General features: G+C 42.4%; 4 protein-coding genes and 1 long non-coding RNA gene across 9 annotated transcripts; 3 read left to right on the top strand and 2 right to left on the bottom strand.

Moving 5' to 3' along the window:
* Nucleotides 1-15,127: 15,127 nt before the first annotated feature.
* On the bottom strand, nucleotides 15,128-16,288 carry LOC121840772. Its single transcript, XR_006079900.1, has 2 exons — nucleotides 16,134-16,288; nucleotides 15,128-15,465 (listed from the first exon to the last, which is right to left on the bottom strand). It is a non-coding gene; the product is annotated as an uncharacterized LOC121840772 (long non-coding RNA).
* Nucleotides 16,289-18,456: 2,168 nt separating this feature from the next.
* On the top strand, nucleotides 18,457-30,953 carry LOC112215446 (myosin heavy chain, fast skeletal muscle). The gene is made up of 41 exons (XM_024374510.2): nucleotides 18,457-18,510; nucleotides 18,896-18,955; nucleotides 19,275-19,487; nucleotides 19,681-19,824; nucleotides 19,914-20,070; nucleotides 20,162-20,189; nucleotides 20,362-20,482; nucleotides 20,593-20,685; nucleotides 20,775-20,838; nucleotides 20,926-21,024; nucleotides 21,150-21,253; nucleotides 21,563-21,701; nucleotides 21,916-22,034; nucleotides 22,144-22,293; nucleotides 22,469-22,639; nucleotides 22,725-23,037; nucleotides 23,368-23,438; nucleotides 23,750-23,837; nucleotides 23,959-24,076; nucleotides 24,206-24,329; nucleotides 24,451-24,587; nucleotides 24,683-24,938; nucleotides 25,038-25,280; nucleotides 25,374-25,550; nucleotides 25,655-25,800; nucleotides 25,891-25,981; nucleotides 26,094-26,483; nucleotides 26,590-26,716; nucleotides 26,798-26,916; nucleotides 27,024-27,220; nucleotides 27,303-27,486; nucleotides 27,573-27,738; nucleotides 27,848-27,972; nucleotides 28,078-28,386; nucleotides 28,476-28,679; nucleotides 28,772-28,897; nucleotides 29,103-29,273; nucleotides 29,368-29,472; nucleotides 29,567-29,662; nucleotides 30,460-30,594; nucleotides 30,836-30,953. Exons 1-41 carry the CDS (start codon nucleotides 18,472-18,474, stop codon nucleotides 30,854-30,856), a joined length of 5,940 nt encoding a protein of 1,979 aa, XP_024230278.1. The 5' UTR covers nucleotides 18,457-18,471; the 3' UTR covers nucleotides 30,857-30,953.
* Nucleotides 30,954-42,765: 11,812 nt separating this feature from the next.
* LOC112222795 (myosin heavy chain, fast skeletal muscle-like) lies at nucleotides 42,766-45,974 on the top strand. Its single transcript, XM_042305222.1, has 8 exons — nucleotides 42,766-42,967; nucleotides 43,119-43,219; nucleotides 43,661-43,815; nucleotides 43,984-44,137; nucleotides 44,272-44,379; nucleotides 44,473-44,534; nucleotides 45,421-45,445; nucleotides 45,891-45,974. The coding sequence occupies exons 1-8, from the start codon at nucleotides 42,766-42,768 to the stop codon at nucleotides 45,972-45,974; spliced, it is 891 nt and encodes a 296-aa protein (XP_042161156.1).
* Nucleotides 45,975-47,462: 1,488 nt separating this feature from the next.
* Nucleotides 47,463-92,312, top strand: kiaa1328 (KIAA1328 ortholog). 4 transcript variants are annotated; one of them, XM_024374524.2, is made up of 11 exons: nucleotides 47,463-47,837; nucleotides 48,403-48,432; nucleotides 48,542-48,798; nucleotides 50,800-50,900; nucleotides 51,030-51,145; nucleotides 56,592-56,731; nucleotides 57,595-58,250; nucleotides 61,180-61,266; nucleotides 61,402-61,511; nucleotides 61,640-61,760; nucleotides 91,864-92,312. In XM_024374524.2, exons 1-11 carry the CDS (start codon nucleotides 47,783-47,785, stop codon nucleotides 92,087-92,089), a joined length of 1,899 nt encoding a protein of 632 aa, XP_024230292.1. In that variant the 5' UTR covers nucleotides 47,463-47,782; the 3' UTR covers nucleotides 92,090-92,312. The 4 variants fall into 4 exon arrangements, with proteins under 4 accessions (XP_024230292.1, XP_024230286.1, XP_024230304.1 ...); XM_024374518.2 differs by having other exon boundaries at nucleotides 48,397-48,432; XM_024374536.2 differs by having other exon boundaries at nucleotides 47,470-47,924; nucleotides 48,397-48,432.
* Nucleotides 92,313-92,604: 292 nt separating this feature from the next.
* Nucleotides 92,605-202,992, bottom strand: celf4 (CUGBP, Elav-like family member 4). Of its 2 annotated transcripts, none has more exons than XM_042298755.1 (14): nucleotides 202,360-202,992; nucleotides 167,279-167,361; nucleotides 118,065-118,113; nucleotides 115,661-115,789; nucleotides 110,141-110,241; nucleotides 109,820-109,960; nucleotides 109,440-109,581; nucleotides 109,041-109,193; nucleotides 106,283-106,387; nucleotides 105,399-105,461; nucleotides 105,086-105,166; nucleotides 103,800-103,943; nucleotides 100,757-100,950; nucleotides 92,605-98,876 (listed from the first exon to the last, which is right to left on the bottom strand). In XM_042298755.1, the coding sequence occupies exons 1-13, from the start codon at nucleotides 202,595-202,597 to the stop codon at nucleotides 100,823-100,825; spliced, it is 1,557 nt and encodes a 518-aa protein (XP_042154689.1). In that variant the 5' UTR covers nucleotides 202,598-202,992; the 3' UTR covers nucleotides 92,605-98,876; nucleotides 100,757-100,822. The 2 variants fall into 2 exon arrangements, with proteins under 2 accessions (XP_042154689.1, XP_042154694.1); XM_042298760.1 differs by having other exon boundaries at nucleotides 110,162-110,241.
* Between the last annotated feature and the right edge of the window lie 43,918 nt (nucleotides 202,993-246,910).

Genomic DNA, 246,910 nt, shown 5'->3' with positions numbered 1-246,910 from the left:
GTTCACTGGCACAACAGAATATCCTCATTTAGCCGTGACATCTTGAAATGTCATTGGTATACGGTTGCAGTAGCCTTGCAAGTCCTAAATTGTTATAAAGAAATAAAATGGGTAATGCCAATGAGCTTGAAGTAAAGTAAGGTGGAGGGTTCCAAGAGATTATTGTTCCACACAACAGGGCCAACAGCTGTGGTCATACCAGCTCATCACATGAAGGAGGATGAGACAACCTCCCAATACGAACCCTTCTTAAGTCATTGAGTGTTTAATCTCGTTGCGTTTCTGCTCCCTCGAGATTTAAAGGTTTTCCCTTTGCGAGTAAAGTCACATTGCACATTACGTGTTTGTTTTATTTTTGTAGGTGTTAAATCTTCTACCAAAGAGTGTTACTTTGAGACGGGGCCAGTTGTTTTTCCACTTGGCACACACTGGTTGAATCAACGTTGTTTCCACGTCATTTCAATGAAATTACGTTGAACCAACATGGAATAGATGTTGAATTGACGTCTGTACCCAGTGGGTTGTAGCAGACACTAATATTGTACTGTTGAAAATGTATCCTGTGTCTTGACAATAGATATTCCAATAAATGTTTTTCACGTGCAGTAAACACAGTGGAGTACCATTATTGTGCTAAGAACACACAGCTCAGAACATTAAGCTAAAATGAGATCTCAATCCGAAGATGTACTGTAGAGATTGACAGTTGTCTAAGAAAGCAACAGGGTGACCTTCCTCCCACAGTTTTGCCAAGAATGTGCCATGCCGTCGCCAAGGGATCTAATACGGCACGATTTAAAACCAAGAGAAGGCTGCCAGAAGGATACTTTTTTCCATTGGAAAGGTGATCTGATCTGAACAGTGGATAGGAGGGTTCAGAAATTCTCAAGTGGTTACCCACAAGATATAATGGTCTCCTGTATTCAAGTAAAAATGTGATACTTGATATCTCCTTTGAAACACTCATTTTTTATTAGGACATATTCCATACGGCTGTGTACTGCCAAATTGCACATGTTTCACATGTTTAGAAGGCTTATTGTGTTTTCAGGGACCTTGACGTGCTACTGTCAAATTCAACAACTTGAGCTTCCTTGTTTGCCAAGCAGCAGCAACTGTACACAGTGCAGCAGACCACAGTGTCAAGTAAGTAACAACAATAGCATTTTGTTAAATTATTTAGGCTTTTGTTCATCAATGTGTTATTGCTTTGAATTAGCTTATTATACCTGCTTATTGTAATGCGCAATTTGAAAGTTTGAAATACAGTTGAAGTCGAAAGTTTACATACACCTTAGCCAAGTACATTTAAACTCAGTTTTTCACAATACCGACTGTTTAGCCCAGGTTAAGCTCTGGGCTAAACAGAGACAGAACTACACAGGCATCCTTACGCCTTGATCACATCGGTAGCGTCATTTCATAAAATATCACACACCATCATCTGGATATGTGTGGTGGAAAAGTTCAACATTCACCTTCTGCTACAATTTCTGTCAAGCTGTCTTCTTACACAGTTTGACGCATACGTTCAATAAATCCAATGTGTACACCACAGAACCCACTGCAACTGCCTCTGCAATGCAATTCTGTTGAAGTCGGAACTTTTCATACACCTTAGCCAAAAACACGAGTTTAAAATGTATTTCACAATTCCTGACATTTAATCCTAGTAAATATTCCCTGTCTTAGGTCAGTTAGGATCACCACTTTACTTTAAGAATGTGAAATGTCAGAATAATAGTGGAGGGAATGATTTATTTCATCTCATTCCCAGTGGGTCAGAAGTTTACATATACTCAATTAGTATTTGATAGCATTGCCTTTAAATTGTTTAACTTGGGTCAAATGTTTCGGGTAGCCTTCCACAAGCTTCCCACAATAAGTTGGGTGAATTTTGACAGAGCTGGTGTAACTGAGTCAGGTTTGTAGGCCTCCTTGCTCGCACACCCTTTTTCAGTTCTTCCAACAAATTTTCTATAGGATTGAGGTCAGGGCTTTGTGATGCCCACTCCGGTACCTTGACTTTGTTGTCCTTAAGCCATTTTGCCACAACTTTGGAAGTATACTTGGGGTCATTGTCCATTTGGAAGACCCATTTGCGACCAAGCTTTAACTTCCTGACTGATGTCTTGAGATGTTGCTTCAATATATCCACATAATTTTCCTCCCTCATGATGCCATTTATTTTGTGCAGTTCACCAGCCCCTCCTGCAGCAAAGCACCCCCACAACATGATGCTGCCACCCCCCTGCTTCACGGTTGGGATAATGTTCTTCGGCTTGCAAGCCTCCCCCTTTTTCCTCCAAACATAACGTTGGTCATTATGGCCAAACAGTTCTATTTTTGTTTCATCAGACCAGACGACATTTCTCCCAAAAATATGATCTTTGTCCCCATGTGTAGTTGAAATCCATAGTCTGGCTTTTTTATGGCGGTTTTGGAACAGAGGCTTCTTCCTTGCTGAGCGGCCTTTCAGGTTATGTCGATATAGGACTCGTTTTACTGTGGATATAGGTACTTTTGTACCTGTTTCCTCCAGCATCTTCACAAGGTCCTTTGCTGTTGTTTTGGGATGGATTTGCACTTTTTGGACCAAAGTACGTTCATCTCTAGGAGACAGAACGCGTCTCCTTCCTGAGCGGTATGACGGCTTCGTGGTCCCATGGTGTTTATACCTGTGTACTATTGTTTGTACAGATGAACGTGGTACCTTCAGACGTTTGGAAATTGCTCCCAAGGATGAACCAGACTTGTGGAGGTCTACATTTTTTTTCTGAGGTCTTGGCTGATTTCTTTTGATTTTCCCATGATGTCAAGCAAAGAGGCACTGAATTTGAAGGTAGGCCTTGAAATGCATCCACAGGTACACCTCCAATTGACTCAAATGATGTCAATTAGCCTATCAGAAGCTGCAAAAGCCATGACATCATTTTCTGGAATGTTCCAAGCTGTTTAAAGGCACAGTTAACTTAGTGTATGTAAACTTCTGACCCACTGGAATTGTGATACAGTGAATTATAAGTGAAATAATCTGTGTTTAACCAACCGTTGGAAAAATTACTTGTGTCATGCACAAAGTAGATGTCCTAACCGACTTGCCAAAACTATAGTTTGTTAACAAGACATTTGTGGAGTGGTTGAAAAACGAGTTTTAATGACTCCAACCTAAGTGTATGTAAACTTCCGACTTCAACTGTATATATGACTGAGTCCAGGGATGACTTCATTCATAGATACTTTCAAACAAATCAACCTGTGCAGGATGCTCCAACTCTACCTACCTCCTTCAGGTCAAGATATCTGTCTCGTCTCCTCCACTGTGACAGTACTTTCATTGTGCAACTGCTTCCTTACAACTATGTTGATGTTGATTAGGTCAGGCATATGAAGAGATGTTCCACAAATCAAATGGCAAAAGGAGTCGATCCCATTCCTTGACTGTCTCTAGCGCACGGTGAGTCTTGCCCACAGGCCAGTCCGCATGAACATTTCGAAGAGCTGGTGATATCCCCTTGATTTTGAATGGTTTCCCTGTTAGTGGATGGTTGAAGTTGTGGCCTTTTATGGCTAATTACCGTACATAGTTGCTTTCCATCCAGATACTTGATTTTTAATGTTGCACTTTGCTACATACATTTTTTTGACTTTTAAATGAATTGATTCATTCATTCTTGAAGAATTCAACTTATTAATGTCTCATGAGCTTAGGTCAACTGTCTAAAAATGTAATTGTAAACAAACACTGCATAGCATCAAAACATGGCTAATCATTGGCAAATGGGTTGAACTGATTGGCCAAAAGTGTTGACCTGGTTGAAAAAAGATCAGAATTGGGCTGCCTGTGTAAACACAGCCTTAACTGTTGACACAAAAAGGTGGTGGGGTGGCCACTTTGTTATTGTTTGAACTGCAGATTGCCCCTTGAAAGGAGTTTGACATTGGTTTGTATGACTGAGTCCACAGGAAACTTGTTTTAATAATTGGCAGCGTGTATTGTATTGTAAGTCCACAAATCAACCACTGCATGGTGCTCCAGATCTACCCGACTCCTTGAGCTTCAGTCTCTAGTCTGCTCCGCTGGAACCCTACAGCCATTCAGAAATGCCTAAAAATGGGAACCCGTTCAAGAAAAATAGATTGATTTCCACACCAGCAGATCATGTCTTTCATCAAGTAGTTCATTTGATTTCTTCAAGAACAAATTAGCACTTCAAATGTATATATTTTTAACCCCAGACCAGGTTTCTGTGTGCACCTGATATTTCCACAAGGAACAACTAGGTAAAGGATGAAAACATTATGTTGTCATTCTATCTTAAAGCTGAAATTTGCATTAGGTGAAAAAGCGCCACTCGTCGCCCCAGCACATGTGTTATTGTTTTTGTTTTGTTGATGAAACGGAAGAGAGGAGCACTCAGTATCGTGGTAAGAAAATCATTGTAGTACATACTATGCTGTTATATCACACGTGCAATGATGTCCGAGGGAGAAAAACAGTGCTTGTTGTTTGAAGTAACTTCTTTGTTCTTGTTATATACAGTAGCAAATGGACGTGGCAGTTCCATAAAATATGGATTCCAGCTTTAAGCTCTCATAAGATATTTGTGGAGAGACTTTTCAGAGGAAGATCATTCTCAAGTGCAGAGATGAACTGTAATCTAAGATACCATTGTCGGCTGCTTTGTGTGTTTGATGACAAGCACCTAGGTATTTCTAGGTGCTAAATTCCAGAAAATGTCAGCTTCATCCATCACTGGCATAAAACTATGGAGATGTTTGTGGACTTCAGGAAACAGCAGAGGGAACACCCCCCTATCCACATTGATGGAACAGTAGTGGAGAGGGTAGTAAGTTTTAAGTTCCTCGGCGTACACATCACAGACAAACTGAATTGGTCCACCCACACAGACAGCATCATGAAGAAGGCGCAGCAGCGCCTCTTCAACCTCAGGAGGCTGAAGAAATTCGTCACCAAAAGCACTCACAAACTTCTACAGATGCACAATCGAGAGCATCCTGTCGGGCTGTATCACCGCCTGGTACGGCAACTGCTCCGCCCACAACCGTAAGGCTCTCCAGAGGGTAGTGAGGTCTGCACAACGCATCACCGGGGGCAAACTACCTGCCCTCCAGGACACCTACACCACCCGATGTCACAGGAAGGCCATAAAGATCATCAAGGACATCAACCACTCGAGCCACTGCCTGTTCACCCCGCTATCATCCAGAAGGCGAGGTGCATCAGTACAGGTGCATCAAAGCTGGGACCGAGAGACTGAAAAACAGCCTCTATCTCAAGGCCATCAGACTGTTAAACAGCCACCACTAACATTGAGTGGCTGCTGCCAACACACTGACTCAACTCCAGCCACTTTAATAATGGGAATTGATGGGAAATGATGTAAAATATATCACTAGCCACTTTAAACAATGCTACCTAATATAATGTTTACATACCCTACATTATTCATCTCATATGTATATGTATATACTGTACTCTATATCATCTTCTGCATCTTTATGTAATACATGTATCACTAGCCACTTTAAACAATGCTACCTAATATAATGTTTACATACCCTCCATTATTCATCTCATATGTATATGTAAATACTGTACTCTATATCATCTACTGCATCTTTATGTAATACATGTATCACTAGCCACTTTAACTATGCCACTTTGTTTACATACTCATCTCATATGTATATACTGCACTCAATACCATCTACTGTATCTTGCCTATGCCGCTCTGTACTCACCCATATATCTTTATGTACATATTCTTTATCCCCTTACACTCGTGTCTATAAGGTGGTAGTTTTGGAATTGTTAGCTAGATTAATTGTTGGTTATTACTGCATTGTCGGAACTAGAAGCACAAGCATTTCGCTACACTCGCATTAACATCTGCTAACCATGTGTATGTGACAAATAAAATTTGATTTGATTTGATTTGATTTGATTTGATTTGATTTGATTTGACTGTAGGCATCTATCCTGTACTGTCCTTGCTACATGAATTCTCAACCCCTTACATGACCACTATTGTAATGTTAGGTGAAAATTCCTGTCTGCCGTGCACTGTTTTCTATGTGAAATGTTGGAAATTGAAAGAGAGAGATGCTGCTTATAAACAGGGCAAGGTGACCGGGGACAATAGTTTTTGTTAAACAGTTCAAATATGACTTATGCAGATTGATCAAGATGGCGAAACACAAGTATAGAGACAAAGTGGAGGATCAATTCAGCAGGTCTGACACAAGGTGTATCATGGATTACAAAAAGAAAGCCAGCCACATCACGGTCACCAGATGAGCTGACCCGTCCGAGGAGAGCCCCAGATGACAACGTGGGCTACACACTCAGTCTCTACTGAGGACGTATGGAAGTCAGTCAAACGTGTTAACCCTCGCAAGTCTGCTAGCCCAGATGGCATCTCTAGCCTTTCCCTTAGAGCATGTGCAGACCAGCTGACTGTTGTGTTCTCTGACATTTTCAATCGCTCCCTTGCTCAGGCCTCTATACCCACCTGCATCAAGATGTCCACTATCATCCCTTTGCCCAAGAAAGGGAGAGTAACTGAACTGAATGAATACTGACCAGGAGCATTCACTTCCATCATCATGAAGTGCTCCGAGAGGCCAGTCAAAGACCACATCACCTCCTCCCTCCCCAACACACTCAACGGTCTCCAATTCGCCTACCGCCCTGACAGGTCAATGGACGACACAATCTCCATTGCACTGCACATTGCCCTCACCCACCTGGACAAGAGGAATGCATATGTGAGAATGCTGTTCATCGACAACAGCTCAGCCTTCAATACCATGGTGCCCTATAAGCTCATTATACCACCGCCCCCAGATGGTGATAGTATGCAACATTGCCTCCTTGACACTGATCCTCAATACAGGGCCCCCACAAGGGTGCGTCCTCAGTCCCCTTCTGTATTCTCTGTATACCCACGACTGCGTGGCCTCACACAGTTCCAACCCCATCATCAAGTTCGCTGACTACATGACAGTACTAGGCCTGATCACCAACAATGACGAGACCGCCTACAGGGAGGAGATAGGCACTCTGACGGTGTGGTGCCAGGTCAACAACCTCTCCCTCAACGTTAGCAAAACAAAGGAGCTGATTGTGGACTTCAGGAGCAAACAGGTTGGACACGCCCCCATCCTCATCAACGGGGCCACCGTGGAGATGGTTAATAACTTCACATTCTGAAATGGTCTAACCACACGGACACCGTAATGAAGAAGGCACGACAGTGACTATTCAACCTCAGGATGCTGAAGAAAGCTGGCCTGTCCCCGAGGGCCCTCACAGTGTTCTACAGGGGCGGCATCGAGAGCATACTGCTGGCTGCACCCCAGCCTGGTTTGGGAAACTTAACTGCCGCTTATCAGAGGGTGAAACGTGCAGCCGAACGCACCATTGGTTGCACACTGCCTGCCCTACAGGACACCTAGAACATCAGATGTCACAGGAAGGCCAATAAGATAATCAGGGACACCAGCCACCCAAGCCATGCCCTGTTCTCCCTGCTTCAATCACTCAGAAGCGGGAAGTACAGGACTGGCGAATAGTTTCTACCTTCTGACCATCAGGCTGCTGAATAGCCACCACTAGTCAGCTACCTGCTCCCCCCCAACCTCAACTCCCTTACCTTACCTGCTACTCCCCCTATGGACATTCTTTCTCCTGTTGCTCCCCCCCTTCTGCTCCCCCTTCTACTCCCCCATGGACATTCTTCCTCCTGCTGCTCCCTCCTTCTACTCCCCCATGGATATTCTTTCTCCTGCTGCTCCCTCCTCCTCCCTACTCCCCCATGGACATTCTTCCTCCTGCTGCTCCCTCCTTCTACTCCCCCTATGGACATTCTTTCTCCTGCTGCTCCCTCCTTCTACTCCCCCTATGGACATTCTTTCTCCTGCTGCTCCCCCTTCTGCTCCCTCCTTCTACTCCCCCTATGGACATTCTTTCTCCTGCTGCTCCCTCCTCCTACTCCCCCATGGACATTCTTTCTCCTGCTGCTCCCTCCTTCTACTCCCCCATGGACATTCTTTCTCCTGCTGCTCCCCATGGACCTCCTTCTACTCCCCCTATGGACATTCTTTCTCCTGCTGCTCCCCCCATTCTGCTCCCTCCTTCTACTCCCCCTATGGACATTCTTTCTCCTGCTGCTCCCTCCTCCTACTCCTCCCATGGACATTCTTTCTCCTGCTGCTCCCTCCTTCTACTCCCCCATGGACATTCTTTCTCCTGCTGCTCCCTCCTCCTACTCCTCCCATGGACATTCTTTCTCCTGCTGCTCCCTCCTTCTACTCCCCCATGGACATTCTTTCTCCTGCTGCTCCCTCCTCCTACTCCTCCCATGGACATTCTTTCTCCTGCTGCTCCCTCCTTCTACTCCCCCATGGACATTCTTTCTCCTGCTGCTCCCTCCCCCTTCTGCTCCCTCCTTCTACTCCCCCATGGACATTCTTTCTCCTGCTGCTCCCTCCTTCTACTCCCCCATGGACATTCTTTCTCCTGCTGCTCCCTCCTTCTACTCCCCCTATGGACATTCTTTCTCCTGCTGCTCCCTCCTCCTACTACTCCCCCATGGACATTCTTTCTCCTGCTGCTCCCTCCTCCTACTCCCCCATGGACATTCTTTCTCCTGCTGCTCCCTCCTTCTACTCCCCCTATGGACATTCTTTCTCCTCCCCCTGCTCCCTGCTCCTTCTTCTACCCCCTATGGACATTCTTTCTCCTGCTGCTCCCTCCTCCTACTCCCCCATGGACATTCTTTCTCCTGCTGCTCCCTCCTCCTACTCCTCCCATGGACATTCTTTCTCCTGCTGCCCTCCCCCTTCTACTCCCTCTATGTGTATTCCACCCCCACCACAATGACATTCATCACTGTAGAAGTTGTCAATACTGTATGTCTAGTATTACTTTCTTGTTTTTGTTTCACTCAATGATCATGTTGCTTCTCCCCTTATGTTCACCCCCCCCCCGCCACAGTTACTATTATGTATATAGTGCTATATTTATATTGTTTTTATTACCATTTTCATTGTTTTATTTCACTGCATGTTGGAGCTCGAAGCCTAAGATTTTCACTGTACCCTGCAATCACGCCTGCAACCCTGCAATCCTGTACATGTGAGTATCAAACAATCTGAATATGAATCTGAAATGGTGCGATTGTTTCTGGTTCTGAAATGTTCTGGTCATTATGGTTGTTTCTCCGTGATTTTACACACTGTATCGGCTGGTTATCAGATAATCACCGGTTATAAAACAAAAAGTCCACCAATGTAGAACCTGCTGAAAATAAAGTCCTGTATAGATTGTATTTCCAGACAGCGACTATCGTGGAATTACGACGATGATCACACGCCCACACTTTTAGTGTTAGTTTAATCAGCTAATGTACAAAAAGGATATAAAACACAGGAATAACGGACTTGATTTAACTGCATAGTTCCTTTGATGTGGCTCATTGTTTTAAACAATCTGTTTTTGGATTCCAACTTGTCTCCCCCTTTCCTCTTTTAGAATCCTCTGTCCCCCAGCATTGGATCCAAACAGGCTATTTACTGTATAGGCTACTCTGGAGACCACATGACAGATCTAAGGCTCTACTCCCACACATAGGGATTAAATGACACACAGGGTTTATACGGTAGATAGATAGGAGATCCTGACACTTGACATGCGACACAGATGGCACTCCTTGTCTTTACACGTAGCTAAGATAATAGATTGTTCTCTGTGGAATCCTCAAAGATGGATTAGATCAGCTGTTGTGAACATTATTATGTTGAGATAAACATAAACATTTTTAAAACATGTTAAAACACAAGTCAACTTGGGATTCTTTGCAAACAGTGATTACTCAGGCAAACAGCACGATATTCCTTTCAAAAACAGATCAAGATGTGTCACACCGCCTCGCCTTTAAATAGCTCATCTATTTGTATACATGAATAGTCTGTAAGAAGTGTTACACTTTTATTGACTATGATCCAAACATATCACATGAAACCCTGTGATTCTAGCGGAGAGAGACTTGAATATGATAAAACTTGCATGCTAAGACCAGTGAAAGATGATAGAGGTTTCCAAACTCACTATTGCCACACATACTGTGCAGCTAGCTTGTCCTTTTCTGCAGTCAAAATTGCACTCATCACTGTGCTGTAAAACCATACAACATATTGGTTAAAACAGACTGGCACCCAGGCTCCTGGAACAGAAGAGCGGACCGTATTAACAATAAGCAATGTCTTGCTTTTTGAGATCTTTTGGCCTACTTCACTTTGTCAGACAGGTTCTGTTTAAGCGATTTCTTGATTCAACAGGTCTGGCAGTAATCGGGCCTGGGTGTGGCTAATGAAATTAAACTCAGCTTTCCAAAAAATGTGATTAACCACAGTCAATTCATGATTTAACAAGGGGGGGGCATTTACTTTGTCACATAGGGTCATGCAGGTTCGGATAGCTTTTTTCCCTTAATAAACAAAATGATCACTTAAAAACTGCATTTGTGTTCACTTGGGTTATCTTTGTGTAATATTAAAATGTGTTTGATGATCTGAAACATTTAAGTGTGACAAATGTGCAAAAAAAATAAGAAATCAGGAAGGAGGCAAATACTTTTTCACAGCATAGTATATCATCGCTCTCCCCCTCTCTCGCTCCCCCCCCCTCTCTCTTTCTCTCACCCCATCTGCTCTCTAGCTCTCGATCCTTTGGACCAACAAATATGTACTTCACATTGCAGGGAAGATCAGCTGTTTACGTTCACTGTCAAGTTGGAACAGAGCTATTAAAGTAAAAAAAAAAAATGGCTGACAGTTAATATTTTGCTGTCATTCTATTACAAAAATATGACATTTTATTACAACTATATTTCAGTGAAAGAACTGTTGTTTTAGCATTGGTGTTTTACTTAGCATGTCAAACCGCTTAAAACAGCTCCTGGAAGATATAGTTACTGTTCAAAAAACAAAATTACCAGGAGAAACAACAATTCACATACTTCCCAACCTTAAATGTGCAGCCATCTCTGAGTTTGAGCCTAGTGTGTTCTACGGCTGGATAGAGAAAGGTACCTCACACTTACGTTACAGTGAGGCTCAATGTATTAGGCAATCCCAATCGTGGGGGAGCATGAAAGTGCAAGATGCTCGACTTCTCCTAATAAGAACATAAAGTGAAACTTTTATTATTGCGACTTTATGCTATGTGGGATGAGTGCACAATACTTTTTTCTACACATGACCCTATTTTGGAAAAAGCTCAAGTGCAACAGCGTTATACTTCTTAGCTTAAATTCCCATCAATTGTTGTCTTTTACAAATACTTGGACTGGAGTTAAGCAGTATCTAAGTGTGTGGAAAAGTTCAGGCCTGGTTAAACATGGGGAAATAGATTGAGATAATATTGTATCAATATTCCAGGTGCATGAGCTTGAGAGTGGCATATCCCAGGAGGAGCAGGCCAACACTCTCCTGTCCAGGAACAGGAAGGTGCCGCATGAGCTGCAGGAAGCTTGGGAGCATGCCGACATAGCTTTGTCTCAAGCCGAGGGTAAAGAGCCGTAATACTGGAAAGGAGAAGTGTTACGGTTCTGTATTTATTTTCTTAGTCAACCTTGTGTTCTGTTTCGTTGTGTTCTTGAACGTAGCCCTGTTTCTTTGTGTTCTTGAACGTAGCCCTGTTTTTCATTTTTGTTCATTGATTTCACCTGTCTTAGTTACTCACCTGGTCTCCTCAGCTCCTTATTTAGTTCAGTTCATTCTGTTTGTGCCTTTGTGAGGTATTGTTCGTTTTGACTCTACTAAGCCTTTTCCTAGCTCCTTTGTTGAGAACAAGTTAAAGCTTTCAGTCCGAGTTTTGACTCACCTGCCTGTTTGCCTACCTGTGTATGACCATTGCCTGCCTGTGACCACGATTCCTGCATTCTGTGAAGGCAAAATAAACACCTGCCGCGCTCTGCGTGTGAATCCACACCTTTTTCTCCCTGAGTATTCATTACAAGAAGACACTTCTCTGGGGCGTCAAAACATAATGCTATAACTGATTCACTCAATAGAACTAGAATGTAATTTATATTCTTTGATACATTTGTATTCATATTTTATTCTAACAGATTAATCCCATTGATATGAATACTGTATTTATACCTTTAATTGAAATCATTATAGACAAATCACATGTTAGAAGCAAGCCATAATGTATTAGTAAATAGATGTGATATTTTATATTATTTTGCAGGGCAAGGAAGCAGCTGAATGGGAGATGTGCTACAGATGAGACACACTTCTAGGCAGTCATATAATATGATCTTCTTGTGAAATGTCAACATTGATCTCTTAAAGTCTGCTTCCAGAAAGTATTCAGACCCCTTGACCTTTTCCACATTTTGTTACGTTACAGCCTTATTCTAAAATTGATTAAATTGTATTTCCCTCATCAGTCTACACACAATACCCCATAATGACAAAGCAAAAATAGCTTTTCAGAATAAAAAAACATTTTATTACAAATAAACTGAAATATCACATGTACAGAAGTATTCAGACCCATTACTCAGTACTTTGTTGAAGCACCTCTGGCAGTGATTACAGCCTCGAGTCTTCTTGGGTATGACGCCACAAGCTTGGCACACCTGTATTTGGGGAGTTTCTCCCATTCTTCTCTGCAGATCCTCTCAAACTCTGTCAGGTTGGATGGGGAGCATCGCGGCACAGCTATTTTCTGGTCTCTCCAGTGTCATGATGTTGGCCTGGGAGGTAGGTTTGTGACATTCATAAATACCTCTTCCCTCCTTTTTCCTCTCTCTACCCTACTGAGATTACATTTGCAAAACCCTTGGTTAACATAGAGATTCTGGGAACATCAGTAGGTGGGGGGAAATGAACTATATACTGGTAATCCGAACAATTGAACATATGCGGTGGTACTTAATGAATATGATGTCAGTTCGGTTGTCATCTGAGACGTTCTCATCAATGATAAGATGACATAAACTCTACAGTGGAAAGTCTACACATCAGAGTTATCGGATTCACATGGAATTGTTGTTCAATTTAAATGTTTGAATATGAAATTATTTGTGATGGGATGAAATGTGATTTTAGCTTCTAAAATGTGAGATGTGGGTTTTCATAAGATAGGGCTGCTCAATCAGTGGCCCGCTCTGTGAAGGGACATGGGCTACAAAGCTTTTCAAACACGCCCTCCTCTGCCTTCCTATATAAGCCCTTGACGACAATAGAACTATCTGTTCCGGGGATGTAGGACAACGGTCCTATGTCAGAATGGTTCAGATAATAACTACAGAACGAAGCCAACATCAGCGTTAGCTTTGGTTATGAATGTTATGAACTTTGAACTCTTATTTACTACAGAAGTGATACCTCCTAGCCGTTGAGTTAGTAACCGCAGCTGCAAACGCAGGTTAGGAAGGAACAGACAGAGTATCCCGTCACAAAATATTATTTTGTGGTGCCCGACTCTCTAGTTAATGACATTTACATATTTAGCTCAATCAGGTGATATTAATTACGGAGAAATTATTTTATAGAATAGCATGTCATATCACGTAATCCGGCATAGCCAAAGACACGACACAGATATGTTCAATCTGGGCTCTAGCTGGGCCACTCAAGGACATTCAGAGACTTGTCCCAAAGCCACTCATGCGTTGGCTGTGTGTCTTGGCTGTGCACTTAAGGTCGTTGTCCTGTTGGAAGGTGAACCTTCGCCCCAGTCTGAGGTCCTGAGCACTCTGGAGCAGGTTTTCATCAAGGATCTCTCTGTACTTTACTCGGTTCATCTTTCCCACGATTCTGACTAGTCTCCCAGTCCCTGCTGCTGAAAAACATCCCCACAGCATGATGCTGTCACCACCATGCTTCACTGTAGGGATGGTGCCAGAGGTGGCGCTTGGGATTCAGGCCAAAGAGTTCAATCTTGGTTTCATCAGACCAGAGAGTCTTGTTTCTCATGGTCTGAGAGTCTTTAGGTGCCTTTTTGCAAACTCCAAGTAGGCTGTCATGTGCCTTTTACTGAGGAGTGACTTCCGTCTGGTCACTCTACCATAAAGGCCTGATTGGTGGAGTGCTGCAGAGTTGGTTGTCCTTCTAGAAGTTTCTCCCACAGAGGAACTCTAGAGCTCTTTTTTTTAAATGTATTTTTTTACCTTTATTTTACTAGGCAAGTCAGTTAAGAACAAATTCTTATTTTCAATGACGGCCTAGGAACAGTGGGTTAACCGACTGTTCAGGGGCAGAACGACAGATTTTGTACCTTGTCAGCTCGGGGGTAGAACTTGCAACCTTCCGGTTACTAGTCCAACGCTCTAACCACTAGGCTACCCTGCCGCCCCTTTCAGAGTAACCATTGGGTTCTTGGTCACCTCCCTGACCAAGGCCCTTTCCCCCGATTGCTCAGTTTGGCCAGGCAGCCAGCTCTAGGAAGAGCCTTGGTGGTTCCAAACTTCTTCCATTTAAGAATGATGGAGGCCACTGTGTTCTTGGGGACCTTCAATGCTGCAAAAATGTTTTGATACTCCTCTCCACAACTGTGTCTCGACACAATCCTGTCTCAGAGCTCTACGGACAATTCCTTCGACCTCATGGCTTTGTCTTTGCTCTGACATGCACTTTCAACTGTAGGACCTTATATAGACAGGTGTGTGCTTTCCATATCATGTCCAATCAATTGAATTTACCACAGGTGGACTCCAATTAAATTGTAGAAACATCTCAAGGATGATAAATGGAAACAGTATACACCTGAGCTCAATATCGAGTCTCATAGCAAAGGGTCTGAATACTTTTGTAAATAAGGTATTTCTGTTTATTCATTTTAAAACATTTACTAAATTGTCAAAAACAACTGTTTTCACTTTGTCATTATGAGGTATTATGTACAGGTTGCTGAGGATTTGTATTTATTTATTTAATCCATTATAGAATAAGGCTGTAACGTACAAAATGTGGAACAAGTCAGGGGTCTGAATACTTTTCGAAAGCACTGTATCACAAGGTGTAAGGTGACAGGTGACAGGTCTGGGTTGAGCAGCAGAGTGAAGCAGAGGCAGACAACGAAGGGAATGTTTCTTACATTTATTTTAAGGCATCATCTTCCATTTCAAACACATTCCAGTTTCTAATTTCCATTCAATTGCTTTGTTTTACATATAGTAAATATCATTTATTTTACGTTTACTCTAAAACCATGCTAGTTAAAATCATCATACAAACCAAAACAAGGAAAACAAAGCGTCACAGGAACTGGTGCAGCCTGGAAGGTCCATTTTGTTAAGACTTCAATTTAATCTTAAATAACCTCCATTAGCCATGTACTCACCAAACAAAGCCCTACAAGCCCTAGAAAAACCTGGGCTCCACCACACCTCCGGACTGCATTCACCTACTGTGGGCAGCCACCTAGAACACAAAAACAATTCAAATCACATGACTCAATTCTTCGTCTAGATTGCATGCAAACACGTGACAGCTGTGACACAAGCCTTTGTCAGCATATTGTTGCTATACTATATTGTTGACTTGAACAATATAACATTTTGAAAAGAGAGGTGTCTTGAATGACCAATGACCACTGAAGCAACACCTTAACTATTATGTTTTGTACATCTCACGCCACGAAACACTATAATTGCATATGAAGTATTTTAAATTGCTAAATAAAAATAGCACTCCTTGGGGCTCGCAAGGATCTATGAAATCGTCTGCACATTAATAAGTCTTAATCATAATGCCACACCTAATATTACTCAGAAGACAAATTTAGCCCGCCAAGAGTCCATGTGATTCCCTGTTGGCTACATATGAAATGATTACAAAGTAGCTAATGTGCAAAGAAATCATGGTTCACCACTTGCTCAAAATAGGTCTTTGACCTGCTAACAGTCCTTGATCTAAATCCACAGAAGTGTCTAAGGCTTATATTGCTGTAATGAACTATTCAAGTCGAATTTGTAAACCCCACTCTGAATTTACAACGCCCCATGTTCACTCCTGAGAATCGTTTTATTTTATCTGGCTTGATATCTACAATGTTGACCAATATGGTTATGTTTGATTCATCAACTCACCAGGTCTTAATGTCTTCAGCACCAAAAACCTTTCTCCCCACATGTTAGCATTTACCTGCAGAAAGAAGAGCAAATAGCATAAACTACCCAACCTTGGAGTCTGTACCGTGCTTTCTCTCTCACTGCCACAACTCCCCCACACGCACTCACACACACACACACACACACACACACACACACACTGGCGACTGCAGCTGTGGGCTAAGACTGCTTTGAGCTGACAGATTTCATAATGTAAGAAATATCAGCTGCTGGCTTTAGCTGCCATATGACCTCTGGCATGTTTGAATAGCTTTTTCATAAGGTCAATATAACAATGGACACACTGTAAACACAGTGTTAGCTAATACTTTTTCTTCTTATTCTGGTCAGGTATTTGTTTGTAGTAGAAAATGTGAATACTATATTATGTTTGACATGTTAATAATACATCATGTATTTGAATCATGTTAGGCCTGTATTAATAAGCTAATAAATAAAGAATGTTTTATTATTAAATAATTAAGACGTTACATTTTTATCATAATCATTGCTATGTATTAGCAGTATGTAAACTCTGCCCTTTAAAAACTCTGCCCCACATTTTCAAAAGGCATGCACTTTGATTCATGTGCTTACAGTGCAAATATCATTCAAATGAAATATATAATAGAAATGTGTTCTATAATCACAAATACAGGTTCATCTGCACACCGCTATGAACATAAATCAATCAATCAAAAACAATAATTGAAATAAATGCCTCCTTCCAAGTGTCAAGGTAAATAAATGAATCATACACTGAGTGTACAAAACATTAAGAACACCTGTTCTTTCCATGTCATAGACTGACCAGCTGAATCCAGGTGAAAGCAATTATCCCTTATTGATGTCACCTGTTAAATCCACTTCAATCAGTGTAGATGAAGGGGAGGAGACAGGTTAAACAAGGCTTTTTAAGCCTTGAAACAATTGAGACATGGATTGTGTATGTGTGCCATTCAGAGGGTGAATGGGCAAGACAAAAGATTGAAGTGCCTTTGAACGGAGTATGGTAGTAGGTGTTCCTAATGTTTGGTATACTCAGTGTATATTCACATTTTACAAAAGTGAATTGTTTGAATGACAACATCTATAAAAAAAATATGTATATTTTTCTGAACCTGAAGTGGCTACAGAGCAATCTGAGCGTATCAAATCTCATTTTATTTGTTACGTGCGCCGAATACAACAGGTGTAGACCTTACAGTGAAATGCTTACTTACAAGGCCTAACCAACAATGCAGTTTTTTTTAAATTATAAAAAAATACCTAAAAAAATATATGAATAAGAAATAAAAGTAAAAAATAATTGAAGAGTGTGAGCCTACATTAGGGTTCTCTAGAGTTAAATTGTCAACAATCTCAAAAGTGTCTGCATGAATGAGCTAGAGGCTATATTTATTTTAAGTCCTAATAAGAACCTAAGGGGAAGCCAAAGATATTGTGTATCACATTTCTATTGCAACTTTATCGCATGTGGGACCACTAAAGAATACTTAAGACACTGTCCCCATTTGGAAATAGCGTATCGTATGAGAGCATAACTGGCATCAGATGATCTCAGGAGACCTTTGGAACAATGTCTTCCGTAAAGGTCAGTGTGTGATGATCCTTTGGGCATTCCGTTTATACCCAGTGAAAACTACTACTTATTGGAGACGCGTATTTGATTCAAGGTACTTTATACACAATGAACTGGAAAAACAATCAAGCTTCTTATTTTGTTATCAGATATGCACAATCCCATCTTTTCAAATACCGTCAACTATTCAATTTAAGTGAACAAACCTCCGGCTGTTACGGCACTTAACTTGTGGCACCACTCTTACTGTCGGCGAGAGACAAAACAACCACAGCTGAGATGACAGACCTTTTGGCATCTCTCCTTCTCCTATCCATTGTGATGTTTCGTAAACATTTTAACATGATTACAATTCAACACTGTCATGTCACTAAAGACGAGGGTGAGACAAATGACAGTCTGCACCAATTTGACAAGTTTTGACACATGCAAGACCTTCAGATATCCTCCACAAGACCCTCTTAGCAAATCCCATTCATCATTCCATGCATCATTAGAGAACAGGCTTACAATTGTAACCAAAATGATTTATGAATATAATTAGCTTATGTTGCACAGGTTCTGGACAACGCTGTTAACACTATTAGTTCCCATATAAACAGTGACACAACAAGTAAGGATGCTGAAGTGAGAAGGGGCAGACGTACATGACCAAATAAAGAAAAAGTACACGTCCCAAAAGGGTGGGCTGCTTCTGCTCAGTGAACACAAATCTCTCTATAAAAGAAGCCATCTATGACCACCCTTGGACTGACTGAAGGCCACCCAGCAAAGGTGAGTAAGTGCCACAGCTCTCACAACGATTTACTAGTGACCAGAGAGATGCTTATTTGCTCCTTTAGAGATACATTCTTGTCTGGTTTACTTCTGGAAAAAACTCCTGCAATCACAGATGACTCATTTTGTACTAGCTTCAGTTGTGTATATTTACATTTTACACGTTTGTCATTTAGCAGACGCTCTTTTGCAGAGTGACTTACAGTTAGTGCATTCATCTAACGATAGCTAGGTGAGACAACAACACATCACAATCATATCAGGTACATTTTCTGTCAACAAAGTACTTATCAGCAAAGTCAGTGCTAGTAGGGAAAGACAAGTGCTTTAAAAGACATATATAATAACGTTATGGAAACTGACGAAACTCTTTCTTTTCAAGTATCGACATCTTACCAACTTGGTCCCAGCAACATCCTACGAACTTGGGCAAAAAAAAGAGGTACATTGTGTTCACTGTATCTGGCATGTACAATGTTAGTATGGGGAAACACTGACTGGGGGGCACTTCAATTGTTTAATACAAAATATAGCCTTTACCAAGATAAGTCAAAGGAAGATGCTTAACTAGATCTTATTGATACAATTATATAAAGAGTTCATTACATATAGTAAAGGTTTTCAGAGAAATGTAGTGTAAGTAAGAACATGGGACATTAGCACCAAGATCTAAAAGTCATTCAGATTCTTGTTTGTGGAAGATAATGATTAGCATTGGTATTTGTCATTGTAGATAAAGCAACTCTGTCTTTTCTTGGCAGAGGGTAATCATGAGCACGGACGCAGAGATGGCGGCATTTGGCCCTGCGGCCATCTACCTCCGAAAGCCGGAAAGAGAGAGGATTGCAGCCCAGGCCGCTCCCTTTGATGCCAAATCAGCTTTCTTTGTGGTTGAGCCCAAAGAGATGTACCTCAAAGGGGTTCTCCAGAGTAAAGAGGGTGGAAAAGCCACTGTCAAAACACTGTGTAACAAAGTAAGTAGACGTCTACAACAGTGAGAATTCTGTAGGAAGGAAAATAGGGCAGTGAAAAATATTTTATTGACATATTCTAATGCGGTGATGGCTATGCTGTTTTCTACGCTCTAAACTGTGATATGAGTTAATTAAAACCATCATCTAATTGTTTGAATAACCAGTCATTTACAAAATGTTATTCCTGTCACAGGTTCTCACTGTGAAGGAGGATGATATCCACCCCATGAACCCTCCAAAGTACGATAAAATTGAGGACATGGCCATGATGACCCACCTCAATGAGGCCACGGTGTTGTATAACCTCAAAGAGCGTTACGCAGCATGGATGATCTACGTGAGCTTAAATGAAAGATAATCTAGCGGTCAAGACATGAATCAATGGAGAGTTGAAATGTTAACAAACATTATTCTCCTCTATTACAGACCTACTCTGGGCTGTTCTGCGTCACTGTGAACCCCTACAAGTGGCTCCCAGTGTATGACTCTGTAGTTGTGAATGCTTACAGAGGCAAAAAGAGAATTGAAGCCCCACCCCACATCTTCTCCATCTCTGATAATGCCTATCAGTTCATGCTCACTGGTACACAAATACCCATGCTACTAAAATGACTTAATGTACAGAATTGCACAATATGTTTGTAACTTTTTCACACATGCCTTTCCGTTTTCAGACCATGAGAACCAGTCAATTCTGATCACGTAAGTCCAAATCAATGAGAAAATGAGGGTAAGATTATGGTTAAAAAACACAATCAACTTGCTCACTGATGGATGTTCAGTAAGTAATATTGCGGTTTAGTAAAAAAAAAAGTAAGTGAGATTATTGAAAAGAAGAATGATAGGAGTTTAACTAATCTCTGTCTACCCACAGTGGAGAATCTGGTGCAGGAAAGACTGTGAACACCAAACGTGTCATCCAGTACTTTGCGACAATCGCAGTGGCTGGAGGCAAGAAGGAACAAACAGCGGCTGCTACTTCTGGGAAAATAAAGGTCAGAAACATTACTGTAGCCTAACATATCTAGTATAAAGGGGTTGTATGCATCAAAGATCCAGTATGTAGGCATCATCAAAACATGACTAAATGTGATGACATCTCTAGGGGTCGCTAGAGGATCAAATCATTGCAGCCAACCCCCTACTGGAGGCCTATGGTAATGCCAAGACCGTGAGAAATGACAACTCCTCACGCTTTGTAAGTATAAAAAAATGCATTTTTGTATTTGTGCGCTTTCTTGGTTAACGAAGGGTTGTATACTGATGGATATCCAATGAACCTTTTAGGGTAAGTTCATCAGAATCCATTTTGGAACAACTGGAAAGTTGGCCTCTGCTGATATTGAAACATGTAAGTGCTTCATGATCAGTGTATCTTTATCCAGTTGTGATTGACAAGTGTAAAAGACTCCTGCTCATACAAACATATATGCTACAGATCTGCTGGAGAAGTCTAGAGTGACATTCCAGCTGTCCGCTGAGAGAAGCTACCACATCTTCTACCAGCTCATGACTGGACACCAGCCACAATTGCTGGGTGAGAGACAAATACCGAAATATGACATGGAATAAACAAGGTCAACAGTAAATACATTATACATTCGTAATAGTAACTGTGCAAAATTGTTTTTTCTAATTATTGTATTCATTATTGTATTCCAGAGGCACTTCTGATCACCACCAACCCCTATGACTATCCCATAATCAGTCACGGTGAAATCGCTGTCAAGAGTATTGATGATACAGAAGAGTTCATCGCCACTGATGTAAGTAAAAAAAAAACTACAAATGTAGGAAAAACATCATTGCATGATATAACAGAATATTAGAAGCCAACGTTTCTCTAAAAAACATGAACATGTCTAAAAAGTAGATAAAAAGCAACTTGTATAATGACTGTTTGCCTTCGAAAACACATGTTAACTGATATCGTAGCTTATATTTTAATAAAGCATGACAGTCAGTAACATTGCATTCCATCAAGATTCCCTTAAACTTTTCCAGAGAACATTTTAACAATCTGTATCATTGTGTTACTGAAAACATTAATCAAACATTTCTTAAAATCTCCATAGACCGCCATTGACATTTTAGGCTTCACTGCTGAGGAGAAGATTGGCATCTACAAGCTGACTGGTTCTGTGATGCATCATGGGGCAATGAAGTTCAAGCAGAAGCAGCGTGAGGAGCAGGCTGAGCCTGATGGCACTGAGGGTAAATATCAGAATAAAATTAGAAAATTCAATGGACAACTAACCTACCTTATCTCTTGCCATATCAACTGTACTCAACTGTTGGAAGCCTTTGAAATGGTCACGGTTCATTTTCTAGGTTCTTCCAGCCTAATTTAAATAGCCTAATTTAAGGGTTTAAGCAATGTATCAAAAAAAGAATGTTTAAAGAGCATAACATTTTCTCTCCTAACCAGAGGCTGATAAAATCTCCTACCTCATGGGCCTGAACTCCGCTGACTTGCTCAAAGCTCTGTGCTACCCCAGAGTGAAGGTCGGGAATGAGATGGTGACCAAGGGGCAGACTGTACCACAGGTAGAATCTTTTAGACTATTCTCAATTATTGTTCACAAGGGAGATTTGCAAAAAGTCAAATGAACGTGAATTTTATGCAGGATAAAAACAAACATATTTTTTTCTGTAGGTGAACAATTCAACTATGGCCCTCTGTAAATCAGTCTATGAGAAAATGTTCTTGTGGATGGTCGTCCGTATCAATGAGATGTTAGACACAAAGCAGGCCAGACAATTCTTCATTGGTGTGCTGGACATCGCTGGATTTGAAATCTTTGATGTGAGTATTTGTATACCGTAAATTCAGCATGTTGCTGTTCAGCTTCTCCTGCTGCTTGAAAACAATTTAACCAAGAGCAGACATTATGCCTGTACAATATCTACTGATCAAAATATGAACTAGCAGTCATGTTGGGTAACTCTTGACTTTCAACGTTTCTGAATTTAAACTTCAGTACAACAGCTTGGAGCAACTTTGCATCAACTTCACCAATGAGAAACTACAACAGTTCTTCAACCACCACATGTTCGTACTGGAGCAAGAGGAGTACAAGAAAGAGGGAATTGAATGGGAGTTCATTGACTTTGGGATGGACTTGGCTGCCTGCATTGAGCTTATTGAGAAGGTAGGTGAAATCTTAAGAAAGCAGACAATACAATAAAAGGCATGTCTGCTTAACAGTTTAATATTTCACATCTTGTCACCCACAGCCAATGGGCATCTTCTCCATCCTTGAAGAGGAGTGCATGTTCCCCAAGGCTTCAGACACTACCTTCAAGAGCAAGCTGTATGACCAGCATATTGGTAAAACCAAAGCGTTTGAGAAGCCTAAACCTGGGAAAGGCAAGGCTGAGGCCCACTTTGCCCTGGTGCACTATGCCGGTACTGTGGACTACAATGTCACAGGCTGGCTGGACAAGAACAAGGACCCCCTGAATGACTCCGTTGTGCAACTGTACCAGAAGTCCTCAGTCAAACTGTTGGCTATGCTGTATGTAGGAGCAGCAGCTTCACAAGCAGACGGTAAATCCCATATTATCTAGAATTGCTCATACTACAAGATGAGACTATATCTACCCCTTCCCTTGTTATATAGGTTATGATTATAAAAGCATTGCGGTTGAAGTGGTCATTTGAGTTAAACTGATGGCATTGGTATTACTGGAAATCTCAGTACACTGGATTTATTTATGATTATATATACACACAATACACAATATATACAATACAGTATTATTTAATGACCCACTGTATATAATGTATATTTGTGAGTCAATATTAGTGTTCAGTCAGAAATCATGTAAAAGTCTAATTGGAATAAGAATATAACTGGCCTAACACATTTGTAAACAGATGCAGCACGAGGAGGAGGAGGCAAGAAGAAGAAGGGTGGTTCCTTCCAGACTGTGTCTGCTCTGTTCAGGGTATCTAAATGTATATTATCCTTTATTATGATGATGCACTACAGTGCAATACTTTGTCAAATGAACATTTTGGGGGCTAGTTGGTCATTATCATCTTGTATTTCATTTTTTGGTTATGATAAGGTAAAACAGGTGTACTGTATAACATCTCTTTAAGTTGTTCATAGTTGATATTCTTTAAAATCCATAGGTATATTTCATTAATTGAAATGACTGGACATCTTACAGAATGTGGCTTGAAATGTAAAAGTGTCAAACATAACGTTGTTTATTATAGAATCTCACAACTCACACATTTTCCAATCCCACAGGAGAATTTGGGCAAGCTGATGACCAACTTGAGGAGTACCCATCCTCACTTTGTGCGCTGTTTGATTCCCAATGAATCAAAGACACCAGGTCTGGGCTCATTGTCAAGTATTTTAAACCACATTTATAAAGATTCTAAGAAAATAAGGCTCCTTTGTTGTACTGGCTAACTTGAGGAAAGTCGTAGAACATGCTACTTTCTTGTCGTTAGGTCTGATGGAGAACTTCCTGGTCATCCACCAGCTGAGGTGTAATGGTGTACTGGAAGGCATCAGAATCTGCAGAAAGGGCTTCCCCAGCAGAATCCAATATGGTGACTTCAAGCAGAGGTAATTCATGTTCATTAAGGGAAAATGCCAACAAGATTTTCAAGTACTTTTTTCATAGGCATGATCACATCAAATACACATTTATTTGGTGATGTATTTTTTTTATATCTCCCTTAATCATAATTTCAGATACAAAGTATTGAATGCAAGTGTCATCCCTGATGGACAATTTATTGACAACAAGAAGGCTTCAGAGAAGCTCCTGGGATCAATAGATGTGGACAAGAGTCAGTACAAGTTTGGGCACACCAAGGTAGAGCAATAGACAGCACCATCACCCCCCCAAAAAAAAAAAAAACCGTTGAGCTCCATCAAAAAAACAACAACTAGTTCTTTATTTTCTATAAATATAATCAAGATACATATTCCTACAGGTGTTCTTCAAAGCTGGTCTGTTGGGTACTCTGGAGGAGATGCGAGATGAGAAACTGGTTACTCTGGTGACCATGACTCAGGCCCTGTGCAGAGGTTACGTCATGAGGAAAGAGTTTGTCAAGATGATGGCGAGACGGTAGCTACACTACACATTTTAAAGAGTACATGTATTTGAGCCAGTGAAGAGAATCCCCCCCCAAAAACTATTTATTTTATGATTATTATTTACAGAGAAGCAATTTACTCCATCCAATACAACATCCGCTCATTTATGAATGTGAAACACTGGCCATGGATGAAGCTGTACTTCAAGATCAAGCCTCTTTTAAAATCAGCAGAAACTGAAAAAGAGATGGCTGCAATGAAGGAAAACTTTGAGAAAATGAAGGAGGATCTGGCCAAGGCGTTGGCCAAGATAAAAGGGCTTGAGGGAAAGATAGTTTCTCTGTTGCAGGAAAATAATGATCTGCAGCTACAGATAGCAGCGGTAAGTTAATAAATTGCCTGTTTAATACAATTCTTGTTCACGTCATTTTATTGACCTTTGACTTCCAGTGTTGCCTCATTTATGTTGTGCCTGTTGTAGGAAGAGAATACTCTCTGTGATACTGAGGAAAGATGTGAGGGACTCATTAAGAGTAAGATCCAGATGGAAGCCAAACTCAAAGAGACATTTGAGCGGCTGGAGGATGAGGAGGAGCTCAATGCTGAACTGACTGCCAAGAAAAGGAAACTGGAGGACGAGTGCTCTGAACTAAAGAAAGACATTGATGACTTGGAGCTCACCTTGGCCAAAGTGGAAAAGGAGAAACATGCCACTGAAAATAAGGTTTACCATTTATTATAAGCCATGAATTTTTGCATTAATTTTAAATGTAAAAGACAGAGCATTGATGATTTGAGATTAAATTATTCAATTTAGGTTAAAAACCTGACAGAGGAGATGTCTTCTCAAGATGAGAGCCTTATCAAGTTGACGAAGGAGAAGAAAGCCCTCCAAGAGGCGCACCAGCAAGTCCTTGATGATCTCCAGGCTGAGGAAGACAAAGTCAACAATCTGACCAAAGCCAAGACCAAGCTTGAACAGCAAGTTGATGATGTAAGAGATGTGACAACCTTAAAACAGCTTAATATTACCATCACAGGAAATACAATAAATTAACAGTTAACCAAATATTGTGAAACTGTTCTTGTGTGGTCTAGTTGGAGGGTTCCCTTGAGCAAGAAAAGAAGGTCCGCATGGACCTTGAGAGAGCCAAGAGGAAGCTTGAAGGAGATCTGAAACTGGCCCTGGAGTCCTTGATGGACCTGGAGAATGACAAGCAGCAGTCTGATGAGAAGATCAAGAAGTACATTTAAAATATAAACAGTTGTTGAACCATTCTCTCAGAACTGATCGCCTGATACATCTTTTAATATATATGTTTTATTTCAAACAGGAAGGACTTTGAGACAAGCCAACTTCTCAGCAAAATTGAAGATGAACAGGCATTGGGTGCTCAGCTTCAGAAGAAAATCAAAGAACTCCAGGTGAACTGTCGGTTCAACATACCACACTGAATAAGATTCATGGGATAGATTCACTATCTTCCGAATTGCATATTTTAAGCAAATAAACATTTAAGTACATTATATATTTCAGGCCCGTATTGAAGAGCTAGAAGAGGAGATTGAAGCTGAACGTGCTGCACGGGCCAAGGTTGAGAAGCAGAGGTCTGATCTCTCCAGGGAACTTGAGGAGATCAGTGAAAGGCTTGAAGAAGCTGGAGGTGCAACATCTGTCCAGATTGAGATGAGCAAGAAGCGTGAGGCTGAGTTCCAGAAGCTGCGTCGTGATCTTGAAGAGTCCACCCTGCAGCATGAGGCCACAGCTGCTGCACTCCGTAGGAAGCAGGCCGACACTGTGGCAGAACTGGGAGAACAAATAGACAACCTCCAGCGTGTCAAGCAGAAGCTGGAGAAGGAGAAGAGTGAATTCAAAATGGAGAGTGATGACCTCTCCAGCAACATGGAAGCTATTGCCAAGGCAAAGGTGGGAGATGATGTGGTTGCCAGAATATATATATACAAATATATATAAATACACTTATCAAAAAGCATGAAAAATTGCTCGATAACCTGTTGAACATTGTTTATAGGGTAATCTAGAGAAAATGTGCCGAAGCCTTGAGGATCAACTGAGTGAATTGAAGACAAAGAATGATGAGCATGTCCGCCAACTTAATGACATAAATGTTCAGAGAGCAAGGCTTCTGACTGAGAATGGTGAGTTTAAAATGAAAAGTTTGTATTTCTGTTTGTTTTACATAATACCAAAAAAGAGCTAACTTTCTCTGTCTCAATCAGGTGAACTTGGTCGTCAGATGGAGGAGAAAGAATCTCTTGTTTCCCAGTTGACCAGGGCCAAGCAGACCTTCACACAGCAGATTGAGGATGTCAAAAGGCAGATTGAAGAGGAAGTGAAGGTTCAATGCCATCTTCTACTATACTGCATCTTTGTGATTCATATAAATGTTATATTTGGCTTAAGTGCTCAATTTGACTCCCCCCCCCCCATACTGTTGACCATTAGGCCAAAAATGCCCTAGCCCATGGTCTGCAGTCAGCCCGCCATGACTGTGATCTGCTTCGGGAGCAGTATGAGGAGGAGCAGGAGGCCAAGGCTGAACTGCAGCGGGCATTGTCCAAGGCCAACAGTGAGGTGGCTCAGTGGAGATCCAGATATGAAATTGATGCCATTCAGCGCACTGAGGAGCTTGAGGATGCCAAGTAATTGAAAAACATTCTACCACTCTTCATACTCACCAAAGTACCTACAAGAGCTAAAATCTGAGTTTTTTTCTTTTGACAGGAAAAAGCTTACTCAGCGTCTGCAAGATGCACAGGAGGCTGTTGAAGCAACAAACGCCAAGTGTGCTTCTCTGGAGAAGACCAAGCAGAGACTCCTAGGTGAAGTGGAGGATCTCATGATTGATGTGGAGCGAGCTAATGCTTCAGCTGCCCAGCTTGACAAGAAGCAGAGGAACTTTGACAAGGTAATGTTTTCACAAAGATGTGAATGAAATACAGTCAAATCTATGCATTTAATCTTGTGTATTAATTTACTTAACTGTTTTCCCAGGTTCTGACCGAGTGGAAGCAGAAGTATGAGGAGGGCCAGGCAGAGCTAGAGGGGTCTCTGAAAGAGGCCCGCTCTCTCAGCACCGAGCTGTTCAAGATGAAGAACTCCTATGAAGAATGTTTGGACCACCTGGAAACACTGAAGAGGGAGAACAAGAACCTGCAACGTATGGGGAAATAAAAATAACGACAACAAAACATGTCAGTGCACCGTTTATGCTGTGTGGATACAAATCTACAATGTTGTTCATTTACCTCCCCTTTTCATTTCAATAGATGAGATCTCTGACCTGACTGAACTGGTCAGTGAGTCTGGAAAGAGCATCCATGAGCTGGATAAGGCAAAGAAGACAGTGGAGAATGAGAAGGCAGAAATCCAGGCTGCGCTAGAGGAAGCAGAGGTAGACCCCACAAGAGTTTTTATGTCAACAAAGTCATCATGATGATATACATGTCATACCTAGATCCCTACATTACTTTGGTCATTGTTCAATTCTATTATTTAGGGCACACTGGAACATGAGGAATCCAAGATTCTTCGTATACAGCTGGAGCTCAACCAGATCAAAGGTGAAGTTGACAGGAGGCTGGCAGAGAAGGATGAGGAGACAGAGCAAATCAAGAGGAACAGCCAGAGGATGATGGACTCCATGCAGAGCACTCTGGACTCTGAGATCAGGAGCAGGAATGATGCCATGAGAGTCAAGAAGAAGATGGAGGGAGACCTTAATGAGATGGAGATTCAGCTGAGCCATGCCAACCGCCAGGCTGCTGAAGCCCAGAAACAGCTGAGGAACGTCCAGGGAGCACTCAAGGTATATATACTTCATTTTTGTATGGAGTCCCAAATGAATTGTTCTTTCTCTTTAGATGATGTTAGAATACATTTTCCTCTAAACTTCAGGATGCCCAACTGCAACTTGATGACGCCATTCGCGTCGCAGATGACATGAAGGAACAAGTAGCCATGGTGGAGCGCAGGAATAACCTGATGATGGCTGAGATTGAAGAACTGAGGGCTGCCCTGGAGCAGACAGAGAGAGGCCGCAAAGTGGCCGAACAGGAGCTGGTTGATGCCAGTGAGCGTGTTGGACTGCTGCACTCTCAGGTACATATAAAATATGAACTTTCTCTCAGTTACAAATCGGGAGAGGTACAATCAAGTTTTGGCATGTGATTAAATGCCCCCCATTCATTCAGAATACCAGCCTCATCAACACTAAGAAGAAGCTGGAGGTTGACCTTAATCAGATCCAAGGTGAAATGGAAGACACTGTCCAGGAGGCAAGAAACGCAGAAGAGAAGGCCAAGAAGGCTATTACTGATGTGAGTTTCATTTTCTTCCTTCTGCATCTACTTTGTTCAGATCCATTAGAATTGTCTTGAGTAATAATTACAATATCTCAGAATGAAATCAAAAATAGTTTGGACATTTAATTTACATACACAATCAGCAAGTATTACATACTTTACCCTTTACAAGTACTGCAGAAGTGTTCATATAATCAATATACACAACATGTTATTCCAGGCTGCCATGATGGCAGAGGAGCTGAAGAAGGAGCAGGACACCAGCTCTCACCTGGAGAGGATGAAGAAGAACCTGGAGGTCACAGTGAAGGACCTGCAGCACCGTCTGGATGAGGCTGAGAATCTGGCCATGAAGGGTGGAAAGAAGCAACTCCAGAAACTGGAGGCTAGGGTATGTACTATATACTACAGCATATACGGATCTAGAACAAGCTACATTATATATGAAACCTTAACTGCTAAAAAATGGAACTCCTGTATGTAAGGTCCGTGACCTGGAGAGTGAAGTTGATGCTGAACAGAAACGTGGAGCTGAAGCTATTAAAGGTGTTCGTAAATATGAGAGGAGAGTCAAGGAGCTCACCTACCAGGTACAACCATGAATCTTGATAATAAAAAACAAGATATTGTATACTGCACTGGACCATTTGAAATCGAAATGTCAATCTCTTGTAAACTGTGCAGACCGAAGAGGACAATAAAAATGTGAGCAGGCTGCAAGATCTGGTGGACAGGCTTCAGTTAAAAATGAAGGCCTACAAGAGAGCGGCTGAGGATGCTGTGAGTATGATACTCAATGACAGATATTTAAAGTAATGGTGACATAATAAAAAACAGAATTTTGCTACTTATTTAAAAATGTTCAAACAAATGAATAACTAACTATATGTTAGGTACTTATACGTACTTGTTTCAAGGAATCCTTAATAAATCAAGTTTGGTATTAGGTAATAATAATGTAACAGAGGAAGTTGTTACTAATTAAAGCAGACTGTAAATAAAGTAAAGTAGTGATCCTGTGCGGCTCAGTCGGTAGACCATGTCGCTCGCAATGCGAAGGGTCGTGGGTTTGAATCTTCTGGGGCCACATTTTACATATGGGTGGCCCCAGAAGATTCAAACCCATGACCCTTTGTGTTGCAAGCGCCATGGTCTATTACCTAATAACAAACTTAATTTATAGATTGACTGTTAATTGTTTTAGATTAAAGCATCTGCGCAAAGGCATATATTATAATGTTATAAATAGGCCTAGTAAATACTGATGGAAAAAGAGATGGAGATGGAAAAGATCCAAAAGATGGAAATCTATTTTGTACATATAAAATCATATCTAAGGTACAGCTTGCAGTAAAAACAGAAGCACAATATAAAATGGGATATGTAAAAGAATCAAGTTTACTGAGACCTTTTACCGTGTAGTTGGTTTCTGTTGTACTTTTGGTATGATCCTTACTTCTTTATTTATAAGATTTTGATGATGATAAGGTAAACAATTCATAAGAAGTTTGAACTTTGCATGTTTTGCCAAAAAAATGCAGCATCATTGTTGAAATGTGTATTTGCGAATCCTACAGGAGGAGCAGTCCAACATTCACCTGTCCAGGTACAGGAAGGTGCAGCATGAGCTGGAGGAAGCTCAGGAGCGTGCCGACATCTCTGAGTCCCAGGTCAACAAGTTGAGAGCCAAGAGCCGTGAAATTGGTAGCAAGGTACAAATACATTTAACGACAGTTATAAAAAACTTTTTTTTTTTTGTTAACAAAGAATTTGTGGAGTGGTTGAAAAACGAGTTTTAATGACTCCAACCTAAGTGTATGTTACTTCCGACTTCAACTGTATACTGTAATACATTGCAATGCAGCAAATGGTTAATATATAAGCTATAGAAATCCCATTATGGTAAAGTATAAGCAAGATGTTTTTAAAAATTATTTTCACATTCTTTTCCAGGGGAATGTGGCTGAAGAGTGAGGGACGAAGTCCAGATGAGACACATTATCAACAGGTCATACAATATGATTTTTGGTAAAAATGTTCTCATTAATCAAAAATAAATCTGCAAACCATATCCATACCGTGTCAATTGTTTTCATAATTTATCATTGAAATGAATTGTGTCACACAAACACCTTCTTCCTCGGATATCACTGATTGAACCACTAATGCATGCCTGATGATGTCGTATTCCTCCTAAACATCGTCACACAGTTACATTAGTCAGTGCATTATCACCGCTCCTGCTGCTGTATTGACATTTGATGAATAAAACTGGTAGCTATTATTGTTTTGACTTCTTGTAATTTAGCTCCACATGCATAAATTCAGCATTTGTCTTTTCATATACAGTATAACAGCCTGTGAACAACAGACCACCTGGTGTCCCTTTCAGCGTATAGCTGAGCTATGCCAATATGGGGTCCTTATCAGTGCTTTGACAAAACTGGTATTCCTTTTTCCCCCCACAAATATTCTGTCAAAGTATCATACATCTGTAGGTCTGGGGGTCATTTCTCCTCTAAAACCTCAAGATAATTCAGATGTATTTTACTGCCCCCTTTTTTAACAGCACAACATATCATTCAGGAAAATATGCTCACATGAGGTTCGTTGAAGTGGCTATTGCACCTATCTGATGGTGAAAACTACATGAAGGAAGAAAGACACTGAAGAAAGGCACTGAGCGATCCTCATCATACCACAACTTGCACTACAGTCTCATCTTCCACACCACATTCTTAGTGTTATACAGTATGCATGCCTGTATGAGGCCAAGTGCAGATGCTGCAACAAATAACTGTTTCTGAAAGGAACTAACTTTGCCAACTTCATCACATTGTTCTACTAAGAGTTAATTAACTGGGAAGAAACGGTCCAACACATAAATCCATTTACTTACCACAAAGCAGCATTGAAAAAGAGTGTAGGCTACCTGCAAAACTGAAACAGGTAGTTTTAATACATATCTACTTGACACAAAATATAAAAATGAAAGAGGTACAACATAAAAATGAACGTGTTTGCTCAAATATGGACTTTCAGTACCGTTGCCAAGGAGGGGCTAAATCACCACTGAAGAGAGTGAGCGAGACAGTTTTATACAAAAGGTTGTAGCAAAATAAGGCTTAAAACACTTGGTGATAAATATCTAGGCTGTGAGAGCATTGCTGAGCAGGCAGCTATGTTTGTATTCCATCCTGATCACAACATAGGGGAGGGTATGAGATCAATTATCACATTTTGATTGAATATATTACCTATTTTATACTGTGCAAACTCCTCAGAAGTGTTCATCTTGACGCCATCTCTGAGTCTTTGCCTGTTTAATATCATCTTTCCACAAGGAAAGAATGACACCATATCATCTGATTCAAGCCTCACTTCATATGGGGAACAAACACTTAAGGAAAGGTCAGCCGGCAAGGTTAGCCTTGTCTCCAGTTCATGTATCAGGTAAAATTAGAGCAAAGGGGGGTCATTAACTACCTACAGTGCCTTCAGAAAGTATTCAGACCCCTTGACTTTGTCTACATTTCATTGTGTCACAGTCTGAATTGAAAATGGATTAAATTGAGATTGTTTGTCACTTGCCTACACACAATACCCCTTAATGTCAAAGTGGAACAATGTTTTTGAAATGTTTACAAAACAATAAAAAAATATAAAGCTGAAATGTCAATTGAGTCAATAAGAGTCAATAAGTATTCAACCCCTTTATTAAGTTAATGAGTAAAATGTGTTTAACAAGTCACATAATAAGTTGCATGGACTCTGTATGCAATAATAGTGTTTAACATGATTGTTGAATGACTACCTCATCTTTATGCCACACACATGCAATTATATGTAAGGTCCCTCAGTCGAGCAGTGAATTTCAAATACAGATTCAACTACAAAGACCAGGGAGGTTTTCCAATGCCTCACAAAGAAGGGCACCTATCGGTAGATGGGTAAAAAAAAAGAAGAAGCAGATATTGAATATCCCTTTAAGGATGGTGGAAGTTAATAATTACACTTTGGATGGTGTATCAATACACCCAGTCACTACAAAGACACAAGTGTCCTTCCTAATTCAGTTTCCAGAGAGGAAGGAAACCGCTCAGGGATTTCACCATGAGGCCAATGGTGACTTTAAAACAGTTACAGAGTTTAATGGCTGTGATAGGTGAAAACTGAGGATGGATCAACAACATTTTAGTTACTCCACAATACTAACTTAAATGACAGTGAAAAGAAGAAAGCATGTACAGAATAAAACTATTCCAAAACATGTATCCTGTTTGCAACAATGTACTAAAGTAATACTGCAAAAATGTGGTAAAGCAATAAATATTTGTCCTGAGTACAAAGTGTTATGTTTGGGGCAAATTCAATACAATGCATTACTGAGTAACACTCAACATATTTTCAAGCATAGTGGTGCCTGCATCAGGTTATGGGTATGCTTGTAATTGTTAAGGACTGGGGAGTTTTTCAGGATAAAAAAAGAAACAGAATGGAGCTATGCACAGGTGAAATTATAGAGGAAAACCTGGTTCAGCAGGCCTGGTTCAGCAGACACTGGGAGATAAATTCACCTAACCTAAAACACAAGGCCAAATCTACATTGAGTTGATTACCAAGAAGACAGTAAATGTTCCTGAGTGGCCAAGTTACAGTTTTGACTTAACCTTTTACTGCAGCTGGCTAAATCATTGTCACACAGAGTGTTTCTTGGTAGTCTTAAACAAATCTACTTTGAAACAAAAATATACACCTCACACACATCTGCTTGAAAATCTATGGCAAGACCTGAAAATGACAGATCTTGAATTTTTATTTTTATTTTTTTATTTCACCTTTATTTAACCAGGTAGGCTAGTTGAGAACAAGTTCTCATTTGCAACTGTGACCTGGCCAAGATAAAGCATAGCAGTGTGAACAGACAACACAGAGTTACACATGGAGTAAACAATTAACAAGTCAATAACACAGTAGAAAAAAAGGGAGTCTATATACATTGTGTGCAAAAGGCATGAGGAGGTAGGCGAATAATTACAATTTTGCAGATTAACATTGGAGTGATAAATGATCAGATGGTCATGTACAGGTAGAGATATTGGTGTGCAAAAGAGCAGAAAAGTAAATAAATAAAAACAGTATGGGGATGAGGTAGGTAAAAAAAGGGGTGGGCTATTTACCGATAGACTATGTACAGCTGCAGCGATCGGTTAGCTGCTCAGATAGCAGATGTTTGAAGTTAGTGAGAGAGATAAAAGTCTCCAACTTCAGCGATTTTTGCAATTCGTTCCAGTCACAGGCAGCAGAGAACTGGAACGAAAGGCGGCCAAATGAGGTGTTGGCTTTAGGGATGATCAGTGAGATACACCTGCTGGAGCGCGTGCTACGGGTGGGTGTTGCCATCGTGACCAGTGAACTGAGATAAGGCGGAGCTTTACCTAGCATGGACTTGTAGATGACCTGGAGCCAGTGGGTCTGGCGACGAATATGTAGCGAGGGCCAGCCGACTAGAGCATACAGGTCGCAGTGGTGGGTGGTATAAGGTGCTTTAGTGACAAAACGGATGGCACTTTAGAATAATTTCTAAAAGAATAATGGGCAAATATTGCACAATTTAGGTGTGGAAATCTCTTAGAGACATACCCAGAAAGACTCACAGCTGTAATTGCTGCCAAAGGTGATTCTAACATGTACTTATCTAATCAAGATATATTGGTGTTGTATTTTTCATAAATGTTTTAGAAATGAAAAAAATCTTCCACTTTGATATTACAGAGTATTTTGTGTAGATTGTTGACGAAATATTACAATTAAATCAATTTGAATCCCACTTTGTAACATGTGGAAAAAGTCAAGGGTTTGTAAAAACATTCTGAAGGCACTGTAAATATGTACTTATTTTAATGCTGGTTTAGTACCAGGAAACATCTTGCCAAGTATTATACAGATGGAGAACACAAGGCCAAATCTGTGGAGTGATTGATTGACTTACAGATGCATAAATCAGCTGCATTGTTATGCATTATCAGAGTTTTTTTTTAAAACAGTTACCTCAGAAAGTGTCACTCAAACATACAGTGTTTAGTAGCCTACAGCCTTTCATTCAGTCTGGCACACTGCCTAGTCTTACTAAAAAGGTTTCCAAAAGGGTTGTCCAGCTGTCCCCATAGCATAACCCTTTTTTGTACCAGGCATAACCCTTTTGGGTTCCATGTAGAACCCTCTGTGGAAAGGGTTCTACATGGAACCAAAAAGTGTTCTACCTGGAACCAAAAGGGTTCTACCTAGTACCAAAAAGGGTTCTACCTGGAACCAAAAGGGTTCTACCTAGTACCAAAAAGGGTTCTACAAAGGGTCATCCTATGGGGACAGCCAAATAACCCTTTTAAATTCTAGATAGCACATTTTTCTCTAAGTGTATGAACACTGATCACCATAATCCGTGTCACATTAACTGAAGTGTGGGCCTTTCTCCGTCATAGATGGTTTTAGGAAGTTAATTGAGGATCCTCAAGTTCAAGTTATTTTTTTTAATTAGTTGTATGTACCAGATACCCCGATGTACAATGTCCAACGAAATGCTTACTTGGAGGTCCCTTCTCGACAATGCAACAACAATGAGAAATGATAAGAAATGAATATGAACATTAAGTAAATGGCTCAGTAGAATAAAATAAACATGTTAGTATAATAAAGGAAGGCACAATTTATATATGATTGTTTTTGGGATTTGGGGCAAGTGTTTAAATTGTGCAGCATTTAGCAATCATAATAAGAGTCTGGTAGCACAAGAGGTGATGTGTGTGTACCATGAATATGTGTGTGTGTGTCCTAGCTGGTATTATCACTATTCAGAATGGTGCAAAAATAATAAGAGACTGGTAGCAGAAGTTGTGATGTGTGTGTATGTATGTGTATGTGTGTGTGTGTGTGTGTGCATACAGTGGGGAGAACAAGTATTTGATACACTGACGATTTTGCAGGTTTTCCTACTTACAAAGCATGTAGAGGTCTGTAAGTTTTATCATAGGTACACTTCAACTGTGAGAGATGGAATCTAAAACAAAAATCCAGAAAATCACATTGTATGATTTTTAAGTCATTCATTTGCATTTTATTGCATGACATAGGTATTTGATACATCAGAAAAGCAGAATTTAATATTTGGTACAGAAACCTGTGTTTGCAATTACAGAGATCATACGTTTCCTGTAGTTCTTGACCAGGTTGGCACACACTGCAGCAGGGATTTTGGAACACTCCTCCATACAGAACTCCAGATCCTTCAGGTTTCGGGGCTGTCGCTGGGCAATACGGACTTTCAGCTCCCTCCAAAGATGTTCTATTGGGTTCAGGTCTGGAGACTGGCTAGGCCACTCCAGGACCTTGAGATGCTTCTTACGGAGCCACTCCTTAGTGGCCCTGGCTGTGTCTTTCAGGTCGTTGTCATGCTGGAAGACCCAGCCACGACCCATCTTCAATGCTCTTACTGAGGGAAGGAGGTTGTTGGCCAAGGTCTCGCAATACATGGCCCCATCCATCCTCCCCCCAATACGGTGCAGTCGTCCAGTCCCCTTTGCAGAAAAGCATCCCCAAAGAATGATGTTTCCACCTCCATGCTTCACGGGATGATGTTCTTGGGGTTGTACTCATCCTTCTTCTTCCTCCAAACACGGCGAGTGGAGTTTAGACCAAAAAGCTCTATTTTTGTCTCATCAGACCACATGACCTTCTCTCATTCCTCCTCTGGATCATCCAGATGGTCATTGGCAAACTTCAGATGGGCCTGGACATGCGCTGGCTTGAGCAGGGGGACCTTGCGTGCGCTGCAGGATTTTAATCCATGACGGCATAGTGTGTTACCAATGGTTTTCTTCGAGACCGTGGTCCCAGCTCTCTTCAGGTCATTGACCAGGTCCTGCCGTGTAGTTCTGGGCTGATCCCTCACCTTCCTCATGATCATTGATGCCCCACGAGGTGAGATCTTGCATGGAGCCCCAGACCGAGGGTGATTGACCGTCAACTTGAACTTCTTCCATTTTCTAATAATTGTGCCAACAGTTGTTGCCTTCTCACCAAGCTGGTTGCCTATTGTCCTGTAGCCCATCCCAGCCTTGTGCAGGTCTACAATTTTATCCCTGATGTCCTTACACCCTCTCTGGTCTTGGCCATTGTGGAGAGGTTGGAGTCTGTTTGATTGAGTGTGTGGACAGGTGTCTTTTATTCAGGTAATGAGTTCAAACAGGTGCAGTTAATACAGGTAATGAGTGGAGAACAGGAGGGTTTCTTAAAGAAAAACTAACAGGTCAGTGAGAGCCGGAATTCTCACTGGTTGGTAGGTGATCAAATACTTATGTCATGCAATAAAATGCAAATTAATTACTTAAAAATCATACAATGTGATTTTCTGGATTTTTGTTTTAGATTCCGTCTCTCACAGTTGAAGTGTACCTGTGATAGAAATTACAGACCTCTACATGCTTTGTAAGTAGGAAAACCAGCAAAATCGGCAGTGTATCAAATACTTGTTCTCCCCACTGTATATACCTTTGTGGCTGTTTCCTAGCTGGTACTATCACTATTCAAAATGGTGTAAAAATGCAAGAAGCTTTTACATTGACTGTGCAGTGTCATTCAATTTGCCTGCAGTAGCCTATAAATACATTAAAGGCAAAATACATTTGACATATGTTCAAGTTATTTTGTAGAAATATGAAGAGATAACTAAACAATTAAAACACTACAATGTACCAATTATGTGTATCACTTGTGTTGGCAACTTTTAAAAGGGATGAAAGCCCAGAAGATAATCACAATAATGCAAGTTGGGGCAACACGTAGCCTAGTGGTTAGAGTGTTGGATTATGTAACTGAAAGGTTGCAAGATCAAATCCCTGAGCTGACAAGGTAACAATCTGTCGTTCTGCCCCTGAACAAGGCAGTTAACCAACTATTCCAAGGCCGTCATTGAATTAAGAATTTGTTCTTAACTGACTTGCCTAGTTAAATAAAGGTCAAATAAAAAAGTTATCCAACAACTCTTTCACAATGAAGATGAAAGCTTCCCAAGGAAAATACAAAGCTTCTATATTTATCATTAACCTAAATAAGAATACAACTTTCTAACACGGCTCAGGAGAAGACCCAGATGCAGACAGTTGGAAGTAACAAAAGTGTATTACAAAAACAGGGGACAGGCAAATGACAGGTCAAGGGCAGGCAGAGGTCAGTAATCCAGAGTCCGAAAGGTACAGAACAGCAGGCAGGCTCAGGTCAGTGGAGTCAGAAAGGTCAAAACTGTGAGAACTAGAAAACAGGGACTAGAGAAAAAACAGGAGTACGTGAAAAACGGTGGTAATGACACCTAGACTCCTATCTGAAAGTTTGGCCTTCCTCTTGCAATTCAAAGATGATTTAACAAAACAAAAAGAATATGCATGTTTTTCTTGTTTGTATTATCTTTTACCAGATCTAGCATGTTATATTTTTCTACATTAATTTCAAATTTCCACAAACTTCTAAGTGCTTCCTTTCAAACGGTATTAGGAAAATGCATATCCTTGCTTCAGGGCCTGAGCTACAGTCAGTTAGATTTGGCTATGTCATTTTAGGTGAAATTTAAAAAAAAAGGTCCAATCCTTAGGTTAGGTCAAAGCTACATCACTTCCTATTAGGTTATGTAATCTTGTCCCTGAAAAAAACACCTATTGATAAGAGGCTATTTAGAAGCAAACTACAATTTTAGTTTTTGGTCAATTAAGTTTGGTTTCCCAACTAAATAATATTTCATTTCTTAGAATGATAGACATTTTACAAAGGAAAAGCTAGTTACAGAACATTAGATTTTAAACTAGAGTACGCTACACTATTTTGTTAAATACATTTATTACAAAGAGTACTGCCTGCACAAACTATAACTTTAAACTATAGAGATTTCCCAGAAAATAATATATACTGTATATACACAGTATATATTATATATATAAAACAATTCTGCAGTCCTTTATATTTCCTTTTCAAGGAGATAAGCCGTTTTCCACTGTCATGAGTTATCATCATTCTCAGAAGCCCAGCTTTGCTACTTTGTCACATCAAAGACTTGTCACATCAAAGGATTCAGGAACAGTATGCTAGTGACATTTGAGAGCTTCTCCACAGCTAAACGGCAGTGCCAAGGTGAATTAGGGGAGACTAGTGTCAACATAAGACCAAAACAATGTCTAAACTTCAGTAACTGATATCCTTCGCAGAACAACATTTACACAACGTTAAGAAATGGTCAATCACAAGTGACCCAATTCTATAAATACATAATGAAATTCAACCCACAATTTTGGGAGGCTTAATATCCAATGTGACCAGGCCGCCATTCAATCTTCCAATACTGCATTCTGTTAGAGAACAGAGGTCTTCATCTAGAATTAAATATTATTGTCCACATTAAATCCTGCTTGACTGTAATCTCCTCGCTGGAGTGAATAAACATACATTCACTTAAGCTTGACTTTGTGGTCCTTAGTGGTCATTTCCACAACAATCTGGCGTCACGACCAAGGATGTGTGATTCTGTCTGAGGAAGGCATCGGTGAGGGTCTGCGAAGGAGACACCGGTGACACTCTTTGTGGGAAAGTAAAGGAAATTCCTGCCCGACCAAAGATGACTAGGACCTACCCTGACTAGACCACCACTGGAGACTACCTGGGGGGAAACACCACATTCACGAATCTGAACAGGATAACCCAATGAATTTCAGTAAGTCATTTAAATGAATTTGTAGTGAAAATAAAAGTAGTGACAAAGATCCTAAATCCCAGAGAGAGCCCTATTGGCAGTACTGTTTATATGCATAATATAAATGTCTATGTAGCCTGAGAGCTACAAGTAGTGAAAATAGCAACAGGATAAATGTCTATGTTTAAAAATATTTGTAAAATTTTTTACCTTTATTTAACTTGTTGGGGATAGGGGGCAGTATTTTCACTTTGGATGAATTGCGTGCCCATAGTGAACTGCATCCTACTTTGTCCTAGATTGCTAATATATGCATATTATTATTACAATTGGATAGAAAACACTCTGAAGTTTCTAAAACTGTTTGAATTATGTCTGTGAATATAACAGAACTCATAGGGCAGGCAATCTTCCAAACAGGAAGTGATATTCTGAATGTGGGTCAAATTTGATGTCATCGCCCCTTCCCTTCCAAATAAGATATGGATATGTTAGCACTTCCTACTCCTTCCACTAGATGTTCTCATTCAGTAGAACGTGGAATGGAGCCTCTGGTGTGAACTTTGACCGAATGGGAGGGGAAATAGTCACTGTCTTTGCAGAATGCAATTTCCCTGTGGCGCATTTGTCTGTTGATGTCACCGTCGTTCCATTTGGCTGCAGATGAAAACGTATGATCCGGTTGGAACGTTATTGGATAGAAATGAAAATAACATCCTGAAGATTGATTCTCTTCTTAGTTTGACCAGTTTATTCGACCTGGAATATATCTTTTTGAAGTTTTCGTCTGAGTTCTCCTGGACCAGCGTCAGCTTTTCAGAGACAATCCTCTGACATTTTCTACAAGGAATCTACCTCAAGAAAAAAGCTTCTCCCAGGTGGGTGTGACACCTACTCCCATTTCCAGCTGCACTGCTGCTTTGATTCCACCTGGCGATCTGTTCACCGCCTGCTCTGGCCTGTCTTTCCCTGTCTGGTACAGGTACCCCCACCACACTCCCACCTCTCTCCCGAACTTTCACTTGCCTCCAGCAAACATTCATTGTTGGTGCGTGACTCTGAACTTATAATGGCAAGCCCCAAGTCGTTAGATTTTTTTCTTGTTCTTTATGCTATTTGCCTCATGACTCCTGCATGCTTTGTTGACTATGAACTTGCTTGTTGATCCAACCGTGGGACAGACTATGTTTGTTCCCACACTCGGGACTCTGACTCTCTTTTGGTTACAAGGACTCTTGGCCTCCCATCCTATTCCCACCACCTCTCGCCGACTTTGTATTCATGTTACCTAATGCAATTGCTGTACAATATGATATTTTTACCATCTAATGCACATTCAAATGTCATAGATCAACACTGCAGAGCTCTCCCTGTCCTCTGCTGTGCCCTGATTGTATTACTGCTGATAATATCTGGAAATGTGCATGTACACCCTGGCCCATCTACTGTTGCTAGCCCCAATTCTGACATGTGCTCTGATATCTGCTTCACTGATTTCGCTCTCGTAAAAGCCTGGATTTTCTGCACGTTAACACTAGAAGCTTATTACCTAAATTGGATCAATTGAAAGTGTGGGCTCACAGCTCCAATCCAGATATGTTGGTCATTACTGAGACATGGTTAAGGAAGAATGTTTTGAACACTGATGTTAACCTGTCTGGTTATAACCTTTTTTGGCAAGACAGATCCTCCAAAGGCGGTGGAGTGGCAATCTTTACCAAGGAATACCTTCAGCGCTCGGTTGTCTCCACCAAGTCTGTCCCCAAACAATTTGATTGGATGATTTTAAGAAATAAACTTTGAAATAGCTCTTTGTTGACTGTTGCTGCGTGTATCGTCCTCCATCAGCACCGGCCTGTACCCTACCTGCCCTGAGCTCTCTCCTGGCCCCTTATGCTAAATCTGAATTTGTCCTGCTTTGTGACCCAAACTGGGACATGCTTAAACCACCTGACCAAGTCCTAAAGCAATGGGACTCCCTAAATCTTTCTCAGATTATTACCAATCCCACAAGGTATGACTACAATGAAAAAAATACTATAGTAAGTGCCTATTAAGTGCTGAATAAAGTGACAGGGTTGATCAGGGTTGATCATAACAGGGTTGACAATTTTATCTTAAATCAGCGATAAATCCCCTTCTGCTTGTTGTGTGCAACAGGGGTGTTATGTAAAAATACTTTAGAGTACTACTTAAGTAGTTTTTTATTTTATTTAGCATCTTGAGATGGGAAAACTTGTTTTTTTTATGAAGATGGACATGTGCTCTTTATGACAATGTTAAAAGTTGGTGAAATCCAAAGTTTTTTATGACCAAGTTACACATCTCACAAGGCACCGAATTGGTGAAACGACCCACCTAATTAGCACTCACCAATTTTGCTGTGGGTGATGAATTCAGTCTAGCATGTTTCTGCACTTAAATGTTGCTTTTGATTATGCTGATGATGATGACGATTATGATGGTGATGATTATGAGGATCGTCATGATGATGATTATGATGGTGATGATTATGATGATCGTCATGATGATGATTATGATGGTGATGATAATGATTGTCATAATGATGAGGGTGACGATGATTATGATAGTGATGATGATTATGGTGATGATGCTTGTCATGATAATGATTATGGTGATGATGATTGTCGTAATGATGATGGTGATTATCATAATGATGATTATGATGATTATGATGGTGATGATGATGATTATGATGATGGTGATGATGATTGCCATGATGATGATGATTATGATGGTGATAATGATTATGATGATGATGGATGCTGCTGCTGCCCCTCTGGTCAGACTTCTGACCTGGTCTCAAGCATCTATTTTGCCTGTTCATTTATGAAAAGGTTATATCTACACACACACTGTTGTCCTTGCTGGTAACAAATGCATAGCATAAGAAATGCCAAGTTAGGTGGTGTTTGAATGGCCTTGCAGTAAAGTTAAACTGACAAGGATGTAATCTTTAAGACTTTGCTTGCATGTAGTAGCACTGAAGATGGCATAACAGAATCTGTTACTAACAATAATGAATCAAGCTTTGTTCAATTTTATATTTGTGATGATACAAAATAGAATGTACCACATAATAATAAGGTTGATTTACGTTTATTTCCCCATCCCAGAGTAAGGTGCCATCATGAGCACTGACACAGAGATTGTGGTCTTTGGCCCAACGGCCATTTGCCTCTGGAAGCCAGAAAGGGAAAGAGTTTTGGCCCAGGCTGCTCTCTTTGATGACAAAAGAGCTTTCTTTGTGGTTGAGCCCAAAGAAATGCACCTCAAAAGAGTTCACCAGGGTAAAGAGGGTGGCAAAGCAACTGTCAACTCTTTGTGGGCAAGTAAATATGGCCACCTTATGTGTTTTAATAACTAGCAAACATTAATGTTGTAAAAATGAAGCACTGACTCTGTGATCATACTATAGAAAGAATACCTAATAAACTATATACATGATAGTAACATAATAAATGTTCATTTTCTTTCTGTCAGAGACCATCACTGTAAAGGAGCATGATATACACCCCATGAACCCTCCAAAGCATGATAGAAATGAGGACATGGCCATGATGACCCACCTCAATGAGCCCACTGTGCTGTATAACCTCAAAGAGCGTTATGCAGCATAGATGAGCTACGTGACTTTAAGGTTAGGCACCACAGGCTAATAGGGATTTTTTTCTTTACTCTCATCAGACTGAAACTTTACCAGTGGAAAGTATAGATAAATACAAGATATTAATGTATTCCAACTTTTATTTAAAATAAATAAAAAATAAATGCAAACCACCCTTAATTATGTGCTAATTTGCATATTACAAGAATCTGTTTTAACACTTTTTTTTTTTGAACCTTTATTTTACTAGGCAAGTCAGTTAAGAACAAATCTTATTTTCAATGACGGCCTAGGAACAGTGGGTTAACTGCCTGTTTAAGGGAGTTGCACTCCCAGGTAAAGTCTACAAAATGCCCAATTAAAGATGTGCTTCCCATGTATTACTTTTAACATAAGCACGTTATCATAACTTGTTTAGAACATAAGCCTCATCAACACTAAAAAGAAGCTGGAGGTTGACCTTACTCAGGTCCAAGGTGAAATGGAAGACACTGTCCAGGAAGCAAGAAATGCAGAGGAGAAGGCCAAGAAGGATATTACTGATGTGAGTCTACAGACATTACATAACTATAAGTAGACTAGGATAGCCGTCTTGGCCATTAATGTCTCATTATTTGTCAGCACAATCACGTTTCCCCAACATGTTTGTGTAACAATGCCATCTCCGTTTGGAGCCAAACATTGCCAGTGCTATAATTATGTGCACATTAAGGACAATACTTTCATTTCGCAGTAATCCAGCCTGAAGAAGAAGGAGCAGGACACCAGCTCTCACCTGGAGAGGATGAAGAAGAACCTGGAGGTGACAGTGAAGGACCTGCAGCACCGTCTGGATGAGGCTGAGAATCTGGCCAAGAAGGGCGGAAAGAAGCAACTCCAGAAACTGGAGGCTAGGGTAAACTCCTTAACTATGTATAGTTCATTCATTTGAAAGAAAGTCGACTCCATAATTGAAAAAGGCAACACTTTAGTTATAATTTAGTATTACCATCCCATCTGAGAACAAAACACACAAGTCTTCTATTTCAGGTCTGTGAGCTGGAAGGTGAAGTTGACGCTGAACAGAGACATGGATGCTATCACAGGGGTACAGGGGTCTGCAAATATGAGGGAAGAGTCAAGGAGCTCACATACCAGGTTAAGATTTTTTTCTTAGTAATTATAATAATGGTCTATTTATAAAGCTACACATGATATAATACCTACAGTATATTATTTTACAACCTACAGACTGAAGAGAACAAGAAAAATGTGAACAGGCTCCAGGATCTGGTTGACATGCTGAGGATGCCGTAAGTACAATACTTGCTTGACTTGACATCTTGCTTTATTGAGATGATTTATTTATGTAGTGTTACAAGGTGCAGAAACTTTGGCATTAGTGTATTAGTTTTTGTTTTAGCTTTATCGCAGAAGGGACAATCACTGCAATAGTTTCAATATATATCAGGGATGTTTCTGCAATTGAAATGATTATGAAAATACAATCTTTGAGAACTAACAACCACCTAAATAAAAGCTAGACAGTCAGAGAATATAGAAATTTCCTAAAATATTGAATTTAGCAGTAGTGCTTTTGTTATTATGTTTGAGCAAAAGAACACATCATTAGCCATGGCAAAATTCACAGATTTGAAGGAAATTAGCTTTAAACTGCAAAATTTTTCTCTGAGATCCATAGCAAAATGTTTAGAATTGCAGGAAATTGGCTTAAAAATGCAAAAATCTCTCTACACCACCGCTTAGCTGCTTTTAGCAATGCTAGTATTTACACACTAGCATCGTGGGAATTAGCTTGCAAAAAAACAGAATTGTCAGAGTTAAATAAAATTGCATTTCCACTTACTGTTGATTGTCTGTAGCCTTGGAAGGGGGAATGTGAAGAAAAAATAACATTAACGGAATGTATAATTAAACAGAATTTCTAAGGGTGGGTCTGTTGTCGACCTATGCAGTAATACCACAGCGAGGTCAGTTCCTCTCTACCTCATGTCAAAATAAGTCCCCCACAAGTTATTGCTTTATTGTGCAGGTATGGAGCACGTGCAGGGCTTATTTTGACATGAGGTAAGCAGAGAAGAAGTGGTTCTACAACAGACCCAAGTTTGGAAAGTCTGTTTAATTTATGTTCTATTCAATGATTTTTCTCAATTGTTCTCAATTTCCCCCCTGCATAAGGACCAAGCCTACAGACATCAACAGAGTAAGTTGAAATGTTATTTTATTTCACTTCTGGCAGGCTATTCTGTTTTTTTTAGCAAGCTAATTCTCAGCACCACTAGTGTGTAAATACTAGCGGTGCTAAAAGCAGATAGGGGCTGCAAACGTTTAAAAAAAAAAAGAATTCAGCCACACTAACCGGCTGACCGCGCCCATTGCCATGCCCCCTGCCACAGCCTTTTATATTCTGAAAAAAACCTGTATAAAATATAAACTCCTTCCTTTCATTGTAATGCATGCATGAGTCTCAATAAATAAATAACAAAATAGTGTAGTTATGGTATCAGATCCATCAATCAATCACACACACTCATTACTTTGACTCTATCATTCAGTTATTCTACATGACTTTAAATGTTTTTTGTTTATTTTAATGTAATTTTATTTACATTATATGAATATTAAATAGTGTTTTGACACCCCTACAGGAAGAGCAGGCCAACACTCACCTGTCCAGGTTCAGGAAGGTGCAGCATGAGCTGGAGGAAGCTCAGGAGCGTGCCGACATCTGAGTCACAGGTCAACAAAATGAGAGCAAAGAGTTGTGAAGTTGGCAAGGTATAATCAAATATTTTGTTCTCCGATTTCCTTAGATATGTCGACTTTAATGAACCCAGATTACAGATGAATGATGTGCAACTACATATAAAATAAACAAAAAATACATTATCCTTTTTCTTGTTAATCCATTTAGGGAAAAGAAGCTGAAAAATTAAGTGCAGCCCTGAAGAGAGACATCAACAAGGAGTCATACAATATGAGTTCCCGATGAAATGTTCTCGTATAAAATAGTCATTCAATAAAGTGAGCTGGCAAAGCCTGTAAATCTCCTTGTTTTTGTGATTTCTTCCTATCATTATGCTGCAATAACGTATCGTATTCGTAGTTAGTGTTTTGTTTTTGCTAATGGGTTGTGTACTTGTATGCACTTTTCCATTATACTTTCTACAATGTTTTTAAGTTGTGAAAAAAAAATGGTTTTAATGGAAAAAATAAACATGGTTTTAATGGTTTAAGGATAGGCAACACACCCCATAAAATTTTTCAGTGGGAGAATCTCAAATGGTTTTGCTCACCTCACCTCCTCCTCTGCTCACGAGTCATCAGGTAAATTATGTTTACAGGGGTGGAATCCCAAAATAAATGTGTAAAGTGATAAAAACAAATGTAGCTAGTTGTGCAAGATATGTTATAGATAAAATGATAAGTAGAGAATAATTTACAAAATGTGGATTATAAAACCATTCCACGCTACCTGCCCCAAGGATTCTTTTGTGCATTCCTCTGTCAAAGAAGGTCATCCTAACGAATTGTCATTCTCCTCGATCATCAGTTTCCAGGTCATGGAGGAGAGGAGAATGGAGGAGTCTGGGAGAGCACAGACATTTTCCAATTGGAAATGTCCCATAATGTACGGAAATGCTTAGACTTTCCTTGGCTAATGACAAAACAAAAAATGGAGCACAATGCCTGAAAGACGGTTTTGCTCGATCAACTATTAAATCAGACTTCTCAAGGCCATATGTGAGATGTTCTGGGCTCTATTTTGTAGATTTCGATTACACTGAAGTAATATAGAAAATTCCTATCAAATACATTGGCTTATAATTTGTTATATATTTCACTACATTCAATACCAAATGACTATTGATACTCAGACACAATTCAATAGTTAACACTTATCCCTTGATCTAGGCCTGAAGAGAACGTTTTGATTTAACCAACCGCTCCCAATGATGGATTTGATGTACATAACTTTATAGATAACGACAATGTCTATTACTAAAAAATAAACTTCACCTCTTTACTAAAGGTGAGAGACAAGCATGAATTTCTATGTGCTTTTTGTTTTACTTAAACTTGTCGCCTGCCTTCGCGCCTTGCCTTTGGGAAAACGACTCCGATAGTTAGGAAGCAGACATGAGCTTCTAGTCTCATCTACAGATGTCTGTTTACAGTCACGTAGCGCCTTTGACACGCAATCCCATGGGTGTGGTACTGTTGATGTTAATGCCGCGTTTAAAACGTCAGCGATCTTCAGGTCGGAAAGTCGGAGCTCTAGAAATAGTTGGAATACCGAGTTGGATAACCTTTCAAATAGATTTTTCCCAGTCCGAGCAGTTTTTTCCCCTCGAGAACCCAGTTGTTTGGAACTTACTTGAGTCAGAAGTAGGAGCTTTTCGATTACCCAGTTGTTCTGAACGCAGCATCAGTCCACTTTCCTCCCACCCCCCAACAAGTGTGTCTTTCATCCTAACAAGAGCCATTTTCTACGCAACTTGGCCATACTTGGCATCCTGGGAGTGGCGGTTGATTCAATATGGCGGCAGCAAAGGAAGGAAATGACAACTCAGTATTTTGGGGGGCTAATGACAGTATCCTTTTACATGGTGTCCATAAAAGACAGCCCCCCGTATAGGAAACGTTTTGAAGTCGAAATTGTCAGTATGCTTTCGATGACGGTAGGATACGTTTTTATTAACAAGTCTGTGGAGTTGGTATGACGCTAACGTTAGCTAGCTGTTATGCATATACATCACTAACTAGATGTAATTAGCTTGCTTACTAGTTGTGGAGCCTTTCTAGCTAACGTTAACTAGCTAGCTAGGGGTTTCTCACCTGGCTGGAAAACTATCATAGCTAGCTAGTTTGTTTGCTATGGCCGGGGATGTTAAATACCATGTTAGCAAGCTAACTTACATTTTTGTAACTAGTTAACGTTAGCCGGATTCTCATAGGAAGTTAGCTATCCCTTAACGTACCATGTTCAAAGCAAGCCTTACCAGCTAGCTGGCTATAAAGTTATTAACACATGCCAGGAACTTGATGAACCCACTTCAGTAGCTTGCCTTAGCCAACTTCAACATGGTGCTTTTTATTGAAGTGAGGGTCTTGTTAGAGACCAAATATATTTTCATAATTAAATTCACACAGCATCAGATGAAGACCAACCTGTGGTGTTAATTCCGGGTGAGGACATTATTAGAGTTCTCAAAGCCATATGTGAGATGTTCTGACCTTTTCCTATTGCTGACTGCTAACGCTACTTTATTTATCACCATGTCTCTCGCTCTCTCAGGAGTCAGCAGAGAGGGACACTTGCGGACAGCCTTTAAGTCAGTATCAGGCACCAGCAGCAGTGAGAGAAAGGTGAAGATGAGGGCCAATTATAGCAGTGAGATCCGAAGAGGGGCTCCTCTGAGCCGGGGCAATAAGAAGCAAGGCCAGCGTCTTTCCCTGTCCTCGATGGGTAGAGGGCAGCTCCAGGCCACCCCTGCACCTACAGTCCCACCCCCCAACCCAGCCACCCAGCAGCATCTCCTCACCACCCCACAGGTAGGTCTGCCAAGAAGGGCCACTCCATCAACACCAACTAGTTATTAGCTATTATAAACTGGGTGGTTCGAGCCATGAATGCTGATTGGCTGACAACCGTGGTATATCAAAACACATTTTTCCTGCTCTAATTAAATTGGTAAACAGTTTATAATAGAAATAAGGCATGCACTCTGTGTTGCGTTGTGCGTAAGAACAGACCTTAGCTGTGGTATATTGCTTAAATAACCTCTCCAGTTGGACAGGGGCACATGCAAACACAAAGCCTGGGTACTACACAGCTATTTCTGATTGACTCCAGCCATTTATACATAATTTAAATGTACTTAGGCCTACTCCCAAGCCCACCCTCTTTTCTCAGATTTGCAATGTTTTTCTGATGCTGATCACAATCCTGATTCATTAGTGCTAACTAATTTGTGAAATAGGCTGACATAGGCTGAAATAGGCTGACATACAACAGGCTAGTAACACACAGAATGTCAATATACTGTACTGTTGTGCAATGCTTGCCAAAAAAATTGTCTCTCTTTTGTTCTGATTTAAGGCTTTCTATTTTGTGATAAATTAAATATCCTACACTACATGGTCAAAAGTATGTGGACACCTGCTTGTCAAACATCACATTCCAAAATCATGGCCAATAATATGGAGTTGGGCCCCCCTTTGCTGCTGTAACAGCTTCCACTCTTCTGGGAAAGCTTTCCACTAGATGTTGAACTTTGCTGCAGGGATTTGCTTCCATTCAGCCACAAAAGCATATTAGTAAGGTCAGGCACTGATGTTGGGCGATTAGACCTGGCTCACAGAACGCATTCCAATTCATCCTAAAGGTGTTTGATGGGGTTGAGGTCAGGGCTCTGTGCAGGCCAGTAAAGTTCTTCCACACCGATCTCGTCAAACCATTTCTGTATGGACCTCGCTTCGTGCACAGGGGCATTGTCCTGCTGAAACAGGAAAGGGCCTTCCCCAAACTTGCCACAAAGTTGAAAGCACAGAATTGTCTAAAACAGTGTTTCCCAACGCTGGTCCTCGAGTACCCCCAACAGTACAGTTTTGTTATAGCGCTTGACAAACGCACCTCATTCAACTCATTGAGAGCTTGATGTTTATTTGACCAATTGAATCAGGTGTGCTTGTCCAAGGTTACAATAAAATATCTGTACTGTTGGGAGTAATCGAGGACCAGGGTTGGGAACACTAGTCTAGAATGTCATTGTATGCTGTAGCGTTAAGATTTTCCTTCTCTGGAACTAAGGGGCCTAGCCTGAGCCATGAAAAACAGCCCAAGACTATTATTCCTCCTCCACCAAACTTTACAGTTGGCATTATGCATTCGGGAAGGTAGCATTCTCCTGGCATCATCCAAACCAAGATTTGTCTATCGGACTGCCAGATGGTGAAGCATTAGTCATCACTTCAGAGAATGCATTTCCACTGCTCCAGAGTCCAATGGAGGCAAGCTTTACACCACTCCAGCCGGCGCTTCGCATCGCGCATGGTGATTTTAGGCTTGTGTGTGGCTGCTTGGCCATGGAAACTCATTTCATGAAGCTCCCGACGAACAGTTCTTGTGCTGATGTTGCTTCCAGAGGCAGTTTGGAACTTGGTAGTGAGTGTTGCAACCAAGGACAGACAGGAGACTCAGAAATCTTGGCGGTCCCTTTCTATGAGCTTGTGAGGTCTACCACTTCGCTGCTGAGCCGTTGTTGCTCCTAGATGTTTCCACTTCACAATAACAGCACTTACAGTTGACTGGGGCATCTCTAGCAGGGCAGGAATGGGACAAACTGACTTGTTGGAAAGGTGGAATCCAATGACGGTGCCACGTTGAAAGTCACTGAGCTCTTCCGTATGTGCCATTCTACTGCCAATGTTCGTCTATGGAGATTGCATGGCTGTCTGATCGCTTTTATACACCTGTCAGCAACGGGTGGGACTGAAATAGCTGAATCCACTAATTTGAATGGGTGTCCACATACTTCTGCATATTTTGTTCAGGCGATCTCTGAGGTGACCCAGGCTACGAACAGGACCTCTCTGAAGGACCTCTGTCCCCAGGATAAGCGGCGCATCGCCAACCTCATCCAGGAGCTGGCCAGGTAATTGCTCATCCAACATAAGTGTATTTGGCAGGGATTTGGGATTTTTAGGTGTGTGGATTTCCTCAAGAATTAAGTTAATGTACACAGTCTGCTATAATCCCTGACCCGCCATCTCTTCTTACCTAGAGTGAGTGAAGAGAAGGAGTCGTCGGTACAGAGGCTGAGGGACGAACAGGAGACCTTTGAGCGCAAAATCCTACAGCTTGAGCAGCAGAACCAGCTCATTGTACAGGAGAGAGAGAGTATCCTTTTCCCCATGGACGCACACGGATATACACACACACATCAAGGGTGTCTCTTAATGACATTGTCAGCCCTGTGGTGTCATTGTCTGTCTGAAGTATCCTCAACCCCCGTCCTTGAGGCCTGCCGTGCCTGCTGATGTTTTCTTGCTTTCCCGGACTTGTATCAGTCAATGATTTATAAGACAGCCATGAGTGGGCAGCAGGTAGGCTAGTGGTTAGAGAGTTGGACTAGTAACCGAAAGGTTGCAAGATCGAATCCCTGAGGTGACAAGGTAAAAATCTGTCGTTCTGCCCATGAACAAGGCACTGTACCTAGGCCGTCATTGAAAATAATAATGTTCTTAACTGACTTGCCTAATTAAATAAAGGTTAAAAAAAAAGAAAAAAAGGAAATGTACCCTCAGACACTGCAGCCCTACTATGCCACTGAAGAATTTAAGGCTCTTCCTGTATTCTGGCAGCAGGGGGCAGCATTGCCTAGGGCTTGATATCACCACTGCCAACCTCAGTGTCTGCCAGATACTCCATGAGCGTTATAACATTCACACGTACCTTCATTCCCCCCTGCTTTTTCACGATTTTGCTTCTTGGCCACATCTTGACATTTAATATGACATTTGCACTCTGTCTGAGATCACTGTGGATTACGTTGTTTGAAACCATTACCGTCTATGACGTTTTACCTTGTGGGACTGTGGCATTTGCTCTTGTCTCATGTTTTGGTAATCATGCACTGAATTTTGTCATATCTTACCTTTTTCCTGACCTGTCAAAGGCTTTCAGATGCAACGCTACCAGTTAATTCTAAACAAGCTAACTGTCTCTTGGCATGACCTGGCAACATTCCTGTAATTCCAGCAGCATCCCAGAATTACTCTGTTTCCTCCCTTTTTGCATCCCACCCCTCCTGTCGTCCTCCTTAACGATTCCGCTCAGGTCAAACCTACGTGGGGAGAGCCGTCAATTTAGGGGGGGGGAAACACAGCGAAATATGAAGAGTAATCGTTGGCTGGTAAATTGCACAATTGGCAGCGGAGCTAGGAAATTAGGAAAGCACAACTCATTTAAAGGCACTTAGGCTGCGAGACCTGGCATTTATACTAAACTTCCAAACTCCATTAAAACGGAATTTGAGCTGGAAAAACTCTGATTAAAGCACCTCGATGGGATAACCAGTCTTTTAAAGCGCACACACAGTTGTAAAGAGACTTCTTAGACGTAGGGTTCTGGACTGATCTTTTTAAGGTTAAGGAGACACCAAAGGCAAACGGGCTAAAGGGAGACTTGTAAAGTCTAATTCCATTACACCCTCTGCCTCACCTTCAGTCTTATCTACCAAGAGCCAGGTTATCAAGGGGAGGATGTATATCTCTCTGTCTAAAGACCTGAGATGAGAGAAAAGCAATTCTTGTTGAAATGTTGTCTGTCAGGACGATTTTGAAGCTCAAGTGCTGAATGAAATCTACGATTTGAATAAGGATGTGTTTGGTTGTTTCCCCTTGGCATGTTGTTTTGGGGAGGTTAAAAGCTAAATGTCATTTCTGAGTCTGTGCTCCACATATCACATCATTTTTTAAATCAACCTTGGAAGTTAGTCAGCGACATTTATACCACTGCTGTGGTTGAAATATTAAGTGACACTACCCTCCTCCCTTAGGCAATGGATACAGGGCTAAACTTTGAGTTTACTTTGTTCTTATTGTATTTATGTTAGACCTTTAATACCATCAAAAGACAGTCAACTTTGAGCTATAGCGTTTGATGCAGCTATTTATTTGGTTGGTTGCTTGTAAACCGATTTGTCCTCACCAGGAACATAAAGTTATGCTAACTGTCCCCTTCCATCAATTCTTCATCACCAGGCCCTACACACACACACACACACACACACACTGAAAGAGAGAGACTGCATACACACTCATTCACACACCCAGTCGATTTGGCACAGAGCTCATAAGGCAGGTTTTAAAATATTCCTTTCCTGCGCAAATTTGTTTCACCTTAAGGTGGATTTCATTATTTCATTTGTGCACGGCCTGACAGGGTGAGTGAATCATTTTGACAGGCACTGTCTGAAACCTCGATTGCAAACTCTTGATTTTGTATATTTTTGGTTTAAGGAGCGTAGAAATTGAAGCTTTGATTGAAGAGGGCGTGCATTCTGATTGGCTCATGGCCAAGACTCAGAGAAGCGGTTTTACTGTTTTCGGTGTGTGAAGAGATCCTTATCAATTGCACTTCAGTCGCCCCTAGATTACCAGGCGTTGAGCGTCAGGGCTGCTTTGACCCATCAACCTTTTTAATGTAAGTGTGTTTACGCTCCCACACACTAGCCAGGTTAGGTGGTTGTGATGACTTTTGGTTGGAGCATGATGCTTGCAATACCCGATTTGTGTGGGTTACTTTGACATGGTCGTGTGCATTAGGCTCCTTTTGAATAAAAGGAATCTGATGATAACCCAGAGGATATTATACTACCAACATTAAAGGGATAGTTCACCCAAATTACACTTTAGTTTTTTTTAGCAGTCTATGGACAAGGTATGACAGCAATCCATGCTTTGGTTTAGTTTCCAAATGCTAATGTTTTAGTATTTATGGCACGAATCCCATTCAAGTCATGGGACCGATATTAGTATTTTTCACGCTTTATGTTCAAATCATCTATACGTGACTTGAGCTTCACGGGTAAACTTTCAAATGATTTGGATATGATGAAAATCTAATATCTGTCTCATGACTTGAATGGGGTTTGTGCCACAAATGCTCAAACATTTGGAAACAGTGCCAGGGAAACTAAACTAAAACATTGATTATTGTCATACTTTTTCCATAGACTGCTTGCATGTTTAAGGAAACCAATATGGCATTTATTTTTTATTTTCTGACCTATCCCCATAATCCATTGACATGGAAATTGCCCCTGAAGTGTTTGGTCGATTCTGTCAAATTTTGTCATGCATGACTGAATTCCGTCATCAAATTATATTAGTCACATGCGCCTAATACAACAGGTGTAGATCTGAAATGCTTACTTACAAGCCCTTAACCAACAATGCAGTTTTATGAAAAATAAGAGTCAAGAAAAATATTTACTAAATAAACTAAAGTAAAAAATAAGAGCAACATTGGTACAGAGTCGATGTGTGGGGGTACCCGCTAGCCGTGCCCGAGCGAACAGTCTGACTATGGTGGCTGGAGTCTATGGCAATTTTTAGGGCCTTTGACACCACCTGGTATAGAGGTCCTGGATGGCTGGAAGCTTGACCTGAGTGATATACTGGGTCGTACGCACTACCCTCTAGCGCCTTGCAGTCCGTAGAGTGTTTAGTGTTTATGAAAGAAGCCTTTCTCTTCCCATGCTCCGTTTCATTTCCCAGGCTTGGTTGAACTCATCCGACACCAAAGTGTTTTCTCCTAGCGTATCTTCATTATGGCTTCACTTTGAAAACTTTTAATTTGCTCCCAAATCGAGGACTTTTAAAAGGTGATGTGTTGAGAAAGTCATCAGCCTGGGGCTATTGCCTATCCATAAAAGGATATGGCCTGCAGCAGGGAGGTTTATGGGTATTGGTTGGTAGGAGTGTGTTTGGGACTGTGTGTACCCATCTTGAGGGGTGACTAGAGATGGTAATGTGTTATTGTTGGTGCAATGCAAATTCTCTGTGGGTCTACCTACAGTGCATTCGGAAAGTATTCAGACCCCTTGACTTTTCCCACATTTTGTTACGTTACAGCCTTATTCTAAAATGGATTTTATTTTTATTTTTTTATCCTCATCAATCTACACACTACCCCATAATGACAAAGTAAAAACAGGTTTCCTGAAATGTTTGCACATTTATAACAGAATAGAAATACCTTTTATTAACATAAGTATTCAGACCCTTTGCTAAGAGATTTGAGATTGAGCTCCGGTGCATCCTGTTCCCATGGATCATCCTTGATGTTTCTACAACTTCATTGGAGTCCACCTTCGGCAAATTAAATTGATTGGATATGATTTCGAAAGGCACACACCTGTCAATATAAGGTCCTACAGTTGACAGTCCAAAAACCCAACCATGAGGTAAAAGGAATTGTCCGTAGAGCTCCAAGACAGGATTGTGTCGGGGCACAGATCTGGGGAAGGGTACCAAAAAATGTCTGCAGCATTGAAGGTCCCCAAGAACACAGTGGCCTCCATCATTCTTAAATGGAAGAAGTTTGGTACCACGAAGACTCTTCCTAGAGCTAGCACCTGGCCAAACTAAGCAATCGGGGAGAAGGGCCTTGGTCAGGGAGGTGACCAAGAACCCAATGGTCACTCTGATAGAGCTCCAGAGTTTGTCTGTGTGGATGTGAGAAAATTCCAGAAGGACAACCATCTCTGCAGCACTCCACCAATCTGGCCTTTATGGTAGAGTGGCCAGAAGGAAGCCACTCCTCAGTAAAATTCACATGACCGCCCGCTTGGCAATTGCCAAAAGGCACCTAAAGGACTCTGACCATGAGAAACAAGATTCTCTGGTCTGATGAAACCAAGATTGAACTCTTTGGCCTGAATGCCAAGTCTGGAGGAAACCTTGCACCATCCCTACGGTGAAGCATGGTGTTGGCAGCATCATGCAGTGGGGATGTTTTTCCGTAGCACGGACTGTGACACTAGTCAGGATAGATCAACTGAGCAATGTAAAGAGATCCTTGATGAAAACCTGCTCCAGAGCGCTCACGACCTCAGACTGGGGTGAAGGTTCACCTTCCAACAGGACAACGACCCTCTGCACACAGCCAAGACAAGGCACGAGTGGCTTTGGCACAAGTCTCTGAATGTGCTTGAATGGACCAGCAAAAATTTCTTGACCTGGTTTTTGCTTTGTCATTATAGGGTATTGTGTGTAGATTGAGGGAAGACAACGATTTAATCAATTGTGGAATAAGGTTGTAAAGTATTTGAAAAGTCAAGGCGTCTGAATGCTTTCCAATGCACTGTGTATGTGATCTGATGCTTTGTTAATAAGGTAGGGTTTGCAATGGAAGTATGTATCTACCTCACTCAGAGCCCGGTTGTGTGTACGAGCGGTGCTGTCATTAGCAGGCCCCTCATGCTCAGCAGTGGTTTTGCTCCAGATGAGCTCTCTTGTCTGGCATTCAGCCTGGCACCCAGATCTGGCATCACTGCCCAGCTCTGCTCAGCCTGGCCCGACCCAGATGGAGAAATCTGGAAAGCTCTACCCGCCCAACATTTTTATCATGCTCTTTTCAGTTTTTCTTTTTCAACATCTTGAGTTGAAACTCACTGTTGTCTTTAACTTTGCTGGCTTAATGATGGGGTGGTGGGTGGGATGTTCTTTTGAGCTTATGTTATGTGACATGCCTGCAAAATGTAAATAAAAACGTATTACAAGAAAGGAAGAAAAATGGAGACTAATATGACCCTTAACCCCAGCCCCCTGTGGCCCAGGCCTACAGCAGCAGTATCGGGAGTGTCAGGAGCTGCTTGGGCTCTACCAGCAGTACCTCTCTCAGCAGCAGGAGAAACTCAACCAGTCCATTGCCCAGCTCAGCCACATCCGCAGCTCCCACTATAACTCCCAAAGCAAGGTACTCACTGTGTGTGTGTGTGTGAACGCCTGCAACATGCGTAATACAAGATTGTGATACAGATGCGCATCTGAGAGATGGCGAAAGTGTGAATGTGTGTGAAAGAGAATATTTGTGTGTGTGTGCGCCCGTCACCTTCCCTAGTGAGCCATCTCCAAACAACAGCGCTGTTCACCATCAAACGCAATACCCCCAACTGGGAGAGATGCACATACACACTCACATTTTCTTTTCAAAGGACCTGTCCTAAGACCTAGACAGCACATCAAATGTCACGACAGCTAAGGAAAAGTCCACTATGACCGCGTACAGTAGCACAAACCATTTCTCAAGGTAATCATTTAGACAACTTCGTCATCCTCCGTGGCCTACGGTGGGGCTGAGTAATGCATGTTTGCGTGCTCTGTGACCGCACACTGGATTAGTCAGTCGCTCTTGTCTTGCTGAAGGTGGGCACTTTTCTCTTCTCTACTCTAAGGGTTTATCTTTTTCGCTTCAGAGACCTTGGTTTCCCTGTGCTCAGCACTTTTTTTCCCCCCAGAATCTCTTGCCCAAACCAAATTGAAGTGAAAGATTCCATACCTCTTACTTCTGCGTTGTCGAGTATATCTTGGCTTAACCATTGCTCTCTCACAGAAAAGTTAAAACAGGTAAAGGAAGGAGTGACCCCTTACTCTTAAACACTTGTAGAGATTGGAGACGAATACATGACAAGTTTCAGATTTTATTAATGCCTACATACTGTAGCAGTTAATACAGGCTGAAATCCAGGTGCATAAGATTAAATGGTAACATTGAATAATTTATTGACAATAGATACAAATAGAAAGGTATATTTGACTGGGTGGCTCTCGTCTCCACAGGCCCCCAGCAGTGAGGGAGCCTCCACCAAGCTTAGCAGGGGAGAGAGGGCCACAGCCTTGGACGGCTCCTACCTAGACCTGCCCACTCTTGGAGGAATGGGGACAAACAGAGGAGGAAGAGGAGCGGGAGGAAGAGTCTCATCCCTGAGTCCTGCCTCTCTCTCGGGCGACCTTCACTCAGACACCCCCCCTCCCTATTCCTCCAGCGACCAATCCCAGGGACCAATGAAACCACTGGGCTGCCGAGGAGGGACCCATAGCGAGCTTCGTCTAGCGTCCCAACGCAGCAGACAGGAAAGTCTGGTCAACGGAAGGTTCCCCCATAGGGGGGCCACAGAAGCCCCTCTACTGGGCAACACCAGCCCGCTGCTCCACAACGGCCCTGGTGAACTACTCAAAGACAGCAGAGGTCTACTTGGACCTGGAGGGTTACTACCCGGAGAAGATCCATCGGGGGAGGGAGTAGAGGCAGAGGGGGCCCTCACAGCACCCCTCCTGGGCCCGGAGGACTGGGAGGAGAGGAGGCACCAGCTGTTCCTGCAGAAGCTGCAGCTGGAGGTGGAGAGAGAGCGGCTGCAGGCACGGCTGGCCCAGCAGGAGGAGCGTCTGATCAGACAGAACCAGCATCTCCGACACACACGCCTGGACTACAGCAGGTATTAAATTGAATTACATTTTATACTGAACAAAAATATTAATTCAACATGCAACAATTTCAAAGATTTGACCAAGTTACAGGTCGTATAAGGAAATTAGTAAATTGAGGCCCTAATCAATGGATTTCACATGACTGGGAATACAGATATGTGTCTGCAATCTCAGATGCCCCCCCCCACCAAAATTTAAAATAAAAAAACATAAATAAGTATGGGTGTGGATCAGAAAACCAGTCAGTATCTGGTGTGACCACCATTTGCCCCATGCAGTGCGACACAGCTCCATCGCATACAGTTGATCAGGCTGTTGATTGTGGAATGTTGTCCCACTCCTCTTTAATAGCTGTGCGAAATTGTTGGATATTAGTGGGAACTGGAGCACGCTGTCGTATGCGTCGATCCAGAGCATCCCAAACAATGCTCAATGGGTGACATGTCTGAGAATGCAGGCCATTGAAGAACTGGGACATTTTCAGCTTCCAGGAATTGTGTATGGGGCCGTGCATTATCATGCTAAAACATGAGGTGATGGTGGTGGATGAATGGCACTACGATGGGCCTCAGGATCTCGTCACGGCATGTCTGTCCATTCAAATTGTCATCGATAAAATGCAATGGTGTTGGTTGTCCGTAGCTTATGCTTGCCCATACAATAACCTCACCGCCACCATGGGGCACTGTGTTCACAACGGCATCTACAAACTGCTCGACCCACACGACTTCATGCAGATGATTTGTGGTGTTGAGGCCGGTTTGACCTACTGCCAAATTTTCTAAAATGACGTTGGTAGAGAAATTAACATTTTATTATCTTGGAACAGCTCTGGTGGACATTCCTGCAGTCACCATGCCAATTACACGTTCCCTCCCTTGTGTTGTGACAAAACTGCACATTTCACAATGGTCTTTTATTGTCCCCAGCACAAGTCGCACCTGTGTAATGATAAATTCTACAGTATTTCAATAAAATATTTCCAGGACAAAATTACATGTATTCTGTTGTTCTAGTGGGGACAGTAACATTAGCGCTACCTATTAGTCACCCGGACGGAGTGTGTTTGTGTGTATATACAGTGCATTCAGACCCCTTGACATTTTGATAAATTACAACTTTATTCTAAAATGGATTAAATAAAAACAGGTTTTTAGGAATGTTTGCAAATGAAAAGATACCTTATTTACATAAGTATTCAGACCCTTTGCTACGAGACTCGAAATTGAGCTCGGGTGCATCCTGTTTCCATTGATGCTTATGTAAATGTAATATTTCACTTTTATTTTTATAAATTTGCAAAAATGCCTCAACCTTGTTTTTGCTTTGTCATTATGGGGTATTGTGTGTAGATTGGTGAGGGGGGACAACTATTTAATCCATTGTAGAATAAGGCTGTAATTGAACAAAATGTGGAAAAAGTCAAGGGGTCTGAATACTTTTCCGAATGCACTGTAGATCATTGATATTGGACCTGCACGTACTGCACACAGCAGGGATCGACTTTCAGGTAAATTTGCCAGTGGCACACCGGGCCAGTGCCAACTCAAAGGTACTGGCCGGAATGGGGAAAAAAATATATATACATGCATACTTGCACAAGTTCTGACAGGAATCGAAGGATGCATGCATAATTTCAGGTGATTTTTATCTTTCATTTGCGGGCTGAGCAAGAAGCCTATACAGGGTTCATACAGACATTGGCTAGTCAAATTCAAGGACTTTTTCAAGCATTGTAATTATTAAGGCCCTACAATGTACATTTAATTGTTGTAATATCTATAGAACCCCCCCCACACACACACTTCAAGAATGTTTTTTTAAAGGCCTACCAAATGGCATTATGCATTGACATTCACATTGTTTTTACATTCTAAAATATGCCTGACTAAATAGACATGCTCTCGACACAAACACACTAATGGAGTCTGCATTTGGTAAATAGTCAGTCTTGCCATTCGAGATGTTGAAGAGTTACTGAGAGGTTATTATATATTTTAAAACGAGAAAGCGACCAAAAATCGGGTTCCCTTTGTAATGGAACACTTTGAATGGAAAACCAAGTTGAAGCCAAACATTGGAAGTTGTTTTGCCAATACTAACCGGGACATGGTTATCCCGCAATAGAAGCGTCAGGAAACAAAATAATGGTCTTACATCTCATAAAAACTGATCAGAAATGAAATCGCAGATAATTTATTTTGGGGCAGTAGAACTTGGAAATTGGCTAGCATAACGTCAAAGACTTTTTAAGGACCAAAGAGCCTAAAGGTAAGCTATTCCATGATGATTGACTTGCGCATTGCAAATATTCCACTAAGGCTTAACTTTTTAAATACCTGGTTTGCATACCCATTCTTACCTTAGTATTTACTGGTAGATATCATAACTTGGAACATGTCTTACTGCTTTCCTACCCCTACCGCTGTCAGTCTTCGCTCCACCGAGAACGATGTTTGACAGTTGCGTTCTCTCTCTACCCAACAGATTATCTATAGGATATATATAAATATGCGTGTAGCGCGCGTATGATGATTAATCAACATAACGAACAGCTTCAAGAATCCTTCCGTTTTTAAATTATATACATTTTAAAAAAATCAGTTATGTTGCCTCGCGTTATTAAAATATTTTTGATGGTGGTGATCGACTGGGCCAGAAGATTTCCAAAATCTCCCCAGTATGCCGAGACAGACGGGGGCATTCCCGTGCTGTACTTGCCTCTTTAGAAAGTTGGTTTTGTTTTTGGTCAATTGCACATTATGTTAATAAATCATAATGATATTTAACATTTAAAAAAAGCGAATAGTGAACCGAAAACGAACGTGATCAGGTGAAAACGTTTCACTGCCACAAGTCAAGCGGTGCAGTATTGAAGCCTGGTCAAACACGATGTGAACAATATTTGGGGCCTGTACTTAATGTTGTGTCTTACAGGTTCCAGCAAGCCACTTTAGACGAACTCAGCCACTCAATGTCCAGAAATGGGACCGATCCTTTACCCAACAGCCGTGCACTACTCAGGTAAAGCCTTGGAACCACCTCACTCATTCTCTCAAACAATCTTTCCTCACCATCTCTCGCTCTCTGAGTAACTGGCATTTTTGTGTCTAGTAATCCAACCTTTAGCTTACAAAGCTTGGCTCTGTGTCTCTGCAGTGAGATGAGAGGGTGTGACGATGCAGAGGACTTGGCAGCGGAGCAAGAAGTACCTCCACACAAAGACAATACTGCACACATCCCCCTGCAAAACTCCATACACTCCCCTAGTAGGTTGTGTGCATTTGTGTGTGACAGCTCTGTATCCATTGGCTGCCAGTTAGCCATCCCTGCTTCATAGTCTCCTTCATTAGGGTTCTGAAGTCCATTTTCTTATTTTTTTGTCCTCCATATGCAGAGCCCTGTCATAACAAGTCCAGGAGGGATGTAGCCACCTCTCCTGTGGTGCCCCAGAGCATTCTCAAAGCCACCCCAGCACCGGTGATGTCCCCCACTCTACCTAGGACCCCCCACGCTAGGTAAGCCACAGAATTTGGTGTCCCAATCACAACCCTGTTGTATCCCTTACACCATTGCTGTTTCCCAATTGACTGTACTGCACCGCAACACCGCATCTTAGCCTTGATCCAAGGATAGCTTAGCCTAGGTCATCATTATCAGCACCTGTTCAAGGTCAAAATAAAGTGTGTTGTCAATTTCTTTTGGGCTGTGATGACATGAATACGCTATTGTCCAACGTAGTGTACGCATGTCCAGGAAGTTGTAGGTGCTGGGTACACAAAGTAAACCAAAAATAGAGAATAGATCCCTGTCCACTGAGTGCTCCTGCTGGGTTGAAACGATGCACAAAAAACATCGGGAGCATTCATCAGTGTGTGGATATTTGTATTTTATTAATGATCCCCGTTATCTGTATCGATTTATTTCATATGGCTAAATTTAGAGTCTTAATTAAGCATTGAGCACTGAATAAACAAAGCGTTGTTAAAAGCTGTGCTGTATTTTCATCAAATAACATTTTGTGGGTGTGGCGAAATGCTTGTGGTGTGTTTTCTACCATATCTAGAAACATTTAGATTAGAAAAATACTATTTTCATGAACAGGTCAGGCAGGGTGGAAGTGCAATGCAACATGTTGTCGAACGGGTGTGGAAAGAAAATAAAAAGAGGGAGGAAAGAAGGGAAAGGGGAGCATGAGGCTGAGGTGGGCCTGGTCGGCACTGGGACTTGGCTTGGCGTTTGATGGGCTAAATGAAGCTTTCTCCCGGGCTAGTGGCAAGGCTGACAGGAGTCAAGCTGCGTTCCATTAGTTGTCCTAGCAGGGACCCAGCAGCAGGTGTAATTGAACAGACTTCTGTGGGGATGCACAGTCTCTGTCTCTGAGAGGAGAGAGAGGGGGGAGGTTGAGAGAGAGAGAGAGAGAGAGAGAGGGGTAGTATTGAGAGAGGGGGTAGTATTGAGAGAGGGGGAGGATTGAAAGGGAGGGGGGGGTTGAGAATTGAGAGGGGAGGGGAGCCTTGGGGGAGCCTGAGAGAGGGGGGGGAGGTTGAGAGAGGGGGTAGTATTGAGAGAGGGGGGTAGTATTGAAAGGGAGAGAGGGGGGGTAGTATTGAGGGAGAGGGGGTAGTATTGAGAGAGGGGGTAGTATTGAGAGGGAGAGAGGGAGGGGGAGCCTTGAGAGGGAGAGAGGGGGAGCCTTGAGAGGGGAGAGGGGGGAGCCTTGAGAGGGAGAGGGGGAGCCTTGAGAGGGAGAGGGGGGAGCCTTGAGGGAGAGGGGGGGAGAGGGAGAGGGGGAGCCTTGAGAGGGAGAGGGGGAGCCTTGAGAGGGAGAGAGGGGGAGCCTTGAGAGGGAGAGGGGGAGCCTTGAGAGGGGGAGAGGGGGAGCCTTGAGGGGGAGAGGGGGAGCCTTGAGAGGGGAGAGGGGGAGCCTTGAGAGGGAGAGGGGGGAGCCTTGAGAGGAGAGGGGGGAGCCTTGAGAGGGAGAGGGGGAGCCTTGAGAGGGAGAGAGGGGGAGCCTTGAGAGGGAGAGGGGGGGGAGCCTTGAGAGGGAGAGGGGGAGCCTTGAGAGGAGAGGGGGGGAGCCTTGAGAGGGAGAGGGGGAGCCTTGAGAGGGAGAGGGGGAGCCTTGAGAGGGAGAGGGGGAGCCTTGAGAGGGAGAGGGGGGAGCCTTGAGAGGGGGAGCCTTGAGAGGGAGAGGGGGAGCCTTGAGAGGGGAGAGGGGGAGCCTTGAGAGGGAGAGGGGGAGCCTTGAGAGGGGAGAGGGGGAGCCTTGAGAGGGAGAGAGGGGGAGCCTTGAGAGGGAGAGGGGGAGCCTTGAGAGGAGAGAGGGGGAGCCTTGAGAGGGAGAGGGGGAGCCTTGAGAGAGAGAGAGAGAGGGAGAGAGGGGGAGCCTTGAGAGGAGAGAGGGGGAGCCTTGAGAGGGAGAGGGGGGAGCCTTGAGAGGGAGAGGGGGAGCCTTGAGAGGGAGAGGGGGAGCCTTGAGAGGAGAGAGGGGGAGCCTTGAGAGGGAGAGAGGGGGAGCCTTGAGAGAGGAGAGAGGGGGAGCCTTGAGAGGGAGAGAGGGGAGCCTTGAGAGGGAGAGAGGGGGAGCCTTGAGGGGGAGAGAGGGGGAGCCTTGAGAGGGAGAGAGGGGGAGCCTTGAGAGAGGAGAGAGGGGGAGCCTGAGAGAGGGAGAGAGGGGGAGCCTTGAGGGAGAGAGGGGGAGCCTTGAGAGAGAGGGAGAGAGGGGGAGCCTTGAGAGGGAGAGAGGGGGAGCCTTGAGAGGGAGAGAGGGGGAGCCTTGAGAGGGAGAGAGGGGGAGCCTTGAGAGGGAGAGAGGGGAGCCTTGAGAGAGGAGAGAGGGGGAGCCTTGAGAGGGAGAGAGGGGGAGCCTTGAGAGGGAGAGAGGGGGAGCCTTGAGAGAGGAGAGGGGGAGCCTTGAGAGGGGAGAGAGGGGAGCCTTGAGAGGAGAGAGAGGGGGAGCCTTGAGAGAGGGAGAGAGGGGGAGCCTTGAGAGGGAGAGAGGGGGAGCCTTGAGAGGGGAGAGGGGGAGCCTTGAGAGGAGAGAGGGGAGCCTTGAGAGGGGGGAGCCTTGAGAGAGGGGGAGCCTTGAGAGAGAGGGGGAGCCTTGAGAGAGAGGGGAGCCTTGGGAGAGAGGGGGAGCCTTGAGGGAGAGAGGAGAGCCTTGAGAGAGAGGGAGAGAGGGGGAGCCTTGAGAGAGAGAGGGGAGCCTTGAGAGAGAGAGGGGAGCCTTGAGAGAGAGGAGAGAGAGGGGAGCCTTGAGAGAGAGAGAGAGGGGGAGCCTTGAGAGAGAGGGAGGAGGGGGAGCCTTGAGAGAGAGGGGGAGAGCCTTGAGAGAGGAGAGCCTTGAGAGAGAGGGAGAGCCTTGAGAGAGAGGGGGAGCCTTGAGAGAGAGGGGGAGCCTTGAGAGAGAGAGCCTGAGAGAGAGGGAGAGAGGGGAGCCTTGAGAGAGAGGGGGAGGGAGAGAGGGGAGCCTTGAGAGAGAGGGGGAGCCTTGAGAGAGAGGGGGAGAGAGGGGGAGCCTTGAGAGAGAGCCTTGAGAGAGAGGGGGAGCCTTGAGAGAGAGGGGGAGCCTTGAGAGAGAGGGGGAGCCTTGAGAGAGAGGGAGAGCCTTGAGAGAGAGGGAGAGCCTTGAGAGAGAGAGAGAGAGCCTTGAGAGAGAGAGGGGGAGCCTTGAGAGGGGGGAGCCTTGAGAGAGAGGGGGAGCCTTGAGAGAGAGGGGGAGCCTTGAGAGAGAGGAGAGAGGGAGAGCCTTGAGAGAGAGGAGAGAGGGAGCCTTGACAGAGAGGGAGAGAGAGGGGGAGCCTTGAGAGAGAGGGAGAGAGGAGAGAGGGGGAGCCTTGAGAGAGGGGGAGCCTTGAGAGAGAGAGAGAGAGGGGAGCCTTGAGAGAGAGGGGAGCCTAGGGAGAGAGGGGGAGCCTAGGGAGAGAGGGGAGCCTAGGGAGAGAGGGGGAGCCTAGGGAGAGAGGGGGAGCCTTGGGAGAGAGGGAGAGAGGGGGAGCCTTGAGAGAGAGAGGGGGAGCCTTGAGAGAGAGGGAGAGAGGGGGAGCCTTGAGAGAGAGGGAGAGAGGGGAGCCTTGAGAGAGAGGGAGAGAGGGGGAGCCTTGAGAGAGAGAGGAGAGAGGGGGAGCCTTGAGAGAGAGAGGGAGAGAGGGGGAGCCTTGAGAGAGAGGGAGAGAGAGAGAGAGGGGGGAGCCTTGAGAGAGAGGGGAGAGAGGGGAGCCTTGAGAGAGAGGGAGAGAGAGGGGGAGCCTTGAGAGAGAGGGGGAGCCTTGAGAGAGAGGGAGAGAGGGGAGCCTTGAGAGAGAGGGAGAGAGAGGGAGAGCCTTGAGAGAGGGGGAGCCTTGAGAGAGAGGGGAGAGAGGGGAGCCTTGAGAGAGGGGGAGCCTTGAGAGGGAGAGAGGGGGCCTTGAGAGAGGGGGAGTGGGGGAGCCTTGAGAGGGAGAGAGAGGGGGAGCCTTGAGAGAGAGAGGGAGAGCCTGAGGGGAGAGAGGGGGAGCCTTGAGAGAGAGAGGGAGAGAGGGGGAGCCTTGAGAGAGAGAGGGAGAGAGAGGGGGAGCCTTGAGAGAGAGGGGGAGCCTTGAGAGAGAGGGGGAGCCTTGAGAGAGAGGGGGAGCCTTGAGAGAGAGGGGAGCCTTGAGAGAGAGGGGGAGCCTTGAGAGAGAGAGGGGAGAGCCTTGAGAGAGAGGGGAGCCTTGAGAGAGAGGAGAGCCTTGAGAGAGAGGGAGAGCCTTGAGAGAGAGGGAGAGCCTTGAGAGAGAGGGAGAGCCTTGAGAGAGAGGGAGAGCCTTGAGAGAGAGGGAGAGCCTTGAGAGAGGGGGAGCCTTGAGAGGGAGAGGGGAGCCTTGAGAGGGAGGGAGAGAGGGGGAGCCTTGAGAGGAGAGGAGAGAGGGGGAGCCTTGAGAGGGAGGGAGAGAGGGGGAGCCTTGAGAGGGAGGGAGAGAGGGGGAGCCTTGAGAGAGAGGGGGAGCCTTGAGAGGGAGGGGAGCCTTGAGAGGGAGGGAGAGAGGGGGAGCCTTGAGAGGGAGGAGAGAGGGGGAGCCTTGAGAGAGAGGGAGAGAGGGGAGCCTTGAGAGAGGGGGAGCCTTGAGAGGGGGGGAGCCTTGAGAGAGAGGGGGAGCCTTGAGAGAGGGGGAGCCTTGAGAGAGAGGGAGAGGGAGCCTTGAGAGAGAGAGGGGGAGCCTTGAGGGGGAGCCTTGGGAGAGAGGGGGAGCCTTGAGAGGGAGGGAGAGAGGGGAGCCTTGAGAGAGAGGGAGAGAGGGGAGCCTTGAGAGAGAGAGGGGGAGGAGAGAGGGGGAGCCTTGAGAGAGAGGGAGAGGGGGAGCCTTGAGAGGAGAGCCTTGAGAGAGGGGAGCCTTGAGAGAGGGGGAGCCTTGAGAGAGGGGGAGCCTTGAGAGAGAGGGGGGGAGCCTTGAGAGAGAGGGGAGCCTTGAGAGAGGGGGAGCCTTGAGAGAGGGGAGCCTTGAGAGAGGGGGAGCCTTGAGAGAGAGGGGGAGCCTTGAGAGGGGGGAGAGGGGGAGCCTTGAGAGGGGGAGAGAGGGGGAGCCTTGAGAGGGAGAGAGAGGGGAGCCTTGAGAGGGATTGAGAGAGGAGAGAGAGGGGGAGCCTTGAGAGGGAGAGAGATTGGGAGCCTTGAGAGGGAGTTAGAGAGGGAGAGAGAGAGAGAGGGAGCCCTGAGAAGGAGAGAGATTGGGAGCCTTGGAAGGGAGAGAGAGGGGAGCCTTGAGAGAGGGGGGGAGAGAGAGGGGGGAGCCTTGAGAGTGGGGAGAGAGAGAGAGAGAGGGAGCCTTGGGAGAGAGAGAGAGAGGGGGAGCCATGAGAGAGGGGGAGCCTTGAGAGAGAGAGGGGGAGCCTTGAGAGAGAGGGGGAGCCTTGAGAGAGAGCCTTGAGAGAGAGAGGGGAGCCTTGAGAGAGAGAGAGAGAGAGAGGGAGCCTTGAGAGAGAGAGAGAGGGAGCCTTGAGAGAGAGGGAGCCTTGAGAGGGAGAGAGAGAGAGAGAGGGAGCCTTGGAGAGAGAGAGAGAGGGGGAGCCATGAGAGAGGGGGAGCCTTGAGAGAGAGAGAGGGGGAGCCTTGAGAGAGAGGGAGCCTTGAGAGAGAGAGAGAGAGGGGGAGCCTTGAGAGAGAGAGAGAGAGAGAGGGAGCCTTGAGAGAGAGAGAGAGGGAGCCTTGAGAGAGAGGGAGCCTTGAGAGAGAGAGAGAGAGAGAGAGGGGAGCCTTGAGAGAGAGGGAGCCTTGAGAGAGAGAGAGAGAGAGGGAGCCTTGAGAGAGAGAGAGAGAGAGAGAGAGAGGGGGAGCCTTGAGAGAGAGAGGGGGAGCCTTGAGAGAGAGAGGGAGAGAGAGGGAGCCTTGAGAGAGAGAGAGGGAGCCTTGAGAGAGAGAGAGAGGGAGCCTTGAGAGAGAGCGAGAGAGAGGGGGAGCCTTGAGAGAGAGCGAGAGAGAGGGAGCCTTGAGAGAGAGCGAGAGAGAGGGGAGCCTGAGAGAGGGGGAGCCTTGAGAGGGGAGCCTTGAGAGAGAAAGAGGGGATGGGGAGAGGAATAGATGGAGGGGGAGAGAGGAATAGAGGGAGGGGAGGGAGAGAGGAATAGGGGGAGAGGGAGAGAGGAAGGGGGACAGGAATAGAGAAATGGGGAGAGGATTAGGGGGAGGGAGGATATGGGGGAGGAATTGGGGAAGGGGGAATAGGGAATAGGGAGAGGGAGGGAGGAATAGCGAGAGTGAGTTAGAGAGGGAGAGATAGAGTGGAGGAGGAGGAGGTAGAGACTGAGGAGGAGGGAGAGTTTGGGAGAGGGAAGGAGAGAGAGCATGGAATAGGGAGAGGAAGAGGGAGGGAGGGAGTGCGAGGAAGAGGGAGGGAGGGAGGGAGTGCGAGGAAGAGGCATTCGTTACGAATGCCTCCCCATCGCTTGTGTGGAAAGGTAATTAATGTGACAGTGTTGTCTTCCCGTGTGTGTGTGTGTGTGTGTGTGTGTGTGTGTTGCTTAGCTTGTATGAAATAGTGTGATTTCATTTTTTAAGGGAACACGTTTCCTCCTTTTTTTCCATTTTATTTCTGTTAAGTGTCTTTCTGTCTGTGCATATGAATATTACACATTTCTTCAAGTGTGAACTTAAAATGTCCTACTGGGAACATGGTCGTCCATAGCCTAGCAACATGAAGCATCAAGACAGCTTGTCTCTGACTCAGCCAGAAGGAAAGCTCTTCACAATGTTCTGACAAATTGTTTGTACATCTTAAACAATGCAATATGGTCAAAGTAACCACCACCATGCCAATCCAACCAACTCCAGCAGATGGCCATTAAAACCACTAAGGGAAATCATGGATACAGGTAATTAGTAATATGGAGTGGCTGCTGTTTTGGATTTTCTGGAATCCAACATGCTGTTGCTTAAAAAAAATAATACGTAGATTTCTGCTCATGCGGGGTCCACGAGCCTCCCTCCTGCTTAGTGCTCACTTACTCGTGATGCTACCACTTGTACACAAACCAGCAGTCAATAGCGATGTAATGTTATTTTCCATCATTAACCATGTTTATGTGAGTAAAGTCACACCGTATTTAGAAAAAGATTAGCACAGCTGGGATGGAAACAGGTCATTTCGGTACAATTTTATAAATGCAGACGGATCATTTGTGCTTTCGATATAGTGGGATCCTTTTGTGTCTGTAAAATGTATAAGGCGAGATGGTGTGTGTGTGTGTCGTCCTCCCACTATGACTCAGGAAAGCATGCAGTTTATTAGGCTACAGGTGAAATACGTTATGATGGAAAGTGCACGGTGATCTTCATGCTCCTTTCCCATAAATATCGAGACTCTTATTCTGATGACGTGATTGATGCTTGACATAATACAAATATTATGGATAAAACGTATCCATAATAATCTCAGCATGTAGACTAGCCTACCCGCACTGTATCTGCCAGCTGTTGGATAAATTGCAGAGAGGCACATTTGCTATTTAACCAACATTTTGTGACCGTGGAGATCGGTCGAGTTGAAAATGCAATGGAAACACATTGAACTTTAGATGTATTTATTTGACCTCCTTTTTCTCCCCAATTTCGTGTGATTCAATTACGATCTTGTCTCATCGCTGCAACCTCCCAATGGGCTCGGGAGAGTCATGCGTCCTCTGAAACATGACCCCCCCCTAACTGCTCTTCTTAACAGCCGCCCACTTAACCCAGCTGCACCAATGTGTCTGAGGAAACACCGTTCAACTGACGAGGACACAACTGGGAGGATCTGAACTTTAGATTTATATTAGTTACATTAAAACTTAGTATGTAAAATATACTTTTATTTTTTATTTTTTTTCATATTCGCATAAATCTGTCAATTGGAAGAAACCTACAGTGGCAAGAAAAGGTATGTGATCCCTTTGGAAATACCTTGATTTCTGCATAAATTGGTCATCAAATTTGATCTGATCTTCATTTAGGTCACAACAATAGACAAACCCAGTCTGCTTAAAACTAATAACACACAGACAATTATACATTTTCATCTCTTTTTTGAACACACTGTAAACATTCACAGTGCAGGGTGGAAAAAGTATGTGAACCCTTGAATTTAATAAATGGTTGATCCTCCTTTGGCAGCAATAACCTCAACCAAACGTTTTCTGTAGCTGCTGATCAGACCTGTACAATGGTCAGGAGGAATTTTGGACCATTCCTCTTTACAAAACTGTTTCAATTCAGCAATATTCTTGGGATGTCTGGTGTGAACTGCTCTCTTGAGGTCATGCCACAGCATCTCAATCTGGTTGAGGTCAGGACTCTGACTGGGCCAGTCCAGAAGGTGTATTTTCTTCTGTTGAAGCCATTCTGTTGTTGATTTACTTCTGTGTTTTGGGTCGTTGTCCCGTTGCTTCATCCAACTTCTGTTGAGCTTCAATTGGCAGACAGATAGCCTATCATTCTCCTATGATGCTCCCTCCACCATACTTTACAGTTGAGATGAGGTTTTGATGTTGGTGTGCTGTGCCTTTTTTCCTCCACACATAGTGTTGTGTGTTCCTTCCAAACAACTCAACTGTAGTTTCATCTGTCAACAGAATATTTTGTTGAATATCCAGGTGCACTTTTGCAAACTTCAGATGTGCAGAAATGTGTTTTTTTTTTTTTTTGGACAGCAGTGGCTTCTTCCATAGTGTCCTCCCATGAACACCATTCTTGTTTAGTGTTTTACGTATCGTAGACTTGTCAACCGAGATGTTAGTATGTTCCAGAGATTTCTGTAAGTCTAAAGTTGACACTCCAGGATTCTTCTTAACCTCATTGATCATTCTGCATTGTGCTCTTGCAGTCATCTTTGCAGGATGGCCACTCCTAGGAAGAGTAGCAACAGTACTGAACTTTCTCCATTTATAAACAATGTGTCTTACCGTGGACTGATAAACATCAAGGCTTTTAGAGATAATTTTGTAACCCTTTCCAGCTTCATGCATTCTTAATTTTGGGTCTACTGAGATCTCTTTTCTTCGAGTCATGGTTCACATCAGGCAATGCTTCTTATGAATAGCAAACTCAACTCACATTTTTTTTTTATAGAGCAAGGCAGCTCTAACCAACATCTCCGATCTTGTCTCACTGATTGGACTCCAGGTTAGCCTATGGGTTTACATACTTTTTCCAACCTACACTGTAAATGATGTATTCAATATAGACAAGAAAAATAAAATAATTTGTATTAGTAATTTATATATTTGTCTATTGTTGTGACCTAGATGAAGATCAGATGAAATTTGATGACTAATTTATTCAGACATCCAGGTAATTCCAAAGGGTTCGCATGCTTTTTCTTGCCACTGTCGCTACTGCAAACATTGGCTAAACAGGAGGCTGACAGCTGGCTGTATTGTGGCATAACTATAAAGATTACATCACACAAAACCCAAATTGTTTTTCCCCAATACAATGTGTAGATTGTGTCTTGTTTGTGCTACCGCAATATCTGTTACAACAGATGAGAAGGTTGTATCCTTCATATATATCTTTGGAACGTTTGCCAACAAAAAGCTGCGACTTGAACGATGTAAATTATACTGGACAGGCAAACTCAGCCCAGTACTAAACTGTAAACCAATGAAAATGTGTACTGTCTCCGCTGATCATTGTCTGCAATCACATTCTCCATATCTAAGTACTAAACGCAGCTGGTGACCGCTCAAAGCAAATGTATTTATACAGCCCTTCTGACATCAGCTGATATCTCAAAGTGCTGTACAGAAACCCAGCCTAAAACCCCAAACAGCAAGCAATGCAGGTGTAGAAGCTCGAGATCTCCGTCCGACAAACTGCTTTCAGGTAAAGTTTTACATTTATTTGTAATCAACTATTTAGTTATAGAAACGTGATACCGTCGACGCAAGCTGTAAAATGACTCCCAACAGAATGCAGCAGCCTTAGTAATGTAGCTAGCTTGCTAGTTAGCGAACTAGTTACAACAAGTAGATATGTTGCTAGCTAGCAGGAGCAGATGGCTTTAATCACTAGCTTGCATGTCATTCCTGGACCAGGAGGGTTTTAGTTATCAGGTTATTCCAATTAATTTACAACTACAAACATCTATCTATAGGACAAGTAGTGTAAAGGAAATATATTCATCAAGGAAGGATTCACTGAGTTTAAATTAAACTGACAAATAAGAAAGGCCACAATATCCCTGTCAATAGTTTGGCTGTCAGGATGTTCATTTTCTAGCACAAGCTACATTCCTTTGCGGTGATTAATTTATTCATTCTTGTCTCTCCCTTTTTGTCTCGTGATCTTTTCAGTTCTCCTTTGTCCTGCTCCCAGAGATCAACCTTCATGGGGCGGCAGGTAGCCTAGTTCTTAGTGTTGGGCCAGTAACCAAAAGGTTGTTAAATCGAATCCCCGAGCTGACAAGGTAAAAATCTGCCGTTCTGCCCCGGAACAAGGCAGTTAACCCACTGTTCCTAGGCCATCATTGTAAATAAGAATTTGTTCTTAACTGACTTGCCTAGTTAAATAAAGGTCAAATAAAAACCAAGTGCAATTCAACAAGCGTGAGCTGATTCACTCCCCTGTGAGGAGAACCATCCTACTGCAGTTTGGACTAGCCCTGCTGTGTCTATTTAGACATTGGGACCACATGCTGTATGTCTTTGCCTGTTGTCTTTTCTTTGTGGGTTTTGTCTTACAGTCTAGTGCATTTTAAAGTTGAAGAACACCAACTACAGATACATGTGCTTGTTTGAGCAAGCACATGTATACTGAACAAAAATATAAATGCAACAATTTCAACGAGCTTAGTTCATATAAGGATATCGGTCAATTAAAAAAAATAATAATAATAAGTCATTAGGACTGACTATGGATTTCACATGAATGGACAGGGGCACAGCCATGGGTGAACCTGGGAGGACATAGGCCCACCAACTTGGGAGCCAGGCCAATCAGAATAAGTTTTTCCCCACAAAAGGGCTTTCTTACAATCAGAAATACTCCTCAGTTTCATAAGCTGTCTGGGTGGCTATTCTCATACAATCTAGCAGGTGAAGAAGCTGGACATGGAGGTCCTGGGCTGGTGTGGTTACATGAGGTCTGCGGTTATGAGGCCTGTTGGATGTACTACCAAATTCTCTAAATTGGCGGTGGCTTGTGGTAGAGAAATTAACATAAATTTCTCTGGCAACACCTCTGGTGGACATTCCTGCAGTTGGCCAATTGCACACTCCCTCAACTTGACAGATCTGTGGCATTGTGTTGTGACCAAACTGCACATTTTAGAGTGGCCTTTTATTGTCCCCAGCACAAGGTGCACCTGTCTAATGATCATGCTGTTTAATCAGCTTCTTGATATGCCACACTTGTGGGGAGAAATGCTCACAACTGCATATGGAAAATATTTGTTTTATTTCATGTTTGCATATTGCGTATTTTTGTTCAGTATAGAATCAATTTAACAGGTGACAGATTATTATACTATTGGAACCAACATTATTTTCCAATAGCTTGGTTCTGTTCAGAACTATTATTTTTTTCATTCCGTTCCACTGTTCCGACCAGCAAAGTAAAGTTCTGAACCAGTTTAAACCGCCCAAAAGTACCGGTTTATATCGTTCCTTTCTGTTCCTTTTTAAACCTCATCTTTTTTCTTTTTTTTTTAAACATTAAATTACTTAACCAACCAGAAAGCTATGGAGTGGATAAGCAATTTAATCTGTATAGGAAAGTCATTAAGACCAAATTGTATTTTGCCTTAACTGCATGGTTTAATCATAATGAAAGACACACTGTGCTGCCAGTCACTATGGACAGACCAGTGTAGGAGCGTGAGATGCAACGGTCATTTTGCGGGTGTGGAGAGAGACAGAGTGTGACGGAAGCTTGCCTTGAAGCGCTGGATATCGTATGACATGGATCATCAGAATAAGGCCCACCAAATTATACAGTTAATTTGGAATTGTCATCAGACCCCTTGACTAAACACTATGTTACGTTACAGCCTTAAAATGTATTAAATAAAATAATCCTCAATCTACACACAATACCCCATAATGACAAAGTGAAAACAGTTTTTTTTTGCACATTTTTATAAAGAATTCAACATTATTTTCAGACCCTTTGCTATGAGACTTGAAATTGAGCTCCGATGCATCCTGTTTCCATTGATCAACCTTGATGTTTGATCAACCTGGATTGGAGTCCTCCTGTGGTAATTCAATTAATTGGAAATGATTTGGAAAGGCACACACCTGTCTATATAAGGTCCCACAGTTTACAATGCATGTCAGAGCAAAGCCATGAGGTTGAATGAATTGTCTGTAGAGCTCTGAGACAGGATTGTGTTGGGGCACAGATCTGGGGAAGTGTACCAAAAAATGTCTGCAGCATTGAAGGTCCCCAAGAACGCAGTGGCCTCCATCATTCTTAAATGGAAGAAGTTTGAAACCACAAAGACTCTTCCTAGAGCTGGCACCCGGCCAAACTAATCAATCGGGGGAGAAGGGCATTGGTCAGGGAGGTGACCAAAAACCCGATGGTCACTCTGTCAGAGATCCTCTGTGGAGATGGTTGAGCCTTCCAGAAGGACAACCATCTCTGCAGCACCACCAATCAGGCCTTTATGGTAGAGTGGCCAGACGGAAGCCACTCCTCAGTAAAAGTCAGATGACAGGCACCTAAAGGACTCTCAGGTCTGATGAAACCAAGATTGAACTTTTTGGCCTGAATGCCAAGCGTCACGTCTGGAAGAAACCTGGCACCATCCCTACGGTGAAGCATGGTGGTGGCAGCATCATGCTATGGGGAAGTTTTTCAGCGGCAGGGACTGGGAGACTAGTCCGGCTTGAAGGAAAGATGAACGGAGCAAAGTGCAGAGAGATCCTTGATGAAAACCTGCTCCAGAGTGCTCAGGACCTTTGACTGGGGAGAAGGTTCACCTTCCAACAGGACAACGACCCTAAGCACACAGCCAAGACAACGCAGGAGTGGCTTCGGGTCAAGCCTCTGAATGACCTTGTGTCCCAGCCAGAGCCCAGACTTGAACCCAATTGAACATCTCTGGAGAGACCTGAAAATAGCTGTGCAGTGACCCCCCCCATCCAACCTGACAGAGCTTGAGAGGATCTGCAGAGAAGGATGTGAGAAACTCCCCAAATACAGGTGTGCCAAGCTTGTAGCGTCATACCTACCCAATAAGACTCGGCTGTATTCACTGCCAAAGGTGTTTAGAAAATTGCACTGAGTAAATGTTCTGAATACTTACATAAATGTAATATGTCCTTTTTTAAAATTCAAATAATGTGCAAAAATGTCTTAGTTTTTTTTGTTATGGGATAGTGTGTGTAGATTGAGGGGAAACAAATGTCATATTTAGATCAAAGCTGTAACGCAAAGAAAAAGTGAAGGGGTTTGAATACTTTCCAAATTAACTGTGTGTGTGTGTGATGGGATGTATAGACATTTTAACGAAGTGTGGATAGAATACATTAAATTAATAACATAGGCTCTGTCATGAGTGTCCTGTGAGGATCACAATGGGTCAGATAAGCTTGGCAATGGCTGACAATAACCAGACCCTCTCCCACCCGCAAAGGGGGAGGAGAGAACTGCCGGGTTGACGGCTCACACTCGGTTGTAAATTAAGCCGGAGAGGGCTCTCTTGCTTTTTAGTATCAATTTACAGACACTTTTGCCCGCCCAATACTCTTAACGTCCACAAGTGGATAATGGAACAGTAATTATAACATGGGGAATGTGGCTAATGGTCAGTGTTGAGATGTAGAAAACGAATGTCATATTGTTTTTCATTTTGTGATGCTATTAAAAACTGTACCAAATACTGTAACTAGTAAAGGATACCCCCTTTATCTGTCAAGTTTCCATCCAATACAAATTATATGGAAAATGATGAAAGTATCATATCCTTTGCACATTAACTTCTTTACGGCTAGGGCACCCATCAACAACATTCCGCTGAAAAGGCAGCGTGCGAAATTCAAAAATATTTTTTTCAAAAATATGTAACTTTCACACATTAACAAGTACAATACACCAAATGAAAGAAACTTCTTGTTAATCTACCCATCGTGTCGGATTTCAAAAAGGCTTTACAGCGAAAGCACAACATATGATTATGTTAGGTCAGAGCCAAGTCACAAAAACACACACAGCCTTTTTTCCAGCCAAAGAGATGAGTCACAAAAAGCAGAAATATAGATAAAATTAATCACTAACCTTTGATCTTCATCAGATGACACTCGTAGGACATCATGTTACACCATACATGTATGTTTTGTTCCATAAAGTGCATATTTATATCCAAAAATCTCATTTTACATTGGCGTGTTACGTTCAGTAATCTTTTGCTTCCAAAACATCCACTGATTTTGCAGAGAGCCACGTCAAATTACAGAAATACTCATAATAAACATTGATAAAAGATACAAGTGTTAATCACAGAATTAAAGATATACTTCTCCTTAATGCAACCGCTGTGTCCGATTTAAAAAAAAATATATATATATATATATAAAAAAATCCTTGACGGAAAAAGCACACCATGCAATAATCTGAGTACGGCGCTTAGACGAAAAATCAAGCCAAACAGATAGCCGCCATGTTGAAGTCAGAAATGGCATTTATAAATATTCACTTACCTTTGATCTTCATCAGAATGCACTCCCAGGAATCCCAGTTCCACAATAAATGTTTGATTTTTTTCGATAAAGTTCATCTTTATGTCCAAATACCTTCTTGTTGTTAGCGCTTTCAGCCCAGTAATCCAAATTCATGACGTACGAGCAGACAGTCAAAAAGTTCCGTTACAGTCCGTAGAAACATGTCAAACGAAGTATAGAATCAATCTTTAGGATGATTTGAACGTAAAACCTCAATAATGTTCCAACCGGAGAATTCCTTTGTCTTCAGAAATGCAATGGAACTCAAGCTAACTCTCACGTGAACGTGCGTCACAAGCTCGTGGCACTCTGCCAGACCACTGACTCAGAGCCCTTATGAGCCCCCACTTTACAGTAGAAGCATCAAACAAGGTTCTAAAGACTGTTGACATCTAGTGGAAGCCTTAGAAAGTGCAATTTGACCCCATAGACACTGTTATCGATAGGCCAAGAGTTGAAAAACTACAAACCTCAGATTTCCCACTCCCTGGTTGGATTTTTCTCAGGGATTCACCTGCCATATGAGTTATTTTATACTCGGACATCATTCAAACAGTTTTTTTAGAAACTTCAGTGTTTTCTATCCAAATATACTAATAACATGAATATATTAGCAACTGGGACTGAGTAGCAGGCAGTTAACTCTGGGCACGCATTTCATCCAAATGTGAAAATGCTGCCCCTATCCCAAACAGGTTAACCACACCCGAGGGAGGTCAGAGAGCTCCTTTTTACCAAGAGTGCATAAAGGCTTGGAAGAGGAATCAACCTTTAGACCAGGAAATGTGAGGTGGAGCTACGTGTTTTAAATTGTTGAAACTCTGAACCTCAACACGAGGTGAAGAAATAAACTCACATCAAATTTTATTGGTCACATACACATGGTTAGCAGATGGTAATGCGAGTGTAGCGAAATGCTTGTTTGTCTAGTTACGACAGTGCAGTAATATCTAACATTCGTGACTACCTTATGCACACAAATGTAAAGAGATGAATAAGAATATGTACATACAGTGGCTTGCAAAAGTATTCATCCCCCTTGGCATTTTTCCTATTTTGTTGCCTTACAACCTGGAATTAAAATATATTTTTTTTGGGGGGGGGGGTTGTTGTTGTATCATTTGATTTACACAACATGCCTACCACTTTGAAAATGCTAAATATTTTTTATTGTGAAACAAATAAGACAAAGAAATAGAACTTGAGTGTGCATAACTATTCACCTCACCCCCCCAAAGTCAATACTTTGTAGGGCCACGTTTTGCAGCAATTACAGCTGCAAGTCTCTTTGGGTATGTCTCCTTAAGCTTGGCACATCTAGCCACTGGGATTTTTGTCCATTCTTCAAGGCAGAACTGCTCCAGCTCCATCAAGTTTGTTAGGTTCCACTTGTGTACAGCAATCTCTATGTCAAACCACAGATCCTCAATTGGCCCGTCAGAAAGTCCAGGACGGGGTCGAGACCCAGGGTCTCGAGCTTAATGACGAGTTTGGAGGGTACTATGATAAATGCTGAGCTGTAGCCAATGAACAGCATTCTTACATACAGTGCCTTGCGAAAGTATTCGGCCCCCTTGAACTTTGCGACCTTTTGCCACATTTCAGGCTTCAAACATAAAGATATAAAACAATTTTTTTGTGAAGAATCAACAAGTGGGACACAATCATGAAGTGGAACGACATTTATTGGATATTTCAAACTTTTTTAACAAATCAAAAACTGAAATTGGGCGTGCAAAATTATTCAGCCCCCTTAAGTTAATACTTTGTAGCGCCACCTTTTGCTGCGATTACAGCTGTAAGTCGCTTGGGGTATGTCTCTATCAGTTTTGCACATCGAGAGACTGACATTTTTTCCCATTCCTCCTCGCAAAACAGCTCGAGCTCAGTGAGGTTGGATGGAGAGCATTTGTGAACAGCAGTTTTCAGTTCTTTCCACAGATTCTCGATTGGATTCAGGTCTGGACTTTGACTTGGCCATTCTAACACCTGGATATGTTTATTTTTGAACCATTCCATTGTAGATTTTGCTTTATGTTTTGGATCATTGTCTTGTTGGAAGACAAATCTCCGTCCCAGTCTCAGGTCTTTTGCAGATTCCATCAGGTTCTTCCATTCTTCCAGAATGGTCCTGTATTTGGCTCCATCCATCTTCCCATCAATTTTAACCATCTTCCCTGTCCCTGCTGAAGAAAAGCAGGCCCAAACCATGATGCTGCCACCACCATGTTTGACAGTGGGGATGGTGTGTTCAGGGTGATGAGCTGTGTTGCTTTTACGCCAAACATAACGTTTTGCATTGTTGCCAAAAAGTTCAATTTTGGTTTCATCTGACCAGAGCACCTTCTTCCACATGTTTGGTGTGTCTCCCAGGTGGCTTGTGGCAAACTTTAAACAACACTTTTTATGGATATCTTTAAGAAATGGCTTTCTTCTTGCCACTCTTCCATAAAGGCCAGATTTGTGCAATATACGACTGATTGTTGTCCTATGGACAGAGTCTCCCACCTCAGCTGTAGATCTCTGCAGTTCATCCAGAGTGATCATGGGCCTCTTGGCTGCATCTCTGATCAGTCTTCTCCTTGTATGAGCTGAAAGTTTAGAGGGACTGCCAGGTCTTGGTAGATTTGCAGTGGTCTGATACTCCTTCCATTTCAATATTATCGCTTGCACAGTGCTCCTTGGGATGTTTAAAGCTTGGGAAATCTTTTTGTATCCAAATCTGGCTTTAAACTTCTTCACAACAGTATCTCGGACCTGCCTGGTGTGTTCCTTGTTCTTCATGATGCTCTCTGCGCTTTTAACGGACCTCTGAGACTATCACAGTGCAGGTGCATTTATACGGAGACTTGATTACACACAGGTGGATTGTATTTATCATCATTAGTCATTTAGGTCAACATTGGATCATTCAGAGATCCTCACTGAACTTCTGGAGAGAGTTTGCTGCACTGAAAGTAAAGGGGCTGAATAATTTTGCACGCCCAATTTTTCAGTTTTTGATTTGTTAAAGTTTGAAATATCCAATAAATGTTGTTCCACTTCATGATTGTGTCCCACTTGTTGTTGATTCTTCACAAAAAAATACAGTTTTATATCTTTATGTTTGAAGCCTGAAATGTGGCAAAATGTCGCAAAGTTCAAGGGGGCCGAATACTTTCGCAAGGCACTGTAGGTATTCCTCTTGTCCAGATGGGATTGTGCAGTGTGATGACGATTGTGTCATCTGTGGACCTATTGGGGCGGTAAGTAAATTGGAGTGGGTCTAGGGTATCAGGTAGGGTGGAGGTGATATGGTCCTTGACTAGTCTCTCAAAGCACTTCATGATGACAGTGAGTGCTACGGGGCGATGGTCTTTTAGTTCAGTTACCTTGGCTTTCTTGGGAACAGCAACAGTGGTGGCCCTCTTGAAGCATCTGGGCACAGCAGACTGGGATAAGGATTGATTGAATATGTCCGTAAACACACCAGCCAGCTGGTCTGCGCATTCTCTGAGGACGCGGCTTGGGATACCGTCTGAGCCTGCAGCCTTACGAGGGTTAACACGTTTAAATGTTTTACTCACGTTGGCAATGGTGAAGGAGAGCCCACAGTCTTTGATAGCGGTCCGTGTCAGTGGCACTCCTCAAAGCGAGCAAAGAAGTTGTTTTAATTTGTCTGGGAGAAAGACGTCGATGTCCGCGACAAGGCTGATTTTAAAACCTTTTTTTATCTGTGTTTTACTCTAGGCCCTGCCACATGCGTCTTGTTTGAGCCGTTGAATTGCGACTCTACTTTTGTTTCTATACTGACGTGTTGCTTATTTGATTGCATTGCGGAGGAAATAGCTACGCTGTTTGTATTCGGTCATGTTTCCAGTCTCCTTGCCATGATTGAAAGCGGTGGTTTGGGCTTTGTTTTGTGCGAATGCTGCCATCAATCCACGGTTTCTGGTTAGGGAAGGTTTTAATAGTCACAGTGGGTACAACATCACCGACGCACTTGCTGATAAACTCGCTCACCGAGCCAGCTTCAATGTTGTTGTCTGAGCTTACTCGGACATATCCCAGTCCACTTGATCGAAGCAATCTTGAAGCATGGAATCCGATTGGTCAGTTCATTTGTTGGTTAGACCTGAGCACGGGCATTTCCTGTTTTAGTTTCTGTCTATAGGCTGGAAACAACAAAATTAAGTTGTGGTCAGATTTGCCGAAGGGAGGGCGGGGGGGGCTTGTATGCATCGTGGAAGTCAGAGTAGCAATGGTCCAAAATGCTACCAGCTCATGTCGCGCATTCAATATGCTGATAGATTTTTAGGAAGCCTCGTTCTCAGATTAGCTGAGAATACCCAGCTACAATAAATACGGCCTTCCTTTAGACCAGAGAGACTTAAGAGCTGCAGCTCATGTCTATTGTGGTCCAAATCCTGAATACCAACACGAGGAGGAAGGAGCGAGAAGCTCATCTCAGACAATCACTGGTACAGCTGATTAGCTGTCTTAAGTCAGATATCGAGAAAAGCACATCTAAGTGAGACTACTACGCTCCTCACCAATGGGAACTGTGGATGTGGCTAGTTATCTTCCAGAGTGAACAACAGTCGAAGACGGGGAAGGGGAGACCCCTTTCGGACAATCAGAGCCATATAGGTGGAAGGCCAACAACCTTCCGAAGGAGGGCTGTTCCGACAGCGAAACGACGAATGAAGGCATTTCACACACACATACATTAATGATTTCTTATTCCAAACGGGTGGTGTTTCGTGTGCAAGGTATATGCTTAACCTTTCTTGCGCAGGCATTCCGCTAGCGACCCATCTCGACAACATCCGGTGAAATTAAAGAGAGCGAAATTCAAACTACAGAAATATAAATATTTAACATTCATGGAAATACATATGTTATACATCAAAATAAAGCTTAACTTCTTAATTCAGCCGCTCTGTCAGATTTCAAAAAGGCTTTACGGCGAAAGCACACCATGCGATTATCTGAGGACAGCGCCCCGCTTACAAAACCATAAAAACATTTTTCAACCAGGCAGGTGCGACACGAAAGTCAGAAATAGCAATATAATAAATACCTTACCTTTTGAAGATCTTTTGTTGGCACTCCAAAAGGTCCCAGTTACATCGCAAATGGTCCTTTTGTTCGATAAAGTCCTTCTTTATAGTCATAAACTCAGTTTAGCTGGCACGCTTCAGTCAATAATCGACCGATTTCCCTCCTTCAAAATGAATCCCAAACATTACCAATAAACTTATCCAAACAAGTCAAACAACGTTTATAATCAAACCTTAGGTACCCTAATACATAAATAAATGATCAAATTTAAGATGGAGAATAGTATGGTCATTACCGGAGATAACACAGAACGCACTTTCATGGAAACACTACAGACAAAATGGGAGCCACTTAGAAAAACTACAACTTCTAAATAATCTTTCAAAAAAACAGCCTGAAACTCTTTCTAAAGACTGTTGACATCTAGTGGAAGGCCTAGGAACTGCAATCTGGGAGGTTTTTGCCTTATAATAAAATTGAAAACAGTGATAGGCTGAACATTTTTTTTGGGGGTGGGGATGGTTTGTCCTCTGGGTTTCGCCTGCCATAATAGTTATGTTATACTCACAGACATTATTTGAACAGTTTTAGAAACTTTAGTGTTTTCTATCCAAATCTACCAATTCTATGCATATCCTAGGCCTGAGTAACAGGCAGTTTACTTTGGGCACACTTTTCATCCGTACGTCAAAATACTGCCCCCTAGCCCTAAGAGGTTACTATGATGACAGTCCTAGAATGTATCCATGAGAAGTGTCATTTTCTCTCTCTCTCTCTCCTCCCCACCCCTCATCTATGTTGTAACAAGCAGTCATATCTTGTCAGTTCACTAGGGATTTTTGTCTCGTAAGTGTGTGTATATTCTGTGTTGGCTAGTAAATCAATTATTAAACCAATTTGTATATTACTGAAAAATGTGCAAGGCTGAGGTTTCTTCAGATCCAGGAAGGCTACGATCGTTCAGAATGAGTATTTGATAAGAGGTAATGATTAATACGTCGACTGTTTATCGATGTTCTTGGTAAAGACCTTTCTAGATTTAATTTGGGAGATTGTAACTCTCTAAACAACTTCTTCCGTGGTGCCCCAAATCCTAATTAGTTAATTGTACATTATTAATTTAATCGGGTAACAATTAAACAGTTCAGGGATGCAAACTAGTCAAAATAGGTGACCTACGTGATCCGTGTAGATCTAATGAGAAAAGTTTAGGCGGGGTGGGGTGGGGGGCTTTGGATCAACACTGGCTGTAAGCGAACGAGTGATGCTCGTTTGGAGCAATACTGGCTGAATCCAAGGCACAGTCAGTTGTTCATGTAACAACAGAATGCAGCATGTGACTGAAGAGAGACGAGACAACCAATTTGCTAGTTATAGCATCAATGCACGTTCTGGAAAGACAGCGAGTGCAAAAGCAGTTTGCCAGTTACAGCAGCGCATCCCCTGAACAATAACAAAGAGGTAGGTGAGAAGCCTGACCATGGAGACGGGGGTGAGAAGGTGATGAAGCGTACTTCATGAGCTGGAACCAAAAAACAACTGTCATTTGGAAAGTTTAAAGTGAGGGAGAAAGTGTGGTGGAACAAGTATTGTTAACATTAAGTATCTTGCTCGCTGGGTCTAATTCTCCATTAGCTAGCCAGAGAAATATTGAGCAACATTAGCCAACTTAATTGATCAAATAATTGTGTTTCTGGTGTGAAGATTAGCTGGCTAATAAATTAAAACAAATTAAAAATGCTAGCTAACGTTATATCATCAGATGAGCTAATGTTAGAAACCTAATGTTAGTTTCTTACTGGACCCTGGCAATCTGTGTGAAATGTTAGTAGTTAGTTCGATAGCTAGTGAACTAGTTGTCTGAACTAATGTTTTCCCTCCACAGTATGTGGTTAATTTTCAAAATGAGAGAATTAGGTGAAAATGAGGCGTTGCTTGTTAAACAAGTGAATTCAGGGATCAAGTGTAGTTTGGCCTGGCTTAAGCTGGATGCCACTATAGAGGTGAAAGGAACGCCACACACTTTCTCAATACACACAGTGGGTAAAAAGGGGTTTGCCAGGTGTGCTCTCTGCTTGAAAGAGAGAAATTATTCCAACAAATGGTATCATACTCTGCTTGCACATTGTAGAACAGATGCCTACAGGCAGAAAGTGTCCAATGTAACAATGTGCAGTGTAGCCCAAAGATATTGCTTTTGTTGTGTTGAACTTGACCGTAACACTTGTGAGTTTTTTTTTTTAGCTCGGTTAACCTCTCTAAACATCAGAATGCACTCGCAGGAATCCCAGTTCCATCATAAATGTTTGATTTGTTCGATAATGTCCATAATTTATGTCCAAATAGCCTCTTGTTAGGGCGTTTGGTAAACAAATCCAAACGTGCGTTCAGGTCCAGCCGAATGTTTGGACGAAAAGTTCAAAAAGTTATTACAGGTCGTAGAAACATGCCAAACTAAGTATAGATTCAATCTTTAGGATGTTTTTAACATAAATCTTCAATCATGTTCCAACCGGAGAATTCCATTGTCTGTACATAAGCAATGGAACGAGAGCTAACACTCTCGTGACCGCACGTCAAAGCCCAAGGCACTCTGCCAGACCACTGACTCAAACAGCCCTCCTTTATAGTAGAATCCTCAAACAAGTTTCTAAAGACCGTTGACATCTAGTGGAAGCCTTAGGAAGTGCAACATAACCAATATCCCACTGTATCTACAATAGGGGCTGAGTTTTAAAAAACTACAAGCCTCAGATTTCCCACTTCCTGGTTGGATTTTTCTCAGGTTTGAAAGAAACATACAGGAACTCAAATCCTTCTGTTCACCTGATTTAGAATTCCTCACAATCAAATGTAGACCGCATTATCTACCAAGAGAATTCTCTTCGATTATAATCACAGCCTTATATATACCCCCCCCAAGCAGACACATCGATGGCTCTGAACAAACTTTATTTAACTCTCTGCAAACTGGAAACCATTTATCCGGAGGCTGCATTCATTGTAGCTGGGGATTTTAACAAGGCTAATCTGAAAACAAGACTCCCTAAATTTTATCAGCATATCGATTACGCAACCAGGGGTGGAAAGACCTTGGATCATTGTTACTCTAACTTCCGCGACTCATATAAGGCCCTGCCCCGCCCCCCTTTCGGAAAAGCTGACCACGACTCCATTTAGTTGATCCCTGCCTACAGACAGAAACTAAAACAAGAGGCTCCCACGCTGAGGTCTGTCCAACGCTGGTCCGACCAAGCTGACTCCACACTCCAAGACTGCTTCCATCACGTGGAGTGGGATATGTTTCGTATTGCGTCAGATAACAATATTGACGAATACGCTGATTCGGTGTGCGAGTTCATTAGAACGTGCGTTGAAGATGTCGTTCCCATAGCAACGATTAAAACATTCCCTAACCAGAAACCGTGGATTGATGGCAGCATTCGCGTGAAACTGAAAGCGCGAACCACTGCTTTTAATCAGGGCAAGGTGTCTGGTAACATGACTGAATACAAACAGTGCAGCTATTCCCTCCGCAAGGCTATCAAACAAGCTAAGCGTCAGTACAGAGACAAAGTAGAATCTCAATTCAACGGCTCAGACACAAGAGGCATGTGGCAGGGTCTACAGTCAATCACGGACTACAGGAAGAAATCCAGCCCAGTCAGGGACCAGGATGTCTTGCTCCCACGCAGACTAAATAACTTTTTTGCCCGCTTTGAGGACAATACAGTGCCACTGACACGGCCTGCAACGAAAACATGCGGTCTCTCCTTCACTGCAGCCGAGGTGAGTAAGACATTTAAACGTGTTAACCCTCGCAAGGCTGCAGGCCCAGACGGCATCCCCAGCCGCGCCCTCAGAGCATGCGCAGACCAGCTGGCCGGTGTGTTTACGGGCATATTCAATCAATCCCTATACCAGTCTGCTGTTCCCACATGCTTCAAGAGGGCCACCATTGTTCCTGTTCCCAAGAAAGCTAAGGTAACTGAGCTAAACGACTACCGCCCGTAGCACTCACTTCCGTCATCATGAAGTGCTTTGAGAGACTAGTCAAGGACCATATCACCTCCACCCTACCTGACACCCTAGACCCACTCCAATTTGCTTACCGCCCAAATAGGTCCACAGACGATGCAATCTCAACCACACTGCACACTGCCCTAACCCATCTGGACAAGAGGAATACCTATGTGAGAATGCTGTTCATCGACTACAGCTCGGCATTCAACACCATAGTACCCTCCAAGCTCGAGACCCTGGGTCTCAACCCCGCCCTGTGCAACTGGGTACTGGACTTCCTGACGGGCCGCCCCCAGGTGGTGAGAGGTAGGCAACAATATCTCCTCCCCGCTGATCCTCAACACTGGGGCCCCACAAGGGTGCGTTCTGAGCCCTCTCCTGTACTCCCTGTTCACCCACGACTGCGTGGCCACGCACGCCTCCAACTCAATCATCAAGGTTGCGGACGACACAACAGTGGTAGGCTTGATTACCAACAACGACGAGACTGCCTACAGGGAGGAGGTGAGGGCCCTCGGAGTGTGGTGTCAGGAAAATAACCTCACACTCAACGTCAACAAAACTAAGGAGATGATTGTGGACTTCAGGAAACAGCAGAGGGAACACCCCCCTATCCACATCGATGGAACAGTAGTGGAGAGGGTAGCAAGTTTTAAGTTCCTCGGCATACACATCACAGACAAACTGAATTGGTCCACTCACACAGACAGCATCGTGAAGAAGGCGCAGCAGCGCCTCTTCAACCTCAGGAGGCTGAAGAAATTCGGCTTGTCACCAAAAGCACTCACAAACTTCTACAGATGCACAATCGAGAGCATCCTGGCGGGCTGTATCACCGCCTGGTACGGCAACTGCTCCGCCCTCAACCGTAAGGCTCTTCAGAGGGTAGTGAGGTCTGCACAACGCATCACCGGGGGCAAACTACCTGCCCTCCAGGACACCTACACCACCCGATGTTACAGGAAGGCCATAAAGATCATCAAGGACATCAACCACCCGAGCCACTGCCTGTTCACCCCGCTATCATCCAGAAGGCGAGGTCAGTACAGGTGCATCAAAGCTGGGACCGAGAGACTGAAAAACAGCTTCTATCTCAAGGCCATCAGACTGTTAAACAGCCACCACTAACATTGAGTGGCTGCTGCCAACACAGACACTGGCACTGACTCAACTCCAGCCACTTTAATAATGGGAATTGATGGGAAATGATGTAAATATATCACTAGCCACTTTAAACAATGCTACCTTATATAATGTTACTTACCCTACATTATTCATCTCATATGCATACGTATATACTGTACTCTATATCATCGACTGCATCCTTATGTAATACATGTATCACTAGCCACTTTAACTATGCCACTTTGTTTACATTCTCATATGTATATACTGTACTCGATACCATCTACTGTATCTTGCCTATGCTGCTCTGTACCATCACTCATTCATATATCCTTATGTACATATTCTTTATCCCCTTACACTGTGTATAAGACAGTAGTTTTGGAATTGTTAGTTAGATTACTTGTTGGTTATTACTGCATTGTCGGAACTAGAAGCACAAGCATTTCGCTACACTCGCATTAACATCTGCTAACCATGTGTATGTGACAAATAAAATTTGATTTGATGATTTGATTTGATTGTAACATACAGTGGTGAGAATTCTATTGTCCCTGTCATGAGCCCAGGCTTTTGCCATAGATGGTAGAGTTCTTGTATCTGGACCACACAAGCTATAGATTGCATTCTGCTAAGGCACTTAGCACATTGGTGACCGTTTCGATGCACCGATGGGGGGGGGCACACAAAATGCTCTTAGAGAGAAGGGGAAATACTGAAGTTTAGAGGCCCAAGCGTTTGTCGTAGATGGTACTGCTCTCTTTTCTGGACTGTAAGATTGTGCCCTCCATGGCACTTGATGTACATTGATTGGTAGGCTACACTGTATTTAGATACTTCCAATACGGCCTGAGACACTTGTAGAAAATTTAGACTGCCTGAGAAACCTTTGCTATTTGTTGCCGTTCTCAAATTGTTAAACACTATTTGTGGTGATCTTGTTTAAATGTATTTGCAGGAAACATGCATTATGGAAAATATGTCTCACTTGGTCATAGTTAGTAGAATAATGAATGGATTGGCAAGATTTTGCCACTGTCAACTTTTAGAAAGTTAGTAGGAAAGTTAATAATCTAAACAACCAAAATATACTCGCATTCACTGAACTTTTAGTGTTTAAAACTCAAACATTTATTTCCCAACTGCTTTTTCTATAATCTTACAGGCTCTTTATCATTCTCCATACTTTATATTCCAACACATCCAACATGATGCATATTAACCAACTCAGTGGCCCTGTGGTTAGTGTCCGCCCCCGAGATTGGAAGGTTGTGAGTTCCATCCCTGGCCAAGTCATACCAAAGACTGTAAAAATGAGACCTGGAGCGTCTCCGCTTGGCACTTAACATTGAGGAGCTAGATTGGGGGTAAGGCCCTCCGGTCTGTCCTGTCTCGGGGGTGTACTTGTACATCAAGCTGTCTCACGCTACAGAATCAGGAGTTTGGCTCCTGCTTATGAACTGTTCCGGCTCACACAAGCCGAGGCTCGCGCCAGGCTACTGACTTTCTGTACACCATGGTATTGGGCAGCTCCATATGGCAAACTCTGGTTATCTTATTGCAGAGCGCACTCACTGTACAACTGTTTTTAGAGAAGATTGTATTGCAAGGTTTGCCATATGTGTTGGCTAATATGTATATGCAGCTGTCATACACATCTGACACACATGACACTCTACATGCTTTTATTTGGGTTTCTGCAAATTATATGATTGAATGTTTCTTTAAACCTGCTGCTAGTTACTTGAAATGAGAGATCCATGCCAAAACATGATTCAAAATTAAATTTGAGAGAGTGCGAATGAAACACTAGCTTCTTGAGCAGGCACATTAATGTTTACATTATTAGCTGGTTATGCTAGTCAACTGTGACGTTGGCTAGCTTTCAATACATTGGCTAAATGGTCAGGCGATTTACCTCTTCATATGATAAAGACTATTCGTATTGCATTCTACATTTTAAGTGCACTCACAGATATTTATCTTCAGTCTTTCAGAGCTAGCGTTAATTCCTCTTAATAAACTGACAGCGGATCTGAGGCTGTGTTTACATCATAGATAGAAGCATACAGCGTTGAGAAACACATTTTTCAGAAAAGATTTGCAAGAATTTAAGCTGCCACCAGATTTTACAATAATCTGAAGAATTTTTCATTGCCGTATAGAGAAAATCAGCTCCTCGACGTAGATCGATCAACTTGACTGTTTTCGGCGTCGGCCCACCACCTATAATGACTGAACTTTGAAAGCATTTCATTAGGGCCCTTCTGAGAGGTTTGCTCTTAACAGCGACAAACGTGATCATTGTGATCGTGTTGTCTTCACCGTTCAATTTGTCTTATTATTATGAGCTTCTAGCATGTTAACGTTTCAGTCAGACGATGTAACGTTATACTGTCAACTTTAGATTTTTTTATAAAAAGTTTGAACTGTCAACTGACCTCAGCCAGTCACTGTCTCCAAAAGACACCCACGATTGTCTTACACTTTTTAGACTCTGCTCAAAAACCCACAGATGTCTTTCTTGGATAATTTATTGAAACAAACTAAATGGGAACAGCATTCAGTTTTGGCCTCCTAAACCACTCTCCAACCAGCATAGTAGCCAAGAGTTGATTTTGTAGTCAATATTCACTGGATTTAGGAGTCCCCTTTGTTCAGAAGCAGAAGGTCGTTTGAACAAGCTTAGTAGCCAAGAGTTACCTCAAAACCCTGATCAGAACTTCTTCTTTAATGAGGAAATGTGGAGTAAAAACACCCTCTCCTCTCTTTTCCCTTCCAACAGACAGACCGTAATCAGCCCCTCTTGCCTGCTCTGCTCTCACCTGCCCTTTAATCCAGACAATGCCAAACCCCAGCGACGCAGGGCTGCTTAGGCTAACAAGCACCGGCGAATGCTAGCTTATGTATGGACAGAAATATTTTATCGTAGTCTGCTGTCCGAGATCAGCTTCCTGCATTATTCAGACACCCAATCTGATTTTGTGTGTGTGGAGGGAATCAAAGAAGCATGTCATTTTAAGGGTTTTTGTTTTGCGGGGAGGTTGGCGAGGGTCGTCCTGGCCCTTTGTAGACTTTTTGCAGATGTTATGAGAGTGAGGGGTAAGCCCTACCATACCCATGCATCCCCCCTTAATGTATGCCTGCCACCAACCACGGCAACTCAGGAATTCCACACTAACATTGGATGAGTGCCACGGTATAGCAAAATCTGACACACACTGTACTGTGGTCCTTACCCTAATGGTAAACCACCTCTTTTCATTCAGCAGCAAACCCCAACAACTATTAACATTTAACCAATTTAATCTTAGTTGAAAATTGCAAAATAGGGCCGGGTTAAACATGAAACGAGAAGTTAATCCCTGGCCTCCTGCGCTAGTTAGTAATGAGAGTTCCATTGCATCCTCTGCCTCCCTCTTTCCCTCCCCCTCCTCACCTTGCCTGCCTGCTATTGATTGGCTGGGAATTGACATGTGCGATGTACACGCCTGCCATTTTATAGGATTTTTATAATGCTGTTTGGACTGCAAATGAAAGTGGGCGCTAGGGCGAGACGGACATCTTTAATGAGAGAAGAGCGGAACAACCTGAGGAAGTTGTGAGAAAAGGGGAGGGAGCAAAGAGTGGATAGACTAACTGCAGATCTTGGAGAGTAGAACCCAGGAATGTATAGGCTTGATATGTCTGTAGAATGTAGTGACGAGTCTGATATGAAGGGTAGCAACTTTGAGTAGCATGTTTTTCTAATGTGAAATGTATTAATTTATTTCTGTGTGACTTATCTGTGTGAATATGTAGTCAAGCAGATTCATAAAGAGCCCCCTTGAGTGATATTAATACCTACAGGCCATTTGCAACTGAACCTTGCGTAAAACAACGAAGGCCTTTGGTATACATGCCCCCTCCAAACCATTAGCATTCTCCCCACCCGGCCTGTTCTCTACCCTTCTCCCTCTCTCACTTCCCCCTCACAACCTTTGAATTCCCCCTTTCTCAAACTGTACCCCCACCCCATCACCCCCTGTACCTTGTTATAGATTGTGACCGCCGGTAAGTGATGCATTATTCATTACGGAAATGTCGTCCGTTGATGGATGGCTGTTTGAGAGGCCTGTCCGTTAAATAAATCCACAAATGAAAATGCAAATTCTCACATTTCAAGAGGGAGCCCTGCCAAAGTTTCACCCTGACACTCCCTCCCTGCACTCTGTATTTCTCTCACTCACTCTCACACATTCTCTCACACACTGTCACTCTTCTCCCCACTAACTGCTATTGACAGTCAAAAGGAGACCAAATGAAGAAGACGGATTTACTTAAGCTTCAATCTTGTTTTTCCCCCCAGCAGGTGTTATCCCCTATAGGTGTCCCCTTTTTGTTTTCCTACACACACACTTTTGTACAGATTAATTCAAAGTCCATAGATTTTAAGAAATGGATGGAAAACTACAATGATTGTTATTTCTTAAACGGCATCGGTTTGCATCTGCGCGCTTACAAGGTTCTGAGAGCCAATGGTTGGTTTACGGCGCTCGTTGGCATGTGCGTGGGTGGTCAGCGATGCTGGCTGCTGATACCCATCTGAGTCTTTTTCTGTGTAACAAAATATTTATAGTGATGCATTTTCTGTGTTTGAACTTTGTTGCTTTAAAACGAGCAGCGAATTATGTTAGCAACATCGATGGAGCGTGCTTTAAGAATTGATGTTTTGTATCTGGAATGCACTCGTCCAACTGTGTGTACACACTGAATAATTTATCAAGCAGCCAGACTGAAGGATTGAATCTCTATTAGCTTAATCTCTCGCTTTGGTTTATTTATTTCTTCCCTCATTCTTATTCTGGAAGAGAAGGCCCCTGTGCGCTCTCGATCTCTTTCTGTTGCACCTGTAACATCTCATGCCCTTCTGCTTGTCCACCCCAGGGCTTTATACATTTTACACTGGTTGTGTTACGCTTCAATGGACACTACAGAACAAAAACATTGAGTTAACAATTCATCCGTACATGGATATCCTTTCATATCTTCTGTTGAACAAATACGAGGTGCGCTACACATTTGCACTACAAGCTTTGTGCCACAGTCATGCTTTGGCCTTGTGCCTTGTCTAGTTCCTGTTAAGCAATAGGATGGCACAAGTGCTGGAGAGATTCAAGAAAGGACAATATTACATAGGTAATATTGCGATTTATGTTAGCAAGTAGACGTATCGTGCAGTAATCAAATGGGTTTTCATTCATTGACTCCTCTTCATCTGTGTTTTTGCTCTAGGCTGGACTCCTCATTGATTGAGTTGTTGGAGGTCTTCAGTCCCATCTCTCTGCCCGAGCGAAACAGCCCCTCCGCCTATCGAGGCAACCCTACCCGATGCCAGCCCCCCCCCAGTGTCCCCAAACCAGCCCGCCAAGCTCTCCTCTCCCACCCTGGCCCTTACCGGACCCCCCAACAGGACCTGGAGGAGAGCCAGATACTTGAAGAGATTTTCTTCATCTGCTGATTCAGGGGTCCGGAGGAAGTTACCCTGAGGGGGACAAAATTACAATTCTTAATAATTTACTTGATATTTACCATTGGCTCCTAAATTGAGGTCAGTGCCTTCTGTTTGTTTTGGTTTGAAAAGTCCTTATAAGACCATCATGATTTAGGTAATTGTACGATTGTATTTTTATAATGCAATTTTTTAAATATTAAATGTAAATAAATGTAAAGAATTTTGTGTAGTGGTCTCCACATTTTGTGACATGGTCAACGACAATGTAGCTAAATGCACTTTAATTCTTCTCATGTGGATTTCTTATCACTTCAACGTAAATGGTACAATTCTTGTGAATCTTCTTAGTTCGTGACCACCTTGGTCACATTATCTCAGAACTGAAGGATTACAAGAACTGGGTCATATTCATTATTTTTAATATGAAATGCAATACATTTTATAACGTTTGCTGCCTAATGAATACGACCCTGGTCGAGGCGCTGTTAGAATATGCAGTAAGTTTGAGTCACAACACGGTGTATTCTAGACTGTGCTTTATTATTGGGCTAAGCTGAGACGCATCATTCATTAAAATTACAAAATAGTCCAGGGATCAGAGAATGGTGCAGTCTGGAGAGATGAGGGCGGGAGCCTAAAGCGCACTAACCAATGAGAAGCCTACCTCATCAGACAAGGTAAAACGCTACACGCAACATTCAATTCCCCATCCCCTTCGTGTGCTGAAGTCTTCAGAATACTTTTGAATCCATTGAAGAAGTAGAATGTAGGAATAACCCCATGATAACAGCATTGAAGGTAGACCACATGATCGGAAATTGAGTAACTGAATATTTGATGAAATAGTGCAGTTTTTGATAGGTATTTTACCCTTGATAGAACTGAACACTTGTACAACATCAGAGCTCTATAGGATGTTACAAAAACAGATATGATAATTGAGACAAAATAAACAACATTTCTCTGATTAATACAGAACTCTTAACACTTCAGAATAAGGGACACATTGTATGTGGGATTTCTAAGTAATTATCACTAATCAGCTAATTATGGTTTCAAGTCCTACATTAGCAGCCATGTTTAGCAAGAGAGGGAATTCCTCTCATGGATAGACATATTTTAGCAACCTTGTCCTAAGGAGAAGTGGTAAATATTAACCTAATGTTTATCCCATGTTTCCAAGAGCTTAGATGGTCAACAACAGAGCAGTTATGAAACAGAATGACAAAACAGCGAAGGTGCATTCAAATTGTTGAACACAATCACAGCTAACAAGGTTTTTATTTTATTCTGGAAAGGTTTCATTTGTATTTTAATTTTGAAACATGAAATTACCATGTCATTGCAACCTATACGCTACCACATTTAGCTGAATTTGGAACTTGTATGTAGAAGTTCACAAAAAATACTGCAATTTGAATGCACTTTGTAGCTTTAATCATCTAGATAGATTGAACAGTTGAGGTGCATTTAAATATTAAGAGCGGGGAAGTGAAATGTAAAACAGTTCAGAAAACAGCAGCATAACGCTTTAAAAGAACAGTAGAGCTCTGATATTGAATAAAACAATCACAAATGGAAAAAAGAACAACAGATAAACCTCTGAGAAAACGTAACAAAACAAACTTGGCGAATATGAGCATAATCTCCATTTCTCAAAGAACTGTTGCAAGTTGTGATCCTGTAGACAATAAGTGGTCAACAATGTACCACAATGTAGGCCTATACATGAATATAAAAAACTATTTGGTCACATACCAACTCATAGAAAAATAATGCCATGAAATCATGCATATCATTTGTAAACAGAAGAAATAAATAAATAAATACATAAATAAATAAATGAAAGAAACCCAAAACACTTGTATAAAAAGGCCAATGCATGTCTATGCTCTAATTGAGTTCAATGCTCTCCCTGACTGTTTTCTGGTTAAATGCCTAGGTCAGGTCATACAGTTGTACCATATTCCTATGGACTCTTTTTTTATTTTTTTATTTTTTAAAACCTGGTTTCATTGATTATTATATGTTTTCGTTCATCTTTTTGAAGTAATTAAAGTTTTGTTTTATTCAGTCCTTGTAGATAGAAGTAAAAGTCCTATAAAATATGCAAACCTATGTACAGAGGAAAACAGAGCAACAAAAACATTTACAGTATATTCATTGGTTTATGTATATATTTATATATATTTATATTCAAACTTCTGCTCTGTTTCTCATTGTTTTTGAACTACTATGTTTTTTTTCTCAATTTATATGTAAACAGTTGCAGCTGAAAGTTATAGCATGTGAAATAGATGCTCAATTCCAGTCATTCCTCTCCCTCTGCCTTCATTCACTCAATTGGAAAGCATTGGGAAAGGTGTAAGACATTCACTAATAGCTCTATAGCCTATTTGAAAGGCTAAGGGAGTTTCCACCATATTGCTGACACCAATCCAGTACTCTCAGGCCTTGGAATGCAGGTTAAAGTAGGCAGAGAGAGGGGTGCAAGCAGGGAAATAAACCTAAACACGGAACAAAATGGAGAGCGAGGGATGAATTTCATTGGGAAAGTGTGACTGAGAGCGTGAGCTGAGTGAAAGGTGGCATTGGGAGAAGTTAAGGGGACTTTGAGCAGTTCTGAACCAGTTCCAACCGCCATTTTTGTATACAGAGAGCCTTGTGGATGGCGCAACATCAAATGCTGTGCACTCCGTGAAAGCTCTGGTTGTCCCGCTTCACATACTGCTCTCTGCTCTCATCTGAGATGCAGTATGTAAAATCTGACACCTGATTTGCATAGGGAGTGACACGTCACATTTTCTGGCCTATCCAAACAAAGGGTCGATTTCCTCTGGCTGTGAAACTCTCAGCTCCACTTACAATATGGTATATGAAACAGGGGAGCCTCGCGATTTACAGCAAAAGCATAATCATCTCGCTGTGGTATTCTCGGATTTAAGAGCTCTCAACATGAACAAATACAAAATTATTTTGTAGAATTGAAACAAGACCACTTTGTCTTGGGTCACAGCACGTTGTGCGTCTTTGTGCTTAAAGCTGAAGTTGTAACGATTTAACAGGCATTTCAATGGAGTCTCTGAGTCGTTCAGAGGACACTGGGCAGAAAATTGTTGTCAGTTATTTGAAATGGTGCCAGTTTTGTAGTCACGAAGTATGATCAGCTATAAGACAGGTGAATTATTATATTAAGTTGTTTATTATTTGATTGCTACCATATTTAGAAAGTATGGCATGCCCTATTCTCCCACTTTTATTGAATAGGACACATATTCTGTATGATTTTTTAAAATATATTTCTATCATATTTGTACTGTGTACTTGAGCTTGTGTCCTCAAGAGTGACAACACCTCAGCAATTTAAAACTACTTTTACCCGGAAAGGGTAAAAGAATAAGCATTACTATGTATTGTTCATGGCCCTCTCTTGATAAATAATTACTTTTGGATATGTCTATTTAGGCAGAAATCTAGATTTTTACATTACATTTAACTGGTTTGGGGAGACACATTGACGTGACTTAGAAGCCGAATCCGAACTTAAGCATAACCTTGAATTTCAAGTAAATCATAAATTGGTTGATGTCAATGGGAAATTTGTGCAACAAGAAACCGATCTCAAGATAGGGTGGACCTTTGATAAATAATGGGGAGAGTCATTTCAGAACTTTCCTTGACAAACCCAGAGAAAGAAGGGGGTGTAAAGGAGTGTTAATGACATCTTTAGGCCTGTTTGCATTGCGGTAGACTGGGTGAGACACAGACCTTGTAGCAGGGATGCAATTGAGGCTAAATCCAGGTAAACACAGTTTTGATATGATGCATAGCACATAGAAATAGATTGAATAGAACGGTCTCGGAACCTCTAACCCTAGCAATTTGACTGGTAAACTCATGGGTACATTCACAATGGCTGGCTGGTATTGGGATGCAATCATTTCCATAGTAATGTAGAATGTTAATTCAAATGATGTTAACTGATGTGGCTCATGCAATGGAATGTATTTCAGTTGAGTTAAATCAGCAAATCATACATATTTTAGCACATATTTTACTTCCGGCTTTGCTCCTACGTCTAAAATATACAGGTTAAGACCACGATGTCACATCTGGGACCAGTGCCGTTGCTAACTACCAGCGCCGTTGCTAACTACCAGTGCCGTTGCTAACTACCAGCGCCGTTGCTAACTACCAGTGCCATTTCTAACTGGTATAGCTGGTCCCATTGTTGCAAAGAGTTATGGTTTTTTAGAATCCCATAGAGGTTAACGTTTGTCATCTTCAACCTGGCTTTGCACTTATCGCCATAGCCGCCAGTCCACCCATTATGCCAACATTGACTTGAATGGGGATGTATGTTCTAGTCATTCTATTTCTATAGCATAGCAGTTATGCACCTAGTTCGCTAAATTAGCACTGTTAGCATTGCCGTTGGGAACAGCCTGGCGGTCTCGACCGGCGTTCAGTGTTTACCACCTTTTATTTAACATTACATCCCTGTCTGTTAGTAAAGGTTGGACGCAGGCACTAGGGGAATGGTCTGGTGAGGAACAGTTAGAGAGAGCTCCATACAACAATAGCTGAATTGGCGCTGGCTGTACACATTACAAAACACTTCCTGGTTCCTTTGTGTTTAGTAGTCAAACCACTTCCTAGGTCTGCAATGTGTTAACATGAAATTTCACCTATAAGTTATAACCATACAATACGCAATGTCAGACCAAAGCCAGTGGAACCAAGCCTCAAGGGTTCTTATACTTGCACAGCATTTCCAAGTGCTCCCTTTATTTCGGTACCTGTACTAGCAGAATATATAATACCCACTTTGATTTAAAATGTAATGACAAATACACATCACAATGAGTCTGTGACTGTCAGAGTACTTGATGCTAATTTCCATGTGTGAGAGGACCACGGTGAATCATCTGAAAGATTTGTTAGCTTTGACATGCTTTACTGCTAAAGCTCTATGGAGATGTGAAACGACATGATGGAATGCGACTGCAGTTTTGACATCATCGTAGCGCGTTGGCTGCTTGCAGTAATGTTTTGAAAGCACAGTGCTTGATGGCAGATTCTGCAGGTGACAAGGCACACCTTGTGTTGACAGCCCATACGCTACATGCACTTACTTACTGAATGCAATTAAGAGAGAGAAAAGGTCACGGTATTCATCCATTTTGGTTCAAATGTCAAAGAGAATGTTGTTTTTACGTGTTAAGTTTGTGTAGAGTGTACTTTGAAGCTGAAAAGTTATGTTTGGAATCAAGTCAAAGATCTTTGTCCTACCTCTAAAATTAATTTAGCCTGATTCTCTTTAAGCCTGCTACTGAGAAGTGGCTTTTTTTTGCATTTTTTAAAATGGTATGTACACGTACATACAGTGTATGTGAATCTTCACACATATATTCAGGAATATGTGTGTATCAGCATATATAGTTTATTAGAGAGAGGAATGCCTGCAGTTCTGGGAGCTGCCAGATTTGCGCCTCTTCCCAAGCAGAGCAGTTTTTCAAACTCCAGCTAAAATCTACAAAAAAATGACAGCTCATCATAGTCGATAGCTGTTCTATATACAGACACACATAAAATATGTGCATATACTGTAAATACATATATTGGTTTGATTAATATCTATTTATCCATATATACTGTATATATGTATATATATGAATACATTAGCTTGAATGCGTGTTATACATATACATATATATGTACTGCAAATATAAACAAGTTCATGTATTTCAAACATTTTTGATGTTCTTTTAACTATGAGGTTAGGATGTCAAGTTAGAAAAGGTAAGGCTGCAGTATGGAACAACCCTTCCCATGCACACTCCATCCCATCCCCCAAGAGAAAATGAGAAGAGGGGAAAAAAATAAACATTTTGAATAGTTAATTGTAAACTAGCGAAGTGAGCGACCCCATTGGTCATCTGAAATAGTGTTGCCTGTATTCAAAAAGCATAACAGCAATATATATGTATATATACATATATTGTATATATATTCTAAATGTACACATCTTTTAAATGCAACTCTTTAATCGATTAACAAAGATTAAAAGAGATGCAGTGGTCCGAGTATATTAATAGAGCTACAAGTCCTCAGCAATAAAAATGTTTGGTCTTTTGGTCCCTAAAACAACTAAGGAATGACAGGTAAGACTCCCTGGAGACCGTTGCTATGGCTCTCCTTGGCAACGGTATCCCCTGGAAACCGACAGGCACTCCAAGCTAAAGATGGCCATCCCGAATCAAAGTGAGTTTGGGTCATGAAATATCGCATTCCCTACAAAGTTCTCTCCTCCTAGTCCTGTAAAAGTGTTCTTTAAAAAGTTATTTCCCCATACCCAACAACTTTACATAGATATCTCCTATGGCATTCCCCCCATAAAGTATTTTTTAAAAGTTTGTTTAGTTCTTGGAACTCTTGGCATCCATACTTCCTCCATCTCTGTTCCGTGTTTTGTTTTTTTTCTTCTTCTTTTATAATACTTCCCTTGTGGTCCTGTAAGGTAGCTGTCATTCAGGCAGGTTTAGGGAGAGAGAAAGAGAGGAGGGGAGGCGATAAAGAGAGTAAGCGTCCTGGAGCTACCCAGGTTTGCATGAGTTCTCTCTGAGGTCCAAAAGGTACATCCAACAGAGGTGTCCATTACTTGGTCATTTAATTTGTTCATGTTCAGCCCAGTATATGATCCAGTTTCATACCAGCCTCAAATAATTCCTGTGGTCTTTCAGTTCAATGACGTTGTTCATTTAATCAACATGTGTTCCAGCTCAATAAAAACCTGGAAAGTAAGAATATGGTCCTTTATTCATTGCTAACAATAAAATCACCTTGATCTATTTGCCCTAGCAAAACATATTTTCACATAGTCAAATAAAATATATTCTTATTTGTGTGTGTGTGTGTGTATATATATATATATATATATATATATATATATGTATACACTGCTCAAAAAAATAAAGGGAACACTAAAATAACACATCCTAGATCTGAATGAATGAAATATTCTTGTTAAATACTTTTTTCTTGACATAGTTGAATGTGCTGACAACAAAATCACACAAAAATTGTCAATGGAAATCAAATTTATCAACCCATGGAGGTCTGGATTTGGAGTCACACTCAAAATTAAAGTGGAAAACCACACTATAGGCTGATCCAACTTTGATGTAATGTCCTTAAAACAAGTCAAAATGAGGCTCAGTATTGTGTGTGGCCTCCACGTGCCTGTATGACCTCCCTACAACACCTGGGCATGCTCCTGATGAGGTGGAGGATGGTCTCCTGAGGGATCTCCTCCCAGACCTGGACTAAAGCATCCGCCAACTCCTGGACAGTCTGTGGTGCAACATGGCGTTGGTGGATGGAGCGAGACATGATGTCCCAGATGTGCTCAATTGGATTCAGGTCTGGGGAACGGGCGGGCCAGTCCATAGCATCAATGCCTTCCTCTTGCAGGAACTGCTGACACACTCCAGCCACATGAGGTCTAGCATTGTCTTGCATTAGGAGGAACCCAGGGCCAACCGCACCAGCATATGGTCTCACAAGGGGTCTGAGGATCTCATCTCGGTACCTAATGGCAGTCAGGCTACCTCTGGCGAGCACATGGAGGGCTGTGCGGCCCCCCAAAGAAATGCCACCCAACACCATGACGGACGCACCGCCAAACCGGTCATGCTGGAGGATGTTGCAGGCAGCAGAACGTTCTCCACGGCGTCTCCAGACTCTGTCACGTGCTCAGTGTGAACCTGCTTTCATCTGTGAAGAGCACAGGGCGCCAGTGGCGAATTTGCCAATCTTGATGTTCTCTGGCAAATGCCAAACGTTCTGCACGGTGTTGGGCTGTAAGCACAACCCCCACCTGTGGACGTTGGGCCCTCATACCACCCTCATGGAGTCTGTTTCTGACCGTTTGAGCAGACACATGCACATTTGTGGCCTGCTGGAGGTCATTTTGCAGGCTCTGGCAGTGCTCCTCATTGCACAAAGGCGGAGGTAGTGGTCCTGCTGCTGGGTTGTTGCCCTCCTACGGCCTCCTCCACATCTCCTGATGTACTGGCCTGTCTCCTGGTAGCGCCTCCATGCTCTGGACACTACGCTGACAGACACAGCAAACCTTCTTGCCACAGCTCACATTGATGTCCCATCCTGGATGAGCTGCACTACCTGAGCCACTTGTGTGGGTTGTAGACTCCGTCTCATGCTACCACTAGAGTGAAAGCACCGCCAGCATTCAAAAGAGACCAAAACATCAACCAGGAAGCATAGGAACTGAGAAGTGGTCTGTGGTCCCCACCTGCAGAACCACTCCTTTATTGGGGGTGTCTTGCTAATTGCCTATAATTTCCACCTGTTGTCTATACCATTTGCACAACAGCATGTGAAATGTTTGTCAATCAGTGTTGCTTCCTAAGGGGACAGTTTGATTTCACAGAAGTGTGATTGACTTGGAGTTACATTGTGTTGTTTAAGTGTTCCCTTTATTTTTTTGAGCAGTGTATATTTATACATCAACAAATATAAATATATACACAAATGTAAATAAATACATTAAACTATATATATATATATATATATATATATATACAGAATATAAATGTGTGTTAAACATATTTTCTATAATTTAGGGGTCTAATTGCAGGTGACTCCTCTCACCTGTGTTGCCCTGTGTGCAGTGACTGCCATATCCCTCAGGGCAGGGGTGGCTGATAGGGGGAGGGGCTAGTAGGGGCGGTTGGCGTCCTTCGGCCTCTTGAGCTGCACCTTGAGTCTCTTCATGCCGATCTGAAAGCCGTTCATTGACTGGATGGCAGCATGGGCACTACCTGGGTTATCGAAGCTCACAAACCCTGGGGGATGGGCCGCACAAAGAGCAAGAGAGAAAGGGAGACGGAGAGAGAGAAAAATGGAAAGAGAGGAAGATGGAAATATCGTGGAAGAGAGAGAGAGGGGACGAGGTTAGGTAAGTGCAAGACCAAAGAGAGGACATGAGTGACAGTTGAAGTTTTATGAAAGGAAAGCGTGAGATGGAAGGAAAACAAGATACAGGCAAGGGTAAGGATGAGGGGAGGGATATGAGAAAAGTTACTTCAGATTTCAAGTCGGTGACAGACAGTTCAACATGATTCTTACATTTTCCCACATTTGCAACACACAAAGAATACACTGACTTAAATGAATACTTAATCATACTGTTATCTATAAAGCACATTTCCTGCCATAGCCATTCAGCTTATTACACTTTAAAAACATGCCTTAACACTTCACTTCAATTGCAGTTCTCTTATAATATTATCGCATGAACATCTTAACATATAATGCATGTTAAAGTTACTGTACATTAGACACAGTTTGACACATCAAATGCCCACATCAATAACAAGCCTAACGACATGCAATAGAAACACAACACCAGGTCACTCAAATCAAGGGAAGAAACCATAGAATTAGAACAGACCGAACAGATACCTCTCGTCAAAACGACACTTAAATATTTGTCGGACTCTCAATAACCCGAAATAACATCACCTAGAGGGTGCAAGAATAAATACCAATTGAATTCTGCCTCTGTTAAAAGGCCCATGAAAGTTATTCATAAATATTACTGTGTTATACCCAATTATACTATTTTGATTCCGGATATTGTAAATCTATGGTAAAGACTACTTCTCAATGAAAGATATGAACTAGTCCTATCATGATTATCACCATAGAGGGAGTGTTTATGGGTTAACACTTTACTAGTGCTCTGCATCCATATATATGTCATAAGCCTGTCATTAGCATATGACATCTGTTATAAGCAGTCATTATACGTCCTTTTATGCTGCAATACATTCCTGGTAGCTTTCAGTGATATGCCAATTAACCATGGCAGTTACACTTCCTATGGATACCTTCTTCATAATGCATTATAAAGCATTTTGCATATCTCATAAGGCTTTATATATATATATATAAATATATATATATATATATATATATATATATATATATATATATATATATGCCTATAATGCCTATAAAGCATTATGAAGAGGGTATTCATAGGAAGTGTTACGACCATGCTTATTTCTCAGCTAGCTGATGTACTAGTCTAAATTATTAGTGTCATGTATCATATTGTAGCAACCATTTGGCGACTTATTTTCAGATATCTTCTAAACTACCCACAAGCACTATTTCTCAACATCATATGGAGAATCTACTCTACGTTAGCAAGCTCGAGGTGGCTAATGTTAGCCACTAGCTATGCAGACTGAGTGTTGGCAGTGGTGAGCTACAATCCACCAATCACGAAGAGGTGTGGTGTAAACAACCAATCAGATTCCCCACATGTGGGGGATACCTGTTTTTTGTGAAATATGCTACGAGAGTTTTTCAACCTTGGTTTAGTACTAGTGTGCTACAGTAGCTGACTGACTGCTGTTGTGATAATTTCCATCTGCCTGGAACCTTCCTCCAATCTCCGTCTTAATCTTGACTCTTCCCTCGTCTCCTGTGCCCATTCCTGCCTCTGGATTATAGCCTCTGGAATCAATCTATTTTGGATTTACCACAATATATCCCCATTGGAAACGGCCTCTCCTTCTGAACCTCCTCTCTCCTTGACTCTTCTTTGGTAGCTAACTCAGCCATCAATCTGTAAGTCTCCGCTCTCTCTACTTTATATCTGCTGTCTTTTTTGATGTTGTGTTCTGTGGGTTTCCTGCCTGTTCTCGACTAGTTGGTGTTGTTATCTGTCTTACTACTCAGCGTTGTCGACCGTGGAGGTTGGCTAGCCAGGCTAGTTATCTGGCTAGGCTAGCTATGCAGGCTAAAATAACAACCTTTATCTGGCTGGCTTGCTGGCTAAAATAACTGCATTTACCGGTAACATTATTTGATAACTGGTTAGATGGGGGTATGTATTTAAAAACCTTGGTTTACTTTAATGTAGCTGTTAGCAAGGTGTTGATAGCAACTGGCTGACTCATGCAGTGCTAATGTAACGTTACCAGGCTGGTAGGGTTATTGTTAGCAGGCTAATTGGCTAGCAACCTGGTAAGCTGATTTGTAACAATTTATTCATAAAGTATTTGCTTGTAAGACGGCTGGATCCTCCATATTACGCCACACCACACAAAAACATTTTCCGGCATGACTTAGGTATTCTTCGGAATTCTGATCGGTTTATGTAGCTAATAACTGGAAAAATAGAAAAGTTAGGTGTAACTTTGCATTGGGACTTTTGATGTGTATACTAATGCAAATCCATTTGTTACATGTGGTTAAGTTTATGCTACCTACCCTTTGGTTCGGACCTCTTGGTGTAATAATTAAGCTGTTGACTTGATCCCCCCCCGAATTCACTACAATATGTTGTCATAACCTGACATAAAACATTATGACAACTTATAACATTGGATCTGTCATACTATTGAGAGTGAGGACCTCTTCATGATGCAGTTACAGGTGTTACCCACCGCGACATGCATTACATTTATCTGTAACAGAAGACCCACAAGGCACATTCACCCCCCATCCCACCCGCCAGGGCCCCCAATTTTCAAGCAACTCCGGAATTTACTATTTCTCTTTTCAATGTTTTCAAAAAAGGTTGCGTCTGCAGTAAAGAAAGTAATTAGTGAAAGAATAATAATAAGGATAATAATGAAGAATAAATCATCTTTACAGGTGTTTTATCATTTTTACCCACCAAAGCATTTACTTTGGTTTGTCGCCCGATCCACAAACACTTTGGAGGAGATGACATTACCGAAAGGCAGGAACATCTGCATCAGCTCGCCATCCCCAAACTCCTGAGGGAGGTGGTAGATGAACAGGTTACAGCCCTCCGGCCCTGCACATAGAGAGGAGAGGGGGTGGAGAGAGGAGGGGAGGGGAAGGGTGGGATGGGGGAAGAGAAATGAGTGGGAGAGTGGGAGGGTATGGGGAGAGATTGAGAGAGGGGTAGGAGGAGAGGGAAGGGGTAGAGAGGGAGAGAGCGAGAGATGAAAGGGGTGGGAACGAGGCGGAAGAACGGGACAGGGTGGGACAGGGAGAGTGGGGGAGAGAGAGTGTGTGTGGCGTGAAAGCAAAGGAGTGATACAGGTGGTGGTATAGAGGGGGAAGGCAAGAGAGAAACAAAAGGAAGGAAGAGTTTTCGGACCAACCAACATGATGAAGCAACTGAACTGATACACAACATCAGAATATACACAGAATATACACTGATACACAGAATATGTAGAACAATTTCTGATCTCAGATGATGGCCATGTCTCAAATGGCAACCCATTCCCTATACAGTGCACTACTTTTGACCAGGGCACTACTTTGTTCCATAGGGCTCTGGTCAAAAGTTGTGCACTGTGAAGGGAATAGCGTGACATTTGGGATGTATTTTTAATGCCCATACATTTCATCTACTCTCCACAGGGGGGAGCCAGAGTCCCAAGCCTGAGTCATCAAGCACACAGGTCAATGAGTTCTCCCTCCACGGGCTGATTCTAGCCAGTCTACCGGTGTGCTTCTCTGTCTCACTTGTTTTCTCTGGCTTTCTTCCAGGGCAAAAATGAACTGTTAAATGCAGTGGGTGGCTGTCCTATTGCCTCTGAATATAGAACACTGTCTATTTCCCAACGATTCTACATGTTGAATCACCACCAGCAGGTGATCTACTGCAGACGTCCGACATTCGAGTTATGGTATGTCCTTTCCTTGTGTCCTTTCCTAGGTGATGACTGCTCTTCACATCAGTGTGGATGAAGGAAAGAACACAAGGAAAGGAAGCTATTGAGGTGCACACCTCATATAAAATTGAGGCAGATTAGCATGGAAATGCAGGTATGTCAGGCAATGCTTATTAATGCACCATGAAAGACTGGTCATTTGCTAGCAATGTACGAGCCCGGAGACAAGCAAAACATACCAGCCACTTTAACACAGAATTCTATAAGATTGGTATAGGCCAGGGCTGGCGTATGTGTGTGTACGCCTCACCTTCTCTCTGTTGTTGTGGGATGATGGGAGGAGGCTGGGGAAAGGCCTGGCTGATCTGGCCATATGCAGCAGGGTAGGCTGCTAAGACACACACACAAGCAGATCAGATAACACTCAAAGGCTGGAGAGCGCGTGCACACACACCTACACCCACTCTCACTCTATGCACAGAAATATGTACACAAACACACACCAATTGATTAAATAACAGGCTCAGACACCTACATATCACATTATGTATGTACGCACGCATGCACGCACGGACGCACGCACACGCACACACACACACACATACCATGTGAAACTGACAGACCTGCATACTGCTGGACTCCTGTGTAAGCCTGCTGTAAGTGGTCTGCTGCAGTGGGACTCTGAGCTGTTGAGTCGGAGAGAGAGAGGAAGAGAGAGAGGCGGTGGAGAAAGCGAGAAATAGAGAGAGAGGACGAGAAGAGCAGGAAAAAAACAGTAAGGATGGGAAGAGGCAATAAAAAAGGAGGGAAATAGACAGGGGGAGAGATATAAAGTGGTTAGAGAGAGACTAAGAATACTAGTAAAACGAGGAATTTGAACTTAACTCCTGTCTCTCACCATGTCCCCTCGAACGACTGAGCAAAAAGGACGGCGTCTGAGACTGACTACATTTCTACACACACACACACACACACACACACACACCAGTTTGAATGGGCAGATTGAGCACTGAAGCACACCAAGGATAATGTAGATCCACCACCTCCACACAAAACTCCTGGCTTTCCTTCCCCAAAACCACAGGCATTACAGCACATCCCTGTGTGGTGCACATTTTTGGACCAAACAACATTACAGATACAGTACACAGAGACTTGGAAACATTACAGCTAAATAATAACCAACACCAATACCATGCTCCTACACACACCACACACTCGTCACAACCAAGCTGTCACTCACATGCATGAAACACACACCCACATTTCCATCATGAAACACCACACATACAAACACACACACAATCATTATACAGCACATATACGCAAACACACTCTCACACACACCATACCACACTACCATCACCACCAAAACCATGTGAACACACCGACCAATTAACACTAAGACTAAACAGGATCGTTCTGATTGAAAGAATTGGGGGAAGGGCAGGCAGAATGGGTACCATTCTGATAGAAAGAAAGGGGAGAGGACGGGGGTAATGGGTACCTTCAGAGAGAGAAGAGAGGAAGCAGCCACCCTGAACCCCAAAACAACTCCGATGAGCCAAGCTGTTTTTTTCAGAGTCCTCTCTAAAAACCACCTCCTGCAACACTGGAAAGAGATTGGAGAAAGAAGCATTTCCTCCCCTCTTCACAAACCCAAGGAAGTCGACACACGTACTGGCTAACATTGGAATATGACACAAGTGCATACTATACATAAGCAACCTTTTATAGTTTATAACCTTTTCTAAACACCTTTCTTACCATTCATAACACAGCTGTTTGTTTAATTGTCCTTTTTCAAGACCCGTCGACTACACAAACAAGTTTTTCTACAGAGCCAGCCCTCCTGACAAGAATCCGTCATCAAGCCCCTATGAAAGGATGGGAAGTAATTGGAGCAAAATGGATCTCCTGCACAAATTACCCTCAGTCACAGATTTGCTCCAAAGCCACATCCTCTTTACACGTAAGTAGTTACAATGGCCTTTGGGGACTCAGGTCTATTAGAACTTACCTGGTGTTCTACCCAGACTCATATTTATCAATGTTACATTAAATGAGTAAAATTGGGGAATATATTATGTAACATATATGATATACTGTCGTCTCTGGATCTACCAGCATACCACCCTGCATCCCACTGCTGGCTTGCCTTTGAAGCTAAGCAGGGTTGGCCCCTCGATGGGAGACCAGATGCTGCTGGAAGTGGTGTTGGAGGGCCAATAGGAGGCACCCTTTCCTCTGATCTAAAATAATAATAATATATACAGTGGGGAGAACAAGTATTTGATACACTGCCAATTTTGCAGGTTTTCCTACTTACAAAGCATGTAGAGGTCTGTAATTCTTATCATAGGTACACTTCAACTGTGAGAGACGGAATCTAAAACACAAATCCATAAAATCACATTGTATGATTTTTAAGTAATTAATTTGCATTTTATTGCATGACATAAGTATTTGATCACCTACCAACCAGTAAGAATTCCAGCTCTCACAGACCTGTTAGTTTGTCTTTAAGAAGCCCTCCTGTTCCCCACTCATTACCTGTATTAACTGCACATGTTTGAACTCATTACCTGTATAAAAGACACCTGTCCACACACTCAATCAAACAGACTCCAACCTCTCCACAATAGCCAAGCCCAGAGAGCTGTGTAAGGACATCAGGGATAAAATTGTAGACCTGCACAAGGCTGGGATGGGCTACAGGACAATAGGCAAGCAGCTTGGTGAGAAGGCAACAACTGTTGGCGCAATTATTAGAAAATGGAAGAAGTTCAAGTTGACGGTCAATCACCCTCGGTCTGGGGCTCCATGCAAGATCTCACCTCGTGGGGCATCAATGATCATGAGGAAGGTGAGGGATCAGCCCAGAACTACACGGCAGGACCTGGTCAATGACCTGAAGAGAGCTGGGACCACAGTCTCAAAGAAAACCATTAGTAACACACTACGCCGTCATGGATTAAAATCCTGAGCAGGTCCCCCTGCTCAAGCCAGCGCATGTCCAGGCCCGTCTGAAGTTTGCCAATGACCATCTGGATGATCCAGAGGAGGAATGGGAGAAAGTCATGTGGTCTGATGAGACAAAAATAGAGCTTTTTGGTGTAAAGTCCACTCGCCGTGTTTGGAGGAAGAAGAAGGATGAGTACAACCCCAAGAACACCATCCCAACCGTGAAGCATGGAGGTGGAAACATCATTCTTTGGGGATGCTTTTCTGCAACGGGGACAGGACGACTGCACCGTATTGAGGGGAGGATGGATGGGGCCATGTATCGTGAGATCTTGGCCAACAACCTCCTTCCTTCAGTAAGAGCATTGAAGATGGGTCGTGGCTGGGTCTTCCAGCATGACAACGACCTGAAACACACAGCCAGGGCAGTGTGTGCAAACCTGGTCAAGAACTACAGGAAATGTATGATCTCTGTAATTGCAAACAAAGGTTTCTGTACCAAATATTAAGTTATGCTTTTCTGATGTATTAAATACTTATGTCATGCAATAAAATGTAAATGAATTACTTAAAAATCATTCAATGTGATTTTCTGGATTTTTGTTTTAGATTCCGTCTCTCACAGTTGAAGTGTCCCTATGATAACAATTACAGACCTCTACATGCTTTGTAAGTAGGAAAACTTGCAAAACCGTCAGTGTATCAAATACTTGTTCTCCCACTGTATATCCCAATGCACCAGGGCAGTAATTGGGGACATTGCCCTGTGTAGGGTGCCATCTTTCGTCTGGGACGTTAAACAGGTGTCCTGACTCTCTGTGGTCACTAACGATTCCATGGCATTATCGTAAGAGTAGGAGTGTTAACCCTGGTGTCCTGGCTAAATTCCCAATCTGGCCCTCATACCATCATGGCCACCTAATCATCCCTAGTTTTAGCTAATTCATCTCCTCCCCCCTGTAACTATTCCCCAGGTTGTTGCTATAAATGAGAATGTGTTCTCAGTCAACTTAACTGGTAAAAAAAACATGAAAACCATTCTATCCATCTACTGTATGTAGATCATTGGGTGTACTCTGTGTGCCTTATGGCGAGTGTGTTTCACTCAGGTAGTGAGTGTGTGTTATATTGTCTCTATATATCCTTAAGCAAGTGTATGTTGTGCTGAATCCAGAGCAGACTAGGTGAACAGTCTGTCGATGTACCCTTGAGCAAGGCACCTAACCCTAATTGCTCCTGTAAGTTGCTTTGGATAAGAGCGTCTTCTAAATGACTAATATGGGTGGTTGTGGGAGGCTCACCAGGATAGGGGTGTATCCCGTTGGTGTACACAGCTTCGGCAGGGGGCTGCCCGTTAGCCTGAGGGGGCGGCATTCCATTGAAACCATTCACACTGATGGGAGAGGGGATACTGGTCACCGTGGGGCCGCCGATACCAGGGGGGGTACTGCCACCTGGCAGATAGCGATGACGAAAGAGAGAGAGATGAGCAGGTGACATTGCTCGTTGTCAGGCCAGTTAACTGGCAGAGTTTGGTCTCACAACCTAGGGTGTTTTATACTGACAACTGATGTTGTCTGATACTGACAACTAAGGGAGATTTATCTTACAACTAAGTCCAGGACCCCACCCAAGCTGATAATGTCCTAACATGGTTGCCTTACATTGGGAGAAGTTGAACCCTTGAATGCTGCCCTCACCTGAGGTGGGGGTCATGTGCCCTCCTGGGAGTCCGTTGATAGTGGCCATGTGCTGCATCTGTGCGGCCGCGAAGGCTGCCATAGGGCTGAGGTAGCCCCCCTGACCTACTGACGCCATCAACGCTGCCTGCTGCTGCTGCACCTGCATGGGGAGAGAGGGAGCCAGGGGAAAGGAGGGAGATATGGGGAGAGAGGGAGCCAGGGGAAAGGAGGGAGATATGGGGAGAGAGGGAGCCAGGGGAAAGGAGGGAGATATGGGGAGAGTGAGAGAGTGACTTTATTTTGTCAAGTTTCGTCTGCACTGTTTTTGTGCTTCAGCTCACACCCTACTTTGTATGTGCGTGTGTGTGTGGGCGTACTTGCGTGTGTGTGTGTTCTACCTGTGCGTAGGCCCCGTAGGCCCCAAACTGCAGGGCCATGGGGTTGAAGATGCCCATCTGACCAGCCATCTGCTGCATGCGCCGGATGGTGCGCTCCTTATCCGTGTCGGCAAACTTCACCACCAGACTTGAGGACGCACCCTGCCGCACGCGCGCACACACACACACACACACACACACACACACACACACACACACACACACACACACACACACACACACACACACACACACACACACACAGTGAGAGAGAAGAGGAGTACATGTGTTAACACATACAAACATACACTACCAAGGACACACACTAGCTGATACACTCACCATATTGAATACTGAACTCACAGGCATTGTCTGGCTGCCGTGTAGCGCACTGATAGCTGCCTGAGCTTCAGCGTGAGAGGAATACTTTACGAACGCACAACCTGAGAGAGAGAGAGAAGCAGAGAGAGAGAGACAGGGCAGAGAGGGAGAGAGAAACACACAGAGAGAGAGAAACAGAGGAAAACAGAGAGAGTGAGGAGAGAGAGAGAAAAGTCAATCAGTCAGACAGTCTGTCACTATCCACATAATTTAAACCCTCTTCCATAAGGAGTTGACTGATGAAGCCCAACGATAATTATTTCACTTACAGTACTATCGATGAAACTCAGTGATGAATCTGAATGATCAAGCTCAGTGATTATTGGGCGTCCCCATCGTTCCCATTCAACTCACTGACAGAGTTCCCTGATGAGGCTTATTGATGAATGTGAATGATAACACGTACAGTATTCATTGGGCTTAGTTGCAATGAAGCATATTGATTAGTGTAAGCCCGCTGATGAACAACATGAAGTAAAGCAATGAAGCGGCACTGACCAACCTAATGAGGTTTACCACTAAAGCCTGCCAATGAAGAGCACTGATGAAGGGTGTAAGGTGAAGTTGCCCCTAGACGCTGATCTTGGGTCAGTTTAGTATTTTCTTGGTGCAGTGGTACCGCTTGCCGTGTGGTAACAGAGAGAACTGTCTATGACTTGGGTGGCTGGAGTCTTTGACATTTTTAGGGCCTTCATCTAACACCGCCTGGTATAGAGGTCCTGGATGGCAGGGAGCTCGGCCCCAGTACATCACTCACGCTGAGCTAGTAACATCTGTAGCATCTTGCGGTTGGATGCCAAGCATGTGCCATACCAGGAGATGATGCAGCCAGTGAAAATGCTCTCAATGGTGCAGCTGTAAAACTTTTTGAGGATTTGAGGGCCTATGCAAAAATCTTTTCAGCCTCCTGAGGGGGAAGAGGTGTTGTCGTGCCCTCTTCACGACTGTGTTGGCATGTGTGTACCATGATATATCCTCAGTGTCACAAGTTACGGTTTAAATTGAATATAAGAAACAACTGCAGCTATCACAAACAGTGTTGTCGATCAGAGTCTTAAAAACAGGCAAGGACACTAACTCCCATAACTTTAATATCTTTTGAAGCATGTTCCAGGATGAAGGGGCATTATGGGAAAAATATTGTTTCCCCATCTCAGTTCTAGCCTTAGGTACAGACAAGGACAGCAGCGACTGTGAACGAAGACTGTATTGAGTGACTGATCTGGTCAGTAAGGAACAGAGATACAAAAGGAGTTGTCCCATCAATGCTTTGTACACAAAAAGTGTACCAGTGCTTTAGCCTCCTGTTGGAGAGAGAAGTCCATTGCACAGTGATGTGTAAGTGATCTAGCATTTGTAATAAATCTTAAAACACCATGTGTCCGGAGTTGTAAGGTATTTGCTGAGGCCTGCATAGACAATATCCCCATAATCCAGCACTGATTAAAAAATTTTTTTTTAAACTTACATTGAAAAGTGAGATTTGTTCCTAAAATAGAATCCCAATTTTAAATTCAGCTTCTGAGTAAAATTATTAATGTGCTGTTTAGAATTCAGCTTTTCATCTAACCAAATCACAAGATGTGGTAGGTGGTGACCCTATCAATTTGCTGGCCTTTTATAGTTCAAATATGCAAGTGACTCCATCTGTTTACTTTCAGGGAAGAGAAAACCATACATTTTGTTTTCCTTGCATTAAGCACAAGTTTCTATTCGAATAAGCTGCCTTTTTTCGTGGTATCCAATTGTTAGTAGTTAATATCTTGTCTCATCGCTACAACTCCCGTACGGGCTCGGGAGAGACGAAGGTCGAGAACCATGCGTCCTCCGAAACAAAACCCTACCAAGTCGCACTATTTCTTAACACAGCGCGCATCCAACCTGGAAGCCAGCCGCACTATTGTGTCGGAGGAAACACCGTGCACCCGGTGACCTGGTCAGCGTGTACTGCGCCCGGCCCACCACAGGAGTCGCTAGTGCGCGATGAGACAAGGATATCCACACCCTCCCTAACCCGGACGATGCTAGGCCAATTGTGCGTCGCCCCATGGACCTCCCGGTCGTGGCCAGCTACGACAGAGCCTGGGCTCGAACCCAGAGTCTCTGGTGGCACAGCTAGCACTGCGATGCAGTGCCTTAGACCACTGCTCCTCCTGGGAGGCCGAATAGCTGTCTTTTGAATAACATCAAAAGCCAACTGTAAGTCTTTAAAAGTCTTCTCAATTTTAGATGCTCTAGAATAAATAATTGTGTCATCGGCATACAGATGGGGATTTGCAGGGTCAACAGACTTCCCTATATCATATACAGTGTAAAAAGGATCGGACCTAAAATTGAGCCCTGGGGAACTCCTTTTGTAAGCCTTCGAAACTCAGATTTCATACCCTTCTGTGCTACATACTGTGTTCTGTTACAAAGGTCGTTTTGGAACCAATCCACTGCATCAACACTTAAATCAACCTGTTCTGGCACCACACTGTCAGGTCTCTGATCTCCACCCTACAGGCTGTCTCATCATCATCTGTGATCAGGTCTGCCACCGTCATGTCGTCAGCAAACTTAATGATGCTTCTGCAGTCAATGGCAATGCAGTCGTGGGTGAACAGGGAGTACAGGAAGGGACTAAGCATGCACCCCTGAGGGGCACCCGTGTTGTAGGTCAGTGTGGCAGATGTGTTGTTGCCTACCCTCACAAATTGGGGGCAGCCCGTCAGGAAGTCCAGGACCCATTTATAGAGGGAGGTGTTCAGTCCCAGGGTCCTTAGCTTAGTAATGAGCTTGGAGAACACAATGGTGTTGAACACTGAGCTCCAGTCAATGAACAACATTCTCACATAGGTATTCATCTTGTCCAGCTGAGAGTTGGCAGTGTGGAGTGCAATAGAGATGGCATCATCTGTGGATCTGTTGGGTCTGTATGCAAATTGGAGTGGGTCCAGAGTGTCTGGGATGATGGTGTTGATGTGAGCCATGACCAGCCTTTCAAAGCATTTCCTGGCTACAGATGTGAGTGCTACGGGTAATAGTTGTTTAAACATGTAGGTATTGAACATTTCAGTGAAGACACTTGCCAGCTGGTCAGCATATGCTTTGAGTACGCATCTGGCCCTGCACCCTTGTGAATGTTAACCTGTTTAAAGGTCTTACTCACGGTTCAGTGTTACTTGCCTTGAAGCGAGCATAGAAGGCATTTAGCTCATCTGGAAGGCTCGCGTCACTGGGCAGCTCATGGCTGTGTTTCCCTTTGTAATCTATGATACTTTGCAAACCCTGCCACGTCCGACGAGCGTCAGAGCCGGCTTAGTAGGATTCGATCTCAATCCTGCATTGATGCTTTGCCTGTTTGATGGCTCATCGGAGGTTGTAGCGAGATTTCTTATAAGCGTCCAGATTAGCGCCTCGCTCCTTGAAAGTGGCAACTCTGGTTGGGATATGTATGTACGGTCACTGTGGGGACGATGTCGTCCATGCACTTATAAATGAAGCCGGTGACTGATGTGGTAAACTGCTCAATGCAATCGGATGAGTCCCAGAACATATTCCATTCCTTGCCAGCAAAACAGTCCTGTAGTTTAGCATCTGCTTCATCGGACCACTTCCGCATTGAGAGAGTCACTGGTACTTCCTGCTTGAGTTTTAGCTTGTAAGCATGAATCAGCAGGATAGAGTAATGATCAGATTTTCCAAATGTAGGGCGAGGGAGAGCTTTGTATGCGTTTATGTGTGTGGGGTAAAGGTAATCTAGAGTTTTGTCTCCTCTAGTTGCACACGTGATATGCTGGTAGAAATGACGTAAGAAGGATATCAGTTTCCCTGCATCAAAATCACTGGCCATTAGGAGCAACACCTCTGGATGACCATTTTCTTGTTTGCTTATGACCCTATACAGCTCGATAAGTGCAGTCTTAGTGGCAACATTGGTTTGTGGTGGTAAATAGACAGCTACGAAAAATATAGATGAAAACGTCCTTGGTAAATAGTATGGTCTACATGAGGTATTCTAACTCAGGCGAGCAGAACCTCAAAATTTCCTTAATAGTAGAGATTGGACACCATCTGTTGTAAAAAATACAAATAAAAAAGAGACACACACACCTCCCTCCTTGAGCTTACCCGAGGCTATCGTTTGATTCTGCCGATGCATAGAAAAGCTAGCTAGGTGTACGCTGAGTGTACTAAACATTAGGAACACCTGCTATTTCCATGTCATAGACTGACCAGATGAATCCAGGTGAAAGCTATGCTCTCTTATTAATGTCACCTGTTAAATCCACTTCAATCAGTGTAGATGAAGGGGAGGAGACAGGTTAAATAAGGATTTTTTAAGCCTTGAGACAATTGAGACATGGATTCTGTATGTGTACCAGTCAGCCATTGAATGAGCAAGACAAAATATTTAAGTGCCTTTGAACGGGGTATGGTAGTACCGGGTTATGTGTGTCAAAAACTGCAACGCTGCAGGGTTTTTCACACTTAACAGTTTCCTGTGTGTATCAAGAATGTTCCACCACCAGAGGACATCCAGCCAACTTGACACAAACGTGGGAAGCATTGGAGTCAACATGGGCCAGCATCCCTGTGGAACGCTTTTGACACCTTGTAGAGTCCATGCCCTGACGAATTGAGGCTGTTCTGAGGGAAAGGGGGGGGGTGCAACTCAATATTAGGAAGGTCTTCCTCATTTTTACCGTTACTCAGTGCATATTATCCATGTCCTTGCTCAGCCATGGCTCCGAGAAAAATAGGATATTACAGTTCTTCATGTCCTGTTGATAGGATAGTCTCGAACGGAGCTTGTGCAGTTTGTTTTCCAGGACGGTAGACACGGTTTATTTACTCGCCAACGTAGTTTCGTCAGGCTGCCTGAACGTCGGCCTCTCTTACGCCGTCTCCTCTTTTTCCGAATCTCTGGGAAAAGGGCCTTGTCCGGGGTGAGCAGTATGTCCTGGGTTGCCGAATCACTAAGGTAGAAATCTTCATCCAAATCGAGGTTAACAACATGTGGCTGTTCTGATGTCCAGAAGCTCTCTTCGGTCATAGGAAACGATGACAGATCATTATGTACAAAAGCACAAAAAAACCCACTAAATAGCAGAATTGGTCAGAGGCTCGTAAAACGGCAGCTATCCATTGCAGCGCCATTCTTGAGGGAGGGGAATCTGATCCTAGATCTGTACCTATGGGAAACTTCACCCCGGATCCTGATGAAGAGTATGGTGAAGATTCCTAAAAGGTCACTGTTAGCCAGGCATAGGCTAAATGCCAAATAACATAAATCCCGGAAATGAAAGCACGCTAAAGTGTGATGATAGAATACAATGCATCTGGCTATTGTTAAGTCAAGGTGACAATGATTTAATTGCTTAAATCCCAACTCAAATAAATACAAATAAATAAAGACATGTTTGAAATGTCCTTAATGCTATGGTGTGATGATGAACATTACAAAGCTGTGGTGGTGGTGGAACCACACACACTGACCTTTGCTGTTTCCATCAGGACCTCTAAGGATGGTGCACTCTTCAATGCTGCCAAACGACTCAAAGAGACGTCGCACATCATCTTCGGACTGCTGCTTGTTGAGCATTCCCACAAATAGTTTTCTGTCTTCTGAAACAAAGAGGAACTGGTCATGAACAGGTATGTGTGTGCACACGTGGGTGTGCACTTGTGACGAGTGTGTGTGTGTGTGTGTGTGTGTGTCTGTGAATGTTTTCAAGTGTATCGAGTTTTCAGTGTGCAAGGCTGAGAGCGTGTGTGTTTGTGTGTGTGTTTAGGGTCTGCTTCACCCTCTGCCTTTGCCTGACAAGCTGTCCTTGCAGAGTCAACAAGACTAATCTCAGCTCTGGCCATGCACAAGGGAGAATGTTTACAAGTGTGGCTCGGAGATCAGGGATGGAGGACACACACATTGACTGCCAAAGTCTTCACAGCTCCCATGGGATGGCACCAGTAATCGTTACATCTCTCAGAGGGAAACAATGCTTAACACAACACACTAACATATTCATTTTGAGATGAAATCAATAGGAACCAATAAGTCTTTGACTCTCTAGGGCGGGGATGTTTGAAGTGATGCAATGTTTACAGACCAAGTCTATAGGACCATAAAGAAGTATTTGACTAGAGAATGTCCATCGAACCAACTATATGGTGAGGCCGTTCTGGGGAGAGTTTCACCATTTCCCTGACACAGATGAACCCTACTCCTGGATTAAAAACTATGCTCATTGGAGAATCTCCATTTAAATCCTGTTTTAGTCCAGGACTAGATTTCGGGCGATTTCACACCAAATTGGTTTGGAGCGGTTTTTCCCAACTTTGGCACGTTTTCCCTCTTTAGTTCGGTTAGTTTGGACTGGTGTGCACACTCTAAACAACGCACCGTGGTTCACTCAAAAGGGTGGTCTCAGTCTGATTCCATTTGTGTGGGGGTGCGGTTCGCTGCAGATGAGAATGCAGTCCAGACCAAACACAGGAAAATAACAAGAGGTATTATTGGTTGTTTGACTATGAACATTTGATCCACACAGTACCATAACTTGATCTCTTTGAAACATTGTAAATCGCAGCGCATTTATGAGAGCATCCGATGCAGATTAGGGGAGACGGGCCACTGAAAGTAGCCCATTTAAGGTGCAGTTAGAGAGGCGCTGTTTCCTCCCGCGTGTTGTTGGAAGACCCAGAAAAGGAAGTAACATGAAGTTTGGGACATACATTTTTATTTTTTGATAATCATAGATGGATTGAACGTGAAGATTTCTCTCCAATAAACAAATGACTTGCATTAACATGTGGTTTTGTTCAGGTGTTTTAGTTCGTTTGACATTTGGCAATGTGAAACCGGCCGGACCAAATGAAAAAAAAAGAAAATACAAATGTAACAAAAAATCAAACTCTGATTTGAACTATTGCTCAGGACTATGTGTGAAAACGCCCTTAATCTGTGTCCAGGAAACTAGTCACGATACTTCCATTTCAAATAAGCTAAAATGCCTGAATGTGTTTTCAGGGCAGAATCAGTCCCTGGTTTGAGGGGAAGAATGAAAACCAGCAGTGGTGCGAGGCCTGGATTTGAGGAAGAGGGACTTAGAGAAAGAGGGGATGATAGAGAAAGAGAAAAATAAGGTAGAGAAGAGAGAGGGAGAGAGAGATGTGGGAAATTGGGGATTGAGAGAGGTAAAGGAAGAGAGAGGGTGAGGGAGAAAAGTAAGAATCCTTCTCTAGCCCTCCCACCAATTGTTTCTCTCTTCACTCCACAGCTCCATCAATCACAGTTAGAGAGGACCGGAATAAACAGGGAGGAAGTCATGCAATCCCTCAGTAACTCTCTCTCTCTACCTCTTCTCTCCTCTCTTTCTGTCCTTCTTCCCCTCACATGCTCTTCTACTTTTCTCTCTCTTTCTTTCTTTCCTTCTCCCTCTCCTGCCTCCTCCCCCATTCTCCACCTTTATCTCTCTCACATGATATGATTTTTTCCTCATTGCATGCTCTACTTCTTTTCCCCCTCTCTCTCTCTCTCTCTCTCTCTCTCTCTCTCTCTCTCTCTCTCTCTCTCCCTCGCTATTCAAAACTTGCTTATGCTTAATTCCCAACTAAATTGATGTTGGACGGAGAGCGTTTATTTTAAGAGAGTTGAGCAATACAAAGAGAGACTGTGACCAATGTTTATGTAAGACATTACAAATGTTTGAGAACCCTGTGGGGCTGGCTGGGATTCTGTCAGTTTCCGTCGAGGTAGGGCCATTAAGCGTGACACGTTGGGAGTGGGACTGTGTGTGTGTGTGTGTGTGTGTGTGTGTGTGTGTGTGTGTGCGTGGAAAGAGAGGGGTAATGGTGACACTGATGTGGGACGGCAGCCAAGTTTAAAGAAGTGGAGCACTACCTCCTCGACTCTCGCTGTCCGCAGGCTTCACCTGGATAGGCCTGTTCATCTGGAGAGAGAGAGAAGAGAGATAGGGAAAGATGTTAGGATTGCTTACTCCACATCAAGTAGTTACACACCATTTACTAAATGTTGATGACCGCTTTGGCAAATAAGTAACATGTCTTGTAAATGTGTTTTGTATAATGTAATTGCGTAGGGTGGGAGAGAAGGACTTGAGATTTGATAGTACAGGTGCAGTAATTTAGAGAGGGAGATGAAAAAGGATGGCGAGAGAAGGGAGAGGATGCGTTCTTACATGTTTGGCAGTGTGATGTTTAAGTACATTGCAGTTCACCAGCCCCTATATACTGTAGACACATCATTTTGAATTGGTCTGGCTATGTCCGTCTGTCCATATATCTGTCCGTCTGTCTGTTTAAATGCTCTAGACACCCAGTTTTTCCATAAGGCCTTGTCACCCTGCATGTGAGCCTTCTTTAGCTCTCGCTGGCCAGCCCAGACACTCCTCCTTCCATTCCCCCTCTTTCCTTTACACTCCTCCTTCCATTCTTCCACAGCCTTTCTGTCAATCCTGGCTGCTTTCCCAATGCTCTCAGTCTCAGTAATACACGCCGCAAAACGCTCGCTGCCAATCAATGTTTTAATATGCCAATCGCCACGCTGCCAGGAGGGAAGGGAGAGGGGGGTGAGCAGGAACGACGTGCCACAGAGGGGAAAGAGAGAGAGCGAAGGGTGTACGTGTGTGGATGTGCGCATGTTGGTGCGCTTGTTTGTGTCTGTGTCTGTGTCTGTGTGTGTTGTCGGGTAGTGTAGGAAAGGATGTATGCGTCACGGTTCTTACATTCTCCCAATTTGTTGCAATTACAATGCACAGACTAACCAAAACAAAAACACTGTTGAGTGATACACCGTGATGAATTAAATTCATGGTTAGTGGACTGGCCAACACTCTGGATTAGATGGAGCTCAATAAAGCCATGTTTGGCTCTAACGTTAACGACCTGTAAACACAGTAAACAACAAGAGGTTGACAATATTAGGGGAACAATTTCGTATATTACTGTATTTTTTGTATCTCTTCCTCAGTGTAAAAAGTCCTGGCCTGCTAAATCTCTCCATGCACAATAACACTCCTTCGTCTAAGACCCAGTCACCCTTTCCCCTTCTCTCTCTCCTTTCCTCCCTCTCTTTCATCGCCGCGCTAATGTTTTTAATGTACTTTGATGCATTATTTATGTCACCCTGGCTGTTGATATCGAAAGAGAGAGAGAGAGAGAGAGGGAAAGCGAGAAGGAGGTGCGGAGAGAACGATAGAGGGAAAGAGTGGTGGAGAGACCGAAAGACAGCGAGAGAGAGCGAGAGAGAGAGAGAGAGAGAGAGAAAAGGGAGATAAAGTGTGAGGATAAAGAAAACGTGGGACTAAAAGAAGACAGATGGATGGAAGCATATTGAGCAACATTAAACATCATTTAGAACAGCCTACAACTATCTAGCCCACATTCTCCACTATACACTTCCCTCAGAGAGAAAATACCATCTCCAGCTCAATTTCACAAAAAGGAGTACCATTAAAACGCACACATGCACACACTCGCATGCATGCACACACACACAGGCACACACACACACCCTTTGCACATCCACCCACGGTGTCTTAGTGAGAAACAGACGTTGTGCTGTTTGCATGTGAGTTGAGAATTTCTCTGCTTCATTCACACTTGCAAACACACACACACACACACACACACACATCAAAAAACACCTTTCTGGGAGCATGCTTCTTCTCCTACTAGCAAAGGCACTCACACACACAGAGCTCAGCCCATTGTTGATCCAGTGATGACAGTCCACTCCTGCAGCAGCAGCTCTTTTTGTGTGGCCTTGGAGAACATGATATACAGTCACCTTCAAAATTATTGGCACCCTTGATAAAGATGAGCAAAAAAAGACTGTATAAAATAAAGAATACAGATACTGAGCCATATTGTATGCAATTTAAAGAAAATATATATATTTTATACAAATACAATTTCTCAAAGAAAGAGATGTTGTTTAAAGGTCCAATGCAGCTGTTTTATCTCAATATCAAATATATTCTGGATAGCAATTAAGTTCCTTACTGTGATTGTTTTCAATTAAAATGGTCAAAAATAAACAAAAATAGCTCCATAGCAAAGAGCAATTTCTCAAGTGAATTTTTGCTAGGACTGTGTGGGAGTGGCCTGAGTGAGTTTACCACTGTTCCAGTGCTTTTAAACGTCTTAATTATTGCCCTAATAGTGGTAAGTGGAATAGATGATTATTTAATTTTTTTTACCCATTGTTGAATTTATGAAGGTCAACCACCATTCATCTCTTTTCGTTTGTGAGTTCTTTGCCTTTCCTCACGGTGATGGATGTTTTTTAATTGCGTGTTACCTCATTTTTGTATATCCCAGTGAAACAGGACACCTTGAATAGCCACAATACAGTTCCTTAAGCTGAATGAACATAAAAAAAGTTGAATGTTAATGCAGATTTTACTTTATTTTATTTTATTTATAAGAATCTTTAGGGGTGCCAATAATTTCGACATCTAACCTTTTGAGATTTTTTTTATTACTCTTTCTTTGAATAATTGTATTAGTGTAACATAATGTCATTTTCAGTATTTGTATTAGTCATTTAATAAAGATTAGTCTTTTTTGCTCATCTTTATAAAGGGTGCCAATCATTTTGGAGGTTAACTCCAAACACCTGAACACACAAGCAATCCGCACGCACGCATGCACGCACACACACACACGACAGGTAGCCTGGCACTTAGAGCATTGGGCTAGTAACCGAAAAGTCGCTGGTTAGAATAGCTGAGCTTACAAGGTTAAAATCTGTGCGTGCTACAGGTGGGTGCTGCTATGGTGACCAATGATCTGAGATAAGGCGGGGTTTTACCTAGCAAAGACTTATAGATGAACTGGAGCCAGTGGGTTTGGCGACGAATATGAAGCGAGGCCCAGCCAACGAGAGCATACAGGTCGCAGTGATAGACTGCATCACATTTTTTGATAGAGTGTTGGAGGCTATTTCGTAAATGACATTGCCCGAAGTCAAGGATAGGTAGGATTGTCAGTTTTACGAGGGTATGTTTGGCAGCATGAGTGAAGGATGCTTTTTTTGCGAAATAGGAAGCCAATTCTAGATTTAATTTTGGATTGGAGATACGTAATGTGAGCCTGGAAGGAGAGTTTACAGTCTAACCAGACACCTAGGTATGAAGAGCATGCATTCAGTTTTACTTGCATTTAAGAGCAGTTGGAGGCCACAGAAGGAGAGTTGTATGGCATTGAAGCTCATCTGGAGGTTTGTTAACACAGCGTCCAAAGAAGGGTCAGAGGTATACAGAATGGTGTCGTCTGAATAGAGGTGGATCAGACAATCACCAAAAGAAAGAGCAACATCATTGATTTGTACCCTGTGGCACCCCCATAGAGACTGCCAGAGGTGGGGACAACAGGCCCTCCGATTTGACACACTGAGCTCTGTCTGAGAAGTAGTTGGTGAACCAGGCGAGGCAGTCATTTTAGAAACAAAGGTTGTTGAGTCTGCTGATAAAAATGCTGTGATTGACAGAGTCGAAAGCCTTGGCCAGGTCGATGAATACAGCTGCACAGTATTGTCCTTTATCGATGGCGGTTATGATATCATTTAGGACCTTAAGCGTGGCTGAGGTGCACCCATGACCAGCTCGGAAACCAGATTGTATAGCGGAGAAGGTACGGTGGGATTCGAAATGGTCGGTGATCTGTTTGTTAACTTGGCTTCCGAATACCTTAGAAAGGCAGTGTAGGATAGATATAGGTCTCTAGCAGTTTTGGTCTAGAGTGTCTCCCCCTTTGAAGAGGTGGATGAGCGCGGCTGGTTTCCAATCTTTGGGGATCTCAGATGATACGAAAGAGAGGTTGAACAGGCTAGTAATAGGGGTTGCAACAATTGCGGCAGATCATTTTAGAAAGAGAGGGTCCAGATTGTCTAGCCCAGCTGATGTGTAGAGGTCCAGATTTTGCAGCTCTTTCAGAACATCAGCTATCAATCTTTTTTGAATGGGGCATGCTTATTTAAGATGGTGAGGAAAGCACTTTTAAAGAATAACCAGAATAACCACTGATGGAATGAGGTCAATATCCTTCCAGGATACCCGGGCCAGGTCGATTAGAAAGGTCTGCTCAAGTGTTTTAGGGAGCGTTTGACAGTGATGAGGGGTGGTCGTTTGACCGCGGACCCATTACGCACGCAGGCATTGAGGCAGTGATCACTGAGATTCTGTTTGAAGACAGCAGAGGTGTATTTAGAGGGCATGTTGATCAGGATGATATCTATGAGGGTGCCCGTGTTTACGGATTTGGGGTTGTACCTGGTAGGATCCATGATAATTTGTGTGAGATTGAGGGCATCTAGCTTAGATTGTAGGATGGTCGGGGTGTTAAGCATATCCCAGTTTAGGTCACCTAACAGTACAAACTGAAGATAAATGGGGGGCAATTAATTCACATATGGTGTCCAGGGCACAGATGTGGGCTGATGGGGGTCTATAACAAGCAGCAACAGTGAGAGACTTATTTCTGGAAAGGTTGAATTTTTAAAAGTAGAAGCTGTTTAGGCACAGATCTGGATAGCATGACAGAACTCTGCAGGCTGTCTCTGCAGTAGATTGCAACTCCACCCCCCTTGGCAGTTCTATCTTGGCGGAAAATGTTGTAGTTGGGAATGGAAATGTCAGAATTTTTGGTGGCCTTTGGTGGCCTAAGTCAGGATTCAGACACGGCTAAGACATGGGGATTGGCGGAGTGTGCTAAAGCAGTGAAAAAAACTAACTTAGGGAGGAGGCTTCTGATGTTAACATATATGAAACCAAGGCTTTTACGGTTTCAGAAGTCAAGAAATGAGAGCGCCTGGGGAATAGGAGTGGAACTGGGGGTTACAGGGCCTGGGTTAACCTCTACATCACCAGATGAACAGAGAAGGAGTAGGATATGGGTACGGCTAAAGGCTATTAGAACTGGTTGTCTAGTGCGTTGGGGACAAAGAATAAAAGGAACAGATTTCTGGGCGTGGTAGAATAGATTCAAGGCATAATGTACAGACAAAGTATGGTAGGATGTGAGTACAGTGGAGGTAAACCTATGCGTTGAGCGTTGATGAGAGAGGTTTAGTCTCTGGAGGCATCAGTTAACCTAGGTGACGTCTCCACATGTGTGTGGGGTGGGACGAAAGAGCTATCTAAGGCATTTTGAGTGGGACTGAGGGCTCTACAGTGAAATAAAACAATAAAAACTAGCTAAGACAGCAGTAGACAAGGCATATTGACATTAGAGAGAGGCATAAAGCAATCACAGGTGTTGATCAGGAGAGCTAAGACAACAACAGGTGAATGGTGATGAATGGGCAGAGTGGTTCAGTTAGGTACATACAGGACCTGAGTTCGAGGCTGGGGCCGACAGGTAGACAAAATGAGGTACCGTGTTACTGAAACAGTCCAGGGGGCATCAGCTGTGTAGCTGAGTGATCATAGGGTCAAAAGAGCAGCAATAGGTGAGTCAGGGTGCTATTTTGTAGTCATTACTACGCTAGGCGAGCAGGGGACACAGCGTTTAGAAAATCTAGCGGGCCGGGGCTAGTAGATGGTTCTTCGGGAAAATCGTAACAGAATAGCCTGTGGAGACCACATCGGCAGTCCAGTCGTGATGGATCGGTGGGGCTCCGTGTCGATAATAAAGGGTCCAGGCCTGTTTGTCGAAGGAGGTATTGTAGCCCTAGAATTAGCTGGTTTATGGGCCTAGCTTGAGGCTAGCTCAAGGCTAGCTGGTGCTTGCTTCGGGGCAGAGGTGCTAGCTAACAGTAGCCACTCGTTTGCAGCTAGCTATCTGTGATGATCCAGAGTAATGATCCGGTGTAATGATCCAGAGCGGCAGGAATCCGGTGATATGGTGGAGAGAAGCAGTCCGATATGCTCTTGGTTGATATCACGCTGTGCAGACTGGCAGGTGATTGTCCGAGCTAAGGCTGGCTGATGCCGGGGGAGAAAAGGCGAGGACTGCTAGCTGTGGCTAACAAAGACTAGTAGCTAGTTAGCTGGCTAGCTCCTGATGGAAGTTCCAGTTATAAGAAATAAAAATAGCAGATCCATATCACATTGGGTGAGGCGGGTTGGAGGAAAGTATATTTAGTTTGTAGATAGAAAGTGATTAAGATATATACGAAAAATACCTTCTATTTACATGGGATAAGACATGGGATAAGACAAAGACAAAGACAGACCCCTTGGCGTTTCTCCTATTTTGTTGCATTACAACCTGTCATTTTGTTGCATTACAACCTGATTTTTATTTGGATTTCATGTAATGGACATGCACAAAAGAGTTCAAATTGGTGAAGTGAAAGGAAAAAAATTACTTGTTTAGAGAAAAAGAAAGAAAAAAAACCCCGGAAAAGTGGTGCGTGTATGTGTATTCACCCCTTTTGCTATGAAGCCCCTAAATAAGATTTGGTGCAACCAATTACCTTCAGAAGTCACATAATTAGTTATAAAGTCCACATGTGTGCAATCTAAGTGTCACATGATCCGTCACAAGATCTCAGTATATATACACCTGTTCTGAAAGGGCCCAGAGTCTGCAACACCACTAAGCAAGGGCCACCACCAAGCAAGCAGCACCATGAAGACCAAGGAGCTCTCCAAACAGGTCAGGGACAAAGTCGTGGAGAACTACAGATCAGTCTTGGGTTATAGAAAAATACCAGAAACTTTGAATATCCCAGGGAGCAAAAAAAATGGAAATGGATAGAATATGGCATCACAACAAACTTGCTAAGAGAGGGTTGCCCACCAAAACTCACCGAGCAGGCAAGGAGGGCATTAACTTCTTGGTGACAGGGAGGAAGTATTTTCACGTCCGGATGAAATGCATGCCCAAATTCAACTGCCTGCTACTCATCCCCAGAAGATAAGATATGCATATTATTAGTAGATTTGGATAGAAAACACTCTGAAGTTTCTAAAACTGTTTGAATCATATCTGTGAGTATAACATAACTTATTTAGCAGGCGAAACCCCGAGGACAAACCATTCAGATTTTTTTTAGGTCACTTTTCAATGGGGTTTCATTGGGATTCCAGATTTACAGGGACATTCTTACAGTTCCTATCGCTTCCACTGACAGTCTTTAGAAATTGGTTGAGGTTATTCCTTTGTGTAATGAAGAAGTACGGCCATCTTGAACGAGGGTCACATGAAGTGTACTGTTAGATAGAGGTGCGAGACCAGAAAGCATGCTACAGTTTGTTTTCTTCCTGTATTGATCACAGATCATCCCGTCTTCAATTTTATAGATTATTTACGTTAAAAAATACCTAAAGTTGTATTACAAAAGTAGTTTGAAATGTTTTGGCAAAGTTTACAGGTAACTTTTGAGATATTTTGTAGTCACGTTGCACAAGTTGGAACCAGTGTTCTTCTGGATCAAACGCGCCAAATAAATGGACATTTTGGACATAAATCGACAGGAATTAATCGAACAAAAGGACCATTTGTGACGTTTATGGGACATATTGGAGTGCCAACAAAAGAAGCTCGTCAAAGGTAAGGCATGAATTATATTTTTATTTCTGTGTTTTGTGTCGCGCCTGCAGGGTTGAAATATGGTTTCTCTCTTTGTTTACGGAGGCTGCTATCCTCAGATTATAGCATTGTTTGCTTTCGCCGAAAAGCCTTTTTGAAATCTGACATGTTGGCTGGATTCACAACAAGTGTAGCTTTAATTTGCTGTCTTACATGTGTGATTTAATGGAAGTTTGATTTTTATAGTAATTTTTTTGAATATCGCGCTCTGCATTTCCCCTGGCTTTTGGCCAGGTGGGAGGCTAGCGAGGTTCATCAGAGAGGCAACAAAGAGACCAAAGATAACCCCGAAGGAGCTGCAAAGCTCCACAGCGGAGATTAGAGTATCTGTCCATCGGACCACTTTAAGCCATACACTCTACAGAGTCGGACTTTACAGAAGAGTGGCCAGAAAAAAGCCATTGCTTAAATAAGCAAACACATTTGATATTTGCCAAAAGGCAAGTGGGAGACTCCCCAAACATATGGACGAAGGTACGCTGGTCAGATGAGACTAAAATTGAGCTTTTTGGCCATCAAGGAAAAAGCTATGTCTGGTGCAAACCCAACACCTATCATCACCCTGAGAACACCATTCCCACAGTGAAGCATGGTGGTGGCAGCATCAAGCTGTGGGGATGTTTTTCATCGGCAGGGACTGAAAACTGGTCAGAATTGAAGTAATGATGGATGGCACTAAATACAGGGAAATTCTTGAGGGAAACCTATTTCAGTCTTCCAGAGATTTGAGACTGGGACGGAGGTTCACCTCCTAGCTGGACAATGACCCTAAGCATACTGCTTAAGCAACACTCGAGTGGTTTTAAGGGGACACATTTAAATTTCTTGGAATGGCCTAGTCAAAGCCCAGACCTCAATCCAATTGAGAATCTGTGGTATGATTTAAAGATTGCTGTACACAAGTGGAACCCAACAAAGTTGGAGCTTGATGCACGCTCAAGTTTTCTGTTTTTTTTCTTATTTCTTGTTTGTTTCACAATAAATAATAGTTTGCATCTTCAAAGTGGTAGGCATGTTGTGTAAATCAAATGATATAGCCCCCCCCCCCAAAAAAATCTATTTTAATTCCGGGTTGTAAGGCAACAAAATAGGAAAAATGCCAAGAGGGCTGAATACTGTATATATAAAACACACACATACACACACTGTCTGCTGCTGCCCTCCATTATGTAATCCAATTACACCACTCTGCCTCATTCACTGCTGCCATAGATTCACTGCTAAATAGAAATGCAGGGGTTAGTCATTTCTACATTGACTTGGATTTTTATGGGAACACACACACACACACACACACACACACACCTACTTTTTCATCACAGCAGTAAGAAAAAAGTGAATCACATTTATGAGAAAGTCTGACACCGGAGGGGAGGTCATTTCATTATTAAAACGAGAGAGCACTGCTGGAAATTCTTACAGTGAGAAAGAGACTTGCTTACTTTCATAGTCCTTCTTCAGATTGTAGCAGTAGTCTTTTGCTACCGTATTCAATTTACCTGGTGTTTACTTAGACATTGCATAATGGTATGACATTACTATTACTAATAGCTTACTTTTGGTTTCTTCTGTATTCATTGAAAGAAGTAGCACAAAGTACCTTTTGATGCTTTAACATAACATACAATTGTATTGGCCATCAAACGAAACGTGTATTTTTGTTGTCTGTTGTTTAATCCCCACGGATACCACACACACTGTGGTGGCAATAGTTAGCAATTTGATTTATCAATTTTAAAACTCTACCAGAAAGTATAAATTATTAATGTTGTTTTCTAACTACCATCTGTGATGGGACTGTAAAGTAAATTGTTACCAATTCTTCCTTCCTCTCCCACCCCACCTCACGGTGGTCAGACAGGGCCAGTCATATTCTTTCTCATCTCGTAAATATGGGAGAGGAGAGACAAATTCTCCAAGAATGTAATGGCTTGGTCTACTTGTTTGGCCATGGATTGTGTAGCGAGTCAGTCATGGGGGAGGAAGCAAAACAAATACTACATAAAAAAACATCTTGATATATGATGAATTTGCACAGTCAGTCTATACTTCTCTGGTCGTTTCCTTGCAGAGTTATGCATTTCAGGTTACATGTCCACATACATACATACATACATACATACATACATACATACATACATACATACATACATACATACATACATACATACATACATACAGTGGGGCAAAAAAATATTTAGTCAGCCAACAATTGTGCAAGTTCTCCCACTTAAAAAGATGAGGCCTGTCATTTTCATCATAGGTACACTTCAACTATGACATACAAAATGAGAAAAAAAATCCAGAAAATCACATTGTAGGATTTTTAATGAATTTATTTGCAAATTATGGTGGAAAATAAGTATTTGGTCAATAACAAAAGTTTATCTCAATACTTTGTTATATACCCTTTGTTGGCAATGACAGAGGTCAAATGTTTTCTGTATGTCTTCACACACTGTTGCTGGTATTTTGGCCCATTCCTCCATGCAGATCTCCTCTAGAGCAATGATGTTTTGGGGCTGTTGCTGGGCAACACAGACTTTCAACTCCCTCCAAAGATGTTCTATGGGGTTGAGATCTGGAGACTGGCTAGGCCACTCCAGGACCTTGAAATGCTTCTTACTAAGCCACTCCTTCGTTGCCCGGGCGGTGTGTTTGGGATCATTGTCATGCTGAAAGACCCAGCCACGTTTCATCTTCAATGCCCTTGCTGATAGGAGGTTCTCACTCAAAATCCCACGATACATGGCCCCATTCATTCTTTCCTTTACACGGATCAGTCATGCTGGTCCCTTTGCAGAAAAACAGCCCCAAAGCATGATGTTTCCACCCCCATGCTTCACAGTAGGTATGGTGTTCTTCGGACGCAACTCAGCATTCTATGTCCTCCAAACACGACGAGTTGAGTTTTTACCAAAAAGTTATATTTTGGTTTCATCTGACCATATGACATTCTCCCAATCTTCTTCTGGATCATCCAAATGCTCTCTAGCAAACTTCAGACGGGCCTGGACGTGTACTGACTTAAGCAGGGGGACACGTCTGGCACTGCAGGATTTGAGTCCCTGGCGGCTTGGTGTGTTACTGATGGTAGGCTTTATTACTTTGGTCCCAGCTCTCTGCAGGTCATTCACTAGGTCCCCCCGTGTGGTTCTGGGATTTTTGCTCACCTTTCTTGTGATCATTTTGACCCCACGGGGTGAGATCTTGCGTGGAGCCCCAGATCGAGGGAGATTATCAGTGGTCTTGTATGTCTTCCATTTCCTAATAATTGCTCCCACAGTTGATTTCTTCAAACCAAGCTGCTTACCTATTGCAGATTCAATCTTCCCAGCCTGGTGCAGGTCTACAATTTTGTTTCTGGTGTCCTTTGACACCTCTTTGGTCTTGGCCATAGTGGAGTTTGGAGTGTGACTGTTTGAGGTTGTGGACAGGTGTCTTTTATACTGATAACAAGTTCAAACAGATGCCATTAATACAGGTAACGAGTGGAGGACAGAGGAGCCTCTTAAAGAAGTTACAGGTCTGTGAAAGCCAGAAATCTTGCTTGTTTGTCGGTGACCAAATACTTATTTTCCACCATATCTCTCATCCTGTTAATATGTCTGCTCCCTTTCTCTTCAAGTTGCAGTTGTTGAAAGTTTAAGCATCTATAAACAATTTACAGGGGACTATTCAAATAACATGTGGCTGAACAAAAACATGCAGTCAACAGTTTGGACACACCTAGTCATTCCAGGGTTTTTCAACATTTTTACCATTTTATATTTTGTAGAATAATAGTGAAGATAATAACTGAAATAACACATGGAATAATGTAGCAACCAAAAAAGTGTTACATATATTTTATTTTCTTCAAAGTAGCCACCCTTTTCCTTGATGACAGCTTTGCACACTCTTGGCATTCTCTCAACCAGCTTCATGAGAAATGCTTTTCCAACAGTTTTGAAGGAGTTCCCACATATACTGAGAACTTGTTGACTGCTTTTCCTTCATTCTGCGGTCCAACTACCACATGAGGCTGGTTGAGAAAATGCCAAGAGTGTGCAAAGCTGTCATCAAGGCAAAGGGTGGCTACGTTGAAAAATCTCAAATATATTTTGATTTGTTTAACACTTTTTTTGGTTGCTACATGATTCCACATGTGTTATTTCATAGTTCTGATGTCTTCACTATTATTCTACAATCTATATAATAAAAATTTAAATGAAGAAAAACCCTTGAATGAGTAGGCGTGTCCAAACCTTTGACTGGTACTGTGTATATATATATATATATACATTTGCCTTATTTTAGTCTGTCTGCAAAAATTCCATCAGCGATTGTGACAATGGCACTTCATTTAGCCTTCAAACACATTTGAAATGCAACCAGCATCATATTACAGCTAGATAATAATAGAATGTGGAGATGTGTCGTTTGGATGAGAATAACTCTAGAACGCACACACACACACACACACACACACACACACACGAGCGCACGCGCGCACGCACACCCCCACACCCCCCACGCACACACACAGATTGCTATAAAATTAGACATACAGTATGCCGGCAATCAACAGCCTCTAACATTTTCATGGGGATTCTAATAATATATGCTATTTAGCTGACACTTTTATCCAAAGTGACTTACAGTCATCCTTGCAGACGAATGTTTTGTAATGTTACAAGGTACATTTTTTTTGTAATTGTAATTTTTTGTCAACGATCTACACAAAATACACTGTAATGTCAAAGTGGAATAGAACTATTAACATTTGTCAAACATTGATGAAAAATGAAACACTAATATATCTTGATTGCATATGTATTCAACCCCCTGAGTCAATGTGTGTTAGAATCAACCTTGGTAGAGATTACAGCTGTGAGTTTTTCTGGGTAAGTCTCAAAGAGCTTTGCATACCTGGTTTGTACAATATTTGCACATTATAAAATAACAAATTATTCTTCAAGCTCTGTCAAGTTGGTTGTTGATCATTGCTAGATTTTCAAGCCAATTTACACTACCATTCAAAAGTTTGGGGTCACTTAGAAATGTCCTTGTTTTTGAAAGAAAAGCTACTTTTGTAAACATTAAAATAACATCAAAACATCTAGTTTGAGAAACAGACGCTGCACAAGTCCTCAACTGGCAGCTTCATTAAATAGTGCTTGCAAAACACCAGTCTCAACATCAACAGTGATGAGGCGACTCCGGGATACTGGCCTTCTAGAAAGAGTTCCTCTGTCTAGTGTCTGTTCTTTTGCCCATCTTAATCTTTTTTTTTTGGCCAGTTTGAGATATGGCTTTTTCTTTGCAACTCTGCCTAGAAGGCCAGCATCCCGGAATCGCCTCTTCACTGTTGACATTGAGACTGGTGTTTTGCGGGTACTATTTAATGAAGCTGCCAGTTGAGGACTTGTGCGGCGTCTGTTTCTCAAACCAGACACTCTAATGTACTTGTCCTCTTGATCAGTTGTGCACCGGGCCTCCCACTCCTCTTTCTATTCTGGTTAGGGCCAGTTTGCGCTGTAATGTGAAGGGAGTAGTACACAGCGTTGTACGAGATCTTCAGTTTCTTGGCAATTTCTCACATGGAATAGCCTTCATTTCTCAGAACAAGAATAGACTGACAAGTTTCAGAAGAAAGGTCTTTGTTTCTGGATGTTTTGAGCCTGTAAATCGAACCCACAAATGCTGATGCTCCAGATACTCAACTAGTCTAAAGAAGGCCAGTTTTATTGCTTCTTTAATTAGCACAACATTTTTCAGCTGTGCTAACATAATTCCAAAAGGGTTTTCTAATGATCAATTAGCAACGTGCCATTGGAACACAAGAGTGATGGTTGTTGATAATGTGCCTCTCTACTTCTATGTAGATATTCCATAAAATAATTCCAGCTACAACATTCATTTACAACATTAACAATGTCTACACTGTATTTCTGATCAATTTGATGTTATTTAAATGGACAAAAAAGTGATTTTCTTTCAAAAACAAGAACTTTTCTAAGTGACCCCGAAGTCAAAACTGTAACTAGGAGTCTGGAGGACAAAGAAATGCACACCTGTTTAAGTGAGGTGCTGGCTAACGGAGTAGAACACTTGAAAAAGAAAAGGAGAGCAGCACACACTAGGAGCTCAGCTGCAATAATGTAATAACCAATGTTTCGACAGATAAGCTGTCTTCATCAGGGTATAATGACAAACACTGCGGGTCACTAGTTTCTATAGTATCAAAGGACACACACAGGGGTCTGTAATCATGGTCGGGTGTGGTTTGATATCATAGGTTAATTTACAGATATAAATATAACATAGAAAATCATGAATGATAGCATGCGATCATAGATACAATTTGGCTACATAGGCCTACAAACATTTACAATGAATAGCAAAATCACAATATCCACAAGAATGGCTTCAGATCAAAGTCTACGTTGAGACCGAAGGGAGCAAGGGTCTTTAAATTAAAGATCCAGGCAGCCTCTCGTTTTAACAATACAAACAGATGCTTGCTCCCTTCGGTCTCAATGTAGACCTCTCCTAGGCAATCAGTAATTACTACAATTACTACAGGGAGGTGTGCTTTTCCTCCAACCCTAACCACTTTTGACCCCACCCTTTCCCAATCCCCTCCAACTCACAAGCAGGTAATACGCTTGACCTCATCTTTACTAGAGGCTGCTCACCTACTAATCTCACTGCAACCCCCCTCTAGGTCTCTGATCACTACATTGTTTCCTTTTCCTCCAACCCTAACCACTCAGCCCCTACCCAGATGGTCATGCGCCGTCACAATCTTCTCTCTCTCTCTCTACTCTCTCCTCTTCTATCCTATCCTATCTCCTATCCTACCTTCTCTTCCTCAGTATCCGCTGCTAAAGCCATTTTCTACCACTAAATTCCAAGCTTCAGCCTCTAACCCTAGGAAACTATTTTTCACCACCTCCTCCCTCCTTAATCCTCCCTCCTCCCGCTCTGTGGACGACTTTGTCAACCACTTTGAAAAAAAGGTTGACATCCGCTACTCATTCACTCAGGCTATTGGTTCCACTGGTCTCACTTACATGGAACTACCATATGACCTTGACCTCTTTCTCCCCTCTCTCTTTAGATGACATCCTGCGACTAGTGAGTTCTGGCCGCCGATAACCTGCCCGCTCGACCCCATCCCTTCCTCCCTTCTCCAGACCATCTCTGGAGACCTACTCCCATTCCTTACTTCCCTCATCAACTAATCTCTGACCACTGGCTGTGCCCCCTCGACTTCAAAATGGCCCGAGTTGCTCCCTTCCTCAAGAAACCAACACTCGACTCATCTGACGTCAAAAACTATAGACCTGTATCCCTTCTTTATTTTCTTTCCAAAACACTTGAGCGTGCTGTCTCTGATCAACTTTCTTGTTATCTCTCAGAACGATTTTCTTGACACTAATCATTCAGACTTCAGAACAGGTCACTCAACCAAGACTGCTCTTCTCTGTGTCATGGAGGATCTCCACATTGCCAAAGCTGACTTTCTCTCCTCTGTTCTCATCCTGCTAGATCTATCCGCTGCCTTTGACACCGAAAACCATCAAAAATATATAAAAAATAATATTCAAACCCTTTACTCAGTACTTTGTTGAAGCAACTTTGGCACCGATTACAGCATTGTGTCTTCTTGGGTATGATGCTACAAGCTTGGAACACTTGCCTTCTTTTCTCTCTACACACCGTGCTTCTACACCTGCATTGCTTGCTGTTTGGGGTTTTAGGCTGGGTTTCTGTACAGCACTTTGAGATATCAGCTGATGTACGAAGGGCTATATAAATACATTTGATTTGATTTGTATTTGGGGAGTTTCTCCCATTCCTCTCTGCAGATCCTCTCAAGCTCTGTCAGGTTGGGTGGGGAAGCATGGGCTCTGGCTGGGCCACTCAAGGACATTCAGACTTGTCCCAAAGCCACTCCTGCATTATCTTGGCTATGTGCTTAGGGTCGTTGTCCTGTTGGAAGGTGAACCTTCGCCCCCCCATTCTAAGGTCCTGGGCGCTCTGGAGCAGGTTTTCATCAAGAATCTCTCGGAGATTCTGAGAGTCTTTAGGTGCCTTTTGGCAAACTTCAAGCAGGCTGTCATGTGCCTTTTACTGAAGAGTGGTATCTATATGGCCAATCGACCATAAATGCCTGATTGGTGGAGTGCTGCAGAGATGGTTGTCCTTCTAGAAGGTACTCCCATCTCCAAAGAGGAACTCTAGAGCTCTGTCAGAGTGGTCATCGGGTTCTTGGTCACCTCCTTGGTCACCTCCCTTCTCCCCCGATTGCTCAGTTTGGCCGGGTGGCCAGCTCTAGTTAAAGTCTTGTTGGTTCCAAAATTCTTTAATTTAAGAATGATGGAGGCACTGTGTTCTTGGGAACCTTCAATGCTGCAGAAATGTTTTTGTACCCTCTCCCAGATCTGTGCCTCGACACAATCCTGTCTCGGTCCTCTACGGACAATTCCTTTCGACCTCATGGCTTGATTTTTGCTCTGACATGCACTGTCAACTGTGGGACCTTATATAGACAGGTGTGCTTTTCCAAATAATGTCCAATCAATTGAATTTACCACAGGTGGTCTCCAATCAAGTTGTAGAAACATCTCAAGGATGATCAATGGAAACAGGATGCAACTGAGCTCAACTTCCAGTCTCATAGCAAAGGGTCTGAATACTTATGTAAATAAGGTATTGCTGAGGGGGAAAAAATATTTTATCAATTTTTTAATAAGGCTGTAATGTAACAAAATGTGGAAAATGTCAAGGGGTCTGAAACTTTCCGAAGGCACTGTAGGCCTTATTTTCTTCTCTCTCCACACCAAGTTACCTGGCTCTGTCATATACTCACATGGTCTCACCTATCATTGCTATGTGGATGACACTCTACTACTTTTCTCCTTCACCCTTCTGACACCCAGGTTGCGACACGCATCTCTGTATGCCTGGCAGATATCTCAACTTCGATGTCGGCCCACCACCTCAAGCTCAACCTCGACAAGATGGAACTGCTCTTCCTCCTGGGGAAGGCATGCCCGCTCAAAGACCTCCCCATCATGGTTGACAACTCTACAGTGTCACCCTCCCAGAGTGCAAAGAACCTTGGCGTGACCTTGGATAACAACCTGTCGTTCTATGCAAACATCAAAGCAGTGACCCTCTCCTGCAGGTTCATGCTCTACAACATCTGCAGGTTCTAATCCAGGCACTCCTATCCCGTCTGGACTACTGCAACTCGCTGTAGGCTGGGCTCCCCGCTTGTGTCATCAAACCCCTGCAACTTATCCAGAACACAGCAGCTCGCTTGGTTTTCAACCTTCCCAAGTTGTCTCATGTCACACAGCTCCTCCACACACTCCACTGGCTTCCAGTTGAAGCTCACAGTCACTACAAGACCATGGTGCTTACCTACAGCATAGCAATAGGAACTGCACCTCCCTGCCTTCAAGCTATACTCAAACCCTACATCCCAACCCGAGCACTCCATTCTGCCACCTCAGGTCTCTTGGCCCTCCCACCACTATTCTTTGTCCTGGGACCAGAGTCCCTGCCCATCTTCTGAAAACATGTCTCCATTATAAGGTGCACCTGTGTAATGATCATCCTGTTTAATCGGCTTCTTGATATGCCATACCTGTCAGGTGGATGGATTATCTTGGCAAAGGACAAAATGCTCACAAACAGGGATGAAACATGGGACCAACACTTAACATGTTGCATTTATATTTTGTTCAAGATATAAATAAGCTTTTTATAAGAAAGGCAGAAGGTGTTGTAGATGGAAGTTGAGCATGAGAGGAGGGAGAGAGAAAAGAAGGAGAGAGCAGAAAGAGAATATGACCGTGTTAGAAAGTAAATTGGTGTGAGAAGTGTAGATAAAGCCAAAGAGGTGTTTATTGTGTTTATTGTGTGTGTGTGTGTGTGTGTGTGTGTGTGAGAAAGAGAGCAAGATAGGGTGTTGAGTATTTGCAGGGCCTCTTTCTAAACCCATTGACACAGAATGCATAAGCTTTGCAGTGTCGATTAGATGGCAAGAGAAAGCTATAAATTATCTTTTCTCTCCCCAGAAGTGGACATAAATCAGTGTGTCATCACTTGATTTTACTTATCTAATGAAAAAAAAGCATTCCAATTTGGAACTGGGCAACGTCTTTCTCTTCCTCCCTCCCTCTCTTTGTCCCCTGACTAGCCATCACTGAGGTAGAGAGAGTGGGAGGAGTGGTCTTGGTAATTGCCCCAAGGGTATTTATGAGCTTCATAGACTGAGTTTTGTGTCATAATCCAAGGCATCCCCTGCATACATGCGCAGGTCACTGGTGATACAAGTCAGTATTTGATGTTGATCCATGTCTGAGGAAGTCAGGAGATGACTTGGAAACCAGCCACTAGGGGCAACAGTGAGCACTGTTATCTTCATGTAGGTTTCAGTTTTACTTATTTAACTAGGCAAGTCAGTTAACTTTTTAGGGATAGGGGGCAGCATTTTCACTTTGGATGAATTGCGTGCCCATAGTGAACTGCCTCCTACTCTGTCCCAGATGCTAATATATGCATATTATTATTACTATTGGCTAGAAAACACTCGGAGGTTTCTAAAACTGTTTGAATTCTGTATGTGAGTATAACAGAACTCATATGGCAGGCAAGCTTCCAAACAGGAAGTGGAAATTCTGGGGCTGGTTGATTTTCAACTCATCGCCTATTCACATCCCAGGAAGATATGGATCTATTCGCACTTCCTACGCCTTCCACTAGATGTCAATAGTCAGTCGAACGTGGAATGAAGCCTCTAGTGTGATGTGGGACCGGATGGCAGCTATTTGAGTCAGTGGTCTGGTAGAATGCCAGTTCCTGGTCAGGCGCATTTCTCATGATATCGCCATGCGTTCCATTATTCTGTAGACAAAAATGAATGCTCTGGTTGGAATTGGATATATATGATAATAACATCCTGAAGATTGATTCTCTACTTAGTTTGACCAGTTTATTCGACCTGGAATATAACTTTTTGAAGATTTTGTCCGAGTTCACCTGGACCGGCGCCAGCTTTTGGACATGTGAACTAAACGTGCTAGCAAAAGTAGCTAATTGGACATTAGTAATGGACATTATCGAACAAAACAATGATTTATTGCTGAACTAGGATTCCTGGCACTGCATTCTGATGAAAGATCATCAAAGTTAAGGGAATATTTAGGATGTAGTTTCGTATTTCTGTTGACTCCAACATGTCGGAGAAATGTTGTGTATTTCTGAGCGCGTCTCAGATTATTGCATGGTATGCTTTTTTCGTAAAGTTTTTTAAAAATCTGACACAGCGGTTGCATTAAGAACAAGTGTATCTTTAATTATATGTAAAACATGTTAATTATATGTAAAACATGTATCTTTCATCAAAGTTTATGATGAGTATTTCTGTTATATGACGTGGCTCTCTGTAATTACTCCGGATATTTGAGGCATTTCTGAACATGGCGCCAATGTAAACTGAGATTTGTGGATATAAATATGCATATTATCGAACAAAACATAAATGTATTGTGTAACATGATGTCCTATGAGTGTCATCTGGTGAAGATTATCAAAGGTTAGTGCTTAATTGTATCTCTATTTCTGCTTTTGTGACTCTATCTTTGGCTGGGGAAAATGGCTGTGTGTTTTTTGGGATTTGGTGGTGATCTAACATAAATATATATTGTGTTTTCGCTGTAAAACATTTAAAATCGGACTCGATGGGTAGATTAACAAGATGTGTATCTTTCATTTGCTGTATTGGACTTGTTAATGTGTGAAAAATATTTTTGAATTTCCCGCGCTGCCTTTTCAGCGGAATGTTGGGGGGGGGATTCCGATAGCAAACCTGTGTCCTAGACAGGTCAAGAACAAATTCTTATTTATAATGACAGCCTACTGGGGAACAGTGGGTTAAGTGCCTTGTTCAGGGGCAGAACAACAGATTTTTACATTGTCAGCTCAGGGATTCGACCCAACAACCTTTCAGTTACTGGCCCAACGCTCTAACCACTAGGCTACCTGCCACGTAGTAGTTAGCCTAGTTGTCTGTTGCGGACGGGGATGCAAGTTCTAAATCCAGCGTTAGAAAGTTGTTTTTGAGATTTTTGTTAATCTGCCTCTGATTCCAAAGGTTACAAGTTCGAATCCAGCGATGGAAAGTTGTTTTTGCGATTTTTGTTTTAAGCCTTTTCTTATCTTAACCATTCGGATTTAATGCCTAAACTTAACCTGAAACACGTAGAAATTTGACATTTGCAACAATTTAGAAATTTGACATTTGAGACACATGGATGAACGTCTAATTCTGATGTAAGACTGAGAGCTACTTTCTGTCTTGGGATGTTAGAGTGAGTGAGGGAAGGGTGTGGTAATGACCTGTCAGTCAGTCACCATGCCCTTGTACTGCTCCTCACACTACCACAGAGAGGAGAAAGACAGAGGAAAGAGAGAGGAGAGAGAGAGAGAGAGAGGGATAACTACCAGTGAGGTGCAATCCATGTCATTAATGGCCGAGTAATGCCCACTGGAGTTATGTAATGTTCAACCTCCATCTTTCTCCAAACTCCCTGCCCCAAGTCCCTCAGCACCTCAAGAGAGTGGGGGGATGAATAGTCCAATACTGTAGATTGACAGCTCTCTTTTCCTCCCCCTTTTTCTCTTTCTCCAAATTTCTCTCTCTCCCCTCTCCTCTCCCTCCAGTCCTGGAGACAGAATGCTCAAGTGTCACTTTCAGAAAGGGAGGGCAGATCTGAGGCCTATGACCGTAGGGACAATTTACTGCTGTAAGTAATTACTATAGCAGGGAACTGCCTACTCTCTGGCTGTAGTACACACACACACACACTCACACTCATATGCTCATACACTTCTCAAACTTCTCACTAAAACCGAACATCCTGAGACATTCACAAACACAGACAGCCCAGACACACCCTCTTCCCTCCTGACCTCATCTCATCCTCCTCTCCGATCACATAATCACCCTTCCCTCTCTCCCTGGCTGATTAAATATAGAACATGGAAGAGAGGAGGGGGAAAAGGGAGGGTAAAGGGAGGGGAAGAGAGGAGGAGGGGGTGTGATGCTGCCAAATCTGTTTTTGGCTAAGAAACAACATTGATGCTTTCAGTAAGCCATCTCCATCTGCCCAAATTTTTGATGAGAAATATAGGTGAGAAATCTCCCTCTCCCACACATCAAACACTTTCATCATCATAATGCCTTTGCAAAATGATCACTGATCACTGTAACTTAGTCTGTGTGGAAAGCAACTCACAGACACACTTCTTAAAAGAGTGTACACATTTTCAGGGAACCTTTTTGTTTCCATAAAAAAATACTCACTCACTCACACTCACTCTCTCTCTCTCTCTCTTTTCCAGGAACAATTCTCCACCCTTGCAAGGTGTCAAGGACAGGCAAGTGCATCTGTCAATCACACTCCTCTATCCCTCCTCTTTTTCTACGTTTCCATGTTCTTGCCTTTATTCCGTTCTACCGCTTCAGCTATTTACCCCTCTAACAACAGGGCCCCTTAATGAGCAGCTCGCCACCATCTTCTCAGTCCCACAAAAGAATGAATGGAATCATTTAAAAACTTCCATCATTCCAAACGCAATTCCCGAGACAGAGAACGAGAAAGAAAGGAGACAGATGAGGGCGGTTGCGCCGCTGAAATTAAACCGGCGGCTCCTAATTTGCTCTTTGAACAAAGCTGAAATATGTCTGTCCCCCCTGAGGTGGGATGTAACATTAGCAAGCCCACCACCGCTTTCCTCCCTGCACCTTCATTTACTCAATTTACTAGGGCTTCATTCGTGGACACCTTGGAGGACGTGGTGAGGGCAGCCTAACAAAAGGAAAGGAAAGCAAAGCTGCAGCAATAATCCTCCATCTTAGAGCGTGAATCGTCTTCAGTATTAATGGATAGAAAATTATCTGAGGGTGTGTCCCAAATAGCACCCTATTCCCTATACTTTTTTTTTATCAAGGACCCATAGTACCCTTTAATTGCTCCCGGAAATATCTCTCCCATGTCTAGCATGGATACAGAGGGAAGGAACTTTATCAGAAATCAAAGCTCCAGGGTGACGACATTTTTATACTAACAGATTCCTAGAAAATGTAGATAATATACATAATTTTCAACTACATGTGGTAATAATGTAAGACTTTTTGTGGAAAGATTACACAACCATCCCCTCCATTGTTTGGTGCCCCGTGTGAGGATTATGTCCATAGTTGGTGCCCCATGTGAGGAATCTCTATCTAAAGGTCCTTTAGGAGGACATAGTATAACTTGTCCTTCAGTAACAATCTCATTGTCTGCATCCCAAATGGCACACCTTTCCCTATTTAGTGCACTACTTTGTCAAAGGGGTGCCATTTGGGACACAGTCATAATCCTTATGTGGCATTACCATGTATATAATGATAGTTTTGCAGAGCTACTGTTAATATGTCATACTCTGAAGTTACATAAGTTAGAAAGGGAGTAGGATTTATTTTCATCCACCATTATTAGCTATTGTAATATTTTATGACTAACAGTAGGTAAGAAGTCAGGTTCTTTAAATTGAGTGCATCCATCTTTGTTGCTATATACGGTATCTAACATAAACATGTATCTGTGTTACGGCCAGCTTAACATTTTGTATGGGTTTCGATCTCTACCAGACCCAGGCTGTGTCCCAAATGGCCCATAGGGCTCTGGTCATAAGTAGTTCACTACATAAGGAATAGGGTGCAATTGGGGACACATCCCCAGTCTCTTCCTCCTGGTAGAGAAGAGGCCTTTGTTGGCCTATGGGACTGGCCTGTCAGACTCAGAGAATGTCCTGCTGGGGCTGCTTCTCTGCTGGGTTTTTACAGCTCTCTCCTTGGGGTCTCGCGCACCACTTACCCGGTGAAGCAAAAATCAATGGCTTAATGATCCAAAACGGGTAATAGAATGAAAAAAATAAACCCTAAAACAACAATGTATTTTGGCATGGGCCACACTTTTCTGGGCCACAGTGTGTGGGTGGTGGGTGAGTGGGACTGTGTTAGGTGTGTTTATGTGTGTGAGAGTGAGAGGGAGTGAGAGAGTGAGCGAGAGAGGCTTAGTGGCGTAAAACATATTGATTTATTGATTGCCTGTTTCACCCACTCGCCTCCTCTCTTTCTCTGTCTATCACTTTTCTCGCTCTCTCTTCATGCCCACTGTGGTGGCTCATGGGACTTGAAAGCAGAGGGGTCTGGGAAGGGAAGGCAAGGCAAGGCAAGGGAAGGGAGGGGGAACGAAATGGTCCATTCTTACAGGTGATCCACAATCCTTTTTACCAAGGCTCCTACATCATCGAAATTTATGAACTTGGGTCATGACCACATCAAAAACGTGACCTATCTGCAAGGCAGGATTTATAACCACCTTGTAGGAGCTTGCACATGGTGCCTTGGCAGGGGATAGCTTTCATATTACAAGCCCTTGCTTCCCTGCAGAGAGCCTCCCGTACTGACATGGATAAGGGGTGGGGGCAGCAGTAATTTGTGATTAGCAGACAGGTTGTAGTTTATGATACACTCCCATGCAGCTCCCATTGCAAGATCAAAACAGTATCATCATATCCTACAATACAAATCATTATCTTGTAAGAGTACTGCAGTGCAATAAAACTCAGTGCAAACACAAAGGGGAGGCAGCTTTTTAGGATCCAATTAAAAAAAAAATTAACTGGGCAAGTCAGTTAAGAACACATTCTTATTTACAATGACAGCCTAGGAACAGTGGGTTAACTGACTTGTTCAGGGGCAGAACGACAGATTTTTAACTTGTCAGCTTGGGGATTTGATCTTGAGCATTCTTTCGGTTACTGGCCCAATGATCTAACCACTAGGCTACCTGCCGCCTCAACATAGAGGTTTAGTAACACAAGGAAGTGCAGACTAGTCCCTGGAACATTACGACAAATTGTAAATGATCCCCAACAACCCGAGACATGTTCATCTGCCACCCTTAAAATACTGTGACAACAACAAACCCACAATGAGGATCTGCTCTTGACGCAGCCAAAACATATTGTCACCATCGATTTGTCTCCTAGATTGCTTATAATTCATACTAGTGCATCCCATGTTACCACATTGTCCTATCCTCAGCCCAGTGCCTCCATAAATTATAAAGGAAGTGAAATACGAGCCCCATTTCAAAGCACTTCATCTCGACCTCCCCTGGTGACTCAACACATGTAACATTTGGTTCAGCTTTGTCCCTTTTAGAGGGGGAGGTGCACATGCACAACAAACAAAACAAAATTGCAGGACAGAAACTGCAAAGTCAGTGAGAGGCGGAGTGGCCCTTCCATGCAACCCCGGTTGTCATGACGACTTGTTATCCTGAGTGCTCTCCCTGAGGCAGCTGGGAAATCAGGAGGGGAGGGCGGCGAGGACCGAAGGCTATTCTTAAACACACAGCAATTGGCAAATGCAATTACAGACCCAGGGAGACCCAGGCCTAATCAAATAAACCAGGGGGCCTGTCGGAAGCCTGTCACTCGCCTGAAACAGCACACCTAGGAACAGAGCTCTGTTCACCCCTCATGGGGCACTGAAGGACCCCTAACCCTGGGGAAGGGGGTCAAGGGAGGTAGGAAAACGCTAACAATTGTAATGAAAATATTTATAATTGTCTGTTTCACATCAGTCATAGCATTTATAGTTATCTCTCGTGGACAGAGACATTCACGTGTAAATGGCGATAATCTGTCAAAACTCATGAATAATTATGAATACATTTGTATTAATGTATATCAGACACGTCACACAAGCATGTCAACTAAAATATATATCCCAGTCAAGATTGAAGAATGGGTCAAATGGACAAATTTGAGTGGTTACATACAGTACAATACATGTTGACAGAATTGCTGTGAAGGAGAGAGAGACTGTTGCTGATATCCCAGGTAAGGCCCATGCACTGCAGGCCCCACTATTCAGCCAGACATGCTGTGCCCCTGTCACAGTATGCAGTGGCCTGATCGGGGGGTGACAATAAATGCATTATGCACCTTTTATCACAAAAACTGTGTTGGCATTTACTGCACATGTAGCTGAACAATTCAACCTATTTGTTAGTGTCATTTATACATGGAAATTCACTTATATTCACTTTCTAAGCATTGGGAGTAATAGGTTACCTCTAGGATCCTGTGGTGAAATGAATGCTGTGCAAGGTATTGGGCAACAGCTTTATTCCAGGACCTGTATTCACAAAGCGTCTTCAGAATAGGAATAGTGATCTAGGACCAGCTCCCCCTTGTCAATGTAATCATATTAATTGTGTTCTAAAAGGCTAAACTGACCCTAAATCAGTACTGCTACGCTGAGATGGAACTAATGAAACACTCAGGTAATTGTGCACAAGCCTAATCAGTCACATTATATCAAAGCAACACAGCCTATTTGCAGTAAAATCAGGAGGGGCATTTAGCTATATTGACAACTTTGTCAGTCTCCAACGCATCAATAAACAGGCAGGGGAACAAAGTAGTTTGACAAAAGGTGTTCAATAGTCAGTAACTAGTCTTTAAAATATAGCTAGCAATTATATAGCTAGTTATTTTCTAGAAACCTAGCTACAGTCGATTTAGCTAGCTACGGTGAAATCAACTCAGACTGATGGTGGATTTATAGCATTTTCTCAACTTCATCAATCAGATGGATAGCTAACAAATATATTTGTTTTCCCTCAGATCTAAAGCACCCTGATACAGATGAAGAGTTGATAGTAAGGTAGGATGAATGATACAGCTAGCTAGCTGCAACGGCAATGCCAATGGCTAGCCAGGAGTTCATCTGAAATGTAGACTTACCGGTGAACAACGGTGTGCTCTTAGTCCACTGCCAGTCCTATCAACTGCTTGCTGAACACAGTTGCTTGAAAGACATTTCTCCATACATCTCTAGATGCATTAACCTTTTGCCATAGCCAGCAAGTATGTCAAAATGTCTCCTTTGCCAATCAACAGTTTTAAGCACAACTGTTCCAGTGGCTTAAGCAACGGAATGGAATTGTCACTGCTAAGATTTGAAATAGCTGTATTGAAAACATATTCACTCACTCCTTCCATGTTTGCTGCTTTGCGCATGTTCACGTGGATCATAAACATGGGTGAAATTAGCAGAAGCGAGGGATTTGGCTGAGAGTTTCCTTTTGCGAGGAAGAAGACTTTGCTTCCTTCCTTCAAACAAAGGAAATCGCAATTGTCAATGTCATTCCTCCCAGAAGTTCAACGGAAAGTGACAACTTTCACAAGGATTTTACTTCTGCGTAACTGAGATTACATTTATATAAACATACAAATGCAGTTCTACAATGAGGAGGGGGGTATCCAGTCATGAAAAGCAGTGGTGTAAAGTACTTAATTAAAAATACTTTAAAGTTGTTTTTTGGGGTATCTGTCCTTTACTTTACTGTTTATAATTTTGATTACTTTTACTTCACTACATTCCTAAAGCAAATTGTGTACTTTTACTCCATAACTTTTCCCTGACACCCAAAAGTACTCTTCACAATTTGAATGCTTAGCAGGGCAGGAAAATGGTCTAATTCACGTACTTATCAAGAGAACGTCCCTGGTCAACCCTCTTGCCTCTGATCTGGCGGACTCAAAGCAGACATGCTTTGTTTGTAAATGATGGCTGAGTGTTGGTGTGCCACTGGCTATCTGTAAATAAATAAAAAACAAGAAAATGGTGCTGTCTGGTTTGCTTAATATAAGGAATTTTAAATTATTTATACTTTTACTTTTGATACTTAAGTATATTTAAAATCAAATAATTTTCGACTTTATTCAAGTAGAATTTTGCTGGGTGACTTTCACTTTTACTTGAGTCATTTTCTTTTAAGGTATCTTTACTTTTACTCAAGTATGACGATTGGTTACTTTTTCCACCACTGGTGAAAAGTAAGCCAGTCTAAGCGACTGACTTGAGACTTGAGTTGACTTGAGTGCACTATATAGGGAATATGGTGCCTTTTGTGACGTGTCCAGTGTAGTGGAGGTGTTGCAGTGTAATGGAGGTGCTCGGCTTGCTTAGCGACTAACTGCAAATCAGTTTGTTCACAGTGTAGTGGATGTATTCCAGCTATGTGACTGACTTCAGTTAATTCTCTTCATCTCCTCTGGGGGTTAAGGAGGCTGTCTGATTGGTCTGGTTGGGTCTTGGCATGGTGCATCACTAACGCCAGCCAACTCTCTTACAAATTAGAGGACCTCTGATTATGTTGACAACTGCCAATTTTCACTAATTAAAATCACAATGCTCTAAAATGCTGCGACACTAGCATGGTTCCACTCGAGGACATCCTCTTCAAATCCCCCCAAAAGGAAAGAGTGTAAAAAGTACTGTAGCTAATGCAACAGTATTACTATAGCCCAACTATACAAACTATACAATGTAAAACTTAACATAACTTAAGTATGCTATGTAAAAACAACGGTACCTTGCTTAAACCCTCACTCATGATATAAGATATCTTATTGACTGTCATGATATCTGAGGTTAAACGCTATAGCCTAACCCTATCATGTTGCATGCAAGCAGAATGCAGGCTAGCCCTGTCTAGCTTGTTAGCCAGCTATACTGCTGCATCTGTCATGACTGTCAGATAAGCTGACATAGTGAGATATCCTTTAAAATGACTGCTTATGACAACTTGCGCTAGGTCGTGTCAACCTCAAACAGCTTCATGACAAAGGGTTCAAGTGAACTATAGCTTATGAGAGAACACGTTTTAAGCCAGCTAGCACAAGGTACACTTTTTTTCTTGTTAGCTTGTGAGAAAATGAAAGGTCTAGCTAGATAATGGAAGAACACAGTGAACTGCACTCTGTGTTGCCTCTTTAGAGAGTTAGTTTCCTGATCTGAGTAAGGAAGGAAGGGGGTTTAATTATATTAGTTAACCTGGCATTCTGAGGCTCATTTCATGGAGGAACTGTAATCAAGACTCGTGTGGAATGGCACCATATTCCCTTTAAAGTGCACTAATTTTGACCAGGGCTGATAGGATGGGCCTGGTCAAAAGTAGTGTGCTACATGTATAAAAGGAATAGGGTGCTATTTAGGAAGCAGCAAATTATTACAAAGGGTTGTGGGCTTATGGAGATGAAGAGAAGAGCACAGCAGAGCAAAACTCAGAGGAGAGATAGCAAAAAGCAGAGGGAGCAGAGACCGCAGTTCACACCGAAGTAAGGATGACACCAGATTATATATGCATCTTAATAATGGAGAGAGAGAACAAATGGAGAGAGTGAAGAACGGTCTTCATTTTATTTAATTTCTGAGATCATAGAGAAACACTGTCACAAGCTTTAAAAATTGGTAACAATGAACTGACTTGAATATTATTTCACATGGTTTGATAAGCAGCCCGTATGACAGAATGATAAAGTTAGATTTTTATGGCTCTGTTGCAGGTAACAGCGGGTACTGTACTTCCTGTGAGCTACTTACTTCTCATTGTTCAATAGTTCATTAAAAATCCCCAGTGTTGATTGACGCATCCGTGTGTCAATCTAATTAACACAATACAACAATCTCCATCATATCCATCTGTTTAAGCTAGAGATATTTTCTGCATGGGCTACATCTCAATCCACCGCATCCGCCTATGTCGGCCTTCCGCATCTGCGGTGGAAGGTGGCAGAGCTACAACGCTGTTTGTCAGACCAGGAGACATACCGGAAATCTGAATTCTCACGAAAACGTCTGTGGCGTCCGAACTGTTTGGCCTACAAACTAATATGACCCCACTATGGAAAGGGGAGACTCTAATGAACACAATGGTTCTCCGTTTTGTTCTACAACCACCACAAGTGTCACGGGACTCGTCTGAAGGTAACTCGGTACTGGTTAAAAAAATGAATGGAAATAGTTTGTGCCCCCGCAAACAAGGGTTTAAATATGCACAGACACTATTATTTTTTGAGTATGTTTTGCCATTTATGAATGTGTTATTCAATGCTTTTTCATGGGCTATAGCAGTAAAGGCCAAATTTAGCATTTTATCAAATACTTTTAAATATTTTATTATATACCTAGAGAGGTCCTAAAATAAAACATCTAATAGCTAAATCATATGACCCCCCCCTCCATTTTATGAATGGAAATGCTTCATTTTACAGTCCTAATCAGCTTAATAGAAGCCTATAATAACGCATATAAGTGTTTTATATCAGGCATGGGATGCTTATATTCTTTGCAACAGCCTCAAATGTTGTCTGCATCCTAAATGACACCCTATACCCTATATAGGGCAATACTTTTAACCAGGGTCAAAAGTAGTGCCCTATATAGATTAGGGAGCCATTTGGGATGCAGATATTGTTGACTGGATGTGAAGAGAAAAGCCAATGGCTACAATGGAAGCCAAGCTGCCAAAGAGCTCTCATAACATTTCAGCCAGACGAGATGAGCAGGTTCACTTGGAAAACTGCCTGGACAGATCGAGTGTAAGCATGTAAGGTCTGTCTGCCAACCAATAAAGAGACCAAAGAGACTGAACTCCTGTCCTTGATGATGACCATTATGTATACAGGAGTAAATGCAGTAAGCTAAGCTCTGTGGTCTCTCCCCTCTCTAAAAGTCAGTTTCTGGGACGCTGGCCCTGCGTGGCTCCCCCTGAGAGAGAGAGAGCGAGAAGTCAGAGATAGCGTTATAGAATAAGAGACAGAGAGAGGGAGTGGTATAGGATTACTACAGTACCACGTATGAAAATAAAAGCAATGTAGTACCCACGAGACTGCATAGTTTCCATACTGAGAAACCCCCAAAATAGCACCTGACTGGAAGTGGGCAGCAATATCTCCTGCCTCGCTACACAACATTATCTGATCCAAAATGTCTATTGATATTCACGCACTTAGCTACCGGCCACCCTGAAAACACCTGTAAACTGTGACCCATGACTCATTGTCTATAGTAAATGTTTATTAAAATAGTCTAAAACCCACCTTGTCTCCCCTTACCTAAGTTATTGTTGTTGTATATTGACACAACCGATTACAACAGGTGCTTAAATATAATGTGCATGAGATATCCAGCCCAAAAAGCTCAATGGAAGGTGCTTCTTTATCACCAGAAATAGACACATTTTCAGCATTAAAACCTTATTCCGAGAGCTTTGCACCAACATGTAAATAAAGAGCTTAGTTGGAGCCACATTACAATTGACAAAGAACATAAACTTTTCTTGGTCAGGGCCCCCCGCCCTGGCAAACCGGCAACCCAGGGACTCCAACCATGTGTCATATAGAAAAATATATATATTGTCTTATCTTCAGGTGAAAAATAATGGCAAGTAGAAGTAATCAACAATTTAAAAATGAATAGATTTTGTAGACAGTTTCATTATTTTGACCTCCCCACAGTTCATTAGAAGAGGAAGTGCAAACTCTAAATAGTCTATTAGCTTGAAAGGTAACTTGACCACGTAGCGAAAATGTTATTGTTGTAAAATCACATTTTCTGCAAGTCTACACATTTTTCCATTGAGCTGTTTTTTTTGTTTTGTTGTTGTTGCAGTTTTAAGCTAATTTACAGCAATTATATGCTTCTTGCCATTGTATGTGGCAAGTGTTCCTGTGTTCCTCAAACATTATAACATAATCTATGGGCATGTGACCTGAATGCCCATTTTTCAATTCTCCCTGACTGTCCAGCTTTTATTTGATTGTTAGTTCTCAAAGATTGTGTTATTTAAAAATATATATAGTTCAATATATTTTCTGCATGCTTTCTATTTAGTTTTGGTAATTTAATTTGGCACTGAAACAGTTTTTCCACCCTGAAAATGTGCATTTAGACGATCCACCTAAGAATTTTCATAACATAAAAAACCTTGTAATTAGCTCCAATTACTGTCATTTTCTCTATATTAAAGGGATAGTTCTGGATTATCACAATAAAGCCATTCATATACTTCCCCAGAATAGAATGAACAAGGAACAGCTAGCATGCTAACTGTTCCTGTAGACTTCCAGTCATTGCGCTAATGCTAGTTAGCATTGGCTCGAGAAACTACCTCTATCTTCTTTCATACTAGACGCAGAGACATAAAAATAGTATCCACGATGGTATTCTGTTGCAGCTAAATTCTTGTGGACCCCCTGCAGTACCTCACAGCATTGGCCGCGAACCACAGTTTGAAAACTCCTGGTCTAACCATTAGGGCCACTGCCGTGTTGGCATGGGTTCAAATCTGAACCATGCCCGTCTAACATAAACCGTCTTCCGTCCTTCCTGTCTCTCTCTCAGTATTATCAATGAAGAAAAGCCTTGCGTAACTTACCATGATGAGTATGACTGAACACTGCCACCAACATACAGCAGCCCAACGGAGAAGAGCTAGCTACGGAGGTCTAATTAGCAGGATTTAGTGTTGTGCATAATAAAGCTAAGCTAATAACTACACAATTATGAATCTGTAATAGCATTATGGAGACTTGAAGACTGTGGTAATGACATGCAATTAGAGCATAACAGTTATCACCAGGATCAGAGCATCAATAATTCAACATGGCCACATCTCAGCCCAGTTGCAGAGTGAGGATGACATCTAGCCAGTAATAAGAGAGACTAGAGGAGATGGCTGGCTCTGTCCGGAGCCCACATGGTAAAGGCTGATGCCATATAGTTGAGCTCCCCGGCAAATATATTATTAAATATATTATTCAGGGTGCTAAAGATGTTCCAAGAACAAATGCAAAAATTCCAGCCAAATATTCACAGAAATGAATTGGTTCTCGTTTCCAGTTGTTCATTCTGCTTTCGAAATCCCATGCCATTTTTCATTTCCATAACAGACCATGAGCCATGAGTTCTGAGATGCTGCTGTTTCGTATTGGTGTGATTACAGTTTTGCCTTCTATAAAAATGTTCAAACAAAGTTTCAGAAACAGTCATGTCCTGTAACAAAAATGGTAAGGAGATGTGTAGTCTAGTAAAAGGTATAAGCTGATGCACACCCCACAATTTTTTGTAGAGGTGCTGACTAACGGAGAGTAAACTATAAAAAGAAAGAAAGTTGTACACTCATTATGCTCCCAAACATTTAATGGGTCTAGCAACCAACATTTTTGCATGCAGTGCCTGGTGGCAGCATAGCCAGCGACTCCCTCAAAGAGATTTGTTTATCCACATTTTTTTTTACCTCACTCCCAGGGTAATGTTATGTAAGTCTAACAACCAAAGGCTACTGGAGTCGACGTGACAGCTTTAGTCATTTGAAGATAAAAATATGACTGTTGGTTAAAATTGTGTTATTATGCAACAAAACAACAACTAAACAGCCAAACTGACCCATAAAAACTGTTTAAACATCAATCGACTTAGTGAAAGATGAAAACAACTTTTCCAAAGTTTCATTAAAGGCATTGGAACATCTTCATAGAAGTCAACTGCGATTCTCAACATCTGGGCTCCTTTGAAACCCCCGACAGCTTGCCTGCTGATCAGAGAGTTGCCAGATAGCTCAATGGTCCGCCCTGTTGGTGTGAGACAGGCAGAACAAATGAATGAAAAACATACTTCCAGGACCTCAGCATGATAGAGAGAGAAAAGGGAGAGAGAAAATGAAATAGAGAGTGCAAGAAAGAGATAGGACGATTGAGAGAGGTGAAGAGAGAGAAACTGAGAGAGACAGGGAGAGAGAGCGATATGCTGTGGCCAACTGTGTTTTTACTGTGGGCACAGCACTCAATAACCACATGTGCACACACGGACACAAATGCATGCATGGATGCAACTGGCCGATGTTTGACACTCTCATGCCAACTATTACTGGTGTAGCAACAAAACTGTCCCTGGACCAGCACTTAAGGGACTAATGCACTGACACCACTAACTCCCAGCTGTTGATGACCTCTGATGGATGTTGGGTATGTAAAGTTAAAGACAATGTGTCTAAGAAAAACTTAGTCCCTAGCTCAATCACTTCTGTTTGCCTTATAGCTTAGCAGGCACCTTCAACCAGGGCCACATGAAGCTCATATGTTTGGGGATGATCTATCTGCTCTATCTAATCCCCTGCATAGTTTATAAGGAGGGTTAAGCACCTCCTTTCCCAGGAGTGTGTTAACAGGACCTCACTGTTTTGTGCTAGCTACACAATAGTGATGAATGAGATGAGATACCCTCATGGAATGTAAAGAACTTGACACAGTGAAATTAGCTTCATACCGTAAATGCAATCCACTTTGGTGTAAAACACCCCAACTGTCCTTTTACTGATTTGCGTGATATCTGGAACAGTAGCAACACAGTAAACAGTGGCCACATTGCTGAGTCTACCTTTGACAATAAATACTGAAAACTAACTCTAACTTGCCTTCCTCCAATGTCTTTAACTCAAAATGAGCCTTGAACAACTACAGCTAACACATACTAACATAGCCACTGTTCAAAAACTCTAATATTCTATTATGCAGCCGGTGCAAATTCATTTGTCGGTCTAATTTTGCAGGTGCCCTTAACGCGTCGATCAACAACAGGCGGCTCGCCGTGAACAAGCGGCGCCATCTGTGTGTTCTGGAGTGCCAGTCACCATGGAGTCATCCCTCTATGCCACGGCAACACTAAGTCTGTGTCCCAAATAACATCCTAATCGCTAAATATTGTAGTGCACTACTTTCAACCAGGGCCCACAGGGCTCTGGTCAAAAGTAGTGCACTATGTAGGGAATAGGGTGCCATCTGGGGCGTAGCCTGAGACTCCATTAAGAACCGCGGGTCCATGCATCTTCGGCCATCATTTATTAGGCAAAAGGCAATTAGGAAGCCCCCAAAGACACCATGTGTGGTAAGGACCAAGTCTCCCCTCTTAATCACTTGTAGTAATTAGTTTCTTAGAGATGTATCATTAGGTATCAGAGCCTTTGCAGTCTTCCCAGCCAACACGTCAGAGATGACAAAAGGAAGGAAGAAGAAGAATAAAAGGTGGAATCATCACAATAACTGAGGTTCTGGGAGAGTTGGGGGAATGTCCAAAAACGTTACAAGGTTGTCCTACAAGGAGTGTAATCCATCAAAGTGATTTTTCTTTTCCCCCCTCCTGTTCCAACGGCCTGTCTCCTTTGCAACGTAATAATTTTCCTCTCACAGTGTGACATTCATAAAGGATGCTGTGGCTGGGCTGGTACTGCGTCTTGCCAAACTTCGAGAAGCTAATAAATGCGTCTCTGAAGTGCGCCTACTGCTGAGGCCAGGGGTGTCTTCCCTTCTCTCCCCACGCGACCCTGTTCCAAAACGCTCATGATGCTGCCTTCCTTCATTCTCTTCCTCAATAAGGCTTTTATCTATACAGTCTTCTCAGATCAAAGATCTATTCATTGACTATAGCAAGGAAGAAGGAAAGCTGTTTGAAGAACGTGGCGAGAACATGCAAAGGTGTGAGTCAAAGGTTAATTAAAAAATCAGGGTGATTTGAACCCCGGGCAACCCCTTCCTGACCTGAAGATACACAGGGGGATCTGATCCTCTGGCGGTGGATGTGACAGCCTAACATACCTGATCTGTCATCTGCGAAACCAATCAGGAAGGGACTCTTATTTAGAAAGCTCTGCGTTCCTATGCATCCCTATTGAGCAGTGAATGAGATATTAACCAGATTGCTTTTTCTATGGGTTCCCTAATGTGTCTAGTGTCACAATACAACTTTCAGGCTTTGATTTTGAAAAATGAGCCTGAACGTCAACATTGTGTCAGTGGTCAGCTGGAGTCTCTCAGAGTGTTTTGTGCGTAAGAGACAATTGCGGACAATTGCGTTTCTCTCTTTCCTACTAAGAAGCCATCTGTCCCGGTTGATATATTATTGAATAGATATTTGAAAAACACATTGAGGATTGATTATAAACAACGTTTACCATGTTTCTGTCAATATTATGAGCTAATTTGGAATATTTTTCGCCGTTGTAGTGACCGCAATTTCCGGTCGAATTCTTAGACAAACGTGAAGTACTAACGGAGTTATTTCGGCTACAAAAATAATATTTTTGGAAAAAGGAACATTTGCTATCTAACTGGGAGTCTTGTGAGTGAAAACATCCGAAGCTCATCAAAGGTAAATTATATAATTTGATTGCTTTTCTAATTTTCATGACCAGGTTGCCTGCTGCTAGCTAGGCATAATGCTATGCTAGGCTATCGATAAACATACACAAATGCTTGTCTTGCTTTGGCTGTAAAGCATATTTTCAAAATCTGAGATGACAGGGTGATTAACAAAAGGCTAAGCTGTGTTTCAATATATTTCACTTGTGATTTCATGAATATTAATATTTTCTAGTAATATTTATGTCCGTTGCGTTATGCTAATTAGTGTAAGTTGTTGACAACGCTCCCGGATCCGGGATGGGTAGGCGAAAATAATATATCAACCGGGACAGTTGGCTTTTCAGTAGGACCGGGAGGAAAAATGGCTACTTCTCTCTTTTATGCAAGAATCACTCTGAGAGCCATCAGCTGGCCACTTACGCAATGTGTTCGTTTACGCTCATTCTTCAACATAAAGGAGTGAAACTACGTCCAAAGGCTGTAGACACCTTAGGGAAGACGTAGAAAAAGGAATCTGGTTGATATCCCTTTCAATGGGCAATAGGGATGCATAGAAAGACAGGGGTTTCAAAATAAGGGTCACTTCCTGATTGGATTTTTCTCAGGATTTCGCCTGCAATATCAGTACTGTTATACTCATAGACAATATTTTTACAGTTTCTGAAACTTTAGAGTGTTTTCTATACTAAGCTGTCAATCATATGCATATTCTAGCATCTGGTCCTGAGAAATAGGCAGTTTATTTTGGGAACGTTATTTTTAAAAAAATAGTGCCCCCTAGCTTCAAGAGGTTAATAGGTTAAGAGGGCGTTGAGCATGTATTTTAGAAGTGTCTGGAACTCTATCGGAGGGATGCGACACCATTCATGAGAAATTCCATCATTTTGGGTTTTGTTGATGGTGATGGAAAATTATGTCTCAGGCACCGCTCCAGATTCTCCAATTAGTGTTTAATTGGGTTGGGATCTGGTGAATGAGACAGCCATGGCATATGATTTACATAGAATGTTATGCTCATCAAACCATTCACTGACCGCTCCTGCCCTGTGGATGGGGTTATTGTCATCTTATGTAGGCAGTGCCATGGTAGCCAAAATAATGACCTGCCCAGCATTTTGACCCTAAGCATGATGGGATGTTAATTTCTTAATTAACTCAAGAACCACAGTTGTGTGGAAGCACCTGCTTTTAATACACTTTATATCCCTCATTTACTCAAGTGTTTCTATTATTTTGGCAATTACCTGTATGTCGTTCCAAAAGCTAAAGCCTTCTCTTAAAGGAATCTTAGAATTACACATTTGCTTAATAATTAACTACTTTACTTCTCAGAATCCTAACATTGTTTGCTTAAAATGCCTCCCAAAGCTAATTCCTGTGGCTCTCTCTTTTCCCAATACTGTCTTGACTACCTACGACTGTATCTCAGATTCTGCTGATGCGCTCACCCAGTACATGTCAAAGCACTTTACCAAACATGTAGACTGAGGAAAAACACAGAATAAAGAGAGAGAGGGGGATGGGATGGGGAGGAAAAAAGCTAACAGTTTGTGGTGAATTTCGCTCAGAGAGCAAGATTCTCTTTGAATCTGAGAGTGTGTCGGAGAAGAGAGGAGAAGCGAGGATAGAAAACTCTGTCAGAGCGATTGTTCTTCCATGTAGAAAGGTGGCACAAAGAAGTGTGAGCGGACCTTCCAGTGGGAGGGGTGTGAGAGAAAGAGAGAAAAAAGACATAGTAAATAAATAAAAAGGTAAAAAGATTATTGATGGTAAGGAAGCTAGCTAAAAAGAATATAGTAGAGTAAATAATGTTACAGCACTAATAAACACAATTGTTTTCCCCAAAAAGTATTGAAATATTTATGCAATTTGCAGACATATAAAACACAAGCTTGCAGACTCTCCATCTCTCCATCTCCCTTACTCTCTCTCTCTCTTTCAATACAATCCAATTTAAGGGTTTATTGGCATGGGAAACATATGTTTACATTGCCAAAGCAAGTGAAATAGATAATAAACAAAAGTGAAATAAACAGCAAAAGTTAACAGTAAACATTACAGTTCCAAAAGTTCCAAAAGAATAAAGACATCAAATGTAATTTTATGTATATAAACAGTGTTGTAATGATGTGCAGTCTCTCCTCTCTCTCTCTCTCTCTCTCTCTCTCTCTCTCTCTCTCTCTCTCTCTCTCTCTCTCTCTCTCTCTCTCTCTCCAATTCAATTCAATTCATGGGGTTTTATTGGCATGGGAAACATATGTTAACATTGCCAAAGCAAGTGAAGTAGATAATATAAAATGGTACAACATTTTTTATCATAACATGGTATAAGGGATTGATTTTAAGAAATTTGGCTTAATTAATTTGATTAATATTATGGTGTTTCTATTCAGAGAAAAACGAAAAATGAAACCCTTCGGGTTTCCTTTAGGATTGAATGGAAAATATGGCACTGTACAACGTGATGGTCGGGAGTAGGATACAGGATTGGAGGATTCTAAATTGTTTGCATTAGACAACTTTGTTCCAATATTTCTGTAAATCAGTGATATTTATTCCCATAGTAAGTCGTTATGGATCCATAACTAAATCAACATCCTAATTTTAAAAGAGTATTTTTATTTTATTAATGAAATGTGTTTATTTGTTTATTAGGTTACTGAGCAGTCTACAATACATACTGTAATAAACATGGGAAAGTGCCTAATTCCTTACATAAGGGAGAGCAGGCCAGGATTTTTAATGAATTTATTTGCAAATTATGGTGGAAAATAAGTATTTGGTCACCTACAAACAAGCAAGATTTCTGGCTCTCACAGACCTGTAACTTCTTCTTCAACCTCTTGATACTACCCATCCCGGGTCCGGGAGCGTAATCATCAACTGACACTAATTAGCATAATGCAACGGACATAAATATTACTCGAAAAAATTCCTATTCATGAAATCACAAGTGAAATATATTGAAACACAGCTTAGCCTTTTGTTAATCACCCTGTCATCTCAGATTTTGAAAATATGCTTTACAGCCAAAGCAAGACAAGCATTTGTGTAAGTTTATCGATAGCCTAGCATAGCATTATGACTATCTAGCAGCAGGCAACCTGGTCACGAAAATCAGAAAATAATCAAATTAAATCGTTTACCTTTGATGAGCTTTGGATGTTTTCACTCAAGAGACTCCTAGTTAGATAGCAAATGTTCCTTTTTTCCAAAAATATTATTTTTGTAGGCGAAATAGCTCCGTTTTTTCTTCACATTTGGCTGAGAAATCGACCGGAAATTGCGGTCACTACAACGCCCCAAAATATTCCAAATTAGCTCCTTAAGAGGCTCCTCTGTCCTTCACTTGTTACCTGTATTAATGGCACCTGTTTGAACTTGTTATCAGTATAAAAGACACCTGTCCACAACCTCAAACAGTCACACTCCAAACTCCACTATGGCCAAGACCAAAGAGCTGTCAAAGGACACCAGAAACACAATTGTAGACCTGCACCAGGCTGGGAAGACTGAATCTGCAATAGGTAAGCAGCTTGGTTTGAAGAAATCAACTGTGGGAGCAATTATTAGGAAATGAAAGACATACAAGATCACTGATAATCTCCCTCGATCTGGGGCTACACGCAAGATCTCACCCCGTGGGGTCAAAATGATCACAAGAACGGTGAGCAAAAATCCCAGAACCACACGGGGGGACCTAGTGAATGACCTGCAGAGAGCTGGGACCAAAGTAACAAAGCCTACCACCAGTAACATACTACGCCGCCAGGGACTCAAATCCTGCAGTGCCAGACATGTCCCCCTGCTTAAGCCAGTACATGTCGAGGCCCGTCTGAAGTTTGCTAGAGAGCATTTGGATGATCCAGAAGAAGATTGGGAGAATGACATATGGTCAGATGAAACCAAAATAGAACTTTTTGGTAAAAACTGAACTCGTCGTGTTTGGAGGACAAAGAATGCATCCAAAGTTGCATCCAAAGAACACCATACCTACTGTGACGGATGGGGGTGGAAACATCATGCTTTGGGGCTGTTTTTCTGCAAAGGGACCAGGACGACTGATCCGTGTAAAGGAAAGAATGAATGGGGCCATGTATCGTGAGATTTTGAGTGAAAACCTCCTTCCATCAGCAAGGGCATTGAAGATGAAACGTGACTGGGTCTTTCAGCATGACAATGATCCCAAACACACCGCCCGGGCAACGAAGGAGTGGCTTCGTGAGAAGCATTTCAAGGTCCTGGAGTGGCCTAGCCAGTCTCCAGATCTCAAAATCTTTGGAGGGAGTTGAAAGTCCATGTTGCCCAGCAACAGCCCCAAAACATCACTGCTCTAGAGGAGATCTGCATGGAGGAATGGGCCAAAATACCAGCAACAGTGTGTGAAAACCTTGTGAAGACTTACAGAAAACGTTTGACCTCTGTCATTGCCAACAAAGGGTATATAACAAAGTATAGAGAAACTTTTGTTATTGACCAAATACTTATTTTCCACCATAATATGTAAATAAATCCATAAAAAATCGTACAATGTGATTTTCTGGATTTTCTTTTCTATTTTGTCTGTCATAGTTGAAGTGTACCTATGATGAAAATTACAGGCCTCTCATCTTTTTAAGTGGGAGAACTTGCACAATTGGTGGCTGACTAATATGTAAATGTATATGTATGTATATATATTTTTTTCATAACATTAACCGTGTGTAGGTAGATGTGGAAAGATAGATACAAATGATTTGTGGGGGTTCACATCAAGCTCAGGTTTTGGGGGGAGGTTCACACCTAGCTCGGCAATTATACAATTCTTTAGTAAAGGTTGAATAGTCTATTGTTCAGCTAATAGCCCATTCTGCTACGCTTGTGAAAAACTAATAATACTACTTTCCACATGTTAAAGATTCCAATTGTGAAAGTGTTTTTAGCCACAATCGGCCCCAACCCCAATTAATACATTTGTACCCAGTCGATAGCATGCTGGACTTCGGGCTAGAATGTAGAAGGTTCGAAACCTGCTCCCTGCTTGTTTCATTACGTTATTATGCCCATCTTAGAGCAAATAGCCTGGATTGTTACTCCCTTCTCGTTCCTCGCTCTCTTCCACGAGTCATTCAGCACGCTTGTGGGAGTGCTGGCAGGATGTACTGTTTTTTATTCTCTATATATGAATTACAAATCAGCCTTTACTTAAATCATGTTTCTAGTCTATTGCATAGTTACAATTTATATTCATTAATGTCCCAGGAGCAGGAGTGGTAAACACTGTTGAAGTGTATATTTGTAATACATACATGCAGACACAGCATCATTCAAATAATATAGTTTGATACACCTGGTATTGGATATGACTGAAAAAAAACTTGCTAACTAGCGGTTTTCGTAAATTAACTTTATGACAAAAGAATATGCACGGTCATTTGTCATTACATTAACTAACATATTCCTCTCAATTGTAAATGTTTTGCTTGACTCGTTATGACGTTATAATTACCTAAATGTTTTTTCAGTCATCTTTACTGAAGAAAGTCACCAGGATCGGGTGTCTCGCGTCATATTCGTCATTGGAACCACTTGACATGATTGGTGAAATAAAAACCTTCGAACCCAAATGCATAATGAGTGCTCTAACTCCCCCTTGTGGTGGTCTGGATGTAAGGTGTAAGCTCGCAATTTATAAAGGAGGAACCACTATACAAAAGTGAAATAAACAATAAAAATGAACAGTATACATTACACTCACAGAAGTTCCAAAAGAATAAAGACATTACAAATGTCATATTACGTATATATACAGTGTTGTAACAATGTGCAAATGGTTAAAGTACAAAAGGGAAAATAAAAAACATAAATATGGGTTGTATTTACAATGGTGTTTGTTCTTCACTGGTTCTCTCTCTCTCTCTCGGTCACACACTGCTCACAGCAGTGGAATACAGTATCAGGGCATAGTATACCGAAGGCTCATTGAACGCAGTCTGGCAGTCTGCAAAAGCACACACAGAACCGCCAGCCAGGTTATAGGAAAGGACAGAACGTTCTGGGTGTTACAGCAGAGTGAAGAAAGACACTCTCCACAGCGCCATAGAGTCCATAAACAGTGATGGATGGCCCATCATAATTTACCTCTTTGGTGACTTTTCAACAGCGTCACACCCCAGGAATCACATGCAAGAGGTGAGCAAGCAGACAGTACAGACAGAGCAAAAGACAGAGCACAATAGAAAGGCAATGCGGAGAAAATAAGGCCCAAGTGAGAAAGGGAAAGACAGAGATATATGTAGAAAGAGATAAAGAAAGAGAGATGAGAGGTGAGGAAATGTCTTTGACATCAGCCTGACTAAACATCCCCACACATACAAGCAAGTGAACACGCAGGCACACATGCACGCACACACACACACACACACAAAATGCTCAATTGGACCCTCTGCCCCCCTCCTGTCCTTGCTTCCCTCGATGACTCCATCCCACACACACTGTATCTAGAGCATGAAAAATCCACTGTCTCCTCTACTCACCTCTCCTCCCCTGCCAACGCAGAGAGAGAGAGAGAGAGAGAGAGAGAGTGTGTGTGTGTGGGGGGGGCAGATGCAGCAGGAAGGAAAGAGAACAAGGATGACACAGCGATAGTGTGTGACAAAGAGAGGGAGGGCAAAAGGGATATTGTAGCGAGAGAGACAGAAAAAGAGAGAGCGAGGTGGAGCAAGAGAGAGGGCGGAATTAATCGCTTTCTCTAAGGCAACGAAAAAGAGAGTCCGAAAAAAAAGCAATTGCCACATGTACAGTATGACACAGAAGAGCCAAAGAGAGAGAGAAGGAAGTAAGTGCACCTAGAGAAAGTAAAACATTTACTTTCTCTTTTCACCAGGGAGAGGGCAAAGTAAACTACATATGACAGTTTCCTTTCACTCATGGGAGATGTGAAATTGGGACACTCAAGAGATGGCAAAATGAGAGCCTGAGTTATCTTGTTATCCCCATGACATAATAGGTCTTGAGAGTATCACAGCAACACATTGTGAGATCAGTAGTATAGCAATTGCAGTGTACCAAGTTAAAGATAATCATCGAATGATCAGTTGTGTTTTGGTTAAACAACGACAACATGTAATGGAATGACCAGTTCTGTTGAACTTGTTTGTGTCTGTTGTTAGGTAGGCAAGTCAGAGGACCCCTGAACATGCTTAAGGATAACTGGGAGGCTGATAAGGCAGCGCCAAGCAGCATCGCTGCCTACATCGTGCAGATGTGAGACAAGCTGGACAGTCTGAAGGAGATGCATCTTCAACAGTCACAACAAAAGATAGTTTGTGTGTATGCATTGGTATGTAGGCTACGTCTGCCTTTTTAAAAATGTATGTAGTTCTGTCCTTGAGCTGTTCTTGTCTATTGATGTTCTGCATTATGTCATGTTTCATTATTTTGTGTGCACCCCAGGAAGAGTAGCTGCTGCTTTTGCAACAGCTAATGGGGATCCTAATAAAATACCAAATACCAAAACGTAGAAGGTTTGGTATGAGAATGGTCCATGGAGGGTGAATGACCCATCACTGCCTCAGCAGTGCAGTAGATGATAACTGAGGGCTGTCAATTAATCCCACGTTAATGTACATTGATGAACAAGCCCACATTCCTCCTGAAGAAATAGGAAACCGTTCTACTTTAGAATAGTGATTATAACCCACTATGAAATGTATGAATTGAAAAATACCATGTGTCATATTGTGCTAGCAGCTGAATATTACATACAGTACATATAAAAACAGCATTATTAGATAAAAAAAGGTCTGCCTGCCTGCATACAGTAGAGAGAGAGAGAGAGAGAGAGAGAGAGAGAGAGAGAGAGTCTGGACAGCCCCTATTGATCGCCACCCGGCACACATCACCGCAACTTTCACAAATTGCTATTGAGAAGTGACCTGTAATGCAATTACTGCCCAATCCGGGGCCTAGGCCACCATCAATTATTAAAAGCTGCCGAGCCACGGCCTGGCTGATACTGTTCCGCCTCCGCTCCGCTCCCTGTGTTGTCATTATCACGTCTGTCCACGGCTGGCCAGCTGTTGCACCACGTACCACACAGGCACCGGAAATAAGCTTTAGGACCAACGCTTCCCCTGGGTAAAACTAAGTATTACGGCTATGGGCTGTATGCATACCTATCCTTGACCCAGGTGGTTGCTACTCATTGGTGATGGTGGATGAGGTGAGTTTCTCCCCTTAACAAGGTTAAAGTGAAAGCTCTTTTGGACCTAGTGGAAAACGTTTTTATGAATGCAATACGTTACTATTCAAATTCAAGTCCTGTCAAGTGAGAAGATGAGGACAGGAAGCTTAAACACAGGTTGATATTTATTGAGGCTTGTCCTGGAGGCAGAACTGAGCGATATCTCCTTAGATAGGCCAGCTGCAAAGTCAAAATTGGCTCTATTGTAAAAATGAGCTTTTTTTTTGTCTTAATTTAAGGTTAGGGTTAGGCATTAGGGTTAGCAGTGTGGTTAGGGTTAAGATTATGGTTCAGTTTAAAATCAGATTTTAGGACTTTGTGATTGTGCTTGCTAGTGACCACTCTGCAGAACTGCCTCCAGAACATGATACATGATGAAAAACGCTAACGCACAGCTTCAACAGTTGAGACATGGGCTCCTTCACCAAACGGCACCCTATTCCGCATAAAGTGCACTACTTTTGACGAGAGCCCTATGCACTTCATAGGGAATAAATAGATGGCGCTCTGGTCAAAAGTAGTGCACTATATAGGGAATAGGGCGCCATTTAGGATGCAACCATGGCTCAGACGTGCACTCCCCCTTAGTCCCCCCTTCTCTCCTCCCAGCCACACTCATAAAACCCCTACCTCACCCAGAGAGCCAGGCAGTTATTGACCAATGAGGCGGCTTATTGAGAAAAGCTGCCATGAAAGTGGGTCATGTAGCCAATCAATGCCATGGATTTTTGGACCCAGTCATTATCTCTCCTCGAGAAAAAAAAGAAACAGACACAAATCAGTGGTATGGAGACACCTTGCCTACACCTCCTCTCTCACCCTCTCTCTCTCTCTCTCTCTCTCTCTCTCTCGCTCTCTATCCACCCCTCTCTATTCCTCCCTACATCCCTCCCTCTATCACCCAGCTCCCTTTCCACCTTTCCTTTTCTTCTGTTTTCTTGTCCCCGGGTTGAAACGGGTGTCAGGAAGGGAAAGAGTGAGGGAGGGAAGGAAGGAAGGAAGGCAGGGAGGGAGGGAGGAAAAGAGGGATGGTAGAACGCTGCTAGGCTGTGTGTGTATTTGAACACGCTCTGAAATGACTCATTGATTCACAAGCTTCTATGTTTTCTCATCTGACTTTGCGCTATTACAGTGTGAGTCGGTCGGCACTACATTTCTGTGAGTGTATGTTACGCTGCTTATTCAGTGTGGAGGAGAATGTGTTTGTAAGAGTGTGCAGATGTGATGGTGGGTGTGAGAGTGACAGAAAGAAATGCATATGTATGAAGTGTGTTTATGTGGGGATGTATGAGAAAGATCTATGTCTATTTGTCTCTCACTTGTAATTTGATTTGATTCTTCTTCTTTTGGACTAGTCCTCCAAGTCCTTAAACATGAAAATACAATTTATAGTACTGTGTCTTTGTGTCTGTGTGTGTGTGTGTCTGTGTCTGTGTGTGTCTGTGTGTCTGTGTGTGTGTGTGTGTAGTCTGTCTGTGTCTGTCTGTGTCTGTGTCTGTTTGTCTGTGTGTGTGTCTGGGGTGTGTGTCTGTGTCTGTGTCTGTGTGTGTCTGTGTCTGTGTCTGTGTCTGTGTCTGTGTCTGTGTGTCTGTGTGTGTGTCTGGGTGTGTGTGTCTGTGTCTGTGTGTCTGTGTGTCTGTGTGTGTGTGTGTCTGTGTCTGTGTGTCTGGGTATGTGTGTCTGTGTCTGTGTGTCTGTGTGTCTGTGTGTGTGTGTGTCTGTGTCTGTGTCTGTGTCTGTGTGTGTCTGTGTGTGTGTGTCTGTGTCTGTGTCTGTGTGTCTGTGTGTCTGTGTGTAGTCTGTGTGTCTGCATGTGTGTTTAATGCTCACGGCTTTACACAAGTGTAATAGTATGTCTTGTGTGAGAATGTGTGTTTATGAGTTTGAGCGAGTATTTGCGCGTAGGTGTGTACACACACTGTGCCGGCTAGTCGTGCCCCCTCTCCTCCTCTCCCTCACCCCCTGCTAGGGAGGCCTTGTGCCAAAATCAATAGATGCTTTCTGATGCATCATGCTGTTGTATGAGTCTGAAACACGAGAGGATCATAAATATGGAATCCAAAGGCACACATTTGAGACAGGTCCCATTTTATACCTGTCTTAAACCTCCCCGGTGAATCATGTTATAGACGCACACTTTGAATAAACTAATGCAACATTTGTTATGTTTAGTTTTTGTCTGGCATTGGTTCGACCTCTGGTTAAGTTATTCTCTGTAAAAGGAACTTGAATGGATTTCTGTTAAAGATAACTATAATGGAAGAGCAACCTAATAATGTGCCAGCACCTGTGAAATCCTGAAGTAGTACACGATCTATACAAAAGTATGTGGACACAACTTCAATGAGTGGATTCGGCTATTTCAGCCACAACTGTTGCTGACAGGTGTATAAAATCGAGCACACAGCCATGCAATCTCCAAAGACAAACATTGGCAGTAGAATGGCCTTACTGAAGAGTTCAGTGACTTTCAACGTGGTACCGTCATAGGGTGCTCCCGAGTGGCACAGCGGTCTAAGGGACTGCATCTCAGGGCTAGAGGTGTCAATACAGACACTCTGGTTTTGATTCAAGGCTGTGTCACAACCGGCTGTGATTGGGAGTCCCATAGGGCGTCACACAATTGGCCCAGCATCGTCCAAGTTTGGCAGGTGTAGGCCGTCATTGTAAATACGAATGTGTTCTTAACCGACTTGCCTAGTTAAATAAAGGGAAAAAATATATTAGAATAATACGTTAATTCCAACAAGTCAGTTCCTCAAATATCTGCCCTGCTAGTGCTGCCCCAGTCAACTGTAAGTTCTGTTATTGTGAAGTGGAAACGTCTAGGAGCAACAACGGCTCAGCCGCGAAGTGGTAGGCCACACAAGCTCACAGAACAGGACCGGCGAGTGCTGAAGAGCGTAGAGCGTAAAAATCAAGCGTAAAAATCGTCTGTCCTCAGGTGCAACACTCACTACCGAGTTCCAAACTGCCTCTGGAAGCAACTGCCTCTGGAAGCAACGTCAGCACAAGAATGGTTTGTTCAGCTTCATGAAATGGGTTTCCATGGCCGAGCAGCTGCACAAAAGCCTAAGATGACCGTGCGCAATGCCAAGCGTCGGCTGGAGTGCTGTAAAGCTTGCCGCCATTGGACACTTCACCATCTGGAAGTCTGACGGAAGAATCTGGGTTTGGCGGTTGCCAGGAGAATGCTACCTGCCCCGATGCATAGTTCCAACTGTAAAGTTTGGTGGATGAGGAATAATGGTAATAATAACACTTTTGAGATTAATTAGACCGCCGACTGCGAGCCAGGCCTAATCGTCCAACGTCAGTGCCTGGCTTCACTAACGCTCTTATGACTGAATGGAAGCAAGTCCCCTCAGCAATGTTCCAACATCTGGTAGAAAGTCTTCCCAGAAGAGTGGAGGCTGTTATAGCAGCAAAGTGGGGGGACCAAACTCCATATTAATGACGATGATTTTGGAATGAGATGTTCGACGGGCAGGTGTCCACATACCTTTGGTCATGTAGTTTACACAAGTACACAGTCTACTCTAATCAATGTCAATCACTAGTGACTATGATACATAAAAACAAACAATTATCATATCCTACTAAAATACAAATGAGTAGTTTACTGTATACCATAGTTGATTCCACACAAAGGCCTGGTCCATTTCCAATAGCATTGCTACGTTGTCCAACAATTCCAGCCATGAGATTCTGAATGTTGCTAGATAACCAGCTACACATTTTAAAATGCTTTGGAGAAAATGTCAACACGCTAGTGAAGTCGAAAATAATTTGAAAATAAAATAAAACTTCTAAAAGGTGAACTATCACTTTAAGATATCCCAGTAGGTCAGGGATACATCCGATCTGGAGCTCAAGCTCAGTTACACTTCTGATTTTCATGTTTACTTGATAGTTAAGTGCACTCGCAGGGTCCCCCGGCTCAAATTCAGTCCCCGACTAAAGGCCAAGAAGGAACATCAGCAGTGGAATTGGGCTCAAGCTCCCGATTTAAGCATCCCTGCAATAGGTATATCAATAAGTCATTTCAAGGTGCTTGTATCATGTCAATTCCTAGTGCCTTTAGGAGCACCTTCAGGGTATTCTCACTATGGAATCCAAATCCTCTCAATTTAGGTGTCACCTGGGCATCAGCTGAGCTAGGCACAACACTGCTTTTCAAAACTTTCCAACACGAGGGAACAACTTTGAGAAGAAAGATGCCAAGTGAAGTGAAAATGGTGGTGGGGGGAGGGGCGGTAGTTGGTTGAAAAGAGAAGAAAAGAAGCAAAGTGCGGATAAAACGTCCTACTGCCTTTACTCATCTCTCCGCCAAGTCCCTGTTCTTTCCCTAATCAACTCATTTGTTGTGTTTCTCTGTCTTCACCTCTGTAAGGCTTCAAAGACCGCGTCTCCCAGACTCCTCTGCTTCTTTAAGGTTGGCTGCTCATACCAGAACTGTCCTGGAGAATTATACTTGTTTACTTAGCATTCACAATGAGTCGACAAACCTAAGCAATCACCGGCGGCCCGATCTGGGATTGGCTAATTAGCATTTCTTATTAAACGACGGTGATGGGTAGTGACTTCAATTAAATTCATTTGCTGTGGGTTCCTCAAGATTACCACGATGACGCCACTGCCGCCTCCTCGCAACATTTACACAAGCTACAGGGACTGCTCTAGTCACTATAAAGCTTTCAAAAAGTATGGATCGCTACATTAAAAAAGGGCCCTTTACTGATAACATAGATGTCGTACCATGTACTGTACATACAACAACACTCAATAAGGCAAAATCTTCATTGTGAACAGAAAATCGCATTTTTGTTTTGGCCAAATATTAAATGTATCTTCTTTTTTTGGTGTGTGACTGCGCCATTCCTGCTCGGGGGGATGAAAGCAGAGAAAGAGAGAAGGATCCACAGCGGCAGAGGCAGCGCACGACTCCTCTCTTCCGCACTGCACATCTATGATGTCATAATCACTCACATCAAAGGCTTTCTGCTCAACATGGCGACTGTCAACCTCCCTGGAGGCGTCATTAAAAAACGAACAGGCCCAACCAAGCGAGCCCTGACAGAGACGCATCAAAACTCAACGCACACACATACACACACAGACACACACATATGGCACAGATACACAATGTAAAGCCCTGCAACATAGTGCTGGGTTAAAAAATAAAATAATATATTAAAGTATACATTGGATCCAGATAGTGTAGGAGTTGTTGCTTGCAATCATATCGTACATACTGTATGGTATACAGGTAACTGCCAAAATAAAGGAAACACCAACTACAAGTATTCAATAATTTGGTGTTTGTCCATAGTGGTGAAAAACGCTGTCTCAGGAATCTCCCATAAGTGTTCAATTGGGTTGCAATCTGGTGACTGATACACACACACACACACACACACACACACACACACACACACACACACACACACACACACACACACACACACACACACACACACACACACACACACACACTTTCGCAACATGCACACACACACCCTTTAAACCCCCATTTGCTCCTTTGAGACCACTGTTTCAAAGTCACTGAGGTCTCTTCTTCTAGCCATGGTAGCCAAAATAATGGGCAACGGGGTATTTTTATACATGACCCTAAGCATGATGGGATGTTTAATTAACTCAGGAACCAAACCTGTGTGGAAGCACCTGCTTTAAATGCACTTTGTATTCCTCATGTACTCAAGTGCTTCCTTTCTTCTGTATGTACGAACATAATGTTGTTAGACACGTTAGATATACTGTATGTATATTTACAGTATATTGTTGGCCCTAGCACAGGACACACACATACACACACACACTGCAACTATAAATAGGCCTGCTCTGATGTGATGCTATGTGGTTTCTCCCCGTGGGTTTGTGTGACTGTCAGAGGGAGAATGAAAAGGCGAGGGAGGGGGAGAAAGAGGAAGAGGGACGCATGGAGAAAAAGAGGGAGAACAAATGGGAAAAGAGGGTGGTGTGTTGTTGTGTGTACAGTATGTCAACAGTAAAGACATTGTGTGGCACCTTTGAATGCAAACACATTTGTGTGGCAAGGTGTGTGCATTGCGTGTGTGCCTAGCTGTGTGTGATCTTTATGGGTGTCGGAATCTGTTTAACATTTATTTGTCTGGGTGCATGTTAAGGTGCTTGAGGGGCCATAAAGTACAAACAGTATGACAGTGTGGTGGTAAACTTACCCCTGGCAGGGTCTTCTGCTCATGAAGTGCATTCTGAGCTTTCAGGGCCGACTCTCTGGCACAGTAGGTAAGGAAGGCACAGCCTGAGAGACAGAGAGACCGAAAGAGAGAGAGACATAGAGAGGGGGTAGGGAGAGGGAGAGAAAGGATAATGACGTTAGCATACTGGGGCAGACACTGAGAGACAGCGAAGGAGGAGACCACTCAAACTCGTTAGAGACAAAAATCCAAGAACACAAACTAACACAAACAGAGCCGTCCCTGGGAGAGGGAGAGAGAGGGAGAGAGAGAGAGAGAGAGAGAGAGAGAGATCAAAGAGAGAGAACGAAAGAAAGTGAGAGAGGGAGCAAAAGAAAGAAAGAGAGAGAGAAAGATAGAGAGAGAACGAGAAAGAATGAGAGAGAGAGAGAGAGAAAGAATGAAAGAGTGAGAGAGTGAGTGAAAGAAAGAGAGAGATGGTAAGCCTGCAGCTAAAGAGTATTATCTCCGAAGTGCTTCCTACCTGGCCTACTATACACTGAGTATACCAAACATTAGGGACACCATCCTAATATCGAGTTTACTTTATAAGGTGTCAAACGTGTTCCACACGGATGTCGGCCCATGTTGACTCCAATGCCTCCCAGAGTTGTGTCAAGTTGGCTGGCGGTGGACCATTCTTGATACACATGGGAAACACCAGCGTTGCAGTTCTTGACACAAACCAGTGTGCCTGGCACCTACTACCATACCCCGTTCAAAGGCACTGAAATCTTTTGTCTTGCCCATTCACCCTCTGAATGGCACACACACACTCAATCCATGTCTTAATTGTCTCAAGGCTTAAAAAGCGTTGACTTATCTACTCCCCTTCATCTACACATCAATAAGGGATCATAGCTTTCACCGGATAAGTGTATGTCATGGAAAGGGCAGGTGTTCATGCTGTTCTGTATACTCAGTGTATGTATGCTAAACAGTTTACTATACACGTTCCCTTTCCATGTTATCACTTCGCGTGTGGCAGAGATTAATAAACGTGTGCAAGCTAATCTAGCTATACTAGCTACTTTCTCCCAAAACATGTCAAATCTTATGTGGCTCTCTCTCTCTCTCTCTCTCTCTCTCTCTCTCTCCCTGCAAGTCTGCAGTTATCCAGTCGACCATCAGTGTGCGTCGGTCCTCACTTTGCTGTGACAAGGCAGACATTTCCCTGACAGTCTTTCTTTCTGCTCCATATGTTCCCACAATCCCCTGTTTCCCTAGCACCTGGGCTGACATGAGGGGGCTGCCAGGGAGATGCCGGAGACTCAGGCAAACTAAGAGAAACCACAGGAACATGTCACTCACAGGCCCCCTTGACAGGAAGCCTATGTAGTGCTGTCATAAGGCTGACATAGTGTTAGCTAAGGAGAATCTTATTTAGAACTGTCCAACTTTTGACTGTGAATGTTATTATGGAGACCCTCCATGAACAGGAACATGTAACACAGAAACCCTGGAACCATGTTCAGAGGACATTTGAAAACGTTATGCCAACATTCCAGGACCCCAATAGATATCGTCTGTAGGGCCTGTTTACGCTTCAACATCACATTCTCCCCACAGTCAAGTTGTAACATGCGTTGTTACCATGAAAGCATGAACTGAAAATGAAATGAAACATTTCCTTTGAAAGAAATGAAAGGATGAAAATGTGTCAATGTATGAACAAAAATATGTTTACACAATGTACTGGTGATGCTTATTAGGCAGTTCGCCATCAAGGCATAAGTAGTTGATTGGTGTGACATTTTTTGTCTTTTTTGTTTTTCTATTTAGACTTGGACTTTCTTTCAAAGACTCAAAGACTCAAAGATGTAAGTACTCCAATCTTTTATTTCTGTCAAGTTTACAGTTTGTGTCTGTAATTCAAACCCCAGAATGTTTTCGGGCACTGTAAAAACACCAGGTTGACTCCCCTCACAGAACTGTCACAAAGACAGTTCACACTGTCCTAGAGACTGTACATATACACAGTTTTCAAATATAATGAACAAACTAAAAGCCGTCTGCGAGCTGTGAGTAGCATTTTGCAATCAAAAAGACTGTGTAAACATTCAAAACGCCGCTTTAATGCAGCGGGCAGTAGTCAACAACAGAACTAAACAAGGATGCCTGAAGAGTAGATCTAGTATCTTTCTAGCTCTATGCTTCACGTTCTCACTCTTTTGTTCTCATTCGACTTGTCAACATCCTTTTTAATGTAAAGTTATATCATTAATATCTGTGGTATCTGGCTATTTACATATTGACATGTTATGGGCAGAGAGAGTGGGGGCCAGATGAGCTGCAGCATGTATGAAGAGCAGGGCTAACTAGTGTGCCTGGGGAGCTGGTCTCAGTCGCTGTGTGTGCTTGGCTCTGTGTCTTTAACCCTGGGCTGGTCTGATGGCGGGCCGCTGGAGAGCTCACTCCGCCTGTTGCTGTTTTTAATTAATGCCATGCTCATTAGCCCGAGTGGGAGCTCGCTGCTGACAGCCTGCTACCTCCTACCTACCTCCTCCCTGTCATGTTACGCTACATGCCAGCTGCCTCTCCCAAAGGAGGTGTGTGTGTGTGTGTGTGTGTGTGTGTGTGTGTGTGTGTGTGTGTGTGTGTGTGTGTGTGTGTGTGTGTGTGTGTGTGCGTGTGTGTGTGTGTGTGCAAGCCTGGCTTCAAACACATCGCTCATACAGGGGTACACAACACACACACGTTGGTTTTACTATCCAAGCTGGGACCAAAAAATGGATTCCTATTCAAAATCCTATTTTCCCTCACCCTAAACCTTAGCATAACCCTAACCCCAACCTTAACCCCAAATCACTAACCCTAACCCTAAAACCAAACCTAACTCCTAACCCTTATCCTATCCCGAAAGCCTAACCCCAATCCTATCCCTAAACCCTAAGCCTAAAATAGATTTTTTCTTTTTAGGGACTGCCGAAATGGCCGCACTTGTCAAAGTTTCCTTGATTTACTATCGTTGATTTACTATCTCACACACACACACACACACACACACACACACACACACACACACACACACACACACACACACACACACACACACACACACACACACACACACACGAGTGTGAGTAAGCATCACTCAACAAACACCCCAGTCATAGTCAGGCTCAGCTCGGATCTTGCTGTGTCTGGCTCTAGCTAGTATCTGGCTAAAACACACACTGGTAGAAGCAGTGGATAGACATTCATCTTTTGTTGCCTTGCATTGTTTCACAATGCTACAAATTCAAATCAACAACAGTGCAGAGAAGAGAAAGAAGAAGAAAAGAGGCAGCGAATGAGAGAGAAATGGAGAGAGAGAGAGAGAGGGGGGAGATAAGGGAAAGAGCAAATGAACAGTAGAAAGCGGGGGTGGAGAAGGGAGAAGAAAGCGGTGCAGAGAAAGAGGCTAAGCGAGAGAGAGAGAGAGAGAGAGAGAGAGAGAGAGAGAGAGAGAGAGAGAGAGAGAGAGAGAGAGATAGAGAGAGGGGGGGACAAGATAGAAAAGTAAAGGGAGGTAGAGAGAGAAAGGTAGAGAGAAAAAGGTAGTGAGAGAAAGGTAGAGAGAAAAGGGTAGAGGTAGAGAGAGAAGGGTAGAGAGGTAGAGGTAGTGAGAGAAAGGTAGAGAGAAAAGGGTAGAGAGGTAGAGAGAGAAAGGTAGAGAGGTAGAGGTAGAGAGCGAAGATAAGATCACCTTGCTGTGAACACCATCCCCCTGTGTCCTACACTCGCCTCTTATCTCAACCACTGCAGACACCCTAAAGTGACACACATCCACCGACCTAAAGGGACACACACCCACCGAGAGAGAGAAAGAAAGAGTGAAAGACAGAAGGGAGAGAGAGAGAGAGAGAGAGAGAGAGAGAGAGAGAGAGAGAGAGAGAGAGAGAGAGAGAGAGAGAGAGAGAGAGAGAGAGAGAGAGAGAGAGAGAGAGAGAGAGAGAGAGAGAGAGAGAGAGAGAGAGAGAGAGAGAGAGAGAGAGAGAGAGAGAGAAAGGAATCAGGGATTGAAAGAGACAATGTCTAAAAAGTAGGAAAGACTCCACTACTTTCTTCACCTACGGCAGGTAGCCTAGTGGTTAGAGCGTTGGGCCAGTAACCGCAAGGTTGCTTGATCGAATCCCCGTGCTTACAATGTCAAATTCTGTTGTTCTACCCCTGAACAAGGCAGTTAACCCACTCTTCCTAGGCTGTCATTGTAAATAAGAATTTGTTCTTAACTGACTTGCCTAAATGAATCTTACCAGTGATTTGAGAAGAAGCTGTCGGTGACAGTACATTTATTGCCAAGTGGCCAAACTCTCTTCTCTTCTGTTACAAGAGATTCCAATTGCAAGATGTCTAACTGAAGATTTGCTGGCATCAATTAAGCCAGTGCCTCTCATGAAGTCCAATTATGACTTAACAAATGTGAGATCATGAGACTTGGTATTATCATTGCATTGTAATCATGGATACCAAGAGAAGCCAGGCTTCCCAAATAAATTTACCAAGGAAAAGGGCAAAAACATATAAAATCCTTTATCTTTCATCTCTCTGTGTTTTTGTCATATTCCGTCAATTCGCAAGAGGCTGAATGTATCTTACCGGAGAAAGCATCCAAGCGAGCAAACAGCGCCTCTCTGTCTCTGTTTGTGTAGGTCATCTATCTGATACTGTCTGGTCATAAAGAGTAGGACATTGTTTTTGCCCGTAGCCTTGAATGCAAGGGAAGCCAGTGAGCATTTGGCCTCCCGTGATAAAAAAGTATAAAAGAATAGCCAATCAGTGTTGAGCTAAACTGAGTGAGCTGAACTGTGACTGGTCCTGGCGCACCAATAAATAAAGTGTCAAGAAGCCAGTTTGAATTTGGCTTCACATTTATCACATCTCCTCAAGAGAAATATGTCTTTGACAGAAACAACTTGAATTGTTGCATATTGTTGTGTTGTTGTACTCCGGTGGCTCGCTAGCTAAAATTGTCCCTTTCCTAAATTAACCATGGATGGAGATAGGGATTTGGACTTGTGGTTTTACTTAATTCTCAGTACTGGCAAATGACTATAACCGCGATTCTGATCAACCATTAATTCATACCTTGTTGTGCCCCTGGCCCGAGAGGATGGAAGTTAAATATGTAGCTAGATGTAGAAGGATAATTTTAACTAACTAACGTTACCCAAGAAAGGAAGTTAGGCTAGCGAGCAAGCATTTTAGCCAGGTAGCCGAGGACAACAAAAACTAAAAGCGTGTACTGTATGACAGAGTGATAGACTGTTTCGTCAACATGAAAAAGAGGAGAATGACATTGGCGTTTCTCTACAAGTAGGTTGAGTCAACATGTTTTTTCTACTTGCACGCACGCACACACATACACACAAACATCAGAACCATTGGCCGCTACATCATATTTATCTTACATTGATTGGAATAAATTATTTTTGGTATTTTTTAGTTGTAACTCTATTAGAGAAAGCATAGGTGATTTTATTATGTTGAAATGTTGAAGTTGAAATGGTGCTGGAATAGTGGAGGTGTCACGCCCTGATCTGTTTCACCTGTTCCTGTGATTGTCTCCACCCCCTCCAGGTGTCGCTTATTTTCCCCAGTGTATTTATCCCTGTGTTTCCTGTCTCTCTGTGCCAGTTCATCTTGTATGTTAGTCAAGTCAACCAGCATGTTTTTCCTGTACTCCTTTTGCTGTTCTCTTTTTGATATTCTTCCCGGTTTTGACCCCTGCCTGACTCTGGACTACTTTTCCGCCTGCCTGATCATCCTGCCTGCCCTGACCTTGATTCTGCCTGCCCTGACCTTGATTCTGCCTGCCCTGACCTTGATTCTGCCTGCCCTGACCTTGATTCTGCCTGCCCTGACCTTGATTCTGCCTGCCCTGACCTTGATTCTCCCTGCCCTGACCTTGATTCTGCCTGCCCTTCTGTACCTTTTGGATTCTGAACTGGTTTTGACCCTTTTGCCTGTCCACACCTATTCTCTTGCCTTCCAATATGTATTATTCCAATAGGGTAAGACTCCAACCATCTGCCTCCTGTGTCTGCATCTGGGTCTCGCCTTGTGTCATGATAGGAGGCAGCTCCAGTTTTCTTTGCAACTTGAGGAAACTCTCAGTAGTTCTAAATAAATATTTGTTTCGTAGTCGGAAAATGTCAGAAACATTAACTTGGTTGACCATGCTGTAGGTCATGTAACTGTTTGTTCCATGCACCATGTTTTGTGGACTTCACTGGACAGAGGTTGCTCTCCGGTTTTGTGATGAAACAAAGGTGTGGTTGAATTTATTCTGCCACTGTGTCTTCCTATTGTCTCGGCCTTAGGTCTATATATCACGGTGTCAAGGCACATGAACTAACAGGTTATAGAGCAAACAACACTATTATCACAACACATATAGTTGAAGTCGGAAGTTTACATACACTTAGGTTGGAGTCATTAAAACTTGTTTTTCAACCACACCACAAATTTCTTGTTAAGAGACTATACATTTGGCAAGTCGGTTGGGACATCTACTTTGTGCATGACACAAGTTATTTTTCCAGCAATTGTTTACAGACAGATTATTTCACTTGTAATTCACTGTATCACAATTCCAGTGGGCCAGACGTTTACATACACTAAGTTGACTGTGCCTTTAAACAACTTGGAAAATTCCAGAAAATGATGTCATGGCTTTAGAAGCTTCTGATAGGCAAATTTACATAATTTGAGTCAAATGGAGGTGTGCCTGTGGATGTACTTCAAGCCCTACCTTCAAACTCTTTGCTTGACATCATGGGAAAATCAAAAGAAATCAGCCAAGACCTCAGAACAACAATTGTAGACCTCCACAAGTCTGGTTCATCCTTGGGAGCAATTTCCAAATGCCTGAAGGTACCACGTTCATCTGTACAAACAATAGTATGCAAGTATAAACACCATGGGACCACGCAGCCGTCATACCGCTCAGGAAGGACACACGTTCTGTCTCCTAGAGATGAACGTACTTTGGTGCGAAAAGTGCAAATCAGTCAACAGCAATGGACCTTGTGAAGATGCTGGAGGAAAGTATCTATATCCACGGTAAAACGAGTCCTATATCGACATAACCTGAAAGGCCGCTCAGCAAGGAAGAAGCCACTGCTCCAAAACTAACATAAAAAAGCCAGACTATGGTTTGCAACTGCACATGGGGACAAAGATCATACTTTTTGGAGAAATGTCCTCTGGTCTGATGAAACAAAAATATAACTGTTTGGCTATAATGACCTTTGTCATGTTTGGAGGAAAAAGACAGAGGCTTGCAAGCCGAATAACACCATCCCAACCGTGAAGCACGGGGGTGGCAGCATCATGTTGTGGGGGTGCTTTGCTGCAGGAGGGACTGGTGCACTTCACAAAATAGATGGCAACATAAGGTAGGAAAATTATGTGGATATATTGAAGCAACATCTCAAGACATCAGTCAGGAAGTTAGAGCTTGGTCGCAAATGGGTCTTCCAAATGGACAATGACCCCAAGCATACTTCCAAAGTTTTGGCAAAATTGCGTAACGACAACATAGTCAAGGTATTGGAGTGGCCATCACAAAGCCCTGACCTCAATCCCATCGAACATTTCTGGGCAGACCTGAAAACGTGTGTGTGAGCAAGGAGGCCTACAAACCTGATTCAGTTACACCAGCTCGGTCAGGAGGAATGGGCCAAAATTCACTCAACTTATTGTGGGAAGCTTGTGGAAGGCTACCCGAAATGTTTGACCCAAGTTTTAAAAAATTAATAGCAATGCTACCAAAAATAATTGAGTGTATGTAAACGTTTGACCCATTGGGAGTGTGATGAAAGAAATAAAAGCTGAAATAAATTATTCTCTCTACTATTATTCTGACATTTCACATTCTTAAAATAAAGTGGTGATCCTAACTGACCTAAGACAAGGCATTTTTACTAGGATTAAATGTCAGGAATTGTGGAAAAACTGAGTTTAAATGTATTTGGCTAAGATGTATGTAAACTTCTGTCTTCAACTGTAGGTTGTAATATGGATTATTTTTCTGCCTTGGCTTTACCGATCATTTTACCCACGCACTGCTACTGGCTATTATCATTCATGGCTCCCTCTACTAAAAAGTGTTATTTTATTCCCCCAAATATGTCAGAACATTTCAGCTATAGTCTTCAAAGAGTCCATTGCATGAAAGGGCTCTATAGCCTTGCACATTAGCAACTCTGAAAGAAAATCCCCGCCTTTAAAATGTTATTCAGTCAGTCAATAAAAATCTCCAGATCTCTCACCTCTGTTTTGTTAGCACTTATCTGGACCTAAAAGGTAGGACCAAGTACAGCCTTTTCTCCATAAACAAAATATGTTTTCACTTCAGTTTAAAGATTGATTTTAAGAGATGAAAAACGTGACTAGATTACTTTGCAAAGGTCTCAGCGCTCTGTGAGCTTTACTAAAGAGGAATTCCAGCCACATTTGTTATAACAAGGTGCTATGAACCCTTTACAACTAGGGATGTGCATCTCTTTCACGAACGATTTGATAAGCATTTCGATAGATTACATGGGTTGTCACTCAACTAATAAAGGCTATGGTTTGACATTGCGAAAGCCATTTTACAAGCATCTGAATGCTGAAGGTTCCGTGCAGATGGACGAATAGCCTATTAGAACCACATAGGTCAACCTCTCCCTGGCGCGAGCATCTGTGTCCCCCGCCCTGTGCGCCCTGTTATTATCTGACAGTCATATGCCGTTACATGCATAAAAGTTCAATAGGCTACTGAACTGAAGGAGAGGATGCATCAATTAATTCAAAACAGGTAAGAGGTATTTTCTTAATAAAACAAGATTGAATCTTTTTTTTTTTATCTGACCGATGCATGTTTAATTTGGATCGATGCACTAGTATATTTAACATTGGAACCGGGACCGATGCATATTGGTGAATCGTTACATCCCCGTTTCTAACGCCTGTGTAACTCTGGCATGAGACTTAATGACACATTAATGCACCATAAACTATTTTGTATGCAATAGCAGCACAGTCACTTGTTGGAAGGGTAACAAACCAACCTAATCAAATGTCTTGCCATGTCTGACAAACTTTGGAGGGAACTATTCCTTTAACGTTAATGGGGAAGCCCTTGGCTCTGTGTGTGAAAAGTCTGTGTCCATATATTCTTCTAAGAGTCCTTACCACCTTTCCTTCAAGACCACTGGCAGGTGAATGGACTCGATAGGTTTCCACCTTACCACGTTCATCCGTCATGTGCGTTCAGATCTGTGCTCATGGAGGGAATGAGATGGGGAAAGGGGACTATCTTAGAGTATGGGGACACAGAGTCAAGGTCTCCAGAAACATTTCCATGCAGGTTCTACCCTCATATCATTTAAAAAATATGTAATTGAATGCAGTAAACCCTTGATTAAATAAGAAGGCACTTTCAAGACCGCAATATGAGTTGGGAGAATAGTACGCAAAAAGAAAATCTTCAATTACTGTGCAGAGACCACGTCAGGGCTTTTTTGTTCCGTAAAATAGGCCTTAAAAATTCAGGAGCTGTTTCATGGACTAATGAATTCTCGTCTTGAGTGTGATATTATTCTAGCCGAGTGAAATAGAACTGAGTGCCAACATACATAAAAGGGACGGTATGCATTCATAATGGCGTGTATTACCCCAGACCTCCTTTACCATACCGATCCCACAGTGCTAACACAAGGTAGAGACAGAGAGAAAGAGACAGAGAGAAAGAGACAGAGAGAGAGAATGAAAGTAAACACACACCTGTGCAATATCTAACTACTTGACATGTATTAGAGTCGCTGAAGAATTAGAAAGTAATATTCCCACCCACATGAAAGAATACTACAGTACTTAGAATTATATAGTAAACTGTAGTATATTGTAGAATACTATTCTACACACTGTAGTATCCCTCGATCATGTGTAGTACTTACTATAGAATGTTGTAGTATACTGTAGAATACTATAGTGAATAATACAGTATTATCTGCAAAAAAGCACTGTAGTAAATAGTACAGTAATGTCGTCAAAAACACTACAGTTTTTAAACTATAGTAAATACTACAATACTATTAAATTTGCATACTCCCTGCCCATTCCCCTCCCCATATCACAATTTGTGCCACCCATAAGTGAGAAAAATACATGCCAAGTATAGAACATATATTGTGTTCCCTAAATCAAATCAAATGTTATTGGTCACATACACATATTAGCAGATGTTATAAAAAAGAGCAGAAACTCTGAACTATCCATTCAGACCCCAGTCCTACATAACCTACAGGTTATGGGAAATGTGCTCTTTTAGTATTTCTCCAGTAAGTTTCCTGAAAGAAAAGGCCTCCACTTCTGTCAAAGATAATAAAATGAAAACACTATAGTAAATACTACAGTAACGTCCGCAAAAACACTACAGTAAATATTAGTAAATACTACAGTAACGTCCGCAAAAACACTACAGTAAATACTACAGTACACTGCAGTCTGCATAAACACTACTGTAAATACTACAGCATACTAGAGTCAGCAAAAACACTACAGTAAATACTACAGTATAATACAGTCCGCAAAAACACTAAACTAATTACTATATTACATACTACAGTTTTCTTTTACTACATTATTTATACTAGAGTTAACTGTAAATACTACAGTAAATACTACAGTATTCTCTGTAGTGTTTTTGTGGACTTTAGTCTGCAAACACACTACAGTGAATACTACAGTAAAGTCTGCAAAAACACTGCAGTGAATACTATAATATTTATAGTAAATATACTGTAGTATTTTGTCATTATGAGCACAAATCCATCACAATACACTTACAGGTGCTTGGCGAAAAAACTAAAGTAAACCTAAAAAAACAACATAGTCTCTTACATTTTCTTTATAGTAATAGTGACAACCTTTCAATCCCAAATGGATCTTGGTCGGGACAAAACCTTTAAAGGTATAAAGTATAACAAAAAGGATCATTAAAACATCACGACACTGTGTGTGCATTGTGGAAGTCAGCGAATGCACCACGTTCCACTGTAAGCCTGTGTCTCAAATCTCACCCTATTCCCTATACAGTGCACTGCTTTTGACCAGAGCCCTATGAGATCTGGTCAAAAGTAGGACCCTCTACAGGGAACAGGGTGCCATTTGGGAGGCAGCCTGAACTCTCGCTAATCGATTGGCAGATGAGGAAAAAGGGCCGGCTTTAATGTGTTGCATGTGAAGGATTTACTGGAGAGCAGAGCCACTGAATCAATGGAGTAGAAAATGCATCATTAGGACAGTGTTGTTGTCATCGTCCACCTCTCTACGCGCTCCCCAGAGAGATGGGGACTGTACACCCACACGCTTGCATGCACACGTTTGAGCACACACGCAGGCCCGCGCGCAGTTGAGAATTCCCTGCTTCATTCACACTTGTAAAGGCGCACACACATTCCACACTGTCATTATGTTCTATAAATTATCTTATTACTATTAATAATGAAGTTGGTCAATTTAACCTGGTCCCTTTGATTGGTCCCTTGTTTACAACAGTTGTGGGTTGTTGCTCCCTAGGTAACTGATTTGGTGCAAACAAATATTTCAGTAACACTTCAACCTAATGTTGTAGTGTAATCCTTTCTATCTCAACGGCCTTTCACAAAAGAGGAGAAAACCAACCCCCCCAAAAAGAGTCAATTGTCGTGTCAAAATCACCTTGGGGTGGTTGACAAAAACAGGAGCAAGGGTCTGACTCTGAGACACGGGGTTTAGTCTGCCCTCCCATTACAACACTTTCAGCCCTAAACACCATCATTAATATTCCTCTCCTCTCATTCCCCCTTTCCTGTCCTATTATCCCGCCTCGACGGAGGGATGGCGGCTGAGAGACGCGGTGTCCTGTCCTATCCCGTCCTCCACAGGGGAGACGAGATGAGGGGACATTACAAACAGGGACGACGGGGGGGAGGAAACATGAATCATTACAGTTCCTGTTGCGTCCCAGGGAAGGGAAGAAAAGGACGTTCCTCTTGGGCCGATTGATTCCAGAGAGTTAATTGGCTTTATTAGCCAAGACGTTGGGCCCGCGAGGGGCTTCTGTTCTTCTGCCCAGAGCCCCCCCCTTCCAATCCAATTCCTGCGAAGGAGAAACCCTGCGTAATTGTTTTCCCTCCATCTTCCGTGTCATTGTCAGATGGGTCCTGCGGGATTATTAGCAACCCCAGGTCCCTCAATAATTCATCCTAAACTATTTATACACAGATGGAGAGTCCTCTAAAGTCTCCCCCAGTGAGCTTATCTGCCTTTCAGACAGAGTGACTGGGGGAAGAGGAGAGAGAAAGAGATTTGGAAAAACAAGAGGGGGAGAAATTTAAAGAGTGAAAGAAAAGGAGACAAGGGGCAGACTGAGCCGGAGAGAGGGATGGGTAGTGGCAGTAAGAGACAGAGGCACAGAGGAGGGAGATGGTGCGTGTGATTCTGTGCAAGAGAGCGAGAGAGAGGGAGAAAAGTGTGCGCCTGTCTTTGGTAGAGGGAGGCACAATGACCCTGTTTCATGGTGTGCTTTCAGCTTCAAGGTGAAGCCGCTCTTTCTCCCCCGCTTTGCCAAAGTGAACAAAAGCACCATCCGGGGAATAGCAGCCTCCCCACACAACCCTCATTAATGACGTTTAATCTGGCCCTTTTTTCCCCTCCATTTAACGCAATTAAGATGTTTGCAAAGCGAGCGTAGAGCGCCAATCGCTGAAGGAAGGGCGCATGAAAGATGCACAGGGATTTCCATATTTTCCATCGACTCCATGCAAACACAAGTGGCAATGGATAGGATCAACAAACACAGCACTGACTCATTCCACCATTCCTTCATAAACACGTAATCATATGATAACATGAGATATTAGCATATTAGCATTAGCGCATTAAGAGGCTTTTTTATCCTAAATAGGGAGCAGTGCAGTTTGAGAAAAAGGCTGTATAACTTGTTTTTAATTGCCTAGTCGCAGATACCTGGGTTTTCCTCCCGCCCCGCCTCGGTGGGGAGACATTTTGTTGTCGTCCAACTAATGAGGCTTTTGGCGAAGGCAGTTGATTTTCAAAGTCCTTTTTATCGGCTCTGGAGCTACAGATAATTTTAAATATTTAGCCATTTGGCAGACGCTTTTATCCGGCTCACTTAGAAAGCTGCAACTCCCTCTTGAACAAATTGGGACATTGAAATGCAGATTGGAACAGAGTTTTCACATTTTGCATTGGAGGCAAATGAGGGGGGAATGAACAAATGGAACTCTGGGAAAGGCCTTGTTTGGAAGATCAAAACATTGGTCAGCTCAGATGTCTGATCCTTTGCAATATCGTAGACCATGAATATACAACACGACTTGACCATAGAGCAGACATCTGGGCTGGTTGTAGGTGTAACAAGTGACTTAAAATGTATGTACTGCGGTATAGATTTAGTTTTTTTTACTGGCAAATAAAGGCAATCAATCAATTGCATTTAATACTGTTTAGTACTGTGCAAGGTAATGTTACATCTGACCCTTTCATTTGGATCTGTTTTGCTATTTTAATCGCAAGCAGGTCTCAGTCAGATCAGTGCTCAGTGGCAAACTCTGTCCAGAATGTACTGATGGAGGATTCTCACAGTCGGGCCAATATCAATCTATACCAGCCTCTGCTCTTTGCCAGGGAGGATGGGGTCCTCTACTATTACTTAGCCGTTGCTGACACATGACACACACACACACACACACACACACACACACACACACACACACACACACACACACACACACACACACACACACACACACACACACACACACACACACACACACACACACACACACAATTTCTCTCTCTTTCCTCTCTCTTTTTCTCTCTCCAGAAACTCTATGGAAGAACACCAAATGCTGCGTTTGTGCTGCCAGGTCACCTATGATACAAGTCAGTATTTGAAGTCCATCCATGTCTGAGGATGTCAGGAGATGACGTGGAAACCGGCCACTAGGGGCAACAGTGAGCCCTGTTACCTTCAAGTAGGTTGGTCAAATCTAAGCATCTTCCTCTGATTCCAAAGGTTGGAAGTTCGCATCCAGCAATATAATGTTTTATTTGTATTTATTTTTTGCCTATCCCAAATCTTTACCTTTCTTAGGGATAGCCCCCTTTTTAAAAATGTTCACCTAAAATGACATACCCAAATCTAACTGCGTGTAGCTCAGGTCCAGACTCAAGGATATATATATTCTTGGTACCATTTTAAAGGAAACACTTTGAGGTTTGTGGAAATGTGAATTAAATGTAGGAGATTATAATTAACACAATAGATCTGGTAGAAGAAAATACAAAGAAAACAACAACTTTTTTTCTTCTTTTTTTCTACCACCATCTTTGAAATGCAACAGAAAGGTCCCACTTCTAGCCATAACTCTGGTTGTAATTCCGATGGTGTCCACAAGATGGCAGCAGTGTATGTGCAAAGTTTCAGACAGATAACGTGAAGTATGAGAAAACCACATGACATCTAGTGTGAAGTCACCCAGGTAGATTTGGGAAGATCGTGGAGACATTTGCATTCATGTTACATTTTTCTGCAGGAATATCGTCAAATCTGTATACTTGGACTTTGATTTAGCTTTTCCAGTATTAGTAGCCATATTATAAGTAAAAAATTTGCAAAACAACCAGATTTCAAAACTTCATAACTTTGAATATTCTTATAATTTTTGTCCAAAAGGAAAAGGCATGCTGTCGCACAACGTTAGCAGCTACATTTTACGGCAGATACAGGATACTGAGATGGGCTTCCGGATACTCCAGTGAAGCCCATCTCATTGGCTATCTAGCTAGCTTTGTTTTACCCTGATTGGTGCTTATTTGACAAAGTTAGAGTTGATCAAGTGAAGACTGCCCGCGTCATCGGCGTGCCATGAATGCGTCGCTCTTTGACCACATTTGTTGTCCTATAGGATATACTACACCCCTAATGATATAGTGAAGTCTGGTTACATTCTAGGATCTCTGAGGAATACATACAAACGTGATTTGACTGGTTGAAACAATGTTTAGGGGTAGATTTTCACAGATTCCTTTCTTTGCAAATTGAACGACTGGAAATACAAAATCGATTGTGCATGCTATATGGACCTTTTTAGGATATGAAAAATGATTTTATCTAACAAAACGACACTTCATGTTATCTCTGGGACCCTTTGGATGATAAATCAGTTCAAGATTTCTGAATGGAAGTACACATTTCACCTTCAGTGTTGAATTTATCAGACTTATCTCGATGAAAAAAGTGTTTTGTTGTTTGGAGCTCTCCTCAAACAATAGCATGCCATTTTTCTCAGTAATAGCTACGGTAAGTTGGACAGTGCAGTTATATTAACAGGAATTTAAGCTTTCAGCCTATATAAGACACTTATATGTACCGAAATTAGTTGTTTCTCTAAAATCGCGATCGTGATTTACAACTGTCCTGTTGACGGGATGCCTATCCCTAACTTAACCAATTGGAATGAATGCCTAACCTTGAGAATTTGGAGATAATGCCTGAACTTAACTCTAACCTTAACAATTTGGAGATAATGCCTAAACTTAACCTTAAACACTGAGAAACATGGATGAATGTCTAATTCTGCTGTGAGACTGTGAGAGCTGGTAGGACTGTGTCAGGGGACCGGGATGTGTTTGGATACGATTCCCATCCTCTGTAGTGATAAAAAAATCTAGGTTCTGACTCGTAGGGAACCTATACGTAGGCCTAGGGAGAGACCTTAGAAGTCATTCAATTGCAAATCTGTAATCATTTGCTGAAGGATTTCTGTCCAAATAATTTCCAGACTGATTTGTTCATGGGGTTATGCTCTGAATGGCCAAGCAGAGAGCCAGCTGAGCTCACGAGCCACTGAGCCAAGTATTTGATTGCAATAGACACACACTCGCACAAATGCACACACACACACACACACACACACACACACACACACACACACACACACACACACACACACACACACACACACACACACACACACACACACACACACACACAAAGCCATATGCTTACAGACAGATCTATACTAAGGCAGAGGCCACAAATCGTAATATTGATATATCATGTGACATTTGTGGTATTGATGTGTTAATTCATGTACACATATCATGTATATATTTTGAACTACACTATACACAAAGTATACAAAACATCATGAACACCTGCTCTGACATAGACTGACCAGCTGAATCCAGCTGAAAGCTATGATCCCTTACTGATGTCACTTGTTGAATCCACTTCCATCAGTGTAGATAAGGGTAGGAGACAGGTTAAAGAAGGATTTTTAAGCCTTGAGACATTTGAGACTTGGATTGTGTATGTATGCCATTCAGAGGGTGAATGGGCAAGACAAAATAATGAAGTGCCTTTGAACGGGGTATGGTAGTAGCTGCCATACCCTGTTCAAAGAACTGCAACGCTGCTGGGTTTTTCACGCTCAACATCTTTATGTGTGTATTTTTATTTCTTTTTTGTACCTTTATTATCCAGATTAAGTCTCATTGAGAAAAATGATCAAATCTATTTTTCAACAGGGGGGTGCAATTCAATATTAGGAAGGTGTTCCTAGTGTTTCATTCACATCCCATTGCCTCGACAACTAAAAACCACATTAAAAAAAATATATGGTGGTCGACGGTAGTATGCAAACCCAATGTTCCATTTCATGCCTTTCCCGTACCCTAACCCTTAAATTAACCTCTCTGAAACTATACATTACCTTAACCTCAACCCACCCCGTGTTCCTAAACCTAACCTTAACCCTAACCTTAATTTATTTACACCACTGTGTCTAAACTAAAAAAATATATGCCAGTCAAATATCCACTTCCTTCTTTAAAACGCAGACAATATTAATAACTGATAAGAGTTCACATGAAGTGTAGCAGTGAAAAAAAGAAGTCACTTATATAGGCACAACAACAACAACATTAACACGTTGTCAAAAATGTCTGCCTACATCGGAAAGCTCTCACTTATTCACCCCTGGGGGCGGCTTTTAAGCGGCGAGGCCTAATTCTGCTGCTATTGCAGGAAGGTCATTTTCTTTCCAGGGCCATGATGGCCACAGACTAGCGCTTAAATCTCACAAAACGCAACCTATAAATTACAACAAAGGACAGAGGGGTCAGAGCCTAGCATGGAATGGAGCCAGGAGCCATCAATCTGCAGGGAGTGGGACATCTGTCTCTGGGAGTCCCTCGTTCTCTATCTGCCCCACCCTCACTCTCTCAATCTCTGTCTCTCTGCCTCTCTCTGTCTCTCTCTCACTCTCTCCCTCTCTGCCTCTCTCTCTCTGCCTCTCTGCCTCTCTCTCTGCCCCTCTCTCTCTGATTTACTCTCTCTCTCTCTGCCCCTGCCTCTCTGCCTCTCTCTCTGCCTCTGTCGCTCTGCCTCTCGCTCTGCCTTTCTCTCTGCCTCGCTCGCTGCCTCTCTCGCTCTGACTCTCTCTATCTCTGCCTCTCTGCCTTACTCTCTCTGTCTCTCTGCCTCTCACTCGCGCTGCCTCTCTATCTCTGCCTCTCTGCCTTACTCTCTCTGTCTCTCTGCCTCTCACTCGAGCTACCTCTCTATCCCTGCCTCGCTCGCTGCCTCTCTCGCTCTGACTCTCTCTCTCTGCCTCTCTGCCTTACTCTCTCTGTCTCTCTGCCTCTCACTCGCGCTGCCTCTCTATCTCTGCCTCTCTGCCTTACTCTCTCTGTCTCTCTGCCTCTCACTCGCGCTGCCTCTCTATCTCTGCCTCTCTGCCTTACTCTCTCTGTCTCTCTGCCTCTCACTCGCGCTGCCTCTCTATCCCTGCCTCTCTGTCTTCCCCTCTATCTGCCTCACTCGATCTCTGCCTCTGTCGCTCTGCCTCTCTCTCTTTGACTCTCTGCCTCTCTCTCTCTGCCTTACCCTACTTTATCTTATCGCTTTCTTCACGCACTCTCTTTATTTCAGTCTTTATGTTTTTCTCCCCCTGCCCCTTACAAATGCAGATCACAAGTTAGCATTTGGTTCATCGTAAGTTTGGTTGAGACTTAATCTTAGTAGTAACATCTCGTACACCCCCCCCCAAAACTGCCCCCGAACACTCAAAAACTTCCCCATGACTTATTCATAGCCCTTTTTCCATTTTCTGAATCAGACTTTGTCTTGAATAATTAAGGAGATCTTTCCAAAAGCCTTAACCCCCCTCCCAACTCCCTTTTACAGGTATTACAAGTTCATCCAGAGAGCTAAATGCATATCTGACCTCCCATAATGACACGTTTTACCTCCTTAGACTTTTGATTCAACAGCATATAGGGAGTTGACCAGTAACCAAAAGGTCACTGGTTCGAATATGTGCGAAGGTGAAACATCTGTTCATGTGCCCTTGAGCAAGGTATTTAAACAAATTTGCTCCAGGGGTACCGTACTACTATAGCTGACAGTGTAAAACAGCACATTTCACTACACCTTTCCGGTGTATGTGAGAATAAAACATGTAAAAAAACATAAAGAATTGTTATAGAATCAACAATGGAAAGTAACACTGGCTATAGTTCCAGAATCAACTGCATAGAGGTACACTGTAGCTAGCTCTAGGACCAACAACATAGTTACACTGTAGCTAGCTCTAGGACCAACAACATAGTTACACTGTAGCTAGCTCTAGGACCAACAACATAGTTACACTGTAGCTAGCTCTAGGACCAACAACATAGTTACACTGTAGCTAGCTCTAGGACCAACAACATAGTTACACTGTAGCTAGCTCTAGGACCAACAACATAGTTACACTGTAGCTAGCTCTAGGACCAACAACATAGTTACACTGTAGCTAGCTCTAGGACCAACAACATAGTTACACTGTAGCTAGCTCTAGGACCAACAACATAGTTACACTGTAGCTAGCTCTAGGACCAACAACATCGTTACACTGTAGCTAGCTCTAGGACCAACAACATAGTTACACTGTAGCTAGCTCTAGGAACAACAATATAGTTACACTGTAGCTAGTTTTAGAATCAACTGCAGTGAGTTACACTGTAGCTAATAGTTCTAGGATCAACAGCAGATCAACAGCAGTTCTAGGATCAACAGCAGATCAACAGCAGTTCAAGGATCAACAGCAGTTCTATGATCAACAGCAGATCAACAGCAGTTCATGGATCAACAGCAAATCAACAGCAGTTCTAGGATCAACAGCAGACCAACAGCAGTTCTACAATCAACAGCAAATCAACAGCAGATCTAGGATCAACAGCAGATCAACAGCAGTTCTGGGATCAACAGTAGCTACTCCTATGGGCCTTGTTTCAATATTGATCTTAACCAGATCTTTTTCGTATCCACTAAAAGCTTTTGATCTATTTTGATTTATACCTGTGCAACTGTTTCTTGTCACCCATGCTTATAAGATCCTTGGCTTGCTCACTATTCACGATATGGAACTAATGTATTCTCATTTAATGGCTGCTTTTATTAACTTTCATTTGATTGATTTTCTGTTGTCCTAATATTGCTTTTATTGGATATGGTGTGATGAATCCCACAGGTTCCCGCGAAAACATCTCACGAGGGTTATCCTGATTTATGAAGAAGAAAAAAGAAAAACAAATCTCCACCATTTCATGTTCCCAGGAATCTTTGAAGTGCTATGATATCTGTTATTCCAAACAATAAATATACTATGATAAAAAAACAAACAATGTAGAAATGTATATGAAATTACGAAAGCATAAGACAGTGAACAATTGTGATATTAGGCTTAATGCCGTCATGTCTTTGTCTGACTAGAGTACATGTTTCAAGCCCTCCTGGCTCTCTTCTGGATGCGAGTAACCTGATTTACTATTCCCATTCCTGCCATGTGATTCCATTCGGCCACCTAAACCTCAAGACAGCATGGAGGCAAATCTCACACACACACACTCACACGTGCACACACACACACACACACACACACACACACGCACCCTCACACGCACCCGCACACACACATGCACGCACGCACGCACACACTACAGCATTAGAAATAAAGGCCTAATGGCTGAACACACACACAGTCTGCTAATAACCACTTTATTGTTATTAGCAACCAGCACTATAGTACAAGGCTATATAATCACTGGACCTATAGACAAAGGAACGTGTACCTTGCTCTATAATTATATAGCATGGATGTGTACACTGTAATTACACCTACACAGTATAGATGTGCGGTATGGCAATGAATGGCAGAGAGATTGCCTGCATTATGAACAAACAATAGAGAGGATTGTAATTCACTATCATTATGGTACAAAGCATGCAGCACCACAATATGGAGATAATTCTCATTCAGGAGACCTTTTGAGTCCTGTGTTGAATTTGCTCCTGTTCTCAGCCTGACCTACATGTTCCATTGATCTCTAAGAAGTTGAACTTCTAAATGTCAGTAGATGTGTGCATCAGACCTACAATGGAATATAAACCGAGCCAGAATGTTGCAAGGCTTTATCCTCACTAACCCTCTAACTGGTCCTGTAGGATAAAGTTGGGGATGGGGGAGAATTGTGGTTGTTTTCGTTGGCTCAGTTGGTTGGAGAACGGTGCTTACCTCACCGGAGTTTATGGTTTGATTCCTGAATGGAAACCACACAAACAAATGCACGCACGCACACTGTTCACAGGGAGCAGTAGCAGAATGTGAGGATTAGCATTTTCTGAGGGCAATATCGCTGTAAAATCGAATAAAGAGGGGTGACTACACAACAACCCCAAAAAGTGAAATGTATTAATAAAAGCTGTATAAACAACAGAAAGTTTCCCATATTTTGAAAGTATTGCATTCTCTCACTCCGGAACAGAGGCTTTATCTGAAACCTCAGGGGAACAAGCAGATGGATCGAACAGAACCAAAGCGTCAGCCTCTTTAAACATTGAACATGGACCACAATAACACTTCCATGATGCAATTGCCTTGAAAACAGTAACTATTTAACCCTCTAAGGAGCCCTTGTCAAAACAGTGCTAGAGTACGCTTTCAGGCACTTAAAATCGCCATAGCAATAACATGGCAATAGCAAAAAAACATAAAAACAACATCTTAATATCAGGAAGGAGGATGTTGTACTTCTGGTATTTTATTTATTAAGCCTCCTTTAGGGTAAACAACAGGTTAAGCTGATGAAAGTTTAAAGGCTGACCAAGTTAAGCATAGCTTTGTGCTTCACATTTAGGATTGTGTATACAGTTAACATAAATCTTTCAGGGAAATATTATATATATAAATTTTTTTAAATTAGTTTGACCCTGCATTTTTAAACCGTATTGTGCTGACGATTTCTTATTGAGCAAAAGGCCTTTAAGGCTGCGGGTATGGGTGTGTATAGAGGCGTGTCCAACCCACATGTGCCATCTTCAATTGGTAGTCAATTGGGTGATGTCACCAGAAGCGTCCCCCTTAGCATTTACCATCTTGAACTAGGCTGAAGGCCTGTGGTTTGAAGGGAGCCTAGTGTTGTTCGCTACAATAGTATCTTTGTCTTAAGGAAAAGATCCCCATGCTATGTCTCGGCAATGTAAGTACATTGTGAATTTCCTGTCGTCTCAACGTTGTGCCTATGTAAATCTGATGCATGTGTGCTATCTGGTTAAGAGTAGTTGTTTGTTTGCTAAAAAGAGTCATACAAAGTATAGTTGTTCCAAAAATGGTATAGTCCAGTACTTTCAGAAATGTTGGAGGTGCTGGTCTTTCTTGACTGGCTGCTTGGGTCAGGCTAGGCTATACAGGGCGTACATGCATGCTTGCATTGCACCACTATAAAACCTCAGGGGCCTCATTTATCGATCATGTGTAGGCACAAATCTGTGCCTAAACCTTGCGTGGGATCATGTCCATGCAATGTGTGAGATTTATCAATATGAACGTTTACTTGAGAATGTGCGTAGATTGACGCACAGCCATGACCATGCGTACGCACAGTGCCAAGTGGTGGAATAAGGGAACTGCTTTTCAAGCATGGCCGAGTAAATGGTGAAAATATATGTTGAACATTTGTGAAATGATGAGAGTAATAATTCAATCATTTTTCAATTTCATTGTAATTCCATTGTGAATTCATGCAACATATCTTGACAGGCTTTATTATAGAATTTGACCACTTTAGAGCATTTTTTTACAACAAAAATCCATATAAAGTGCAGTAATTTGTTAAATTAGAGGCATATGTGAACATTAAACCATTGTTCAAATACTATAAAACTGAGATAATGGGAAATTGAATGAAAGATGGTTAATCCTGATCGGTTGGAAGATTTGGCACAAGCTGCATTTCGCAGAGAGTGTGTTTTTAGAGACAGGTGTGACTTTTTTGCAGCAAATACAGATTGGCTCATCAGATAGATTTAGTGAAACTATCATATAGGATTTTTGCTAGGATTTAAGACCTACTTTAGAAAGGCAAACACATGCCATTCCGGTGCATTTCCAAGTGCTCTCCAGCCTCAGGTTTTCGGGCAACGGGCACTTTTCAGAGGGAGCTTACAGATCAAAATCTCATAGACCTCGATGAGCCGATGGTTTGGATGCAATCATCACCAAAACGAACGGTTGCATACAATTTCCATACACCATCGCACAACAGGTTGAAGTCAAGAGGGGTTTCTTTTCCATCATGGTTCTCAAATACGATCAGAACAATAGATGACACCCACATCGCCGTAAAAGCACCATCCCAAAACGAGTTCAACTACGTGAACAGAGAAGGCTTCCACCCACTTCATTTATGTGCAGGTGATAGGTCATGTGGTGCAAAAGACGCTGCTGAATGTGGTGGCCAAGGTGGAACGCACGAATCGTTCACTCCGCAGAACAGCAATGTTGGCCTATGCAAACAAGAGACGGGAGCTGTTGAGGATGGATGGCTTATTGGGGAGTATTGTCTACTCGTTAGAAGTATATTTGCCGTTGCTAAATAAACTTGATACGTCCTAATGGTCCTCTCTTTTGAAGCTTTGATTTTATTTTTACTGGTCAAGGCATAACTGAGCGAGACATATAAAACCTTTTTGTTATATTCAATCTCTGACACGAGCAACTCTATTTCAGTCTTTGAATTGTGTCATTTTTTTTGTTTGTTTAGCTCTTCTTGGTTACGCCACTGTATTTCACGGTACGGCATTGTATTTTACCCACAGGCTTTATTAAAGGGACGATTTTGAAATGCAAATACCCAAGGTTGTGCACAAGCCCTGAGGCTGAGAACAATTTCTATTTATCAATGGTGATCTCCTAGCAGTGTGCGTATGATGATCGTAGGATTGTTTGATAAATCCCACTATGAATACAAACATTCTAAATTACGTTCCTAAGTAGTATTTTAGAATAGTTTCGACGCAATATTGACAAATGCGGCCCCTGGAATATTGACGCACACTATTCTTATATACAACAGTTGCTTGAATGTCCTTTTGAGATTACTCAACAAAGCCTGTAAGCAAATAGTACAAGAGGTATTTTATGTAGTTGTGTGTACGACCCAAGTGATTTCAGATAGAAATGTGTGTTATAGATCTGCCATTCTCATTGAAGTCTGACAAGCAGTATCCCCGTTCCATGTGCAATCTTTCTATGCTTCCCCTCTGTACATTTAGCTCCCCTAAGATTGCTGAGGTCAGCAGCTCCTCTGACCTAAGGGATGAGTCTCTTCCCTCCAGGTCAGCGTAGCAATAATCCCCTGGGCCTTACTGTGTGGATAAATTAACGACATCCTAATACGAGCATATATGCGCAGAGTTTTGTCACATTAATGTCATATTGAAAATTCAGTTATCAATCAGGCACCCTTAACATGAGAAGACTCAACATTTGCAGTGACAGATTAACACTAACAAAACGCAAGATGTTATTACTCGGTTACAACATGTTATGACTCGGTTACAACATGTTATGACCCAGTTACAACATGTTTTGACTCGGTTACAGCATGTTATGACTCAGTTACAACATGTTATGACTCGGTTACAGCATGTTATGACTCGGTTACAACATGTTATGACTCGGTTACAACGTGTTATGACTCGGTTACAACATGTTATGACTCGGTTACAACACGTTATGACTCGGGTAAAACACGTTATGACTCGGTTACAACATGTTATGACTCGGTTACTACACGTTATGACTCGGGTACAACATGTTATGACTCGGTTACAACATGTTATGACTCGGTTTCAACATGTTATGACTCGGTTACAACATGTTATGACTTGGTTACAACATGTTATTACTCGGTTACAACATGTTATGACTCGGTTACAACATGTTATGACTCGGTTACAACATGTTATAACCCAGTTACAACATGTTATGACTCGGTTACAACATGTTATGACTCGGTTACAACGTGTTATTACTCGGTTACAACATGTTATGACTTGGTTACAACATGTTATGACTCGGTTACAACATGTTATGACTCGGTTACAACATGTTATGACTCGGTTACAACATGTTATGACTCGGTTACAATGTGTTATTACTCGGTTACAACATGTTATGACGGTTACAATGTGTTATTCGGTTACAACATGTTATGACTCGGTTACAACATGTTATGACTCGGTTACAATGTGTTATGACTCGGTTACAACATGTTATGACTCGGTTACAACATGTTATGACTCAGTTACAACATGTTATGACTCGGTTACAACACGTTATGACTCGGTTACAACATGTTATGACTCGGTTACAACATGTTATGACTCTGTTACAACATGTTATCACCCAGTTACAACATGTTATGACTCGGTTACAACATGTTATCACCCAGTTAAAACATGTTATGACTCGGTTACAACATGTTATGACTCGGTTACAACATGTTATGACATGGTTACAACGTGTTATTACTCGGTTACAACATGTTATGACTCGGTTACAACATGTTATGACTCGGTTACAACATGTTATAACCCAGTTACAACATGTTATGACTCGGTTACAACATGTTATGACTCGGTTACAACATGTTATTACTCGGTTACAACATGTTATGACTCGGTTACAACATGTTATGACTCGGTTACAACATGTTATGACTCGGTTACAACATGTTATGACTCGGTTACAACATGTTATGACTCGGTTACAACATGTTATGACTCGGTTACAATGTGTTATTACTCGGTTACAACATGTTATGACTCGGTTACAACATGTTATGACTCGGTTACAACGTGTTATGACTCGGTTACAACATGTTATGACTCGGTTACAACACGTTATGACTCGGGTACAACACGTTATGACTCGGTTACAACATGTTATGACTCAGTTACAACATGTTATGACTCGGTTACAACATGTTATGACTCGGTTACAACATGTTATTACTCGGTTACAACATGTTATGACCCAGTTACAACATTTGTTACGGTGTTGTTACGGTGTTAAATCATGTTCTGACAACGGTTCCACCAAAAGTAATTTGACAGGAATGAGGATACATGTAAAAGCAAGAGACATCCCGTATGATGAGAATCTGTTCTTACTGCACCATCAGTCAAACAATTTCTCTTCTGCTTTCACATTTCCCCCCATGTTATTAGCTATGTGGTGTGTGTGTGTGTGACGTGTGTGCGCAAAGTGCCACTTCCTGTGTTTTACTGACACTTCCATATACCTGTACAGTGTCTGTCAATCTCCTAAACTAATATGAGACTGCGTCCTCTGCCAGAATGTCCCCATTCCTTCATGATGATAAAGGTCACAGGCTTTAATGAGTCCAATGAGGAGGTCACAATAGCAAGAGGTCTCTTCCCCCCTGACAGCAATCATAACTCCCGACCTGCAGTTAGCATGCAAATCGTCTAGTCTTTGATCCCCTCACCATTTCCCTTCTCCCTCCCCCATTCCTCTCCTCCCTACATGACCATAGCTCACTGTAAGTAACTAGCTCTCTGGGCTAATGATCCCGGACAATCATAATGGACAACAGCATCCGAGGCACCTTGACAACTGTCCCCACTGACAGATTAGGCAAATTAGGCACGTCTCACATTCTCCTCCCTATTTTTCGTCTTGAGGCTCGGATGTTTTTAGACACCAAGAGGTGTGCGTGGGGCGGTTGAGCTGGTGGGAGGATTTTGGCGACACGCGGCCTCGTCGGTGACACATGTTGCCCCTTTTCCCCAACAAAACACTCAACATCGATCGCTGCACGTCGTCATAGAAACAGGGCACGATGTGGTGCCTGAGTGTGCATTCCGAACGGAGCTGAGTGGAGAATTCTGGGCAGGGAATGAGAGAGGGAAGGAGGGGTACACACACACCCCAAACCAACGATGTGAGGAGAAAAAAACAGCCCACAGAGGGGATGATGCAACAAGAGTGAAATCCTGCGGCCAAAACGCTTGGTGCATTAACGCAGCCCGGTAGAACCCCCCGCCTCTGTCTTGCTCTCTCTCTCTCTGTCTCTCTCTCTCTTTCTATCTCTCTGTCTGTCTCTCTGTCTGTCTCTCTTTCCTTTTCCTTGTTGTAAGGCTACATTGGTTTCAGCACCTCGCCGCCTGTCAGGAGGAACTTCCAATGCGGCAACCTGTAACACCTTCCCCGAGTGCCACAGGGTATTACATTTACGATACTGCAGTGCCTTCAGACATTATGTCCATTGACGATGTTCCCAGTTTCAGCTAGTTTTCAAAGCAGTCAGTATCCAGATTTGATGAATTCTTAATGAAAGAAAAGATTTTTTAATATTTCATGAGGATTTCCATTGCTTCTCTAAGAAGAAGGGTCCCTATGTGGACCAACAGGTCTAGAACTACGCTACCAGGGGCTGTTTCCCAGACCCGGATCAAACTGCCAATCAACACTCTGTACAGTGTACCACTCGCTCCATCCACAATTAAGTTACAGCAGGTTAACTGTCCTCTCTTAACGTCCTAAAGTCAACGCTGCGCCTAAATTGAATTAGCATAATAAAACAATCCCCTTAATCTGTCTGTTTAAGCTAGATATATCTGTTGTTTTTGCTTGGGCTGTTTCCCTATCCACCGCATCTGCCCGATGTTGTCCTTCCGTGTCTGTGGTGGAAGGTGGCAGAGCTACAGTGGTGTTTGTCAGATCAGGCGATCAGGAGACATCCCGTAAATCCCGGTCTTCTCGCGAAAACCGTCCTAATAGTTTGATCTGGAAACTAACATGGAAAGCGGAGACTCTCACGAACACGATGGAAGTGAATGAATGGAAGTGAATAAGGCATTTTTTTGCCTTCTTATATCTCTCATACACTTCAAAACATACTTCATTTCGATTTAGTTTTTGGCTGTATGTTTTAGTAATGTTTACATATTGATGTTTGTGACATGTCTACTTTTATAGGCGACATTTGGGGATCATAGGGGATCTTGAAAGGCATATTTTTTTTTAGATAGGATTAATCACCCGTGATAATTGATCTACACCACCTGCCAGCCAGCCTGCCCAGTATCTAGGACAAAATAAGGTGAGTGCAGAAGCACAACAGGAGCATCTCTGTCCGCCTTTCAATTGAATTGGTAAAAAAAACACCCGAAGATATCAATGTACCTATTCCTGGTGCTTCTCTCACTTTCAAAGGACTCCTAGGAAAACCCCAAAGCAGAGCTTCCAAAGGCAACTATGACAAGAGAGGACATTTTCGTTGATCTTTAACAATACATACAATTACTCTGTTACCACATATGTATTACACTGTTATTACACCAAAACATCTGATGATAAAGGACACATGCATTGTTGACACTTGACAGTCATACATGCTAGGAGCGTCTCATTGACCCAAGGTGAATTACGAGGGTGACTGTCTCTGGCAGTCACCTGGTTGGTAGTGTACTTCCATATCTCCACCCTCCCTCCCATGCTGCATTGCAAAAAAAAGAGAGAAAGTGGCCCGTCTTTGTGCCGGCGTCCCTCTCAGCATGCACGGCGGCAGCTGGTGACTGTTATAAATGGCCTCTATTAGTACGGCCCAGTCGCAGAGGGGAGAGAAATAAAATCATTGGGAGAATATAGGCCTAGTGGTGTCACCTCGGTGCCCGTTCCCTTCCTTCCTCAGCCTCCTCTATCCACCCCCCTCCCTTTCAAGGGGCCGGCAATTTAAACACTAGATTGCTAGTGATACATGGGGTCATTATTGGGATGGTTATGGCAATTTTATTTATTTATTTGTTTATTTGTCAGGGAGCATGTACAACATGCCATTGCACCAGATTTAGCTCATTTTCATCTGTAGTCGCTGGGCAGAAAACAAACAACATGAATACATCAATACAATGCTACAATATAACAGACCATTAAAATCTCTCTCTATCTATCTATACTGAACAAAAAATATAAACGCAACATGCATTCAATTGGGCCTAATCTGTGGATTTCACATGACTAGGAATACAAATATGCCTCAGTTGGTCACAGATATATATATATATATATATGACATGACTGGTTTGCCTATAGCCACTTTTTCAGGTTGTGCCTTGAAACTAGCAAAGGTACTGCACTCTCTCACAGTGGTAGGCAGGGTGTTCATAATCCAGACGCTCTGACTGAAAAAGACGTCTGGTCAAATTTGGTGGACCTAAACTGAGTTGAGCAGACTCCTCTGGTTGAAGCTCTTGTCGTCCTGGTATTGTCCTTGCAATACGTAACAAACTGCTTAAGAGGTGGTGGGGCAATGTCACCAGTGATCTTAAACAGCAGAGTGGTGTCGGCATCAGAAGCTCTTAAAGCTCAGTAGGTTGTATTTCTTAATGATATTGTAGTGGGGACAGCTGTTTGATTTTTTTGTCCAGCACTTTCAGAGTTTCTTTATAGAGCTTTTAAAGTGGTTTCGTTGCTGTGATACTAGCTGGTGACCAGGTTGTGACACAGTACGAGAGAAGGGACAAAATCATTGAGTGCATGTACGACTTAGCAGCATCTGCTGACATTTGGCTCCTGAAAAATTAGACATTTACCAGGTTGCGTTCGACTGTTCCATTTACTTTTTTAAAATGTTGTTTTTATTTTGAAGCACAGGTTAGAGTCACAATGGTATAGTAGAGTAGTATCCAAGGAATGTGAGACAATGGGCAATGTAGGAGGCTGTCTATCTAACTATTATAACATGTCACTATAACATTAGTAATAGCATATTAAGAGCATCTCTAGGTGGTGTTAGTTTTTAACACGTTCAGAGCTTTATTGGACAATCACACAAAATCACACTAATCTTTGTTAAAGGTATTTTCATATGTCCAAACCAGCCAAAATCATTTCATTTTAGAGTTTATTCAATAACAATGGTTTGTCCATCGGGTCAAATAAAGGGCAGTGTTGTGAAACAGGGGAGAAACCCTTCACAGCAGTAAATAAAGAGGAATAGAGCATATGGAGGAAAGGAGAAGTAGTAAAGGTGTGGATACTCAACTTTTGACTACTTTATTTATAAGAATCTTTAGGGGAGTCAATCATTTTAATCCCTTTTTTTTAACTTGTTAAAACCCCCCTAAGGTCGATGTCTGCGCCCCTGTGGAGATCTAATTTGCATAATTATAAAATCCCCATGAAAATGTGTCAGTTTAAGCTAGAGATATCTGGGTTTTTTTTTGCATTGGATGCATCCGCCTATGTAACTCTTCTGCATCTGCGGTGAAAGGTGACAGAGCTACAGTAGAGCTGTGTTAATCAGAGCATAAGACAACCTGAAAATCGGTCTTCACACAAAATCGCCTGTAGCATCTGAATGGTTTGGCCTACAAACTATTATGACCCCTCTATGGAAATATGAGACTCTCACGAACACGATGGTGTTCTTCGACCGCCGCAAGCATTTTGGGATCCGTCTGAAGTCGGTACAGCCAATCTGCCAACTTCTGTGTGTAGTGTCCGAACAGTTTGGGCTATACACTAATATACACGTACCTGTCAGCTGTTTTGCTCTAGGATGCCCACAGGCCTCACAAGACTCGTCTGAAGGTCGCCCGTTGACAGTCCCAAAAAAGTGTATGGAGTATATATATGGACTCTTTAGAGACAAAAATAAGGGGTTAAATACATGTAAAAAATAAAACATCAATGATCAGATGTGTCCCGATCTTCCTTAAATCTCTCAGATATGGGATGGACACTTCAGAACAAACTTCCTTTATATGTTTTTTTGTGGACTATTTGTTGTTCAATGTGTGTATGGGCTAATAGCAGTAAGGATAAATCATTTATTTAACAGATAATGTTTTTATTTTCTTTTGTTACTTCAAGGGGTCTTAGAATTCAAATTAAACTAGCAAAATTATCCTTGGTATGGCCTTCTAAAAACAATTATATATAACTTACTAGATCCCCCCCCCCCTCTCGTGGCTTAGACAGGGCTTAGACTGTTTAATGCCAAAAACAAGGAGTTAAATACATGTAACAAATATATATACAGTATATATATATATGTTTCCTTATCTTTGTTATCTCTCAGACATAGAACAAACAAAAAACTTCCTTTAGATTTTTTGGGGGGCACTATCAGTTGTTCCATGTAGTGAATCTGTTATTGGGCTAATAGCAGTTATTGGGCTAATAGAAGTAAGGACAAAAATATTTTCTCATCAAATATTTTTTTAAATATCAAACAATTCCATATAGCTTAGTAGTACAAACTCAAAACCCCAACAAAGCAATAATCAATAACAATGTATTAGTAGAAAAAAAGCACACGAGAAATAAGAATATGAAATACTTTATTGTATAAATAAGTAAGCATACTATACACAGGAAATATTTAAAAAGTACGTTCCAATACATATTTATATGTGCAAGGATACTGGAGCGATGGAGGTAGATATGTATAGGGGTAAGGGGAGATTAGGCAACAGTGGTGTAAAGTACTTAAGTAAAAAATACTTTAAAGTAGTACTTAAGTAGTTATTTTGGGTATCTGTACTTTACTTTACCATTTATATTTTTGACAACTTTTACTTCACTACATTCCTGGAGAAAATAATTTACTCCTTACATTTTCCCTGACACCCAAAAGTACTCGTTACATTTGGAATCCTTAGCAGGACAGGACAATGGTACAATTCACCTACTTATCAAGAGAACATCCCTGGTCATCCCTACTGCCTCTGATCTGGAAGACTCACTAAACACAAATGCTTTGTTCGTAAAGGATGTCTCAGTGTTGGAGTGTGCCCCTGGCTATCCATAAGTAAATAAAAAAACAGGAAAAGGGTGCTGTCTGGTTTGCTTAATATAAGAATTCTTACTGGGTGACTTTCACTTTTAGTTGAGTCATTTTCTTTTAAGGTATCTTTACTTTTACTCAAGTATGACAATTGGGTACTTTTTCCACCACTGCTAGGCAACAGGATATAAGATAAACAAAATAGCAGCAGCTTGCATGTGAGTGTGGGTGTGTAGGGTCCGTATAAACATATGTGCATATTATGTGTGAGTGAGCAAATGAGTGAGTGTTTGTCTGTGTTGGAGTGACAGTGTGTGTGAATGTGTAGGGCCCTGTGAGTGTGCATAGAGACAATGTAAAATACTGTGCATAGAGACAATGTAAAATACTGTGCATAGAGACAATGTAAAATACTGTGCATAGAGACAATGTAAAATACTGAAATAAAAGGTCAATAAAGATACAAGGGAAACTCTGTCCATGTAGGTATTTTCTTAGCTATTTATCAGTTGTATTGCTTGGGGATAGAAGCTGTTCAAGAGCCTGTTGGTGTCAGACTTGATGCACAGGTACCTCTTGCCATGCGGCAGCATAGAAAATAGTCTATGGTTTGGGTGGTTGGGGTATTTGATGATTTTCCAGGCCTTCTTTTGACACCGCCTGATATAGAGGTCCTGGATAGCAGGGAGCTCGGCCCCAGTGATGTACTGGGCTGTCTGCACAACTCTCTGTAGCGCCATGCGATTGAGGGCGGTGCTATTGCCATACGAAGCAGTGATGCTTCAATGGTGCAGCTGTAGGATCATTTCAGGATTTGAGGGCCCATGCCAAACTTTTTCAACCTCCTGAAGGTGAAGAGGCACTGCTGCACCTTCTTCACGACTGTTCGTGTGTGTCTGGACCATTTGAAGTCTTTAGTGAACTTGAAGCTGTATACCTACTCCACTGCCGCCCCATCGATGTGGATGGGGGCGTGCTCACCTCCCCGTTTCCTGTAGTCCACGATCAGCTCCTTGGTCTTGCTGACGTCGAGGGAGAGGTTGCTGCTCCAGCACCACACTGCCAAGTCACTGAACTCCTCCCTGTAGGCTGACTCATCGTCGTGTCGTCAGCGAACTTGATAGACACTCACTTAGTGAAGACTACAGGTCTGAATTCCAGCAAATTCAACAACCATGTTTCTGTCACTATAGAATACACTAATGGGTGGTAACTACAATTCATTCAAAGGTGCAAGGCACACTGGGAAATACACAAGTTGAATTATATTCAATCAACGTAAAATTAAAAGTTGAGCGAACATAGAATTCAACTTAAGAATGTATGTTGGTTCAGTTAATATGCTCAAAAAATGGGCACACTATAAATCGTATTGAAGCTGGATGTCTTGATATTTTAAGTTTAATCAACTTCAATGCTATTTTGTTGAGCAAACTAGAAATTGTATTTGCAGCTGGTTGCCTTGATTTGTTTTAGTTGAGTCAACACATTTCTTTCTTACAGTGTGGCAAAAGGCTGCAAATATTCTCAGACCCTAGTGTTGTTCACTTGTCTTGCAGTTTTAATACCAATAAAAAGCCAAGAACATTCTTCAACCCTAAAGTTGTTTATAGATCAACATTGTCCTTGTTTGATATACATCTATTGGACTACATTTTGTACCACAATTGGAAAACGTTGCAATTCACACGTTTTGCCAGCTTGTAGATGTATCCAAAATAGGATGAAAACAATGACATGTTGTTAACCATGCTATGACACTGACTGTCTAGGGGGTAGTCAAAATGCAAACCGCTACCTCTGTCAAGACAATGGTTACTTGACATGAGGTCATGACTGGACATGACACCTTACGGCAGGTCTTATAAAACCTTCATATCTATGACACTGTCAAATATTATAAGCAGTCTAATAACATATTATAAAGGCTTATAACAAGTAACAAACATTATACCTGTTAGCTGTAAGTAAAAGGTTACCAAAATATTATTTACTCAAGTTAACACATTCAGACATAACCTGACAGCAACTTCAAAGTAACAAACCCCCAATATTCGACAAACATCCTGTTTGCGGGGAGGTGTAGGGATATTGGTCTGGCTGGGAGAAGGAGTGTGTATATATAACGTCTTGGCCAACCAGAGGAGAGGGCTAGCACCTCCAGCTAGTTAAAATATGAGAGCGGTGCTGCGGAGGGGGCTCACTAATGAAAGGGGGGCTGCCTGTGAGGCCAGGCCATATATCGCTGTGAGGAGACAGTTCCTAGAATCACCCGGCGTGGCCGCCCATAGTTCACGGGCCACGCATGATTAACCGTTAGACAGGGAATCGCTACTACAGCTGGGCTATTAATAAAATATATACCCTCCTCCCTTCCTCTCTCTCCTCCTTCTCCTCTTCACCCTTCACACTCTTCTCTTTGGTTCCCCCTTCCCCCGCAATCTCCTCCTCCCTCCTTCCTGCTTTATTTGTATTTCATCATCATGCAACATGTCACGTTGTTAACAGAGGATCGGGGGTGGTCGGGGATTGGGGGATACTACCAGGATTGGAAAGCTGAAACACTAGCTCTGTTTGTACTTTAACATCCCCATGTGAAGTGAGCCTGTGGAGTCTGAAAATGCCCTCCAGGTGTTGCAGATCAATGGAACACTTCAATCGAAGAACTATTCATGTGCTTTTTTCATTTTCAGATGATTACTGATTACTGATTTTGTTCACTGTAATGTCCAGTAATGTCCAGAATTGTCAACCCACATGGGATGTATTGTTCATGTTATCTATTGATAGTTTTTTTGTAATATCAATACTCTGGATCAACAACTTGATCATTACCATAATACCAAAGGGTTGACAAGCTCTCAAAGGGTATAGCATATCAATAGGTAGGATACGATCTCACACTTGCACACGCGAGCGAGCGCGCGCACGCGTGACTAACACACACACAGTCCTTCAGTCCTCTCTCTATGTTTAAGCTGGTTGTTCAAACACCTGTCTCCAGAAACACAAAACATCTCCATGCATGATTTCAGGCACTAGACTAGAGCATAACATCAATGACATATGGTAGGTAGGCGGGTGGACCACATATAATTGATTTAGGTAGGGAATACTGTAGAATGCATTACGTAAAATCTCAAATATTGGTCACATTTGCTCAGAAAATCATACAGAAGCCCGCGCGCGCACGCACGCACGAGCTCGCACACACGCGCGCGCACACACACATACATACAATTCCCCTCCCTCCCTCTTTCCTATTGCAGGAAACTTGCCATCACGCGCAACAGAGTGCAAGGTGCCGTGGGCAATAAGCCACGGGCTCCACGGGTATATTCGAGAAATGTTTTAACATCGAAGCAGGGTGATTCTGCACTTGTGAATGAATGCACAATGACTATATGTGTGACTCGTTACTCTTAACAAGTAGCATACACTTCGAAAGATACAAGAGAACGGCACTTTCTCTTAATATTGTTACATAATATTAGCTGTCGTGATTCGTGCCAGCGCTGTATGCCTGGATAACTCAGAACATTAATACATGGATATGTTAGTTGAAATGTCTCAATATTCATGACGGAATCCAGACTATAGCAATGGACTATTCCTTTTCCGATAACATGAAACCTGTCGAGAGTATACTACAATAGTAAATTACACAAAAAGACTACTATAAAAATACCAACTATTACTATGCAACAACCACACGTGTCCAATACGTGTCAGTCCTGTCTCCCGAACCAGGGGGAACAAGACTGGAAGCCATGGACAGACATTCGTGACAGGCAACGGCGACGGGAGCCGAGGAGAAAAGAGAATGAAGATGGGAATCCCGCTCTCTCTTTGACCGAGTAGTAGGCTCAACCCACCTTTGTGCATGCCCGTAAAGCGGTCCTTGAGCACGGTGAGCTCGTAGATCTTGCCGAACTCCTCAAAGAGCGGTCGGAGGTCCTTCTCGTCCAGGTTGCGTGGTATCTGCCCGATGAACAGTTTGATAGCGTCGTGGTCCTTCATAGGGATGGTGCCCCCGCAGCCCGCTGGACTGTGGCTTAATCCGTTCACCAGCCCGTTTGTGCCATCCACCTGTCCGTTCGTTAAAGTTGCCATCTTCGGACCGGCAATGAGTTGTGGTAACAGCGGCGGCAGCAGCAGCGCAATCTTGGTGGCCTTGTGTAGAAGCTTCCGAAGTATTGGTCAAAAATGTTATTCAAAAAAGCCTTGCTGGTCCTACTTCTAGTCCTACCAAGGAAAATATGTACATGGATAAGTATACATATGTATCATTGGGCTAAAACGAATATCAAAGACTTGGAACTGTCTGCTGGTCCCGGCGGAGGCGTGATTCCTTGTATTTATGTCCTAGTTAATAATTCATTCATTCATTTAGTAAAATAGATGAGAAGAATAGAGAGAGAGAGAGAGAGAGAGAGACCAAGAGCTTTCGCTTTCTATTTACACCTTTCGTTCCCCTAGTCCCTGCTTCTGGGTTCCCTTTTATTTTTTGCATTGAGAAGTCGGTATGGGTGTTCTCGGTTTAAACGAACGGGGCCAGCTCAAGAGCTGCAAGGACTGCGGGGAGGTATGGAACCAGGGGAACCACTATAACTCGATGTTTTTGTTACACAGCCTTTTCTCTACCCCTTCCCGTTGGTACGTTCCACCAAGAGAAAGGGGGTTTATAAATAAAGAAAAGAGTGAATTTGTACGGTTCTTTGTGCAATAGTCAACCAAGTGTAAATCACGCCACGTTTGCAGGGAAATAATAGGCATAATAATAATAACAATAATAATAATAATAATAGTATGCTATTATATATATATATATACATCTAGTAAAAAGCATGAGCTGACGCACACCCCAATTCTTTTGAAGAGGTGTTGACTAACGAGAGTCGTACACTCTCTCACTCTCTCGCTCTCTCTCTCTTTCTCTCTCATATATATACAGTATCTACCACATGTTCCTTTCAAAATATACCCCAATAGGCAACCAACACTGATTGATTGAAAACCATTTTGATTTGGAATGAAAGGCCATTAAAGTGGTGTAGAACCATTCGAAGAATATTCACCTAAATACCGATAACAGGCGCTTGAACGCTTGAATAGCGGGTAGGTGGACAGTGCCTGGTGCTGAAATCTTCGAGCCGAGTTAAAGGCAACATCGGGGGCTAAAATATGTTTCAGGGAATGTTAGGATGTGTCAGTCGAAGAAATTTCGCACAGTATATCCTATAGCTCGAGGAGGAATCTATTCTGTTCAGATTCTGATGTAGATCTATTTGAACAGAAGGAAGTCTGGGAGCACCGCCGAGCAGGATAGACGGGCACATCGGAAGGGGCAGAAAAGAGAGAGGGAAGGCTACAACATTCGAAACAGCTCCAGGATCCACTTACATGTGCCAATCTGATGCCATCGACTAAGTTCAATGCTGGGATATATCCTGACAAACAAACACACACACACACACACATACACACACACACACACACACACACATATATACAGTGCATTCGAAAAGTATTCAGACCCCTTGACCTTTTCTACATTTTGTTACATTAAAGCCGTATTCTAAAATGGATTAAATAGTCCCCCCCCCATCAATCTACTCACAATATTCCACAATGAAAAAGCAATAACAGGTTTTTTTAAAGAATTATTTGCAAATTTATACATATATAAAAAATACGTATTTACGTAAGGTTTCAGACCCTTTATTCAGTACTTTGTTGAAGCCTCTTTGACAGCGATTAGAGCCTCGATTCTTCTTGGGTGTGACGCTGTAAGCTTGGCACAACTGTATTTGGGAAGTTTCTCCCATTCTTCTCTGCAGATAATCTCAAGCTTGTCGGGTAGGATGGGGAGCATCGCCGCACAGCTATTTACTGGTCTTTCCAGAGATTTTCGATCAAGTTAAAATCCGGGCTCTAACTGGACCACTCAAGGACATTCAGAGACTTGTCCCAAAGCCACTCCTGCATTGTCTTGGCTGTGTGCTTAGGATCGTGGTCCTATTGAAAGGCAAACCTTCACCCCCGTCTAAGGTCCTGAGTGCTCTGGAGCAGGTTTTCGTCAAGGGGCTCTCTATACTTTGCTCCGTTCATCTGTCCCTCGATCTTGACTAGTCTCCCAGTCCCTGCCACTGAAAAACATCCCACAGCATGATGCTGCCACCACCATGCTTCATCACAGGAATGGTGCCAGATTTCCTCCAGATGTGACACTTGGCATTCAGGCCAAATAGTTCAATCTTGGTTTCATCAGACCAGAGAATCTATTTTCTCATGGTCTGAGAGTCCTTTAGGTGCCTTTTGGGAAACTCCAAGCGGACGGTCATGTGCCTTTTTACTGAGAAGTGGCTTCCGTCTGGCCACTCTACCATAAAGGCCTGATTGGTGGAGTGCTGCAGAGATGGTTAACCTTCTGGAAGGTTCTCGAATCTCCACAGAGGAACCCTGGAGCTCTGTCAAGATATCATTGGGTTCTTGGTCCCCTTTCTGACCAAATCCCTTCTCCCAGGATTTCTCAGTTTGGCTGGTCTGCCAGCTCTAGGAAGACACTTGGTGGTTCCAAACTTCTTTCATATAAGAATGATGGAGGACTCTGTGTTCTTGGGGACCTTGAATGCTGCAGACATTTTTTGGTACCCATCCCCAGATCTGTGCCTCGACATATCCTGTCTTGGAGCTCTATGGACAATTCCTTTCACGTCATGACTTGGTTTTGCTCTGACATGTACTGTCAAGTGTGGGACCTTATATAGACAGGTATGTGCCTTTCCAAATCATGTCCAATCAATTGAATTTACCACAGGTGGCCTCCAAACAAGTTGTACAAACATCTCAAGGATGAAAAATGGAAACAGGATGCACCTGAGCTACATTTTGAGTCTCATAGCAAAGGGTCTGAATACTTACAGTACCAGTCAAAAGTTTGGACACACCTACTCATTCAAGGGTTTTTCTTAATTTGTATTATTTTCTACATTGCAGAATAACAGTGAAGACATCAAAACTATGATATCCCACATATGCTGAGCACTTGTTGGCTGCTTTTCCTTCACTCTGCGGTCCAACTCATCCCAAACCATCTCAATTTGTTTGAGGTCGGGTGATTGTGGAGGTCAAGTAGTGCAGCACTCCATCTCTGATACAGCACTCCATCACTCTCCTTCTTGGTCAAATAGCTCTTACACGGCCTGAAGGTGTGTTGGGTCATTGTCCTGTTGAAAAACAAATGATAGTCCCACTAAGCCAAACCAGATGGGATGGCGTATCACTGCAGAATGCTGTGGTAGCCATGCTGGTTAAGTGTGCCTTGAATTCAAAATAAATCACAGACAGTGTCACCAGCAAAGACCGCCCACACCTCCCCCTCCATGCTTCAAGGTGGGAACAACACATGCAGTGATCCTCTGTTCACCTACTCTGCATCTCACAAAGACATGGCGGTTGGAACCAAAAATCTCAAGTTTGGACTCAACAGACCAAAGGACAGATTTCCACAGGTCTAATGTCCATTGCTCATGTTTCTTGGTCCAAGCAAGTCTTTTCTTCTTATTGGTGTCCTTTAGTAGTGGTTCTTTGTAGCAATTTGACCATGAAGGCCTGATTCACACAGTCTCCTCTGAACAGTTGATGTTGAGATGTGTCTGATTCTTGAACTCTGTGAAGCATTTATTTGGGCTGCAATTTGAGGTACAGTTAACTCCAATTTGATCCTCTGCAGCAGAGGTGACTCTGGCTCTTCCTTTCCTGTGGCGATCCTCATGAGAGCCAGTTTCATAATAGCGCTGGATGGTTTTTACGACTGCACTTGAAGAAACGTTCAAAGTTCTTGAATCGTTCCGGATTGACTGACCTTGATGTCTTAAGGTAATGATGGACTGTCAATTCTCTTTGCTTATTTGAGCTGTTTTTGCCATAATATGGACTTGGTATTTTACTAAATAGGGCTATCTTCTGTATACCAGCCCTACCTTGTCGCAACACAAATGATTGGCTCAAATGCAATAAGAACTAAATACATTCCACAAATTAACTTTTTAATAAGGTACATCTGTTAATTGAATTGCATTCCAGGTGATTACCTGCTAGGTGGTTGAGAGAATTCCAAGAGTGTGCGAAGCTATCATCAAGGCAAAGGGTGGCTACTTTGAAGAATCTCAAATATAAAATATATTTAGATTTGCTTAACACTTTTTTGGTTACTACATGATTCTATATGTGTTATTCCATAGATTTGATGTCTTCACTATTATTCTACAAAGTAGAAAACAGTAAAAATAAAGAAAAACCCTGGAATGAGTAGGTGTGGCCAAACTTTTGATTGGTACTGTATGTAAATAAGGTATTTCTGTTTTTTAAAATATTTTTTGATTAATCTGCAAACATTTCTAAAAACCTGTTTTTGCTTTGATATTATGGGGTATTGTGTGTAGATTGATGAGGAACCTTTTTAACGTAACACAACGTGGAGAAAGGGATGGGGTCTGAATCATTTCCGAATGGACCCCCCTAAAATGAACCCCCCTAAATGTAATGATAACCGTGTCCATTGTATACTATTAGTAATCAAGCAATTGACTGAGGAATTGACAGATTTGAAGTAGGCTATATGATGTGCACCTACCTACATTTTGTGTTCAGATCTCGAGTAGAGTTAGTCAGTTAATTGAAGGTGATGATGACGGCTGTGGCTGGACTTATAGTCTGAGCTCGCTTTTTTAAAATCTGCAGGCAAAGACATGTTAGCATGTTGTTAATTAAACTCTGAAGTAATTAGGCCTAATTCAAGATCAACCACCCACTTCATTTTTTCCCCTTATACCCTAAAAAACGTCCAAATGAGAACTGAACTAAGCAAAGCCCAAGTGCATTTCACGCTGACAGTGCAACTGTTGCACGTGAGCAGCCAGCCCACGCACAAACACATCATGCACACACACTGCTGCATTTTCATGTGACACACAGTTGTCAAACTGCAAACACCTGCTTATGAAGACTGTGGGAGGTTCCTCCCACACATCTCTATTGTGTGTTTGATCAGTGAGGTGAGAAGAGAAAACTAATGTTGTTAAATGGCAACACAGGACCACATATAGGCAGAAACAGCAACACTAACAAACAGAAAACCATCAGGTGGACATACTGTAAGCATGTCTGTTTATGGTTGCCTCTATGGGCTTTGGTCAAAAGTAGTGGCATTAGGGACGCACTGTATGATATGTGAATAGACTACTCTAACCTTGTTCTAATACTTTTTAAGCATCCTTCCTCTCCTTCATGTATTCACTGATCTACATGTGGCTTTTAAAATAAACAGGGTTTTCAGCCTGATGCTTTCACCGTTTAAGCCCGGTCAGAGGAACTTAGGAAGAGCTTTTGAGAATTGCTCATGCAGATGTGCAGCTGTCTGTGAGAGAGTCACACCATTCTTTAGATTCCAAGTTCCAGTCCCCATCGTAGTTACAAAAGATTGTGCTCTCCTACTCACTGTAATCTAGCGTTATGTAGCTGCTGTCCATAGTGCTGAAGGCAGACTCAGCTAGGTCTATACCCCCAGTGCGGTGTCGCTGTCGATCGCACCGAAACAGGTGGCAAAGCCCATTGTGTCCGTTGTAGGAGTCGGCTGGATGTCCTTGGTACAAAAATAGTTAAGTCTTTCAGGACTAAATACGGTCATGTGCTACACAGTAGACAACGTTAGTACAATAAAAGGTGAGTGTTCCCACCTCTCTTTGTGGTTCAATGTCCTCAAATTAAAAAGCCGACTTAGTTCAGTGACTTGGCCTAATAGGTCTATGTGTATACATGCAGTAGGTCTACGTCTGTGACATCCAATGGGTTTGTGTCGCCCGATTTTTTTTTCATTATCTGGCTATCATGCATGGACCCTCCACCTAAACGTTAGCCAACCATTAAATAACAAAGGCGACACAGGCAGTTCCTCTCGTACTTCCCGCGCTTTCGCCCCTGCTCTAATGGCCCATTAATATAATCTCACACTCACGGCAGGCATGGCCGGGGCCCGGCGGAGGCAGGGAGGGAGGGAGCGAGTTGGCTTTCTTTGGCGTGACACCACGGTCTGTTCTCCAAGCGTCCCCCGGGACGACACTCCATTCACGGCGGCAGCGGCCCTCCCTGCCTCGCGCTCATACACGCCTGACTTGCCTTCAGCAATATTTTTTTAATACAAGGGCGAATTGAGAGAGCACAAATCATTGTAATTATGTTCAGTGGGGTAGTATCGCGATGATTATAGAAGGTATGGTGCCATTATCGTCCCTCGACGGTCTTCCTCTCCTCACACACCTAGGCCTACTTGCACGGCTGCTCTGACATTTTTTCAATGCACTGCGTGTCGTCCTGAGTGAAACGCTTCCACTGAGCGAACCCATCGGACTGATAATAATAACACTCAATTAACCAGCAATTTATGGAACAATGTGTCTTTGCCCTCACATGATTGTAGTTATTTCAATCCGTTAGGGGACAGTCAAATATGACAATATGGCCCTGGCAATTCCACTGATGGTCAATTCAAAATGCAAACGACTTGCTGAGAAAATCTCAATCCACCACAGGAGCTTTCAAATGGGTTAAGTTAGAGTGATTTGCCATTGCTCCCACACAGGCCTTGAAACAAACAAACCCACAAAACAGACATTCCTGCGTGCCTATATTGCCCGTCTTAAGTATATTGTATAAGCTTACATAACTGCATGAAGTGGATTTAGTCTACTGTAGCATATAGCCAAATAGTAGGCTACATTAACCTGAGGACTTTGATAATCAACAAATTTGTTTTACAGCTGTTAGTGATTCACATGACATCCTTTACATTTCAAGTTCCATATCCTCTACATTCTTTCATTTACAAAGGATTGTGCAGTTCCACTTAATGCAAGCTAGAGTAGTGCAGCTGCTGTCCATGGTGCTGAAGGCAGACTCATTTAGGCCTATGTGTGCAGTGAGGTCGCTGTCCATGGTACTGAAAGACTGCAACGACCACTGTGTCCATTTTATGAGTCGCTGGCCTTGGTTAAGACTAGTACAGAGACTCATAATGTGACAAATCAGCAACTAGTTACAATACATATTGAACTCAATCCACAATGTCCACCATATGTCGACATGAACCATTTATCGACAAGAGTATGTATCCTTTTTCAAGATGCACTATCTCTGTGTATCAAAACCTCATTCAATCATCCAACCGCTGGTCTTTTAACGCTCTAATCAAGTTGCAGGAGAAGATTGACTTTTTTACCCTTGGAAGATTGCTTCCTGTCTGCATGGGGCTTCCAATTCCGTCCCAGCACTGAAACGGGTTGAGGAAAGGCAAATAAACTAAAGGTAAATGAAATCCTTTCCATGCAATTTACAACACAAATAGATTGATAATCTGCATGGGTTAGTCATAAAGAGGATCTGCGTTTAGATATTACCTATTCTGCATAGTAATGTCTTTTCTCACCTCACCTTCGTCCGGGACAAAGTTCTAAATCTTCCAGAGCCTTGAGTCAGTCAGGCTGTATATCACTTCTCTGTAATTTAGGGGGACGAGTGGAGAGGAAAAAGGAAAGGGTGCAGGCATGACTAAACACTCTGAAAGTTTGAAGGGATGAGGTAGGAATGTCCTCTTTAACTTTTAGGCTATTGCAAAATATTTTGGGGGTAAGAGGGGGAATGTGCTGTTAAATAACACAATAAACATAAGGAGACAAAGAAACTTCTGCAAATAAACAAATATTAATGTAATAATTGGAGGTCTTTGTTTCCTAAGGGGGTCTCTTTGTTTTGGGGAGTAGAGTGAAAAACACACACAGATATTGGGAAAGAGTTGTATAGCCAATGCTGAGGCAACAGTTAGCCGACATCTTCATCCTCAGCGCAAAACATAAACAGAGCTTTAGACCAGGTTTTCCCAACTGCGGGCCGAATTTAGTAGTACTGCCACCCCAAGTAGTAGTACTGCCACCCCAAGTTTTCAGAGCAAAATGTATTATTTATTTATTATTTATTTTTTATTGTTGGACATAAAGTACTGTAAAAACACCAGGAAATGAGCTCCAAGTGATTTTAATTTAGGAATGTTCCCAAGTATTCCCAGGCATAATAGAGAGATGTGTGATCGTACACAAATGTAAACAAGGTTTGAAATGATTAAACAGTCAAACATCATATCTGTTCGGGCTTCTTGCAGTCAATAAATGATTTGTAATTATAAACTGGGTGGTTCATGCCCTGAATACTGATTGGCTGACAGCCGTGGTATATCAGAACATATACAACAGGTATGACACCTTTATTTTTACTGCTCTAATTACTGTACTTTGATAACCAGTTTATATATATATATTTTTTAACCTTTATTTTACTAGGCAAGTCAGTTAAGAACAAATTCTTATTTTCAATGACAGCCTAGGAACAGTGGGCTAACTGCCTGTTCAGGGGCAGAATGACAGATTTGTACCTTGTCAGCTCAGGGATTTGAACTTGCAACCTTTCGGTTACTAGTTTTTGGTTACTAGTCCAGCGCTCTAACCACTAGGCTACCCTGCCGCTAATAAGGCACCTTGTGGGTTATATGGCCAGTATCCAAGAACTCCGCTTTGCGTCGTGTATGAGAACAGCCCTTAGCCATGGTATAACGGCCATATACCAGACCCCCTCGGGCCTTATTGCTTAATCATGTTCTGTGGCCCCCCAAGTATCCGGCTGAATCTAGTTGATGATCCCTGTTTTAGACCTTCACTGGGTTGCCCAATTTGACAGTAACTTACAGGCAGCAAAGAAGTTACTGTATTTCATATTGCAGTGCACCTACTGTAATGTTAATACACTATCAAAGAAAGTAGAATTGGCTGTATTATACTGTAAAAAAGTAAAAACTGACTGTAATAAATTATTTTTATCTATCTAATATAATAATTATATTTATCTAGGCTAGTCAGTTCAGAACAAATTCTTATTTGGAATGACGGCCTACCCCGGCCAAACCCAAACGACACGAGGCCAATTGTGCGCCGCCCTATGGGACTCCCAATCAAGTCCGGTTGTGATACAGCCTGGAATCAAACCAGGGTCTGTAGTGATGCCTCTCACACTGAGATGCAGTGCGTTAGACCGACGGCCTAAATACATGGGAATGGTGCAAACAGGTTGGCTGTTAGGTAATGTGTTTACACATTTCAGCATATCAACAAATATTTTGTATTTTGCATCACATGCACTTCTGGAGGCCCTAAAGGGGCAATCCACAGTTTAAACAATAACAAAGCAGGCACCCAGCCTTTGTTTTGGTTAAAAATAAAAGCTGAGGGATGGGCCAGGAGAAATCTAACCACTCTCAAATTGATGGTCAGAGCTATGGATGCAAGGATTGACCAACCAAGGTATAATAATGTATGTTTTTAGCATTTTTTAGGCTATACAGCATTTGTTTACATTTACAATGTTTACAAACATTGGAGTAAAACAAGCTTATATTTTGGGTTCTGATGGGGTACACAGTTGAACTAAGCTCATGAGGCATCAATGTGAAAATATGATTAATTTATAATTTAAAAAATTGCATAGCAACTGCAGATTGGCCCTTTTAACTTCCAAACTGGCAACGACTACAGGGCAAAACAGACCGAAAGGACATGGAATAACATATAGGTTTAAGACTCCAATCTGTCCCCTATACATTTTAAATTAATGGGGAACTATTACCACATACAGTACCTTAAATTGGTACACCACTGTCACTAACACGTGCAACAAATGTAGACTCTTACAAGGCACGCCTCAAAATATGTTAATGAGCAAGAAACAACAATACTATGCACCCATTAGTTATCAAAAGGGTTTTAGCGCTCCAAAATACGGTACGGTCCTGTATTCTGTAGGATGGAATTACAGTACCATTTGAAATACAGCAATTCATACCCCGCACACAAAATGTTCCCACAATCCACCATAATTTATAGTATGATGCAGTAAAACGTTTCACGGTATTTTACTGTTAATAATGCCCTAAATTACTCTATAAATTACAGTTTTCTGTTACCATCATAGTATAAAAGTATTTATTTATGACAGTGTTTAGGTACTGCTGCACTGCATGCTTGAGTGAACCTTTTATTTGTGCCATAAGTTTGTGCATTGTTTTTGTTTCCTGGAAATAATGCGACGGTTACCTGGAGAAATCAGTGCTCTGACACTTGACACAGGTGGGTGTCTCTTTTCATGCCGAGTCCCACCAGAGAACCATCCAGACAGGTTCCCTACATGACGGATGAGCTTCCCTGAAAACACAGCCATCCAACGAACAACACACACACACACACACACACACACACACACACACACACACACAACACACACACACACACACACACACACACACACACACACACACACACACACACACACACACACACACACACAGCAGGAAACACAGAAAGAGGGGGAGGCAGACCCGACCCAGACAAACTCGCTTTTTTCTTATTGTGGCTCTGTTTTAATTTGCATTTCACCTGTCTTGAAACAAGGTTCAAAACTTCTTCTCGCGGGGCTCCTTGTCAGTCAAAACAGACATCTTTAAAGCAGAGGGAGGGAAAGTATCTCTCTGACTGGTCACGTCCCAAGTGGTACCCTTTTCCCGACATAGTGCACTACTTATGTGGCTCCTGGTCAAAAGTAGTGCACTATATATCAAATAGGGTGCCATTTGGGAAAAACATATTTTCTTTAAAGTGGTGGTAGGAAGGTAGAGCTATCTATCTACAGTGCATTCAGAAAGTTTTCAGACCCCTTGACTTTTTCCACATTTTGTTATGTTACAGGCTCATTCTAAAATGTATAAATTGTTTTTTTCTCTCATCAATCTACACACGATACCCAATAATGACAAAGCACATTTAAAAAATGTAAAATGTAAATATGCCATTTAAATAAGTATTCAGATCCTTTACTCAGTACTTTGTTGAAGCACATTTGGCAGCGATTACAGCCTCAGGTTTTCTTGGGTATGACGCTACAAGCTTGGCACACCTTTATTTGGGGAGATTCTCCCAATCTTCTCTGCAGATCCTGTCTTGCTCTGTCAGGTTGAATGGGGAGCGTTGCTGCACAGCTATTTACTGGTCTTTCAAGAGATGTTCGATCGGGTTCAAGTTTGGGCTCTGGCAGTTGTCTTGGCTGTGTGCTTAGGGTCGTTGTCCTGTTGGAAGGTGACTCTTCGACCCAGTGTGAGGTCCTGAGTGCTCTGAAACAGGTTTTCATCAAGGATCTCTCTGTACCTAGCTCTGTTCAGCTTTCCCTCGATCCTGACTAGTCTCCCATTCCTTGTCACTGAAAAACATCCCCATAGCATGATGCTGCCACCACCATGCTTCACTGTAGGGATGGTGCCAGGTTTCCTCCAGATGTGACACTTGTCATTCAGGCCAAAGAGTTCAATCTTGGTTTCATCAGACCAGAGAATCTCTTTTCTCATGGTCTGAGAGTCCTTTAGGTGCCTTTTGGCAAACTCCAAGCGGGCTGCCATGTGCCTTTTACTGAGGAGTGTCTTCGGTCTGGCCACTGTCCCATGTAGGCCTGATTTGGTAGAGTGCTGCAAAGATGGTTGTCCTTCTGGAAGGTTCTCCCATCTCCACAGAGGAACTCTGGAGGTCTGTCAGTGGCCGGGAGGCCAGCTTTAGGAAGAGTGTTGGTGGTTCCAAACTTCTTCCATTTAAGAATAATGGAGGCCACTGTGTTCTTGGGGACCTTCAATGCTACATACATTTTTTGGTACCCTTCCCCAGATCTGTGCCTCAACAAAATCCTGTCTCGGGGCTCTACGGACAATTCCTTTGACCTCCGTTGTCAACTGTGGGACCTCATATAGATAGTTCTGTGCCTTTCCAAAACATGTCCAATCAATAGAATTTATTACAGGTGGGCTCAAATCAACTTGTAGAAACATTTCAAGAATGATCAAAGGAAACAGGATCCACCTGAGCTCAATTTAGAGTCTCATGGCAAAGGGTCTGAATATTTATTTAAATAAGGTATTTCTGTTTTTATTTTTAATAAATGTCCAAACATTTCTCTAAAAACCTGTTTTCGCGACATCATTTTTGGTAGTGTGTGTAGATTGATGAGGAGACATTTATCTATCTACCTATCTACCTATCTACCTACCTGGCCATTCCAAATCCCATTTCACCACAACAGATCAATTCCAGGGATAGGTCACAGACTATCACAACCTCTGACACTGCGGCTGTCTCAGAGTGGCTGTGACCTGGGTGTCAGGCAGCTGCACTGCCCCAGGCTTGATGGCAGCCATGTTGGTGTCTTGGGGTCCCTGACCCCACACTGCATCTAATTGCTTTGGGAGGGAGAAGAAGGTGATTTGGAGAGAGTGTGAGGATGCACCGCCACCTGATTCTATTTTTGATTGTTGTCCCAAGGTGGAGGATGAGTGTGAAAGGTGTTGGGTATTTTGTGAGCGTGTGTTTGGGGGGAGGGGGGGTGGGGGGGTGGATGTGTGCACTTTGTTATTTGTTTTGATTGTTTGCGTGCTGATTCCTGGAGGTGCTTCAACATACACATGCACACACGCACACGCACGCACGCACACACATGCACACACACTGAACATGGTTTGTGTGTGTGAGTAACTCCAAAAATCGACAAATCGTCTCTCAAACATTAGTGGAGGCCCCTGAATGACAAATAGCATGTTTTCCAAGAGAAAACCCTACATTAACATAAACATTAACAAGACATGTTTATGTGCAGGTGGAATATAGGGCCAAGAGGAGTAGCAGAGGTGGAAGTACGGTGACCACATTTAAAATACCCAAATGCGGGTGTACGGGATGATTTGCGGGACAGTGTAGCCTACATTAATATGTTTTTGAGACCACTTGTGTGGCTCTTAATAAATATCTAGGCATATTTGGCCCTAGGAAACATTTCTGGTTGGTTAATTTGGGTGGCAGGTAGCCTAGTGGTTATAGCTTTGGGCCAGTAATCGGAATGTTGCTAGATCAAATCCCTGAGCTGACAAGGTAAAAATCTGTCATTCTGCCCCTGAACAAGGCTGTCGTTCTGCCCACTGTTCCTAGGCTGTCATTGTGAATAAGAAGTTGTTCTTAACTGACTTGCCTAGTTAAATAAAACAATTGTCCTCTCCAACTTTAGATGGAACTTAGCCCAAAAGGATTGGCCAAATGTGATTAGTTGACAATATGTCATTAGCCGCTGTCTTGTCACGCTGTATAGAATATCAGACCTCTTCAACGATTGGACAAGTGTTATCACCAGTATTACATCCTTATGATATACAGTATATCTTGTCATAAGGGCAATGCGACTGTAAAAGAGACAGGAATGTCAAATCTCATCAAATGAATGGGAAGTCCAGATGAAATAAGGGACAAATGAACCTTTTTTTTAATAAATTGATAAAGTTGATAAATGCGGGACATGATTGTTTGTTGGTGGGACGCGGGACAAAGGGCCAAAATGCCGGACTGTCCCGCACAATCCGGTACATGTGGTTACCTTAGGCGGAAGCTTCTTTGCATGCAGAGCCCCAACAGAACGACATTGAATGTCATCCATCACTGTAGTATTAGTATTTATAGTGTTTGTCTCTATAGCATTGAAATGCTATCAGCTCTTCTGACTGTCCCTCCCTATTCTCTCTATCTGAATAGCTAATTCCGCTGGCTTTAGTGTGGCTTTTCAAAGCATGCGTCCTTGGGGGAATTGTAGAGGGCAATTGTTGCATTACTGTACAACTCAACCCCTTGGGCCACGGTGGACACAAGCCCTGGTCACAGAGTACACCGTGATTACAAAATAGACTATGTAGAACCAGAATAGAGCCAACATAGATTGATAGTAGATTGGTATATTGATGGGCAGACAAACAGACAGAAGAACAGTCAGAAGGACAGATGTATGTAGATAAACAGACAAACAGAGAGATAGATTATAATATTCAGATGTTAGAATTTGATTGTGTGAGTGCCTTTCAGAGTGAATGTCACTTGTCAGTGTAATGTATAATACAGTACTGCAGGTGTGTCTGAATAGTAGAGTTTGAGGGAGTGCATATGTACCACACACACACACACACACACACACACACACACACACACACACACACACACACACACACACACACACACACACACACACACACACACACACACACACACACACACACACACACACACACACTGGGCAAAAACTGGCTGAATCAATGTCGTTTCCAAGTCATTTCAACCCCAGAAGTTAATGTGATCACTAAAAAGTAATTGGATTTTCAAAACGTCATCAACGTAAGGGCATTAGGTATTTTTTTAACCAAACTTTTAACCTAAATCCGGTGACATTGGATATTTTTTTTTTTGAATTCACATTAGTTGACAACTCAACCAAATGTAAATCAAAACTAGACGTTGAGCTGACGTCTGTGCCCATTGGGACTCCTCCATCCGCTTGGTTGATCTTTAAGGACATTAGCATCAGAATGGGAGTGATGAGATAGCTGGCACTAAATGCCAGGCGACTGGGAGACCAGGCTTCCTCACATTGCCTGTCTGACTATCTGAACGCATCCCAAATGGCACCGTATTTCCAATATAATGCGCTATTTCTGACCAGAACCCTGTGAAAGCTGTACAAAATAGTGCACTATATAGGGAATAGGGTGTCATTTGGGAGGCAACCTTTGTCTGTGCCACACACGCCTGGCTCTGCTTAAGGATTCAATGGGATTCAGTTGGAGCGCATTTGAAGAGGCAAAGCCAGACAGAACAGGCAGTGTAAGTTCCCACAGAGACAGTTTCCGTCATCATTCTTAAAGAAAAGAAAAGTCTGCTGTTGGGTCTGAACTGGGTCTATTGAAAGTTCCTCAACTCAGTTCCCCATAATGCCCTTTGATGACTCTTGAACTGTAAATTGAAAGTACCCTTAATATTCAGCTGCACATAGTAACTGCAGATAAGATCCATAAAACAATACTGAATTGGAATGTAAGGGCCGAATAGGGAACATTCTGTTTTTTTATGAATTGTTGTATATTGTGTAAGAAATTGAAATTGCATATGAGGTGCCTTTGCAAAACAACGTGCCTTATGGCCTTACAGTCAGTAGAGGATCTTCTGATGGGCACAAACACTCTGGCCTGTTTCCTGTTTGATGACAGCTCTGCGCATCTATGAAAGGTCATTAATAATGAATACTAAATCAGCATTTGAAAAAGGTTACCGTCTCCAGAGCACATGTCTCTTCTTTGTACATCTCCTTTTAACCACATACAATACCCTTTTCAGTTCCAGCACACTGTCACCTCTTTTGTCAGGAGAACTGTAAGCTATGGCTTCTGTCTTCTCACTGCAGAGCAGGGAGGAAGTGTGTGTGGGGGCAAAATGTACCATGAGCCATTCGAACTGGGATGTAGTCTGACGGCTGAATGCATGAGTGGCATGGGGGGATTCTGGCATCTGGCTGTGATGCTGTGGCTGGGCTTTGTCATAAACATCTCATTCAGGTGGTGATGTATGTAATTACTGTTCTCCCCTCTGAGGTACAGGGCTGTAGGGGTGCTACACACACACACACGCACGTATGCACACCAGAGGAGGATGGTGGGTGGAGTTACAGGAGGACGGGCTCATTGTAATGGCCGAAACAGAATGAATTGAACGGTATCAAACACGCCAAACATATGGAAACCACATGTTTGACGCCGTTCCATGTTTTCCTTTCCAACCATTACACACACAGACACACACACATGCACCCCTGCAATTCTGCACATTTTGACATGGGGCAAAGAATAAATGTTGCGGTTTTAAAGCAAGTTTGCTGCAATTCTTCACATTTTGCATGGGGCGGAGAGATGATTTTGCTATTTTATTAGTCATTTCATGCAATTCTACTCATTTGTCCATAGGGTGGAGGGAAACATTTGCAGTTTAACACCTTGTGTATTGTATTCTATTATTTTCACTCTCAACAGTAAGTTGAGACCCTGAGAGAGTAAAAAAAAAATATATACAATAATAATAATAACTATATACAGTGGGGAGAACAAGTATTTGATACACTGCCGATTTTGCAGGTTTTCCTACTTACAAAGCATGTAAAGGTCTAAATGCTTTTATCATAGGTACACTTCAACTATGAGAGACGGAATCTAAAACAAAAATCCATAAAATCACATTGTATGATTTTTAAGTAATTAATTAGCATTTTATTGCATGACATACGTATTTGATACATCATAAAAGCAGAACTTAATATTTGGTACAGACACCTTTGTTTGCAATTACAAAGATCATACGTTTCCTGTAGTTCTTGACCAGGTTTGCACACACTGCAGCAGGGACTCCTCCATACAGACCTTCTCCAGATCCTTCAGGTTCCGGGGCTGTCGCTGGGCAATACGGACTTTCAGCTCCCTCCAAAGATTTTCTATTGGGTTCAGGTCTGGAGACTGGTTAGGCCACTCCAGGACCTTGAGATGCTTCTTACGGAGCCACTCCTTAGTTGCCCTGGCTGTGTGTTTCGGGTCGTTGTCATGCTGGAAGACCCAGCCACAACCCATCTTCAATGTTCTTACTGAGGGAAGGAGGTTGTTGGCCAAGATGGCCCCATCCATCCTCCCCTCAATACGGTGCAGACATCCTGTCACTTTTGCAGAAAAGCATCCCCAAAGAATGATGTTTCCACCTCCATGCTTCACGGTTGGGATGGTGTTCTCGGGGTTGTACTCATCCTTCTTCTTCCTCCAAACACGGCGAGTGGAGTTTAAACCAAAAAGCTCTATTTTAGTCTCATCAGACCACATGACCTTCTCTCATTCCTCCTCTGGATCATCCAGATGGTCATTGGCAAACTTCAGATGGGCCTGGACATGCGCTGGCTTGAGCAGGGGGACCTTGCGTGCGCTGCAGGATTTTAATCCATGACGGCATAGTGTGTTACTAATGGTTTTCTTTGAGACTGTGGTCCCAGCTCTCTTCGGGTCATTGACCAGGTCCTGCCGTGTAGTTCTGGGCTGATCCCTCACCTCCCTCATGATCATTGATGCCCCAAGAGGTGAGATCTTGCATGGAGCCCCAGACCGAGGGTGATTGACCGTCATCTTGAACTTCTTCCATTTTCTAATAATTGCGCCAACAGTTGTTGCCTATTGCCTATTGTCCTGTAGCCCATCCCAGCCTTGTGCAGGTTTACAATTTTATCCCTGATGTCCTTACACAGCTCTCTGGTCTTGGCCATTGTGGAGAGGTTGGAGTCTGATTGAGTGTGTGGACAGGTGTATTTTATACAGGTAACGACTTCAAACAGGTGCAGTTAATACAGGTAATGAGTAATAAAATAATAATAAAATAATAATAAAATAAAATAATAAAATCACTTCAGTTAGTCAGTGTGCAACAGATGAAAAAGACATTCAGGGGTAACAAAACATACCAGAATTCTCAGCAAGACAAGTAAACTGTATTTGGAGGGCTCCTTAAAAAAAAACTAACAGTTCTGTGAGAGCTGGAATTCTTACTGGTTGGTAGGTGATCAAATACTTATGTCATGCAATAAAATGCAAATTAATTACTTAAAAATCATACAATGTGATTTTCTGGATTTTTGTTTTAGATTCCGTCTCTCACAGTTGAAGTGTACCTATGATAAAAATTACAGACCTCTACATGCTTTGTAAGTAGGAAAACCTGCAAAATCGGCAGTGTATCACATACTTGTTGTCCCCACTGTATATGGGGGAGATATATGTCAACTCCATATATATATATATATATATATATATGGAGTTGACATATACTGTATCTCCCCCATATTCAGTGGGGAGAACAAGTATGTGATACACTGCCGATTTTGCAGGTTTTCCTACTATATAGGAAAACCTATATATATATATATATATATATATATATATATACATACATACATACATACAGTTGAAGTAGGAAGTTTACATACACTTAGGTTGTAGTCAATTGGAGGTGTACCTGTGGATGTATTTCAAGGCCTACCTTCAAACTCAGTGCTTCTTTGCTTGACATCATGGGGGAAATCAAAAGAAATCAGCGAAGACCTCAGAAAAAAGTCTGGTTCATCCTTGGGTGCACTTTCCAAATGCCTGAAGGTGCCACGTTCATCTGTACAAACAATAGTACGCAAGTATAAACACCATGGGACCACATAGCCGTCATAACTCTCAGGAAGGAGACTCGTTCTCGTCTCCTAGAGATGAACGTACTTTGGTGCGAAAAGTGCAAATCAATCCCAAAACAACAGCAATGGACCTTGTGAAGATGCTGGGAAAAACACGTACAAAAGTATTTATATCCACAGTAAAACGAGTCCTATGTCAACATAACCTGAAAGGCCGCTCAGCAAGGAAGATGCCACTGCTACAAAACCAAGTGGTCGATAAATTGTACACATTTTCGATAGGATTGAGGTCAGGACTTTGTGATGGCCACTCCATTACCTTGACTTTGTTGTCCTTTAGCCATTTTGCCACAACTTTGGAAGTATGCTTGGAGTAATTGTCCATTTGGAAGACCCTTTTGCGACCAAGCTTCAACTTCCTGACTGATGTCTTGATGTTGCTTCAATATATCCACATAATTTTCCTGCCTCATGATGAGTTGGACCACAAAGAGAAGGAAAAGCAGCCAACATCTGCTCAACACATGTGGGAACTCCTGTTGGAAAAGCATTTCAGGTGAAGCTGGTTGAGAGAATGCCAAGAGTGTGCAAAGCTGTCATCAAGGCAAAGGGTGGCTAATTTGAAGAATAAAAAAAAAATGTTTAACAGTTTTTTGGCTACTACTTGATTCAATATGTGTTACTCTACACTGTAGAAAATAGTAAAAATAAAGAAAAACCCCTAAAATGATTCGCTGTGTCCAAACGTTTGACTGGTACTGTATATAATGTATTTTTTTCAAAAAAATAAAAAATGGCTTTGCCTGCCTACAAAAGGGAGGGCCTCCAGTTTCCCATCCTTGCTCTAGACAGTCCATTCTGCTTATTCAATCAAAAGGGAGAAAAGGTGTATTAAGAAAGACCAAATAAGGGACAAAGCAGAGGGCAGAAAGAAAGAGAAAGAGGGAGAAAAGAGGAGAGATTGTAAAGCAGCCCTCAACAATCCTCCTGCAGAGTAGTTGAAGGCTAATTACTGTGTAGATTGTGTTCTCTCTAAGAAATGACAGTTACAACTGCAGTCCATTTCAAACCTTTTCAAACTCCTACACATTGAAGGAGACCGACAGTTCACCATGACATTGACCCGTTGTCTTTGTAATACAGATTTGGCATGAGCTGATTTCAAATCCCTGCATATTTTTTTTATATTGCTTTCGTTTCGCACACATTTCAAGAACTGTGGTGCGCATACAGGTTGTCTGAATCACTGCTGTAATTAAAACAATGTTATGTGTCTGCACATTATACTCTGTGCTATACTGAGTCAATGGCAATGGCTTTCATGTTGATATCACCTTAAGTTTGATTCACTTTTTTGGTATAAAGCTTGGTTGCCCTCCACTTTTCCAGCGTCATATTGTTGGTTGGTTGAGCTTCCATCATAAGATGTATTTCCTTACAATGTTGATATGATGTGGTTGTTACAGTTTCCTTATTTGAATGTACTTACCGCGAGTTAGTCAGCTGAAGTTGACAGTATTATTTTGCTGCCTTGGGAAAGAACCGTACCAACTTAGGGCCCTGTTCAATTAAAACTGCTAGGCGAATTGTTCATGGTTCATTTCATGCAGTATGCAAAATGTTTGAATAACTGCAACATCCATTTATTTGTTGGTTTTTGTTTCACATAACAAACACTGTATTTGTACTAAAAGGAATGTTACCCTGGAAAACATCTGAAGACAGATTTTGGTTGAAAACAAGATGTTCTCCTGAAGGACAATTGTTATCATACAGTTTGGTTGATCTTCCACCATGCAACAACCCACCAGGTGATATCCCTTCACCTCCTACCCTTCTGTGGAAAATGGGCGTTGCGGTGTTGTGATTTGAATGGCTTTCTAACAGGAGGTGGGGATTAGTTTGCTGAAGCGCCTGCCGTCTGTTTCTGTACCCTAGGAAACCATTCACAGATAAGGCCATTTCACAGAGGGAGGTCCAGATATTATGTTAATTCCCATTTTATTAGAGGGATAACATTAGTCTGCCTCTCTCTCGGCCTGTGACGAGGCAGTTGGAGAATGGTTTTTGCCACTGGTTAGAAGCTTTGAAAGGCTACTCATTCCTTTTTGTGTGTGTTTATTTGTCTGTTCGGGGCCAATGGTGAAGCCATCTATCCTCTCCTTTTACCTTAAATACAACAACCCTCAAGTCCAGCTTGTTTTGATGTTTAGAGGAAGGAATGGAAGGACCCCGTAGCACTGACTGAATGTAATGCCGCAGCCGAGAGGCCTGCCTGCCTGCATGCTGTGTGTGTGTGTGTGTTTTTGTGTGTGTATCGCCCCTGTTGTGTGTGGAAGGCAGAGAATGCTTTCGTATTACATCTCACAATTAAAACTTTAAGTAACGCTCCATTACAATGGCATTAAACCATAAGAACATATTTATTATTTCACACACACACACACACACACACACACACACACACACACACACACGCTCTCTGCCAAGGAAAGTGTGTGTATCATAGAGGGTACTTCCATGAAGTTACCGTGACAACATCTCAGAAATGCATTGCCCCAAACTATTTCCTAATGAACTATGGGATACCTGCCAGTAACATTTGGGAGGTCATTAAAAATGACATGGGAATGAATAGAATAAAGGAAGCTGAAAAAAATTCATTATATCGGAATCATAATTTTTTTAAAAATCTGTTACGATGAGAGTTCAAATGATCTGCCACACAAGGAACGGCACTATAAAGCAGTAATATAAACACAGTGAAAATGCAAAAGCTGTAGGTGGACAGTCCCTCGCCCTGACTCCCTCCCAGCTGAACTTGGTTGCTTTGTATGCAGTGCAAGCCGCCTCCATAGCAGCCTAGGGGTCTCTCTCTGTGAGCTAGCTCATTGTGTTGAGTGACCAGAGCCCCATGTTCAGCGCCCTGGTAGAGCTAGGGCCTGTGGCTGGACATGAGATAAGATTCCTGGGTGGGTTGGCTGTGGGCGCCGGCCGGCCACTGGGGCACAAGCCTGTGGGCATGGAGAAAAGAGGAGGGGAGGAGAGAAGAAGCGGACAGCGTTATCAGGGCATTGCAGGGCTAGGCAGAGTGGCAGTTTGGGAATTCCATGACTGCCCTGCTCCTGCTCCCATCCCCCTCTTCCTCAGAGAGAGAGAGAGAGAGAGAGAGAGAGAGAGAGATAGAGAGAGAGAAAGAGAGAGAGAGAGGGAGAGAGAGAGAGAGAGGAGAGAGGGGATTCTGTGTAGGGAAAAGTGTGAATGTAGAGCACACAGTGCATTCGGAAAGTATTCAGACCCCTTGACTTTTTCCACATTTTGTTACGTTACAGCCTTATTCTAAAATGTATTCTAAAAATTGTTTTTTTCCCCCTCATCAATCCCACAATGACAAAGCAAAAACAGTTTTTTTTATAAACGTTAGAAAATGTATTAGAAATTAAAAGCTGAAAAATCATAATTACATACAGTACCAGTCAAAAGTTTGGACACACGTAGACATTCAAGGGTTTTAATTTAGTTGTACTATTTTCTACATTGTACATTGTAGAATAATAGTGAAGACATTAAATCTATGAAATAACACATATGGAGTCTCAGAGTAACCAAAAAAGTGTTAAACAAGTAAAAATATATTTTATTTTTGAGATTCTGCAAAGTAGCCATCCTTTGTCTTGATTACAGCTTTGCATACCCTTGCCATTCTCTCAACCAGATCAAAACTCCAAACCTACTACCTAATCTTGACCAAAATTAACCGTAGAGATTACTGCTTCCAAGGTTTTTTTCCCCAAGCTATATGGAGCGTGCTCTAGCAAACAAACAGCAGAGACCTGAGGACACCATCCAACTTGGAATTGAGTGAGTGGTGTTTGGTCTGATGCTATTTTGAAAGCCAAGAATACATTTTTTAAACAAAAATAAAGTACATTACAATGATATATTTGATGTTATGGGGACTGAATGCTGTGTTAAGGCTCCCAGGCTTGCAAGGACAGACCAGATACAAATTCAATTAGCACTAAGGTGTGAAGTAAAAGGTGCTGAGGCCTTTGGGCCCAACAAGTGGCAGGAGTCTTTGAAGCGCCCTCTCCTGCTGTTCAAAGACCATTCACTGGCATTTTCTACAAGAAATCTGCCTCCAGAAATAAAAGCCTCTCCCAAGTGGGTGTGACACCTACTCCCGTTGCCTGCTGCGCTGCTGCTTGGATTCTACCTGACGATCTGTTCACCGTCTGCCCGGGCCCGTCTCCCCCTGTCTGGTACAGGTACCCCCACCACACTCACCCCTCTCTTCCGAGCTTTCGCTCGCCTCCAGCAGTCACGCACTGCTGGGTCGAGTGACTATGAACTTACAATGGCTAGCTCCAAGTCGTTAATTTTTTTTTTTTAATGATTGTGCATTAAGCTATTTTGCAATTCGCCTCATGACTCCTGCATACTTTGCTGACTACAAACTTTCTTTACCCAACAGTGGGAAAGACTATGCCTGTTCCCACACTCGGGACTCTGACTCTCTTTTGGTTACACAGACTTTTGGCCTCCCATCCTATTCTTACCACCTCTCGACGGCTTTGTATTCATGTTACCTGATGAAATTGCTGTACAATATGATCTTGTTGCCATCTGATGCACATTCAGATTTTTAAATCAGCACTGCAGAGCTCTCCCTGTCCTTTGCCTTGCCCTGATTGTATTACTGTTGATGATATCTGGAAAAGTGCATGTACACCCTGGCCCATCTACTGTTGCTCGCCCTAATTCTGACGAGCTCTGATATCTGCTTCACTGATTTTAGCTCTCGTAAAAGCCTGGGTTATCTGCACGATAACACCAGAAGCTTAATACCTAAAATGGATCAATTGATAGTGTGGGTTCACAGCTCCAATCCAGATGTGTTGGTCATTACTGAGATGTGGTTAAGGAAGAGTGTTTTGAATACTGATGTTAACCTGTCTGGTTATAACCTTTTTCGGCAAGACAGATCTTCCAAAGGTGGGGGAGTGACGATTTTGACCAAGGATCACCTTCAGTGCTCGGTTGTCTCCATCATGTCTGTCCCCAAACAATTTGATTTGCAGGTTTTAAGCATTAAACTTTCAAATACCTCTTTGTTGACTGTTGCTGGGTGCTATCGTCCTCCATCAGCACGAGCCTGTACCCTACATGCCCTAAGTTCTCTCCTGGCCCTTTACACTAAGTCTGAATTTGTCCTGCTTGGTGACCCAAACTGGGACATGCTTAAACCACCTGACCAAGTCTTAAATCAATGGGACTCCCTAAATCTTTCTCAGATTATTACCAATCCCACAAAGTATGACTACAAACACCCAGAAAAGGCTACTCTCCTCGATGTTATCCTCAAAAATAATCCTGATAGGTATCAGTCTGGTGTTTTCTGTAATGACCTTAGTGATCACTGCTTTACAGCCTGTGTTCGTAATGGCTGCTCAGTGAAACAACCTGTCCTGATTTGTCATAGATGCTTGCTAAAAAACGAGCAAGCCTTCCTTCATGAACTGTCCTCTGTAAAATGGTATAGAATCAGCTGGATCCCCTCTGTCGAAGATGCTTGGACCTTCTTTTTTAATATTTTCAATGGATTTGTTAACAAACGTGCCCCCATAAAGAAAATGAGAATTAAAAACAGGTTCAGCCCCTGGTTCGACCGTGATCTTGCAGAGTTACAATAATTGCATTTGCGAAAGGCTCGGCACACTCATACAAAGGCTGACTGGCTATTGTTCAGGCAAATGAGTAGTAAATGCACTCAGGCTATCCGGAAGGCCAATGTTAGTTACTTTAAGGAGCAGTTCTCTCTCTGTGGGTCTAACCTCAATAAGTTCTGGAAAACGGTTAAAGACCTGGAGAATAAACCCTCCTCCTCTCAGCTGCCCATGTCTCTTAATGTTGATGATGTGGTTGATACTGACAAGAAGCACATGTCTGAGCTCTTTCATCACCACTTCATTAAGTCAGGATTCCTATTTGACTGAGCCATGCCTCCTTGCCCGTCCAACATTTCCTCATCTCCCACCCCATCTAATGCAACTAGCCTCAATGCTTCTCCCTATTTTTCCCCTGCCCCGCTACAAAGTTTCTGCCTGCAGGCAGTTGCTGAGTCTGAGGTTCTAAAGGAGCTGCTTAAACTTGACCCCCAAAAAACATCTGGATCAGATGGTTTAGACCCTTTCTTCTTTAAGGTTGCTGCCCCAATCATCACCAAGCCTATTTCCAACCTTTTTAACCTGTCTCTCCATTCTGGGGAGGTTCCAATTGCTTGGAAGGCAGCCACGGTTCGTCCTCTTGAAACTAGGGGGCACTATTTTTATTTTTGGAAAAATAACGTTCCCAAAGTAAACCACCTATTTCTCAGGACCAGATGCTAGAATATGCATATACTTGACAGCTTAGGATAGAAAACACTCTAAAGTTTCAAAAACTGTCAAAATATTGTCTGTGAGTATAACAGAACTGATATTGCAGGCGAAACCCTGAGGAAAATCCAATCAGAAAGTGCCTCTTATTTTGAAACCGCTGTGTTCCTATGCACCCCTATTGGCCATTGAAAGGGATATCAACCAGATTCCTTTTTCTACGTATTCCCTAAGGTGTCTACAGCATTTTGACGTAGTTTCACGCCTTTATGTTGAAGAATGAGCGTAAACAACTACATTGCGTAAGTGGCCAGCTGAGGGCTATCAGAGTGATTCTTTCGTAAAAGACAGAGGTAGTTGTTTTTCCTCTCGCTCCTACTGAAAAGCCAATTGTCCCGGCTGATATATTATCAAATAGATATTTGAAAAACACCTTGAGGATTGATTATAAAAAAACGTTTGCCATGTTTCTGTCGATATTATCGATATAATTTGGAATGTTTTTCGGCGTTGTCGTGACCGCTATTTCCGATGGATTTCTCAACATAACGTGACCAACAAACGGAGGTATTTTGGGTATAAAAATAATCCTTATGGAACAAAAGGAACATTTGTTGTCTAACTGGGAGTCTCATGAGTGAAAACATCCGAAGATCATCAAAGGTAAACGATTCATTTGATTGCTTTTCTGATTTTCGTGACCAAGCTTCCTGCTGCTAGCTGGACATAATGCTATGCTAGGCTATCAATAAACTTACACAAACGCTTATTTTGCTTTGGCTCTAAAGCATCATTTCAAAATCCGAGATGACAGGGTGATTAACAAAAGGCTAAGCTGTGTTTCACTATATTTCACTTGTGATTTCATGATTATGAATATTTTCTAGTAATATTTTTTTGACCGTTGCGCTATGCTAATTAGTGTAGTTGATGACAATTCTCCCGGATCCGGGATGGGTAGTTCCAAAAGGAGAGATCAGGCTGATCCTAACTGTTATAGGTCTATTTCTATTTTTCAAAAGTCTTGATGTCTATAGTATTCTCTCTGGTATGCAATCTGGTTTCCTCTCAGGTTATGGATGTGTCACTGCAACCTTAAAGGTCCTAAATGATGTCACCATTGCCCTTGATTTTAACAGCCTCCACTATTCTGGGAAGGCTTTCCACTACGTGTTGGAACATTATTGTGGGGACTTGCTTCCATTCAGCCACAAGAGCATGAGTGAGGTCGGACACTGATATTGGGTGATTAGGCCTGGCTCGCAATCAGCGATCCAACTCATCCCAAAGGTGTTTGATGGGGTTGAGGTCAGGGCTCTGTGCAGGCCAGTCAAATTGTTCCTCACCGATCTCAACAAACCAATTCTGGATGGACCTCGCTTTGTTGCATTGTGCGTTGTCATGCTGAAACAGGAAAGGGCCTTCTCCAATCTCCACCAGACTTATTATGCTGCTATTTTTGTGCTGCTATTTTTATTGACTTGGCCAAAGCTTTTGATATGGTAGAACATTCCATTCTTGTTGGCCGGCGAAGGAGTATTGGTGTCTCTGAGGGGTCTTTGGCTGGTTTGCTAACTACCTCTCTCAAGAGTGCAGTGTATAAAGTCAGAAAATCTGCTATCTCAGCAACTGCCTGACACCAATTAGATTACCCCAAGGCTCGATCCTAGGCTCCACGCTCTTCTCAATTTACATCAACAACATAGCTAAAGCAGTAGGAATCGCTCTCATTCATTTATATGCAAATGATACATTCTTATACTCAGCTGGCCCCTCCCTGGATTTTGTGTTAAATGTTCCACAACAAAGCTTTCTTATTGTCCAACAAACTTTCCCTACCTTTAACCTTGTTCGGAACACCTCCAAAACAAAGGTCATGTGGTTTGGTAAGTAGAATTCCCCTCCTCCCACAGGCGTTATTACTACCTCTGAGGGTTTAAAGCTTGAGGTAGTCACCTCATTATTTTATTATACCTTTTATTTCAACAAGGAACACAGACTGAGACCAAGGTCTCTTTTACAGCTGGGCCCTGCGTATACATGTTTACACATACAGTTTAGGTACAATGATTAAAATACTAAACAAGACAAACAAAAGGATCACAGATAACACAAATAAAATACAGCAATAGATTTAATTTACACATAGGTTATTCCACTAACAGCACAATAACTTGCATTACCCGAAACAGTTACAAGCAATACAAAAATAAATGCTCCAATAAATATTTAAAATTAGCAAGGGGGACAAGAGTCTCAAGTTTAAGTTTAGTCTGCAGGATATTCCATAGGCAAGGAGCGTAACAGGAAAAGGCAGCCATACCCAACTCTGTGGAAATCGCATGGGCCTCAAGTGTAATCCATGCCTGAGACCTGGTTGTAGGAATTCTAATTCTAATATCGATGAGTGATGATAAATAAGAAGGTAGCTTATTCAGAAGTGCTTTATAGACAAACACGAGAGCATGTTGTTGTCGTCTCACGGACAGCGAAGTCCAACCCACATTTTGATATAAAACACAGTGGGGAGTTCTGTAGCTAGCACCCGTAATAAGTGCACAATGATAAGTAGCATCCAGCTATTTAAGTGTTGATGCCGTAGCATGCATGTAAATAATATCCCCATAATCTATAACAGACATAAAAGTAGCTTGCACAATGTGTCTTCTATTTGTAGAGGACTAGCATGTCCTGTTTCTATAGAGGAAGCCTAGCTTGATTTTTAGCCATTTACAAAGTTCGCCAATATGCATTTTAAAAGACAGTTTATTATCCAAACATATCCCTAAGTATTTACAGTGGGGGAAAAAAATATTTAGTCAGCCACCAATTGTGCAAGTTCTCCCACTTAAAAAGATGAGAGAGGCCTGTAATTTTCATCATAGGTACACTTCAAGTATGACAGACAAAATGAGAAAAGAAAAATAAATCATGTGAAAAAATCACATTGTAGGATTTTTAATGAATTTATTTGCAAATTATGGTGGAAAATAAGTATTTGGTCAATAACAAAAGTTTATCTCAATACTTTGTTAAATACCCTTTGTTGGCAATGACAGAGGTCAAACATTTTCTGTAAGTCTTCACAAGGTTTTCACACACTGTTGCTGGTATTTTGGCCCATTCCTCCATGCAGATCTCCTCTAGAGCAGTGATGTTTTGGGGCTTTTGCTGGGCAACACAGACTTTCAACTCCCTCCAAAGATTTTCTATGGGGTTGAGATTTGGAGACTGGCTAGGCCACTCCAGGACTTTGAAATGCTTCTTACGAAGCCACTCCTTCGTTGCCCGGGCGGTGTGTTTGGGATCATTGTCATGCTGAAAGACCCAGCCACGTTTCATCTTCAATGCCCTTGCTGATGGAAGGAGGTTTTCACTCAAAATCTCATGATACATGGCCCCATTCATTCTTAACTTTACACGGATCAGTCGTCCTGGTCCCTTTGCAGAAAAACAGCTGATGTTTCCACCCCCATGCTTCACAGTAGGTATGGTGTTCTTTGGATGCAACTGAGCATTCTTTGTCCTCCAAACACGACGAGTTCAGTTTTTACCAAAAAGTTCTATTTTGGTTTCATCTGTCCATATGACATTCTCCCAATCTTCTTCTGGATCATCCAAATGCTCTCTAGCAAACTTCACTGGCCTCTTAAAGGATAGGGGGCAGCATTTCTACTGTTTGATAAATAGCGTGCACAATTTCAACTTCCTGCTACTCATGCCAGGAATATATTATATGCATATGATTAGTAGGTGTGGATAGAAAACACTCTGAAGTTTCTAAAACTGGTTCAATCATGTCTGTGACTATAACAGAACTTATGTAGCAGGCAAAACCCCAAGGAAAAACTGTTCAGAATAAATAAATAAAAATCCCTCTGACAGTTCCCTGAATTGTCTTTGTCAAGGGAAATTAGATAGCGCCCATTTTACAGTTCCTACAACTTCCACGGGATGTCACCAGTCTTTGGAATTGGGTTGAAGTTAATTATTGGTGAAACGAAGAAGAGGCACTTCCTGGAAGAACATTACACTGTTGATAGTTACGCAAGAGGGAAAATGGTGCATGTATTGTTTACTTGCTGTTATTGAATACAGATCGCCCGTCAACAATTTGATCGATTATTAACTTTAAAAATACGTAAAGTTATATTACAAAAGTAGTTTGAAATATTTTGGCAAAGTTTATAGGCAACTTCTGAAATGTTTTGTAATGACGTTGGAAAGCTGTTTTTTTCCGGATCAAACCTGCTTTATAAATGGACATTTTGGGTATACATGGACGGAATTAATCGAAAAAAAAGGACCAATTGTGATGTTTATGGGACATATTGGAGTGCCAACAAAGAAGCTCGTCAAAGGTAATGCATGTTTTATATTTTATTTCAGCGTTTTGTGTAGCGCCTGCTAACGCTAGTTCTATTGTTTACAACTGGATCAGCTGGTTCAGGGGGGTGCATGCTATCAGATAATAGCGTCTCATGCTTTCGCCGAAAAGCATTTTAAAAATCTGACATGCTGGCTGGATTCACAACGAGTGTAGCTTTAATTGAGTACCCTGCATGTGTGATTTAATGAAAGTTTGAGTTTTATCACGTATTATTTGAATTTGGCGCTATGCATTTCCCGATGCTATTGGCCACATGAGACGCTAGCGTCTCAATATCCCTAAGAGGTTTTAAGCAGGGGGACACGTCTAGCACTGCAGGATTTGAGTCCCTGGTGGCATAGTGTGTTACTGATGGTAGGCTTTGTTACTTTGGTCCAAGCTCTCTGCAGGTCATTCACTAGGTCCCCCCGTGTGGTTCTGGGATTTTTGCTCACCGTTCTTGTGATCATTTTGACCCCACGGGGTGAGATCTTGCGTGGAGCCCCAGATCGAGGGAGATTATCAGTGGTCTTGTTTGTCTTCGATTTCCTAATAATTGCTCCCACAGTTGATTTTTTCAAACCAAGCTGCTTACCTATTGCAGATTCAGTCTTCCCAGCCTGGTGCAGGTCTACAATTTTGTTTCTGGTGTCCTTTGACAGCTCTTTGGTCTTGGGCATAGTGGAGTATGGAGTGTGACTGTTTGAGGTTGTGGACAGGTGTCTTTTATACTGATAACAAGTTCAAACAGGTGCCACAGGTAACGAGTGGAGGACAGAGGAGCCTCTTAAAGAAGAAGTTACAGGTCTGTGAGAGCCAGAAATCTTGCTTGTTTGTAGGTGACCAAATACTTATTTTCCACCATAATTTGCAAATACATTCATTAAAAATCCTACAATGTAATTTTCTGGATTTCTTTTCTCATTTTGTCTGTCATAGTTGAAGTGTACCTATGATGAAAATTACAGGCCTCTCTCATCTTTTTAAGTGGGAGAACTTGCACAATTGGTGGCTGACTAAATACTTTTTTGCCCCACTGTATATGCAGAGACCTGATTAATTCGAGAACCATCTAAGCTCGTAAGTGCAAGTGTATTTTCAACCAACTTTTTGAACCTATTAAAAATCATACATTTGTTTTCTTTGCATTTAAAACAAGTTTCAGCTGTATAAAAGACCCTTGTAATATCTTAAAATCTGTCTTCAATAGTGATAATGCTTGGTCAGCCATTGAAGCCATAGAGTACATGACAGTGTCATCAGCATATAAATGAATTTGACACTTTCTTATCTCATCACCGATATTGTTTATGTAGAGAGTGAACAGTCATGGACCAAGTATAGAACCTTGTGGGGCCCCCTTAACCAACTCCAATGACTCTGACTGGATGCCGTCAACTCTAACAGCCTGACTTCTATCCTTTAGATAGTCATGAAACCAACGACAGGCATCCAATCCCAGTCCTATTGATGACAGTTTACCCAAAAGTATCGCATGGTGTACAGTGTCAAAAGCTTAAGATAAATCTATGAACAAGGCGGCACAGTACTTTCTATTATCTAGGGCATTAGTAATATAATTTACAACACGTACAGTGGCCGTAATAGTACTGTGTATAGGTCTAAAGCCAGATTGAGTACCAGAAAGAGTATTGTTAACAGTTAAAAAAGATTATAGTTGCCGATTCACCAGTGACTCTAGAATTTTAGCTGAACAGGAGAGCTTAGAGATGGGCCGATAATTATCCAATTCACTACCATCACCTCCCTTGAGGAGTGGTAGAACAAAAGCTGTTTTCCAAGATATAGGAATCTTTCCTACGAGAAATGTTTGATTAAAAATGTGTCACTACACCAGCAATAATAGGTGCCATACACTTGAGTAAATATGGATCCAGATTGTCAGCGCCAAATGATTTCTTAGAATCTATAGCAGATAGTGCAGATAAGACCTTTTGAACTGTGGCCTGTGACTTTTTGAAAATTAAAAACCGGCTTACTGTTTTCCACATCAGCTGAAAGCTGAGGGTCTGAAACAATAGACCGGTCAGGATCATGTTGGCCATTTATTCTTTCAAAAAGAAAACCAGCAGAAATAAAATGCTTATACAAGTACTTGGGAATATGGCTAGACGGTGCACTGTCCTTCTCTCAGCACATATCAAATCTGCAGGCTAAAGTTAAATCTAGGCTTGGTTTCCTCTATCGTAATCGCTCCTCTTTCACCCCCGCTGCCAAACTAACCCTGATTCAGATGACCATCCTACCCATGCTAGATTACGGAGACATTATTTATAGATCGGCAGGTAAGGGTGCTCTCGAGTGGCTAGATGTTCTTTACCATTCGGCCATCAGATTTGCCACCAATGCTCCTTATAGTACACATCACTGCACTCTATACCCCTCTGTAAACTGGTCATCTCTATATACCCGTCGCAAGACCTATGCTTGATGCATATTTGTAAAACCCTCTCAGGCCTCACTCGCCCCTATCTGAGATATCTACTGCAGCCCTCATCCTCCATCAAGTTTGCGGACGACACAACAGTGGTAGGCTTGATTACCAACAATGACGAGACGGCCTACAGGGAGGAGGTGAGGGCCCTCGGAGTGTGGTGTCAGGAAAATAACCTCACACTCAACGTCAACAAAACTAAGGAGATGATTGTGGACTTCAGGAAACAGCAGAGGGAACACCCCCCCATCCACATCGATGGAACAGTAGTGGAGAGGGTAGCAAGTTTTAAGTTCCTCGGCATACACATCACAGACAAACTGAATTGGTCCACTCACACAGACAGCATCGTGAGGAAGGCGCAGCAGCGCCTCTTCAACCTCAGGAGGCTGAAGAAATTCGGCTTGTCACCAAAAGCACTCACAAACTTCTACAGATGCACAATCGAGAGCATCCTGGCGGGCTGTATCACCGCCTGGTATGGCAACTGCACCGCCCTCAACTGTAAGGCTCTCCAGAGGGTAGTGAGGTCTGCACAACGCATCACCGGGGCAAACTACCTGCCCTCCAGGACACCTACACCACCCGATGCTACAGGAAGGCCATAAAGATCATCAAGGACATCAACCACCCGAGCCACTGCCTGTTCACCCCGCTGTCATCCAGAAGGCGAGGTCAGTACAGGTGCATCAAAGCTGGGACCGAGAGACTGAAAAACAGCTTCTATCTCAAGGCCATCAGACTGTTAAACAGCCACCACTAACATTGAGTGGCTACTGCCAACACACTGTCAATGACATTGACTCTACTCCAGCCACTTTAATCATGGGAATTGATGGGAAATGATGTAAATATATCACTAGCCACTTTAAACAATGCTACCTTATATAATGTTACTTACCCTACATTATTCATCTCATATGCATACGTTGATACTGTACTCTATATCATCGACTGCATCCTTATGTAATACATGTATCACTAGCCACTTTAACTATGCCACTTGGTTTACATACTTATCTCATATGTATATACTGTACTCGATATCATCTACTGTATCTTGCCTATGCTGCTCTGTACCATCACTCATTCATATATCCTTATGTACATATTCTTTATCCCCTTACACTGTGTATAAGACAGTAGTTTTTTTGGAATTGTTAGTTAGATTACTTGTTCGTTATTACTGCATTGTCGGAACTAGAAGCACAAGCATTTCGCTACACTCGCATTAACATCTGCTAACCATGTGTATGTGACAAATAACATTTGATTTGATTTGATTTGATATACAACACCCATTCTGCCAGTCACATTCTGTTAAAGGTCCCCAAAGCACATATCCCTGGGTTGATCGGCTTTTCAGTTCGCAGCACCTAGCGACTGGAACGAGCTGCAACAAACACTCAAGCTGGACAATTTTATCTCAATCTCTTCATTAAAAGACTCAATCAAGGACACTCTTACTGACAGTTGTGGCTGCTTTGCGTGACGTATTGTTGTCTCTATCTTCTTGCTCGGTTTGCTGTTATCTGTTCCCAATATTGTTTGTACCATGTTTTGTGCTACTACAATGTTGTTGTTTTGTTGTGTTGCCACCATGTTGTGTTGTCATGTGTTGCTGCCTTGCTATGTTGTTGTCTTAGGTCTCTCTTTATGTAGTGTTGTCTCTCTTGTTGTGATGTGTGTTTTGTCCTATATTTATATTTTTTATTTTATTTTTATCCCATGCCCCCGTCCCCACAAGAGGCCTTTTGCCTTTTGATAGGCCGTCATTGTAAATAAGAATTTGTTCTTAAACTTACTTGTCAAGTTAAATAAAGGTTAAATAAAAAATATATATTAAAAAACAGCTTCATGAGGTAGTCATCTGGAATGCATTTCAATTTCTTCCCTTCTCAATGCGTTTGAGGCAATCAGTTGTGTTGTGACAAGATAGAGTTGGTATACAGAAGATAGACATATTTGGAAAACAACCAAGTCCATATTATAGCAAGAACAGCTCAAATAAGCAAAGAGAAACGACAGTCCATCATTAATTTAAGATATGAAGGCCAGTCAATCCGGAACATTTCAAGAACTTTGAAAGTTTCTTCAAGTGCAGTGCCGAAAACAATTAAGTGCAATGATGAAACTGGGTCTCATGAGGACCGCCACAGGAAAGAAAGACCCAGAGTCACCTCTGCTGCAGATGATACGTTCATTAGAGTTTTCAGCCTGAAATTGTAGCCCAAATAAATGCTTCACAGAGTTCAAGTAACAGACACATCTCAACATCAACTGTTCAGAGGAGACTGTGTGAATCAGGCCTTCATGGTTGAATTGCTGCAAAAAATCACTACTAAAGGACACCAATAATAAGAAGAGACTTGCTTTGGCCAAGAAACATGAGCAATGGACATTAGACCGGGGAACATCTGTCTTTTGGTCGGATGAGTCCAAATTTGAGATTTTTGGTCCCAATGTGTCTTTGTGAGACCCAGAGCCGGTGAACAGAAGAGATCTCCTCATGTGTGGTTCCCACCGTGAAGCATGGAGGAGGAGGAGCTGTGATGGTGTGGGGGTGCTTTTCTGGTGACACTGTCTGTGATTTATTTAGAATTCAAGGCACACTTAACCAGCATGGCTACCACAACATTCTCCAGCGATATGCCATCCCATTTGGTTTGCGCTTAGTGGGACTATCATTTGTTTTTCAACAAGACAGTAACCCAACACACCTCCAAGATGTGTAAGGGCTATTTGACCAAGAAGGAGAGTGATGGAGTGCTCAACCCAGTTGAGATTGTTTGGGATGAGTTGGACTGCAGAGTAAAGGAAATGCAGCCAACAAGTTCTCAGCATATGTAGGAACTCCTTCAAGACTGTTGGAAAAGCATTCAAGGTGAAGCTGGTTGAGAGAATGCCAAGATTGTGCAAAGCTGTGTCTACTTTGAAGAATCTCAAATATAAAATATATTTTGATTTGTTTAACACTTTTTTGGTTGCTACATGATTCCATATGTGTTATTTCATAGTTTTGATGTCTTCATTAATATTATACATTGTAGAAAATAGTAAAAAATAAAGAAAAACCCTGGAATGAGTAGGTGTGTCCAAACGTTTGACTGGTACTTGAGTTTGACGCTACATTCTTGGCACACCTGATACTTTGCCCCAGTCTGAGGTCCTGAGTGCTCTGGAGTAGGTTTTCATCAAGGATCTGTCCATACTTTGCTCCGTTCACCCATTTTCTGGACTAGTCTCCCTGTCCCTGCCGCTAAAAAACATCCCCACAGCATGATGTTGCCACCACCATGCTTCACCATAGGGATGGTGGCAGGTTTCCTCCAGACGTGACACTTGGCATTCAGCCCAAACAGTACAATCTTGGGTTTATCTGACCAGAGATTCTTGTTTCTCATGGTCTGAGTCCTTTAGGTGCTTTTTGACAAACTCCAAGCAGGCTGTCATGTGCCTTTTACTGAGGAGTGTCTTCCGTCTGGCCACTCTACCATAAAGACCTGATTGGTGGAGTGCTGCAGAGATGGTTGATGACCATTGGTTCTTGGTCACCTCCCTGACCAAGGTCCTTCTCCCCCGACTGCTCAGTTTGGCCAAACGGCCAGCTCTAGGAAGAGTCTTGGTGGTTCCTAACTTCTTCCATTTAAGAATGATGGAGGCCACTGTGTTCTTGGTGACCTTCAATACTGCATAAATGTTTTGGTACCCTTCCCCAGATCTGGGCCTTGACACAATCCTGTCTTGGAGCTCTACGGACAATTCCTTTGACCTCATGGCTTGGATTTTGCTCTGACATGCACTGTCAACTGTGGGTACTTATATAAACAGGTGTGCTTACCAAATTATGTCCAATCAATTGAATTTACCACAGGTGGACTCCAATCAAGTCGGAGAAACATCTCATGGATGATCAATAGAAACAGGATGCACATGAGCTCAATTTCGAGTCTCATAGCAAAGAGTCGGCATACTTATGTAAATAACGTTTTTCTGTTTTTTATTTTTGTCTACAAACCTGTTTTCACTTTGTCATTATTGGGTATTGTGTGTAGATTGATGAAGAATTTATTTTGATTTCATTGATTTTAGAATAAGGTTGTAACGTAACAAAATGTGGACAAAGTCAAGGGGTCTGAATACTTTCCGAATGCACTTTACATGCACATATACTTAAGCTTTTATGTGCTGTGTGCCTGTATTTGTACAAAAACCTTTGCGATTTAATTTGTGTGTGTGTGTGTGTGTGTGTGTGTGTGCACATGCTTGCATGCACCCCTGCTTTTGAGTCTCAATAAGTGTTTCACAGCATGCAGATACATACTTTATATGTATGTATGTATCCATATATTCTCAGCAGGGGTTGATCTACTAACAATATCCAATACTCCCAACCTACAAAATGCCATTTCACTACAATATATCTCCACACGCATGATATGATGCAAACAACTCACTATAATTTTGCAATATGTCTCTCATTCAGTCGGGAGTGAAAATATCTCTCCCTCTTCTTCTCTCTTCTTTTTTTCTCTATTTTTCTCACACATTTCCTCCATCTCTCTCTTCTCTCGGAATGGGGAACAGCTGAGAAAATAAACACCCTGCTATACATGTCTTGGATCGTTCTGTTTTGTTTTAGTTATCTGCATTTTTGCTTCTTATGTTTGTTTATAAATGAAAATAAGTAAATAATTCATTCCTACATGATGTGCATGTACTGCAAACCTGCGTTAGTAAGTCCCTTTGGATTAAAAGCATTTTTCCAACGTTCAAACATGTCGTATGTGTGAACGTCTTAACACAAAGCTATGGAACTATCTGCATTAGTAGTGACAGATTCCAACTGGATTCTTCCCCTTCCTTATCACTCACTTCCGTGTCCCAATCTCTCAATGATAAAGGCTCTTCTCCATTCAGACACACGGCCAATTACAAATGAGCTAGTTTGTCCCGCAAAAAAAAAAAACTAAATCAGGCTTCAAGAGGTGAAGGCCCTTGAAGATTAATTGGAAATAGGTCCCCGGTAAATGTCAATGGCAATTGAGGGTCTGTAGACTCTGATTGACTCTATCCACAGACCACTCTATCCTGGATAAACTTTCTCCAACCGTGACATTGCTGGCATGGCTCCCCACCCCTTTCTCTCGCGCCCTCTTTGAAAGAGGAGTGGACAAAGGAGACGAGGTTGCGAGGAGAAATGGAGTTGTGAGAATCCAATGGAATTGGAAAGAGAGACAAGACAGGCCAACGTTTAACATTTTCAACCTCTGGTATGTTCTTGTGGGGGGCTTTAGTTATGATTTGAAAGGGTGCACTGCGGAATTGCGAACACCAAAGGAAGTAATTTCCCCTGGAGAAACAGTGTGTGAGTGAAATCCAGTGTGAAGTCCATATTCCAACCCCACAACCCCTTTACCTACATTCTTTGTGTAAAGGCTAGACCAGGGGCTAGCTTCATTCTCTGTGTCTGTAGTCAGTGATTCAGTCAAATCTTTCATATTTGCAGTTTTTTCATTTGTTCTTACGGTTATTGAGTGTCTCTGGACATTATTTCAGGTATATACCGGTAGTAAATATTTTCTGCAGTAGAGATTTGATCCAATGTCGCACCTAGTTTTCTCCTTTGTGATGTCTGGCTGCTGTTCCTGTATGTCTCCTGTCTGGGTGGGTGTAATGCCTGGAAAAGTACTTGTCTGCATTCCAAATGGAACACTATTCCCTTTATAGTGCGCTACTTTTGATCAGAGACTATGTACAGTGCCTTCAGAAGTATTCATACTGTACGCCTTGACTTATTCCACATTTTGTTGTGATACAGCATGAATTTAATATGGATTAAATATATATTTATTCTCACCCATCTACACACAATACCCCATAACAATAAAGTGAAAACATGTTTTTAGAAATGTTAGCAAATGTATTGAAAACAGAAATATCTAATTTACCCAAGTATTCATATCTCTGAGTCAATACAGTGTTACAATCAGCTTTGACAGCGATTACAGCTGTGAGTCTTTCTGGGTCAGTCTCTAAGAGTTTTGCCCAACTGTATTGTACAACATTTGAATATTATTATAAAATACATTCTACACACTCGGTCAAGTTAGTTTTTGATCAGTGCTAGACAGCCCTTTTGCTTTCATTTCACTTTATTGAGTTAATTTTTTACAGGGACAGTACACATTAGACAATGTTTCAGTAAAAGTGCCGGTTTTAGTCAGCCGGAAAATGTTCAACCCGCAGTTCCAGGGCCAGTTAATATAAACAATTACAATAACAATACAGACAAACAATGAGCAATGAGCACATGCAGAGCAACATAGGACAAGCAACACGTAGCACGCAGACAGACAGAGCAATAGCACAAAAAACAACCAAACAAAATAGATAGAAGTGACAGTGCTTACACACCTCACAAGCTACAGACAACAGATAACATGGAAAGCGGCAATACACAGCAGGGGATTATGTTCACAAGTCTGATTTTCCTTAAGCCATGTCTTTATATTTTTTTGTGAAGGTGCGATAGGTGGGACAGTTACAAGTGTCTGATGGCAGTGTGTTCCAGACATTGGAAACTCTCACAGAGAAAGTAGTTTGACTAAAGGTGCTTCTCCTTCAGGGAACTATACAGTCACCTCTCATGGCAGACCTTGTAGATCTGCTGCCATGGGTTTGGGTTTTCTGTTTAACAAAAGTACTAAGTGGATGGGGTCAAGCAGTATGCTAGGTGGGGGAGTATCATATCACCAGTTTTCTGCCTGTGTAGTCAAACAATTTCATATGTATCAGAAATTTGGTTATTTTAGTTACATTTTTCACCTGCTTTTTGAAAGAGGTTGGAATCAAGTATGATACCAAGGTACATAAAATCGGATACAACCTGGAGCCTCTCCACTTAACCCTTGTGTTGTCTTAAGTGTCTAAAATGACCCGCCACTATGTTAAACAGCAGAGAACATCCCCTAAATGAAATTTGATAATTTTTCCTAGAGTGACCCCAACATTAGAAAAAGTTCAACATTGCCTTTGTTCATATTTCCATGAAAGCTGTACACCACCAGGGTTCAAAGATTGTCTTAGGGTCCTTTTTGACCCCGCAGTTCTAAAATTATTTACACACCACAAAAACCACAAAGAAATTGAGATTGTGTGTGCTACTGATTGAACAGCATCTCCTCTCCACGACCCCACACATGACTCAAGTTCAAAGACAAAATTTTTAAAAATTCAGACAAAATAAACTACATTTCAGACAAAATAAACTTATCTTGAAAGCATTGTTTACTAATGGGGAATGCAGTCAGAGCCTATAAAGGTGCTACATATGAAAGTCACCCCAATTCTCTTTTCGCTGAAGCCATGAGTGCACGTTTCAGTGCCCAACAGGTCGTAGATCTAATTTTTTCAGATGTCCAGGAGGAACAAGAGAACAATGATTTAGAAGAGGAGGAAGTATCTGAAGAAGAAGATGGGAAAGAATATAACCCAAAGTATGATGCATCATCTTCAGATGAAGAAGACATCCCCCAAGCTGAAAGAAAGACATTTTTGTCAAAGAACAGCAAAATAACATGGTCTTTGTCACCATATGACAACTAGGGCAGGATGGTAGCACAAAATGTCATAAGGATGACCCCAGGGCCCACAAGACATGCAGTTGACCATGCCCAGGACATCGCCTCAACATTATACATGTTCATCACACCAGCTATCGAAAAAATCATCCTGGAGATGACAAATTTGGAGGGTTTCCGTAAATATGGAGACAACTGGAAAAGAATGGATGAGATTGACCTGCGGACCTACATAAGGCTGCTAATCTTATCGGGTGTGTATAGGTCCCGAGGCGAGGCTACATGTAGTCTCTGGGATGCAGAGACAGGAATGGAGATTTTCCGTGCCACAATGCCACTGAAAGTCTTTCACGATTTCTCAAGAATGCTACGATTTGATAACCATGAGTCAAGACCTGCAAGACGTGTGAGAGACAAACTAGCGGCCATGAGCGAGGTCTGGGAGAAGTGGGTGGAGCGTCTGCCATACCTCTACAACCCTGGGCCTGAAGTAACAGTGGATGAGCAACTGGTTCGATTCAGAGGTACATTTTTATTTTCAAATCTGTAATGTAAATGATTTTCACTGTTAATTTTATTATGTATTGCTGTAATATCATTGATTTATGTGATTGTTTTCAGTGACACTGATACTAATTACTGATAGTTATCTCTTTTGTCAAAATGCTGCTGTCCTTTCCGGCAGTATATGCCCAGCAAGTCAGCAAAGTATGGCATCAAGATATGAGTGGCCTGTGACGCACAATCCAGCTATGCTTGGAAGATGCAAGTCTACACAAGGAAGCTGACCAGTGGAGGCCCGGAGAAGAACCAGGGGATGCGGGTTGTGCTTGATGTGACAGATGGACTGAGGGGGCACAATATCACATATGACAATTTCTTCACCTCAATGAACTCAGCCAGCAGCTCCCGTAGAGGAAGATCACCATGGTTGGCACAGTTAGAAAGAACAAGCCTGATTGGAACTTACAGCTGCAGGGGGATGACTGCCCGCTTGCCCCTGGTCATCTTAACATAATTGATGTTTCCTCATACAATGCCTTTGTGATATGGAACAAGATCAACTCAACCTGGATTCCTGATAAGTGGAACAAGAGGAGGATGTTCCTAGAGCAGCTGGGAAAGGCACTTGTAACCCCACACATTCAAAGAAGGGAGCGCCTCCCCCACACAGCAGCCTCTGCAGTGCTTGTGAAAGCTGTTCAGGGGGCTGAATCTTGTCCTGATCCACCTGAGGCTGCAGCTGGGGCAGTCAAGAGGAAGAGATGCCAATTCTGCCCCCCAAAGAAGGACTGTAAAATAAATAGTATGTGCTGCGCATGTGAGAAATACATCTGCAAAGTCCATGCACACACACTCGCATACTGTCCTACATGTGCTAATTAGTGTTGATTGATTTATGTACTTCGCATTTTTGTTTTGTGTCTATTATTTTCTTCATATTTATTGTTGTTTTTTATACACCTTGTGGATGGGGGCAATGATTTAAAAAATGGGAGAAGACTAGTATTTTGTAGTTGAATTCCTCATTGTACAGTATATAAGAATAGATCACTATGTTCCCAAAAAGGCTGTTATTGTTTCCTTTCAATAAAATGCATTCAAAACTAGCTTCTGCACATTTCTGCTACATTCCTAGGCTATACAAGTGCTATCTCTTGCTAAAAAAAATCATGTTTACACCTATGCAGTACCTTTAGCAATAATAATAATAATAGTAAACCTCTACTTTTGCAAAGAAAACAATTATTACAGGTGTGTTTTAATATAAATGAATGGTGTCCATTGATTAAATGCAGTCTTTCTGCATTGTGAAGAGGGAAAACCAGATATTCACAAAGTTTGTGATGAATGACAGGTTGTTTCTTCATCCAAAATAGATTTGGGATTTAAAATTCAATTTAGTTGCTTTATTTGAGGGGTTTAGTGGAGGCGGGTCATTTTTTACCCTTAGGACAAGGGGAGTATACAGAATGTTAAGACTACACAAGGGTTAAGTGATAATGCACGAGAAGCCGATATTGGCACGGGTGTTGTTAGGCCGTGCCAATATATCCCTCAAACACTGTCTTCTCGGGCATTATCACTTTTATACAACGGGTTACCAACATATTCAAATGCTGATTTAATTATTTTAATTGAAAACATAATTTTAATGAAATTATTCATACTATTTCAACCTTCCACGAGATATAGTCCTGACACAAATCTAGGGTTGCTATCCAAGCCAGCTGGTCGTTCGTTCTATCGGTTCGGTTGCCAGAGACGAGACCCAGTCATTAAGAATTTTTGTTCTATATCTATGGACATGACCCAGTCGTTCGATCTAAATGTTCCGCTGCCGTGATGGCTGGCAACGTTCTTATAACTTGCTTGCTAGCTAGCCAACTTGGGCTAAGAGTCATGTCAAACAACAGTGCATTTGTTTAAGCTGTTTTCTAGTGATTTTGTTTCGTATACACCCATTATAATGAGCTAATGATGTGCAATTTCCCCTGGGATAGAACATTTGCTCTCTTGTCAGGCAACTGTTCAGAAGAAGAAATAGCCAACTGCACAGCTAACACAGTCACTTCAAACTGCAGCTGGAATGACAGCAAACTAGCTGCATTTCTTGTTTTTCTATTGACGTTTCTTTGTATATATCCACAGAAATTATGCTGATTCATGATTTCGACTGGCTGAGAAAATCTGCCAGCCTGTCTGTCTCGTCCCGACTCCCGACACGTTCATTACCATAGGACAGCTGGAGATTGAATTTCAGTACTGAAACAATGTTGCATATGTCGAAGAGACAGACAGCGAGGTTATTACAAATCTCTGCTGTTTAAAACCAAATGCTAGTCTGGCTGAGCTGATGAGACAGTGGATTGCGAAGTCAGATGGAACAGAGTAAATAAGCATTTCAACATCATAGATTTGGCCAGTGCTAACTTGTGGAATAGACGCAGGCTGGAATGCGGTTTTAACCAATCAGCATCCAGGATTCGACCCACCCGTTCTATAATGACACATAGAAATCTGGCTCAGTAGCATTAGTTACCCTCTTTGCAAAGAACATGAAGACAGTTTTTACCACATTGAGATGCAAAAATGAGTCACTGAGACACTTTGTAACATGGACTATAGCAGTAGTGGTTCTTGTGCAGCTTGCTGTTTGCTCTTTGCATGCACATAAATCAAATCAAATCTAATCTAATTTTATTGGTCACATACACATGGTTAGCAGATGTTAATGCGTGTGTAGCGAAATGCTTGTGCTTCTAGTTCCGACCATGCAGTAATATCTAACAAGTAATCTAACAATTTCACAACAACTACCTTATACACACACAAGTGTAAAGGAATGACTAATAATATGTACATATAAATATATGGATGAGCAATGCAGTAGATGGTATAGAGCACAGTATATACATATGAGATGAGTAATGTAGGGTATGTAAACATTATATAAAGTGGCATTGTTTATTAAAGTGACTAGTGACTAGTGACATTTAGTACATCCACATTTTTATTATTAAAGTGGGTAGAGATTTGAGTCAGTATGTTGGCAGCGCCACTTAATGTTAGTCATGGCTGTTTAACAGTCTGATGGCCTTGAGATAGAAGCTGTTTTTCAGTCTCTCGGTCCCAGCTTTGATGCACCTGTACTGACCTCGCCTTCTGGATGATAGCGGGGTGAACAGGCAGGGGCTCGGGTGGTTGTTGTCCTTGATTATCTTTTTGGCCTTCCTGTGACATCGGGTGGTGTAGGTGTCTTGGAGGGCGCTGTTGCGCCTTCTTCACCACACTGTCCATGTGGGTGGACCATTTCAGTTTGTCTGTGATGTGTACGCCGAGGAACTTAAAACTTTCCACCTACTCTTCCGTCGATGTAGGGGGTGCTCCCTCTGCTGTTTCCTGAATTCCACAATCATCTCCTTCGTTTTGTTGATGTTGAGTGTGAGGTTGTTTTCCTGACACCACACTCCGAGGGCCCTCACCTCCTCCCTGTAGGCCGGCTTGTCGTTGTTGGTAATCAAGCCTACCACTGTAGTGTCTTCTGCAAACTTGATGATTGAGTTGGAGGCGTGCATGGCCACGCAGTCATAACTGTAGTCATCACTGTATCATCTGCATACATTTGCACTTCACACCCAGTACAAGTTTTCAAGTCTTGCCATATATTTTCGAGGCGATTTTAACTCAAAACCAGTGTATGTTGGAAAGCAGACTAAACCAGGTTTTCTTCTAGCATTTTGCGTGTGCTTAGCTCTATTCCGTTTATTTTTATATTAATAAAACTCCCTAGTCCTTGCCGATGACAAGTATACCCATAACATGATGCAGCCACCACCATGCTTGAAAATATGAAGAGTGATACTCAGTGATGTGTTGTTTTGGATTTGCCCCATACGTAACGCTTTGTATTCAGGACATATATTTATTTCTTTGCCACATTTTTTGCAGTTTTACTTTAGTGCCTTATTTTTTTTGCATATTTATATTCTGTACAGACTTCTTTCTTTTCACTCTGTCAGTTAGGTTAGTATTGTGGAGTAACTACAATGTTGTTGATTCATCCTCAGTTTTCACCTATCATAACCATTAAACTCTGTACTGTTTTAAAGTCATCATTAGCCTCATGGTGAAATTAGTTTCCTTCCTCTCCAGCAACTGAGTTAGGAAGGACACCTGTATCTTTGTAGTGATTGGTTGTATTGATACACCATCCAAAGTGTAATTAAAAACTTTACCATACAAAGAGGGATATTCAATGTCTATTCATCTACCAATAGGTGTCCTTCTTTGTGAGGTATTGGACAACCTCCCTGGTCATGTGGTTGAATCTGTGTTTGAAATTCATTGCTCGACTGAGGGACCCTACAAGATAATTGTTGGGGTACAGAGATGAGGTAGCAATAAAAAAATTATCTTAAACACTATTATTGCACACAGAGTCCATGCAACTTATTATGTGACTTGTTAAGTACATTTTTACTCCTGAACTTATTTAGGCTTGCCATAAAAACGGGTTGAGTACTTATTGACTCAAGACATTTCTTGTCAATGCAGGGGGAGGAATCCTCCACTCTGTCAAAGCCTCCTGGCCAGGACGCTGTGCGATTTTCCCCGGCTACTGAGGCACCGCGACAGGGAATCGAAGCGACAGGTATCCTCCTTGGCTAGGTGCTGCTCAGTAATACGAAGCAAAGCTCCACCGAGTAAGAAACGCTGTCAATATATCGACTGGGATGTCAGGAAATTGGTTACAGGCTTTTCACACAGCCAGGCCTTGCCTGTCAGCCCCCCCCCCACCATACACACATACACACAAACACACAACCCACCTTCCCTCCTCCTGAAAAGCCTAATGCTGAAACAGAAAACACCTGCCCCGTTTGATGAGGTGGTTCTGCTGAGAGGAAGAGAGAAACCAACAGGGCACAAAAGAAG

Source organism: Oncorhynchus tshawytscha, linkage group LG02 (genome assembly GCF_018296145.1).
Source record: "Oncorhynchus tshawytscha isolate Ot180627B linkage group LG02, Otsh_v2.0, whole genome shotgun sequence".
In the NCBI taxonomy this organism is placed as follows: domain Eukaryota; kingdom Metazoa; phylum Chordata; class Actinopteri; order Salmoniformes; family Salmonidae; genus Oncorhynchus; species Oncorhynchus tshawytscha.
The sequence above is the reverse complement of the archived record's forward strand: the minus strand, read 5'-3'. Positions and strand labels throughout refer to the sequence as shown.

What these genes read in the sequence shown, in the direction of transcription:
- celf4 (XM_042298755.1), bottom strand. Translation starts at nt 202,597, where the DNA reads ATGGCAACTTTAACGAACGGACAGGTGGATGGCACAAACGGGCTGGTG. An exon ending in TCCTGATGGAAACAGCAAAG is followed by an intron (nt 110,242 to 115,660) that starts GTCAGTGTGTGT and finishes TCTCTCTCTCAG; the next exon opens with GTTGTGCGTTCGTAAAGTAT. An exon ending in CCTCTCTTCTCTCTCTGAAG is followed by an intron (nt 105,462 to 106,282) that starts GTACCCATTACC and finishes CCGACTCAACAG; the next exon opens with CTCAGAGTCCCACTGCAGCA.
- LOC112215446 (XM_024374510.2), top strand. Translation starts at nt 18,472, where the DNA reads ATGACCACCCTTGGACTGACTGAAGGCCACCCAGCAAAG. An exon ending in AACCAGTCAATTCTGATCAC is followed by an intron (nt 20,190 to 20,361) that starts GTAAGTCCAAAT and finishes GTCTACCCACAG; the next exon opens with TGGAGAATCTGGTGCAGGAA. An exon ending in AGAGAGCGGCTGAGGATGCT is followed by an intron (nt 29,663 to 30,459) that starts GTGAGTATGATA and finishes CGAATCCTACAG; the next exon opens with GAGGAGCAGTCCAACATTCA.
- LOC112222795 (XM_042305222.1), top strand. Translation starts at nt 42,766, where the DNA reads ATGAGCACTGACACAGAGATTGTGGTCTTTGGCCCAACGGCCATTTGC. An exon ending in CCCACCTCAATGAGCCCACT is followed by an intron (nt 43,220 to 43,660) that starts GTGCTGTATAAC and finishes TAACTTGTTTAG; the next exon opens with AACATAAGCCTCATCAACAC. An exon ending in CAGACATTACATAACTATAA is followed by an intron (nt 43,816 to 43,983) that starts GTAGACTAGGAT and finishes GCAGTAATCCAG; the next exon opens with CCTGAAGAAGAAGGAGCAGG.
- kiaa1328 (XM_024374518.2), top strand. Translation starts at nt 47,783, where the DNA reads ATGGCGGCAGCAAAGGAAGGAAATGACAACTCAGTATTTTGGGGGGCT. An exon ending in ACCTGTGGTGTTAATTCCGG is followed by an intron (nt 48,433 to 48,541) that starts GTGAGGACATTA and finishes TCGCTCTCTCAG; the next exon opens with GAGTCAGCAGAGAGGGACAC. An exon ending in ACACGCCTGGACTACAGCAG is followed by an intron (nt 58,251 to 61,179) that starts GTATTAAATTGA and finishes TGTGTCTTACAG; the next exon opens with GTTCCAGCAAGCCACTTTAG.